At 37.9% G+C, this 218,381-nt stretch overlaps 1 protein-coding gene, 1 non-coding gene and 1 pseudogene across 11 annotated transcripts; 1 reads left to right on the top strand and 2 right to left on the bottom strand.

Annotated features, from left to right (window-relative positions):
- Positions 1 to 12,480: 12,480 nt before the first annotated feature.
- On the bottom strand, positions 12,481 to 218,172 carry NBEAL1 (neurobeachin like 1). Of its 10 annotated transcripts, XM_009182820.4 has the most exons (57): positions 217,785 to 217,917; positions 216,336 to 216,616; positions 185,734 to 185,825; positions 179,670 to 179,723; positions 177,336 to 177,497; positions 170,528 to 170,609; positions 169,584 to 169,711; positions 159,064 to 159,146; positions 149,281 to 149,366; positions 143,609 to 143,915; positions 142,587 to 142,693; positions 129,384 to 129,470; positions 127,308 to 127,391; positions 119,138 to 119,236; positions 118,468 to 119,048; positions 116,371 to 116,503; positions 114,539 to 114,658; positions 113,320 to 113,623; positions 110,318 to 110,403; positions 105,224 to 105,313; positions 102,050 to 102,218; positions 101,477 to 101,610; positions 100,851 to 101,010; positions 100,641 to 100,743; positions 99,636 to 99,792; positions 97,104 to 97,262; positions 95,437 to 95,596; positions 94,457 to 94,545; positions 91,349 to 91,924; positions 90,826 to 91,001; positions 89,291 to 89,444; positions 88,858 to 88,986; positions 86,194 to 86,499; positions 85,945 to 86,094; positions 81,977 to 82,134; positions 79,239 to 79,363; positions 73,345 to 73,471; positions 66,397 to 66,545; positions 65,329 to 65,462; positions 62,726 to 62,830; positions 60,526 to 60,621; positions 59,677 to 59,801; positions 56,893 to 57,033; positions 51,558 to 51,688; positions 48,651 to 48,760; positions 43,102 to 43,219; positions 41,322 to 41,419; positions 38,461 to 38,577; positions 34,654 to 34,743; positions 32,611 to 32,720; positions 30,000 to 30,172; positions 28,925 to 29,019; positions 23,672 to 23,788; positions 23,107 to 23,268; positions 20,950 to 21,098; positions 18,421 to 18,556; positions 12,481 to 14,250 (listed from the first exon to the last, which is right to left on the bottom strand). In XM_009182820.4, exons 2-57 carry the CDS (start codon positions 216,384 to 216,386, stop codon positions 14,149 to 14,151), a joined length of 8,226 nt encoding a protein of 2,741 aa, XP_009181084.2. In that variant the 5' UTR covers positions 216,387 to 216,616; positions 217,785 to 217,917; the 3' UTR covers positions 12,481 to 14,148. The 10 variants fall into 10 exon arrangements, with proteins under 10 accessions (XP_009181084.2, XP_003907883.2, XP_009181080.2 ...); XM_009182816.4 differs by lacking the exons at positions 12,481 to 14,250; positions 217,785 to 217,917 and adding an exon at positions 218,059 to 218,172 and having other exon boundaries at positions 17,624 to 18,556; XM_009182815.4 differs by lacking the exon at positions 12,481 to 14,250 and having other exon boundaries at positions 17,624 to 18,556.
- LOC116269299 lies at positions 174,611 to 174,744 on the top strand. Its single transcript, XR_004176778.1, has one exon. It is a non-coding gene; the product is annotated as a small nucleolar RNA SNORA1 (small nucleolar RNA).
- Positions 185,832 to 187,945, bottom strand: LOC101023440 (annotated as a pseudogene).
- Positions 218,173 to 218,381: the final 209 nt, after the last annotated feature.

Genomic DNA, 218,381 nt, shown 5'->3' with positions numbered 1-218,381 from the left:
AACTGTTTCAACCTCTGCCTGTTACCTGTTTCCAAAGTCGCTTCCACATTTTTGAGTATCTTTTCAGCAGCATCCTGCTCTGCTGATACCAATTTACTGTATTAGTCTGTTTTCATGCTCTGAAAAAGACATACCTGAGACTGGGCAATTTACAAAAGAAAGAGTTTTAATGGACTCATGCTTCCACATAGCTGAGGAGGCCTCACAATCATGGTGGAAGGTGAAAGCATATCTCACATGGCAGCAGACAAGAGAACTTGTGCAGGGAAACTCCCCTTTATAAAACCATCAGATCTTATAAGACTCATCCACTGTCATGAGAATAGCATGGGAAAGACCTGCCCCTCATGATTTAATTACCTCCCACTGGGTCCCTCCCACAACATGGGAGGGGAATTGTGGGAGTTACAATTCAAGATGAGATTTGGGTGGGGACACAGCCAAATCGTATCAGTTGAGCACTTGAGATTGAATCTAAATATGCTTGTTTGGTTAACTGAAGTCTGGATTCAATGTTGGCCTATAGTCATTCAAGTTGGGATGCCAGAAATTTCCTGGCTGGAGTGCAGTGGCGCAATCATAGCTCACGGCAGCCTTGACCTCCTGGGCTCAAGTGATCTTCCTGCCTCAGCCTCCTGAGTAGCTAGGACTACAGGCATGTGCCACCACGCCTGGCTATTTTTTTGTCTTGTTTTGTTTTGTTGGTAGAGACAGGGTCTCGCTATGTTGCCCATGCTGGTTTCAAACTCTTGGCCTCAAGTAATCCTTCTGTTTCAACCTCCCAAAGTGCTGGGATTACAGGCATGAGTAAGCATGCTCGGCCCCACCTATTTTGGTAAATAAAATTTTGTGGAAGACAGCTATGCTCATTTATGTTCTATATATGACTACAACAGCAGAATTGAATAATTGCTACAGAATTATGTGTAAAATATTTATTGCCTGTCCCTTTATAGAAAAATTGTGTGGACTCCTGCTATAGAAGTACAAAGGTTTAGGGAGATGGAAATATTGGTGTGGATTTGCTTGACCTGTCAAAATATTCGACAGTCACCTATGAAGTTAACAATTAGTTAAGTAAATGATATTCTATCCTCCTGCCCCAAATACATCTTTGTAGAGCAGGAAAGGTTTCTTTTCTTACCCATCACTAGGTTCATGGCTGAGCCCCCTACAACAAAGGACAGGTTACCAAGAAAAAGTGTACAAATTGGCCAGGCATGGTGGCTCACGCCTGTAATCCCAGCACTCTGGGAGGCTGAGGCGGGCGGATCATGAGGTCAGGAGATTGAGACCATCCTGGCTAACACGGTGAAAACCCATCTCTACTAAAAATACAAAAAATTAGCCAGGCGTGGTAGTGGATGCCTGTAGTCCCAGCTACTTGGGAGGCTGAGGCAGGAGAATGGTGTGAACCCAGGAGGCGGAGTTTGCAGTGAGCCGAGATTGTGCCACTGCACTCCAGCCTGGGCTACAGAACGAGAGTCTGTCTCAAAAAAAAAAAAAAAAAAAAAAGTGTGCAAATTGATTTAAGTTTTACGATCAGGTGCGGTGGCTCTCGCCTATAATCCTAGTACTTTGGGAGCCAAGGCAGGTGGATCACTTGAGGTCAGGAGTTCAGGACCAGCCTGACCAACATGGCGAAACCTCGTCTCTATTAAAAATACAGAAAAATTAACTAGGCATGGTGGTACATGCCTGTAATTCCAGTTACTCAGGAGACTGAAGCAGGAGAATCACTTGAATCCAGGAGGCAGAGGTTGCAGTGAGCCGAGATTGCGCCATTGCACTCCAGCCTGGGCGACAGAGCGAGACTCTGTCTCAGAAAGAAAAAAAAAAGGGAGACAGTGGTACAATTATAGCTCAATGCAGCCTTAAACTCCTGGGCTCAAGTGATCCTCCTGCCTTGGCCTCCCTAAATGCTGGTATTACAGGTATAAGCCACCATGTCCAGCCTTAATTTTAAAATGTCAATCTAATTTTAAATTAATTGGGTAAGCGGTATTTGGTTATTGTGTTCGGCTGGGTTCTCCAAACAAACAGAACCAATAGAATTGGCTTATGAGATTAAGGAGGCTGAGAAGTACTATGATATGCCATCTGTAGGCTGGAAAACCAGGAAAGTCGATGGTGTGGTGTAGTTCAATCTGAGTCTGAAGGCCCAAGAAACTGAAGCTCTAACATACATCTCAGGGTGGAAGATGGAATGTCCCAGCTCTAGAAGATAGAGGGAATTTGCCCTTCATCTTTTTGTTCTATCCTGGCCATTAACAGATTGGATGATGCCTGCCCACACTGGTGAGGGCACATCTTCTTTACTCAATCTGATTCAGATGCTAATCTCTTCTGGAAATACCCTCACAGACATACCCAGATATGTTTTACCACCTATCTGGGCATCCCTTGGCCCAATCATTTGACACATTACATTAACCATCACTGTAATAATGCATTATCCTTCTTACACATTGCTAGCATTGACCTGCTAATATTCCCTTAGGGATTTTTGTATCTTTGTTCACGAGATAATAGCTTAGTTTTAGGTTTTTTTTTGTGGGGGCAGGGGTGGGATTATATGTCTTCCAATCTTTTTCTTTCTTTTTTTTTTGTTTGTTGAGATGGAGTCTTGTTCTGTCACCCAGGCTGAAGTGCAGTGGCGTATCAGCTCACTGCAAACTCCACTTCCTAGGTTCAAGTGATTCTCATGCCTCAGCCTCCTGAGTAGCTGGGATTACAGGTGTGTGCCACCATGCCTGGCTAATTTTCGTATTTTTAGTAGCGATGGGGTTTTGCCATGTTGGCTAAGCTGGTCCTGAACTCTTGACCTCAAGTGATCCACATGCTTCAGCCTCCCAAAGTGCTGGGATTACAGGTGTGAGCCGCTGTGCCCAGCCCCAATTTTTTGTGTTTTTATTGTCTGTAGGATCTTAAATCCTAAATTTCTCCCACTCTTTTCCCCTTTCACTTCACTTTCCAGTCTCCAAAGAGACAATGCCTTTCTGAGACTGCCACATCGAATCCAGCACACGAAATCCATTTTTAGTATACGGTACTCTGATCCACTCACATTATTTCACTTTTCATTACTTTTGCACTTAGGGTGGACTCTCTCTCTCTGGGAGTCTCTTTTTTAAAAAATCAATGTTAGGCCCTCTATTTCCCTACTCTCTGCTTTCTTGGACCCATCTTCCTTTTTGCAGAGGTTTACTGTTGAAACTTGAGATGGGTCTGCTGGAATTTGGCTTTTTTGTATTTTTAATTTGAAGTCTGTACTGTTTGTCTTCTAGATATCTTGAAGGCATAGGGTCGTGAGGCTGTATTTGTTCTTGTCCATCTGTATGGTTTTTTTAGAGGACATGTGGCAAGATTTGAAGTTAGGTAACTGTCCTTATCTTAGGCTCCCTGTAAGTACAGATTCATCCATTTGGATCTGTTTTTTTTTTTTTTCCCATTCATCCCTTAATTTCCCAACTCCCAAAATTGTATCATCTTCTCTCCTGTTTTCTTTGTCCTTATAGGTTTATGCCTTTAAAAAATCCCTTCATTGGCCAGGCGTGGTGGCTCATTCCTGTAATCCCAGCATTTTGGGAGGCTGAAGCAGGCAGATCACTTGAGGTCAGGAGTTCAAGACCAGCCTGGCCAACATAGCGAAACCCTGTCTCTGCTAAAACAAACAAACAAACAAACAAAAATAAAAAGTCTGTCCTGCATACACACGGGTTTCATAACCCATGAATACTGTATTTTCTTTTAAATTTTTGGGACAGGGTCTTGCTCTGTCATTTAGGCTGAGTTCACTGGTGTGATCACACAGCTGGACTTCCCAGGTTTAAGCCTCTCAAGTAGCTGGGACTACAGCTGTGCACCACTGTGCCTAGCTAATTTTTGACTTTTTTTTTGTAGAGAAAGGGTTTATGTTTCCCAGGCCAAATACTGTATTTTAGATCTGTGTTTGGTTGAAAAAAAAACTGTACAGTTCAAACCCAAGCTGTTTTATATGGTGAGAAAATATAAGCTCCAGTATCATTGTGTGAAACAAACAGATTTATTTGATGCTTGGAATAGTGTTATGAACTTGTTTCACAAAAGCAAGACAGTCTTTTATTTATTTATTTATTATTATTATTATACTTTAAGTTCTAGGGTACATGTGCATAACGTGCAGGTTTGTTACATATGTATACTTGTGCCATGTTGGTGTGCTGCACCCATCAACTCGTCATTTACATCAGGTATAACTCCCAGTGCAATCCCTTCCCCCTCCCCCCTCCCCATGATAGGCCCCGGTGTGATGTTCCCCTTCCCGAGTCCAAGTGATCTAATTGTTCAGTTCCCACCTATGAGTGAGAACATGCGGTGTTTGGTTTTCTGTTCTTGTGATAGTTTGCTAAGAATGATGGTTTCCAGCAGCATTCATGTCCCTACAAAGGACACAAACTCATCCTTTTTTATGGCTGCATAGTATTCTATGGTGTATATGTGCCACATTTTCTTAATCCAGTCTGTCACTGATGGACATTTGGGTTGATTCCAAGTCTTTGCTATTGTGAATAGTGCCACAATAAACATACGTGTGCATGTGTCTTTATAGCAGCATGATTTATAATCCTTTGGGTATATACCCAGTAATGGGATGGCTGGGTCATATGGTACATCTAGTTCTAGATCTTTGAGGAATCGCCATACTGTTTTCCATAATGGTTGAACTAGTTTACAATCCCACCAACAGTGTAAAAGTGTTCCTATTTCTCCACATCCTCTCCAGCACCTGTTGTTTCCTGACTTTTTAATGATTGCCATTCTAACTGGTGTGAGATGGTATCTCATTGTGGTTTTGATTTGCATTTCTCTGATGGCCAGTGATGATGAGCATTTTTTCATGTGAAGCAAGACAGTCTTAATGAAGCATGTAACTAACTTGGCTTTGTCCAGTGACTAAGAAATCTTACCAGATGAATTCATGCAGGAAGTTTCCAATTCTAATGAAGCGTCTTCAATAAAGTGTAGTACAGTGAATGGATGGTGCTAGTAAAGGTTAATGTTCATCTCTGTTCTTTTGTTATTCTGGATCTAGAGACAAAAGTACAAACAAGAACCTGGAACAGAGATTGGCTTCTGTCTTATTATGGATTAGATTCTATTAATCTTGACAATACCAGAAGGATTAGGTCAGCATTTAGATTGTCAAAGTTGACTGGATAAAAGGTTTATTTTATTTTATTTTTAGAGACTGAGTCTTGTTCTGTTGCCCATGCTGGAGTACAGTGGTGTGATCATAGTTCACTGCAGCCTCAAAGTCCTGGCCTCAAGTGATCCTCCTGCCTTGGCCTCCCAAAATGCTAGGATTATAGGCATAAGCCACCACGACTGGCCCTAAATATTATAATTATGAAAGAATGTAAGTTAAAAAAATTCAACCTAATATACTATTTGGTTAACTACAAATGGAGATTTATGGCATATAATTATTTGCTAAGGGAAAAACTAAAACAATGTTTTTTTGTTTTGAGACAGGGTATTTCTCTATCAGTCAGTTTGGAGTGTAGTGGTGTGATCTTGGCTCGGTGTAGCCTCCACCTACTGGGCTCAAGCTAGAACTACAGGTGCACACCACCATGCCTGGCTAATTTTTAAATTTTTTGTAGAGACAGGGTCTCCTTATATTGCCCAGACTGGCCTTGAACTCCTGGGCTTTTGCCATTCTCCAGCCTTGGTCTCTCAAAGTGCTATGATTACAGGCATGAGCCACTGTGCCTAGCCTGTAACAGTGTTTTTAAGGTAGCTCTAAAATGAAAGGCTAAATACCCATTGTTAATATGACAAAAAATAGTCAATTGACATTTAACTTGTGCATATAGGACTACAGAAGAAATTCTGCTCATATGAGAAACAGTGATCAATTTTCTAATTAACAAATACTGCATTCAATCTTTTGTCTACCCAAATAACTTAGCCAAGGATAAGTTCTAATCAGACTCTATGAATTGAGAATTACAAATCAATGAAGAAAGTAACATCACTTTTTTTTATTTGATTCAAACCCATTTTCATATACAAAGCTAATTTATTATGTACAAAATAAATGGACATTCTTAAAAAGTGTCGGAATACAAATTTCCAAGGGCCTAAAATAAGTGCAAAATTTTCAATTATCTTTAATCATGCTATACAGAAACAAATCAAATATTAGCTCATATACATACAACAAATTTTTAAAAAATAGCACTTAATGTAATAAAACAAAACATACATCATATATATTTAATTTTAAAAGGATGAGGAAGGAAAGAATGTATTGCACCAAACTAACAGTAACTTAACTACAATGAGAATAATCATCAAAATTATTTATACATCTTTATTAAAAATTGCTCAACTTTAAAACATTTTTTGGGGGCATACAAATATCCATGAGTCACAGTTTGCACAGTCAATAATTAGATATAAATAAGGCATAATATTTTCTTTCTCATGGTCAATTCCAGTAGAATAAATGAGAAGGAACATTTTAAGATAAATACACAACTTTCTGAATTCCTTCAATATTTAAGTAGCAGCACAATTTCCAAGTACTTTTAAAAAAAAAGTCATTCTGAATTTTTAGTTATTTCGCTCTGAATTGCTACGTGCGTATACATGCATTCAAGTCACTGTCACTCTCTATAACACTGAAATGCTATTGGAGTCCTAGAAAAACTGACAAAAGAGATGAATTAAATATGTTTCATATTTTTATGCCTCAGTAGATTCATTTTTATAGCAATGAATCTGAGAGAAAATGGCTGTCTAGCCAGATATGATTACTTTTTGCTAAATTTTTTGCTCCAAGTCTATAAAAGCAAACAATTGGTGGAATGAAAGCTATACCTGTTAAGAGTTTCTAAATGGAACCAACCAGCCACATAGTTTCCTAAGACGTTTTCTTATGTAAAGCTAATTATAAAATAAGCAGTTAGCCACAAAAAAAGTTTGGTGATGTGCATCAATCACAGTCTTTGAGAGTAGTAAAAAGCAGAATAGGAAAAAACAGTTCAAAATATAAAAGATCTTTAATAGTAAGATCTACTATAACATGCCATAATTTTGGAAGAAAAATAGAAACTATCATAATTAAATCGATAAAAAGTCATCTAAGAAAATCGAAATTCCAAAATTCTGAAGGAATTATTCTTTCCAAAGGAAAAAATAAAGTTATTCTCTTTAATCCCTATATAAAAAAGAGGCTGACAGTTTTTCAATTAAGTCTGACTACTTATATCATCCTACCAGAACCACTTCTTAAAGTGTTTAGTGATTAATATAACTTTAACATTCTGAAGAGCAAAACAATTATGTCTAATACAGACAAGTATCTTTTTCCTTCAAAATAAAGAGAAGCATTTATGAATTTGTAGGTTCAGCCCACTAAATTGTAAAGCACATATGCTTAGTGTCAGAATGTTACCAAAAGAAGACAATCCAAAATAGCATTTTAATGTTGACTAGTACATTGATTACCAGATAATTGCTAGTTTTAATACATCTTAAGTTGAAATACATTATTACCAAAATAAAAATTTTAAAGGTCCAATTGGAATAAGATTTCTTTTAAAAAGTAGTTTGTTTTTAATTGATAAATTTTTAAAAATCCTACCTAAATCCTAATTTTTCATCTTACATTACAATGTTACATTGTAACAGCATTACAAGCAGCTAATAACTCTGTACACTGAAAAATAATTATAAATTAATTTAAATGAGACAGCCATTATATAGGTGGAAACACACACACACACAGACACACATATACCCCTCCACTAACAGTCAAGTTTGAAAAATGAATGGGTAATTTTTTAAATAACAAAATTGTGTTATTACTATTATTGTTATATTTGCAAAATATGTTTCCAAGGAAACATGAAAACCGTACCATGAAAAACAAATACTAAATTAGTAGCTTTCTATTTATTCTTTTCCTTCTGAATTTTCAGTTCATAAATTATGGGCATTAAGACAAAGATAAATATTGTTATTGTTGAATGTGTCCTTTTACTTATCACTAAAGCCACTGGCTTTACAGGTCCAAATCCTGCAGTGTGTTTAGAAATCACTCACGTGTGACAAATGTCAATGAGATAACCACCAAAGGAAGGAGATGTGTCTGATGAATTACTATAATCAAATAAGAATCTGATAATACAGACACTATTAAATTTTTTTTTTTTTTTTTTTTAATTGAGACAGAGTTTCGCTTTGTTGCCCAGGTGCCATCTCGGCTCACTGCAAGCTCCACCTCCCGGGTTCACGCCATTCTCCTGCCTCAGCCTCCCGAGTAGCTGGGACTACAGGCGCCCGCCACCACGCCCGGCTAATCTTTTTGTATTTTTAGTAGAGACGGGGTTTCACTGTGTTAGCCAGGATGATCTCGACCTCCTGACCTTGTGATCCGCCTGCCTCGGCCTCCCAAAGTGCTGGGATTACAGGCATGAGCCGTGGCGCCTGGCCTTAAATGAGGTTTTTATACAGAAGAAAATCAAGTAACTCCTATACTCTAGGATGGCCTTACATTTCTTAACACAGAAAACAGAATTATTTCCTATTTGGAATTAAACATCTGTTAATGCTTTATTCTCTGTTATACCTATAAAAAATTAAAGATTATTTCTATACAGAGGCTGTACCTGCAAAAGTCATTGGAAGTCGTAGATAATTTATCCAATGCTTTTAATTTGGAAAATTCTATTGATTACAAGCTTCAAGGCTATAAGAGGTCTACTTTTATGTTTTAAATTTAGCATGTTAGTCATGTTTTTTATTCTTCAAAATGTTGCCTAATTCAAGTTTGCAAAACATTCACTGAAAGTCACCAGGAACTAATATTAAACACAGATGTACTTTTCTGGAGGCAAATATTAGTTATAATTTTCAAATGTGAACAGTCTAAAGAGAGTTCATGATAAAAATAATTCAATTGAAAGGAAATTTGGTTGTTTTTGTGGCAGGCAAAACAAAGATAATAAAGCCATTCCAAGCAAATTTTAGACAAAATGTCTCTCAGGATAATGATTAAGTTTATTTCCAAATAAGTCTGAATATTGGATCTGGTTTACAAAGATAAATGGACAAATTTCTATACAGGAAAAAATTTTAAGATATAATAATCCTGAGACATAATTTTTTAATACCAAGAATATCAAGTAAAGAGATTCAGGAAGTCCAAAGCAGTGCCTAGATATCTGTATATTTATAAACTCCATAGAGAAGTCTGATCTGCAATATCCACTAAGAACCACTGGCCTAGAAAATGCTGGACTTAAATTTAAAAAAATTTTTTTTTTTGGAGACAGGGTCTAACTCTGTCACCTAGGCTGAAGTGCAGTGGTGCAATCACAGCTTACTCAGCCTTGATCTCTAGGCTCAAGCGGCTGAGTAGCTAGGACTAAAGGTGCTTGCCACCATGCATGGCTAATTTTTTAATGTCTTGTAGAGGTGGGGGCCCACTATGTTGCCCAGGTTGGTCTTGAGCTCCTAGGCTCAAGTGATCCTCCTGCCTCAGCCTCCCAAAGTGCTGGGATTATAGGTGTGAGCTACCATGCTTGGCCTAGATTTAAATTAAAGAAGGCAGGCTGTGGTCCACATTTTAAATCATATTAAAATGATGACTTATAACACTATATTGTTGCCTAATGTCATCAAGAAAAATACCACACGACTCTGATAAACACAGGAAAACTCTACATAACAATGCTCTGCATGGAGTCAAGTTTAAAACAAATAATATGTTGAGTATATGCAATATACGAATTCAGCAAAAAGAATATTGAGAATGGATTTTGTTAAGAGTGATGAAAATGTTTAAGATTGCTCACTTATTGGGGAGAAACAGTTTCAGCTGATGAGAGGAACAATGCTTAGGATAAGCCATGAGTATGGCTGATGATGCAAACAAACAAACAAAAGGAAACAAACAAACATGTTTCATTTCTTATATCCCAGTCAAAAACTGTATCCTAAAGATACGTTCAGGAACCTGTTTCCAGAAGACAGGCTTAAATATATATATATTTGAAAAGATCAATTTTTACACACACATGCTCCCAACAGACATCCATAATATTACATATATTATTTAAGATTAAAATATTTATATTTAATATAGTCCTAGGACTTGCATCTTTTCAGTGGAAAGGTGGTAAAGATAATGCTACTCATTTTATAAATATATAAAAGGAGCTAACTTCCTTAAGTTCAATTACAAGATTTCCTCAGTGATCTCTTTAGTAGTAACAATATAAAATATACATAAAGGCAAAGGTCATATCTCTATCATCATTAAATAAAAATCTGGTATCCAAGTTAACAGTTTCCTCTGACCACTCCTTTTCACACAAAATATAAAATGTCTCAGGTTAAGATTCAACCTTCAAATCTGAATTCTAATTCTGAGAGAATTTTTCTCTTATTCTTTTCAGAAGCATAAACTTGATTTTCAATACAAGTACTCTGAAGGATAATTTTAATATGTCCTAAATAGAGAAAAAAAAGGAAACCTTATTGGTGTTCCTTGCTAATGACAGAATGAACACTTGGTATTTTTTCTTCTACAAAAGGATGCACTGCACTGTGACCCAAAAAAAGTTAACATATTTTAATTTTGTTATTAACTTCTTAATAACAGACACGAGCTTCACAGGCTAAAAAGTAAGACTAAACCAACTGGCCATCTTTATGTTTATACACTTTCCTGATTTGTATGCCCTGATCTATTTTTTCCTTCTCTCTTTCAATTTTATCTGAGTAATGCCAGAATACTGATTGAAAAGTTGTAAAAAATTTTTTATAAAGCTTCTTTATTCTCTAAGCATGCACAGCTATTACATTTTTAAATACTTGATCTCACTTTCCAAAAGTAAAATAATTATCTTGGTATAAATCTCTCCCTATCACCAGGCTGCTGAGATTATTATTTTCATCATCACCAGTATCAAGAAACAAAAGCATATAAAAAGTTCTGCAAAGATAACAGACTTTTTTTTTTTTTTTTTTTTTTTTTTGAGATGGAGTCTCGCCCTGTTGCCCAGGCTGGAGTGCAGTGGCATGATCTTGGCTCATTGCAACCTCTGCCTCCCGGGTTCAAGCGATTCTCCTGCCTCAGCCTCCTGAGTAGCTGGGACTACAGGCGCCCGCCACCACGCCTAGCTAATTTTTGTATTTTTAGTAGAGATGGGGTTTCACCAGGTTGGCCAGGCTGGTCTTGACCTCCTGACCTTGTGATCCTCCCACCTTGGCCTCCCAAAGTGCTGGGATTATAGGCATGAGCCACCACAACCGGCCAGATAATGACTTTGTAAGAGCCAACTTGAGATACTATATTCACCAATTGAAATGTCCACCTGTTATTTCATTCTAATGATACTGTTCATTTCTTCCATTATATAATATATAACTAATTTTCTATGGGTAACATCTAAATATACCAGAATCCTCAAAAGTACTTCTTTCCAATTATTTTATCTAGTAAGTTTTAATTCAGTAGGCCTATACTCTTTAAATGAGTAATATATTATTCAGCTAATAGTTGTTTGCTTATTTTGATAGATAAAATTTAAGTTCCATTCTCTAGATTGTTGCTAGTATTCTCAAATATTTTTCTCTAAATTCCACATTTTTTTTTCCTTTTCTTTGAGACAAAGTCTTACTCTGCTGCCCAAGCTGGAGTGCAGTGGTGCAATCTCGGGTCACTGCAACTTCCACCTCCTGGGTTCAAGTGATTCTCCTGCGCTGCTCAGCCTCTCGAGTAGCTGGGACTACAGGCACGTGCCACCATGCTCGGCTAATTTTTATATTTTTAGTAGAGACGGGGTTTCACTGTGTTGGCCAGGCTGGTCTTGAACTCCTGGCCTTGTGATTCACCTGACTCAGCCTCCCAAAGTGCTGGGATTACAGGCATGAGCCACCACACCTGGCCCACATTTCTGGTTTTTACTTTTTGGAAAAAACAATATAAAAAATAATTCCACTACCTTGTACATCTAGTATTAGTCCAGGTAGGGTATCTATTTTATGGTGAACAAAACTTATTTGTACTATAAAGTAAAAACTGCTTATTTCTTCCATCTAAAAAGCAGCATTGTAAAACATCATAAATGTAGGCATTTTTTCTAATTATCTAAGTTTTAGAAAACTCATAAGCATCCAAAATAATTTTCAAATTCAGTATTAAGTAACCTTAAAAATAAAGAAGGCATTTTTACATCAAAGTCTCTGGATAAATAACAAAATAAAACTTAGTAGGTTTTGATTTAGAAAAAGTTTCTTAAAAAATCAGTATTTTAAAAACTAAAAATCAATCATGTTAGTTCTGCCGACTTGAAATGTCCTAAAAAACTGTAAGATTAAAAAAAAGATAGCCATGGTGGTACCATGGGTGAAGCACTGGATTGAAACCTCCCATCCCCCACCGCCCCCCAAAATAAAACAAATGAATAGAAGCCAGTCTCATTTATGCATCATAATTATTGCTATTGAACTTATTTTGAGACTTTTTTCAATACAAATTCCTGAAGTCTTACGATACCTTGACATTAACAAATGTTCTATTTTAAAATTGTTGTACCAGTTTATTTCAGAGTTATTTACCTAAAACATAGGTATTTTTTCCTTAATAAAACAGAGGATTTTTACTTATTGGAAAGAAAATTCTTCTATAGCTTTTTATTAGCCCTGACTCACATCAAATCGAATCTATTCAAAAGTTTCCCTAAACAGAATCCTTTATTTCTTAAATTTTTTTTTACTCACTCAAAAGATTATAAAGAAAAGGGCACTGGATACTGTGGTCAACAGGAAAGCGAAATTGCAAAGGAAAAATTTCTCTTAAAATTCAACTGAGAAGACAGTTGGATATAAGGACATCTATGATTTGTGGAACAAAAACTAATATTATTACTGGTCACAGATCCCTTTAAAGAAAGCCATGTAACCATTCCTTCCTGAAAATGCATTTAACATACAAAATCTCTGCACAGTTTCAGAGGGATTCACAAGTTCTCCCAAACACATGAAATCTCAGATTATTAACACTGGTAGTTGTAAAAGCTCTCTGACCCAACTCAAAAGATAACCTTACAAAAAATCTAAGTTTAACAATGTCTTTGAACTCCAAATTAATCAGACTTTTACTTTAAGATCTTAATAATCAAGCACAACTTAACATTTAACATTACATAATAAAATTAGCTATAATCCTAAAACATGAAATAGAAAATTTTAAATTACTATATATAAAAGATTATTTTAAGTTATGTATATCTTTTCAATTCATTCATCAATCACACAGATATCCTAAGTGAAAATTCAACATATTTGGGTATTATTTGCTTGGTGAAGAAAGAGTCAAGAAATTTTGAACTTTGCAAATGTAAATTGTGTTGCAAATGCTACTTAAAAGACCCAACCGTCAAAATCACAATTAGCACTTTTGCTTAATTATATCATTAAGGAAATACATCTGTAAAATGTATCTCTAGTTCCACTTTTTTCTACTCAATTTTTATTATTTAATGACAATAATAGAATTCAGTAACTTCTCATTAGTAACATGCTAGTAGCAGTAGAATTAGCTAATGTGCCAGTTTCAATATTCTTATTTTATTCTCACCATGCAAACCTGTAACTTTTACTGAGTTTTGAAAATCCAAGTGTGCAACAGGTACCTTTAAAATATTATCCCCAATCAGGAGTTCCATAAATAAATTGGTATGTTTTCATTACAGTGGTCAGTAAATAGAAAAATGATTACTTAAGAATGTATTTAAAGCCATCTCTCTCAACTGTCCCATTATCTGTACTCTTTTATTAGAAAAATCTTAAATTTTATCATTTGGAATAACAAGCAATTTAAACCTAATTTTCTCATTTTAGGTTTGTTTTAAAAATGGATACAATGACCTTTAGGAATAGGCCACTAAATCAAATCAAATGTATTTTCTCAAATACATCTTAGTATAGACCAAGAATTAGTTTATATACCACAGCAAATTGTGGTTATCTGTAAATGATTTTCAGGGATAAAAGCCTTGCAACATTGCAGAGAGTTGAGAGATGTGGTTAAAGCAACAAAGCAATAAATAAGGTTTCAGTAATCATAACAGAAAAATGAAGTAACAGTCACTTGGAATCTTGAGTATTATATTCAGTTTCTCCAGCTGAAATCTGGCTGAGCCGCTTGCTTGATCCCCACAATTTTCGAGAAAGCTGACCTGAACGCATCTGTGTAAAGTAATCCAAAGAAATGAAGAATAAATATTAAGAAAAAAAATAAAAATGATATATAAGATACTGATTTTGCAGAGTGAAAAGAAACAAATTGTTAGCAGAATTATTAACACTTTAAAGGTTATTAACAATGGAGAAAGACGGCCAGGTGTGGTGGCTCATGCCTGTAATCCCAGCACTTTGGTAGGCAGAGGCAGGCAGATCACTTGAGGCCAGGAGTTCGAGACCAGCCTGGCCAAAATGGCAACCTCCCGTCTCTACTGAAAATATAAAAATTAGCCCAGTATGGTGCATGGTGGCACACGCCTGTAATCCCAGCCACTTCGGAGGCTGAGGCATGAGAATTGCTTGAACCTGAGAGGCAGAGGTTGCAGTGAGCCGAGACCATGCCACTGCATTCTAGCCTGGGCATCACAGGGAGACTCTGTCTCTCTCTCATACACATACATACACACATAATAATAACAATAATAATAATGGAAGACTTTTATGCTTATTTTGTCTTTGGTCTAATGTCAATGTGTACATTTCAAACAATTAATGGCCCAGTTATGTCAAAATTACCAGATTCCTTTATTTTATAAATTATCAAAAATATGTATTACTTCATCAAAATCAGCTTCTCAAAACTATTTTTTTTAATTTTTAATTAATTTTTTATTTGTTTGTAGAGATGAGATCTCACTATATTGCCCAGGCTGGTGAAGTCCTGGGCTCAAGCAATCCTCCCACCTCAGTCTCCCAAAGTGCTGGGTTTACAGGTGTGAGCCACCACACCTGGCTCAAAATTATTCTTAATTTTGCTAACAAGACATACAGGTTTGGAGATTTTCTTTTCTTGAATTTGCAGTACTGTTAATGCCAATCATAAGTATAAGAAGAAAGTAAAATAAAGTTTTGATGAAATTTTAAAATATTTTAAGACTTTCAAAAAATAATATTTAACAAGAGAATGATAAAAAGTAATGTAGAAAACAAGGAGAGCATAAGCCTCTTGAAGGCAGGAATTGCATCTCATTCACCATTAAATTTGCATCACCTACCATCCTTCCCAGTGTGTAATAAATATTAACCAAATATTAATTAAATCAATGAATAAATAAATGTCCTTTAAAAGTGTATACATCCAGGTGGGGCAAAAAACCCCTACGGTTTGTTGTAATTACTTTCTCAAGTGCAATCTACTTTTTAATGGTGATTCCACTTTTTTTTAGAGACAGGGTTTCACTCTGTTGCCCACACTGGAGTGCAGTGGTGCAATCTCGGCTCACTGCAACCTCTGCCTCCTGGGCTCAGGCAGTCCTCCCACCTTAGCCTCCTGAGCAGCTGAGACTACAGGAGCATACCATCATGCTCAGCTAATTTTTGTATTTTTAGTAGAGATAGGGTTTCAACATGTTGCCCAGGCTGGTCTCAAACTCCTGGCCTCAAGTGCTCCACCCACCTCAGCCTCCCAAAGTGCTGAGATTAATTTTTATTTTTTTTTTTTGAGACGGAGTCTCACTGTGTCTCCCAGGCTAGAGTGCAGTGGCGCGATCTCGGCTCACTGCAAGCTCCGCCCCCCGGGTTCACGCCATTCTCCCGCCTCAGCCTCCCAAGTAGCTGGGACTAAAGGCGCCCGCTACCGCGCCCGGCTAGTTTTTTGTATTTTTAGTAGAGACGGGGTTTCACCATGTTAGCCAGGATAGTCTCGATCTCCTGACCTTGTGATCCACCCGCCTCGGCCTCCCAAAGTGCTGGGATTACAGGCTTGAGCCACCGCGCCCGGCCCAAAGTGCTGAGATTACAGGCGTGAGTCACCATGCCCAGCCTGCCACCTTTTTTAATGGTCACTTTTCTTTTTTTTTGAGATGGAGTCTCACTCTGTTGCCAGGCTGGAGGTGCAGTGGCACAATCTCGGTTCACTGCAACCTGCACCTCCTGGGTTCAAGCAATTCTCCTGCCTCAGCCTCCCGAGTAGCTGGGACTACAGGCGTGCACCACCACACCCAGCTCATTTGTTGTTGTTGCTGTTGTTTTTTGAGACGGAGTCTTGCTCTGTCACCAGACTGCAACCTCTGCCTTCCTGGTTCAAGCAATTCTCCTGCCTCAGCCTCTGCCTCCGGAGTAGCTGGGACTACAGGCACGTGCCACCATGCCCAGCTAATTTTTTTTTTTTTGTATTTTTAGTAGAGACAGGGTTTCACCATGTTGGCAAGGATGGTCTTGATCTCTTGACCTTGTGATTTGCCCACCTCAGCCTCCCAAAGTGCTGGGACTATGGGAGTGAGCCACTGCGCCTGGCCCACACCCAGCTAATTTTTGTATTTTTAGTAGAGATGAGGTTTCACCATGTTGGCTGAGATGGTCTGGATGTCTTGACCTCGTGATCCCCCCACCTTGGCCTTCCAAAGTGCTGGGATTACAGGTGTAAGCCACTGCGCCCGGCCTAATGGTTGCTTTTCTAGGATATATTTATTGGAGTGATAAAAGAGAAGCTTTATACAAAGTACTAGTGGCTTTGGCATGCTTGCTTTGCAGTTACATTTACAGATGTATTTTCTGAAGCACTACTACCTTACCTGATTTTTACATATGATTTTCACTCTAATAGAATAATATATAAAACTGGTACACAGGGCCGGGCGCGGTGGTTCAAGCCTGTAATCCCAGCACTTTGGGAGGCCGAGACGGGTGGATCATGAGGTCAGGAGATCGAGACCATCCTGGCTAACACGGTGAAACCCCGTCTCTACTAAAAAAAAAAAAAAAAATACAAAAAACTAGCCGGGCGAGGTGGCGGGCGCCTGTAGTCCCAGCTACTCGGGAGGCTGAGGCAGGAGAATGGCGTGAACCTGGGAGGCAGAGCTTGCAGTGAGCCGAGATCTGGCCACTGCACTCGACAGAGCAAGACTCCGTCTCAAAAAAAAAAAAAAAAAAAAACACCAAAACTGGCACACAATTAAAAATATGTATTAATCAAGATTTTGATATTTTAGATAAAAATAGATCTTGAAATAGAAATATCTTTTCATAACTAAATATGGATCTAGTTCATATTCTACACTGTAGTACAAAGTCTTGCTCTGTCACCCAGGCTGGAGTGCAGTGGCATGATACCAGCTCACTGCAACCTCCAATTCCCAGATTCAAGTGATTCTCTTGCCTCAGCCTCCCGAGTAGCTGGGATTACTGGCGTATGCCACCACACCTGTCTAATTTTTATATTTTTAATAGAGACAGGGTTTCACCACGTTGGCCAGGGTGGTCTCGAACTCCTGACCTCAAACGATCCGCTTGCCTTGGCCCCCCAAAGTACAGGGATTACAGGCGTGAGCCACCGTGCCCAGCCACAATAATATTAATTTAATGACACTTTTTTTGTTGAAATAATATGCTGAAAAAAAAGCATAAGGACTAAAGAAATTTCAAATATTTATAAAACAGTTTTTTACGATCTTTAACAGGTTATTATAGCCACTGACTGTGTGACAGTAATTTCTTCCCCTGAAATAACCCCGACAGATCCCATATTGTTAGATTTCTCAGAAAATACCAACAGTGACTTAAAAAAAAATTATAATGCTTAATTTAACTATGTAATAACATGAATTATTTGGAAGAATCAGTAAGTTACTAGAGTATAACTACAGTTTTCCTAAGAGCGAGAGTTAGATTTATGATACATGAATATTCAATAATTGATAAATCATTAGCAAGTAAATTTAACTATAGGAAACTCACTGAGAATAAGCACACTATATGGGGATATTTGTAGTTACAAATAAAAAATGATGCTTTTACAAAATAACTGACATATAGTTATGATGAATATTTGTTAAAATTAAAGTAGTTTTATTGTTTGAGCCTATATTTCATTCTTTTGTAAAGGCTCTTATGCATTGAAAATCTAAGTCGTGGTCTTGAATCTAGATTTGGAAGAAATGAATTTTCTTATTCCTATAGAGTGGTAGATAGAATTGCCAAAGATGGGCTTTCAATAATAATATAAACATCACTTTTGAATAATAACATTATCCTCTTTTTATTTACTGCCTTTTGAAAAATCAAATTTGGTTTTAATTTGTTTATCCCTAATGGTAACTTCTCAATCAGCTGGAATGAAGGAGAACCAAAGTAATCCCCAACAGCATGAGAAATGAAATTACTGATGCTAGGTTTTACCTCAGCAGGCTTGCCAACACCCACTACAATCAATTTGCCGTCTTCTAAACCTACAAGAATATGGCTGCATTCTTTGGTTACACAAACACAATGGATAGGCAGTCGCATAGCTAATGGGTTGATGCTGAGATTCAAACTAGAAGAGAAATAAAAAATACAGACATAATTACATGGATTTATAATGAATTCACAGAATTTTATATCTGGAAAATAAATTAATGCTCATCTAGTTCTGGATTCTAATTTTACAATGTGGGAACTTGTGTCCAGAAAGTCTAAGTGACTCACACAAGGGCCTGTATTTATAGCATTACTTAAAAACACTTGATAAGCAGATCTTTTCTCTATTTTTGACATCTATTTTTCTTCTAAACATATATAATCAAACAAAATATCAATAAAGCAAACATGAACCTAAAATATAAACATTTTCTTGACTTTCTAGAGAATCTTACTCTTTTTTCAATTTTCCAACCCATTCTATTATTACTTCAGTTTTTACATCTTATTATTACATTCGTCATTTATCTAAGGTAGTCTTTACGTTCCCTTTAGAGAGATTAGAGGGAAGGTGAGAGACAAAGTAAGGAACACAACAGTTAGATAGGATTTTATATGGATACTAACTAGATTCTTATCCTTAGTGTTATTCCTAAAACAGATAGAAATAAAGTTCCTGTACCAGTCACTGTTCTCTGAGCCTCAGACTCTCAGTGGGCATTTGTTCTAGTCTTGCTCTGATCTTATCCCTGAAATGCAGCACAGTACACACCAAGTTCATTGCTGTTCCTATGTCTTTGTGCTTTATTTCCTCACATATTGACTACCTCCATCTCCAAAAGAAGGCCCTCCCTGTCTTTTCATGTCCATTTAATTCCTACTAATCCTTCATCAAGACTCCTCTGACTACTCAGATCCATGCTAATCCTTAATGTCTTTAAAACTTCTTGTACCTGTAACTGGGACCATATAATTTCGCTCTTAAACTGTTCATAACAGTACACAAATATTGATATTTCCCCAACTAGTCTTTTTTTTTTGAGACGGAGTCTTGCTCTGTCACCCAGGCTGGAGTGCAGTGGTGCGATCTCGGTCACTGCAACCTCCGCCTCCTGAGTTCAAGTGATTCTCCTGCCTCAGGCTCCTGAGTATCTGGGACTACAGGTGCCTGCCACTACATCCTGCTAATTTTTGTACTTTTAGTAGAGATGGGGTTTCACTATGTTGGCCAGGCTGGTCTTGAACTCCTGACCTCAAATGATCCACCCACCTCAGCCTCCCAAAGTACTGCGATTATAAGCGTGAGCCACCACACCCAGCCTCCAATTGGTCTTAAACCCCTTAAAAACCATTATTATGAGTAAGCATCACAGCACCTAGGCACTCTCATGCTTATTGCCCTGTTGATTCATAAGTGAGAGGTGGATAAGAAGCCCAGAAATCTTGGGCCAGGTGCAGTGGCCCATGCCTGTAATCCCAGCACTTTGGGAAGGCTGAGGTGGTTGGATCACTTGAGGTCAGGAGTTTGAGACCAGCCTGGCCAACATGGTGGAACCCTGTCTCTACTAAAAATACAAAAATTAGCTGGGCATGGTGGTATGCACCTATATTCCCAGCTAACGTGGAGGCTGAGGCAGGAGAATCACTTGAACCTGAGGCAGAGGTTGCAGTGAGCCAATATCATGCCACTGCACTCCAGCCTAGGTGACAGAGCAAGACTCAGTCTCAAAAAACAAAACAAAACAAAACAAAAACACATATCCACTACTCCAATATCTCTCTCCTTCACTAGATCGAATGACAATAGATCCCCCTACCAATTTTATATACACACATGCATAAATATGTTAAATATACTCTAGTTTAGTTTACTACAATTAAAAAACTTTATAAAAATTCAAACCATCATTTGAACAAATTTCCAAATCCATAATTCAGACTTGGTACTATGAACATTTTTTTCTAGCTCTACATATTTAAAACATTTCTTTTGAGACAGGGTCTTGCTCTGTTGTCCAGGCTGGAGTGCAGTGCTATGATCACAGCTTACTGCAGCTGTGACCTGGGCTCAAGCAATCCTTCCACCTCAGCCTCCCAAGTAGCTGGGAACACAGGCACATGCCACCATGTTCAGCTAATTTTTAAAGCTTTTATTTTTAGTAGAGATGAGGTCTTGCTATGTGCCCAGGTTGGTCTTAAACTCCTGGGCTCAAGCATTCCTCCCTCTTTGACCTCCCAAAGTGCTGGGATTACAGGCAGGAGCCACTGTGCCCAGCCTAAAAAATTTTTTAATTGTGGTAAAATATATATAATGTAAAATTTTCTATATAATAAAAAATGTATATATATACTTCATTTATGAGTCCAGGAATACTTTAGCTTCTCCAATTTTTTATACTTGCTAAAAGACAAATTTTTGTAATAAATGATAAACCAAAAGATTAGAAATCTTAGATCCTGATTTTCACTCTAGACTAGAAGTACTGCCACCTTTTCTTAAGTGATACTTCATTGGTTTTTATTACTTACCTGTGGAGATCTCTTATAGACAGGAATCCTTGTAAGCTGCCTGTGACAATGTGTTCTCCAATTATACATATATCTGATACTTGTTCCTTCAGGATTTGAGACCCTAGATACTTGCCATTTATAGAAAACAGATGTAATGCATTCTTATCCTGCAAAGAATTAAGGAAAATTTAACAATTTCAAATAAAAACTGAGTTTTTATATTACCAGTTAAAACTCTGACTATAACAGAATAATTATTTGGTTTAAAATTCTGGGATAAAAATATGGCTATATTTAAAGACCAAGTGTGTAGACAATATTATTAAAGTGATTTCAAATCAGATTGCCAAGTAAATATTAAACGAGAAATCTCACTCTCTCCAAAGAATTAAAATCTCATTCAGCCCTCCCCAACACCCTACATTCTTAAAACAAAAGAAAAGAATTCCTTTTCTTTTGAGATGGAGTCTCGCTCTGTCGACCAGGCTACAGTGCAGTGGCGCAATCTTGGCTCACTGCAAGCTCTGCCTCCCAGGTTCACACCATTCTCCTAACTCAGCCTCCTGAGTAGCTGGGACTACAGGTGCCCACCACCATGCCCGACTCATTTTGTTTTTTGTATTTTTAGTAGAGATGGGGTTTCACTGTTTAGCCAGGATGGTCTCGATCTCCTGACCTCACGATCTGCCTGCCTCGGCCTCCCAAAGTGCTGGGATTACACGTATGAGCCACCATGCCTGGCCCTTTTTTTTTTTTTTTTTTTTTTTTTTTGAGGTGGAGTCTTGCTCTGTTGCCCAGGCTGGAGTGCACTGGCATAAACTCGGCTCACTGCAACATTGGCCTCCCGGGTTCAAGCAATTCTCCTGTCTCAGCCTCCCTAGTTACTGGGACTACAGGCATGCGCCACCATGCCCAGCCAATTTTTGTATTTTTAGAAGAGATGGGGTTTCACCATGTTGGCCAGGCTGGTCTGGAACTCCTGACCTCAGATGATCCACCCGCCTCAGCCTCCCAAAGTGCTGGGATTATAGGTGTGAGCCACTACTCCTGGCCCCCAAAAATTCTTAATATTGAAAAAGCTTAGGCTGGTCATGATGGCTCATGTCTGTAATCCCAGTGCTTTGGGAGTCGAAAGCAGGAGGATCACTTGAGCCCAGGGGTTTGAGACCAGCCTAGGCAACAAAGGGAGACCTTGTCTCTACCAAAAATTAAAAAAAACTAGCCAGGTGTGGTAGCACATGCCAGTAGTCCTAGCTACTGAGGGGGCTGAGGCGGAAGGATCAGTTAAGCCCAGGATTTTGAGGCCAAAGTGAGCTATAATTGTATCACTGATTGTGCCACTGCACTCCAGCCTGGGCAACAGAGCGAGACTCTTGTCTCAAAAAAAAAAAAAAAAAAAAAAAAAAAAGGCCGGGCACGGTGGCTCATGCCTATTATCCCAGCACTTTGGGAGGCCGAGGTGGGCGAATCACAAGGTCAGGAGATCGAGACCATCCAGGCTAACAACGGTGAAACCCCGTCTCTACTATAAATACAAAAAATTAGCCGGGTGTGGTGGCGGGCCCCTGTACTGTAGTCCCAGCTATTCGGGAGGCTGAGGCAGGAGAGTGGCGTGAACCCGGGAGGCGGAGCTTGCAGTGAGCCAAGATAGCGCCACTGCACTCCTGCCTGGGTGACAGAGCAAGACTCCGTCTCAAAAATATATATATATATACACATATATATATATACACACACACATACACACACACATACACACACACATACACACACATATACACATACATTAATTAATTAAATAGTGATGTCACTGAAAGGAAACAAATACAAAATTGAGGGCTTGTTTATTTATATCCTGCCTTATGCAAAAGGAATTTCAGTTGGCTATCATTTCCAATTTCCACTTAAGCTTAAAAAATCCTACATAATCAGAAATTATTCTGAAATCATATATTATACAAGTCAATAAAAATCCCAACAATAAAATACTAATGTGAGGCTACGATTGTGGTAGAAGTCCATCTAATGTTAAGAAACAAACAACTGAATGATGAAAGAAAAACATCCTCTTTAAAATATGGTGTTTTTTCCTTCTTCAATAAACCTCCTCTATAATGTGGGGAGGGAAAGATACACTATTGGGAGTCTACCTCTATTGCATGAAAGGTCATGTACCTTGAGGGTGGTCTTTTCTTCAATGCTGGAGTAGATAACAATATGTCCTTCCCAAGATATAGCCAAATTAGGAATGGTCAGGAACAGAGAACTCTCACAAGGTGGTCGTAAAGTCCTCATGTACTGACCTTTCTGAATGGTATGTATAATCACCGTTCCATCCTACACACAGGATATATCAGAAAATGAAAAAGACAAAGAAAAACAACAGCAAAAAGGAATAAAAGTAGAGTGGGCCAGATAAAGAAATGTCGGAAAGGAACCAAGAACATGATTATTCCATCAAGGATATATGCACCTTAGGAAAAATTCCAACTTTGAAATTTCAAATAGTATTTTATTTCCTAGAATGCCCTCTTCCCTTAAATAATAAAATGAATAAAATCCCAAAATGGCATTCAGCTTTTTATTTTGCAAGGTCTATTCTACTTTTGCAAAGTCCTATACAAATATGGTATAACATTTCTATACTTTTATCAATTCCTCTGAAAAACATTTTAGTTATAAATGTTGGTAATAAATTTGTAGATAAATTAATTAGTATTTCTTAAAGGTGAAATCTTACCCTTGATCCCGACACTGTCATGTCTAGCTCAGTGCTGATGCCGACACTCAATACCTCATCGGTGTGTCCATAAAGAATCTGAAAAGGTTTAGATGCTAAGCCCACAGGAACACCTCCCTAATAATAAAAGAGAAAAGCAAAGGTAAAGGTGGTTTCTTGTTTTCTGTTTTTCATAAGGTTTATTTTACCTTCTAATCACATTTAAATGAAGGTTCATTTAAACCTTCTAATCACAAACTAACATTGCAACTAGGTACATACCACTGAGTCTATTCATAATAGTACTCATTCTTACATTTCTACTTGGATTTCTGAATTATTCTCCATCTCAAAAACTTAACTAAGCTCAAAACCTTAACATAAATTGTTGCAGTGTTGACAGTCTTGGATTAATTTTTCCAAGTATGTTATTTCTCCTTTTAATCTACAGATTTATTCTTCCTTAACTTCAAATAAACTTTTTGTGTTATATCTCTGAATAACTTTATTTTTTTGAGACAGGGTCTCATTCTGTTGCCCAGGATGGAGTACAGTGGCATGAACATGGTTCATTGTAGCCTCGACCTCCTGGACTCAAGTGATCCTCCCACCTTAGCCTCCCTGAGTAGCTGGGACCACAGGAATGTACCACCATGCCTGGCTAATTTTAAATTTTTTTGTCGAGATGAGAGTCTTGCCATGTTGCCCAGGCTGGTCTTGAACTCCGGGACTCAAGCAATCCTTCCGCCTCAGCCTCCCAAGGTGCTGGGATTACAGGCATGAGCCACCACGCCTGGCTGAACAATGTTTCCATTTACTGGGATCGCTGCTTCAGGGACATCAATTTTCTTTATGCTGACTGTCTTTGATTTTTATAGCTATCATTCTTTCTCTAACTGCTTTAAAGTTACTTTTTTATTGGCATTCACTTTGATTACATCTTTTTTTCCATGCTACTAATTTCATTTGCAGCCACATCAAATCTCTTTCTTGCAGTTTCTGCTTTAGGTTTGTTTGCGTTTGTAATGGTATTTTTTTATAGGTCTTGGCTGCAGCCCTTTGAAAAAACATTTGTGGGTACACAGTAGGTATATATATTTACGGGGCATATAATGGTATTGGTTTTAATCTCAGCTTGATTCTTCTGCAACCTTCGTTTTCATCTTATAATGCTATTTTATCATTTCATCTTTGATCTTCCATTTTATTGAACTGCCATTCTTATGTTTTCCTAGTAACACAATTGTATTGCAAAAATTGCTCTCTGAGTCATCTTCCAGAAGACTCTTTCTTCACGTCTTTAGCATGCTTTGTCTTTAGCATACACATTTGTATGTTATTTGTTTTATTTGAATAGTTGCTATTTGTATTTGTGATTATCCTAGACAACTCTGCCCAGACCTTCTACCTGTTCCATGCGGTGTACATTAATTCCCCTTGACACTCTGCTACCTGTGACACATCTGTCTTCCCCTGTGAGTATCAGTCTGAGTGCTTAGTGCACTATATTTAACTTTCAAAACTCAGGTAATTCCTTATGGAAGTAATTCCAGTTCTAGAGAAAGAGGAGCCCTTCCTAAATTTATTTGGTAAAGACTGCATATCCCCATACTAAACATGATAAAGACAGAACAAAAATATCTATTTTACTTAAGAGTAGAGAAATCATTAAAGTACTAGCTAATAAGATACATCAGTAAAGTGTAATAACAATATACCATAAATTATGTGGGTTTATTATAAAAATTCAAGGATGGTTCAAACCTAGGAAATTTCTCAACATATATAATACATTACATCAAGAAAAGGTAAAAGAAAAACTATAAATAAGATAAATGGGGAAAAACACCTGTAAAGAACATTATTGGAAATATAAAATTAGAACATGGACTGTGGATTAGCTAATGGTATTTTATAAATGTTAAGCATTCTGATTTTGGTAACTTCGCTGGGTTTATGTACAAGATTGTCTTTGTTACTAGAAAATACACACTAACCTATTTAGGGGTATAGGCATATGATGTCTCCAAATTTTTTTTTTTTTTTTTTTTGAGACAGAGTCTCGCTCTGTCGCCCAGGCTGGAGTGCAGTGGCCGGATCTCAGCTCACTGCAAGCTCCGCCTCCCGGGTTCACGCCATTCTCCCGCCTCAGCCTCCCGAGTAGCTGGGACCACAGGCGCCCGCCACCTCGCCCGGCTAATTTTTTGTATTTTTTAGTAGAGACGGGGTTTCACCGTGTTAGCCAGCATGGTCTCGATCTCCTGACCTCGTGATCCGCCCGTCTTGGCCTCCCAAAGTGCTGGGATTACAGGCTTGAGCCACCGCGCCCGGCCGATGTCTCCAACTTTTAAATGGTTAAAAAAAATAAGATGTTGTAAGAGGGAGATACTAAAAGAGACTGTTAAGACACATGATATAAAATATACTACTTTTGCAAATTTTTTACAAGTTTGAAATTTCATTAAAACTATAAAGTTACCAAAAGAAAAAAATAATGGCAGTGTTTTCACTTAAATGTGAAAAACACAACTAGTGAAACCTAACAGCAAATACTATACTAAATGGTAACATTGCGAAGGCATTTTCATCAAAATTAGATGAAGGCGGGGATGCTCACTATAATTTTGCTTACCTTATTGTATTAGCTAATAATGTAATATGGTAAGAAAATGAAATAATTAGTATATTAGAAAAGATAAAGCAAATCACTTTTATTTTCAGATCACATGATTGTATTATCTCCCTTATCTTATTTTCAGGAAATCCAAGAAATACTAACAACCATGAGAGATGATAAGAGGATTTGGCAAAGTAACTTATAGTCAAATCACTATATAGCTTTTCTTTATATTAACAATAATCAGAAACAAAAATGATTTTAAAATCCCACTAAAAATAGTAATAGAAAACATGATAATTTGGTTTTTTTTTTTTTTTTTTTTTTTGAGACGGAGTCTTGCTCTGTCGCCCAGGCTGGAGTGCAGTGGCTGGATCTCAGCTCACTGCAAGCTCCGCCTCCCGGGTTCACGCCATTCTCCTGCCTCAGCCTCCCAAGTAGCTGGGACTACAGGCGCCCACCACCTCGCCCAGCTATTTTTTTGTATTTTTTTAGTAGAGACGGGGTTTCACCGTGTTAGCCAGGATGGTCTCGATCTCCTGACCTCGTGATCCACCCGTTTTGGCCTCCCAAAGTGCTGGGATTACAGGCTTGAGCCACCGCGCCCGGCCGATAATTTGAAGTAAGTATCACAAGGTATAGGCTCTAAATGAAAAAGAAAGAAATTTTATCAAAGGACATAAAAAGGACCTGAAACAAACATGGAAAGACACTTCCTATTTCTGTAAATAAATAACTATAAAAATATACCAAATTATCGGGAGGCGGAGGTGGGCAGATCGCTTGAGCCAAGGAGTTCGAGACCATCCTGGGTAACATGGCAGAGACAATCATTTTGTCTCACTAAAAATACAAAAACTAGCCAGGCGTGGTGGTGCATGCCTGGAGTCCCAGCTACTTGGGAGGCTGAGAAGTGAGGATTGCTTGAGCCTGGGAGGTCAAGCCTGCAATGAGCCATGATTGTGCCACTGCACTCCAGCATGGATGACAGAGTGAGACCCTACCTCAAAAACAAACAAACAAAAAACAAAACAAAATCCCAAACCAAATTAACACATAAATTGAATACAATTTCAGTAAGGCTAAAATGGAGTTTTGTTTTCTTTTTTTTTTTTTAAAAAGAGGGTATGGGGCCAGGCGCAGTGGCTCATGCCTGTAATCCCAGTGCTTTGGGAGGCCGAGGCAGGCGGATCATGAGGTCAAGAGTTCGAGACCGTCCTGGCCAACATAGTGAAACCTTGTCTCTACTAAAAATACAAAAATCAGTTGGGCGTGGTAGTGTATGCTTGTAGTCCCAGCTACTGGGGAGACTGAGGCAGGAGAATCGCTTGAACCCAGGAGGTGGAGGCTGCAGTGAGCCAAGGTCGCGCCACTGCAGTCTAGCAGGACGCGTGACAGAGCAAGACTCTGTCTCAAAAAAACAAACAAAACGAAACAAAAAACAAAAGAGGGTATGGTTAAAACGTAAGTTCATATGTAAGAATAAACACCTATATAAGACTAGCTGGGACCATTACACTTTAAGTGTAATGCTTTCTATTCAGAAGTAAACAAAGCCTTATCCAATGTAGATAAATAAGTTATCAATAATTTAAAGATTGTAATATAAGAAATAAAACAAAAAAAAATTAGAAGAAAACAAATTTGTTTTTTGAGATAGGATCTTGCTCAGTCACCCAGGCTGGAGTGCAGTGGCAGGATCTCAGCTCACTGTAGCCTCTGCTTCCCTGGCTCAATCAATCAATAAATTAAAGATTGTAATATTTATTTATTTCCCATCTCAGCCTCCCACGTATTATAGCTAGGACTACAGGCATGTCCCACCATGCTCAGCTAGGTTTTTTAAATGGAAGAAAATTTCTAGATACTTTTTATAAATTTGTAGTGGGAGAGAGCCTGTTAAGACAATTCAGAAGACATAGAAGCTGGCCAGTTGCAGTGGCTCACGCCTACAATCCCAGCACTTTGGGGGGCTGAGGCAGGCGGATCACTGAAGGTCGGGAGTTTGAGACCAGCCTGGCCAACATGGTGAAACCCCATTTCTGCTAAAAATACAAAAAAAAAAAAGAAAAAAGAAAAAAGAAAAAGTAAAAAAAGCCAGGTGTGGTGGCACGTGCCTGTAATCCCAGCTACATGGGAGGCTGAGGCAGGAGAATTGCTTGAACCTGGGAGGTGGAGGTTGCAGTGAGCTGAGATCATGCCATTGCACTTTGGCCTGTGTGACAGAGCGAGACTCCATCTCAAAAAAAGAAAAAAAAACAAAACAGAAGCTATTTAACAAAAACGATACTTCCTGGACCCATATTATTATAAGAATGCAATCAGGTTGATGAAAACCATAAATCTATAATTTCTAGTAGTCCCACAAGAAAGAAAGTAAAATGTTACTATGCTAAAAGACAATAAAAATAATTACTGTTTTCCTGGGAGAGGTAAGAAGGAAGAATCTTTGGAAAGCAATAGGGAATAAGGTAATGAATCAGACAGTGAACCTAGGAAAAAATGTGGTGACTTGGACAGGACAAAATGTGGGTAAAAAGAATACAAAGGAACTCAGTCACTATCAGAAAACAATTCGATGTCCTAGTAGAACATTTTGCTAGTATTTTCAGGGTCAATCTCTGATCTAAATCAAGAACATTTAAATGTGTGACTACCTGTTGTGTTATTTGCCATATCATACATGTAGTATCTCTGGAACCAGAAATCAAATGTATTCCACAGTAATCTGTAGCTAAGCAAGTCACAATATCTGTAAGAAAAGGAATTAAATAAAATGAAATGCCTCGTTTTGCTAAAATAGAACTTTAAGAGCAATTTTTGTTAATGTTCAAACTATTCCTAAATCAGTCATGCCAACAGGGAGGAATGTAGGCATGGTACTGGAAAAGCATTGGGGAAGAGAGCCACAGGAAAGCAGCAGAATCAAAATCACCTTGGAGAGCTTTCTTTGAAATTACCCTCCTCTGAGCATGAGAAGTAGACATGCGGCGTGGGGAATGACTACCACAATCTTGGGAGGAGGTTAGATAGTTTGAGATAGATCCCCAGTTAATTTTCATATGCTTCTTTGCCTTCTCATCCCCATTCACCTTCTACTGCCATTGGGAACTGTAATCCTATAGAATATATGTCCTTAGAAAAACTGCACGTACTATACTATAAATTCACGATACAAATATACTTTTCCTAAACTGCAAACAGCTGAGGTAAGTGATATCTTAGGATTGACTGGTACAGAATTAGCAGCAGACTCCATTTTCCTTCCCCAACAGGTTTATTAGAAAAAAATTTACTCAATGTTTTATTCTTATATTGAAGATTGATACACTAAGAAGTAGCAGATTAAAACTACATTCAACAATTTTATCACTCTCATGTTTAACTGTTAACATAGTAAGAGGGCAGTTGATGTCTTATTTAATGACAGCAGATTTTGTTACCATTTTGTCTTAAAATTCTTACTTTTATCATTCATTTAAAAAAAAAAAAAACTTAGCCTAACATTTCCAGATGCTATGAAGCTGTATCTAATTTATATGGTGCTTTATTATACCCAAAATACATGAGGCACTCCTATAGAAAGCATATATTTATAATCTTACACAATAAAAAAGTTCACTAAGCTTAAAAGGTAAAATTTAATGCTCTTTACGAGGAGCATGTACTACTTTTACAGTTAAGAAAAAAATAAAAATTTTGAGCGTTTTTGGAAAAAAAGCTAATGCTTACCCATATGCCGGATGATGTGTGAGATAATTTTGCCTTTTGTAAGTGACATCACTTGAATGCTATTATCCCAGTATCCAGCGCTGAAGAGCAACTTTGCATCATGTGATACTACAAATAGCTTAGAAGTGACCTCTAGCCCGGGAGCAAAAGGACCATTCATACTGCGCTGAGTTCTGTAAACACAATTAAGTATCAGACTGTTCCTTAAAAGATCACTTACACTGATACAAACTGTTCTTTTTAAACCTCTCTAAAAAAGAAATAAAAACTTAGTCCCAAATGTCCTATTTGAAATGTCTATTAATAAACGATAGACTTGCAGAAAATACGTTACCTCACTGTAATATTTTTCATAAAATAGAATATACACAACAATCTCAAGTGCTAAGCAAAAAAAAGTTGAGATCAGTGAAAGTATGAAAAATGCTTAAATCTTGGATTTCAAAGACAATTTAATAAAATTGGCAATTTTGTAAATGGCAGCCTTAAAGTTTAAAGTCTAGTAAAAAACTAGACAGGATATGCCAGGACTAGGAATATCAGAAATAAACTTAAACCAGGGATGTCCTACACAAGGTGACGCATAGGAGATAAATCAGGCAGATAAGTGTGTATCTAACAACACTTAGGATGACTGTTCTCCATTTGAACCAAAGCAAGCATGCTGGTTTTGTCAGCTTCCAAGTGCAATACCTGTGAGCTTAGCCAATCTAGATTCTTCAGAAAGACAAGTGATTGCAACTCAGTGTGTATATAGAAAACGAAGGCTAATTCTCATACTCTAGCTATAAAACTTTATTGTTCGATATTAATTTGCTGAGAATATGCTTCTTGCAAAACATAACAGTACTATGTGGGATAAGAAAGAAAAAAAGACATTTTCCCTAATCTCATGAAGTTGTATTCTAGTTGAGGAAGACAAAGATACAATGATAATAATTACAACATTTTAAATAGTTTTCAAATATATGGTGTAATTTGATCCTCAACACAGAGTGTGATTTTTTTTTTTTTTTTTTTTTTGAGATGGAGTCTCGATCTGTTGCCCAGGCTGGAGTGCAGTGGTATTGATCTTGGCTCACTGCAAGCTCTGCCTCCCAGGTTCACGCCATTCTCCTGCCTCAGCCTCCCGAGTAGCTGGGACTACAGGCGCCCGCCACCACACCCAGCTAATTTTTTGTATTTTTAGTAGAGATGGAGTTTCACTGTGTTAGCCAGGATGGTCTCAATCTCCTGACCTCGTGATCCGCCCGCCTTGGCCTCCCAAAGTGCTGGGATTACAGGTGTGAGCCACTGCACTGGGCCATGATTTTTGAATTTTATTTTAATTTTAATTTTTTTGAGACAGAGTCTTGCTCTGTTGTCCAGGCTGAAGTGCAGTGGCACAATCTCAGCTCACTGCAACCTCTGTCTCTTGGGTTCAAGCAATTCTCCTGCCTCAGTCTCTTGAGTAGCTTGGATTACAGGTCCCCACTACCATGCCTGGCTAATTTTTGTATTTTTATTTTTATTTATTTTTATTTTTTTGAGATGGAGTCTTGCTCTGTCGCCCAGGCTGGAGTGCAGTGGCGTGATCTCAGCTCATTGCAAGCTCCACCTCCCGGGTTCACACCATTCTCCTGCCTCAGCCTCCTGAGTAGCTGGGACTACAGGCACCTGCCACCATGCCTGGCTAATTTTTTTGTATGTTCAGTACAGAAGCGGTTTCACCGTGTTAGCGAGGATGGTCTTGATCGCCTCACCTCGTGATCCACCCGCCTCAGTCTCCCAAAGTGCTGGGATTACAGGCATGAGCCACCATGTCCAGCCAATTTTTGTATTTTTAGTACAGACAGGGTTTTGCCATGTTGGCCAGGCTAGTCTTGAACTCCTGACCTCAGGTGATCCGCCTGCCTCAGCCTCCCAAGTTCTGGGATTACAGGCGTGAGCCACTGTGCCCAGCCATGAATGTGATTTAACTAGAAAAAAATATAAGGAAACAAACAGGACAACTCAATGTAAGGGAAACACCACTTTAAGTTAGAACATAACTTTTGGAGATTAAGACACATAGGTCTTATTTTTAAATAATAAGGTAGAATAAAATTACAAGGAAGTCTGTTATTCCTAATGTAATTGCATTTTTATAACTGATATTATGGAAATTAAGTTTTGTATTTAAACCAATATAAATTCAGGACATAACTTAAAAATAAGGGAAGGTTGTGGGGGGAGGGAATGGAGGGAGGAAGGAAGGAAGAAGAGATAATCTGGATTTCAAAACATTACTTTCAGGGCTAGGTGGCCTATAATCCCAGCACTTTGGGAGGGTGAGGCGGGTGGATCACTTGAGGTCAAGAATTTGAAACCAGCATGGTCAACATGGTGAAACCCGATTTCTACTAAAAACAAAAATTAGCCAGAGAATCCCTTGAGCCTGAGAGGCAGAGGTTGCAGTGAGTGGGGATTGCGCCACTGCACTGCAGCCTGGGTGACAGAGCAAGACTCTGTCTCAAAAAAAAAAAAAAAAATATTTCTTTCAGAATAACATGAATCAATTAATCCAGTTTTTTTTTTCCTGGCAATAAAGTACCTGGTATAGCTGTTTTGCTTTAATTATTCATTTACTTACTTTGGATTTGTCACAGTTTGATCCTTGATGAATGTAAAGTAATTAGAAATGTTTCTGTCATAAGGCAACCATCCATGGGTTCCAATAACAGAATTCATGCTTATTGTTATCTGTAAAAGAACATATGAAGACTCAAATTAAATGAAATATTAAGGAAAGCAGCCCAGAATAACCAGATGCTCACATGACATTGGCATTTATCACTTAGGGAATACTGTGAGACTGTGTACTTCAAACATGAAATGCATTAGGAACATCTTAAGATAATTCAAACAGAAAAAGTTCTTTGCTTATCTTTTATTTTCACTCCGTTGCCCAGGCTGGAGTGCAGTGACATGATCTCAGCTCACTGCAACCTTCAGGCATGTGCCACCATGCCTGGCTAATTTTTGTATTCTTTGTAGAGACATAGTTTCACCATGTTGCCCAAGCTAGTCTCCAACTCCTGGGCTTAAGTGAGCCTCCCACCTCGGCCTCCCAAAGTGTTGGGATGACAGGCATGAACCACCACATCTGGCCTTATTTATCTTATTGTAAGAAAACTTGACTTTTTTTTTTTTTTTTTTGAGATAGAGTCTTGCTCTATCACCCAGGCTGGAGTGCAGTGGCATGATCTCAGCTCACTACAACCTCCTGGGCACAAGCAATCCTCTGACCTCACCCTCCTGAGTAGGTGGGACCACAGGCATGCACCACCATGCCTGGCTAATTTTTTGTATTTTGGTGGAGATGGGGTTTCGCCATGTTGCCCAGGCTGGTCTCAAACTCCTAAGCTCAAGCAATCCACCCACAGCCTCCCAAGTTCTGGGATTACAGATGTGAGTCACTGCGCTCAGCCCAATTTATCCTTCTTTAGGAATATTATTTTTTCTCATGATTTCTCAAAGTTTATTAGCAGTTATTAGCTGGCAGGTAGAAGAAATTTAGGGACCAGTCTTACCATAAAAATGTAATATATATCATTTAGAACATAAATCAGAAGCAGAATTTACAATGAATTGTTAAGGTCTCCCTGTAGTGACAGTCATAGTGAGTAAGTTCTCTTCTCTTCAAAATGAAAAGCCTTTATCTTCTTGATTATAAAAGTTAACAAGTTACCCCACACAAAGGAAATTCTGGTAACTTTAAAAAACGCAGGCACTTTGTAAGGCTCAGGTGGGAGGATCACTTGAGCTCAGGAGTTTGAGACCAGCCTGGACAACACGGCAAAACCTGATCTCTACAAAAAATACAAAAATTATCTGGCCATGGTGGTGTGTACCTGTAGTCCCAGTTACTCAGGAGGCTGGGGTGGAAGGGTCACCTGAGCCCAGGAGGTCAATGCTGCAGTGAGCTGTGATCAGCACTCCAGCCTGCGTGACAGGGTGAGACTCTGTCTCAAAAAAAAAAAAATATATATATATATATATATTTATACATATGTATTTACAATTGATATTCACAATATTGCCACTGCTCAAAAAGTACCATTACTATTTTTGTATATCTTTTTATTTTTATTTTTATTTTTGTTTTACTTAGAAGGAGTCTCACTCTTGTCATGCAGGTTGGAGTGCAGTGGCGCGATCTTGGCTCACTGCAACCTCCACCTCCTGGATTCAAATGATTCTCCTGCCTCAGCCTCCCAAGTAGCTGGAATTACAGGCGCCTGTCTCCACGCCTCTCTAATTTTTTGTATTTTTAGTAGAGACAGGGTTTCACCATGTTGCCCAAACTGGTCTTGAACCTTTGACCTCAAGTGATCCGCCCGCCTTGGCCTCCCAAAGTGCTGGGATTACAGGCGTGGGCCACTGTTCCCAGCCTATTTTTGTATATCTTTTTAGATTTTATTTTCTGAGCAAATGTTGCCCAGGCTAGTTTTGAACTCCTGGGCTCAAGCAATCTGCTTGTTTCAGCCTCCCAAAGCACTGGGATTACAGGCATGAACCACCGTGCATAGCCAAAAAGTGGCTTTTAAAAAATATTTATTTCCTCTTTTTTTTTTTCTTCTAAGTTGTAATGAATATAGACATGGCAGTGTAAAAAAGGTAAAAATCAACTTACCAGTAACTCAGGGCTGCCTTGAGACATAAAAGAACGATACTGATTTTTGGGGACGGTGGCCTTTAATAGTGGAATACCATCACTAATCCCCTGTAAAATAAAAGAGGTTTAGTGGCTGGTTCTGCTCATCTTTATTAGGTACAAATTACTGAAAACCATTTCTTTAAATAAGGATGAATCCTGTGATACATCATTTTACTCTCTTGAAACATCTAATCAATTAATTTAAAATGAAGGAAAGGAATTATATACCATGTATAGGTGGCATACTTGAAACTTCTGAAACCCATCACCTTATATTCAACTACACTGCTTTTAAAAAGAGACATAGATTTCAAAGAGCAGCAATAATTTAAAACAGCCAATGATTTAGGATCTATCCTAAGTTATACTGACATAAATATAAAGCAGAAAATATGGATCATATAAGATAAGCCAAATGAGAAAACTGGTCATAATTTATAGAAATTTCCTTTTGGGTCTAACTTTCAAAAAACATATCTAATCCATTAACTGGGATACTTCCTGAAAGCCACAGTAGGACCAGAAAATAAAGACAGCACTCAGAAAACATCTGCCATTATCTTATAACGATGTGAAAGAGAACAATAATTTGAATTCAGTTCCTTGATGTGACAATAGTTCACAAGTGATATCTAATATTTACTAGGTAAATGATAACATTATTGGGTATGCGCTATGTATCAGGTGTTGTTCTAAGAACTTAATAGGAAGTAAGTAACAAATCATAAAATTCATTATAATTTATAGAATTATAAAAAGTTGGTGATTATCTTTTCTCTTCATGTTGTGAATTAATCCAGAGAAGAATGACTTGCATTTGAACAAGGCAAAATGAAAATGGTGCCTGAAAAAAATCCATTTTTTTTTTTTTTTTTTTGAGACGGAGTCTCGCTCTGTCGCCCAGGCTGGAGTGCAGTGGCCGGATCTCAGCTCACTGCAAGCTCCGCCTCCTGGGTTCACGCCATTCTCCGGCCTCAGCCTCCCGAGTAGCTGGGACTACAGGCGCCCGCCACCTCGCCCGGCTAGTTTTTTGTATTTCTTAATAGAGACGGGGTTTCACCGTGTTAGCCAGGATGGTCTCGATCTCCTGACCTCGTGATCCGCCCGTCTCGGCCTCCCAAAGTGCTGGGATTACAGGCTTGAGCCACCGCGCCCGGCCAAAAAATCCATTTATTAAGCCCTTGTTTTCACTACTACCTCTACTTTCTTCACAATTTGAACACCTAGGAAGAGATGACCTACAAAAGGCCTTCTCTTTTCATATTAATATATGGGGAAATACCTCTTACGAGAATGAAAAGGGATTAACAAGTTATTGGTACCTAAGGAAATCAATTGTGTTCTTTATACTGATCCAGATACTGAATGTGTCCTGGAGAAAGCTACTATGTGACATGGTGGGTACAGAGAAGGGCAAATGTGTTGCTGCACCTGCAGATGGAACTTGGAATGTACTATATTACAACAAAAGTCACAAATGATTAGATAAGATGAAAATAGTTCTATTGGCATTATAGAATATAGTATTGCATGTCCATCAGATTATGGATCAAATAGGGTCTCATGTGTTGTTTTACATGCAGTAAAGAGTTAACAGAGCAGTCCTGAGACTGCCATCATTATTATAGAAAGGCCTACTTGCAAGACTGGCCTTTGGTTGGCATCTGGGACTTGGCTGGCGAACAGTTCCTCCTTACACTGATATAAAACTTTCCCTCAATGACAAGGGTGGCTCACTACACCTAGACTGTTTGTGCAAATAGTATGGTTTATGCTAAACACTTGTTTTTCTTCTGGAGTCTGGAATTTTGGTATGTGCCAGGCAGAGGGGTGTGTATGCGACCAGCCTCCAATAAAAACCTTGGGCACTGGGTCTCTAATGAGCTTCTGTGATGACAAAAAATGTGTTTCCACATTTCATTACTGAAAGAATTAAGTAGGTCTTATGTGACTCCACTAGGAGAGGTCTCTTGAACACTTGTGCCTGGCTTCCCCTGTACGTCACACCATGTGCCTTTTCCCTTTGCTGATGTTGCTTTGTATCCTTTCACTGTAATAAATCTTAGCCACGAGTACATCTACTTGTTGAATTCTGTGAGTCTTTCTGGCAAATCACTGAACCTGGGGATAGTCTTGGAGACTCCCAACATATCCTGGGAATTGGTTACAATTTCTGAGCATTGTTTTTATGTGTTCTGAGTTCTACGCACCTAACTCAGATACTTTTGGAAACAACCAAGTTTGCAGAATTTGTACTGCAACCCTAAATAACTATTTCAGTAAACATGGATTTAGGAAAAGAGTGACAGATTAATTTTGAAATGCTTTCACAAACACGTGAAAGCATTTCCATACCAAAATGTAGTGGTGTACCACATAAAAACGTTTAATTCTTATATCAATTAAAAAATACAGTGATGCTTACAATACTGTTCATTTGAGTAAAATTTATTATAAAACTTTAACTTTTTTTTTTTTTTTTTTGAGACACAGTATTTTATTTTTTTTGAGACAGAGTCTCGCTCTGAGTGCAGTGGCATGATCTTGGCTCACTACAAGCTCCGCCTCCCGGGTTCACGCCATTCTCCTGCCTCAGCCTCCTGAGTAGCCGGGACTACAGGCGCCCGCCACCACGCCCGGCTAATTTTTTGTAGTTTTTAGTAGAGACGGGGTTTCACCATGTTAGCTAGGATGGTCTTGATCTCCTGACCTTGTGATCCACCCGTCTCGGCATCCCAAAGTGCTGGGATTACAGGCGTGAGCCACCATGCCCGGCCAAAGCTTTAACTGTTATAAAACTCATAAACATTTTTTATACTACATTATCAAAAAATAGAATTTTTTGATAATTGATTTTCCCATGGTTATTGAATCTGAGAAACATGCTGCAGTGATACTGTAATGCAGGGTTTTACAAACTACAACCTGTGGGACAAAGCCAGCCCACCACCTGTTTTGTAGGCGGTGGGTGAGCTAAGAATGGGTTTTATATTTTTAGATGATTACATTTTAAGTGGCTATATATGTACCTACAGAATATCTTTGAGTTTGCCTTTTGGCCTGCAAAGCCCAAAATATTTACCAGTTAGACCTATCTCACTGCTGCACACTTTTCAAATAAGTTATTATTTGACAGAAGAAAAAGTTTACCAACCTCTGCTGTATTGCAGAGACTGTTCAATGTATATCTTCAAACTTACTAACTTTTTATTTTCAATTTTCTTTTTGTGAAGGGTCAATGCTATCTGTCCTAACCACATTCACAGGTATGAATGCATTTTATAATCACATTCTGAATTACTGCAAGTAATTTAATATGTACATTTAAACATTTGAATTTTTTACTTAAACTCTTTCAATTACACCATTAACTACTCTTGTTTTACTAGACTACTCATTCTATCAATTAACAATGTGACTTATTAGGATCTATTTTATATATGAGCAGACATTATAATTAAGAGCTATTAAAATATTATCTCCATCTACATATCATCTCGATTGTCACAAGAAGCATTTTAAATCAAATTATTTATTCTTCTTTGTCAGGAAAATGTGAAGTAGATGAAAGAAAGCCAAGAAAAACAGTTCAGACTACCACTCAGCAGCAAACAAAAACTTCCAATAAAAATGTTTTAAAAATCCAACAATAGATTATTACTGTAAAATTTACTATCTTAAATTAAATACTATAATCCTTACTTCCCATTAAATAATAAAAAGACTTTAAAATGTACAGAATTTAGAGAAAACTTTTTTTGATATTACCAAGTTGGATATTACCTCTATAAAAAATGACTTGAGTTCAGGAAGGTGTTGAAACAGGTTTAGGGTTGAAGTGTCTATTTTGGTCGGCTTCTGCACTGCTTCTTCTGCTGATAATCTTGGAGGGTGTGGTTCCTTCAAAATAATTTTAAGGAAAAAACAATTCCATATCTATATTATTAATCTGTCACTATGTTCCTTCATATACACTAGGCTCTAGCTACAATGAATTACATACCATGCATTGTTGACAATTCTAGGTGTTGGCTCAGACTAGTCTCTTAGCAGAGTTACTACTTTCTTCATTTCTTTGGAAACCCCACTTCTACTTTAAAGTTTTTCTTACTGATTATCTCTCCTAAATTTTTAAGTCAGAATGTATTATTCTCTTTTATTATTTTTCCTTGGCAAATAATTTATATTTTAATTATAACTTATTTCTTTCTATGTTGGATTACATATAGTTGTTTATGGTCTGTCTTCCCCAACTAGATTATAAGTGCCTTAAAGCTAGAGAAGCTTTATTCATTTTTGGATTTCCATACTAGACCAGTATCCTACACATGTTAGATGCTTGGTAAAATTAAATGTAGTATTCAAAATTCAGAATGTATAATTTGGATGAATCTTTAATTCCTTGACAAGATCAAAATGTCAACACTGGTCAGGTGTGGTGGCTCACACCTGAAATGCTAGCATTTTGGGAGGCTGAGGTGGGCAGATCACTTGAGGTCAGAAGTTCAAGGCCATACTGGCTAACATGGTGAAACCCTGTCTCTACTAAAAATACAAAAATTGGTCAGGCATAGTGGTGTGCACCTATCGTTCCAGCTGCTTGAGAGGCTGAGGTAGGAGAATCGCTTGAACCCACAAGATGGAAGTTGCAGTGAGCTGAGATCATGCCACTGCACTCCAGCCTGGGTGACAGTGAGACTCCATCTCAAAAAAAAAAAAAAAAAAGTCAATACTATCAGAATCAAATTATAGGTACTGCTGCATACTTTTCAAGTAAATTATTATTCTTCCTCAACTTTCATGTCAGAAACACAGAACAGTATCACCTATATAAATATGAAATAAATGGCAAGTAAAATGAATATTTCAAAGGCACAGTTAAAAGGCAAAACAGAATTCTATCTAAAGTAAATTCTTGCATCTCTACAACAAAATATTGATTATAGGCAATAGATGTGAAAGCTGTAAGTACGAAAATATTTAGCTTTTAGACCAGGCATGGTGGCTCACACTTGTAATCCCAGGACTTTGGGAGGTTGAGGCAGGCAGATCACCTGAGGTCAGGAGTTAGAGACCAGCCTGTCCAACAAGGCAAAACCCCATCTCTCCTAAAAATTAGCCAGGTGTGGTGGCGGACGCCTATAATCCCAGCTACTTGGGAGGCTGAGGCAGGAGAATCGCTTGAACCCAGGAGGTGGAGGTTGGAGTGAGCCGAGATCGCGCCATTGCACTCCAGCCCAGGCAACAAGAGCAAAACTCCGTCTCAAAAAAAAAAAAGAAAAAAAAATTAGCTTTTAATAGATATTATTCATTTTATTTCAAATCAAATAATGATTTTTGTATCATTTTTATGACAATAAAAACTAACAGCACCACTTGTAAAACAAAAAGAAAAGTAAAAGAGGTGTGAAAATATGATAGCATCTATTTCAAAGCCCTTTGAAACATTCTGTTTTAGTCTGTTACTTTTGCCTTCTGACTGTACCAGAAGGTAAGGGATAAAGCATTGACTTCATATATGACTATTCTGTAAAAACCAATGTTGGAGGTTCCAAGCAAACCATTGCTAAGGAACAGTAACAATTACAAAGTTTAGCCCAATTACTGTATTGACAGAAGGACACCTATAAGTTAGAGCTTAGATATACTACTGTTGTAATAGCTGTGGTGATTTCAGTTCAATACTGTATTCAAGAGAGATACAAAGATGATTAAGAGAAAGTTGCTGCCTTTAATGTATTTATAATGTACTGAGGCAAATGGATAAATATACAACCTAAGGCAGAAAGTATCATAATTAGGTAGCAAATAAAGGCCCATAAGAACATTTTAAGAGATCTAGTTTAACAGGGGGCTTACAGCTACTAATTCAGAGGAAACATGGCATGCGAGAAAGGCTCTGGAGTTAGATGGTCAGGCATATAATCCTAGTCACTTTCTTGTTGTGTAAACTTAGAAAAAAGTATTTAGTTTCTCAAAGGCATTATAGGCTAGGTATTACTTTCTGTGAGGCTTGGCTTTATCTCCTGAAAAATGAGGATAACTGAATTTTTACTATGAAGATTAGATGAAGATTAGGTAAAGTACCTAACAAACACAGTGATTGCTTAAGAACAAATCTAGTTAATAAAATTTTTTTTAATGTATTCCACATCACTAAATTCATATACTGAAAAAGATCAAGACATCTTTGAAAACTAACATTAGATTAATTTCCATGAATCCAAACCCGTGTGTTATCAGGAAGATGATTTAATTTCAGATACTAGTATGGGGAAAGAAATATATGTAGTATTTTTAATAATTTGATTCTACATTTTAAATATTCTATAATTCGATTCTTAGGACTGGGTTTGGGCTCTGGAAAGTAAGTGCCTTTTTGGGCAGATGTGAGCTATTAGAAGTTTTACATGTGGAATGAGTCCCAATATGAGGACAGTTTTAATGGCATACCCTAATTGGTACTCAGTTTTTCCTCTTGGAAATAATAAAAGACTTTCTGAGCAAATAGAAATCTTTCTGTAACTGAGAGTAATTGGCTATACATATGGATCTTGACTGCAATATTTTGTTATATACTTAAATCTACTTCTTAAGTTGACTTAAATCTACTTCTTAAGTTGTCGATAACACATATGACTTACCTTTAATAACTGACAAGGTGTTTGCCCAAAATTATTAATCATCCCTTCTAAGGCTTTTCTTTCTTTCTCATCTGTTAAGGCATCCAGATCCACAGCTCCTAAAACCAGGAGAAGAAGTCAACTTACTACAGAGTGAAAATAAATCAGCAAGCCACATCACTGATTAATGTATCAGGCTCACTGGTGTGTGTGTGTGTGTGTGTATACACACATATATATATATATATATACACACACATTTTTTTTTTTGAGACAGTCTTGCTGTGTTGCCCAGGCTGGAGTGCAGTGGTATGCTCTCGACTCACTGCAACCTCCACTGCCTGGGTTCAAGCGATTCTCCTGCATCAGCCTCCTGAGTAGCTGGGACTACAGGTGCATTCCACCACGCCCAGCTAATTTTTGTATTTTTAGTAGAGATTGGGTTTCACTATGTTGACCAGACTGGTCTTGAACTTCTGACCTCATGTGATCTGCCTGCCCCAGCCTCCCAAAGTGCTGGGATTACAGGCGTGACCTACCACCCCAGCCTCACTGGTACAGTTTCAATAAAATATTATTCTATTCTTCAATTTATAACATTGTGAAAAGGTAATTTTAAAAAATCAGCAACTCATCAAACATTAAATATATGTAAAAATTAGCTAAAATATTTTAAGCAATTGAAAGTTAAATGATATTCTATGAAGGTTTCTACTGGGGGAGGGGTGGTGGGTCATGCCTGTAATCCCAGCACTTTGTGAGGCTGAGGCGGGAGGACTGCTTGAGACCTGGAGTTTGAAACCAGCCTGGGCAACAAAGTGAGACTTCATCTCTCTAAAAAATTTTAAACATTAGCTGGGTGTGGTGGTAAGGCAGGAGGGACTGGTTGACCCCAGGAGTTCCAGGTTGCAGTCAAGTATGATTATGCCACTGCACTCTAGCCTGGGTGAAAGAGCAAGACCCTGTCACAAAATAAAAAAAAAAATAAAATATAAGTTTCTTTTGCAAAAATACGAACTATACTCAGAGTATACCTAATTGTTTTGGTCATAATAGTCAAACTCAAACAAGAGTAATAACTACACAAAAATACTGCTTTAAGTTATTGCTTGAAACAAAGGTTTCGAAAGGTAATATTCTGGTTAACTGATTATACTCAGCCACATCTAATATGGATTGTTACATGACTAGTAATTGGCTAAACTAGGTAAGTCCAAGCTTCTAACAGCCATGCAATACTTTCTCCTCACAAACCTATTACCTGAATGGATACGGCATGGCAAAAATATGCTCATTTACCAAAAGTCTCTCACTGTATTCACATTCACATAACTTCACAGTATTCACCATCTTTAGAACTATTAGTCTACTTAAGGATTAGTAAAGAACTACTTTTTAAAAATCATTTTAAGGCCATCAGAAAATACTCCTGATTCTGAGCAAAATAATGTCATCATATGTATCATTTGAAGAATTTGTTATTTGTAATTTCAAAGGCCTTGTTTCAAAATCTGCTACTGTTTAATACTGAATGTTTAATGTTTGACTCAACTGAATAGGACAAATATGTTAGAGATCAAAAACTTTTATGATGTTAATAAGTGACATTTATAACTAGACTGGCATATACACACTTAACTACTATTACAAAAACAGCAGCAGTCTCTTAATCTTTCAAGTAAAAAGATGTTTTGAAAATGTAGTCTTTCTCATATTAAATAGGCCCAAAATAACTGTAAACATATATTAAACAATAGTTTCTATCACAGTAAAGCAAGAGAAAAAGTGTATAGATTTATACCTTCGTAACTACAATAATAGAAAACGTTGAGTGCCTCTACTGCAGCTGGTCCCCTCTGTTTATAGCCAAAGATCAGATCTATCCATTCATGAAGATGAGCTGAAACATATTCAGACTCCTAGGAAAAGAACAAATTTAATAATTAATATAGAGATATCTTCCAACTGCAATGTAAATTCGATTCTTTAAAAAAGTAAGAACAAATGAAACATTTCCACACACAAATCTTTCTGGTGGCAAAATAAAATTATCTCGAAATAATGGCAAACATTTATTCAATATCTACTACATATATTAACTATTCCTATCTACTATAATGTAGATATATTTATTAATATTAATACATGCATTTCCTAATACGCAAATAAAATACAAATATGCTTATAACAGCCCAAAAATAATAACAAAAGAGCTAAAAGACAGCTATGGAATGCATCTCTGTGGTAAAATTTCCATTGAAATAGTTGTCTAGAAATTCAATTCAAGAAAAAAAAAAAGATCAATTTAAGGAAACAATGAAACCACACTTAGGTGGACAAAATGGCTGCAAATCATTCTCTCCCTCACAGTAACCACTTACTAAGAGGAGGACAAGGTGGCAGGTAGAGACCTCCTGGAAATTACTAGTGATAACTTGAAAGACAGTGAGGAAATTGTTATTGGAGACAGGAGAAAACGGGACTCATGTTTTAGTTATATGAAAGAAAGAATGAACTCATGAATTTGGGTGTACAGACTTCCAAACAGAACATTTTAAGTACCATTTGGCTTCCTTCAGGCGCCTATGATAAAGTATGAGAGGAGTAAGATGGGTTAAAAAGTGAACTATTTGATTTTTTTGTGGGGGGGGACGGAATCTCTTGCTCTGTCACCCAGGTTGGAGTGCAGTGGCGTGATCTTGACTCACTGCAACCTCCGCCTCCCAGAGGTTCAAGAGATTCTACTGCCTCAGCCTCCTAAGTAAGTTGGGATTACAGGTGCCTGCTACCACACCCAGCTAATTTTTTGTATTTTCAGTAGAGATGGGGTTTTAACATGTTGGCCAGACTGATCTCGAACTCCTGACCTCAGGTGATCCACCTGCCTTGGCCTCCCGAAGTGCTGGGATTACAGGTGTGGGCCACCATGCCCAGCCAAAAGTGAACTATTTGATTTTTAAGCACAATTTAAAGAAAATATAAAAAAGCCAGATATTGCTGGATTCAAAAATAAAACCATTGCAAGAGCCAGGCATGGTGGCTCATGTCTGTTATCCCAACACTTTGGGAGGGCAAAGCAGGTGGATCGCTTGAGCCCAGGAGTTCCAGACCAGCCTGGGCAACATGGCGAAACCCCCCTTCTGCTACAAAAAATTAGCTGGGAATGGTGGTATGCACCTATAGTCCCAGCTACTCAGGAGGCTGAGGTGGGAGGATCACTTGAGCCCAGGAGGACATGGCTGAAGTGAGTTGTGATAATGTCACTGCACTCTAGCTGGGGGACATTTCTCAGTCCCAGGATCTCTAGAGGGCAAAGACTCTCGAAATGAGAAATTGCCTAAGGCAACTATCAAATCAGAATGTCACCGGTAAAATATGGTCTTGGATAAAAGTTTAGTTCAAGTGTTTGGCTGTAAAATAATCTGTTGGAACCTCAGAAAGATTTAAGGTTGTACCCCACAGACCCACTCAACTAGAAAATAGAGTGTCTAAGAATCTTAAGAGCATTTTTCCATAGTAGCCGCCCATCCAACCCAAAGTAGAGAAGGGACTGTTTTGTAAAGTAATGTTGAATGGCTTTTGTCCAATAGACCTGACACATAAGAAACCTATAAGGTTTTAAATGGAATTAGACTAGTTTAGAGTAAAAGAGAGAAACTGCTTAAAAAAGAAGAGAGATCTTTGGCTTTCAATTCACTGTGGTTAGGAAAGAGGCTGACAAAAACACTCATGTAAACGAAGTTTTGTTTTTGCTTTTGTTTTAAATGGAATAAAAAGAATGACTTAGTGAGAGGCCAAAGCTCAAACGTAGAACCAAGAGCCACTGAGCACCCCTCTCAGGAAACAGGACTGGACCCTAATAGAAGATCTGAGAGCATGTCCTTACTGGAATTCTGAATTGCTATAAACCAGTATTTGTATTTGTGACTGCTAGAAGCCTCCTGTTTTCCTCCTCCTTTTGAATGGGAGTGTCTGTTAAAAGTTCTCTTATCCTTTCATACCACTGTTGTTACATGGGGGCAGATAACTTGCCTCTTTAGTTCAGGCTTCAGATCCAAGAGGAGCCACATCTGAGTAATTTCATCCACACACAGACTTGACTTAGATAATGAGATCCTGAATTTTAGGCCTCAAACCTTAATGTGGAATAGCAAACTACTGTCTGTGGGTCAAATCTGAGTTGCTGCCAGATTTGTAGATTAGTAGAACACAGCCACATCCATTTGTTTTTGCAGTACAACGGCAGAACTGAGTAGCTGCAACATAGATCTTATGACCAACAAAGGCAAAAAATTTACTATCTGTCCCTTTACAGAAACAATTTGCCAATTCCTTCCTTAATGAGATGAGGGTTTTAGGGGAAGGGTGTCTTGAGAGGAAGTGAATATATTTTGCATGTAGGAGTAAAATAATTTTTGACCAGAGGGCAGAATATATGTTGATTAAAGATAGCTACAAATTCTTGCCAGGTGCGGTGGCTCATGCTTGTAATCCCAGCACTATGGGAGGCCGAGGCATGTGGATCACGAGGTCAGGAGACTGAGACCATCCTGGCCAACATGGTGAAACCCAATCTCTACTAAAAATACAAAAAATTAGCCAGGCGTGGTGGTGGGCACCTGTAGCCCCAGCTACTCGGGAGGCTGAGGCAGGAGAATGGCATGAGTCTGGGACACGGAGCTTGCAGTGAGCTGAGATCATGCCACTGCACTCCAGCCTGGGTGACAGAGTGAGACCCTGTCTCAGAACAACAACAACAACAACAAAAATATAGCTACAAATTCTTTCTCACTCTTAGCATTGAGAGATGGAGCTCAATTTCCCTCCTCTTCAATCTGGCATTGATACTGTTACTGTTTAAACATTATAAAGTGGCAGAAGTGATGCTATGAAGAAATAGTGGAAGTTTCCACTTTTGGAGAGCACTTAGCTGCCAGGTGAGGAGTCTCACTACCCAGCTGGAGAGGAGATATCCTGAGATTACATGGAGAGGCAGAAAAGCTAGCATCCTACTGTTTCAATGCAGCCTTCAGATGACTCCAATCCCAGCTGCCACATGACTGTAACTAACTGCACGAGAACTTCAAGCAAGAGCAGAATTCCTCAGTTGAGGCCAGCTAACCCACTAAACTGTGGGAGATGATGATAAAATGGCTATACTTTTTTTTTTTTTAATTGTTATACTTTAAGTTCTGGGATACACGTGCAGAACATGCAGGTTTGTTATGTAGGTATACATGTGCCATGGTGGTTTGCTGCACCCAACAACCCGTCATCTACATTAGGTATTTCTCCTAACGCTATCCTTCCCCTAAAATGGCTATACTTTTAAGCCACTGAATTCTGGAACAGTTTGTTACTCAGTAATACATAACTGAAATATATAATTCTAATATCTTATTAATAGGGTTGTGAAAGCTGTATGGATAAAAATGGAGTCCCTTATGCCAAAACCTAACAAAATCTAGTGGAGAGGCCATAAAGGAGGGGCTCTTATGCATACATGCCTATAATAAAGACTATCACAAAGACACTCTGAAAACCACAACCATATACCAAGAATACTTCTGCGAGGATGTCTGCCCAGCAACTGCCTGTTCAACCTTGGAATAATGCCATCCTTGTTATTAATCCTTGTGGTCAAGGATAATTGTTTCAAAACAACTTATGTAACCTTCCTCATTCTACCTTTAAAAACCTTTGCCTTCCTGGGTACATCTCTGGCCCCTAATGGTTCACCAGGGCACAAGTATTATCAGACTGCAGTTCATCATTCATTCCCAAATAAGTCTTTTTTTTTTTTAAAGCGACAGGGTCTTGCTATATTGCCCAGGCTGGTCTCAAACTCCTGGGCTCAAGTGATCCTCTCATTGCAGCCTCCCAAGTAGCTGGGACTACAGGTGCACACCACCCACACTTGGCTAAACTCATTTTTGCTTTTTTAAATTTTTTCTAAATTCCTTATTCATGCATAGCGTTAAGGCTTACAAATAGTATAACTGAATTCTGAATTTTATAAATATATGCTTATTTTATAAATACATAATGATAAAAAATGTTTCCAAGTACTGGCTTAATTATTTTCAGAGTCCTCCAACATTTCAGCTTAGGTAGAGAATAAAGTGGGCTACTGTGGGGAAAAGTGGAGCCATCAATATCATCTGCAAGATAGCAACACAGTATCAATGTTAAACTAACCCTCACTAGTCCTTCAATTCCAAATTAGGAAATTTAACTAAAAACTAATACTTTATTATTATTATTTTTTGAGATGGAGTCTCGCTCTGTCTCCCAGGCTGGAGTCCAGTGGTGTGATCTCAGCTCACTGCAACCTCTGCCTCCTGGGTTCAAGAGATTCTCCTACCTCAGCCTCCTGAGTAGCTGGGATTACAGGCACCCGCCACCACACCCAGCTAATTTTTGTATTTTTAGTAGAGATGGGGTTTCGCCATGTTGGCCAGGCTGGTTGCAAATTCCTGACCTCAGGTGATCTGCCCGCCTTGGCCTGCCACAGTGCTGGGATTAGAGGCATGAGCCACTGTGTCCAGCCATACATTTTTTAAAGTGGCATTTAAGGTTTAGCTGCCTTTTTTTTTTTTTTTTTGAGACAGAGTCTCAAAAAAAATTGCATTCCTGTCACCCGGGCCATTGCATTCCTGTCACCTGGGCTGGAATGCAATGGCGTGATCTCAGCTCACTGCAATCTCTGCCTCGTGGGTTCAAGTGATTCTCCTGCCTCAGCCTCCTGAGTAGCTGGGATTATAGGCATGCGCCACCACGCCTGGCTAATTTTTTTATCTTTAATTTCACCATGATGAAGTTTCACCATGTTGGCCAGGCTGATCTCTGAACTCCTGACCTCAGGTGAGGCCTTGGCCTCCTTGGTCTCCAAAAGTGCTAGGATTACAGGTGTGAGCCACTGCGCTTGGCTTAGATGCCTTTCTTTTAGAAGCTTAGTGAAATCCTTCAGAGAAAACAAAAATGTACTCATCCTTGTTACACTTAAAATAAATGTGAAAACTGTAAAACGCCAAACTACACCAGCTTGGTGACTGGAACATTTACATATACAGCAGATGGACATTTTACAGGGCTGAAATGTTTAATATTTTGCTATATATATATATATATATATATATATATATATTTTCATGGTACTATACTACAGTCTCACTATATCAGAAGATTCATAGCCTCAAAATAAATTACCATATTGTACTTTCTAAAGTCAGCTTATATAATAAATTACAAATTAATCTAGAAAAATAATTAAGTCAGATTATCCCATCCCCTGGAAAACACATCTTTTATCTTATTATTCTGTCTAATAACTAAATGCAAAAGTCTCACCAAAGCTTTCCTATGTTTATAGATGAAATCTTCAGCTGATTTAGCCCATTTGGGGAGAATGACATCATTTACTAATTCTCTGGAAACTTGTAGACGACCCAAGTTAAATTCTAAGACATGTAAAAAGAAACTGTATCAAATCATTGTAGATTATAATAAACAAAGTAAAACAAACAATAATAAGGGCACATTCCCATGCAAAACATTTTTTTTTTTTTTAAATTCTTATCTATTGGAGTACATACCAGTTAATTTAAAAACAAAAATAACTAGTTTTAAATTAGCTATTATAATGTAAATTAGAGTAAGAATTAAGTTGTTAAGCAAGAAAAGTGGGGGAAACTATAGCTACAACCCTTATTTTAATCTGACCAAAATGAAAAATTAAGTTTTCTTCTCACACTTAAAATAATGAGAGGGACACAGTCCCTCTAATAGTACACTTACAAAATACAGCTCCTTAAAGCTTTTTGGTGTAACTCATACCTTAAACTCACTCACTAGAACAGTTATATTTGTCTGATGAAGAATAACATATTTACATACCATTATTCTAAAAAGATACTTGCATAATAAAGATCTGCTCATATGGTTAGAACATGGCATTTTGATAAAATTTCCCCAAATATGAGGGTTTTTTTTTTTTTGTTTATACAACGTGGCGGGGTAGAAGGGGGACTGTTAACACAAAAGACCTTTAAAAAAGAAGGCCTTAAAATACCAGTGTGCTGCCTTAAAATACTAGTGTATCACAAGTTGGAGAGGAATTTAAATGTCATAAAATGACAGGATGCACAGTGCCTTTGGTTTTATGTTAAACCCATCACAGTGTAGCAGATATTATTTGTTGCCCACCTGATAGTCATTCCCCCTTTTTATTTGCTAGCAGAACCTTTATTTCATTCAAGTGTCCATCTCTGCCCTATATTTCATGCCCATTCCAGGTGACTGGTCTAGGGGTTGGTATATGACCCAGTTCTGGAGAATGAGAAGTTATGAGGAAGAGTTTTTCACTCTTAAGAAAGGACACAACGGATTAACAGCCTCACTTATTTCTAAGATATTGTTGGATCTGCCTATGATGCCTAAAACTGCGTTAGGCATTTGTGACCATAAGAGGAACTAGCCAAAGTCAAAATACTCAGAATGGCACAGTGAAAATACAGAAAAAAAGTTAGCGCTGATGATGCTAAGCTATCTGAAATTTCCATACCTCAGGAATTTTATTATGGGAAACACTAAAATTTCCTTGTTTGCACAATTTTGAGCTGGTTTTATTAAAATTTTTTCCCAAAGGCATTCTGTTTTTCTTTGTTTTTAAATTTTTTACTCTTAAAGGCATTCTAATTCATATATTTACTTTCTGCCAAACAGCTCACCTCAAAGAGGCAATGTATAGTTAGAAGTGGAGGCCATCAAGACAATGGTGCTAAAGATAGCAACTAACTCTTATATAAATTGTTAAAGAGTACCTTAAGTTCTCTATCCAAATGTAGTCTGCTCATCCCTCCTATTCTAGATACTCTGCTTTAGGATAATCCAGTCCAACAGCTGACTGAGAGTTTAGGATCAGACTCAGACAACAGATTTACCTCATTTTCTGAAAGTCACCAATTTTGACTGCCTTACTATGACGCCCTGCCTCCAACAGCCTGTTCCAGAGTACACAAAGTGACATTAAGCTCTGGATATGTTCTCCTCAGTATGAAAAATAATTGTACTGAATAAACGAAGGGTCAAACATTAACACTACATGTTAGGGCAGGGAAAAAAGTTGGCAATAACTCTTTAACATTGTGGAACCTCCCTAAAGAACACCAATAGTAAAAATATTGCTATTTTCCTTATTTGTACTTAAATGTAAAACTACCTCACAGGAAAAGAATTTGGACATTTAAAAATGTATTAATATTTAACTCCATACTTCTCTACTTCAAAAACATAAATTTTCAAATATTATAGTAACTTATATCCTGTCATTTTAATTTGCCTACTCTTGCATGCTCTAAATCAGGAGTTACCAAACTTTTCCTATAAAAGGTCAAAGAATAAATATTTTTGGCTTTGTGAGTGATATCATATCTGCTGCAACTACTCAAATCTGCTGATATGCTTACTTTGAAAGTAACCTTCTATGATACAAAAATGAATTGGCTGGCCGGGCATGGTGACTCACACCTGTAATCCAAGCATTTTGGGAGGCCGAGGTGGAAGGATCACTTGAGCCCAGGAGTTCAAGACCAGCCTGGACAACAAAGTGAGACTCCATCTCTCCAAAAATAAATGCGGGCATGGTGGTGCACACCTATAGTCCCAGCTACTCAGGAGGCTGAGCCGAGAGGATTGCTTGAGCCCAGGAGGTCAAGGCTGCAGTGAGTAGTGATCACGGCACTGCATTGCAGCCTAAGGAAAAAGCGAGACCCTGTCTCAAAAAAAAAAACAAAAAAAAAAAAACAACAAAAAAAAAAAAAAACGGAATTGGCTGGCTGTGGTCCAGTGAAACTGTATATATAAAGACATGAGTTTGCCCATGGAGTTGGTTAATAGACCTGTAGTCAGCTGATGGTTAGTCTAAATACTCACCTTATCTAACTCAAACACTTTTAACCTAAGTGGTATATATAGCTGAAATAGCACATGGTCATTTTTGCTTCCCTAGTAAACACTGTACACTATAGTCTGATAAATTCTCTTAATGATTCAAATTTGACCCCTTTAGCTTAGTTCCCTATAGCACTTCCCTGGAAGGTAAGACTCATACCATTAGTTCAGCCCTGTCACTAAGTAATCCATAGACAGAATGAATCTTAAATAATCTACAGGATATTATAAAAATGTCCTGAAAGACATTTTTGAGGCTCGTCCATTGGGACCTGCTAGTCAAATTTTTAATCCCCTATTTCTTACGATTTTGATTTTCCAAAAACTCTGGGAAATAGAAGAATTCAGGAATAAGTTCTTTCACATCATATGGATTATCCATGAGAGCTTGCCAGGTTGCAGGAATAGAATGGAACTGCCGATCTGCACAGTCAAACCTGCATGTAGAAATTAAAAGAGAATGTAAATATTGAATGAAATCAACAAGACATGAAACAAAACTTTTAGATTCCCTTCAGGGGTCCTAATGATTAGAGGTACTGTTTTCTAAATCTTCCTCTTTAATGCCTACACACACAATTTACTCTCCTTATTATGATAATCTCATAGCTGTCAGGAACTAAATACTCTAATTTTAATCACCAGTAGCACCTTAGTTGAACTAGTCGAAAACCAAATCACACTGGAGAAAAATTTCACATAAATTAAATATAATCTTAAGAGTCTTTTTAGGGCCGGGCGCGGTGGCTCACACCTATAATCCCAGCACTTTGGGAGGCCGAGGTGGGCAGATTACCTCAGGTCAGGAGTTCAAGACCAGCCTGGCCAACATGGTGAAATCCTGTCTCTATTAAAAATACAAAAATTAGCCGGGGGTGGTAGCACACACCTGTAATCCCAGCCACTCGGGAGGCTGAACCAAGAGAATTGCTTGAGCCTGGGAGGTGGAGGTTGCAGTGAGCCGAGATCGTGCCACTGCACTCCAGCCTGGCCAACAGAGCAAGACTCTTTCTCAAAAAAAAAAAAAAAAGGCATTTTGCTGAATAAAATTTATTATAGAAAGTGAATGTTATTTCAATATTTGAAAATCACAGAGTATAAATATGATTATAAACATTATAGTATCAATATACTTGGTTAATAGATCTATAGGAATGATGCTGATTTAATCACTGATATGTAAATATTTTTACAAACTCTTCTGCTTAAAACCAGAGAGTGAGTTAGGGAAATAGCTCTGTGGCTAAAGCTTTTATGTTTTACTTGCATAATCTATTGTCTTATTTTAATATTATTTTTAAATTAATTAATTTTATGTATTTACTTATTTTAGAGATGAGGGTCTCACTATGTTGCCCAGGCTGGAGTGCAGTGGCTATTCACAGGCACCATCATAATGTGCTGCAGTGTTAAAACTCCTGGCCTCAAGAGATTCTCCCACCTCAGCCTCCCAAGTAGCTGGGACTAAGAAGCCCAGGCCTGCTTCTGGCTTAATTTTATTTATTTAAATTTAATATAGGCACTGCGTCTACAGTAGGTGAATGAAGCTCAAGTGGATATGCTGCAATTGTATTATGCTTTCCCTAATAAAATAACAGTATAAATCCCTTCTGTTTTATTTCATTTGATATTGTTTTCCTGGATTTATTAAGTATACCTTGAGTCTAAGGTAAGGCTATGCACAAGGAAAAAAAGTGACATTAATGACCAATTTGTCTGTTGTTTTTTACACCTATTTAATCTTGGTTTGAGGCAGAGTTGATCTTAGCAGAATTTCGAATTTAATTATAATTTAATTATAGATATCAGACCATCTAAAACATTATAGTATGTAGTATATTCAAGAAGAGGTATAGTTTTGAGATAAAATTAACATATCACATAAATTGCTTGTTTTAAGTGGATAATTCAAGGGTTTAATTCAGTATATTCATAGTTGTGCAACTATCATCACAATGAATTTTACAACATTCTCATCACTCCAAGAAGAAATGTACCTATTAGCAGTCACTGTCCATTCACCCTACTCCCACCCTTGGAGACTGCTAACGTACCTTATATCTCTATGCCTATTTTTATTTCATTTTGCCTAGTCTGACGATCTGTCTATTTTGGACGTTTCATGTAAGTCATGTAATATGTGCCCTTTTGTCTCTGGCTTATTTCACTTGGCATAGTGTTTTCAAGGTTCATCCATATTACAGCATGTATCAATACTTCATTCCTTGAATTCATTCATGGCCAAATAATATTCCACACTGTATGGATATATCACATGATTCATTTATCAGTAGATGAACACTGGTTTGTTTCTACTTTTTGGTTATAAATTATACTGGTATGGCCCGGCTAGGTGGCTCATGCCTGTAATTCCAGCACTTTGGGAGGCCGAGGTGGGCAGATCACTTGATATCAGGAGTTCACGACCAGACTGGGCAATATGGCAAAACCCCGTCTCTACCAAAAATACAAAAAAAATTACTTGAGTGTGGTGGCGCACACCTATAGTCCCAGCTACTTTGGAGGCTGAGGCAGGAGAATTGCTTGAGCCTGGAAGATGAAGGTTGCAGTTAGCTGAAACTGAGCCACTGCACTCCAGCCTGGGTGACAGAGCAAGACTCTGTATCAAAAAAAAAAAAAAAAAAAAAAAAAAGGCTGGTATGAACATTTATGTACAAATTTTTGTGTGAATACATGTCTTCAATTATCTTAGGTATGTATATAGAAGTGGAATTTTTAGGTTATACAGCAATTCTATATTTAATTTTTCTTTCTTTCTTTTTCTTTTTTTTTTTTTTGAGATGGCGTCTTGCTCTGTCTCCCAGGCTGGAGTGCAGTGACATGATCTCGGCTCATTGCAACGTCTGCCTCCCGGGTTCAGGCAATTCTCCTGCCTCAGCCTCCAGAGTAGCTAGGATTACAGGCACCCGCCACCATGCCCAGATAATTTTTGTATTTTTAGTAGAGACAGGGTTTTACCATGTTTGCCAGCCTGGTCTTGAATGCCAGACCTCACATGATTTGCCCACCTCGGTCTCCCAATGTGCTGGGATTACAGGTGTGAGCCACCACACCCAGCCCTCTATATTTAACCTTTTGAAGAACTGCCAGAGTATTTTCCACAAAAGTTGCACCATTTTACATTCCCACTGGCAGAATTTATAAGGGTTCCAATTTCTCCACATGCTCTTCAGCACTAGTTATTATTTGTCTTTTTTATTATAACTATCATAATGGGTATGAAGTGGCATCTCGCTGTGGTTTTGATTTGAATTTCCCTGATGACTCATGCTGTTGAGCATCTTTTCATGTGTTTATTGAACATTTGCATATCTCCTTTTAAGAAATGTTTATTCAGATCCTTTGTCTATTTTTTCATTGGGTTGTCCTTTTATTATTAAGATATAAGAGCTCTTCCCCCTCCCTCTTTTTTTTTTTTGTAATAGAGATGGGTGTCTCTCTATGTTGCCCAGGCTGAACTTGAACTCCTGGGCTCAAGCAATCCTTGTGCCTCAGCCTCCTGAGTAGCTGAAGTTATAGGTGTGTGTCACCTCACCTTGAGTGTAAGGGTTTTTTATATATTCTAGGTACAAATATACAAGTCCTTTATCAGATATAGTTTTCATTTCTTTTTTTTTTTGAGACAGAGCTTTGCTGTGTCACCCAGGCTGGAGTACAGCGGTGCAATCATGGCTCACTATAGCCTTGACCTCCTGAGCTCAATCCATCCTCCCACTTCAGCCTCCTAAGTAGCTGGGACTACAGGTGCACACCACTGCACCTGACTAATTTTCTATTTTTTGTAGAGATGGGGTTTTGCCTTCTCGCCCAAGTTGATCTCAAACTGATGGGCTCAAGTGATCCACCTGACCTGGCCTCCCCAAGTGTTGGGAATTAAAGGCATAAGCCACCATGTCTGGCCAGTTTTTACTTTCTTGAGAGTGACCTTTGAAGTATTACACAATCTATTTTTGAAGCTTTGTAAAAAATCATTTAGTCATAAAATTATTAAAAGCTGAAAAGACCCAGTGATACCTTATTGCATCTTCTTTTTTTTTTTTTTTTTTTTTTTTTTTGAGACAGTTTCACTCCTTCACCCAGGCTGGAGTGCAGTGGCACAATCTCAGCTCACTGCAACCTCTGCATCCCATGTTCAAGCAATTCTCATGCCTCAGTCTCCTGAGTAGCTAGGACTACAGGCGTGCACCACCATGCCTGGCTAATTTTTTTGTATTTTTAGTAGAGATGGGGTTCCACCATGTTGAACAGGCCAGGCCAGACTGGTCTCGAAATTCTGACCTCAGGTTATCCACCCACCTTGGCCTGGGATTAGAGGTGTGAGCTGCCACACCTGGCCTACTTTATTGCATCTTATGAAGAGAAAAGTATCTTCTATCCGATACTTTAACAATAATATTCCATTGTATGGATATATCACATTTATTTATTCATTTATCAGCAGATGGACACTGGTTTGTTTCCACTTTTTGGTTGTAAATTAATCTGGTATGGCAGGGCACAGTGGTTCACGCCTGTACTCCCAGAACTTTGGGAAGCCAAGGTGGGTGGATCACTTGAGATCAGGAGTTCAAGACCAGCCTGTGCGATGTGGCAAAATCCCATCTCTACCAAATATACAAAAAAATTACCCGGGTGTGGTGGCGCACCACACCACACACATCTCAGTGAGCTGAGACTGCACCACTGCACTCCAGCTTGGGTAAAGGAGTGAGACTCTGTCTCAAAAAAAAAAAAAGATGCAATGAAGTATAACTGGGTCTTTTCAGCTTTTAGTAATTTTATGACAAAATGAATTTTTACAAAGCTTCAAAAATAGACTGTATAATACTTCAAAGGTCACCATCAAAGGTTACATGGTACATGTAAAATCTGGGGATGTTTAGTGATCTTAGGGCCAGAGTCTCTTCTTGAAAGCCAAGGCTCATTGTACATAGACAGAAATAAGGAACCCAGGCTAACTGTGAGAGATAAAAGCTACATGGAAAGAGAACAGAATAGGCAATATTTACATACTCTGGATTGGGTATGGACGGCAAAATGGTTGTTAAAGAATAAGGCAACATGGAGACAAAACATGTATAAATAGGGAGCTATATGGAGGATTTATTGAGGAACAGAAGATTCATGGAAAAGCTGGTTTCCTTAGGATTAGGAAAATGTACAACATAGGTAAGTTATAATACCCACAGTGTAAATACAGTGGTACAAAGACTTGTTTGAGCTGCTGCAATAATATAAGAGTCTCTTATTGTTCCTCCTTCCATTCCTCATGATACATATTTTTAGGACTACACAGGCATAGGCATTGGCTTGGTTTGACTCTCCGGTGACGCCTTAGATTTAGCTCTAAATCAGATCTAATTATAAATCTCTGGTAGATTCCTCAAAACAGTAAGAATCACAAAGGTACACTGGAATAACACTGAAAAAGGAATTCTCCTTAAGTCACTGTGTGAGTCAGTTTGAGTGACTCATTCTCAAACTATCTATTTTTAGCTGAATCAAAATTTAATACAGGAGAATAAAAAAAGACATGTTACACAGCACATGACATGAAGGCAAACGGTTTTCAACACTAACATATAGTCATAAAAAAAAAGCTTTTTTACTGAAAACATACCTTCCACTCTGAAGTTGGATGTGGAGGGTGGTGAATGGTTCTACACGAATGAGATAGTGCATGACCCCTGCAGAATTTGAATAGTGAGTACCATAGTGAAACTTATCAATAGTTCCCATAGGATCCTCAAAATTTTCATATCTGTGGGGAAAAAAATCCTAAAGTTTTATAACCACAATAATAAAATACATAAGGGGGCATAAGTTTGTATTTTATTTCTGAAAACACAAACACAAAATTTCTGATGGAGTTTTTAAAAAGTCCATCCTTATTCATATACCTCATTATCAAACTCTGTATTCATATCATCATTATACTATACTAGCAAATGAAAAAAGTTTTATTCCTTAATACTTTTTTCTGAACAACAAAATATCATAAATACCTAATTCTGGAATAGTTTTTATTTGTTTTTATTTTATTTATTTATTTTATTTTATTTATTTGTTTTTTTGAGACAGAGACTCGCTCTGTTGCCCAGGCTGGAGTGCAATGGCATGATCTTGGTTCACTGAAAGCTCCGCCTCCTAGGTTCACACCATTCTCCTGCCTCAGCCTCCCGAGTAGCTGGGACTACAGGTGCCCATCACCACACCCAGCTAAGTTTTTGTATTTTTAGTAGAGACAGCGTTTCACCATGTTAGCCAGGATGGTCTCGATCTCCTGACCTCGTGACCCGCCTGCCTCAGCCTCCCAAAGTGCTGGGATTACAGGTGTGTGCCACTGTACCCAGCCTGGAATAGTTTTTATTATGCAATAATAATACATGTTCATTGTAGGAAAAATTAGAAAACAGAATTAAAACAGAAGAAACTTAAAATCAACTATGATTCTATGTCCCAGAGATAACTAACACTAATTTTTTGGTGAATATCTATCTATCCTAATGTATAAATATACAAATTTTTATTTTACATAAAAGTGCTATATATATTGTTCATAACTTATATTTTTTATTTAACAATTTTCTTTTTTTTTTTTTTTTTTGAGACGGAGTCTCGCTGTGTCGCCCAGGCTGGAGTGCAGTGGCGCGATCTCGGCTCACTGCAAGCTCGGCCTCCCGGGTTCACGCCATTCTCCCGCCTCAGCCTCCGACTAGCTGGGACTACAGGCGCCCGCCACCACGCCCGGCTAGTTTTTTGTATTTTTAGTAGAGACGGGGTTTCACCATGTTAGCCAGGATGGTCTCGATCTCCTGACCTCGTGATCCACCCGCCTCGGCCTCCCAAAGTGCTGGGATTACAGGCTTGAGCCACCGCGCCCGGCCTATTTAACAATTTTCTACGGACATCTTTCCAAATGACTGAGTAGTCTATTTTTAACAGGTACATAATACTGTATAGATGTACCACGATTTAACTATTTTTTTACTTTTTAGACACTTAAGATTGTTTCCTTGTATTTTTTTGTTTGTTTGTTTTTTGCCAGTATAAAGCACTGTGATAATTAGACATCCTTTTGTGGCCAAGGTAACAGGAAAAATTAAAAAAAAAAAAAAAAAAAGGAAGAACCAGTCAAGAATTGTGAAAATTAATACCTAGAAACCTAAAGGTAAAATAAAAAAGGGATGGTGGATAGGAAAAAGGCCTAAACCAGATTATTACCAAAAGATATATAGTGATTCTTCAAGATCTATCACTGATACATGTGTAATTAGTCTGAATGGTGACATCTGAATTAGTGTGTATAAAATCCAAATAAGAATAAAAGATTTTTGTAGGCCATAAACACTGAATTTCAAAAACCAAAATAGTAATGGGTTCATTAAGCTGGGGCCAATTTCCTTTTATATACTAATCATTAATATTCAGGGGAATAAAAGAGTTTTCAGTTCAAAGCCATTTGTATCTATGCAAAAATGTACCACTAAAATGTAAAACAACTTGTATCTTTAATTACCAATAAAATAAGTTATTTATATGAGTATTTCCTGTAGAACACTGTTTTAAAAAAATTACAAAATCTTCTTTCGGTTATTATCAGAAAAAAATGTTTGACTAATGGCAGTGATGGTATACATATATACCCAGCAAAGTTCCACTGGTAAATCAAATCAAATCAAATATTAAACATCGTAAAAATCCTAGGGAAGGTTGCAAAGAAAAAGTAGGAAAAAAAGTACCATCTACTTTCATATCAATCTATAACTAAGTTAATTTGTAAAATAGTTTTGTCCTTATTATTAGAATTCAAAACTCAAAAGTCATCCCTAAGTTCACAGGGAGAAAAAGGGACATTAAAATCAGGTTACTCTTTTGCCTGCGGGCAGCTTGCTTCGAAAAAATTAACTGTGAGAAGTTGACAGGGTAGATCATAAACAGAACTATAAAATTTTCTTCTTCTTGTCAAAATGACATGTTCTCTACTCTTCTTTATTCACATTACTACTGAAAACACATCAGTATAAGTTGTATATCTACCCAAATATTATATTAGACAGATACTTTAATATGTTTGATTATTAAGTTATAAAGTTTGAAACATCTGGGAAGAAAAATTTCAAGAATTTATTACTCTTTAGCACATACTTATTACATGGTTAAAAGAAATTCTGAGCACTATCAGTTTAAATTTGGTGATGAAGGGAAATCAACACAAATATAATCAAGACTTCTGAAGGGCAACCAAGATACTTTCAAGAAAACTTAGTGAAGTAATTATCAGACTCTGATTATCAAAAGTAGTAGTACAGTAAAAAAAAATTTTTTGGTTGGCCATAGCAAAAAATCAATACAAATTCAAAGAAGCAATGTGTATTTTTCAAAAGGAATAAGAAGTACTTACTTTTCTCGCATAGCTTTGGCATTTTTTTCATTAACTACCCCAATTGGTTTGGAAAGATCTCGAAATACTGCAGGGTTATTAAGGTCCAACTCTTCTGAAGTATAATCTTGTAAAATCCAGGGAAACTAAAAGAGCCATAATTTACAATTTACACATTCCTTCCTAGAGAAGCTAATATCCTCATATCTAATATCAAATGGTTATCTAAAGACAAAAAGGGATAGTCTCTAAAAATATTTTTTCCCTGTTGTAAATATCCACTCATCTTTAATTCAATAACCAGAAGCATTACTTCCTATAATTCCACTGGGATATTTTACTTTCTTTCTTTTTTTTTTTTTTTTTTTTTTTGAGACAAAGTCCTGCTCTGTTGCCCAGGCTGGAGTGCAGTGTCATGATCTCAGCTCACTGCAACCTCTGCCTCCTGAGTTCAAGCAATTCTCCTGCCTCAGCCTCCTAAGTTGCTGGGATTACAGGTGTGCACCACCATGCCCAGCTAATTTTTGTATTTTTAGTAGAGACGGGGTTTCACCATGTTGGCTAGGCTCGTCTCAAACTTCTGACCTCAGGTGATCCACCCACCTTGGCCTCCCAAAGTGCTGGGACTACAAGCATGAGCCACTGCACCCGGCCCCATTGGATATTTTCCATGAAGTGAAAGAAAAAAAGATTTTACTTAAATTACTTTTCATGCTTATATACTTGTTGAAAATAACTGGGTAGAAAACATACAGAAAGGCCAAAGGGTTTTTATACTTTTTAAATAAAAAATAAGTATCTCATATATACTTCTGTGATTTATAAAAATGTAGGGCAATTCCACATTTATAAGGTTTATACAAAACTTACCACAGGATACTGTGCAAGGTCATTATAGGTTCGTCCTGCCATTGTATTTATTTGAATGAGGTAGTCAAAATTTGATATCTCTCTGTTTACCCATTTCTAGACAGCACAAAAAAGAGCAATATCAAAATTTAAAAATCTACATCTCTTAGACATTGGTAGGTATTACTGACAATAGCAAGAATGGGCTAAAAAAAAAAAAAAGTACACCAGGGAGATACATCAATATATGTTTCCTAAATTTACTTCTTTTAAAATATTCGTCTCTAAAAAAGGAACAGAAAATTCAACATAAATCTTATACCACAGTCTAGAAGGTCTTGATAAAAATTCTTTCCTAACAACAACAACAACAAAAAGACTTGTCTTTTCTTCAATTACATATTTTACTTGAATACGTTAACATTTTTATTTTATTTATTTCTTTCAGAGAAATGGTCTCACTCTTGTCACCCAGGTTGGAGAGAAGTGAAGCAATCATAGCTCATTACAGCCTCAAGCTCCTGGGCTCATGCAATCTACCTGGCTTAGCCTCCCAAGTAGCTAGGACTAAAGGTATGCCCTATTACACTGGCTAATTTTCTAAACTATTTGTAGAGATGAGGTCTTGCTTTGTTGCCCAGGCTGGTCTTAAACTCTGGGCCTCAAGTGATGTTCCTGGCTTGACCTCCCAAAGCATTGGGTTTACAGGCATGAGCCACCATGCCCAGAATAAGTAGATTAAAATTTCAAATTTTATTTTATTATTTCATTTTTTAATGATTTTTTTTAATTTTGGAGGCAGAGTTTCACTCTTGTTGCCCAGGCTGGAGTGCAATGGCGTGATCTTGGCTCACTGCGACCTCTGCCTCCAAGGTTCAAGTGATTCTCCTGCCTCAGCCTCCTAAGTCGCTGGGATTACAGGTGCCTGCCACCACGCCCAGCTAATTTTTTGTATTTTTAGTAGAGACGGGGTTTCACCATGTTGGTCAGGCTGGTCTCGAACTCTTGACCTCAGGTGATCCACCTGCCTCAGTGCTGGGATTACAGGTGTGAGCCACTGCAACTGGCCTAAAATTTTGAATTTTAGAAGGACTGTTCCACTTTGAAATTTTTGTTACAAATTGAAATTTTCATAAGTATGCATATTAAAAAAATACTATCTTGATATATTAAAACTACCCAACTATTTTAGTGAAACATTACATTAATTATCCTCAGAGGATACTTAGGTGTAGCCCAATTGTTCTTGAGTGCCAAGTGGAGGGATCAGCACTTAAAGGATAAAGTTTACTGCAGAGGCAACAGGAAATATACTTTATTAAATAAAACTTTTTTCACTGGCAATAGTAAGGAATTGCTGATGGGTCTTGAATAAGGGCAACACTTAAGAAAGATTAATGTGTATGTGGGAGGAAGGAGAGAGCCAGGAGGCAACGACCCTGATTAAGAGACTATGAACAGTCCTGGAAAGCCAAAACAATGGCTTTCCTTTGCATGCTGGCAGCACAAATCCAAGTGATACGGGGATATAAATAAGGATATAATTCATGAGAGCATTAATTCACTTGGCTGGTAGGAGAATTGGCATTTTTTGGCCCTTTCCAGGCCCTTTTTTCCTTTTTTTTTGTTTAAACCTCATGTATTGATTATTTTTATTATTAAGATTTAAAAACCCATGTTATTATTATTACTATTATTTTTTGAGACAGAGTCTCGCTCTGTCACCCAGGCTATAGTACAGTGGCTCGAATCTTAGCTCACCACAACCTCGTCCTCCCTGGTTCAGGCGATTCTCCCGCCTCAGCCTCCTGAGTAGCTGGGATTACAGGCGCCTGCCAACACGCCTGGCTACTTTTTGTATTTTTCAGTAGAGATAGGGTTTCACCATGTTGGCCAGGCTGGTCTTGAACTCCTGACCTCAGGTGATCCGCCCGCCTCAGCCTCCCAAATGCTGGGACTACAGGCGTGAGCCACTGCACCCAGCCCTATTTTTTAAAAAGAAAATTATTGACAGATACACCCATGAACTGAATGATACAGGAGATGGCAGGGGGGCACTGTCTATGTGAGGGAAACAAAGGAAGATTCAAAGATAATTCAAAAGATCAGTCTGAATGGAAGAACAGTAGTTGTAAAAATCAAAGGAAAATAATCAGAAGTCGTCAAGTCTTACTAAAAGGAAGAGCAGAACAGTTCATTACAGACTATTTCAATTTCCTACCTGTGTCAATCCTGATGCTTTGAATAACTCCTGTGGTGATCTGCTTCCATAATAACTATTTGGAGAATGAAGTGACAACAGTCTACTATATATTTTGTTTCTAACCTATAAAAAACAGCATTTTATACTTTAAAAATGAATCAAGACAAACTTGGAAGATTATGGTAGTTACAATAGCTGTACGGAGAGACAATTCACCCTTTTAAAGCATACAACTTAATGTTGTGTGTTTTGTTTTGTTTTGTTGAGACAGTTGCTGTCGCCCAGCCTGGGTGCAGTGGTGTGATCTTGGCTCGCTGCAGCCTGGACCTCCCGGCTCAGGTTGAACCTCCATCTCAGCATCCTGAGTAGCTGAGACTATAGGTGCGTGCCCCCAGTGCCCAGATAATTATTTTTGTATTTTTTGTAGAGACGGAGTTTCACCACGTTGCCCAGGCTGATCTGAAACTCCTGGGCAACAAGCGATCCTCCCACGTCAAGCTCCCAAAGTGCTGGGATTACATGTGTGAGCCACCACATCTGGCCCCAGTGTTTTGTTTTTTTTTTTTTTTACTATATTCAAACAGTTGTGTGACTATCACCATTATCTAACTTTAGAAATTTTTTATCACCTCAAATAGAAATTCCATCATCACAAACAGCTACTTCTCAATTCTGCCTCCTTCCCATTCCCTGACAACTACTAATCTAATTTCTGTCTCTATGGGTTTGCCTGTTCTGGACATTTCATATAAACAGTAGATTATGATTTTAATTTCTCTATTGTACTTGCTGAAATCAAGCCATGTATGTTTTACAAAAGTTATTGTGTATCACGGAAGGATTATTAGACTTTGAATTAGAAAACTTGCTCAAGTATACTTCAAATTTAGTTCTGCAATTTACTAATCATCTTGACAAATAAATTAATTTACTGAGTCTCATTTGTAAATTAAACATAATATCTATCCTTATAGTACTGTGAATTATTCAGGGCTATACACATGCAAAGTTATAAAATTCACTTATAGTTTCTTCAACTATTAAAAAAGGAATAATGGAATTTGCCTTTTTTTTGAGATGGAGTCTCGCTCTGTCACCCAGGCTAGAGTGCACGGGCATGACCTCGGTTCACTGTAACCTCTGCCTCCAGAGTTCAAGCAATTCTCCTACCTCAGCCTCTCGAGTAGTTGGGATTATAGGTGTGCATCGCCGTGCCCAGCTAATTTTTGTATTTTTAGTAGAGATGGGTTTCACCATGTTGGGCAGGCTGGTCTCAAACTCTTGACCTCAAGTGATCCAGCCGCCTCGGCCTCCCAAAGTGCTAGGACTATAGGTGTGAGCTATCGTACCCAGCCAGAATCTGCCTTATTATTTATTTATTTATTTATTTATTTTGGAGATGGAGTTTCACTCTTGTTGCTGAGGCTGGAGTGCAATAGCGTGATCTTGGCTCACTGCAATCTCTGCCTCCCAGGTTCAAGTGATTCTCCTGCCTCAGCATCCCAGGTAGCTGGGATTACAGGTTATGTGCCACCACGACTGGCTAATTTTTGTATTATTAGTAGAGACAGGGTTTCACCATGTTGGCCAGGGTGGTCTTGAACTCCTGACTTCAGGTGATCCACCCACCTTGGCCTCCCAAAGTGCTGGGATTACAGACGTGAGCCACTGTGTCTGGCCAAATTTGCCACATTTAATGTCATGGTTGTTATAAAGATTAGATACTTTACACAAATATGCTTTAAAGACAATAAAGTTATACAAACACCTAGTACTTAGCAGGGGCAGACTTAGTTTAATTACATGACACAGCTTTCCATAAAACACATGCTTTGTATTTTCCTATGAAGGAAAACTTTCTTGTAACAGTAAAAAGACTTCCTTTTGTAAAACTAGAAGAATGGTCTTTAAACATCTTAATCAAATCATCAATAAGTAAACCTGGGTTCCACAGAAGAATGGAAAATTAGTTATTGTGTGTGCTAATGTGAGTCTTCTGAAAAGCAGATGCCAAGACAGAATTAAAATGCAAGTATTTTACTAGAGGAGATGCCTGCGAGAGAAAATGGCAGAGCTATGCAAGGTGGGGAGAGCTGTCAAACTGTAATACATGTCTGACCTCAAGTGAATGAGAGAGGGAAGGAAGGCCAGGCCCAAGCATTCTCAGTAACGAGCCCAAACTTACACAGCTAGTGGTGGAGACAGTACTTGGACCCTGGTAATCTGGCTTTAGAGCATATGCACTTAACAACCTATATTACTTAAGAATTTACTATATTCCCAGAAAACAGATTCCTTATTATTTTTGAATTTGAAACCAATCTAATTTACTAAATCTACTCATAGCTAACATATTGTATATTACATCACAAGTGAATGTAATGAGGCACTAAAAATTCTACTTTATCTAGCCATATATATAAAAGCTGAACTTCCCCAAAACTCAAACATAAGTAAATCTCAACAAAAATTCATACACTGATTAGCCCCCAAAGTATATATTTTTTCCTCTAACATTTTGTCTTGACAAAAGAATACAGCCCAAAGTTCCATTAGAGCTCACTAGCTGGAAACGTATTTAAAGCCAGTATTTTGGGATTTCCTGAAACCACAGTACATACCTCTTTTTTGAAATTGAGAAAGTAGTTGGATTGGTCAACATGAAAAATCTCAAGGGCTGATCTTCTTAAGTTGTAACGCCGGAGGTGAATCTCTCGAATTTGAGAATGAGGCCACTTGAAATCAAAACCTACTCCTGAAAAGAGAAGAAATCTTGTGACTGAGATACCACATAAAGTTACTCATGCTATGTAGAAAATACCTTTTAGTTCTTGACAAAAGGTTTTAGGAAAAAGGAATTCAATTTCTATACTATATAAACCATTTGTTAAATGTGTTGGATATTTAAACTGGTTCTTTCAAAACTATTTTAAAGTTCTATAACTATTCTACTCTTCCCATTAGAATACAAGATAATTCTGAATACACCTCAGAAACAGTTTTCCTTTTCTCTGTATGTTGGTATCTTAGATTTAATCATTCTTTTATTATCACATAAAAGATGACATGAGAAGCCTATAGGAATAAGTACACATACAAAGGTATGATAAAATGAAGATAAAAAGAAGACAAAGGTATGATAAAATGCGTGTGGTGGCTCACACCTGTAATCCCAGCACTTTGGGAGGCTGAGGTGGGCAGATCACCTGAGGTCAGGAGTTTGAGACCAGCCTGACCAACATGGAGAAACCCCGTCTCTATTAACAAAAAATACAAAATTAGAAGGGCATGGTGGCACATGCCTGTAAGCCCAGCTACTTGGGAGGCTGAGGCAGGAGAATTGCTTGAACCTGGGAGGCGGAGGGCTCAGTGAATCAAGATTGCACCATTGCACTCCAGCCTGGGCAACAAGAACGAAACTCCATCTCGAAAAATAATAATAATAATAAACACTGATTTTGTAACTTAAGTTTATAGCAATTCCCTCTAGCCAAACCCTTAAAAATGCATCGATAATTTTTAAAAAGCATTCCCTTCCACTTGGTAAAAAATTTAACCCCATACTGACTTTCCATTTCTCCTTTTACATGATACACAGTTCTATCTTACTGCGTTCTTCTGATTCATGATTGATAAATTGGATACTTAATTATTGAACAGCAAAAATCATTTTTTCCAGAACTCCTCACCATCTTCTTTTTCAATGCTGCCATCATAGAAGTAAATGTGTTGAGTAGTGATTTCTAATCTGCCAGGAATTACATCAATTATTGTAATGAGTTCACAGTCTTCCATCAATACCAATTTTTCTTTTTGATCCTGTTCTTCTTTCTCATCACTGTAAAAACAAAAAGCCAATAAACAGAAAAATCTAACCATTTATTTTTCTTAAATAGAAAATAATACCATATTTAAATATAAATCTCTCTGATTTTACTTTTTTTTGAGACAAGGTCTTGTTGCCGTGGCACAATGTCAGCTCAATCACCGCAACCTCTGCCTCCCGGGCTCAAGCAATCCTCCCACCTCAGCCACCCAAGTAGCTGGGAATACAGGTGCATGCCACCATGCCCAGCTAATTTTTATATTTTTTGTAGAGATGGGGTTTTGCCATGTTGCCCAGGCTGGTTTTGATCTCCTGAGCTCAAGGGATCCACCCACCTTGGTCTTCCAAAGTGCTGGGATAATATGCATGAGCCACTGTGCCTGGCCTCAAATATAAATCACTTATCTGTCAAATTAATGTCCGGAAAGAATATTTGAATTACCCTCAAGAAATATTCTGCATATCAAATTACTTAAACAGTGTCCAAATATTTTTATTACTCAATGATTCAGTTTCATTAAAAATAAGCTTTACATCCTTATTTTATACGACCCATTATAATAAAACACAGTGACCCTGTAAAACAACTAGCAGAGGACAGTCGAAAAATAAGGCAATATTGGTCATGTCATTTTAGCTATATTGTGGGAGACATGAATTGACCCACAAAATACATGAATCTGTGACTAAGACTGCATTGCAGTGATGTTTGTAAATAATTATTAGAAGTACTAAATATGAATCTTAAACTATAAAATAAGACTTTCAAGAGTAACTAAAACTAGAAAGCATCACCATTACAGCATCCCCTTACCAAGGGAACTGGAGATAATGCAAAGAGCTATTATTGCCATACCTTACTAAAGTGAAGTCACCTTATATTAGGAGGAATATTATTTATATTTGCTGGAGGAAGTAACTGGAAAGAGACAGTCTTTTGGTGGCCTAGGTGACTTTAACTGCCAAGGATAGAAATAGGAGCTCCTGGCTGGGCGCAGTGGCTCACGTCTGTAATCCCAGCACTTTGGGAGGCTGAGGTGGGCAGATCACCTGAGGTCGGGAGGTCAAGACCAGCCTGACCAACATGGAGAAACCCCGTCTCTACTAAAAATACAAAATTAGCCAGGCGTGTTGGTGCGTGCCTGTAATCCCAGCTACTCAGGAGGCTGAGGCAAAAGAATCGCTTGAACCTGGGAGATGGAGTTGCGGTGAGCTGAGATCATGCCACTACACTCCAGTATGGGCAACAAGAGTGCAACTCCGACTCAAAAAAAAAAAAAAAAAAAAAAAAAAGAGAGAGAAACGGGAGCTCCTACCACTCACAGAATGTTATTCAACTAAATCTTTTAAGCCAGCTACTCTCTGGTCCTAGACATTTCATATCTGCCTCATGTCCGGGGTACCAATGACTAAGTCTAATTTTACTTTTAGTGGGTTTCCATGAGGAGTTCTGTATCACCAATTTAAGTTTGTAATGTTGCAACCATTTATTTAAAACTAAGCTTTTCTTTTTAAAAATATAATTACTGGAAACAATGTTTTTCCAAACACTGAAATACTAATATTTACAGTGATAAATAGTGCAATGAGTAACCCTAAAAAAGTAAATAGTCTGAGAGTTATTTATATTAGATGACAAAAAGTATTTTGGTTCTTCAGTGTAAAAAAATTAGTCTGACATCCATTAAATTCACTAGTCATCAAAGAAAGAAAAAAAAAATCCCAATTAAAAAGCTGACTGAATATCTACCAAGATATTTCCCTATATAACTGCCCCTCCCCAGTACCCTGAAAATAATCAAGGAAATCTGAAAAAATTACTGAATTAATATAAATAAAAATCCTGATTATGCCACCAAAGAATACTACTGAATCTAGTCAATTTTTAATACACCCATTTTTTGAGATGGGGTCTCACTCTGACACCCAGGCTGGAGTGCAGTGGTGCAATCTTGCCTCATTGTAACGTCCACCTTCCAGGCTCAAGCATTCCTTCCACTTCAGCCTCCCAAGTAGCTGAGAACAAAGGCGCACACCACCACGCCAAGCTAATTTTTTGTATTTTTGGTAGAGACGGAATTTTGCCATGTTGCCCAGGCTGGTCTGGAGCTCCTGAACTCAAGTGATCTGTCCACCTCGGCCTCCCAAAGTGCTGACAAATTGAGGGCCACCATGCCTGGCCCTCAATTTGTAATATTAAAATAAGCTTCAAAGAAAGATTTACCATGTGTAGTTCATAATGTAAACAAATCATATATTTGGGACATAGCTACTCATTCTTGGCTGAATATGTGGCTTTACGAACATAGAAAGTTAAGTATTAGGCGGGGCGCAGTGGCTCACACCTGTAATCCCAGCACTTTGGGTGGCCATGGTGGGAGCAAACGGGATCAGGAGTTTGAGGTCAGCCTGGCCAACATGGTGAAACCCGTCTCTACAAAAAATACAAAAAATTAGCTGGGTGTAGTGGCACACGCCTGTAATTCCAACTACTTGAGAGGCTGAAGCACGAGAATCACTCAAACCCAGGAGGCAGTGGTTGCAGTGAGCTGAGATCGTGCCACTGCACTCCAGCCTAGTTGAGAGTAAGACTCCATCTCAAAAAAAAAAAAAAAAAATCAATCAATCAATCAAATCAAAACAAAACAAAATCCCACAAAACTCACATTAGGGCAGATATATAAATCATGAACTTTAAATGTAATCCCTAAGCGATGTACAGATCCACTGGTGAAAGATGGCAGTCTTACTGGATCTTTTATTTTAGAGATGGGGGGTGGGGTGGGTCTTGCTTATTTATATATTTATTTTAGAGGTAGGGTCTGGCTCTGTCACCCAGGCTGCACTGTAGTGGTGTGATCATAGCTTACTGCAGCTTTCAACTCCTGGGCTCAAAGGATCTTCCTGCCTCAGCCTTCCCAATAGTTAAGACTATAGGCACACACCACCACCATGCCTGGCTTATTTATTTATTTATTTATTTATTTATTTATTTATTTATTCTGAGATGGAGTCTTGCTCTGTCACCCAGGCTGAAGTGCAGTGGAGCGATCTCAGCTCACCACAACCTCTGCCTCCTGAGTTGGCACAATTCTCCTTCCTCAGTCTCCTGAGTAGCTGGGACTACAGGCGCCCGCTACCACACCTGGCTAATTTTTGTATTTTTAGTAAAGACAGTGTTTCACCATGTTGGCCAGGATAGTCTTAATCTCTTAACTGCGTGATCTACCTGCCTCAGCCTCCCAAAGTGCTGGGACTACAGGCATGAGCCACCATACCTGGCCTATTTTCTATTTTTTATTTTTGAGACGGAGTCTCACTCTGTTGCCCAGGCTGGAGTGCAATGGTGCAATCTTAGCTCATTGCAAGCTCCACCTCCTGGGTTTACGTCATTCTCCTGCCTCAGCCTTCCGAGTAGCTGGGACTACAGGTGCCCGCCACCACGCCCGACTAATTTTTTGTATTTTTAGTAGAGATGCAGTTTCACCATGTTAGCCAGAATGGTCTCGATCTTCTGACCTCATGATCCACCTGCCTTGGACTCCCAAAGTGCTGGGATTACAGGCATGAGCCACTGCACCCAGCCCGCCTGGCCTATTTTCTTAGAGAGAGGGTCTCACTATGTTGCTCAGGTTGGTCTCAAACTCCTGCCCTTTAGTGATCCTCTTGCCTCAGCCTCCTGAATAGCTGGGATTATACTCGTGAGCTATAGCATTCAGCTGGATCAGGGGGGCTAAAGACAACCTCTAACCAATGACTGACCACCAACGTATGCTGACCCACAGACAATCCCTACTAGGCCAGGTTTTACAACAAAAAAACAAAACAAAACAAAACCCAATGAATAGAGACGTCATTGGTAACACACAGCATGTTAAAACAGGCTCCACAGAATTAGTTCAGGAAAGTAAACAAACAAACAAAATCACAACAGTAGCAGCCGTAACAGAGGGAGATCAGAAGCCAGATTGGCTACAATTTGTTACCAAAAGTGTATAGTTTTTTAACAAAAATTATGAGAAAACAAAGAAAAAGGAAAGTATGAGCCATAAACACAAAAGCAATAAAAAGAAACTGTCTCTGGTAGACCTCTGATGTTCAATTTAACAATGACTTCAAAGTAGCTATCATAAATACATCAAAAGAACATAGGAAACTATGTTTAAAGAAATAAAGGGAAGTATAGCAATGAAGCTAATCAAATAGAGACTATCAATAAAGAGATAGAAATTAAAAACATTTTAAAAAAGAACCAGGCCAGGCATGGTGGCTCACGCCTGTAATCCCAGCACTCTGGGAAGCCGTGGTGGGTGGATCACCTGAGGTCAGGAGTTTGAGACCAGCCTGGTCAACACGGCCAAACCCTGTCTCCACTAGAAGTACAAAAATTAGCCATGCATGGTGGCAGGCGCCTGTAATCCCAGCTACTCAGGAGGCTAAGGCAGGAGAATTGCTTGAACTTGGGAGGCAGAGGTTGCAGTGAGCCGAGATTGCGCCACTGCACTCTAGCATGGGTGACAAGAGTGAGACTCTGTCTCAAAAAAAAAAAAAAAAGGGGGGGGGGGCAAGTGATTTGCATAGATATTCTCCAAAGTAGATATATTAATGGCAAACAAGCACATGAAAAGATGCTCAACATTATTAGGTACTAGGAAAATGCAAATTAGATAGATATGACTTCAAACCATACAGGATGGCTATAATGAATTTTTACAAACCCACAAGGAAAATAACAAGGGTAGATGTGGAGAAATCAGAACACTCATATATTGCTGGTGAAAATGTAAAATGATGTGGTCCCTGTAAAAAACAGTTTGGTAATTCCTCAAAAGTTCAAACAGAATTATCATATGATCTAACTATTATACTCCTCAGTAGATACCCAAGACGACTAAAAACTTATGTTTGCACAAAAATTTGTACATGAATATTCATGGAAGTACTATTCATAACAGCCTAAATGTAGAAACAACCTAAATGCTGACTGATGAATAGATAAGCAAAATGTGATTATCCATATTTTGGACAACCATAAATGGTTATAAATGGAAAATTATTTATAATATTATTCAGCCACAAAAAGGAATAAAGTACTCTTATATGCTATGACATGAATGAATCTTGAAAACATTCCAAATGAAAATAAGCCAGACACAAATTGTAGGAGTTACAGAAAATGTCCAAAGTAGGCAAATCCACAGAGACAAAGTAATTAGTGGTTGCCAGGGTGTGTGAGAAGGGGAAAACCGGGACCGACCACTAAAAGGTACAAGATTTCCTTTTGGGGTGATATAAATGTTCCAGAATTATACAGTGGGGATGGTTGTACAAATTTGTGAAAACACTAAAAAATCCCATTGAATTGTGTGCATTAAAAACGGTAAATTTTATGTTTGTGAGATATATCTGGATTAACAAAAATAAAGACCTCCCTGGAAAACAAATGGAGAGTTTGTGGCAATCAGACTTTCCTTATTAGAAATACTAGAGGGCTGGGTGCAGCGGCTCACTCTCTGGTGGCCTATAATCCAAGCACTTTGGGAAACCAAGACGGGAGCATCATGTGGGCCCAAGGGTTTGAGACCAGCCTGGGCAATACAGTGAGACTCTGTCTCTGCAAAAAAATTTAAAAATTAGCTAGACATGGTGGTGTGCCTATAGTCCCAGCTACTCAGGAGGCTGAGGCAGGAGGATCACTTGAGACCAGGAGGTGGAGGCTCCAGTGAGCTGTGATCACACCACTGCACTCCAGTTGAGGTGACACAGCAAGATCCTATCTCAAAAAACAAATAAACAAACAAACAAACACACACACACACACAAAAAAAACCACACACACAAAATAACTGAAGAAAGTCTTTTAGGCTGGAAGGAATTTTTATCAGATGATAAATGAATGCACACACAAAGAAATAAAGTGCACAAGTATGATACTTGATAATTACGTAGCAAACATAAACTATTAATAACATACATTTGTGTTCTTCCTATAATTCATTTAAAGATAACTGCATAAAACAGCAACTATAAAACTGTATTGCTGAACTTATACAAAGAAATGTAATATGTATGACAGCAGTAACACAAAGAGGAGATGAGGAAATTAATATATTTTACATTTCCTTAAAGAAAGTTTTTGAAGTACAAATTAAAAATTTTAAAATGTATCTAAGGCTTTTCAGGTTATCTGTTTCTTCTTGAGGGAGGCTGGGTAATTTGCATCTTTCAAAGCATTTGTTTCATCTAAGCTGTCAAACTTACAGGCATAAAATCATTAGTATTCTTCTCAATCTTATTATTTGTGGCATCATCTCCTCTTTCAATCCTAATATAGGCAATTTATGTTGTCTTTCTTTTAATCAGTCTGGCTAGAGGTTTATGTTTTTTTGCTTTTTGTTAGTTTGTTGTTTGTTTTTAATAACCAGGCTTCGATGTTTTTAATCTTTCTGTTTTTCTCTTTCACGAATTTCTGCTTTTGTTTTTATAATGTTCTTTCTTTTGCTTAACAGTTTATATTTTGTTCTGTACATTTCCATCTGAACACAGGTATAGCTGAATCTCACAAATTCAATGTATTGCCTTCATTATCATACAGTTCTAAATACTTTCTAATTTCAAAGTCCAGTTCCATGTTATCCCAGTTCTAAGAAGCCTTTCTCAATAATCTCAGTACTGATAAAATCCTAACAGCTGATACAGCATTAACTGTTGGACCCTGAAAATACGTGGCGTTAGAATTTCAAGCAAATCTTTTCCACGATTTTGCAATCCCCTTTCTCAGAACAAAATAATTTTAAATATTTATACATACACATTTACTCTAGCTGATATATCCTCTTCAGGAAGGTCTAATTTATCCTCCTCCATATCACTAACTTTTACTTGTTTCACTACTTCCAAAAGCAATGTATCACTGGAAGGCTGTGAGTGTTGGATACCTGTTTTAAACACAAAATATCTATTAAACATAAAGTAAAAAACAATATTATAGCCCTTCTGTAATTTCTGACTGCTAATTATGTTCCTGACTGTTAGATAATAACAATATGTATATAAGTAAAGATGGTACTTTGATTTAGAGTAATCCTTGATGTTTGATGGTGATTTTGACAACTACTATTCATAAGGTAAAAAGAATAAATGTTTTAAAAATAATAGTATCTATTTTTAATAATGGTACTATTTATTTCAGAAATAGGCCAAGTACTCTCTTAATTTATATTTAATTCTAAAGGTTGCCAATAATTAAGTCAAAGGAAGAAATATTCTAATTGTATTAATGTAATAGAACTATTTTTAACATGCATTTGTACTAAAGCAAAACTAAGAAAGAATATATGATAAGTTGTCTTTAATCGGGAAATAATACACAGACCAAGAGCGAAAGTGTTTACTTTCTGGACCACAAGGAATTTAATACATAATTCTGAGGCATATATATGAAATACATGTAATGTATTTTATAAACTAAACATCCTGCAAAAAGGCAGGTCTGGTATAATGAAAATAACATGGTCTATGAAGTGGTGAACCTAGATTCAAATTTAGTTTTGCCATTTAGTAAGCCATATGACCCTTCTGAATGTATGTTTTCTAAATTGTAAAATGGAGACTTCATCACAAGGTTGTTAGGCACATGAAAGGTAATACATGTGAAACATCTGGTACACATTAAATAAAAAATAAATGATAGCTACTATTATATATTTACCTTCCAACTATCTGATTGAAATAAGAACTGTAATACAAATATATGCATAATTTATAGGACTGAAAAAAATTAACACACTTAACTATGAATAAAGATTTCATTTATGGCAAAAATAATTCATATAAAATACATAAATAACACAATACTGCAAGTAACTATAAATAACAAAACACTATAAAGATGACAAATCCTCCCTTAACTTCTCAAATGATACCACTGCTCAGACATAAGATGAATCAACCTAATGTACAATTGCATTTTTCTGTGTAAATCTGTTTGATCATACCTTCTTCTATATTGGGAAGTAGTGATTCACATTTTCCCTAGAACAAGTTAGTAACTATTTCTACTGAACATGTTTTTTCATGAGGTCTAATTTATCGTTAAAACATTTAATTAATAAAGTACATAACAATGCAGTAAAAAGTGAAAAGAAGGAAGCCCAGATAGTCTGATACAAATAGGAAATTGACTTTATGTAGATGTATGGTACTATCCCGTTAACAGTATGAATTGAAAATCTGATGGAAGATTGGTGAAGGATGGAGAATGAAGGATAGACTGCAGCAAGGAAGCCAGCTGGGAAGCTACTGTAAGTTTGGAGAAAGCACCAAGCTAAGCCACGGCAATAGTAAAGGGAATGAAAATAAGGAAAAACATTCAAAGGTTATGTAAGAGATAGAACCAACAGGACACAGTACCTAAAGAGCTGTTATATGTAGAGATTTCAGAGAGATGAGGAAAGACTCATGGATAATATGGATTTTAATTTCAGCAGCTAATATATGGAGATACTGATAACTACAATACCAGATACAAGAGAAGCAGAAACTAGGGTAAGGAATACACATACGAGAAAAGAGAATAAATTCAGTTTCAGAAATGTCATAAGGAGACTGTGGAACAGGTATCCCAATAGCCAGTTGGAAACATTGTTCTAGAGTTCAAAAGGAAGGTTGGAGCTAGAAATACAGATGGGAAAGCAGCATTACATATATGGTGGGGAAGCCATGAGATCACTTAGGAAAAGCACAGGTAAAGGCAAGATGCTAGCAATGGATCTGGGAACATCATCATTTAAAGGTGTGCAGGAAAACAGTTTTAGAAAAAAAGACTAAAAGTTGATATAAAAAGTAGGAGGTTAAACAGCAGAGCTAAGAAAGAAATATATTTACAGTCTGAGTGGGATGGCTCATGCCTGTAATCCCAGCATTCTGGGAGGCTGAGGTGGAAGGATCACTTGAGCCCAGAAATTCGAGACCAACCTGGGCAACAGAGGGAGACCTTGTCTCCACAAAAAAAGTTTAAAAATTAAAAAACTAGCTGGGTGTGGTGGTACACATCTATAGTACCAGCTGCTCAGGAAGCTGTGGCAGGAGGATCACTTGAGCCCAGGAGCTCAAGTCTGCAATGAGTGGTGACTGCACCACTGCACTCCAGCCTGGGTGACAGAGTGACATCCTGTCTCACAAAACAAACAAACAAACAGGAAAAGAAAGAAGGAAAGAAATACACTTACAGAGGAGGATAACCACTAAATGCTTCAGAAACAATGGAAGCAGGGTGAGGACTAAAAATAAGTTGTTAAATTTGCCAATCAGAAAACAGCATGTCTAATAAAGAATTACAGACAAAAAAAAATTTCTTAAATCAAATTTTTTTTTTGGGAGAGAGGGTTTTACTGTGTTGCCCAGGCTGGAATGAAGTGGTACAATCATGTCTCACTGCAGCCTCAATCTCCTGGGCTCAAGCGATCCTCCACTTCAGCCTCCCAAGTATCTGGGATCATGGGCGCACATGACTGCACCCAGTTGACTTTTAAAATGGTTTTGTAGAGATGAGGTCTCATTATGTTGTCCAGACTGGTTTCCAACTCCTGGGCTCAAGTGACTCTTCTCCTTGGACTCCCAAAGTGCTGGGATTACAGGTATGAGCCACCACACCTAGCCAAACCAAACGTTTTTTCTTTTTTGAGACAAGGTCTCACTCTGTTGCCCAGGCTGGAATGCAGTGACACAATCGTGGCTCAACACAATCGTGGCTCACTGTAGCCTCGACTTCCTGGGTTCAAGCGATCTTCTCACCTCTGAGTAGCTCCAACTACAAGCATGTGCCACCTGGCTACAAAACATTTTATTTTATCACTATGTTGCCCACACTACAAACCAAATATTTTTACTGATACATTTAAGAATATATTCTTTTTGATTCTTCAAATTCCCTAATTTACAAGTGGGTGTGTTCGAAAAGATGCTTCATAAGTCAGCTGTTTGAAATTAATAATGGATTTTCCATCCAAAATAATATTTTAAATCATGGTTAGCTTTGCAGGTTAGCCCATAATGAAAACACTATTCTATACATCTGCAATGGGTTGCTTATAAAAAGCAGTATTGGGGTAAGTAAAACAAAACAAGATAATATTTAAAAAAAGAATACCATGAATTCTGGCAGTTAATGAAAATACTCTATAGACAAAACTAAGGAGTAGGTAAAACATTTTGCAGTTAATTCTGAAGCATACTTCAAAGAACTTTAAAGATTTTAAAGACTGATGCCATTTGTTATGATTTCCAATTTCACCTTGAAATATATAAATTTTTTTCTGTACAGTTTTATTGTCACTATTATACTTGAAGTAAATTTTTAAGTGAGAAAAACAAACAAAAAGAACAACTAAGACTAAGAAGGGACATAAAATTACATCTGTGTGCATGTGTAGAGGGGTGAGAAGGAGAGGAAAAAGCAGAGGGAACTTTATGGAAGGAGATTTCTTGGTAAAAGTCAAGAAAATAATATGGAACACTATTCCTTAAGTAACTATTAAGGTCATTTACCAAAAGATGTTTGTTGGGTGTTAATGATAGTTATATCTCAAAGAGTAGAGAAAGATACTTACAGAAGAGGATACAAGATTCTTTCAGAGAAAAAGCTATACACAATTGGCTATTGCTATGTAAGATAACACTCAAAGTTAGTGTTTATATCACGGACAGGGCCATTATTTTGAATTAAGGAAAACCACTTACTGTATCTGATTTATTTCAAAATGTAAGACTCTAAATGGCAAGCATCATGGCTCTCTTGATTCATTTTATGGCATCAAATATTTTGGCCATATGTTAAGGCAATTAAAAAAAATAAGATCTCGCCAGGCATGCTGGCTCATGTCTGTAATCCCAGCACTTTGGGAGGGTGAAGTGGAAGGATGGCCACTTGAGCCCAGGAGTTCAAGACCAGTCTGGCAACATGGTGAGACCTTGTCTCTACCAAAAAAAAAAAAAAAAAAAAAAGCTGGGCATGGCATGGTGGCACGCATTGGTAGTCCCAGCTAATCAGGAAGCTGAGGCAGAAGGATTGCTTGAGTCTAGGAGGCCAAGGCTGCAGTGAGGCATGTTCAAGTCTCTGCAATCTAGCCTGGTCAATACAGGGAGACCCAGTCTCAAAAAAATAAAAGTAGTTTAAAAATAACATCTAAAAGTTGGTACTCACGTCATCTAAAACTACAACATAATATGCCTACGATTACCAATGATTTGTTATTGTTGTTGAGAAGGAGTTTTGCTCTTGTCACCCAGGCTGGAGTGCAATGATGCGATATCGGCTCACGGCCACCTCTGCCTCTTGTGTTCAAGTGATTCTCCTGCCTCAGCCTCCGGAGTAGCTGGGATTACAGGTGCCCGCCACCATGCCCAGCTAATTTTTGTATTTTTAGTAGAGACAGGGTTTCACCATGTTGGCCAGGCTGGTCTCGAACTCCTGACCTCAGGTGATCTGCCTGCCATGGCCTCCCGAAGTGCTGGGATTACAGGCATAAGCCACCATGCAGGCCCAATTATTCTTGATAAACAACATTTTGGGGTATTTCACAGACCTATCTTAAAAAAGGGAGAGATGACAAGTGAGATAGTTACAAAGGAAGGGCTTCCTAAAGAGTTGCAGAAACCCCTTAAGATCTGTTTTGAAATACTGTCAGGCTAAATTTTTGTTTGTTTTAAGACAGAGTTTTGCTCTTGTTGCTCAGACTGGAATGCAGTGGCGTGATCTCAGCTCACTGCAACCTCCGCCTCCCGGGTTCAAGCGATTCTCCTGCCTCAGCCTCCTGAGTAGCTGGGATTACAGGTGCCCGCCACCATGCCTGGCTGATTTTTTATATTTTTAGTAGAGACGGGGTTTCGCCATGTTGGCCAGGCTGGTCTTGAACTCCTGACCTCAAGTAGTTTTTGTTTTTTTTTTCTAGAAAAAGGCATTGACCAATCTAAGATACTAAGGGTCTACAGCTCTATAAAAATAGGTTATAATAAAAAGCATAAAAGATTGCTAAGAATTCTAGCTGAGTTCGGTGGTTCACACCTGTAATCCCAGCACTTTGGGAGGCAGAGGTGGGAGGATCACTTGAAGTCAGGAGTTGGAGACCAGCCTGGCCAACATGGTGAAACCCCATCTCTACTAAAAATATAAAAATTAGCCAGGTGTGGTGGCATGTGACTGTAGTCCCAGCTACTCAGAGGCTGAGGCACGAGAATTGCTTGAACCCAGGAAGTGGAGGCTGCAGTGAGCTGAGATTGCTTCACTGCACTTCAGCCTGGGCAAGAGAGTGAGACACTGTCTCAAAAAAAAAAAAAAAAAAAAAGAAAAGGATTGCTAAGAATTCTATCTAACATTAGTATTAGCCTCAGTCTTGATGAGCAAAAAAACTAAGAGAAAAGAACACTGTTTCATTGCAAGAGACATAACAGTTGATATGAAGTACAGTATACTTTTATAATTAAAGTTTTTTTCTTTTAGAAATTAAAATCAATGGAAGTATTAAATTACCTTGGATTTAGGCCAAATGTAACAGGACTAAAAACATACAGTCATTTAAATATCAGTTATAAAATGCCACCCTTCCTTCATAAGTAAACACATTTAAAACAATGAAATAACAATCATCAACTCCAAGAACACTCTCATTATCTTCAACAAATAATTAAACGGTCATTGGAACTCACCCAGATTATCTCTCAAGGCACTAGCTTCCTCATGGGTTTTGAAATTATAATTCGGTACCAGCTTAAGTCTCATGCGGGAATAATTCTCTACATTAGCTAGCTTCCAATGAATTGGATTCTGTTTCCTAAGAATATTCATAAGCAAACAAGTAAAATTATTTAGCTTAAGTTACAAAGATTGATTTAAATACTGTAAAAAAGTATCAGGTACTTTACATTTGTTTAGTACCATTTTATTTTACTTTTATTTTTTAGAGACAGAGTCTCATTCTGTCACCCAGGCTGGAGTGTAGTGGCACAATCTCAGCTCACTGCAACCTCTGCCTCCTGGATTCAAGTGATTCTCGTGCCTCAGCCTCCCGACATAGCAGGGATTACAGGCGTGTGCCCCTATGCCCAGCTAATTTTTGTAATTTTAGTAGAGACGGGGTTTTGCCATGTTGGTCAGGCTGGTCTTGAACTCCTGGCCTCAAGCAATTTGCCCGCCTTGGCCTCCCAAAGTAGTGGGATTACAAGTGTGAGCCACCATGCCCAGCCTGTTTAGCACCATTTTACAAAACTGTTCACATTTTTGATTTCATTTAATCCAAATAACTCTGATAGAACCAAAGGGAGTACGCGTAGCTGTACTGTATACACGAGGAATCTAAAACAGACTAAATAATTTGCCCAAGGTGACATGAGGTTTACAGGTAGCAGAAGTAAGATTTGAACATTGACTTTTAGACTTACAGCTTGATACCTTTACTCTTTCATTGTTAAATGGGAGTTCTTAACTAACTATACAGATGGTTTATATTTCCAATAGTTTTCAAAATAAAAAATAATTTTACTACAAATAAAGACAATATAATTGCAAGTGGACAAAGATCTACATATAAGAGCTAAAACTACAAAACTCTTAGGAGAAAAGGTAAGGGTAAAACTTCATGACCTTGGACTTGGCAATGGTTTCTTAGATATGACACCAAAAAAAACCAAAAAGCAACAACAAAATAGATTAAACTGGACTTCATTAAAACTAACAACTTTCCTGTATCAAAAGGGCTACTATTAATAAAGTGAAAAGACAATCTACATATATGAAAATCATATATAGGATCAGAGTCTATTATTAAGTATATACATATACATATATTTATATATACACTCTTACAATTCAACAAAAAAATCAATCTAAAAATGGGCAAAGGACTTGAGCAGACATTTCTTCAAAGAAGATGTAAAAATGACCAACAAGCACATGAAAAGATGCTAGACATCATTAATCACTAGGAAATGGAATGTGAAATCATAAAATACCACTTTACTCCCACTAGGAGGGTCATAATAAAAAATCAGGAAATGACAAGTGTTGGTAAGAATGCGGAGAAATTGGAACCCTCACACATTGCTAGTGAAAATATAAAATGATGCAGCTGCTGTGGAAAGCAGTTTGGCAGTTCCTTAGCAAATTAAACACAGAATTATCATACAACCCAGTAATTCCATTCATAGTTTATACTCAAGAGAATTAAAAACAAGTGTTTAAATACTTGTACACAAATGTTACCAGCAGCACTAATCAAAATAGCCAAAAAGTGGAAAACAACCCAAATGCCCATCCAACTGTTGACTAGATAAAGAAAAGATGATATATCCTTATAAGGGAATATTATTCAGCCATAAAAAGGAATAAAGTACTGATACATGCTACTACATAATGAAAACATTATGCTAAGTGAAAGATGGCAGACACAAAAAGCCACATATTGTATGATTCCATTTATATGAAATAACCAGAACAGGCAAATAATACAGTCAAAAAGCTGATAGGTGGTTGCTAGGGGGTGGGACAGAGGATAATAAGGAGTGACTTTTTAATAAGTACAGGATTTCCTTTTTAGGTGATAAAAATGTTATGAAGTTAGACAGTGGTGATGATCGTACATTACGAATATACTCAGTGCCAGCGAACTGTACATTTTAAAATGGTTAAGAGGATAAATTTTATGTTATGTACATTTTACCACATTTTTAAAAGGGCTGTAAAAAAAAAAGAGATAATATAATTAAGCAAAACAGAAGTGACTGTGGATCAATTAAATGAATTGTAAAATATTCAAACATACAACAGCATTAGCCCTAGCTCAAAGAGGTGGTATCAGAAAGACAGAAGTAAATTGGTTTTTTTTTTTTTTTTTTTTGAGACGGAGTCTGGCTCTGTTGCCCAGGCTGGAGTGCAGTGGCCGGATCTCAGCTCACTGCAAGCCCCGCCTCCCGGGTTCACGCCATTCTCCTGCCTCAGCCTCCCGAGTAGCTGGGAGTACAGGCGCCCGCCACCTCGCCTGGCTAATTTTTTTTGTATTTTAGTAGAGACGGGGTTTCACCGTGTTAGCCAGGATGGTCTCGATCTCCTGAACTCGTGATCCGCCCGTCTTGGCCTCCCAAAGTGCTGGGATTACAGGCTTGAGCCACCGTGCCCGGCCGTAAATTGGTTTAACACTCTCTAAGAGTCTAAAGTCCAATAAACTTCGTATCAAAGGGTCAAAGGAAGGCAAATAACTGTAAGATAAGAAACAATACAACCTCGAATCATCCCAGACCTATAATTCACAAAAAGACAATAAATAAGATTAAAAGCACCCTTTTATAAATTGAACATTTAAAAAATTGGAGTGCAAGGGGCATTGGTTCAAAAATTTCTAGACCAGAGTTGTAAAGAAAAAAGAGTACTTAATAAAATTATATCCTCTTACCTTTTAGCCCAAGGTCCCCTTTCACATGTAAGATAGAGCTGTATTGCTTTCCAGCGTCTAAAAGTGGCTAACTGTTGACTGCTAAGTTGTTTAAGCATATTATTATACCTGAGGTTCTCTTGGCGTGCTTTTCGATTAAATGGCTCCACAAACAGTTCCTGAAAGGAACAATAAAAGTTAAGTTCATTGACTCATATATTTACAGGTATATTTACATTTTAATTCCATAATTTAACATTTTTGACCAACAAAATCTTGCATTATGGGACAGAAGCTAGTAACCAACAGGCTTTTCTTATTCCATCAGAATCATTTTCTTTGATGAAGTATGATATAATTTTACCTATAATCTATTTATATTTTTTAAAACTTAAAAAAACAACCAACCAACAATAAACATGTGAAGAACTTCAAAAATGCAAAGTGCCTCAACACAGAACTTTGAAGCTCAAGATAATTAACCTCCTACTTACTGTCAAGTAAAATAATTTTCCTAGGGGATCTTTTGATTTACAACGCATCTAAGATGGGACTCAAGAGGAAAGAAAGTAGAAAGAAGGGTAATCACATTGTATACTACCAAGACATAACTTTAATCTGTGAAATTAATGTTCATAAGTTTCAAAGAAAAAACCGAAGACTAGCTTATCTAACTCACATCAATATTCATCTATTAGAAACTAAAATGACAGCATTAATTTGTTTCAAACAAACCAGCACTGAATTATGTTAAAAAGAACAGTTAAAATTTTAAACAGTTTTAGAGAGGCACTACAGCAATGTGTGGTTAAAAATATATGCCTTGGAGTCAGACCTGGATACAAATCTTAGCTTTTCTGAGCTACTTTTCTTACCTAACTTTATCTTTAGCTTAGTTGTTTCTCTTAGCTAATTCTCTGAGGCTCAGTGTCCTCTCATGTGTAAAATGAGGTTAACAATAACTGTCATAATAAAGATGAATATTTAAAGTACTTAATATAGTGCTAGAAAAATAGCAAGTTCTCAATAACTTGTGGTTGTCGTTATTACAATTGTTATTGTTAACTATTATTAGACTTAGTAGGAAATCAATTGTTTTGGAATACAGTGTTACTAAATATTTAAAACAGATCATTGCTGAGAAAACTGAGGAAGTCATGACAGCTCCATAGTAATTAAACATCAATTCACAGTTTTGAGGTTCAATAATATAAGGATATTCTTAAATTAGGTATTTCTAGAAAACCTAAAGGTAAAGTTACAGGGAAAGTGTTGATGAGAACACAAACTGGTAGAACTTCTCTCAGGGAAATGTAACAGTATTTATCATAAGCACTACATACTAGTAATTCCACTTATCCTAGGGAAATCATCTCGGATAGCCACAAAAATATAACTATAGGGATGTTCAATACTATTTATAATAAATAAAAAGATTAAAGAAAAAAGTAAATGAGTCTAACAATGGGAAATACATTTAAATGTACTAATATATAAAACGATGGAATACTTTGCAGCCCGGCATGGAAAGATGTTTACAATATATTTTAAGTTAAGAAAGGAACAATGTTCTCATTTTGGCTTAACCAAATATATACACCTTAAAATTACTTAAGACTACTGAGTCTTCCAATTCATGAATACAGTGTCTCTTTAATTTGTTTCAAGTGTTTTTTAGTTTTTGGCATATATACAGCAGATGCTGTATATATTTTGTTAGATTGATACCTACGCATTTTATTATTTTTAGAGCTATTGTAAAAGTATTTTTAGAAAATCTGTTTCCCATTCCTTATTCATTGCTAGTGAACAGAAATATGATTAAATTTTGTGTATTGATTTTATGTCCTGCAGCCTTGCTAAACTTGCTTATTTATAGTAATTTACTGGTATAATAGAGTCCTTAAGACTTTCTACACAGAGAATCATGTTATCTTTAGATAGTTTTATTTCTTCCTTCCCAATGTGAACACGTTTTTATATTTTTTTCTATTTTTACTATATTTGCTAAGATTTGTGGTACAACAGTAACTAAGAGTGGTGAGAATGAATATCCCTGCCTAGTTCCCTGTCTTAGGGAAAAGTACTCAGTTTTTCGCCTCTGAATATGAAGCCAGTGGTAGGATTTTTGTAAAGGTTTAAGTATTTCCTTTCTATTCCTAGTTTGCTGAGAGCTTTGATTACAAATGGATGTTTAATTTTTCAAGCGCTTTTTCTGCATTTACTGATATGATAACATAGTTTTTCTTAAGACTACTAATGTGGTCCAGTATATTAATTAATCTTCAAATGTTGAACTAGCCCTGCATCCTGAGGATAAATTCCACTTTGTTGTGTCATATATTATTATTACCATTATTATTGTTCTTGAGACCGAGTCTTGCTGCTCACCTACACTGGAGTGCAGTGGTGGGATCATGGCTTATTAAAGTTTTGACCTCCTGTACCCAAGTGTTCCTCCCACATCAGCCTCCTCAGTAGCTGGGACTACAGGTGCATACCACCACACCCAGCTAATTTTTAAATTTTTTGTAGAGATGGAGTCTCCCTACGTTACCCAGGCTGGTCTCCAACTCCTCACCTAAAATGATCCTCCCGCCTTGGCCTCCCAAAGTGCTGGGATTACAGGCATAAGCCTCTGTGCTTGATCTAATGTATTATTTTAAAAATATATTGCTAGATTTGTCTTGTAGTTATGTTCCTGATAGACACTAGTTTGTAGTTTTCTTGTATTATTTTTCTATGATTTCACTAGGAGGGTAATATTACCCTCATCAAAGGAGCTAGAAATGTTCCTACTTTTCTATTTTTGAAGAGACTGAGAAAGTGGCATAATTTCTCCACTAAATGTGTGGTAGAATTTGCCAGTGAAACTATCTGGGCCTGAAGTTTTCCCTTTATGAAGGTTTTTAACTATAAATTATATTTCTTTAATAAATACAGGACTATTCAGGTTATATACTTATTCTTGAACTAGTTTTGGAAACTTGTGTCTGTCAAAAAATTGATCCATTTCATTTAAGTTGTCATATTTATGTGCATAGAGTGGTTTGTAGTAGTCCCTTATTACAATGTTGATGTCCGTGGAGTCAGTGGTGATACTGCCTCTTTCTTTCCTGGTATAAAAAATTTTTCACATCTCTCTCTCTTTTTTTTTTTTGCTTTGTCAATCTTGCTAGAAGTTTATCAGTTTTAATGATATTTTGAAGAACTGGACTTTGGTTTCATTGATTTTCTCTATTATTTTTCTGATTTCAATTTCATTTACTTCTGTTCTTTATTTATTCCTTGATTTTGCTTATAAGGATTTGGATTTTGTTTCTCTGGTTTCTTTTTTTTTTTTTTTTTGAGGCGGAGTCTCACTCTGTTGCCCAGGCTAGAGTGCAGTGGCATAGTCTCCGCTCACTGCAACCTTTGCCTCCCAGGTTCAAGCGATCCTCCTGCCTCAGCCCACCTAGTAGCTGGGATTATAGGCACGCACCACCATGCCCACCTAATTTTTGTATTTTTAGTAGAGACGGGGTTTTGCCATGTTGGCCAGGCTGGTCTCGAACTCCTGATCTCAGGTGATTCACCTGCCTTGGCCTCCCAAAAGTGCTAGGATTACAGGTGTGAGCCACCACGCCCACCCATTTCTCTAGTTTCTTAAGGTAGAAACTTAAAATTTGATGCCTTTCTTCTTTTCTAATATAAACATTATGTCATGCAAATTTCCCTCTAAGTGACGGTATGTATCCAGCCTCCTTAGAGGGATCTATTAATGTACTATCAGCTTAATAAACTTTTTACATAATCACTATATATAGAACATTTTCCTATTAATTGACCTTGTTACTGATTAGCTGTTTTTCTTCTAATCTTAAGATAATTTTTAGACAAATAATAGAAATACTGCTTGTTTTAAAATTTGGGCCCTGTATTACTCTTATTCAATATTAAATGCCTAAAATCAACATGAAGAGCCAGATATTAAAACATTTACTTTTTACCTGAAATTTGAGCTTGCTTTCCCCTCCTTCCCGGTCTCGTTTATGCATATTTACCATTAAAGCTTCATAACAATCCTTCCAATAAAGTGCCATGTTCTCATGACCATCGTAAAATGTATGAGTTTCATACTGCTTCATATAAGGTACAATCTTACCAAAAAAAAAGATACATAAATTTAATATATGACTTCACCTGTATAAAAGTGGTAAATTAGCAGAAAAATCTTGATCAAAAAAGATAAAACTTACATATTTTTCAATGTAAACTTGCCATTCATTTGAATTACAATATTCTTGAAAATCTTCAAAAAATGAGGAGCTACCATTGGTAAAAGGTAAAGAAGGGAGGTGCAAGTTCATGAAGAGAAGTTCATAAATTTTGGAAACCAGGGTACGAACAAGGGGAATCAGGAACGAGTAGATTTCAGTCTGTTCCTTGATTGATTGACTTAGAACATGTTCCAGCTTCCCTAAAATGTAACACGCTTCATCCTGATTTTCAATCACTTTGGTCTGAAGAAGGGTATTTAGCTTAGCTGATGCCATTGCACAAACCTGGAGGAAAACAGTTGAGATGAGAAAGAGCAGACTAAAGCAAACATTTAGTGATAGCAAACATTTAGTGATAGCACAAGTTCTGCCTGGCCCTGTGGATTCAGAATTTTTATATAATAACTCTCAAGAACTGTGAAAGGTCTCATGTTACTTTGCCTCCAAGCTAAAGAGTTAGCTGCTATAGTTTCACAGGTGTTGGCAGAAGACACAAGACTCCTAAGTCAGAGACAAAGATCTACAGCAATAGCAGTAGCCAGAGTATCAGCATTTGCATTGTTCTCCCAAAGTGCAACTCCCACAGTGAGAGATGAAGAGGCCTAGATGATGCCTGCACATGTAGACACATTTTAGGAGAAACCACCAGTATAAAAGGAATCCAAATTTTTTTTTTTTTTTTTTTTGAGACAGAGTCTTGCACTGTTGTCCGGGCTAGAGTGCAACGGTGCAATCTTGGCTCACAGCAACCTCTGCCTCCTGGGTTCAAGCGATTCTCCTGCCTCAGCCTCCCGAGTAGCTGGGATTATGGGCGCCCACTACCATGCCTGGCTAATTTTTTTGTATTTTTAGTAGAGACAGGGTTTCACTATGTTGGCCAAGATACATTTCACTATCTTGAACTCTTGACCTCGTGATCCACCCGCCTTGGCCTCCCAAAGTGCTGGGATTACAGGTGTGAGCCACTATGCCCAGCCTCATAAGCCAATACTTAATTCTACTCTTGTAGAATTTTGATGAAGTTTTGCTCTTGTTGCCCAGGCTGGAGTGCAATGGCATGATCTCGGCTCACCACAACCTCTGCCTCCCGGGTTCAAGCAATTCTCCTGCCTCAGTATCCTGAATAGCTGGAATTATAGACATGTGCCACCACGCCCGGCTAACTTTTTTGTATTTTTAGTAGAGACAGGGGTTTCTCCATGTTGGTCAGGCTGGTCTCAAACTTCCAACCTCAGGTGATCCGCCCGCCTCGGCCTCCCAAAGTACTGGGATTACAGGCATAAGCCACCGCGCGCAGCTGCTTTTGTGTATTTTCTACAATGAGTATGTGTTACTTTTACAATGAAAAATAAATAAAATAAATATTAAAAAATAAATAAATAAAATAAATATCTATTAAAAAATAGAATTACTTCTCTGCAGCATTCACAATAATATAAATAAATAAAAATAAAAAATAGAATCATCAGACTATACTCTTTTAAAAATAGAGTGACTGGGGGCAGTGGCTCACACCTGTAATTCCAGCACTTTGGGAGACCAAGGTGGACAGATCACATGAGGTCAGGAGTTTGAGACCAGCATGTCAAACATGATGAAACTCCGTCTCTACTAAAAACACACAAAAATTTGCCAGGCATGGTGGCAGGCACCTGTAGCCCCAGCTACTTTGGAGGCTGAGGCACAACGATCGCTTGAACCTGGGAGGTGGAGGTTACAGTGAGCCGAGAGCCACTGCATTCCAGCCTGGGAGACACAGAGAGACTCTGTCTTTAAAAAAAAAAAAAAAAAAAAAAAAAAAAAAAAAAAAAGGTGGGCAGGGGGGCAACCTGTTTTCAGAATTTTAACCTCTCCATGTTCTTATTAATGTTATATCTAGTTTATGTAAATCAGAAGCCAGCCCCATCCCAACCTCCCTGCACCAAATACAAAAATGGAAACATCAAAATAAAATAAAAAGGGCCAGGTAAATAGCTGTGAAACAGGTAAATAGCTGTGAAATTCTTAACATGACTAATTTAACCCAGGTTCTCACAAGTACCCCATGTAAGTAGAAAACTGACAGACTAAAATTCACATCAAACTTTTTCAGCCTTTTCCATTTTAAATTTAAAATAGAAATAATAAATATTCCTTGTGACCAATATTTATCTTTATTTCTAAAACCTAGCACAAAGCTTAGTTCTTTGTAGATATTTAGTGTGTGATAAATAAAAAAAATATGAGATAGAATGTAAAATTGTAAATTAGTAAAACAGCAGAAAAAATTTGAAAGGAATAATTTAAAAAATAATTTTTCTAAAAAATTCAAGCCCTAAACCGCACATACATAAACAGTCTATATAGGCTACCTAGCACCTGAGTAGTTACATTGAATACAGATGATACAAGCAATGCTTCTAATACTAGCTATGTATAAATCCTGTAAAAGGAAGCCTTAAAATTATATAAAGTTATTAATATGAGAAAGAAATAAAAAATTAGTTGCCTCTCAAGCTCCTCAAAACTCCAAATGAAATCATGGATACTTTTAGAACTACTGAAAAACTTAAAACACCAAAAAGACATTTTAATTTGCTTGTTACATAAATAATAGCTATGCTGCAAGCAAGTACAGAAAATGATATAAAAGAATGGACAAACCTGCAAATTACCCCTTCCAATGAATCCTAGAAGCAACTGGATCTGAATTTGAGAGAGTTTTACCCACACTGGACTTTCAGAATAGCAGACTGACAGACAGTCAAAGAGCAGCATCAAATCCTCTAAAAGCTATCGCAAAGGAAAAAAATTGAGAAATAAAAACATTCAGTTTTTCAATTTACTGATGATCAATTTTCCCCAACATTAATACAAACCACAAATATTTCAAAAACTAGTCCAGTGTTCAGCTGACAAAAGCCAAAAGAATCATCCTAGTAATAGCTAACAAAATCTGTGAGTATTCATCACATCTTACCCTTGTTTATTGAATCTGATTAAGCATTAATGCTCTAAAAAGGGGGGGGTGCAAAATTTTTCTCTGAATAAAGTTCTTAACTACCCAAAATATAATTTTAGAGAGATATTACTGTACCTTCTCAGTCCACATGTTTGAATTAACTAGTCCCTCTGACTGAAGAAAGTCCTGTATGATCAGCATTAGTCGGAAGGCATTTTCAGCAGTTACTGGATTAGTTTTTGCTTCTCTGTTTTCTGAGACTGCCCATTCTAACATCTTTTGGAGCAAACTAAACGGAAAACAAAGTCCTCTTAAAACCATTGTGAGCTTAGAAAAATAGTAGGACATTAAAAACAAAACAAAACAGCTTGAGAGGCAGCATTGTATCTCTAAAGATATACTATCTCTAGCAGGTATCCCTAAGACATTGTAAACAGAAATTGTTTTTTTTTTTTTTTTGAGACGGAGTTTCGCTCTTGTTGCCCAGGCCGGAGTGCAATAGCGTGACCTTGGCTCACTGCAACCTCCGCCTCCTGGGTTCAGGTGATTCTCCTGCCTCAGCCTCCCGAGAAGCTGGGCTTACAGGCATGTGCCACCATGCCCGACTAATTTTTGTATTTTTAGTAGAGACGGGATTTTGCCATGTTGGACAGGCTGGTCTTGAACTCCTGACCTCAGGTGATCCGCCTGCCTCAGCCTCCCAAAGTGCTGGGATTACAGGCATGAGCCACCATGCCAGGCCTATAAATGGAATTTAACAATAATGGAGAAACGCTGAAATGTTTGGAGTATTTATGTTTAATAAACATAGTATTAAAAGTCAAAAGTTTACTGTTTTACTTGACTATAAAAAAGCTATGACAATAATTCACATTCCATCCTTCATGAGATACTTAAATTGTTTCTTTAAAGCTGGAAATCGGCAAGGTTAGGGAAGAATGCCTTATTATGCCTTACAGAGGGTCTTGCCCTGTGGGAAAAAGATGCAATACTTCCCTGGTGTGCTACCACTACAGAGTCCTATTATCTACAGCACGGGTGTCCAATCCTTTGTCTTCCCTGAACCACACTGGAAGAAGGATTGTCTTGGGCCACACATAAAATACACCAATAATATTTTAACGATATGTTTTAACAATAGCTGATGAGCTTAAAAAAAAAAATCACAAAAAAAACTCATAATGTTTTAAGAAAGTTTATGAATTTGTGTTGGGCCACATTCAAAGCCATCCTGGGCTGCAAATGGCCTGCAACCTGTGGGTTGGACAAACTTGATCTACAAGGAACCCTAAATCCTTCAGAGAAATAACTATCATGAAAAACCAACTCCCTTCTCTTAGCACGGAAACACTCAAATTTGGACAAGCCTGTAGAAAACAATGTATCAAGTCCTCAAATACTGCAAGAAAACAGTTTAAACAAAAAATCTGTAATCACTTACGATCCAAATTTACTTAAGACTTAAACCTCCTCATATTGGAATGAGTTTGGGATTCCTCTTTAGATCCTACTAGTATGGCAAAAGACAGGAGAAGGAACTGAGCACAGAGTTTCTCTTTTTCTCCCTTGTTATATCCACGGAATACTGAATAAATGTTCAATAACTAACATTATTTTAGACTCCTGCTGTCACTAAAAGGAGGATGGAAAATCACTAACTAAATGCTTACGTTAGTTTTATTTCATCTGATGGTCGAAGTAGTTCACTGGATATTCCTGGTTTACTCAGTGCTGAAAACACTTGTCCTCGTTCAATCCACGTATCATCATCAGACTTCTCTAGTCCCTTACACATTACGTAATTCAAAATATGTGTCAGTAATTGAAGAAGCTCCTCCTCACATCTCTATGGAAAATATAAAGCAATTTTAAATAACTAGAGGGTATAGTTGTTCAAAGCACATCATAAGAACCATTACATATACTAATTGTAATAATTTAACGTATTTTTTAAGTGCCTTAATAAACCTGGAACTTTACTAGGCCCTAGAGATATAAGATGAGTAAGACACCAGCTTTGCTCTCAAAAAACTCACAATCTAGTGACTTCTAGGTTTCTAAACCTTAGATCATGAAACTTAGAACATGAATATAATATGAAATTGTTAACAACTGCTCACATATTTCTAAGGATCAGAAGTATATATCAGACATGAAAATAAAAACAACACTTGGAAAAATAAGCAATTTTACCTCTTGGCTTTCAAGTAAAGAGAAGTCATCACTAAAGCCCGTATCATTTGTGATGCTGCTTTCTTTGTCAGAGTGCACAGAAAACGATTTAGTAGACTCTACTGGGGATGGTGTGCTAGGCAGACTGTCTGGCACTTGACTTCCACTATCACTCATTTCACATGAGTCAATTCCACTGAGGTCTAAACTCAAATGTGAAGGGTTCCTATGCCAGAATTCTTCTTGATTCTCTGATTTGAAAGACAATTCTCCCACAGAGCTATCTTCTGGAAATAATGGTGTGTTTGAGTCTAAAGAGTGTCTATCCTCCAAACTCCACTGATCTGAAGACACATTAACTGAGGCAAAAGAGGTGATTTTTTCCTCATCTGTTTTTTCATCAAAGTTCTTCTTAGTATCTTCAGTTGACATATTTTTATCATTGTCTTTCATTAAAATAGTTCTACTGTGCTTATGAAGAGTATTTCCGTTTTCAAATTTTGCTTTTAAAAAAAGCCTAACTAAGGTGTCTTGCCAACCAACTTGTTGTGATATTTGATGTGCTGCATCTGGCTGGGACTGCAAAATGTGTAAAACCTGTAAAAAGATTAAGAATACAAAATTCTTCAAAAAGTACATAGCACTTTATATCAAAAATAGTCTCTTTTCAGTTATTTAATGATAAAGTAATTTAATGAGAAACTATAGAAGAATATATTTTCAAAAGATTATATTCTTAGATTATAAACTATTTGGAAGACTGGCATTGTGTTTCCAACTAATCTCCATATTACTCATTGTACAGAGTAAGAGTGCACTAAAATAATTGCTGAAAGATAAAAAAAGGAATATTAAAATGAATAGGATGATGGTATATATTAAATAATAGAGTAATATCCTCTCAACTAACTACTTTCCATGAGCCCCCTACATTTGTTCAGGAAATATTACTACATACCTACTATAGGCACAGTTTTAGGCACTAGTATTAGGGGAGTGAATAGGACACATAAGACATTTTGATAGAACCTGAGTACACCAAGGATGTTTTTTTGTCTCATTTTTTTCAGGGAAAGTTACATTTTTTTTTTTTTTGAGACAGGGTCTTGCTCTGTCACCCAGGCTAGAGTGCAGTGGTATAATCTTGGCTCACTGCAACCTCCGCCTCCTAGGTTCATGCAACTCTCCTGCCTCAGCCTCCTGAGTAGCTGGGACTATAGGCACATACCACCACGCCTGGCTAATTTTTGTATTTTTAGTAGAGATGGGGTTTCACCATGTTGGCCAGGCTGGTCTCAAACTCCTGACCTCTCGTGATCCACCTGCCTCGGCCTCCCAAAGTGCTGGGATTACAGGAATGAGCCATGGTTGCTTTTGCAAAAAGGTTTTTGTTCGATATGTCTACACTAAAGTCTACATTGTTCAGTAAGTCTATATTATACAAACAGAACAAAAACTAAACTTTAATTCCAGAAAATGAACTTCAGCAAGATGGATGCCACTGCTTAGCCAGAATAGTAAACAGTGACATGGGAATATGTATGATCTCTACTATCCAACTGATTTCAATTTTTAGATAAAAACAAGTTCTTAAAAAGCTTTAGACATTCAGTTAAGATCTTTTAAGACAATTTTATCACAAAGCCAATAAACTTCTATATAGATGAAAAGAACTGTAGCTTCCAGGGTTTTGAGTATCTTTCTTAACAGAAGTTTTAGCTCGGACAAATTTCAAAGCAAGAGTTGAACAATGTTGGTAAGGACTTCAATATTACTAGTATTAATATGTGTTAATACAGAAGGCAAGGAGTCACAATGACGTGAAGATTCTTTATTAATGCAATACCAATCAGTGAGCAACTGTTACTTTACAGGTGCAGAATACCAATTTTTTTCCTTCAAGATTAAGCTTTACTTGGCAAAGAAACTTTTCATGCTGACTTTAAAGTTTCCATAAAATATTACTTATTTTATATCTATTTTATACATAAATAATAGATAAAACCAAGCTGCACTGAGAGCTGTTTCTAATTATATGTGAAAAGGAAAGGATCAATTTATATGACCTGCTCCAAATACTCAGAGCTGAGTACATGGGGAAATAATCACTGTCACACACACTGTATAAATGTAAACTGGTACAGCTATTTTGAAGGACAATGTGGAAAAATCCATCAAAATGTAAAACATTAATACCCTTTGAAACAGCAAGTCTATTTCATGGAGTATGTCCTACAGATGTATTACCACAAATTGGAAAACATAAAAAGACATTCATAACAGCAGTTTATAACATGGAAAAGCAGGAAACAACCTAAATGTCTATCAATAAGGAACCAGATAATACTTTATGAAACAGCTATACAATGAAACACTATGCAGCCATTAAAGAGAAAAGGAAATTATACATATATATATAAAACACATATATATATATATTTTCTTTTCTGTTAGTTAAATAAACTATATATGTGTGTGTATACGTGTGTGTGTGTATATATATATAAACTATATATATAGAAAGATCTCTTATTCTCACATATATATATATCTCTCTCTCTCTCTCATAAGTACGTGACAAAATCAGGAGGTAAAATTTTTAAAAAAAGCAAGGAAGCAAATTAAATAGACAGGTCAATGGTTACTAGTGGAGGACAAAGAAAGTTATGATCTGAAAGGGGAAGACAGGATAACTATCTCTTGACTTAGTTAAAGGTTAACTGTGTACTGAAGACAAATCATTGTTGGAATACTCATAAACAAATTATAGAAAATTATTTCCAGAAAGCTCAAAAGATTCAGAAACTCTAAAATACGGTATGTGAATTAGAAATGGTCACAATCATTGAAGGTTCTTAATAAAAAAATTATTCTCTGGTAATAAATTTTTGACTCTGGAAAGAACATACTTGCAGGAGACCACGAAGAGCTAAGAAAACATTTGCATGCTAATTTCTTATGATTACATGAAGTTAATTTACTTCAAAAAGAAAATTGTTTACTTATAAAATTATGTCATTTATAAAATAAATGAAAACTTGTATCTGCTGCAAAATACTCAATGCAAAGTTATTTATAGCGTGATCATGATGCTGCTATCGTTAAAATATATCTTAAGAGTTTACTGACCTTTCTGCAGATGGCCACTCTAACATTTATATGTGCTTTGTGAGATATATATACCACAGATAGTAGATCTTTAAAATTAATAACAGGATCTATGGTAGGAAAAACAAAAAGTTAAAATTAAATACGAGAGATAACCAAAGAAAGAACTGTAGATAATACTTGTATAAAATGCTGAAATAATTAATTCATTTTAAAATATGAATTACAGGTATGTTCAAATTTTGAAGAAAAAATAGGTTTAGAATGTTTGACATCCTCCTGAGTCAACCCTAAATAATTGTTCCTTTTTTTTTGATTGCTTGAACATATGGTCCATACTGCATGGCTCTTATATTATTATTTATCTTTTTATATACATGTCTTATCAACAAGATTGTAAACTAATCAAGACAAAGAACCTCATATCCCCAAATTCCCAGCACCTGACATAAATTCTACTGTCTGTCATCAACTACTGAAAAAAATTATTTAAAAAAATTAGAAGCAGGGCATGGTGGCACATGCCTGTAGTCCCAGCTCCTTGGAAGGCTGAGGTGGGAGGATCAGTTGCATCCAGTATGAGGCTACAGTGAGCTATGATCACATCTGTGACTAGCCACTGCACACCAACCTGGTCAATACATCAAGACTCTGTTTCTAAAAAGAAAAATCAAAAAACCAAAACAGAACAAACAAAACAAACAACAAAGCTCCTTAAAGAAAAAACAATCATTTGTACATATTTTCTGTACTGTCCTTTTCTTGTTCTGTGGACTCACTCACTAACTTAATCACTCAGTCAATAAACATTTACTGGGTTAGGAACTGTGCTATGCCCTGGGGAGACAAAAACAATAAACCTACATAAGACATGGTATCCAAGGAAGGCCCTGCTGAATCAAATAACAGATAATTTTAAAAGTAGCCTGAGAAAGGTATGAAAAAAACTTACAGGAAAAAATATTTCTTAAATATGTTAGCTTTATCAGCCTTATTCATACCTGTATTTATGATTTGATGGGTGAGGTTTTTAATAAGAGAAGTATTAATAAGTGCTTCATTAAGAAGGAGTCCCAGTCCTGAGTAGCCAACTTCTCTGAGTCGAATATGTTGTTTACTACGCTCATAAACATTCGTGCATTTCAACATTTGTTCCATAATCTGGTCACAACAAGTAATATATTCTCAATATAGAAAACTAAGAATAATTTGTCATTTAAGTTAACATTAACAATGTTAACTTATTAACATTAAATATTAATGTTAGTATTTATTAGCATTAATATTTAATGTTAATAAGTATTGCTATTAACGTATAGCAATATTAACTTACAGAATAAAATAATGCTATTAACTTATAGAATAAAATATTGTTTTACTTTGTTTTTGGAGCATCATTTTATTCCTTAAGTATAAAAATCCCAGCATTAACCCATTTATGCCGGAGGGTGCAATTTTTTGAATTGCAGACGTGTGAAAAATCAGACCTTCATGATGACCTTCAGAAGTGGGATATAAATAACTCCCACATACTTAGTGTTCCAATAATGGAACACTAGGCATAAATGAATTTAATAGGGAGGTGCACTCCGTATTACACCATAATGTAAAAATGGATTTAAGAACAAACTGGGCCAGGTACAGTGGCTCATGCCTGTAATCCCAGCACTTTGGGAGGCCTAGGCAGGTAGATCACCTGAGGTCAGGAGTTCGAGACCAGCCTGGCCAACATAGTGAAACCCCATCTCTACTAAAAATACAAAAATTAGCCAGGTGTGGTGATGCGTGCCTGTAATCCCAGCTACTTGGGAGACTGAGGCAGGAGAATTGCTTGTACCTGGAAGCTGGAGGTTGCAGTGAGCCAAGATTATACCACTGCACTCCAGCCTAGGCGACAGAGCGAGACTCCATCTCAAAAAAATAAGCAAATTTAAAAAAATAAACTGGACTGAAATGCATCTGTATTTGAATAATCGGTATGCTTAAGACTCTAGTTTAATTACATGGCAAATTAAAGAGAAATAATTTAAAATTTTGTTTCTTAATGAGAAAGGCTTAGATGGAAACAAACCATGTAGTTTGCAAGAATAAATGTGTGTCAATACACCTCTGGATCAATCTAATAATCCACTTAAGTAACAGTTATTAAAATTAAAATAATTTTCAAGGATAAGTAAACATTTGTGAAGCAACTCATCTATATATTTTGTAAGTTACTGATCTCTCTGGACTTAGTTTCTTCATCTGTAAAATGATAATAGTAATAATACCCACTTCATAAAGTTATTGCAAGATTAAGTAAGCCAATATATGAAAAGTACTTAGTGCCTGACATACAGTGGTTGCTACATAAAGTTTGCTATTATTATTAGCTATTGAAATGTTCTGAATTGCCACATAGACCCACCAAGTCAAGAAGATGAGAGGTTTTATATTGAGGATGGTATGACAAAGTGAATATTCCACTGAGATGATTTTCAGATTATAATACAATTAGTTTTCTAACATGCAAACTACTGAAACATGAAAACTATATATAAAAATAAGTTGAATATCTTAGAGAAATAGATATAAAAATAATTTATAGTCACAGAATGGATATATTGCAAGAAAATTCATATACCCACAAATGCCCCAAAATACAAAGATGTTTAAGAAATGTTTGTACCTTAAAAATGATTTCTCTTAGTCTGTCAGAGTACTTCTGATTTAAGAGCAATGCATACAGTATGTCAGCATTTCCTGGTTCAAAGAGCAGTAAGAAAAGCTGACCTCTAGTTGGGCTGGTACGTAGGAGACTGAAGAGCACATCCAAAATTCCAAAGAGCTTTTAAAATTAAACAACACAAAACAAACCACCACATTCATATATACAAGCACAAATAAGGTCACAAGCCACAAAATAGTTATTTAATTAAATCCTATATACTTTAATGTTTTATCTTAACTTCACCATATGTGATAACGATGTCTTTTTTTTTTTTTTTTAAATTCTTTTGAGACAGAATCTCCCTCTGTCGCCCAGGCTGGAGTGCAGTGGCGTGATCACAGCTTACTGCAGCCTCGACTTCCCAGGCTCAGTGATTCTCCCACCTCAGCCTCCCAGGTAGCTGGTACTACAGGTGTGCACCACCATGCCTAGCTGATTTTCTGTATTTTTGGTAGAAATGGGGTTTTGTCATGTTGCCCAGGCTAGTCTCAAACTCCTGGGCTCAAGTGATCCACCCAGCTCACTGCACCTGGCCTCTGATATCTTTTGAACCAGACATGCTTTTGCCTTATTCAATTTCCTTTAGTATATCCTTTCACTATTCAAATTTACCTGTTGGAACCATATCTATCCATAAAGTCTTTCCTGGTCTTTGCAACATGTAACACCCTCTTAGGAAAACCTCATAGAACTTTATTGTATCTCTCTTATAGATATTATCATACTCTTCTTTGTTTATAGTTATTTGTAAACTTCTCTTATTGACCCCTGCCCCATTAGCTTAAAAGAATAATAATTCATCATTATATTACCTGTAATGTCTAATATTATTGTGTGTAAACAGTAAGTCCTCAACAAATAACTCTTTAACCGAAATAACCAAAAAAATATTGTTGGCAATGAATCATAGATATAGCTATCATGAAATAAGATGGGAATAATGGGAAGCTTTTGAAGTGGTCCAATCTTATAGGAAAATAGCCTGCATTAACTCATCTAATGCCGATAATGAAGTCATGTAACCACTGAGTACACAATAAATATTACATATACAGGGCAAAACAGCCTAGTCAACATAAATCTACTTAAATTTGTGGTATTGAGGAGGTTATACCAGAACAGCACAAAAATGGCACTAAAATATTTTTTACCATTTAGGTTCCAGTTTCAGGTTTATCAGTTGTGTGACTTTTTAAGTCACATAATCTCCCTGAATATAAATTTCCAAAAGCATACATGCAAAAAGTAATTCCTGGTCTGTATTATGTTATAGCAGTGGTTCTCAAATTTTACCATGTGCACGAGAATAATCTGGAGGGCTTGGTTCAGCAGTTGAATTAGCAGTATATCTGCATTTCTAACAAGTTCTCAGGTAAAGTTGGTTAGGGGCCAAACAATGAAAACCACTGACTTAAAGAGTAGTTCTGAGGATTAAATGGGATAATGTATGTAAAACTAGACACACATTTATAATTTACTCTTTACATAACATTTTATGAACCTAGGTTATGTTAGAAGTCTACCCACTAATGGCTGGGCATGGTGGCTCATGCCTGTAATCCCAGAATGTTGGGAGGCCGAGGAGGGCAGATCATGAGGTCAAGAGATCGAGACCATCCTGGCTAACATGGTGAAACTCCGTCTGTAGTAAAAATACAAAAATTAGCTGGATGTGGCGGTGCACGCCTGCAGTCCCAGCTACTTGGGAGGCTGAGGCAGGAGAATCGCTTGAACCCAGGAGGCGGAGGTTGCAGTGAGCCAAGATCGTGTCACTGCACTCCAGCCTGGTGACAGAGCAAGACTGTCTCAAAACAAAAACAAAAACAAAAAAAGAAATAAATCTACCCTGTAACTTTGATGATAACTTTGATGATAGGTAAACATACATCATGTGGACTATGAAAACAGGCTTCAGAATTGCCAGACAAAGCAACCATTTCCATATTTTAAATTTTCTAGCTAACTGGAATATTAAATTACACTGTCATCTATTTTACAAAAAATTCAGTTAGTAGATAAAATTTACTTCTGGCCTGGCATGGTGGCTCATGCCTGTAATCCCAGCACTTTGGGAGGCCTAGGTGGGTGGACCATTTGAGGTCAGGAGTTCAAGATCAGCCTGACCAATATGGTGAAACCCCGTCTTTACTGAGAAAAAAAAGCAAAAAATTAGCTCAGTGTGGTGGTGCACACCTATAATGTCAGCTACTCAGGGGGCTGAGACAGGAGAATCACTTCTCCTTCTGGGAGATGGAGGTTGCAGTGAGTTGAGATCGTGCCACTGCACTCCAGCCTGACTGACAGAGCGAGACTCCACCTTAAAAAAAAAAAAAAAAAAAAAAGATAAAATGTACTTAAGTACCTAATATTGCATGTGACACTACACATAGTTTACCCTCAAAATATTTAACTAGACACACACATACGTTCAGAAGATGATGTAGCAACTCAAATGTTTAAGGAAAAGTAGATTTATCTTAGGCATAATACCTGTTCTTCTTCATTAGTAGCAGCTATGTACCCCATAATACTTTGTATCTCTTCATGAGATCCACCTTTGCACAGAAAATATTTAATTAGTCCATACAAAGAAGTCCTTATTGTTCGAATGTCATCTAGAGATAGCTCATTATATTTACAACCATTCCTGAAAGAGAAAACAAGGTATAAAAATTGAAATTTTAATTTTTACATTTCCTTCTTTTTGAGATGGAGTGTCACTCTGTTGCCCAGACTGGAGTGCAGTGGCGTGATCTCGGCTCACTGTAACCTCCACCTTCTGGGTTCAAGCAATTCTCCTCCCTCAGCCTTCTGAGTAGCTGGCATTACAGGCATATGCCACCACACCTGGCTAATTTTTGTATTTTTAGTAGAGACGGGGTTTCAACACGTTGGCGAGGCTGGTCTCAAATCTTGACCTTATGATCTGCCTGCCTCAGCCTCCCAAAGTGCTGGGATTATAGGTGTGAGCCACTGTGCCCAGCCTAATTTTTACATTTCTATATTTTCTATATAAAAGAATTCATAGTGTTAAAAAAATATTTCCATGTAATTCTGAGATTCATGGTAACTCTGGCTTGCTTTTCTTTTTAAGGAAAATCTTCTGAGTTAAGAGTTTCAGGGAATAAAATAGTTTATGTGAATACAACACCCACTGCATAGCAGACATAGTTTAAGTGCTTTACATTATTAACTAATTAATTTAATCCTCAAAACAACCAAAGGCGGTAACAGTTTTCTTACCTCCTATCAAAAATGAAGAAACTCAAGCACAGAGAAGTTGAGTAATTTGCCTACAGTTGCACAATTAATGAAAGCCAGATTCAAACCCTGTGTAGCGATCCACTATTCATTTTAACCTCCACTCTATCCTACCTCTCTCCAGTTAAAACATACTAGAATCGCTGGTAAAGAGAAAGTCTACAGTCTACACATTCCATCAAGTAGCAGAAAGAAAACAATATATCAAAGTGAGAAGGAACAAGGGCATCATACCCATAATAAATCCTAAGTGTATCTAGGAGAAACTGCACACCATACTTCTTTCGGAAAACTCTCCTGCTGTCTTTAATGATGGTTGAAAGATACTGTATGTGACCTAAAACAGAAAGTTCAATGGTAAGTAATTCAGCTAAAACAAAGTCAATAGGTAGTTATAAATTTCTAAAACAACTATAAAGTTTTTATCTGAAAGCCTGCTCTTACCAATTCGAAAGGGAAAATCTCCACGGTTCCAAATACGAAAGTCAAAGAGTAAATACTGATACATTTGTTGCAGGAGCTGCATATTTTTCTCTAATGATACTTGTTCAATTAGTAACTGAACTGCCATCAATACATTAACATCCATCAAGGTGCTTGGCACCTGAAATCAAACAGAAGAGGGTTTCATATAGTTCAGTTTAAATAACTGTCATTAAGCTATAATTTTAAATCATTAATTCAGAACATCTACTAAGCATACAAATAGAAAAACCCACATTAGAAAAACAAAAACTTAAGTATTGGTTTTTCTGATATTACACCACAGTATATTCTCCTACTGTCATATTCCTAAAATAGTCTTATATTTCTCAATATCCCAAATACCAAAGCTATCAAACAAGGTTGTATACATCAAAGATCATACACTATTACATAAAATAAGTATTTCTTATATAAGATGATTCCATGCAAGTTTTTAAAAGCTGCCTGTGAAACAAATTATATCCATTAATAAAACCCAGGTTGTAACAATCCTTAAAAATATATTGATTAGGAAGAAAAAAATCCCAACATCAACTGCAAATCACAATCATTAGTTACATCAACACAACGTTAGACTGGCTCACCTTCTGAAGTAAAGTACCAAGAGTTGCAACTCCATGGGAGTGAATAAGATTGTCCTGATTGATAGGATGTCTCTGAATAAAATGTTTCACAATCAAGATAAATGTTGCAACTAGGTTTCTCTCTAGTCTTGATTCTGTGGAATCAGGAACATATTAATTATCATAATTACTCTAATCATTTTTATATCACATTTTCTATATCTTAATGCACACTGTTATACAAAGTAGAAATCTGGTTCAGCAGTCAGCTTCCAACGCTCTATTGTACAATAGAATCAGAAAAAGCAGCAACTGCAATATTGTATATTTATGTGCACATATTTTCTCTACCACAAATTTAACAATGTGGTCATATTTCCACTAAGAGTATAAGCTAAGAATACTGGAGATCAATCTGCAGTTTTCTGATGAAAGTATTATAAACTTTCTGAATGATATTAGTAAAAGTAGAAACAGCTGCTACAGCTACAAATGGTTAAGTTTCTTCCGAATGACAGTAAAACATTTTCATCTACTTCTCAATTAACTTTCAAATTTCTCAATGACTATTTTGTGTTAATTTCATCTTAATACCTGAGGCCTTTGTGGAAGTCAATACAAGCCAATCTCCTTCAACAGGTGTTATTGATTCAGGAACGGTGCTTTCATTCTTTTCTTCAGGAATCTGTCCTTCACTAAAGTGGCTGATTTGTTCCAATAAAGGAAAGAGTACATTTAACCCGCCTATGCAGTTTATGATATCCTAAAGGGAAAATTATAATGTTTAAATCTTATAAAACAAGGACAATTTTGTCATTTAATATCTTCACATGTATGAAGTTATAATTTGCTAGATAAACGTTTAAGCAATGTGTAGGATAACACAAGCTGAAGAAAGTTTTGGGTAGGAAAATGCTTTACAGGGCACCTTCAAGGGTCACCACAATCAATACTCAAGAGAAATCAGGCCAGATCATTTTTACTCCATCTTTGTTTTCCAAAGTTTAGGGATTTTGAACATAGGCAAATAAAACAGCCCCATAAGTGGACTTTATAATGTAACTCCAACAATGGAAAAACAACTGTCACTAGGCAATTAGGCATAATAAACAAGAGAAAAAATAATGAAAAAAAAAATGCACCTGGTGGTAGAAATATGACTGACTCCTCAACTTTTAGTTTACAAAAAAGTAGAGAGGGTATTTCAGCCAAAGTTCAAAGTTTGGATATTTTGGCTTAATAAAATATTTTCTATATCTTTTGATAAGTTACTAATATCACTGGCCTCAGTTCTTCATCTGTAAAATGGGGATAATAATAACACCTACTTCATAAAGTATTGCAAGGATTAAGTAAGCTAACATATAAAAGGTGCAGTGTCTGACATACAGTCGATACCATACGAGGTTTGCTCTTATTATTAATTATTAAAGTGTTCTGAATTGCCATTTGGATACAAGTTAAGTCTTCAAACAACCTCTTCATATTCTTTGTTTTCTTAGAAATAAATTTTATTGTGTATATTTGAGTTTACAACATAATGTTGTAGGATACACATAGATAATAAAATGGTTACTATAGTGAAGCAGATTAAAATTTCTATCATCTCACATAGTTACTTTGTGACAAGAGCAGCTAAAATCTACTTATTTAACAAAACTCCCTAAAAAAATGTAATTTTATTAAACTATAGTCCTCAGGTTTTACATTAGATCTCTGGACTTATTCATCCTACATATCTGCTACTTTGTTGAGTTTTTCTTGTTTGTTTTTGAGACAGGGTTTCGCTCTGTCACTCAGCTGGAGTGCACTGGACTGATCACAGTTCACTGCAGTCTCGACTTCCCAGGCTCAAGTGCTCCTCTCACCTCAGCCTTCCAAGTAGCTGAGACTACAGGCATGTACCACCACACCCAGCTAAGGTGTGTATTTTTTGTACAAAGTTTTACCATGTTGCCCAGGCTGGTCTCAAACTTTTGGGCTCAAGCAATTTGCCCACCATGGCCTTCCAAAGTACTAGGATTACAGGTGTGAGCCACTGTGCCTGGCCCCATATCTTCTACTTTGTTTTGACCATTTGTCATACCAATTTTGAAGAGCTTTTTTTATAAGTAAGTAAATTAACTTTTTGGAAGGCAAATATTATTTTACCAGTTGTCATTTCATTTAACGTTTTTGATCTTTCATTTGGCTACAGTATAAAAATACATCTTTCTCTTTGAAATTCTGTTGCTTTTTGATTTCCACATCAGCCAAAAGTCTAACTAGTTAATAATACACATAGCTGTAACTCAGGCCACAAAAAAACTGCTTTGATTTTTAGGTACATATGGCACATATAAACAGATTTCTATATATAAAATACCACATGGAATCAGCTTTGTAAAATCAGTCTTACAAGTGAAGCAAAAGTTAATTTATGAATTGTCAATCATGTCATAAATCTTACCATGGTAACAGATTTTTAAAAAGTGCTCTGGCTGGGCATGGTGGCTCACACCTGTAATCCCAGCACTTTGAGAGGCTAAGGTGGGCGGATTAACTGAGGTCAGGAGTCCAAGACTAGCCTGTCCAACATGATGAGACCCTGTCTCTACTAAAAAACATAGAAATTAGCTGGGCGTGGTGGCAGGTGCCTGTAATTCCAGCTACTTGGGAGGCTGAGGCAGGAGAATCGCTTGAACCTGGGAGGCAGAGGTAGCAGTGAGCTGAGATCGCACCACCGCACTCTAGCCTGGGCGACAGAGCAAAACTCTGCCTCAAAAAAAAAAAAAAAAAAAAAAAGAACAAGAACAAGTGTCCTCATACCAAAACTAAGGAGAAAAATGCCTTATATACCATGAATAACATGAAATTAACACTAATTGATAGATTTATTTCTACACAGGCAAAATTATCTTAATGATTTCTGTTTCACTGAAAATAATAAATGTATTTGGTTGGTGTTAACTGATTAGAAAAGTTTTTTTTCCTGATTTACCAGCAAGTCCTCTTATAATTATCTTTTATTTCCCTGATTTACCAGCAAGTCCTCTTATAATTATCTTTTATATTTCTTTTATTTTACTTAGGTTATAACTTCTATTTAAAATATCATTTAAGGAAACACTGTATTTAAGAATTAAGCCTCTCTCACCGTAAACAACCTTTACTAATTTAATCACTCAGTCAACACTTACTTGTTGCATAACCCTGTACCAGGAACTAGTTAAAAAAAAAAAAAGAAAAAAGCAGTGACCCTTCCTTTAAAGTTCTTATGGACTACTAGAGCATTAACCAAGCAGTTACTATTTGCCCTGGTAAGTGAAATAACAAAGTGCTAGGGATACCCGTAAGAGCAGTTTGGTCTTGGAAACTAAGTAGAGGCCTCTAGATGGAAGGAAAGTTCCAGCTGTGACATAAATATGAGGTCAACGAAAAAGGAAAATAAGATTTGAGAACTCATATAGACATGGCAAAAACATGCAAACTCCACACAGACAGTTGCCCCTGCCAGGAATTGATTTTTTTCTCACTGACTTTATAATGAATGACATTATTCAAAGACCTGCTGTAACTTACAAAGGTAATTACATTTCAAACCAAGTCATTCAACTATGTCAGTCATTTAACTTTGCACTTGTTTATCCTTCAAATTGTATGTTTGCATAACATTTTAACTGACATCTATTATTCAGATCAATCAGGCGGTGCTTTAAAAACAAAATCTTTAATAAGAGTATCAGTAAACTCATATAATGTGTTGCCCAACATTTACTATTAATTTACCTTAATGTCCCAGTTCACTACTTTGTTTCCTGTTAATCTTCCATGTAAACAATTAGTAGATAAATCAAGACAAATTGAATTTTTGCAGGCCTAAGAAAAAAAGAAAAATATGGCAAACCACCAATTAGAACAAAACATAAATTTAACCACATATAGAACATTTCACCATAATATAAAAAGGAATATAGGATAGTTAAAGATAAGATGCCCATCATATGAATTTTAGTATTGCTGTTCTCTCTTAAAAGAAAGAATTAGGGCCGGGCGTGGTGGCTCATGCCTGTAATCCCAGCACTTTGGGAGGCCGAGGCAGGGGGTATCACCTGAGGTCAGGAGTTCGAGACCAGCCTGGCTAACATGGTAAAACCCTGTCTCAACTAAAAATACAAAAACTAGCCAGTGTGGTGGTGGGCCCCTGTAATCCCAGCTACTTGGGAGGCTGAGGCAGGAGAACTGCTTGAACCCAGGAGACAGAGGTTGCAGTGAGCTGACACGGTGCCACTGCACTCCAGCCTCAGTGACAGAGTGAGACTCCGTTTTTTAAAAAAAAAAAGACTCAGGAATTAGATTCTAAAGCACCCACTTAAGAAAAGTAGGTCACTGCTGCTTGTCATCTGACAGATGAGCTATATATAACAAGAAATTTTTCGCCAGTCACGGTTCTTTTTTTGGGAGAGTCTCGCTCTTGTCACCCAAGCTGGAGTACAGGGGTGTGATCTTGGCTCAATGCAACCTCTGCCTCCCAGATTCAAGCAATTCTCCTGCCTCAGCCTCCCGAGTAGCTGAGATTACAGGGGTGTGCCACCATACCCGGCTTATTTTGTATGTTTAGTAGAGATGGGGTTTCACCATGTTGGCCAGGCTGGTCTTGAACTCCTGACCTCAGGTGATCCGCCACCTCAGCCTCCCAAAGTGCTGGGATTACAGGCATGAACCACTGAGCCTGGCCTCGCCAGTCACAGTTTTAAAATTTTCATCTTTTAAACAAATACATGAAAACAGATTTTTGGCTTTAAAAAAATTCAATGTTTTATTTCCATTAGCACTTCCCTAGGCACAATTTCAAGATACACATAAAATGTGTGATTAAAATGAGAGATAAATCACAGAACAAAAAAAAATCATGATATAAAAATACAACTACAGGAATAATATACTATTTTCCCTCATGTTGCTGCCAGACAATTCTGGCTGTATTCAGAGTAAGAGCTTAGTCTGCAACTTTAGAAACAAAGTTATTTGTTAACCTCCATTTGTAAAGGCATGTTAACTTCATATTCAATCCAAATATTCAGGTAATGAAGCATCCTTGAATCTAATCTAATCCCTATTCCAAAAGAAAGTAAACCTACAAATTTTAGCGCACATGATGTAGCTACTGATTTCCTCTTTAAACAAATGAGAAAAATTGCTTTAATAAAACAAATACTTAACGTAAACATTATCCATCTCAGAGACACACGTCTTTCTCCAGTTATTACTTTAGTCTGTAACTAAAAACTGTGTATCTATGACCTGTTTTAACACAATAATCTCCTAATGGTATGACTGCCTCTCGAATCCTACCCCTCCAATCCAACTTTCACGCTGCAGCTTAAGACCATTTCTAAAACGTGAACCTGATAATATTACTCTTCTGCTTAAAATTCTATCCATTGCTGATTATTTACTCTGACATAGGAGGTTCGCTATAATGTGACCTTGCTCTCTAGTCTCATATACTCTTGCTCAGTGCCGTATACCCAAATACATGTAGAACCCAGTTTTACAGTCTATGCCTTTTTAAGTGATATTTACCATGCATCCCTCCTCAACCTTGTCTTCTAAACCACAAATGAAACCATCTTCTTTATGATTTTCTAGCTTCCTGGAAAAACAAACCACTCCTCATTTGCACCCTCACTATTATTTTGTACATTATTCCAACAAAGAAATATTGTCTATTAGCTAAGGATATAAATTAAACAGGCTGGGTTCTAACTCTAGGATTCACTAGAATTATGAGTCTAAGCAAGTTACTTACTGTGCTTCAGAAAGCTAAAGCTTAGAAAAGATAACAGATCATACCATATACCTCTCAGGGCTTTTGTGAAGATTAAGTGAAACAATACACATGAAGCACTTAGCAAAGTGCTTAACATATTGTTAACACCCCATAAATGGTAGCTAAAAAGGAAAACAAATGCTCATAAAGTTATGTTGAACTTATTTTAAAAAAAATATTTATTTTACTTTAGATTGTAAACTTCTTACAGACACTTTATTTATCTTTGTATCCTAAGGGTATAGCATAATTCTTGACACTAAGAAGACACTCAATAAGTTTTAAGCAAATGGGTGACTAAACACCTCCGATAAATGAGTACAAAAAATAAAAAACTTGACTATTTTTAAATCCTCTGGAGCAGCTTTTCCCAAACTAGTATTTGTTAATAACTAAGTTAAAATAACAAAACATGTTCTATGCTGAAATAGCTGGTGAAACAGTAGGACAAAACAAAAGTAAACTGGTTTCTTTATAGCGGAATTTTAAAAATGTATCATTAACCTCCAAGAGGGATATAAAGAATGCAACAGGGCTGGGTGCGGTGGCTCACACCTGTAATCCTAGCACTTTGGGAGTCCAAGGCAGGCGGATCACCTGAGGTCAGGAGTTCGAGACTAGCCTGGCCAACATGGTGAAACCTCGTCTCTACTAAAAATACAAAAAATTAGCCAGGTGTGGGTGGTGCCTGTAATCCCAGCTATTCGAGAGGCTGAGGCCGGTGAATTGCTTAAACCTGGGAGGCAGAGGTTGCAGTGAGCCAAGATTGCGCCACTGCACTCTAGCCTGGGTGAGAGAGTGAGACTCCATCTTAAAAAAAAAAAAAAAAAAAAAAAAAGTTGGCCGTCACACATCCAGAACTTGCCACTAAATATATTGTTTGGATTATATGCAATTATTTCTTAGCTATCTATGCTATATAGTGGAGAATGAAAATAGGTGTAAGATACAATTCTTGCCAAGAAATAACATAAGATATAGTAAACAAACATGTATCTTCGGGAAAAGAAGTTATACAAAGCAAACAAAAATATAAGACTCAAGAGATATTATAACCAATGCAACGCATAAACTTTGACTGGATCCAGGATTCATTTCTAAAAGGCTATAAAAATATTTTTGGAAAAATTTGAATACAGAGTATATATTAGATGAATTATGGGCCATTTTCTTAGGTAGGTAGATGAATATGTAGAAATATACAGGGATGAAATGTCTTGATAGCTATGTCAATTTGTTTTCACAAATGATTTGAGACAAAGTCAGCAAGTACAGTAAAACGTTAGTAATTGGTTAATTTAGGTGAAGAGTATATAGGATATCACTTTACCATTCTTTTGACTCCTCTCTAGGTTTGAAATGTATCACAGCAAAAAGAAGGGAGAAAATAAAACTAATAAGCAAATTTTATTAGGTCAGATACAAAAAATAAATATTTAAAAGTATGGCCAGACATGGTGGCTCATTCCTTTAATCCCAACACTTTGGGAGGCTGGGGTGGAAGAACTGCTTGAGCCCAGGAGTTCAAGACTAGCCTGGGCAACAGAGTAACACCCTGTCTCTATAAAAAATACAAAAAAAAAAAAAAAAAGGCTCAGCATGGTGGCACATGCCTGTAGTCCTAGCTACTCAGGAGGCTGAGGGCGCAAGGACGGCTTAAGCTCAGGAGTTCAAGACCACAGTGAGCCATGATCCCACCACTTTTTTGGAGAACTTGTCTCCAAAAAAACAATGTTGGGTGGTGGGGTAGAAAAAAGTCCTTTTCCCTTTTACTTATCTAATAAAAGCAACCGAGGTCAGCAAGGACTGAGGGAAAAAAGACAAAAGAATTGTGAGAGATAAAAGAACCGGGAGGAAGAAAAGAGGTAGTAAAAACATTAATTGTTTCCACTATGCTAAATGTTACATGGACTCAGAAAATGTTTTGGTTTTGTGAGATTATACATTTTTGTGTATCTTTTTCTAGTTTAGCCAGCTGGTGTATGATAATAATTTATTACTTTTTTTTTTTTTTTTTTTTTTTGAGATAGAGTCTCAGTCTGTTACCCAGGCTGGAGAGTAGTGGCGTGATCTCAGCTGACTGCAATTTCCAACTCCCAGGTTCAATCAATTCTCAGGCCTAACCCTCCCAAGTAGCTGGGACTATAGGCGCCTGCCACCACACCTGGCTATTTTTTGTATTTTTAGTAGAGACGGGGTTTCACTATGTTGGCCAGGTTGGTCTTGAACTCCTGACCTCAGGTGATCCACCCACCTCAGCCTCCTAAAGTGCCAGGATTACAGGCATGAGCCACTGTGCTGGGTCCTTTTTTTTTTTTTTTTTTTTTTTGAGACAGGGTCTTGCTCTGTTGCTTAGGCTGGAGTGTAATGGCGCAATCAATCACAGGTCACCACAGCCTTGAATTCCTGGGCTCAAGGGATCTTCCCACATTTGCCTCCCAAGTAGCTGCGACTATAGGCGCATGCCACTAAGCCTGGCTTTTTTTTTTTTTTTGCATTTTTCATACATTTTGTAGAGACTGGGGTCTCGCTATGTTGCTCAGGCTTGTCTGGAACTCCTGGCCTCAAACAATCCACCTGGGCATCCCAAAGCGCTGCGATTATAAGTGTGAGCCACTGTGCCTTCTGGCCTTTTTCTCCTTTCGAAGTGAACATTTTTCTTCTTCTCTGTTTTTTTTTTTTTAATTTTTGGCTATATCACATTTAAAAAACTGAGCACAATTCTGTTTCATTGCTCCTTCTAGTAAACTATGAGAATACAAATACAAACAATTTCACTTACTAAAGTCAATTCATCGGTACAAATTCCAACTATAACGATTGCCATTAGTACCACAGGTATGACATAATGATAATATTTGGACCCTCGTGGAGGAGGTATACCTTATTTTTTACTGCTTCTCACCTTCCTTTGAAAATTCATGATTATTTTGATGGCAATTCAAACCCCTCCTTTTAATTACCCAATGAAATGACAAAAGGAATAGAAAAGGAATTGCAGTTCACAACATAGTTATAACTAAATGGACAGTTCACAAATTTACTCTGACCTTTGCTGTGTAGTAAAGAAGGATGTTACCAGGCAGGTCGGCCATGTCAGACTCTTGACACTTCCAAGGGCTTAAACAATTTGGACCTGAAAATTATGTACACACATATACACACCATTGAATATATATGGTCTCCTTGGTTCTGTTATCAGAATAAAATTTAAAATTAAGCTGCTTCGAGCTAGTCAAACAATATAGCTGAAACCCATTAAGCTAAAATTTACTTTGTTTTTATATTCCAGTTTATCCAAAACCTATAAAAATTGGGGAATAAATCAATTTCCATTACAGAAAAATTGTTTTATATAATATTAAAAAACTATTATCAGCCAGGTACAGTGGCTTATGCCTGTAGTCCCAGCACTTTGGGAGGCTGAGGCAGGTGGATCACTTGAGCTCAGGAGTTTGAGACCAGCCTGGGCAACAAGGCGAGACACCATCTCTACAAAAAAGTATAAAAAATGAGCCAGAGGTGGTGGCATGTGCCTGTAGTCTCAGCTACTCAGGAGGTGAGAGTATCACTCAAGCCTGGGAGTCAGAGGTTGCAGTGATCTGGGATTGTGCCACTGCACTCTGGCCTCAGCAACAGAGTGAGATATTGTCTCGGAAACAAAAACAAAAATTATGATCTGGCCATACATGGTGGCACACGCCTGTAATTCCAGCACTTTGGGAGGCTGAGGCAGGTGGATCATCTGAGGTCAGGAGTTTGAGATCAGCCTGGCCAACATGGTAAAACCCCACATCTACTAAAAATACTAAAAAATTAGCTGGGCATGGTGGCAGGCACCTGTAATCCCAGCCACTCAGGAGGCTGAGGTGGAGAATCGCCTGAACCCAGAAGGCGGAGGCTGCAGTGAGCCGAGGTCGTGTCATTGCACTCCAGCCTGGGCAACAAGAGAAAAACTCTGTCTTAAAAAAAAACAAAGAAAGAAAGAAAGAAATTATAAACAACCTAAGTAAATAACATGTCTTGAATCCAAGGAAATACACAACCATTAAAAATGATCATTTAGGCTTGGCACAGTGGCTCATGCCTGTAATCTAAGCACTTTAGGAGGCCAAGGTGGGAGGATCACTTGAGGCCAGGAGTTCAAGACCAGCCTAGCAAACATGGCGAAACCTTGTCTCTACTAAAAATACAGTAATTAGCTGGATGTGGTTGGCACACGCCTGTAATCCTAGCTACTTGGGAGGCTGAAGCACAAGAAACACTTGAACCCAGGAGACAGAGGTTACAGTGAGCCGAGATCAGCCACTGCACTCCAGCCTGGGCGACAGAGCAAGGCTCTGTCCAAAAAAACAAAAAAACAAACAAAAAGAAAAGAAAAAAAAAGATAAGGTTCTAATATAAAGTCTGAAAGTGTGGGCAATCCCATTCATCTCAAAATTCCCATGCAATCTAAAAAAGATGTTTAGACAAATAACAAGCTATTCTGCAGAGTTACATAACTCTTAAAAGCTTAACTCCTGGCCGGGCGCCGTGGCTCACGCCTGTAATCCCAGCACTTTGGGAGGCCGAGGCGGGTGGATCACGAGGTCAGGAGATCGAGACCATCCTGGCTAACACGGTGAAACCCCGTCTCTACTAAAAATACAAAAATTAGCCGGGCATGGTGGCGGGCGCCTGTAGCCCCAGCTACATGGGAGGCTGAGGCAGGAGAATGGCCTGAACCCGGGAGGCGGAGCTTGCAGTGAGCTGAGATCTGGCCACTGCACTCCAGCCTGGGCTACAGAGCGAGACTCCTTCTCTAAAAAAAAAAAAAAAAAAAAAAGCTTAACTCCTGAATATCCTGCTAGAATATACATATAATTTTGAAAGCAGTTAGGATCCAATAATAACTATTAGTACATATATTTAAAATCATAGCCAAAATCCCAGCACTTTGGGAGGCCGAGACGGGCGGACCACGAGGTCAAGAGATCGAGACTATCCTGGCTAACACGGTGAAACCCCGTCTCTATTAAAAAAATACAAAAAACTAGCCGGGCGAGGTGGCAGGCGCCTGTAGTCCCAGCTACTCGGGAGGCTGAGGCAGGAGAATGGCGTGACCCTGGGAGGCGGAGCTTGCAGTGAGCTGAGATCCAGCCACTGTACTCCAGCCTGGGCGACAGAGCAAGACTCCATCTCAAAAAAAGAAAAAAAAAAAAAAAAATCACAGCCAAAAGAAAAAAAGCCAAAACAAAATGAAAAACAGTTTGCAAACTTATCCAAGGTCCCCTAATTCTACTGCCTTCTGAATTCTTCAGGTATATTAATATATCAGTTGAAAAAATGACAAGTTTTAGAATAAGGCTCATAATTTTGGAAGCAGTTATGTAATTTCTTCTGGAGATACGGTTATACTTTGTTTCATCGATTCATTAAAATCTGTCAAAAGTACTGGCAGTGTTATGGACTGAATTATGTCCCCCTAAAATTCCTGTTTAAAGCCAAAATCCCCAATGTGACTATATTTGGAAATAGGGCCTTTAAAGTGGTAACTGGAATTAAATGAAGTCATCAGGATGGGCCTTAATCTGACAGAGCCCCTTATAATAAGAAACATAAGAGATCTCTTTCTCTGTCCATATGCATACAGAGAAAAGACCATGTGAGAACACAGCAAGAAGGTGACCACCTACAAGCCAGGAACAGAAGCCTCACTTCTATAGAAGTAAGAGCCTGATCCTGACGTCACCTCAATCTTGAACTTCAAGCTTCCAGAACTGTGAGAAAATAAATTTCTGTTGTTAAAGCCACCCAGTCTGTGGTATTTTGCTATGACAGCCCTAGCAGACAAATACAGGCAGTATTATGGATGATATCTGAAATACTTCCCAAAGGTTTGCTTTATTTATGCCTACAAAACAAAAAGTATGGTATGTGGAGGGGCTTTTTCTTCCCCTTTAGCTTCAGTTAAAACAAATTAACTCTTCACATGAAATATATTCTTTAGAATACATTTAGACAACAGAAAAAACTCTAAATTTGCATAAGCATTATGACTGTACATGCTTACCTGCTAAATATAATGCCTTCACCTGAGGAGGTTGTAGTGCTTCATAGAAGATGATAACAGATCCTAGCTGACCCTCCAGAGATGTGGGACACCCCCATTCACTGTCTTGGGTTCCAGCTGATATCAATTTGGTAATCAATTTTGATTTTTCAATTGTTCCTCCCCAAGAGGCTGATGACAGAATTCCACCAAATGATGTCCGATGAGGGGTAATGGGAGAAGAGAAAGGTGGATCTGGGATTTGGGATGGCGGAGGAGTGGTGGTTCTTTGCCCAGCTGAACCAATGCAACAGGAAGTAAAGGGCTAAAAACAAACCAAAAAATTACATAATTTTAATTAAAATATATCCTCATATTGAACATAAAATTACACAATAAAATAGTGAATAAAATTACACAAATAAATAAAATGAAAATAAAAGTGGAAGCAATTTTATTTTTACCAAATCATGATGTGTACATGCATGTGTATACTTAGGAAATTATTAGCAAAATTACCTTAGCCTATAGAATTTGGATGCATTACTTTTATGACTGATTTTATATTCTTTGGTAATTTTTGAATTTTTAAAGTGTATATGATTAAGAATTTTTTTAACTTTACTGTTTTTGAAAATAGAGAAAACTATTTTTTCTCTTTAAAATGTATAAATATTAATCACAAACTATCCTAAAATGGTCCCTGAGATGAAAACCAAGAAATTACTTGAATCATAGGACTTGAGAAATAATCTACTCTATTCCACTATCTTCAGAAAAGGCCCTCTAGTGTTCTTTGAGAACCACTTCAATACATAAACTCTATTTTATACCTAACTAAAATGTGAAGGTTTTAAGCTTCTTCATTATTGTTTCAATTTTAATTGAGTTAGAAGAGTACCTCATAATATTCTCTTAAGTATTTCACATACTTAAGAGAGCTTTTATTAAAAGATAGATTGATCTGCTCTATTCATTTCTTCGGGTTTCCTGTTATAAGTCTTTCTTTCTAAGCCTTTGTTTCTTCCTTAAATGTTTTCCTTTTTTCACATTGTTTGACTTCATCTAATAATGACAGGCTGACAGAACTGAATATTAATATGTGGAGTCTTACCACATAGAAAACACTTTAAAATCTGGGGCCACATATTTACAGCAAACATAACCTTCTACATTAACTAAAACATTTCAAGAATTCTCAATCAATGGAGCCTGTAAAGAGTACGTTGGATATACTCACTTCATTCATGGCAGGAAATCTGAGAGGGGCAGAAACCTTCTGTTGTCCATTGTCATAGATATAGATGAAGCTCTGACCAAAGGGCCTTTTTCCAGGCATGTGGACAATAGTTATGTTGTGCTGATAAAGTGAAACACACATTTAAAAGGATAAAATTACATTATATCTTTGGAATGACAAATGCTTTCAGAATTTTGCTCTATAATTTGTACAAATAGAACATTAAGATTAAACTTAGTTAAATGTTAATTAAATTGATGTTCTCAAAGTAACAATTTTTTCCATAGTAGTACAAAAGCACCTAGGTGTATTCTATAAAATATACACAATTGTAACAGTACCTTTTCTGCATTTCCAAAGCTTCAGTATTCCTTAGAATCATTTTTTAAAATGAGAAGCATTTTATATTTTAGAAAACAATACAAATGCATTGTTTAAAACAACCTATCGGCTGGGTGCAGTGGCTCACACCTGTAATTCCAGCACTTTGGGAGGCGGGTGGATCACCCGAGGTCAAGAGTTTGAGACCAGCCTGGCCAACATGGTGAAACCCCACCTCTACTGAAAAATACAAAAATTAGCCAGGTGAGGTGGCAGGTGCCTGTAATCCCAGCTACTCAGGAGGCTAAGATAGGAGAATTGCTTGAACCCAGGAGGCAGAGGTTGCAGTGAGCTGAGTTGGTGCCACTGGACTCCAGCCTTGGTGACAGAGTGAGACTCTGTTCCAAAAGAAAAAAACAAAACAAAACAAAACAAAACCACAAAACAACCTATCATCTCATTTTATTTTGTCATTTTTTTAAAAAACCTTTTTTACAAATTGGGTCACGCTCTATAGCTGAGGCTTGAGTGCAGTGGTGCAATCATAGCTCATTACAGCCTTGAACTTCCCAGTATCTTCCTGAGTAGCTAGAATTATGTGTGCCACCTCATCCAACTAATTTTTAAATTTTTTGTAGAGAGAGTCTCACCCCAGGCTGGTCTTGAACTCTTGGCTTCAAGCAATCCTCCCACCTTGGCCTCTCAAAGTGCTAGGTTTACAGGTATGAGTTACAGCACCCAGCCCATCTCATTTTAATATGAAATTCAAAATTAAATTTACTTATAGAGGTAGGCGGATCACAAGGTCAAGAGATCAAGAACATCCTGGCCAACATGCTGAAATCCTATCTCTACTAAAAATACAAAAATTAGCTGGGTGTGGTGGTGCGTGCCTGTAGTCCCAGCTACTTGGGAGGCTGAGACAAGAGAATTGCTTGAACCCAGGAGGCAGAGGTTGTAGTGAGTTGAGATCACGCCACTATACTCCAGCCTGGCAACAGAGCAAGACTCCATCTCAAAAAAATAAAAAAAATAAAAAATTTTTTTTACTTATAGAAAACCTTAAGACATCCTAACATTCTAAATACATATTTACTAATTTATTTATTTTTTATTTTTTTGAGACAGGGTCTCACTCTGTTGTCCAGGCTGGAGTACAGTGGTACCATCTCAGTTTACTGGAGCCTTGACTTCCTGGGCTCAAGCGATTCTCCCAACTCAGCCTCCCAAGTGGCTGGGACCACAGGCACAAATCACCATACCCAGGTAATTTTTGTATTTTTCGGTAGATACTGGGTTTCACCATGTTGCAGTGATGGTCTCAAACTCTTGAGCTCAAGTTATCTGCCTGTCTTGGCCTCCTACAGTGCTGCGATTATGTACAGGTATGCCACTGCCCAGCCTCATTTAAATTTTTTTAGCAAAAAAAATGACTGCTGTTGAATTTATGACAATAGTGGGAAATACCATTAACCATACAAGAAGTTAAATGTGATGCCCTAAAGCCTTACCCAGAGGGAATCACAGAAACTGTGGTCAGGAAGCATAACCGTTGCATATTCTCTTTTTGTGCACACTGCCACGACCAACATACCTGAATGGGTAATAAAGGCTTCAAAACCCATGCCACTTCCTGTAAAAAAACTAACAAAAATATGTATTATCAGAACTTTTGAAGTTGGTTGCTCAGTTTCCTCATCATTAAAGTACATAAAACCATAAAGCTATCATGAATGTCTTTACCAACAATTCTGTAGCTTAAATTCTATTGCCACACACTAGTCCAACCTTGTTTCAAAGACCCTTTTAAAATCCATTTTGGTCGTAAGAGTTTAGTAAATAAAAGGCAGCCTTCTAAAGTGGAATTCCACTAGTAAAGGTAAAAAAGTAAAACTACTAATTTTCAAATCTCTAAAATTCTTCCAAATAAGAATCAGTAAGCATAAATAAAGGTCTTTAAAATCACACAGCATAGGCCAGGAGCGGTGTCTCAGGCCTGTAATCCCAGTACTTTGGCAGGCCAAGGCGGGCAGATCACCTGAGGTCAGGAGTTCGAGACCAGCCTGGCCAATGTGGTGAAACATCGCCTCTACTAAAAATACAAAAATTAGCTGGGTGTGGTGGTGGGCGCTTGTAGTCCCAGCTACTCAGGAGGCTGAGGCAGAAGAATCGCTTGAACCCAGGAGCTGGAGGTTGCAGTGAGCTGAGATCGTGCCACTGCACTCCAGCCTGGATGACAAGAGTGAAACTCTGTCTTAAAAAAAAAAAAAAAAAAACACGGCCGGGTGCGGTGGCTCAAGCCTGTAATCCCAGCACTTTGGGAGGCCGAGATGGGTGGATCACGAGGTCAGAAGATGGAGAACATCCTGGCTAACACCGTGAAACCCCGGCTCTACTAAAAATACAAAAAACTAGCCGGGCGTGGTGGTGGGCGCCTGTTGTCCCAGCCACTCGGGAGGCTGAAGCAGGAGAATGGCATGAATCCGGGAGATAGAACTTGCAGTGAGCTGAGATCCGGCCACTGCACTCCAGACTGGGTGACAGAGCGAGACTCCGTCTCAAAAAAAAACAAAAAACAAAAAAACACAAGGCATATTAAAAAGTTGTAGCTATTAAATTCTGGATGTACATACACATAGGTTTTCTGTTCCTTCATGTAAATATATAGCATATTTATATGTAATATATACTTATAGTATATTCAATGGAATAGAAATCATTACTCATTTTTTTTCTTTTTTTTTGAGGAAAATCTTCCTCTATCGCCTAGGCTGGAGTGCAGTGGTACGATCTCAGCTCACTGCAATCTCTGCTTTCTGGATTCAAGTGATTCTTGTGCCTCAGTCTCCCAAGTAGCTGGGATTACAGGCATGCACCACCACACCCAGCTAATTTCTATATTTTTAGTACAGACGGTGTTTCTCCATACTGACCATGCTGGTCTTGAATTCCTGACCTCAAGTGATTCGCCCACCTCAACTGCTTAAAGTGTTAGGGTTACAGGTGTGAGCCACCACACCTGGCCATTATTCATTTTCATGGAGTTTTTCTGTGTGTGACATCTTGCTTTGTCACCCAGGTTGAAGTGCAGTGGTGCAATCACAGCTCACTGTAGCCTCAACTTCCTGAGCTGAAGTGATCCTCAAGTAGCTGGGACTACAGGTGTGTGCCACCACACCTGGCTAATTTTTATATTTTTTGTAGAGATAAGGTTTTGCCATGTTGCCCAGGCTAGTCTTGAACTCCTGGCCTCAAGCAATGCACCTGCCTCTACCTCCTAAAGTGGTGGGATTACAAGCGTGCCACCACACTTGGCCCATTTTCAAGATTATTACTCATTTTTCCTTTCACTTTTACACTACTTTTAAGAGGGAAACTTGTTTCCAAAGTAGCCTCAAAACTTAACCAGCAATATTTGAGGTATATAGCTATTACTATGAAAGCAATAGAGCACTTACAATTAAACTGTATAAAGCCTCAGGATGAAGAGGCTTTAGATAAATTGTACATCTAAAAGCTAGATGCTTGGAAACAGTTTTCCTGTTTAAGAATCACAGCACATATTGTTATGACAGTATTCATTTATATTCCATAATTTTTACCAATACCTGTACAATTGTTTCCTTTTCCCTCCTTTGTTAGCAATGCCAAGAGTCAATTGATCCTGATCTAAGCAAAACCAAGCACTGAAAGAAAAGGCGGACCCCGGCCATTTCTGTATGGGAGGCACAGAAATTCCTGCCATACTATGTGACAAATCAAAATATTGGAGGGCACTCTCTAGACTTAGTTTTCGAGCCATTGTCAGGATTGCTCGAGTCACAGGAGTGATATAAGGGTGAATAGACTCAGATTCATCCACTCTCAGCAATCTTAGTAGTCGACGGATTTCTTCTGAGCTCACTGACTGACTCCCCAAGGAACCATGGATTGCAATCAAGTTCTCAGCACAAGTTTGATGGAGGGAAGAATGCGAGTCAAGGGTTTCAATGATTCTAATCCCCATGTTTGCATTGACACAAGTAGTTCGACTCTGTCTATTAATACAACAAATTCTTTTCAGCCAATCAGAGATGAAGATTTGCAGGTCATGGGATTGTAGTTCTGGAAGCCACTGGATAAGAAGCAAGAGAGGTTGGACATTACTAATGCCCAAAATTCCAACTGAAGTGTGGTCACCCTCTACAGCCTGAAAAGCAACAAAAAAGATAAAAGGTTAGTTACCATTTTCAAAACGGATATTAACAGAAGTTCTCTTAATAAAAGTTATAAACTCACCATATTCATAAGTTCTTTAAGTAATTCCAGTGGTGGCTGACCCAGGGATTTTAATACTTCAAACATATGTGTATAACCAATTCTTTCTTTAAATACTTCCTAGGGGATGGGAAGACAATATATCAAAGTACATTTTCAAAGACTGAATGTGTTGGAATTTTAAAAATATTAAATAGTCATTTACGCTAACTAACTTAATATTAAATAAAGAAAAAGATATTAGTTCACTATTTGCCTTCTTAAATCACGTCTTCATTTTAAAATAGATTCCATATAACTTCTGGAGTAATAAAGTTATAATTCTCTACCAAAATTCAAAATAAATGAAATTAACAATAACTGTGTTATAGAATTATTATATTATTTGCAGATTAGGGCATATGACAATTCTTGTATTTTCTTCACTTGATTTGCAATTACTAGAGTAGTAGTTAAGTCAAAACAAAAATAGAGGAAAAAATGAGGAGACTGTAGGTAAGAGGAGTCAGACATCAGCCTAAAAAGACCCAATTAAAGAGTTCCTGGCAATTTTGAATAGTGGTCAGAAACAAACTGAGTACAAAGAGTTTTCTCTGTGCTACTTGTATTTAAATGGTCTGCATTATCTGGAACATCAAGTTCATTTTAGGAAGTTCTATGTCACATGTATTTTTGAACCAGTAGGCACCCAAAGTCATAAAGTGAAATATAAAGACAACTGGTAAACCTAGAACATACTAAAGTGCCCCATTACATTAGGTTGAAATATACACACTCACTACAAAATCAAAAAATTTAACAAAACAGGTAAAGCTGGTTTCCTTTAGGGAGGGAAATGGTTGAATGTGGGTCAAGAATAGGAAGGAAATATTTTCTCATTATGTATTTTTGTTACATAATCTTTTGAATTTTAAACATGCCAGCTATTACATGGACAAAAAAAAGAATTCAAGGAAGACTGGAACATCTTTTTTGATGTCTGAATTTCAGAATACAGTACAGGCAATCCATTAGCCTCATAAACCAGTTATTTAAGACTTAAAATGGTTTCCATCTTACAGCAACTAGTATTAAATGGAGATTAAGTCACAAGCCAGACTGTAAAAGTTGTAAAAGTCTATTAAATAGGAACTTAACCATGAGTTATGTCAACATTTCTTAGACATGAGTTATGTCTAACCTTCTAGCAAAGGTTAGAGTCTCCTAACACAAACCAATGTAATCTAAGGAATACAATGAAAGGCATGTTTCAGCAAACAGGGAGTAATTAATTGACTTCTGGTACCAGAAGGGTGAGGCATGAAGTATATTAGATGTGGCAGATAAGAGTGTAAAGTAATAATAAAAGTCACTGACATGTATTTAGCACTTATCATGTGCCTGGCACTATGCTTACCACTTCACACAGATGACCTCACTAATCTTACCAGTATATGAGGAAACTACCAGTATAACTGGACAGAAGAACAGTCAGTGGCAGTGAATGAGAAAAAACAGAAAACTCTAAGGGTTACTGAATACAAGAAGCAGAATTTCCACGGCCATACAACCTGGAAAAACTGGTATCAAATTGAAAAATGTTCATATTTTAGGCGGTCATAAACTGACTAAATAAAGGGTCATTATTTTATTAATGAAGAAAAACTCTGATATAAAACTTAATTCTTTAAACTCATGAACCACAGAACCACTTAAAAGTATCCTTCCAACACCAGTGCTCATGTCCCATTTTTTGCTAACACCGTAAATGCTATCAGTTTGCAGTTCAAACATTAACGTCTTTTAACATCTTAAAGCAGTGCCTATAGGGGTCTGTCTTTAAAATTATCACAAGTACAGGCAAACAATAAGTAACCTCATTCTTATACTAAGATATTTTGTGAATGATTTTATTTCAGGTGTTAAACCACATGTATTATATACTTTCATATATCACTTCAGAATTTATATAGTGAAAATTGGCACATCTATTTAAATATTTTAAAACTTGGAGACACATCAGGCTAACAGCAGACCTTTCAACAGAAACCCATACAAGCCAAAAGCGACTGGGAGCTTATGTTCAGCATTCTTTTCTTTTTTTTTTTTTTTTTGAGACAGAGTCTCTCTCTGTCGCCCAGGCTGGAGTGCGGTGGTGTGATCTTGGCTCACTGCAAGTTCCGCCTCCTGGGTTCACGCCATTCTCCTGCCTCAGCCTCCCAAGCAGCTGGGACTACAGGCGCCCACCACCACGCCCAGCTAATTTTTTGTATTTTTTATTTTTTTGAGACGGCGTCTCGCTCTGTCGCCCGGGCTGGAGTGCAGTGGCCGGATCTCAGCTCACTGCAAGCTCCGCCTCCCGGGTTTACGCCATTCTCCTGCCTCAGCCTCCCGAGTAGCTGGGACTACAGACGCCCGCCACCTCGCCTGGCTAGTTTTTGTATTTTTTAGTAGAGACAGGGTTTCACCGTGTTAGCCAGGATGGTCTTGATCTCCAGACCTCGTGATCCACCCGTCTCAGCCTCCCAAAGTGCTGGGATTACAGGCTTGAGCCACCGTGCCGGGCTGTATTTTTTTTTTAGTAGAGACAGGGTTTCACCGTGTTAGCCAGGATGGTCTTGATCTCCTGACCTCGTGATCCACCTGCCTTGGCCTCCCAAAGTGCTGGGATTACAGGCATCAGCCACTGCGCCCGGCCATACTCAGCATTCTTAAAGAAAAGAGGCTGGGCACGGTGGCTTACACCTGGGATCCCAGACTTTGGGAGGCTGAGCGGGGTGGATCACGAGGTCAGAAGTTCCAGAGCAGCCTAGCCAAAATGGTGAAACCCCATCTCTACTAAAAAATACAAAAATCAGCCAGGCGTGGTGGCAAGCACCTGTAATCCCAGCTACTACGGAGGCTGAGGCAGAATTGCTTGAACCCAGGATGCAGAGGTTGCAGTGAGCCAGGATCACATCACTGCACTCCAACCTGGGCAACAGAGCAAGACTCTGCCTCAAAAAAAGAAAAGAAAAGAAAAGAAAAGAAATTCCAAAGAATTTCATATCCAACCAAACTAAGCTTCATAAGTGAAGGAGGAATAAGATCCTTTTCAGAGAAGCAAATGCTAAAAGAATTCATTACTACCAGACCTGCCTTACAAGATGTCCTGAAGGAAGTGCTAAATATGGAAAGGAAAGACCGTTACCAGCCGCTACCAAAACATACTTAAGTACATAGACCCATGACACTATAAAGCAACCACACACACAAGTCAACATGTCTGTATAATAATCAGCTAATAATATGCTAGTAGGATCAAATCAGAACAGATTAATACTAACCTTGAATGTATATGGGCTAAATTCCCCAATTAAAAGGCACAGAGTGGCAAGTTGGAGAAAAAATCAAGACCCAGTGGTAGGATGTCTTCAAGAGACTCATCTCACATGCAATGACACCCATAGGCTTAAAGTAAAGGGATGGAGAAAAATCAATCAAGCAAACGGAAAACAGAAAAAAGCAGGGGTTGCTATTCTTACTTTAGACAAAACAGACTTTAAATCAACAAAGATAAAAAAGACAAAGAAGTTACATAATGGTAAAGGGCTCAATTTAACAAAACCTAACTATCTTAAATATATATACATGCTCAACACAGAAGCACCCAGATTTGTAATTCTTAGAGACTACAGTACACTTGGACAGATCATTGAGGCAGAAAACTAACAAAGATATTCAGGCCCTGAACTTAACACATGACCAAATGGACGTAGTAGAGATCTACAGAACACTTTACCACAAAACAAGAGAATATACATTCTTCACATCTGCACATGGGACATACTCTAAAATTGACAACACAATCAGACATAAAATAATCTTCAGCAAATTTCAAAAAACCAAAATCATACCAACCACACCCTTGAATCATAGTACAGTAAAAATAGAAATCAAGACTAAGAAAATTGTTCAAAACCATATGATTACATGAAAATTAAACTGTCTACTCCTGAATGACTCCTGGGTAAATAATAAAATTAGAGCAGAAATAAAGAAATTATTTGAAACTAATGAGAAGATACAACATACAAGAATCTCTGGGACATAGCTAAAGCAGTGTTAAGAGGGAAATTTATAGCACTAAATGCCCACATCAAAAAGTTAGAAAGATTACAAATCCAGCAACCTAACATCACAATTAGAGAACTAGAGAAACAAAAGCAAACCAATCCCAAAGCTAGCAGAAGACAAGAACTAATCAAAACAGCGCTGAACTGAAGGAAATTGAGACATCAAAAACCATACAAAAGATAGGCCAGGCACAGTGGCTCACATCTGTAATCCTAGCACTTTGGGAGGCTGAGGTGGGCAGATCACTTGAGACCAGGAGTTCAAGACCAGTCTGGCCAACATGGGGAAATCCATCTCTACTAAAAATACAAAAATTAGCCAAGCATGGTGGCACGTGCCTGTAATCCCAGCTATTCGGGAGGTTGGCAGGAGAACTGCTTGAACCCAGGAGGCAGAGGTTGCAGTGAGCTGAGATCTCGCCACTGGACTCCAGCCTGGGTGGCAGAGTGAGGCTCTGTCTCAAAAACAAAACAAAACAAAACAAAACAAAAAAACCAGAAGATCAACAATTCCAGGAGTTGATTCTTTGAAAGAATTAATAAAATAGATCACTAGCTGAACAAAGAAAAAAAGAGAGAGAAGATCTAAATAAACATAATCAGAAATGACATATAGGACATTACTACTGACCCCACAGGATACAAAAAATCCACAAAGACTACTATGAACACCTCTATGCACACAAGTTAGAAATCCTAGAAGAAATGGATAAATTCCTAGAAACATACAACCTCCCAAGATCAAACTAGGAAGAAAATGAATCTCAGTACAGACCAATAATGAGTTCCAAATTTGAATCAGTAATAAAAAACCTACCAATCAGAAAAAACCTAGGACCAGAAAGATTCACAGCCAAATTCTATCAGATACATAAAAAAGAGCTGGTACCATTCCTACTGAAACTTTTCAAAAATTTTAGGAGGAAGGACTCCTTTCTAATTCCTTCTGTGAGGCCAGCATCACCCTGATACCAAAACCTCGCAGAGACACAACAAATAAAGAAAACTTCAGGCCAACATCCTTGATGAACATAGATGCAAAAATCTTCAACAAAACATTAGCAAACAGAATCCAGCAGCACATCAAAGAGCTAATCCACCATGATCAAGTAGGGTTTATCCATGGGATGCAATGTTGGTTCAACATATGCAAATCAATAAATGTGATTCATCACATAAACAGAACAAAACAGAAACCACAAGATTATCTCAATAGAAAGAGAAAAAGCTTTCAATAAAATTCAACATCCCTTCATGTTAAAAACCCTCAACAAACTAGGCATTGAAGGAACATACTTCAAAATAATAAAAGCCATCTATGACATACCCACAGCCAACATCACACTGAATGGGCAAAAGCTGGAAGCATTCCCCTTGAAAGCCAGAATAAGACTGGGATACCCTCTCTCACCACTCCCACTCAACATAGTACAGGAAGTCACAGCCAGAGCAATCAGGCAAGAGAAAGAAATAAAAGGCTTCTAAGTAGGAAGAGAGTAAGTCAAACTCTCTCTGTTTGCAGACAATATGATTCTATGCCTAGAAAATCCCATAGTCTCTGCCTAAAAGCTCCTTGATCTGATAAACTACTTGAGGAAAGTTGCAGGACACAAAATCAATGTACAAAAATCAGCAGCATTCCTATACACCAACAATATCCAAGCTAAGAGCCAAATCAAGAATGCAATCCCATTCACAATTGCCACGAAAAGAATAAAATAACTAGGAATATGGCTAACCAGTGAGGTGAAAGATCTCTACAAGAATTACAAAACATTGCTCAAAGAAATCAGAGATGATACCAACAAATGGAAAAATATTCCATATTCATGAATACGAAGAATCAATATTGTTAAAATGACCATACTGCCTGGGCTGGTGTGGGGGCTCATGCCTGTAATCCCAGCACTCTAGGAGGCCGAGGTGGGCAGATCATTTGAGGTCAGTAGTTCAAGACCAGCCTGGCCAACATCGTGAAACCCTGTCTCTACTGAAAATACAGAAAATTTAGCCAAGCGTGGTGGTGCACACCTGTAATCCCAGCTACTTGGGAGGCTGAGGCAGGAGAATCGCTTGAACCTGGGAGATGGAGGTTGCAGTGAGCTAGGATCGTGCCACTGCACTCTAGCCTGGGTGAGAAAGTGAGACTCCGTCTCAAAGAAAATAAAAATGACCATATTGCCCAAAGATTCAGTGCTATTCCTATCAAACTACCAGTAGCATTCTTCACAGAACTAGAAAAACCTATTTTAAAGTTAATATGGAACCAAAAAAGAGCCTGAATAGCTAAGGCAATCCTAGACAAAAAGAACAAAGCTGGAGGCATCAGATTACCTGACTTCAAACTATACTACGAGACTACAGTAACCAAAACAACATAGTACTGGTACAAAAATAGACACATAGACCAGTAGAACAGAACAGAATATAATGCTGCAGAGTCCGGAAATAATGCTGCACACCTACAGCCATCCAATCTTCGACAAAGATGACAAAAACAAGCAATGGGAAAGGGCTCCTTTTTAATAAATGGTGCTGGGATAACTAGCTAGCAATATGCAGAAGACTGAAACTGGACCCCTTCCTTACAATACACAAAAGTCAACTCAAGTTGCATTAGACTTAAGTGTAAAACTATAAAAACCCTGGAAGATAACCTAGGAAATACTATTCTGGACATAGGACCTGGCAAAGATTTCATGATGAAGCCATCAAAAGTAACTGCAACAAAAACAAAAATTGACAAATGGGACCAAACTAAACTAAAGAGCTTCTGCACAACAAAAGAAACTATCAACAGAGTAAACAGACAACCTACAGAATGGGAGAAAATATTGGCAAACCATGCATCCAACAAAGGTCTAATATCTAGAATCTATAAGGCACTTAGACAAATCAACAAGTAAAAGCAAATAATCCCACTAAAAAGTGTGCAAAGGACAAGAACAGACACTTTTCAAAAGAAAACAGGGCTGGGTGTGGTGGCTCATGCCTGTAATCCCAGCACTCTGGGAGGTCGAGGCAGGTGGATCACCTGCTTTTGGGAGTTTAAGACCAGCCTGGCCAACATGGTGAAACACCATCTCTACTAAAAACACACAAATTAGCCAGGCTATAATGGTGCACACCTGTAATCCCAGCTACTCGGGAGGCTGAGGCAGGAGAATCACTTGAACCCAGGATGTGGAGGTTGCAGTGAGCCAAGACGTGCTACTGCATTCCAGCTTGGGTGACAGAGGGAGACCCTGCCTCAAAAAAAAAAAAAGGAAAACATATGCAGCCAACAAGCATATGAAAAAATGCTAAACATCACTAATCATTAGAGAAATGCAAATCAAAACCACAATGACATACCATCTCACACCACTCAGAATGGCTACTATTAAAACATCAAAAAATAACAGATGTTGGCAAGCTTGTGAAGAAAAGGAGCACTTATACACTGCTGGTGGGATGTAAATTAGCTCAGCCATTGTGTAAAGCAGTCTGGCAATTTCTCAAAGAACTCAAAGCAAAATTACCATTCAACCCGGCAATCCCATTATTGGGTAAATACCCAAGGGAATTTAAATTGTTCTACCACAAAGACACATGCACATGTATGTTCATCATAGCACTATTCACAATAGCAAAGACATGGAATCAACCTGAATGCCCATCAATAGTAAACTGGATAAAGAAAATGTGGTAGATATACACCATGGAATACTACACAGCCATAAAAACAAATGAGATCATATCCTCATATCCTTTGCAACAACATGGATGGAGCTGGAGGCCATTATTTTAGGTGAACTAACACAGGAATAGAAAACCAAATACCACATGTTTTTACATGTAAGTGGGAGCCAACCACTGAGTTCATATGGACACAAAGAAAAGAACAATAGACATCAGGACCTACTTGAGGGTGGAAGGAGGAGGGGGAAGATTGAAAAACTACCTATTGGGTACTATGCTTATCACCTGGGTAGCAAAATAATCTGTACACGAAATCCCTGTGATATCCAATTTACCTATATAACAAACCTGCACATGTACCCCTGAACCTAAAATAAAAGTTAAGGAAAAAAAAAGCTGGAGGATATATGTTTCACCTTAGCAGCTGGAGATTTGTTCATTACTGCTGTCAAAGCCTGAATGGTTGATATGGCCAAACAATCCAATTGTCCCTGAAACACCTATTGAGGGGGAAGGAGAAACAAGAAATTAACAAATGTGTTCACAATTTTTATTGAGTTAGGAAACCTTTGGTCTGAAAACCTGAAAAAATAATTACTTAACATGCATTACATTCCTCTTCCAATGAAATTGATTTCTGAAATACTATAACCTGCAAGAAAAGTTACCTATTTAAAAGAAAAATAAGCCACATGTCAAGGAGGATAAGGCAACATTCACTTATTACATTAAAATGTTGAGAAAAACACAAGCTTAACACATGCTTTTTAAAAATAATGGACAATCTCAAGAGGAAGGGAGGGAGGTCTATCATTCATTGGAAATTCTATTACTTTTTTTTTTTTTTTTTTTGAGACAGAGTTTCTTTCTTGTTGCTCAGGCTGGAGTGCAATGGTGCAATCTCGGCTCACTGCAATCTCCGCCTCCTAGGTTCAAGTGATTCTCCTGCCTTAGTCTCCTGAGTAGCTGGGATTACAGGCATGCGCCACCACGCCTGGCTAATTTTTGTATTTTTAGTAGAGACAGGGTTTCTCCATATTGGTCAGGTTGGTTTTGAACTCCTGACCTCAAGTGATCCACCCGCCTCGGCCTCCCAAAGTGCTGGGATTACAGGTGTGAGCCACCACACCCAGCCAGAAATCCTATTACATTTTCATTTCCCTTCAAAACTACACTTGAATGATCCAGGTTTAAATTCCATTTGCATGTATAAAAAAACAGCTAAAATAATCTTGTTCATCTAGTTTCCAAATCCTGTGTTAAAACTAAGATGGCATGTGCATACGCCAATTAATTATATTTATAAACAATTAAATATATCTATTTTTATATAAAATGGAAAATTTGAGGCAGACACAGAAAATGAAATACATATCTCTAAACATTGTCATGTTTTTGAGAAGGCAACTTTTAATCCTAAAAGTTGTATGAAAAAATAAAAACTAGCCTAATTTTGTCTATTACTGTTAAAGCTTCAATAAAAAGAAGAGATACGTTAAATTCCAGGGCAGTGTATTTATAGCAAAAACAAAAACTAACATCAAGAATATTAAAAAACTGAACATGACTGTTATATCGGGCTTAGACAATCATGAAAGCACAGAATCACTTACAATTTGGAATTGTAATGTGAACCTCTAAGAGACTATAATAATTGTTTTATTAATCTACATAAGTAGGCCTTAAGAGGAATTAACATTTATAGAGAACTCTAAAACAATACTCTGTAAACTGATACTTCACATATAGAATAAAAAATAAGCTGATAATGTATCTTATTACACAAAAATTCTATTTATAAACTTGGACGTTAACACAATGTTAATAAAAGACATCATGTAAGTTTTCTTGCAAATATTTTGGAAGAGAAAAATAACATCAATTTTTAAAGGTAGTTTTTTTTCAAACTAGATTACCTAATGTATTGAAAGAAGCAACATAAATTACATATTTTTGCTTTATTATACCTGTATAGACTTGAATTTCTAGAATACAAAAAGTCAAGTTTTACGCTAAATTAACAGAGAGTTCAGCATCTTCTTCCCTTCCTCCAAGATTCAGGTTGTCCACTGAATTATAATCATCACTTGTCAATAAGAAGCAAAGAATCAAGATATTAACAATGACCATACATATTCACAAAGAAAGCCCTAAGGTCCCAATATACCACAGTGCTTAGAAAAGTCACCACCAGGTGGACAGCATTGATACTGAGATTCCATTCCTGTACTTTATATCTCCTCAAATTGAAAAGACCATATACACATAGAGGGAATGGTATTGATTGCTTGTATCAATCACCAAGATATTTATCCTTTAGATGAAAGCAATTTTTATTTTAACTTTTTAGCAATTTTCAAAAATAATTAATGAATATTATAATTTGACAGTGTTTGTGTATTTTAGGACATAAGAAGAAAAGCACAGGAATAGTTATTCCCATTGGCTGATTTTGGACTTCAGCTGAAACAAGATGCAGGCTATGTAGATACCTGGTCCTCATTCATTTCTGTCAGTAATTTGTTGGCAAGGTCTTTCTCGTTCTTGTCTGCCACCTTATTGTTAGCATTTAAAAACAGCTGTTAAAAACAGAGACAAGAATAATGGAGAAAGAACATTAAACTGTTACCTACAAGCAGCAATGAAGCTTAAATGGGTTTCCATGTCTCTTGAAAATAAACCCAAGAATTCCCCTGGGAAGTATACTACACTTTTAGAAATTAAAGATTATTCACTTTTTGGATTATGAATTAATAGTAGTTTAGATATTTCTCTATTGGAATTCAAAGTTACTAAAATAAGAAACAATGGCAATAATTAGGATTAGTTAATATTCCTAAATTCTTAAAGAATCAGCAGAGAATGCCTCACAGTGATATGGTTTGGCTCTGTGTCCCCACCCAAATCTCATCTTGAATTGTAGCTCCCCAAATTCCAGCGTGTTGTGGGAGAAACTTAGTGGGAGTTCTCGTGGTAAGTGAGTAAGTCTCATGAGATCTGATGGTTTTATATTATAAAAGGAAGTTTCCCTGCACAAGCTCTATTCTCTTGTCTGATGCCATGTGAGATGTGCCATTCACCTTCCACCATGATTGTGAGGCTTCCTCAGCCACATGAAACTGTGAGTCCATTAAACTTTTGCAAATTGTCCAGTTTCAGGCATGTCTTTATGAGCAGCATGAAAATGGACTAATACACACAAAAAAGAAGGAAAGCTGTTACTGACACAAACCAAAGATACTGTAGTACATAACACCCAGTATGGTTCTATAGTTAAGGAAGTTTGTGAAGTGCTATCAAACTAACTTTAAAAATGGTTCTTTCTAGAAGTACTTCTCAAATATGCTAATGTGTACTTTGACAAGGGAGGTCAGGGTGCAGCATTTCCAAAATTTATCTGACCACACATATTGTTAAAACATTAGTTTAAAAGTATTCTCCAAAGTCATCAAGAATTGAGCTTCATTTATATTCATTTATATTCTGTAAAAGAAAACTGATATTATCTCTAGCATACATGGGCATTACCCTCTTCCCAATAAACTAAAGAAATCAAGTGTTTTAGTTTCAGTATATAAAAGTCAGCATCCCAGAAGGCCTTCGCCTTGCCCACAATTTGAGTACAGAGAAAGAAAATTCAAATGATATTCAAAGGGAGAGACAGTTAGATTTATAAAGGAATTTATTAAGAGCATCCTAAGGAAGAAGGTTCTTAGGAAGTTATATTATTTCAGAAATGAGAAAACAAAAGGTCGAGTTACATGCTGAAATATACAATATAAAATAAACTGCATAGAGGTATGGTATTATATGTTATGCAAGAGTATATATAAGGCTTAACATAAAAATAAATTGATATATACACTACAGGCCTTGGAATCAGAGACCTGAGTTTGAATTTTGGTTCTGCAACTTATTGGCTGTCTGATTTCAAGGAAAACTACTTCTCCAAGCTTTTCTCAAAAATAGGGAGAAAAATACCTCATCAAATAGCTATATATATTTAATGACATAATCCACGCTAGCTTATTAGCACAGTATCTGGCACATAACAGAAACTTAACAAATGAAAGATGTCGGCTGGGCACGGTGGCTCACACCTATAATTACAGCACTTTGGGAGGCTGAGGTGGGCGGATTACCTGAGGTCAGGAGTTTGAGACCAGTCTGGCCAACATGGTGAAACCCCATCCCTACTAAAAATAGAAAAATTAGCCTGTAGTCCCAGCTACTTGGGAGGCTGAGGCAGGAGAATCACTTGAACCTGGCAGGCAGAGGTTGCAGTAAGCAGAGATAGAGCCACTACACTTCAGCCTAGGTGACAGAGCGAGACTGTGACTCAAAAAAACAAACAAAAAACAAATGAAAGGTGGCATTATTACAAGCAAAGTCTTTTTAAAAGAATAATATTTCATATTTAGGTAAAGGGAAACAAATAGATAAAACTGGTCAATGTAAAAATGAGTAAAATCTTTCCAGAAAGCAATATAGCAATCTGTAAGAAGAATCTTTAAAAACAATTCTTACTCTTTAACCCAGTAAGTGTATTTCTAAAAATCTACTCTAAGAAACAGTCAAAAACACCAAGATTTTAGCAGCCATAAAGACTAGGTAATGATTTTGAATTCTTCTCCTTGCTACTGAAGATATAGTTTTCTTCTTTTCTTTTCTCTTCTTTTTTTGAGACAGAGTTTTACTGTTGTTGCCCAGGTTGGAGTGCAATGGCACAGTCTCGGCTCACTGCAACCTCCACCTCCTGGGTTCAATCAATTCTCCTGTCTCAGCCTCCTGAGTGGCTGGGATTACAGGCATATGCCACCATGCCTGGCTAATTTTTTTGTATTTTTAGTAGAGACGGGGTTTCCCCATGTTGGTCAGGCTGGTCTCGAACTCCTGACCTCAGGCGATCCGCCCACCTCGGCCTCCCAAAGTGCTGGGATTACAGGCGTGAGCCACTGTGCCCGGCCTATTCTTTTCATTAATTCAAGTATCTTTGGGCAACTTAAAAAATTTACATTAATTCAAATCATATCTCTGTAATTTAGTAAAACAAAATAACTGATAAATGTTTAAGGTTCATCATATCTATCATAAAAGTTAAATGTATGATTCCATGGAATTGTAAAGTACTCTATAGTATGATGAAACTCATTTGCCAAGCCAAGGAGCCTTTACACAAATACTTAAGGAAATCAATGCATACTTAAATAGGCTGATGAATCTCATACAAAAAGAAAGCATGAAAACAGCAGCAGTCAGCTTAAGGTTGTCCATCTGATTCATAAATTGTTTATGATACTTTAAACTTTATTTGCCAAAGTTTCCAATGAGTCTAAATAGCAAAACTGATTCTATTTACTATACGCTATATATAGTATATACTATTTACTATACACTATATATAGTATATATAATATACATATACTAAATTGTTATATATTATATATATACCATATATAATATTAATTATAAAATAAATTATTTTATTTATATATAAAATAATTATAAAACATATATACTATACATATATAATATATTACTATATATAGTATATATACTATTTACTATATAAATATACTATTTACTATATACTATATAGTATATTCTATATACTACTATAAAAAAAGAACATAAAGGATTCATTCTTTACTAACAAACAAATAATTTAAACAAAGCAACCATGGACATCTATGGCATCATGCAATATATTTGGGGACTTAGGTTTTCATAATATTTCAAAGATTTTTATATATTCAGGAATCATATCAACTATTTCCATAAAATGTTTTTATATCAATAAAACCTTTGATTCTCCTATATTTAATATACAGAAAACATTTTTTCCTACTGACTAAACAGTGATCCTAAGTTCCAGTAATACAATTAGAAAATTATATATTACAATGGACTTAGGGTAAGAAAACCTGGGTTAGAAATTCTACCTCCATCAATTATTAGTGTTGACCTTGGGCTAATCATTTAATGCCTCAGGACATTTTTCCTTATTTGTATAATGAAGAAGTTTAAAAGCTTCTTTCAAAGATTCCCCTTTGTTGCGACGACTTAATGGCTTCAATGTATAGTGATAAATCTAAAGTGATTCTGACCAAAAAATATTCCAGAAATAAGGAAGACTATTACTGCCAGCAGGGAAGGCCCAGGTCCCAAAGCTTGGTTTTCCCCGTTTTTTGTTTGTTTTTGTTTGAGACAGAGTCCTGCTCTGTCACCCAGGCTGAAGTGCAGTGGTTGGATGGCTCACTGCAACCTCCACCCTCCAGGTTCAAATGATTCTTCAGCCTCCCTAGTAGCTGGGATTACAGATGTGCACCACCATGCCCAGCTAATTTTTGTATTTTTAGTAGGGATGGGGTTTCGCCATGTTGGCCAGGCTGGTCTCGAACTCCTGACCTCAAGTGATTGACCCGCCTCGGCCTCCCAGAATGCTGGGATTACAGGCATGAGCCATCATGCCCAGCTGGTTTTCCCTCTTTAAAGGGATTTCTTCTCTAGCATTTTTATTTCAAAACAAAATGTGATAGGTGGTATCAAATAATTAACTTTTAAAGGTCAAGATTCCAGATACAAATTTCAAGAAACTTTGGCCTATAAAGAACAAATATTAACTCACCATCATGATAGCTATGACAAACAGTTTTGTATTTTTTAAAAAGATATTATTCATATCAGAAATTTGTTATACCTGAGTTTCAGATACTGAAGAAAAACCAATGCTAATAAATTTTAGTAGGAACTATATTCTATCCTAGAGATGACCTTATAAAGGTCATCTTTTTTTTCTTTTTTCTAGACGGAGTCTCGCTCTGTCACCCAGGCTGGAGTGCGGTGGTGCGATCTTGGCTCACTGCAACCTCTGCCGCCTGGGTTCAAGTGATTCTCCTGCCTCAGCCTCCCAAGTAGCTGGGACTACAGGCACGTGCCACCACGCCTGGCTAATTTTTCATATTTTTAGTACAGACAGGGTTACACTGTGTTAGCCAGGATGGTCTCGATCTCCTAACCTCGTGATCCGCCTGCCTCGGCCTCCCGAAGTGCTGGGATTACAGGTGTGAGCCACTGTGTCCGGCCGATTAGCAGATTCTTTACACATGTGAGATGTTGCCTTTATCACTGAATTTGTCTTTATAACAATTTACTTCATCAATATATTCTTTACTATTTGATTTTGATGCTGTTCTTTACTGCAATGAAGTGACATAAATCCTTTCAGAGATATTCCTCAAAACAGTGTGAAAAAATTCAAGGAGTTGATACTAAAACCTTTATTCTGAATTACTCTCATAGAATTAAGCCCTGGTATTTTTCAGCAGGAAATCATTGAAAAGAATACCTCAAATAGAAAGGTAAAAGCTCTTTGAAGTAGTTTCATTTACAAAGGCTTTATAAGAAGCTCTCTAAAAAATTTCTGATACCATCATGATACATGGAAATATCCTATATACTCTTTATTTTTTTTGAGACAGAGTCTCACTCTGTTGCCCAGGCTGGAGTGCAGTGGCACGATCTCGGCTCACTGCAACCTCCACCTCCTGGGTTCAAGCAATTCTTCAGCCTCAGCTTCCTGAGCAGCTGGGACTACAGGCACACACCACCACACCAGCTAATTTTTCTTTTTTTTTTTTTTTTGTATTTTTAGTAGAGACGGGGTTTCGCCATATTGGCCAGACTGGTCTTGAACTCCTGACCTTGTGATCTGCCCACGTCAGCTTCCCAAAGTGCTGGGATTACAGGAATGAGCCACCGTGCCCAGCTTAGTTATGTACTCTTCCACATTGCTGCTACATGTATAAATTAGTAAAAAAAAAAATTCAAAAGCAAATTGCATACATATCAAGAACCTTAACCATATTTCTGCTATTTTTCTACTTTTCTATATTTTCCAATGAGTTACAACTTGTTTTTATACAATGTTCTGCTCCCTAATTTAAAAAACAAATAAGAAAAGTGTATGTCCTATGACCTAGTAATTCTACTGGAAGTAAAATTCTATTCTGGAAACAAATTGTTTCTACTAGCCGGGTGGAATTAAGTAAATTATGGTACATCCACTTAACACAATATTATGTAGACATTAAAATTATGGCACATGAAAATAATGAAATATCTTAAATGAAACAAAAGTACAAAATTATATGCATCAAATGCTCACACTAGTGTTAACAATGCATAATAAAAAAGACTTCACAAATCAACAAGACAATAATAAATCTGATTTTAAAATGGGCAAAGGACTTGAACAGACATCTCTCCAAAAAAGATATACAAATGGCCAATAAGCACACAAAATGGATGCTCAATATCACTAATCATTAGTGAAGGCAAATCAAAAACACAATGAAATACTACTTCATACCCATTAGGACCGCTACTATCAAAAAAGAGAAAAAAACACCACCAGTGCTGGCAGGGATGTGTAGACATTGGAAACTTTGTGCACTGTTGTTAAGAATATAAAATGGTACTTACTATGGAAAACAACATAAAAGTTCCTCAAAAAATATTCAAAAGTGAATTATCATATATCTAATAATCCTACTTCTGAGTATATACCCAAAAGAACTGAAAATGATATCTTGAAGAGATATTTGTATACCCACATTCACAGCAGTAGCCAAAAGGTGGACGTAACCCAAATGTCCACTGATGGATGAATAAGCAAAATGTGGTATTTACATACAATGGAATATTATTCAGTGTTAGAAAGGAAGGAAATTCTGACACATGCTACAACATGGATGAATCTTGAGAACATTATGCTAAGTGAAATAAGGCAGTCATTGAAGAACAAATACTATATGATTCCAACTTTATGAGATATCTAGAGTAGTCAAATTCATAGACACAGAAAGTAGAATAGTGGTTTCCAGGGGCTGAGAAGAGGGGAAACCAGTCAGCTGTTTAATGGGTATAGAGTTTCCATTTTACAAGATGAAGAGTTCTGGAGATGGGCTGCACAATAATGTAAATGTATTTAACACCACTGAAGTATACAATAAAAAATGGTTAAGATGCTAAATTTTTATATCATATAATTTTAACATAATTATTTTATTTTATTTTATTATATTTACTTAAGACAGAGTCTTACTCTGTTGCCCAGGCTGGAGTGCAGTGGTGTGATCTAGGCTCACTGCAACCTCTGCCTCCTGGGTTCAAGCGATTCTCTTGCCTCAGCCTCCCAAGTAGCTGGGATTACAGGCATGCGCCATGACACCTGGCTAATTTTTTTGTATTTTCAGTAGAGACAGGGTTTCACCATGTTGGCCAGGCTAGTCTCGAACTCCTGATCTCAACTGGTCCACCCGCCTTGGCCTCCCAAAGTGCTGGGATTACAGGCATGAGCCATCGTGCCTAGCCCCACAATTATTTTTTAAAAGACTTTAAAAATGTCTACAGACTAGAAATAATCATATATAATTTATTTTATTTTTCTATATTTACCTTTTTGCCTATAAAACAAAAAGAATATTTTCATAATGAGAAAAATTAAGCTTTACCTTAAAAGTAAAAAAATGCTACTTCAGCCAGGCGCAGTGGCTCAAGCCTATAATCCCAGCACTTTGGGAGGCCGAGACAGGCGGATCACGAAGTCAGGAGATCGAGACCATCCTGGCTAACATGGTGAAACCTCATCTCTACTAAAAAATACAAAAAAACTAGCCAGGCGAGGTGGCGGGTGCCTGTAGTCCCAGCTACTCGGGAGGCTGAGGCAGGAGAATGGTGTAAACCCGGGAGGCGGAGCTTGCAGTGAGCCGAGATCTGGCCACTGTACTCCAGCCTGGGCGACAGAGCGAGACTCCATCTCAAAAAAAAACAAAAACAAAAACGAAAAAACAAACAAAAAAATGCTACTTCTACTGGATGCTCTTAGTTATAAGTGGGAGCTAATCAATGGGTACACCTGAACATACAAAGTAGAGTAACAGACACTGGAGACTCTGAAAGGTAGGGCGAAAGGAGGCTCGAGGTTGAAAAGTTATCTATTGGATATAATGTTCACTATTTGGGCAATGGGTACACTAAAAATCTAGAGTTCATGGAATTTATCCATGTAACAAAACTGCACTTGTACCTCCTAAATCTATAAAAAAAGTTTTTTTTAAAGATGTGCCATTTCTTACATGAGAGCTTGTAAGGTGAAATAAATTACAGCCAAACATTCAAGCCAGTTATGTGGGTAATAATTAATTTAAACATGCCTTTAAAAAATCAATCCATATATCAGAAAATAAACTTCAATATGCCTATTTTAAAATTATGCCCCATCAGTAGCTGATGCAAGATATGTTCATTGTTAAAGAAAGATTTTCCTGAAATTTGACTTTAAAACATTTTTCTCAAAATGGCAAAGGAAAATATTTCTAATCAATTAAATTTTATTCTTTATAAGGTTAAAACAGAAAATGAGAAGGATCACTTTCAGAAAAGAGACAAAAGCAGAGATTCAGTAAATTTATTCATCTGAACACAGGCATTTCCTCTACTGCAACATCCACGATGTCCTAGAGAAAAATGGTCAAAACATTTGATTCTGCAAAAAGAAGTAACTGCCTTTAAAATGTGGTTTCAAATTGTAACATAAGACTGACCCTTAAGATTTACGAAGCTGAATATGCTTCTTTTGTATTTTAGAGCTTAGGTTTGTTAAACTGACCCCTAATTTTGTGGTGTGTGTCTGATCCTAGGTTCTCGTTTCTCTTAAATGCCACCTGCCTCTAGTTAATGTATTTGTTTGAGCTTCAGAGGACTTCGCTGAGTTGGTGATCGCTAGATGGCAAATATTTGTTGGTTTCTCTCCATATTCCTTTAGGGTTTTACTGTTTACAAGCTTCTTTTTTGTATTGAGAGAAAAATAGCTAAAGTATCTTTGACATCTTTTCTGCAACAGGCAAAAAGACTTGAAACAAAGTGGGGATCTTTTATTTATTTATTTATTTATGAGATGGAGTCTTACTCTGTCACCCAGGCTGGAGTGCAGTGGGGTGATCTCGGCTCACTGCAACCTCCACCTCCAGGTTTCAAGTGATTCTCTTGCCTCAGCCTCCTGAATAGCTGGGATTATAGGAGCATGCCACCATGTCCGGCTAATTTTTGTATTTTAAATAGAGACGAGGTTTCACCGTGTTGGCCAGGCTGGTCTCGAACTCCTGACCTCAGGTGATCTGCCTGCCTCAGCCTCTCAAAGTGCTGGGATTACAGGTGTGAGCCACCACGTCTGGCCTAAAGTAAGAATCTTGAACCATCCTTTCTTTTCTGTTCTCCTTACCCTGTTACCTACTGGACCAGATCTTTTGTCCTGAAAACTTGTCTCCTACTCTGCCCTCTTTTATATTCCCCTACTCCAAAAGAAACCTATTCACCCACACATATACATGGTTAATTCTTGGGGTATCTCTGCAATTCCTAAATAATTTATGCAAACATCCAGAAGCAGCTAGGGACTCTCCATCCCTAGTTTGCAGTCTCGCAAGTCAAGACCTTTTCTTGATGTGATTCATGTCAAATACTTAGGACACTGCTGTATTTTGGATGGGTCGAACCTACTTAATCTTTAATCTTAAAGCAGACAGAAACAATTGGGCGCCTTCCATGTAGAAAGCGGGGTCAGGAGGGCAAGAAAGGGAATATGAATGCATATCCAAGTCACTCTGGAAATTTTATGGGGGTATAAGAAACTTAGGTCAAAGTGGTCACAAGACTGTTTAATAGGAGATAGAAGGATATAACTCCATGTTTACTGCTAGAAACCAAAGCTTTGTGTGAAATCTTGAATTTATGGGGAAAGAGGGAGAGTACCAGTGTGTTCTTTTCCTGATTCCTTCCCCTCATTCCTTAACTGCAGGAGACTGAGCTCCATTGGGCTTTGGTGACCCCATCACTGAGGGGTTTATTTGACAGTTGATTTTGCTGTACTGGATACTTCCTTTCCCATTTCCTAATCATTTTGCAATATACATGCTGACTCTTTTCCCTTCCCTCCTCCTTTCCCTGGGAAGATACAATGAATAAGTAAAGACTTATCGGTAGTGAAAAAAAATTGTAATGAATCCTAATTTTCAAATTAATCATATTCCAATACATAGCATAATAATTTAAAATTTGTAACGTAGTTATACATAAAAGGAGGGTAGTCTCCCATTGGAGTTTATTTTTTATAATACATGATGTAGCTGTTCTAATACTTTTAAAATAAGCCTGAGTTTTAGATTCTAAAATACTGGCTATAAAGTAAAGATGAAAAGGGAAGAGGAAAAGCATTTTTATGCCCCTTCTTTGGCAGAGAGTTGTGCAGCCAAGCAAATTTTTAAACCAAACACATTTTGCTTTTGATATTTATTCTGCTCCCCTACCCTAGCATAATCCTGTTGTGCTAGGCAACCAACCGCAAATTTAATCAATTCAATTTTATTTATTAAGTTTCTACTGAGTGCCAAATACCCAATGATGGGAGAGAAGAGATTAAAGTCAGCCTGCTTGCCTTCAAACAGACCACAGTTGAGTATGAAACACAAAACGTTTGTCACCTCACAGACTTGTAAAAGATACTAATATGTATCCATGTAGACCCAGCAGCATCAGAAAATATTATGTAGTAATTTTTTTAAAGAGTAAAAAAGAAATTATTTCAAGTAGCTATAAAAGCATCAAGGAGATAGATTTAAAAAGCATGAATAAGAAAACATGAAGGGTTTAATAAGAGTCTTTGTAAGAAACGCTTAAGAGGCAGGCCTTGAGTCGGATGTCTTAGAGCCTTGTACAAGTCATGGTATGGATATTTTAAAATCACTAGAATTTTTCATAGTTTGGGAAAACATCTTAAGCAAAGGATTGATATGATAACGTTGATGTATCAAAAAGATAGTTTTGACTTCAGTGTAGAAGAGGATAAGGGTGAAAACGGGCTGGGCGCGGTGGTTCACGCCTGTAATCCCAGCACTTTGGGAGGCCAAGGCGGGTGAATCAGGGGGTCTGGAGTTCCAGACAAGCCTGGCCAAGGTAGTGAAACCCCGTATCTACTAAAAATATGAAAATTAGCCAGGCGCGGTAGCGGGCACCTATAATCCCAGCTACTTGGGAGGCTGAGGCAGGAGAATTTCTTGAACCCGGGAGGTGGAGGTTCAGTGAGCAGAGACTGCGCCTGCACTCTAGCCTGGGCGACAGAGCAAGACTGTCTTAAAAAAAAGAGTGAAAAAGGAGAAAACAACAAAATGTTGCAATAATCTGGCAAAAAAATTAAAGCCTGAAATAAATCAATGACAGTGGGAATAAAAGGCTGTATTTGAGAGATGTTTGAAAAATGAAATTGTCAACTTTGGTGACATAAGCAGATGTGGGAGATGAGAGATCAGGAAAAGTCGAGACTGATTTCCAAGTTTCTCCTTTGAGAAACTGGGTAGATAACGGTGCCTTTGACTTAAATTAAAAATATAGGAAAAGCAGGCTGGGCATGGTGGCTCACGCCTATAATTCCAGCATCTCTAGGGGTTGAGGCAGGCTGATAACCTGAGGTCAGGAGTTCGAGACCAACCTGGTCAACATGGTGAAACCCCTTCTCTACTAAAAATACAAAAATTAGCCAGGCGTGGTGGCGGGCACCTGTAATCCCAGCTATTTGGGGGGCTGAGGCAGGAGAATCGCTTGAACCCAGTAGCCAGAGGTTGCAGTGAGCTGAGATCATACCACCACACTCCAGCCTGAGCAACTTACGCAGCTATAGGAATAAGAAAGAGGAGACAAAAGAGTAAGGGATGAACTGTTCCATTTTAGATGTGGCATATTTGAGATTTTTGAGAGACATTCAAGTGGAATTCCTCAACAGAGCTGAACTAACAGGAAGAAATTTGGGTATTACAGATGATATCGAAAGCCACACATCCAAAATGGAGACATCCAAAGGATAAGCAAATTAAGAAAGGTTGGAAAAGAGAGCTTAGAACCAAACAGGGAATGCCAGTATTTTTAGAAAGGGTAATATTCTAGAAAGACTAAAGAGTGGCCACAGTGATACACAGCAAAAAAGATGAATGTAGAAAAGATGAGTGTGTTGACATTTCAGAAACAAATTTTTTTTTAATGTTTCAAGAAGTCTGTTCTCTATATTTCATATTTTGGCATCAAAATTCTGTTTTGCTACAAAATACAATCGTACATTGTGCAAAATTCACTTACAAACATAATAAAGTTTCTACAAGTCTGCATTAACTTCCACAACCTCTGAACAACTGCAGAAAAGGTTGACACTGATAATGGAAAGGTTATCAAGTAGTTAGTTGCTTCAAAATTCTGTCTGTATTAGTGCTATAATATGATTTTGAGCTATCAAAACCATATTTACAAAAGTATCCTATTGATATTATTCAGCTTGATGTGGGATCTTTTTCATTAATAGAAATACATATTTTTACATTAGGAAATATGGGAATTACCAGTTTTCATCTATGAGCAACAATTTTGGAATTAATATTGTATGGGAGAATCAATATGCTATCAATGTTTCCATTTGCAACGAGTATGTATTACTTTAATTGTAATAAAAAATGTTATTTGACCCTGAAAGGGCATCAAATCATTTATGAATTTTATTTAAATTATGCAAAAATATCACATATTTGGAGAGAAGAATGGAAATAAACACCCAAAATCATCATTTGGGTTATTACATAGTGTAAAAGTTAGGAACAATGGTCATGAAGTCAAAAAGAACTAAACTGAAACTCTCGCTCTGAAACTTCTTGCCTAATTTATAGTCATTATGAAGACAATATATATTTTGTGACCTCAAAAGAAAAGTGTCTGATACACAATTGGCACACAATAAATATTGGTTAAATAAATCATTTAATTAAAAAGCTATGTCTTGGCCAGACGCGGTGGCTCACGCCTGTAATCCCAGCACTTTGGGATGCTGAGGTGGGTGGATCACGAGGTCAAGAGATGGAGACCATCCTGGCAAACATGGTGAAACCCCATCTCTACTACAGATACAAAAAATTAGCTGGGCATGGTGGTGCGTGCCTGTAATCCCAGCTACTCAGGAGGCTAAGGCAGGAGAATTGCTTGAACCCAGGAGGTGGAGGTTGCAGATTGCACCACTGCTCTCCAGCCTGGCAACAGGGCGAGACTCCATCTCAAAAAAATATATATATATTTCTTATACAAAAACATTATTCAGTGAATGACATACAATTTGAGTTGGAGTAATAGGTTTGCACCAAGCAATCCACATGTTTTATATAATACTCCCTATAATCAGTGGCCTGTATTTATAGGATATGTAACTTGGGGTCTACAAACTGTGGTAGAAGACAGTGTTTCCATGAGAAACAACTGTTTTTCAAAGACTCGTCTTAGTACATTCAGACACAAATAGAAGAGCTCCGAAGCAACTAATTACTTAAAGGGCCTCAAGGATATTTCTGGATGGAATGAAAATAATATACTTCATGAACTGAAATTCTTCCCATACAAAGAAATTCCAGTTTGACTACCTTTAAAGTATTTAGACAATTATGAGTGATTTAATACTAGTTTCAATTCAAGATAAAACTTGGTTATGTAATTAAATGCAAACAGAGATTAAGTAGAAAAATTAGTGAAAATATGTTCAAATGTGAATTAAAACAAAAACAAAAAATAGTTTCTTAAAATCAAAGACAACAACAATAATAGAAAAATACCTTGCAGTTCTGTAGCAGTCGTATGAGATGTTCAAAGCAATTGCTGTTAAGAAAAATGGCCTGAAGAACAGGCCTATCTGTACAATCTAACATGGCTGTGATGGTATCTAGGAAAATAAAAAGAAAATCATCCATGTAAAAGTGAAAATTTGGGATCATACAAACATTTACTCTAATCATTTTTCTTTTTAATTTTTAAAACAATTTTGATGTTCAGTATTTTTTAAATGACACTAACACACAAAAACACATAAAAGCATTTTTATGCCTTTAGAAGCTATACACCAAACCATTAACGTTTGTTATGAGTGGGTGGCAAAATATAAAGAATTTTCTTTTTACTATCTGAATTTCCTAGTTTAGTGCTAATTAAAACATTTTATTTCTATAAGGAACTATCAGTTAATTATATTTGTATTTAACAACCTTACATAGGAATACAATAAGAAATCATAATATATTGGTGAAGGAGCTTGCAGAGCAGAGAGACAGAGATAAATAAGCAGAATGACACAAAACAACCAACACAAAGAGAAGGGAAGAGAAATACAAACACACACACACACACACAGCCTCTGAGGAAAAAAAGAAACAAAAACAGAGGCCCTCTAGAGAAAGGGCAGATTTTTGAAGTGACCTCTACAGAGATGTTATAGAGGCACATACAAAATTGATTGTATGGGACTCTTTACCATAGGTTACTACAAACGGTGCTTTCTGAAAATTTACTTTTCCTAGAATTTCAAAGTCATAGCTAATTTTCTTTTTAACATTGATGCATTTAGGAGATTACACTGTCAAAACAATATAGAGACTTGACTTTGTTATTGTTAAAGCAAAGAGGGTGTAACAAACACATCAATTCTATATAAATTATTTTGAAGTCAAAGTCTAAGCATTCACATGATATCTGAATTAAACAATCAATGCTTTCCATACAACGGCCTTGTATTTCAAGAGAAAGTGGTAGATATGAAAATTAAAAACAGACTCAGAAAAAGTTGTCATTATGTAATACTTACTCAGCATTTTGATCTGTAGAGCAATAAATCGGTTTTCCCACTGTCTGGACCTTCTTTGATTAGGTAAAGCTGAATGATCTGAATTTAGCAATTTAAAATAGTTCTCCAGAATAGTACTGGTTTCCACTTGACGCTGATCAGAATTGCTACTGAGAAGGATATGTACCACTTCTGTAAGGCACTTCAGAGTTAGTTCTGCCTTCCTACCCACTTCTTCAGGATCTCCATCCTCCCAGGAATCACAATCTGCCAAAACTCGCATAAGAACTTCCATAGTGGCTGGAGAAATTGCTTGTAAAGCATTCCTCTGAAATATTAGAGACAATAAAAATGAAAACTAAACCTAATGAAGAGTTCTGTATGTTTGCAACAATAAGAATTTAATACATCTGCAGGCAACCTTTTCTTTTAATAAATAAACACATAAAAATTTGTAACAGATACTCTAATAGACACTGCTAGTGGTTCATACATATTAAATCTTCCCTTCCTCTCAGAAAACTCACTTTACACTCTCTCTTGTGGCTAAGGGTAGCCATGTGATATAGTTCTGGTTAAGGACATATGGTAGTGGCCTATGAAGAGGGTATCACTTTATAAATAAAAAGGGAAGGACCCTTTGCCCTTGGGCTTTTCACCTTTTCCTGTCTAGAATGTAGACATAATGCTTGCAGCCACTTTTATATCATGAAGAGATAAGTCCAAGATTAAAGTAGCAGGCTACAGAAAGAATAGGAATATTGAAGGACCTCAGTCCTTGATGTTCTTATTGAGTTACTGTACCAACCCAGAACTGCCTAAACCTGGATTTCTTAGGCAAAATGAAACAAATAAAAAACAACCTCAAATCGATTAAGTGTCTCTCAGGTTTTCAGGTTGGTTACAGAAAGTCCATCACAACTGATTTAAATATATAAGATGACTGGTTTGGTTTTGATTCTACAAACATACTTCTGAAATTCCATACATTAAGTAATTGGTAGCTATATGTCAAGGTGACCAGAAAAACACAGAAATAAACAATATGTATTGCCCTAAATTGTCAAATTATGACATAATGAAACAGAACATAGTTATGCAAAATTACCTGAAATAGCACTTAAGCCATTAGGACTGTTTTCATCAATAATTATCAATATAATATATAATATCAACAACAATATTTACTACTATGGAAGAAACTGCTAATGGCCTGCCCAACATTCAGTCTCCTTCACCTTCCTTATTCAGAGAAACTGATGTTTTCCTGGACACATGACCACCCAGAATAAATTCACATTTCCTAGCCTCCCCTGCTGCTAAGGAGGCCAAGGAAGCAAGTTGTATTACATTTTTTTGTGGACATGTTTTCCTTCTCCACAGTCATATGATCAAGTTTGGCAAATTAGATCAAAAGACAGGGAGTATCAGCTTTTCAGTATCTCTTTATTTTGCTTTTTATTTTTTTCAGACAAGGTCTTCCTCTGTCACCCACGTTGAAATATAGTGACATGATCACGGTTCACTGCAGCCTCAACTATCCAGACTCAAGTGATCCTCCTGCCTTGGCCTCCTGAGTAGCTGGGACCACAGGTGTGCACCATCATACCTGACTAATTAAAAACAAAACTTTTTTATAGAGACAGGGTCTCCCTGTATTGCCCATGCTCGTCTTGAACTCTGGGGCTCAAGAGATCCTGCCACCTCGGCCTCCTAAAGTTCTGGGATTATAGGAGTAATCCACCATGCCCAGCCTCAGTATCTCTTTAAAAGATACTTGACACATGCCGTTTGCATCCTTCTTCTTTACCCCCTCTATCTTAGAGCCCCAAATGTGAACATAATGGCCAGAACTCTAGAAGCTATCTTGCAGCATGAAACAGAATAGTAAGCATGACAGATTGACATTCAAAAGAAAACTGAGTCCCTGAAGATCCCAGAGGCACCAGATTAACTCTGAATTGTTTATTACTTTGTTTTTAATTAGAAAAGTAACTTAAGCTGTTTTAATTTTATTAACTGCTACATACAGCAAATCATAGATCTAACTGATAAAACTGTTATTTACTTACTTTTTAAAAGTACAAATACTTTAAGTGCTGTACATACATTATGTCATTTAGTCCTTACAAATATCCCACAAATGTTACTATTTCTGTATTATAAATTAATAAACTAAAACATATGTAATTAGTTTATCCAAGGTCACACAACTAGTTAGAGATGGACACTCAAACCTAGATCAGTCTGGCTCCAAAATCTTTGTTTTCAACATAACACAAAACAGAACAGGTTTCAAATATGCCAATGGGAAGCCCAGATATGATGCTTTGGGAAAGGAAACCAGTAATCAGACTTTGATTTTTCTGATCTTTATGACATCATGACCATTCTTTTTTTTTTTTTTTTTTTTGAGATGGAGTCTCGCTCTGTCGCCCAGGCTGGAGTGCAGTGGCCGGATCTCAGCTCACTGCAAGCTCCGCCTCCCGGGTTCACGCCATTCTCCTGGCTCAGCATTCTCCTGCCTCAGAGTAGCTGGGACTACAGGCGCCCGTCACCTCGCCCGGCTAGTTTTTTTTTTGTATTTTTTTAGTAGAGACGGGGTTTCACCGTGTTAGCCAGGCTGGTCTCGACCTCCTGACCTCGCGATCCGCCCGTCTCGGCCTCCCAAAGTGCTGGGATTACAGGCTTGAGCCACCGCGCCCAGCCTGACATCATGACCATTCTTTAGCCTTTATATATTCAATTCATCGAAACACCCTTGTACTAATGCCATATTCAACAAACAACTTTCCAACTTTGATAGAAATCCCACTATAGCTGTGCCTGGATCACAAGGATTTTTGGTACATAAAATAATAAATTGGACTTCCAGTATCTACTTGATTTTAGTGTTAGGTTTCATTATGGAGGTCTCTCGGGGCTTGACTACCCCTAGGCACTAACAAGAACAAGTCTCTCTGTTTTCAAAAAGAGAAGGGGATCCAATCAATTTCTACATTAGTCATAACAATGCCACTTCCATTTTCATTCCTGTATACTTATTCATTTTTTTCACTGTAGTAGAGAAATGATAGAAATGGAGAGATAATGACCCAAATGAAGGAAATCAGCTAATACTGGAATGTGATTAAGCAAACTTACACTGAAAAACAAGATTCTGGTCACCACCCCTCTCACTACAAGGAGACTCTTTTCTTCTACTAGGGGGAAGAGGAGAAAGTCAAATAGTCCACCTGGAAACCTAACTAGGGACTCTGGCTAGGTGCCAAAAAATAAAAAGGACAGGACAAATAAAACGTAGAAATGGAAATTTCAGTAGTGCTCTGGAGGCTAACAAGGTACAAGGGTAAAAAGGATAAAAATATTTTTCTTAAAAAGGCCATTGAGCATAAGGGCCATTCAATGAAAAAAAGAAAATGATAATACAGAGAGAAAACAAAACAGAGCAAAAACAAGGAGGAAAGGGGAACTGCATCAGTACCAACAGACAGGAAACTCTTTTTTTATTTTTTATTTTTTATTTTTTTGAGACGGAGCACGATCTCGGCTCACTGCAAGCTCTGACTCCCGGGTTCACGCCATTCTCCTGCCTCAGCCTCCCGAGTAGCAGGGACTACAGGCGCCCGCCACCATGCCTGGCTAAATTTTTTTTGTATTTTTAGTAGAGACAGGGTTTCACTGTGTTAGCCAGGATGGTCTCAATCTCCTGAATGTAGACAAGGATTTCCTCCTAAATGCCCAAAATAATAAGGTAATATGCCTAGTATATTATTGGCATAATTTTGTATCTTTAAATAAAATTTACTTAAGTTTTAAAAAATACAGGTTTCTAAGTTTTAAATTTAAAATTATAATTTAAATATGTAATTTGGTTCAACAATATTAAGAACATAGTACACTGATGTTAGTAAGAGAATGTTTAATGTGAAAGAAAAAACTGCTTGTTAAAAAAGAGAAGATAACACTTTTGATCTAAAATAAAGAAACAGAGGGATAGAGGGAGGAAATTATGGAGATCTATAAACTTGGATGGAAAAAAACCAGATATCTTAATTTCTACTAATCTCTAACTAAAATTGAGTATTTCCTTCAAATTTAAATGTAAGCAACAAAAGCACAGTAGTAGAAATAATACTTGTGATTTTGTTGGTTAGGCACAGTTGACTCACACCTGTGATCCCAGCACTTTGGGAGTCTGAAGTGCGTAGGTTGCTTGAGCTAGGAATTGCTCAACCTGGGCAACATGGCAAAAGAGTATCTTTACAAAAATACAAAAATTAGCTGGGTGTGGTGGCATGTGCCTGTAGTCCCAGCTCCTTAGGAGGCTGAAGTGGGAGAACTGACTGAGCCAGGAGGTCAAGGCTACAGTAAGCCATGACAGAGCCACTGCACTCCACTCTGGGCAGCAGAAAAAAACCCTGTCTCAAAACAACAACAACAAACAAAACAAAACAAACTTGTGATTTTGTCATCAGTAAAAATTATATGCATTTTCATTTATTACAGCTGTTACAGTCTCTCAAAATATCATTTATGCTAATTTCTTCTTGGAAGTTACATTAGTTTCTAGACTTGCTGTTATAGCTTTTTAAATTTAATGTATTATAAAGAAGCACATATTGCTATGTCACAGATTTGTTTTATTAATATTTTAGTAACTGCATTTCAGTATAATTGGTTTCCTTTATTTGAGGCATTTAAAACATTCTGACAAAGGGCTTTATCAGATTGCCAAAGGGATGTGTGGTATAAAAAGTATAACAGGTGTTAGGAACCTCTGATCTAAACTGTGTGGTTTAAGAAAACGTATAAGAACATACTTTCTGAACTATAATCCTTTTGTCAACTAGAATTTATATTCAAAGTTTATGACAGTGGTCGGGCATGGGGGACTCACGCCTGTAATTCCAGCACTTGGCGAGGCTGAGGTGGGCAGATCACCTGAGCCCAGCACTTCAAGACCAGCCTGGGCAATATGGAAAAATCTCGTGTTTGCTAAAAATACAAAAATTAATTGGGCATGGTGGTGTGTGCCTGTAGTCCCAGCTACTTGGGAGGCTGAAGTGGGAGGATCGCTTGAACCTGGGAGGCAGAGGTTGCACTGAGCCAATAATTGCACCTCTGCACTCCAGCCTGGGAAACACAGTGAGACCCCATTTCAAAAAACAAAAACAGAAAAGTTTATGACAGCACTTAGATGCTTACCTTAAAAAAAAAAAAAAAAACTAGAAACTCTTTTCTGTAAATTTTAAAACACTACTTGGATTTGTTGGAAAAAAAAATATAAACTTACAAAAATACATTCAGTATTATAGGTACACAGGAGAGTGAATAAATTGGTGTCTTTAGAAACCAAACTACGAGACTTTGATTTCATCAAGTGGACTGATGAGGCTGACTTCCTCTATCATCTGAAATAAAAACTAGTGCTTGAAAGCTAACGTAAATAAGAACTTACAATACCAAAAATTGTTAAATTTGTTTATTTATTCAGTAATTTTATTGTCAGTGCTAAATATTACTTAGGTTTTTTGGAAAATAAAAGACGCAGATTAGTTACAATATATAAGTTCAATATTTGTATGGTGAATGCAATTATAAAAAGACAAATAACATACTAAACAATCCATGGAAAGCTTTTTGCACTGTTAGTTATAATTGTATATATTAAATTTCAACATTTTCCTTACCTGCCCACCGGCTACAATGGCTCCAAAAAGATGCAATAAGCAACATTTAAGACTTTCCTTGAGATGTTCACTTTCCTGAAAACATTCTGTAAATATAACACACCCATAAATAAATAAATAAATAAGATTTGTCTTTCGCAATATGATTTATCTCTAGGAAATGTCTGATGCAAATGCGAACAACTATTTGTGAAAAGGCTAATCTGTGTTAAAAGCCAAGGTTGATACGCATTTTGGCTTAGGAAAAGAAAAGAGAAGCCATCTACCAGATAGCATTTTAGGTATTCACGTCGTCTCACTGAGTTCTCATAATTCTCCATATAAGGATGATATTTGGCCCCCATTTATATATGAGCAAAAGGAAGGTCAGAAGTTAGTATCTTGCCTGAAGTCACATGACCACTAACTGACAGGGCTAGAAACTAACTCAAACCTGGCATAAAATTAGACGTCTCTCTTTTTTTTTTCCCTTTGAGATGGAGTCTCACTGTATTGCCCAGGCTGGAGTGCAGTGGTGCGATCTCAGCACACTGCGATCTCTGCCTCCCAGGTTCAAGCAATTCTCCTGCCTCAGCCTCTGGAGTAGCTGGGATTACAGGTGCCTGCCACCACGCCCAGCTAATTTTTGTATTTTAGTAGAGACGGTGTTTCGTCATGTTGGCCAGGCTGATCTCGGACTCCTGACCTCAGGTGATCTTCCCGCCTTAGCCTCCCAAAGTGCTGGGGTTACAGGAGTGAGCCACCGCGCCCACCCTAGACGTCTCTTTACTAAGACTATCAGACCTCTCATTAGTAAAAATTGACCATAACTAGTCCACTACAGAATGAAAGAGTTGGACAAAAAGATTTCCTGAGTCCACTCCAGGGCTAATGTTCTAAAATTCTGGTACCAATAGTAAGATTTCTTTTAAAAGTATAAATTATGTTAGTGTTTGTTTGTTTGTTTGTTTTTAAAAAAAACAGGGTATACATGCATACAACAAAGAAAAAGCAGCATAAAGACCTGACAAGGGGCCGGGCGCAGTGGCTCACGCCTGTAATCCTAGCACTTTGGGAGGCCAAGGCAGGCAGATCACGAGGTCAGGAGAGCAAGACCATCCTGACCAACATGGAGAAATCCGGTCTCTACTAAAAATACAAAAAAATTAGCCGGGTGTGGTGGTGCATGCCTGTAATCCCAGCTACTCAGGAGGCTGAGGCAGGAGAATTACTTGAACCTGGGAGGCAGAGGTTTCAGTGAGCTGAGATCACGCCATTGCACTCCAGCCTGAGCAACAAGAGTGAAACTCTGTCTCAAAAAACAAAACAAAACAAAACAAAAACAAACAAACCTGACAAGGAAATGTAAATTTCCCTTTAATCTATTCCTCAACCCACGACACTACCACTGCCTTGCACACCTGTAATCCCACCACTCTGGGAGGCCGAGGCGGGTGGATCACCTGAGCTCAGGAGTTTAAGACCAGCCTGGCCAACAGGGTGAAACCCCATCTCTACTAAAATTGCAAAAATTAGCCAGGTGTGGTGGCGGGCACCTGTAATCCCAGCTACTCGGGAGGCTGAGGCAGGAGAATCTCTTGAACCCAGGAGGCAGAGGTTGCAGTGAGCTAAGATTGTGCCACTGTACTCCAGCCTGGGTGACAGAGCAACACTTCACCTCAAAAAAAAAAAAAAAAAAAAAAAAAAAAAGTACATAGTACATAAATATACTCCTGCATCAACTTTTTTTGCTTTTTAACTTAATACATTCTGGATATTACTACATCTTTCTACTTTTTTTTTTTTTTTTTTTTTTTGAGACAGGGTCTTACTTTATTGCCCAGGCTAGAGGGCAATCACAGCTCACTGCATCCTTGGCTGCCTGGGCTCATGTGATTCTTCCATCTCAGCCTCCCAGGTAGCTGGGACTACAGGCACACACTACCATGACCATCTAATTTTTTGTATTTTTGTGTAGAGACAGGGTTTTGCAATGTTGTCCAGGCTGGTCTCAAACTCCTGGGCTCAGGTGATCTGCCCACCTCAGCCTCCCAAAGTGCTGGGAGTACAAGGGTAAGCCACTGTGTCCAGCCTGGACATTATTACATCTTAACAGATACATCTGCCTCATTCATTTTTTGTAATGACTAGAGGCATACACCGCTACAATGTGTTACCTTCACTTAACCAGTTCTCTCTTGATAGACCGCTATGCTTTTCCCCTTTCTTTTGATGCTGTTATGAACACCCTTTTGCATACGTCATTACACACTGGGACAAGACTATAACAATAAAATGATTTCCAATAACAAATGTTACCAAAAAGAAACAGCTTTGAGGTAACCTGGATAGAAACTTATAATTAAAAAATTAAGAAGTTCCAGCTATATGGGAATAACTGGTACTACACATGGCTTTCAGCTATAAACAACTAGAAAACTGGAGAAAATCAGTTCCAGAAACTGGGTCACAGAACTGTGATACACACAAGAAGGAAAACAAAGTAAGCACAAGGATCACACAGATTCCTGTTTGGAGACACTTTCCGAACTACTACATGGAAAGGGGGAACCTTAAAAGAACACAGTCATTTGTTGAGTTGAGGAGACAGAAATCAAAGTTCAGAGAGGCCTAGGCAACTGGAATTTGTAAAGCAGAGTACTGGAGTGGAGGAAGCTATACAGAGAAAGTGCTCCAGAAATATGCACAGGGCTCACTTTGTGTCTCAGTGTCTATCCTCACATAATAGTGTGATATCCCACAAGATCGGCAAAAAACTACAAAGAAACTGTAAGCTGAGTAATTCTCTGATTTTACACAGAGCTAGAAGATGACAGAGTTCCATTCATCCACAGTGGATACACAGAAAGATAATACATAAAAAGGACATAAAAACATATACCATTGCAAATTCTCATCATAAGATTGCTGGGTGGCTATATTAGTATATGACAAAGTAGGCAAGAAATATAATCAAGGCAAGGAATGTTATTCGTGATGAAAAGTGGAACTCAATAAATTTAAATAAGAAAATATAGCTCAATGAGTTTAAGTTTATTGAAGTCATAAAGAGTATTTTCTCTTGCCATAATGGAAATATATTAGAAAGTAATGAAAAAAAGATCTGGAGACCCTTTTCATGAAAATGGCATTAAAAGAAAGGTGGTCCCTGCCCCTCCCAAAGCCAAAGCCAAAGCCAAGGTTATGAAGGCCAAGAAGGCAGGGCTAAAAGGCATCCACCCCACCCCCCCCACACATACAATCTGCACATCACCACCTTTTGATGGCCCAAAACACCATGGTTCCAAAGGCAGCCCAAACAGCCTCAGAGGAACACTCGGAGAAGATACAAACTTGACTACTATGCCAGCACCAAAATCCCTTTAAGCCACTAAGTCAGCCATGAAAAAGATGACAGCAAAACACTTGTGTTCACTGTAGATATCAAGGCCAACAACTGATCAGACAGGCCATGAAGAAGCTCTATGACAATGATGTGGCCAAGGTCTACACCCTGATCAGGCCTGCTGGAGAGAAGGCATATGTTAGACTGCCTCTGGAGTATGAGGCTTTTGATATTGCCTACACAACCGGGATCATCTAAACTGAATCCATCAGGTTAATTCCAAATACACACTTTTTTTACCATAAAGAAAAAAAGGGCTGGGGGTGGAGGCTCATGTCTGTAATCCTAGCACTTTGGGAGGCTAAGATGAGTGGATCACTTGAGGCCAGGAACTGGAGACCAGCCTGGCCAACATGGTGAAACCCCATATTTACTAAAAATACAAAAATCAGCTGGGTGTGATGGCAGGCACCTGTAATCCCAGCTACTCGAGAGGCTGAGACATAAGAATCGCTTGAACCCAGGAGGCGGAGTCTGCAGTGAGCCAAGATTGTGCCACTGTACCACTCCAGCCTAGGTGACAGTGTAAGAACCCATGTCAAAAAATAAAAATAAAAAAAGAAAGAAAGAAAGAAAAAAGGATCTGGAAACTCCCCAAACACTTGCAGATTAAACAATACATTCCTTTTCATTTTATTAATTTAATCTTTTTTAATTGACAAATACAAATTGCATACATTTATGATGAACAACATGGTATTTTGAAATATATATACATTGTGGCTAAATCAAACTAATTAACATATACATTACCTCACATAACTTTTTTTGTGGTAACCTCTCTTAGCTACTCTTAGTCATTTTCAAGTATACAATGCATTGTTACTAACTACATTCACAACGTTACGTAGTAGCTCTCTTGAATTTATTCTTCCTAACTGAAATTTTGTATCCTTTGACCAACATTTCCCGAATTTGAAAATATTTTAAACCAAATGAAGAAAAAATTGTTTTAATTAAATAAAATTAAAACAAACATATCAAAATCTGTGGGGCACAACTAAAGCAATGATTCATGTTCATTCTAGAAAAAAGGTCTAAATAAAGATCTAAAGATTGAACTTTTACCCTAAGAAGCTAGAAAAAGAAGAGCAATTAAGAGGGAGTTAATATTAAAGATAATAGAAAAAATAATGAAAAAGGAAACGAATAAACAATAGAGGAAAATCAATGAAATCAAAAGCTAGTTCACTGGCAAGATCAATATAATATTTTAAGAGATAGGGTCTCACTATGTTGCCCAGGCTGGAATGCAGTGGCTATTCATAGGCACAATCATAGTGCACTACAGCCCCAAACCCCTGGGCTAAGGTGATCCTCCTGCCTCAGTCTCCTAAGTAGCCAGGACTATGGGCATGTGCCAGGATCAATATAATTTAAAAACCTCTAGCTAGACCAATCAAGAAAAAAGAAGACAGAAAAATGTAAATTATCAATGTCAGGAATGAAAGAGGAGACATCAATCTAGATTCCATAGATTTAGGAAGGATACATGAAGAAATACTATGAACAACTTTATGCCAATAAATTCAATAATACAGATGAAAAATATAAATTCCTTGGAAGACATTAATTACAAAAACTAACACAAGAAGAAATAGAAAATCTGAGTAGCCCTTTATGTAGTAAATAAATTTGCTCTATAATTTAAAACCTTTTCACATTGGGCACAACAGTACATGCCCATAGTCCCAGCTACTCAGGAGGCGGAGGTGGGAGGATCACTTGAGCTCAGGAATTCAAGAGGAGCCTGAGCAATATAGCAAGATCCTGTCTCAATGAAAAACAAAACAAAATCTTTCCACAAGGTAATCTCTAGGTCCAGATCTGCTGGTGAGTGTTAAGAAAATCATAATAGCATTCTCAAACCAACTCTCACAGAAAATAGAGGAAAACAGAACCCTGCCTAACTCATTTAATATGACCAGTATTGTTGTTTGAGCCACCAAATCAATAGTATTTTGTTACACCAGCCCAAGTAGACTAAGACAGATTTTGTTACAAAGAAATAGAGTGCTACTACAACAAAGGCCTAAGAATACAGAAGCAGCTTTAGAACTGGGTAATGGGTAGAGGCTGTAAGAGTTTTGAGGTGCATGCTGGAAATAGGGACCTTCAGGGCAATTCTGTTGAGCTCTCAAACATAAATAAGGAGCATGTTATTAAAAACTACTGGAAAGGCGATCCTTATTAAAAAGTGGCAAAGAACTTGGCTGAACTGTGTTCTAGTGTTTTGTGGAAGGTAGAATGTGCAGCAAGCAATGAAATTGGGTATTTAGCTAAGGGGATTTCTAAGTAAAGTGTTGAAGGAGCAGCTTAATTTCTCCTTCTCACTGCTTATAGTTAAAATGTGAGAAGACAGAAATAAACTGAAGAAGAAACTGTTAAACACAAAAGAACCAGAAGTTGAGATTTAGAAAATTTGCAGTCTATCCAAATTACAAAAAACAAACAAACAAACAAGAAAGCTTGTTCTAAAGAAAACACTGAGGGTGTGACTGATAAACAGACCATGGGTATAACTAGTGGACTTAATCAGCCAGCTCAGTGAGGCCAGGAATGGATATGGGATTATACCAGAAAAGGCACTACCATTTTGAACTAAAGGGGACAGAGAAAGTGGGAAGGAATGAAGGTAGACTGTTGGACTTCTTGGATTCTATAGACCAGACCATAAAGCTATTCGGTTTGAATGTGTGATAAGAAAAACTCTGAAAGCAATTCAGAGATTATGAGGGCTGCCACTCCCACCAAAGACCCAGGAGGCAAGGCTGTTTCCTCTTCCTTGGTTTCAAAGGGTAGGACCACAGGTCAGGTTTCAGTGGGCCAGGATGACCTACCCAGTGCCTCAATGGTGGGGCTGCCCTCACAGACAGCACTATGGGTGGGGCCCTTGCAGAGACCTGGGGCGGGGGGTGACACTGGCAACCCAGTGTGCATGGAGCACACAGTATCAACCAAAGAGGGCTATTCTCAAGCTGTAATTCCTAATAGAATTTACCCTACTAGGTTTTAGGCTCACCTGAGACCTGTCACACCTTTATTCCTTCCACTGTCTCCCTTTTGGAATGGGAATATGTATCCTATACCTGTTCCAATGTTGTACTCTGGTTACATATAACTTATTTCTTTTCACAGGTTTACAGCTGGAAAGGAATTTTGAGTCAGGATGAATTGTAACTTCAGTCTAACCAGTAACAGATTTAGAAATTAAGATAAGATTTTGAACTTTAGACTTACAGAGTTGATGTGAGAATAAGTTAAGACATTTGGGGCTGTTGGGGTAAAATGGATGTATTCTGTATGTGATAAGTACATGAATTGGGCAGGGGTGCAAGGACCGAGTGGTATAGAGTAAACTGTGTACCTCCAAAATTAGTATGTGGAAGCCCTAACACCTCCCCTATGTGACTGTATTGCAGATAGAGCCTTTAAATAAGTGATTAAAGTTAAATGAGGTCATAAAAGTAGAGCCTTGATCAAGAGAACTAGTGCCTTTATAAGAAGAGGAAGAGACAACAGTCTTTTTCCAACATGTGAGGACACAGCAAGAAGGTGACTATCTGCAAGCCACAAAGTCAGATCTCACCAGAAAATAAAACCTGCTGGACCTTCCAGTCTCCAGAACTATGAGAAATAAATTTCTGTTATTTAAGCTACCCAGTCTACAGTATTTTATTATGACAATCAAAGCAGACTAAGAAGACATATAAGGGAAAAAATCCTAGAAACCCTTACTGTTCTTGAACAGAGATACAAAATTTTTAAACAAAAAATCAATCAAATGCAGTAGTACATAAAAAGGATAATATACTATAATCCTAGCACTTTAGAAGACTGAGGAAGGAGGATTACCAGAGGTTAGGAGTTCAAGACTAGTCTGGAGGCAACACAGCAAGGCCATATCTACAAAAATATCTACAAAAACATTTTGTTAAATTAGCCAGCTGATATGGTTTGGATCTATGCCCCCACCCAAATCTCATGTTTGGCTGTAATCTCCAGTGTCGGAGGTAGGGCCTGGTGGAAAGTGACTGGATCACGGGGGCGGATCCTTCATGAATAGTTTAGCAGCATCCCTTTGGTGCTTTTCTAATGACAGAGTTCTCAAGAGATCTGGTCATTTAAAAGTGTTAGCACCTCCTGGCTTTCTCACTCTTGGTCCTGCTCCTGCTTCGACTTCTGCCTTGAGTAAAAGCTCCTGAGGCCTCCCCAGAAGCAGAGGCTGTCATGCTTCCTGTATTGCCTGCGGAACCATGAGCCAATTAAACCTCTTTCCTTTATAAATTACCCCAGTCTCAGGTATTACTTTATGGCAGTGTGGGAACAAACTAATACACTGCTTATCATGGTACAATCCTGTGGTCCTAGGTACTCAGGAGGCTGAGGCAAGAAAATCATTTGAACCCAGGGGTTTGAGGCTACAGTAAGCTATGATTATACCATAGCACTCCAGACTGGGCAACACAGCAACACCCTGTTTCTCCAAAAAAAAAAAAAAAAAAAAAAAAAAAGAGAAAGAGAGACAAATAAAAATTAACTATATAATCACAACCAAAGGTAGTTTAGGCCAGAAATATGATGTTAGTTTAATATTTGAAAATCAACCTATGTACTTTGCCAATTAACAAGCACCTCAAATAGATGTAGTAAAAGTATGTAAAAAAAAAAAAAAAGTCAACGTCCATTCAGTAATAAAAACTATTAGCAAAGTAGAGTTAGAATAAGACTTCTTCTACTTAATAAAGGGCATCTATTTTTAAAAACATATAGCTAATATCATATTTAATGGTGAAAGACTGAATTTTTTCCCTTCTACATGTGGGAACAAGGATATAAAAGTCAATACACAAAAACAAATTATATTTCTATATACTAGTTTTAAAAATGAAAAATACAATTTAAAACAAATCAGGCTGGGCATGGTGGCTTCACCTGTAATCCCAATACTTTGAGAGGCTGAGGTGGGAGGATCACTTGAGGCCAGGAGTCTGAGAACAGCCTAGGCAACACAGTGAGACTTTGTCTCCGTAAAAAAAATTGTTTATATTAGCCAGGCACAGTGGCACATGCCTATAGTCTTAGATATTTGGGAGGCTGACGTGAGAGGACCACCTGAGCTCACAAGTTGGAGGTTATATAGCGAGCTATGATTGCACTACTGTACTTCAGCCTGAGCAACAGAATGAGACCACATCTCTCCCCAAAAATGAATAAGATAAATCATTTACAAAGCGTACAAAATATACAATACTTTTGGATAAATTAACAAAATATGTGCACAACCTATATATACAAGAGACAAAGGCTTCTATGGGATACTTTACTTCTAAGCCAAGTGGCTCCCTGACACACCAATTTGATTTTATAACCGCATTTGGAGGACTTAAGAATAGCCCTTGGATGGCTGTGAGGACTCCTGATGAATAGAAACACCTTATACTGTTCTATTAGCATGCTAGGTTTCCTGTCCTCTATCCCATAAGTGAAGCCAGTTTCCAGAGATGGTTTACTGTGGAGCTTCATTACCTAGTTAGCTAGGTATCACTACTGGCGGTCAAGCAGAGTCAGTACTGCAGTCATCTTCAGCAAGCAATCAAAGGACTATTTCTGTCCTGTTTCATTTCACAGGGAAAAGAAAGAACTGAAGCAAATATGGCAAAATGTTAAGTGACAAATTTGAATGGGAAATATATACTCAAGGTACACACAGTGTTCCTTTTATAGTCTGCAAATTCTATATTTTTGAAAGATGGCATATATAAGTCACATATATAGGGGCTAACTCTCTCAAGTTTCCTATTTTCACTAAAAATTCTGAAGTTATAAAATATACCACCATTGGTCGGGCATGGTGGCTCATGTCTGTAATCCCAGCACTTTGGGAGGCTGAGGTGCGTGGATTATCTGAGGTCAGGAGTTCAAGACCAGCCTGGCCAACATGGTGAAACCCTGTCTCTACTAAAAATATAAAAATTAGCCGGGTGTGGTGGCCTATGCCTGTAATTCCAGCTTTTTGGGAGGCTGAAGCAGGACAACTGCTTGAATCCAGGAGGTGGAGGCTGCGGTGAACCAAGATCGCGCCACTGTACTCTAGCCTGGGGCAACAGCATGCAACTTCGTCTCAATAAAAAAGTAACTAAATAAAATAAAATATACCACCATCATTAAAATATTTTTATTCTAAAAAAAATTTTTTTGAGAATAGCACATTAAATAAAACCACGTACAATAATTGCAGCCAAACACAAATCATGTACCTTACTCCAGTGACAAGTTCTTACAACCTTTATTTTATAAATTAACAAAGCTGAATCAAGATCAGAATCAGAGTAAGAATAAAAAGTAATCAGAGTAAGATGATAATCATAGCAAGAGAAATTAGAGGTGTTACTTACGATAAAAGAAAGGGACGAATTCCACTGTGAGAGAAGCTGGTTTATATTTCTGTCTGCTCTTTTCCACAGTACTAAGGCTTCGTCTATCATTAAAAAGAAGTCAATAATAAATTACAACATGGGCAAGCAGACATGGCACAATTACAAAAACAATTATAAAACAAATTTAATATTTTACTTTTGATTTGTGTCTTGAACCATGTATCTCTAGGATTCGCATAATCTTGAAAAGAAGTCTAGCAAATAACTGAACTGTCCATCAATTAAAAGATTTATTTTTTTGAATTATGCAACATGGTAGCTAGGTTAAATCTCCAAATAACTGTAAAATGAACAAGAAGCCAGCCCTTAAAATTTCCAATCTGTACAAGAATTTGTTCGGCAGTAACGCTAAACTGACAGCTCAGACTAGTAGAATATTTTTATCAGAAATCCAGGCTACTCTGCCACTTTCTGAAACTTTATAATAATGAATAATGAGGCCATATATTAGCTTCTTTCATCTTGAGGATACAGATCCAGTATGGGCTGGGATTATTTCTGTTTTTTAATGACAATTTCAGTAGTTTTGATGGATATTATGTTTTCTACAGGCTTTGATAAAGCCAATACAAATTGCCCGTGTTTTTAACAAGAACATTTCAATTCAATACAAAATGAATCTTTTAGATGGGCATAGTGGTGTGGAGATTGGAGAATAAAGTGTAGTATTATGATGATACTTCCAACTAGTAGATGGTAAATTTTTTAAAATCACAGATATTTTTTCATTCCCTAAAAAAGCATTTAAAATTACTAAAGCCAACAAAAATAGAAAATATTTAAAGGACAGCCACATAGAAATTCTGTACATCTAAATATGATCAACTGATAAAGCACTGGTCTAAGATGCTTTCTTCTTAATGACCATAATTGAGCTATTGAAATTCCTTTCCTTATAATTATTTCAAACCTGAGAAGAAATTTCAGTTCATCATAGAACAAACCACATAGGATAAGCATAGCTGGACTCAGTGATAGCAAAATAAAGAGTTCAAAGATCCAGATCTACTATCCAAATTCATTAGAAATCATATTAGACCTCATTTGCTACTGCACTGCCTTCCAAATCTATGCCTATTTCCAGTGTGTGGAAGGCAGAACCCAGCTGTATTTATTTTAATTTCAAACATAACATGTTAGAACATTAATAGATCTTCCTATCTAATTAAGACCATTATCAAAGATGTTCATGTTTTTGTAACAATACAAAATTCACTGGAGTTTCAAATAAAAAATTCAATCATGTGGTAAAAAAATTAATTTTAAAAGGATAAAATTTAATTCAGCTTTCAGTTAGGTTTTTCCATGGGATTATTATCATTTTTTGCATACATTATAAATTATGGTATTAACTAAGACCATAATTTAGTTAGATTGCTTGTATCCTATCCAGACAACCTATGCTACAAACAATAAACATCCTCACCTGATTAACATAATGCAAATGTACTTCTACAATTTGTGATCAATGACTCATTCTAAAGTTCCTGTATTAGACGTAACATATGCACATAATTTCCAATATATTTGTGGTAAAAATTTAATATGCTAACATAAACAAAAGGGGTGAGAACTATTACACACATTAGAACACAAAAATTAAAGCACAAGCAGTTTGTACTGCATGTTTTCAATAAGTTAGTAGAGCTAAAAATGAACCTTAGTCTTATACCATTTGTAGAATGTAGCACAGTTAATTGCTCCATTATTATTTGATATTTGGGCCAAGCACCTAGCATTTAGCAGATGGTAATACCTATCAACTGGTTGTCTGAGAGGGCTGTAAAACACTTATTTTGCATCTCAGTTTTCTAAGTTTATGTCCTTGGTTGATTTAACCATGTTGCTGCTGCTGTTTGTTTTTTTTTTGAGATGTAGTCTCGCTCTGTCGCCCAGGCTGGAGTGCAGTGGCGTAACCTCAGCTCACTGCAAGCTCCGCCTCCCAGGTTCACGCCATTCTCCTGCCTCAGCCTCCTGAGTAGCTGAGAGTACAGGCGCCTGCCACCAGACCTGGCTAATTTTTTTGTATTTTTAGTAGAGACGGGGTTTCACTGTGTTAGCCAGGATGGTCTCGATCTCCTGACCTCGTGATCCACCCGCCTTAGCCTCTCAAAGTGCTGGGATTACAGGCGTGAGTCACGGCGCCCGGCCACCATGCTTCTTTTTTGTACTCACATCATACCTAGGACATAATAATTATTCTTAATTTTATTTGGAAAAAATTCAAGTTTTGGCAAAAGTTGCAACAATAAGAATAGATCAAAGAACATCAAATAGAGTTTACCCAAGTTCACTGTTAACACTTTATCCCGAATTTTTTTTTTCTTTTAGAGACAGGGTCTTGCTCTATTGCCCAGACTGGAGTGAAGTGGTGCTATCCTAGTTCACTGTAACCTCTAACTCCTGGGCTCAAGCCATCTTCCCATCTCAGCCTCCTGCAAAGCTAGGACCACAGGTGCAAGCCACCATACGCAGTTAATTTTTTTTTTATTTTTTGTGAGGATGGGGTCCTGCTATGTTTCCCAGGTTGGTCTCTAACTCCTGGGTTTAAGTAATCCTCCTACCTCAGCCTCCCAAAGTGTCCCACAGGCATGAGCCACTGTGCCCGGCCTCATTATATATAGAAAATCACATATATCATGGTCCTTCATCTCTTAATATTGTAGTGAATATTTACTAATAGGGATATAGTCTTATATAACACCATAGTATAGTTATAAACTTCAATAAATTTAACACTGATACAACACTTTTATGTAATCTACCAACCATATTCCAGTTTTGTCAATTCACCCACTAACATCTTTTGTAGCATTTCCCTCTTCCAATACAGCTTCCAGGCCAGGGTGAGGTATTGCATTTGGTGTCTCTTTAGCCTCTTTTAATCTAAAACATTTCCAGAATCCCTCTTTGTGATATTTTTAAAGAAAGTTGTCCTCCAGCCTTCCTTTTTTTAAAAATTAGAATGTTCTTCACTTGGGGTTTGCATGTTTTCTCACAATTAGATTCAGACTATGCATGCTTGGCTGGAATAACACATAAGCAATGACGTGTTCTTCTCAGGGTTATCACATGTGGAGGACATGATACCCATCTACTTCTTACTGATAATCAGTTAATTTTGATCATCCAACCAACTGGATTATTTGGTCCAGTACTGTCCAAAATAATTACTAATTTTTCAATTACAAGTAATAAGTAATTGTGGGGAGACATTTTAAAACCACACACATGGCCGCACGCAGTGGCTCACACCTATAATCCTAGCACTTTGGGAGGCTGACACAGGCGGATCACCTGAGGTCAGGAGTTCAAGACCTGTCTGGCCAATATGGTGAAACCCTGTCTTGACTAAAAATAAAAAATTAGCCGGGCGTGGTGGTGCACGCCTGTAATCCCAGCTGCTTGGGAGGCTGAGGCAGGAGAATTGTTTGAACCTGTGAGGCAGAGGTTGCAGTGAGCTGAGATCACGGTACTGCACTTCAGCCTGGGCGACAGAGCAAGACTCCACCTCAAAACAAACAAACAAACAAACAAAAAACATACACATATCATGCTCCCAACCAAAACTTCCCCCTAGGTTTAACATCCATGAATGATTCTTGCCTGATCCAATCTTACTATGATGTGTCCAAAATGTGTTTTTTTCCCCCAACTCCAGCATCCCCTCTATATTTACTAATTGGCACTTGGAATTTTACTGTAAGCAACACCCTTCACTTCTCCCTTATCTATCACTGGTATGAACTCATAAATTTTCTTCCTGAATGGTTACATAATTCATTACTGTAATTATTTTGTACATATATTGTCCCAGGTTTGACAAGTAGGAGGCACAGGGCATACCTTAACATAATTCTTTTTCTCTTGGCAAGGCAAGGAATCCTACTAAACTTGCACTAGTCACAAAGTAGGAACTCAATAAGTATATTTTTGAACAAATGTTTAAATGAATGAACAAGTCACATTGAAGGAAGATTTCTTTTTCTCTTTTCTCTTCTTTCTTCTTCTCCTTCTTCTTCTTCCTCTTTCTTCTCTCTCTCTCTCTTCTCCTTCCTTCCCTCCCTCCCTCTTTCCTTTCCTTCCTTTTTCCACTCCTTTCTCCTCTACTCTCCTTTTCTCCATCCCTCCTTTCCTTCCTCCCTCCCTCCCCTTTCTCTCTTTCAGGTTTTGCTGTCACCCAGGTTGGAATGCAATAGTGTGATCATAGCTCACTGCAGGCTTCAACTCCTGGGCTCAGTGATCCTCTCACCTCAGCCTCCCAAGTACTTGGAACTACAGGCACATATCACCACACCCGGCTAATTTTTTTTTTCTTTTTTTTCTAGATGGGGTCTTATACTCCTGGCCTCAACCAATCCTCCTGCCTCGGCCTCCTAAAGTGCTGGGATTACAGGTGTGAGCCACCATGCCTGGCTGATTTATTTCCCTATACTTATTTTAGTTCCACTTGAGGAAATCTTTCCAACTTTCTGAGATTCTGTAAGTAGAATCAAAATTGAGATAACAGATTAATCAAATCTACAAAAAGCATCTATTTGTTTTCATCAAATAAGAAAAGAAATAGTTTTAAATGGCTTTGTATTTGGAATTATGTTAATTTTAATTAAATCTATTCTAACCTGCTTTAGCTATTTTGGTAAGCAATAAATAAACAATGAATAAGAAAATATATATCTTCTTAATTTCCACTTAATTTCAGAATCAGACTAATAAATAAGGTGTAAATTATTGCTGTAGATTCCTTTCTATAAGTCTTCCATGAGCAATGGATTTCTCCTAATTCCATTTTTTAATCTCCCTGTCAAAGTCAAAGAAACCCAAGTCTGAATTCCCTGCTTTATCATTTATCTTTGAAGCAGTTCTTACATTACTGGCAAGATTGCTATGCATATTAGAGATAATACATACACAGCTTCTAATGTAATTCCTGGCAAATATATGCATGCATTCGTTAAATGCTGCTACTCATCCTCTACTTTGCCCCCCTTTCTGTTGCCATCTTACATAAGCAGAATTATCTTCCTATATTATGTTAATAGCATATAAAATTTTCTTCTTTTTGGGTTTCTGGGCTGTGCTCCTAGCTCGGGCTCCCTCTCCTCAGCTCTGAGAGGCCTTAGGTGGTTCTGTGGCAGCCTCTGTTGCCTGTGACCTGCAGGCCCTGCAAGATCCCCGGGCAAGATGCCGGAGCATGCTGGAAGCTGGAATGTGGACTCAGTGACTTTTGAGGATGTGGCTGTGACCTTCACCCAGAAGGAGTGGGCGTTGCTGGATTTTTCCCAGAAGAAACTCTTATAGAGATGTGACACAGGAAACCTTCAGGAATTTGGCTTCTACAGGAAACAAATGGGAAGACCAGAATGTTGACGATCCAGTCAGAAAATATGGGAGAAATGTAAGTCATATGGTAGAGAGACTGTGTGAAGGTAAACAAAATAGTCAATGTGGAGATACCTTCAGCCAGAATTCAAATCTTAATCTGAACAAGAAAGTTTCTACTGAAGTAAAATCATGTGTATGCAGAATGTGTGGAAAAGTCTTCATATGTCATACATCTCTACATAGGTATATTGTGTCTCACAGGTATATTGTATCTCACTCTGGACACAAACTATTTGAGTGTGAGGACTGTGAAATGAAGCCATATAAATGTAAACAATGTGGGAAAGCCTTTCTCTCACAGGTGTTTGAAGACACATGGTAATGCACAGTGATAATGGATTTTATAAATGTACAGTATGTGGGGAAAACTTTATTTTCCCCAGTTTATTTAAAATGCACCAGAAAACTCACACTGGAGAAAAAAAATCCTATAAATGTAAACATTGTGGTAAAGACTTCAATTATTCCAGAAACGTCACGAACATGAAAGAACTCATAGAGGAGAGAAACCCTATACAAGCAAGAAATGTGATAAATTATTAACTTCTTCCTATGTCCTTCAACAACATGAAATGATTCATACTGGAGAGAAACCCTATAGATGCAGAGAATGTGGTAAAGCCTTTACAACTTCCAGTTTCCTTCAAAGGCTCACAGTGGAGAAAAGCCTTGGGAATGTCAAAAATGTGGTAAATCATTCACACTTTCCAGTTCCCTTTGATGACATGAAAGAACTCAAACTGAAGAGAAACCCTTGGATATAAGTAAAGTGGTAAAGCCTTCACTTCTCCCAGATCCTTTCAACAGCATGAAAGAAGTCATATTGGAAAAAAACCATGTGAATGGAAGGAATGTGGTAAAGACTTCAGATGTTCTAGTTCTATTAGAACAAATGAAAAAACACATAGTGGGATTGTGAGGAATACTGGAAAACATGCAATTTTCCCAGTTCCCTTTGAAAACTAAGAAAAACTCATACTGGGGGAAAAATGAATGTAAAAAAACTGGCAAAGTCCTCAGTTTTCCCAGTTTCTTTCAAGGACATAAAAGGGTCCCCAATAGAGAAAAACCCTGTAATTCTTAGAAATGTGGCAAAGCCTTCAGTTCTTCCATTTTTCTTTGAAATATGTAAGAAGTCAGTGGAGATAAGCCTTATAAATTTAAATGTGTGGTAATTTCTTTAGTTCATAAGTTTCATTTGATACTTGAACTCATTTTTTAAAAATTCCTATAAATGTACAGAGTGTGAGAGTACCTTCATTTGTCTAATTGTCTAACACATGTTCAAGACACATGGTAACAAACTGTAGATGGACCTTATAAATGTGAGAGGACTCTGGATTGGAAGCACAGCAGTGTAGAAAATACAGAAATGTTTTTAAATTTAACAATTACTTCAAAAGTTTTGTAAAACTCTCACTAGGAAGAAATTCTATAAAAGTTGGTAAACTGGAAAGCCTGATGTAAATTAATGCTCAGAAATGCACATAAGTGGAATGTTATTCTCATTGTAAATATTTTGCTTATCAGTGATTCATTGCTAAAGAGGGTCTCTGTACTTTTGATTTCTACTTCTGCAAGAAAACCTCAATGTGAAAATTCTGTAGATACTCTTTCAGCAATGCTACATGAGTTTAATAGGTAGTGGATTTTTAAAAAATTAAATTAGTAAAATTCTTCTCTCTTAAGTGTGTTGGATCTCTGGGTAAATTAAAATGTATTCCTATATGAAGGTAATTTTAATTTTTATGTAATTTTTAAAGTTCTCTGATTAATGGGCCATTGAAAAATGTGGTTTTGTTAACATTTGGAATTTTCTCACTGGCCTCATCTGGCAAGTTTTGGTTATCTGTATATGTTTTCTACATTATATAGGAAAATTACTCTTTTTTGGTGTAATAATATTTGTTGTATTTTCCTTTTTAATAAAGAGTTATCAAAAAACTTTTCTTCTTTTTGACTCTCAAAAACTGTTTTTAGCTACCAATTTTATCTAATTTGTTATCAAAACTACCTTTAATAAATCTTCTCTCCCCATCTTTATATTCATTTTGCTATTATTAAAGATTCCTTTAAAAGCCTCTCTTCTGCCATTTTCAGACTGGTTTTATGTTCCTCTTTCTGTATCTGTCTTGCTGTCTATAAAGAAAAGTTATGCCATTGTTTCAAAACTTAAAATATGTTCCCTTAGATTTGCCATTGCTGAAAAGTCTAAGGCGGAGGATGGAGAAGTAGCAAGAGTAGGAGGAAGAGGAGGAAGAGACACACTTTCCTTAGAGAAATCTCTGGCATACATGTCAAAATGTGGGAACGCTGATTAGTTAGAACCAAAGTGCTAATGAGTATAAAGACTACAGATGAAGCACTGTTAAGTGTCTCTTTGTATCTTTTTTTAAAAAGACAGGTCTCTATAGCTAACTGAAGCCTTGAACTCTTAGGCTCAAGCAGTCCTCCCACCTCAGCAACCCCAGTAGCTGGGACAACAGGCATGAGCCACCACATCCGGCTCCCTTTTTGTACTTTTAAAGACTCATAAGCAGGGCATAAGCAGAGATAAAAAGTAGTCACGGCACTAATTGCCAACTATTTCTACCCCTTCTAGTCACATGGTAGATTTTAACTTGGCCCCACTGTAGTAGACAGGGACAGACGGGGACATGTAATCACAGTTCTGGCCAATGAGTTCAGAATGAAAATGACATGTGTCATGTAGCATGACCAGACAAGACAAGAACATTAAATTGCCAATTTGACACCTTTCAAAACTTTTTCTCTCACACTTGGTGACTACAAACGCTAAAATGCTGGCTGCTCTGTTAGTCTGGGACCTTTAGTGACTATGATGAGTAGAGGCTCTCTGCTTACCCACAATAGACAGACAACATGAAAAAGAAGTAAATCTTTTGTTATTCTAATTCCCTTGTTTGTTACTGATGCATAATTTATTCCTCCTGTCTAACTGAAATTTTGTATCTTTAACCAACATTTTCCCAATCTCCAACTCCCAGGATGTATTCTGATTTCAATAAAATATTATATCACTATATAGAACATACAAAAAGTGCTACCACATAGTATATATAAATGTTCTCTTGGTTATCAATTCTTCACCATTGTCTAATGGTATGGGGGCTATACTACCCTGGAAACCCTGAAAAATCTATAAAAATAATTTAGTAATGAAATTTCGCAATCAAGTTGCAGGAAGTAGAAATTATTTACAAATTGGTCAGGCTAAGTTGAAAATGAAAATGGAAATCTTGAGGAGATTTGGGAGATTTAAAAAAGAGGTCTGATTGAGAGTGATGATACAATTCTTTGTAATCTGTGCCCACAGGTAAGAACAGTATGTGACTTTAAAATTCTTCTCTTTGAGCTCCGTACTGGTAATTAAGGTATTGTCACCAAGCTACCAACCCACTCTTCTATATTCTCTCTGCTTTGTGATGCTGGGACAGGCATCATGCAAACTTTCTTTTTCCAGCTGCCTCCCTTTTGGGCTCCCTAATAGAAGGTACTAGATGAAGCGTGGAAGAAAGAGAGCAAGGATTGGTTCACAATGCTCTTTTTCTGTATACTCATCAGCATCACACCAGCAAGAATTCTTAATTGTAGCAACGGCAGTTGGTTCCTGTCTTCAGCTTATTTTTGGCAATCCCAGAAGGAGCCTCTTGACCGCTCAAGAGATATCAGCACCAGCTATGCAATGCTCCTTCCTCAGAGGTCTGAACCACAGTGCTGTAGGGCATCTTCTCCAAAGTCTAGATTCTGATAACTTCATTCTCTTCCCTTTGTTCCCATGACTGCAGGGAAAGCAGCTGTTTCCTAAAGTTAATGTCCTACCTTTGCTTTGTCAATTCTCTTTTTTTTTTTTTTTTTTTGAGACGGAGTCTGGCTCTGTCACCCGGGCTGGAGTGCAGTGGCCAGATCTCAGCTCACTGCAAGCTCCGCCTCCCGGGTTCCCGCCATTCTCCTGCCTCAGCCTCCCGAGTAGCTGGGACTACAGGCGCCCGCCGCCTCGCCCGGCTAGTTTTTTGTATTTTTTTAGTAGAGACGGGGTTTCACCGTGTTCGCCAGGATGGTCTCGATCTCCTGACCTCGTGATCCGCCCGTCTCGGCCTCCCAAAGTGCTGGGATTACAGGCTTGAGCCACCGCGCCCGGCCTGCTTTGTCAATTCTCTAATTTGTTTATCAATTTCCTTGTATTAGATCCTCTCTTTTAAAATATCTAGTTTGAGGAGGCTGGGTGCAGTGGTTCATGGGTATAATCCCAGTACTTTGGGAGGCTAAGGTGGGAGGACTACTTGAGCCTAGGAATTCAAGACTAGTCTGGGCAACATAGTGAGATCTCATGTCTAAAAATAAAAATAAAAATATTTAGTGTGGTTTCTGTTTTCCTTATGGGATCCTGATGACATAAACTTTACAATTAAAAATAAATGGACAAAGGCCGGGCACGGTGGCTCCCAGCACTTTGGGAGGCCAAGGCAGGTAGATCACGAAATCAGGAGATCGACACCATCCTGGTCAACATGGTGAAATTCCATCTCTACTAAAAATACAAAAATTAGCCGGGTGTGGTGGGGCACTCTTGTAATCCCAGCTACGCAGGAGGCTGAGGCAGGAAAACTGCTTGAACCTGGGAGGCGGAGGTTGCAGTGAACTGAGATCATGCCACTGCACTCCAGCCTGGTGACAGCAAAACTCCATCTCAAAAAAAAAAAAAAAAAAAAAGAAATGGACAAAATACTGCTAAAAAGCATTTTCTAATTATAAAGTACGTTTTTAAAAAAAGAACTTTTCCTGAAAAACATTTATACTGTATTTGATGTTACTACACCTTTAACATTTCTTATCAGATTATTAGTACTCAAAATTGTATTGCAAAATACAAGTTCAGGGTATATGTAATTATTCAGAAGTAGAATTTATCACTAATTCATTCCCTCCAACATATTTCTCTAGCTCAGAGTTAAACCTGTGGGTCTTATATACTTCTTTCCAATTGCTTTCATAGAGGAGACCTGCTTTGAAGAATCAGATATATTATGACACTCAGGTTTTAAATGAACATTATTATTTATAAGACATACCCTGAAATTCTATGTCTCCAATTCCGATATGGATCATATAAGCTTTCACAAAATGCCAATGCATGGATCACAAATTCTTCAACAGATGTCTGATCGGCCATTTCCTTCTCTTTTTTTTTGCTTTTTAACTGAGAACAAAGTTAAACATAAAATTAAAGACATGTCTTACTTATCATCTAACAATAAGTCATTTGTATTCAAATAAGCCAAACTTTCCCTTTGAGACTAAAAGAGTCATTTAATCATATGGACTGGATACAGCCTCTACGATTTTAAGCATGTCCTATGATAGGTTTAAAATAAATAGCCAAACATCTTTTGAAAAAGTAATGTTTACAGTAAGAAGGATATGTGATAAATAATACATAAAAATCACAAATTGTATCATTTTAAAAGCCATTAATAAAACACTTGAATTTTTAAATTAAATAACAGTATATATAATAACTACTTGTCTACATTTAGGTAATATGTACAAGATTTCTGAAATATATATTACCCAACAATAAGTTTAAGTCTCTTCTCAATTATTACCTCTTCTGAAAATATTTAACTATACTGACTATAATATAAAAAAAAAGTAGGCCGGGCTCGGTGGCTCACGCCTGTAATCCCAGCACTCTGGGAGGCCGAGGCAGGCGGATCACCTGAGGTCAGGAGTTTGAGACCAGCCTAACCAACATGGAGAAACCCCGTCTCTACTAAAAATACAAAAGTTGGCCGGGTGCAGTGGTGCATGCCTGTAATCCCAGCTACTTGGGAGGCTGAGGCAGGAGACTCGTTTGAACCCGGGAGGTGGAGGCTGTGGTGAGCCAAGATCGGGCCATTGTACTCCAGCCTGGGCAACAAGAGTGAAACTTCATCTCAAACAAACAAACAAACAAACAAAAAGTTAAACCTAGTTGCTCTCAGTAAAGTGACAAAAATGATTAGTTCACACCTACTTGCTGAATATAGAGCGTTGTCATGGTGATGACATAATTAATGTACGAGCAAGTCCCAATTTCTTCCACATTTGACAGATTTCTGTGAGAAAAAGAGACTTTAATTTTTTACACATGAATGTTGAACAAAACATATGTTCGTGAATTCAGCTTGAATTATGAGAACATAAGTTGGCAAACAAAATGCAAATGACATTTATTAAAACATAAAATCAATATGGTTATATAACTGCTCTCCCACCAAGACTGTGAAATATACCTCAAGCACAATTTAACTACTATAGACAGAGAATGTTTAAAAAGTATATGCTGATTAGCCTCTATTTATTACTGAAAATTGGAAAATATCACAAAGTAGAAACAGAAAAGAAAAAATAAACACCAACATCTTGCAATCTCAAAATAAGAAACTATGTACATCTACATTATTTCCTTACAGATTTTTTGTCCCTATGCAGATTCTTAGTTTTCTTTTCCGTATATACTGTTGGCATTATAACACATGTGCAGTATAATCATCTTCACTTTGCTTTTTGAATTACAGTTCTCTTTTAAGGCTGTCATATTTCCTCAACTACATTAAAAGTCCTTGAAAAAGGGCTAACAGCATCTTTACTCACTCTAAGAGGGCACAGCATCATATTTTGTTTAAAGCAGTGGGTTTGTAAGTGCTTGGTGTTTAACTAAAATGTGGTCCCTCATTTTTATTCCATTTTTATAAGACTGAGGTAAAACATGATAATATTCATTATATCTAAAATCTTTTCCTTGACATAATAAAAAAGCAACATTCATTAATTTTGTTATGAGATATTGTGATCTTGTAAAACATTTTATGTCTTAAAATCCAGTAAATGCTAATTTTAGAAAAATTAACAGAATGAATAGACTTCTTCTTTTTTAAGAGATGGGGTCTTGCTCCGCTGCCCAGGCTAGAGCGAAGTGGTACAATCATAATGTTCTGCAGCATCAAACTCTTGGGCTCATGTAATCCTCCCACCCCAACTTCCTGAGAAGCTGGGACTACAGGTATGTGCCACTAGGCCTGGCTAACTTTTTAAATTTTTTGTTGAGATGAGGGTCTCACTTTGTTGCCCAGGCTGGTCTTGAACTCCCGGGCTCAAGCAATCCTCCTGCCTCAGCCTCCCCAAGGGCTGAGATTACAGGTGTCAGCCACCACACCCACCCAACCAACAGACTTCTTAATGTAAGAAGTCAGACTGGCATGACAACTTGGAGAAAACAGGGTAAGGCAGAGGCAAAATTGGAACCTTCTGCAAGAATTCTGCTTCCAATAATAGTGGACTAAGATCAGTCCTCTCCCTGACAACAACTAGAAAACATGGACAAAACATTTTTTTAAAAATCTCTTTAAAGGCAGGGGAAAATTAATAAGGAAGTGAAAAACCACAGATCCAAGATACAGAACAAAGAAACACAGAAAGAGATGAGAGCTGCATTTAGATCCATTTTTGCACTAATACTTCTACCAGTCCTGACAGGGGTAGATGAAACAATAAGAAGCTGCTGATTGCATCTGACAGTCTCACGGTGCTCAAAAGGGACAAAAATTAGAATTCAGAGCCCGAAAATGACTGTCTCTAAGGCTGTGGCTTAAGATCCCAAAAGGCAACACTCAAGAAGTAAAGGTGAAATGAAAATAGATTAGTAGTCACAGAGACTAAGTCCAAGTCAGCTTAATCATTCACTGTATTAGAGGGATACTTTTCCAAAAACTAATGTACATTAACTGAGAATAAAGACAGTAGTATCCCCAGCCTAAAAGTATCTCTATGATTTTTCAAAAATAATAACCAACACTTACTCAAAAATAACAACTCACATGAGAAGGCAACACAAGTTTGAAAATCAAAAGAAACAATACACAAAAGAAACAGACCTACAATATGAGCAAAAGTAAAAGAAAAAGAGGTTGGGTGTAGTGGTTCATGCCTGTCTGTAATCCCAACACTTTGAGAAGCTGAGGCAGGAGGATTGCATGAGCCCAGGAATTCGAGACTAGCCTGGGCAACATAGCAAGACAGTAATTTAAAAAAAAAATTTTTTTTTTTTTGAGGTGGAGTCTCGCTCTGTCACCCAGGCTGGAGTGCCGTGGCGTGATCTCGGCTCACTGCAACCTCCGCCTCCTGGGTTAAAGCAATTCTCCCGCCTCAGCCTCCCAAGTAGCTGGGATTACAAGTGTGTGGCGCTATTCCTAGCTAATTTTTGTATTTTTAGTAGAGACGGGGTTTCACTATGTTGGCCAGGCTGGTCTGGAACTCCTGAACTCAAATGATCGGCTTGCCTTGGCCTCTCAAAGTGCTGGGATTACAGCCCTGAGCCACTGCGCCCAGCCAGCAGGACAATAATTTTTTTTAAAACAATTGGCCAGACATGGTGGTGTGCCTCCCAGCTACTCAGAAGGTTGAGGTGGGAGGATCACTTGAGCCAGGGAGATTGAGGCTGTAGTGAGCCATGATCATGTCAGTACACTCCAGCCTGGGTGATGGAGCAAGACTCTGTCTCAATTTTTTTAAAAAAGCATAATCCATGAAAGAAAAAAGTTAAGTCAAACTTCATTAAAATTAAAAGCTTCTGCTTTGCAAAACACTATTAAAAGAATAAAAAGACAAGTCACAGACTATCAAAAAATATTTACAAACCAGATACCTGCCAGACACAGTGGCTCATGCCTGTAATCTCAATATTTTGGGAGGTTGAGGTGGGAGGATCGCTTGAGCCCAGGAGTTACAGACCAGCCTGGGCAATATAGCGAGACCTCATCTCTACAAAAAATAAGAAATTAAAAAACATCAGCCAAGTATGGTGGCATGTACCTGTGGTCCCAATTACTTGGGGTGTGGGGTACTGAAGTAGGAGGATAACTTGAGGATGCAGTGAGCTATGATCACGCCACTGCACCTCAGGCAACAGAACTCATTGCACCTGGGCAACAGAGTAAAAACCTGTCTCAAAACCACGACGACAACTCCAAAAAACCAAAACAACAACAACAACAACAAAAAAAAACCCAGATAACTGATAAAGGAATTACATCTGAAAACAGTCAAAGATGTCTTAAAACTTAATAAGAAAACAACCCAATTTTTAAAAATGAGGAAAAGATCTAAATAGACACTTTACCAAAGAAGATACAAATGGTATATAGCCATATGAAAAGATGGTGAACATCTTTTGTCATTAGGAAATTGCAAATTAAAACAATGAGATACTACAAACACCTATTAAAACGACTAAAATCTAAAAGAACAGTATAATCCAGTATTGGAAACCATGGAGAGCAACAGGAACTCTCATTCATTGTTGGTGGGAATGCAAAATGGTATAGCCATTTTGGAAGACAATTTTGCACTGACAAAGCTAAACATAAGCTTACCATATGACACAGCAATTATATTCTTCAGTATTTACCTAAATGAGTTCAAAACTTATGTGTATGCAAAATCTGCACACAGATGTTTGTAGCAGCTTTATTCATGACTGCCAAAAACTGGAAGTAACCAAGATGTCCTGCAACAGGGGAATGAATAAACAAACTGTGGTATGTCCATAAGTAGAGTATTATTCTGTGACAAAAAGAAATGGGCTATCAAGCTACAAAAAGACATGGAGGAGGGTCAGGTGCGGTGGCTCATGCCTATAGTCCCCGTTTGATCAAGGCAGAAGGATCGCTTGAGCCCTGGAGTTTGAGACCAGCTTGGGCAACATGGCGAAACTCCTTCTCTACAAAAAATACAAAATAATAATAATAATAACTGGGCATGGTAGCATGTACCTGTAGTCTCAGCTACTCAGAGGCTGAGGTGGAAAGATAATGAGACCGGGAGGTCAAGGATGCAAAGAGCCCTTACCAAGCCACTGCACTCCAGTGTAGTTGACAGAGTAAGACCTTGTCTAACAAACAAACAAACAAACAAACAAACAAGAAAAGTCATGCGGGACCCTTAAATGCATATTGCTAAGTGAAGGAAGCCAGTCTGAAAAGGCTACATTCTGTATGATTCTAATTATGACACTCCGGTGAAAGCAAAACTAAAGACACCATTAAAATATCAGTGGTTAAGCCTCATTCTAGATGAGAATGGGTACTGTTGATCATGGTGTCCAAAAAAGTTAATGTGGCTAAACTGAGACAGAGGCTATGCTTCCATCACAGTACACACATTGCAGTGGTGACAATGAGACCTGTAACATTTGGTACACTTATGAGAAAAAAAAAAAAAAAAATCAGTGGTTGCCAGAGGTTGGGGCGGGAAGGGGGGTGGGGTGTGTGTGTATATGTGTGTGGGTGTGTAAGGAATGAATATGTGGAGCACAGGCCGTTTTTAGTGTAGGGAAACTATTCTATATGATCCTATAATGATGGATTATGTCAAATTTATATATGACAATATAAATTAGTCAAAACCCATGAAACTATGCAACACAAATAGTGAACCCTAATGTGCATATGGACCTTAGTTAATAATATATAAATACTGGTTCATCAGCTGTAATAAATGTATCATACTAATGTAAGATATTAATAATAGAGGAAACTGAGGGGTATGGGAAAGGAGTATGCGGGAATTCTAGATTTATATAAAAACAGCTCTAAAACATAAAGTGTATTAAAGTTTTTAAAAGGAGCTTTAAAAAAGTAAAGTGAGGTCTCTGGAAATAGAAATATGTTCTGTGACTGGTAGCTATTAAACATTAAATTTATAATTAGAAACTATGTCCTACCCAAAACATTTTTTTCAACCAAAAAAATGTGTTGAGCATTCCAGTGCTTCCCTCTATTACCAAAATCTAAATATAATGAATTTACAACAAATATCTGTAGGATTTTTGATTTCAGCAAAATTGTAGTAGGTAGCTAGCAGGAAAATATAGCAAATTATCAGAGATCAACTTATGTCTTACTACCTGAATAAACCCTTTTCCTTTAACCTTTTTTTTTTTTTTTTTTTTGAGAAGAGTCTCGCTCTGTCACCCAGGCTGAAGTGCAATAGCACGATCTTGGCTCACTGAAACCTCCGCCTCCCAGGTTCAAGCAATTCTCCTGCCTCTCAGCCTCCTGAGTAGCTGGGATTTCAGGCACCCGCCACCACGCCTGGCTAATTTTTGTATTTTTTTGGAGAGACAGGGTTTCACCATGTTGGCTAAGCTGGTCTCAAACTCCTGACCTCAAGTGATACACCTCCTCGGCCTCCCAAAGTGCTGGGATTACAGGTGTGAGCCACCGTACCCGGCTGCATCCTTCAACCCTTATAATTCTTGTATTATGTTTCCAAATTTTAAGGATGAGGAAAAACACAAAAATAAAAACATGTCTAAGGCTCTGGGAGAGCCTAAATTAGGGGTGAAATGTTTTAGAAATTATTGCTCAGTCATTCCATAATTCCTGCAAAGGCAATGAGAAATTAAGCCAAAGGTGACTAAGAGGAAAATTCAGTCCCTATTCATCTACTAATTAATTATAAAATATTTATAAAACAAATAATGTATGTTATAGAAAGTGGCGCCCAAAAAGAAAATAGATTTAAAGATATAGAATGTGGCTTCTGAAATGAAGATAGGTTTCAAGAGGAATATGAACCAATAAACCAATGGTTCTTGAATTCTTATATGCAGATGCCCCTAAACCAATGGTTCTTGAATTCTTATATGCAGATGAATGTGGAATGCTTGAAAAATCCAGATTTTGAGCCCTTTTGAAACAGAATTTCCATAAGCAAGGCTCAAGCTCTATATTCTACTAAGCTTCCTTGTTGTTATTTATGCATACCAAAATGTAAGCACCACAGACCTAATTTATAAATGTGGGAAATATGATAACTTATAGGATAATTACACTTTATTTGGTAAAATGATAAAATGAAATATCTGATTTATTTTCACAAATAACAGAGAGTAATAAAAATACATATACATTTACAGGTGAGAACCATAAGAAAAATACTGGTATAGTAATTTCTTGCTGAAGAAAAACTGTCATTGACTTTAATATAATTTTGTAAAATCTTGGCTAATGTCGCTATAACTAGGTATAGTAACTAAAAGGACTTCCAACATACTAACAAACCATAAGCCTACTGCAAAAAGCGCACTTACTCTTTAAAGTTCCATATGAACTACAAACATCATTAATAAGAAATAAAATTAATTATTATTTTGGTAACGTAACAATTTTTTTTTTTTTTTTTTTTGGAGCCAGGTTCTGCCCTGTCGCCCAGGCTGGAGTGCAGTGGCCGGATCTCAGCTCACTGCAAGCTCTGCCTCCCGGGTTTACGCCATTCTCCTGCCTCAGCCTCCCCAGTAGCTGGGACCACAGGCGCCCGCCACCTCGCCCGGCTAGTTTTTTGTATTTTTTAGTAGAGACGGGGTTTCACCGTGTTAGCCAGGATGGTCTCGATCTCCTGACCTTGTGATCCACCCATCTCGGCCTCCCAAAGTGCTGGGATTACAGGCTTGAGCCACCGCGCCTGGCCAACGTAACGATTATTTTAAAACAGATAATTAGCTTCTTTTTTCTTTTTTATTTACTTAATTTATTATACTTTAAATTCTGGGATACGTGTGCAGAATGTGCAGGTTTGTTACGTAGGTATACATGTGCCATGGTGGTTTGCTACACCCATCAACCCATCATCTACCTTAGATATTTCTCCTAATGTTATCCCTCCCCTAGCACCCCACCCACCTAAAGGCCCAGTGTGTGATGTTCCCCTCCTCGTCTCCATGTGTTCTCACTGTTCAACTCCCACCTATGAGTGAAAACTAGCTTATTTTTTCTACTAGATACCTGCAAAGAATAATGAAGAACTTGACAAGCAAAATTGACAAGGCTTGCTGTTGTTCCTCTAACCCATCTGCCATTTTCTGAACACACTGTAGCAGCTGGATCCTCAGAACCTGCAGAATATTATCAGGAAGCAGAGATATTCCTGGAGGCATATCATCTACCCTAAAACAGAAAGGGAAAAAAATAAGAAGCCTGTTGAAATATAAGAAGAAAATCTCTGGCATTTAAATGAACTTCATTTTCAGCCCAAATCCTAAAGAAGCTCTTTTATTCATTCCAGATACTCTGTGCTTTCTTGTCTGCAACACACCACCAGATGATTAGTAACTAGAAGATTATTAGAGCTGAGTGGTTTTTCTTATTTCAGAAGAGGCTTACTAAAGAGGGCAACAGAGAGACTATTTGATATCTTCAATTGTACTATTTTTAATGAAAATATTTAGAATAAATTAATTTATGTTCCACTTAGAAATACTATGTATACTAAGAAATACTATGTATACTAAGAAATACTAAAGTATTTCCACTTAGAAATACTGTGTATAGCAGTGTGCATATCATTTCTAAAAGAAACAATAACTGTAAAATAAAAATGAAGTATCTACATAACTAATTTAATATCTGTCAACTGTTGGCGAGGTGCGGTGGCTCACACCTATAATCCCAGCACTTTGGGAGGCTGAGGCAGGCGGATCATGAGGTTAGGAGCTCAAGACTAGCCTGGCCAACAAGGTGAAACCCTATCTCTATTAAAAATACAAAAAATTAGCCGGCCGTGGTGGTGCACCTGTCCCCAGCTACTCAGGAGGCTGAGACAGAAGAATCGCTTGAACCCAGGAGGCGGAGGTTGCAGTGAGCCGAGATTGTGCCACTGCATCCAGCCTGTGTCACCCATCCAGCCTGGGTGACAGAGTGAGACTCTGTCTCAAAAAAAAAAAAAAAATTTGTCAACTGCTTTACTAAACATCATTGCTTAGTATAGACTCCCCAAGCCATATGATCAGAAGAGGGAGAAAGATAACTAGCAAAAGGAAAGAAGAGAGATAAAAGGGTATTAAAAAAAAAAAAAAAAAAAGGAAATGTAGAGCTCTGAGCATGGGCATCAACAGAAGACTTTAAAAAGTAATAGATCAATATTTTGTGACAAATGGTTTCCATGTAAGACAATATGGTTCTCTAAGGGCAAATGCCAACATCAGACATGAGTGGTTCCTCTGGTGTTTCTTTCATAATAAAAACCCATACCTGGATTCAAAGTCTAAAGACATGGGTACTAAATCTCACCTCTGTAACATACAGCTAATCATTTAACCTTTGAAGTTCCTCATGGACACTGAAGTACCCAACCTCATGAAATAATGTATCTGTGTTCCAAGAGGAGCTGGTTTTAAGTGGGCTATGCAGATAAGCACAAGAGATATATGGAAGGTCACTCCTGTGGTCACACAACCAAAACCAGAGAATACCTCCTCCCTCCCCATCAAAAATCAGTGGCACTAAATAAAACCCTATCATCTCGGGGATGGCAGAAAATCCAAAGCATAACAAAACATGGATATCTTTTTTTTTTTTTGAGATGGAGTCTCACTGTGTTGCCAGGCTGGACTCAGCTCACTGCAACCTCCACCTCCTAGGTTCAAGGGATTCCCGTGCCTCAGGCTCCCGAGTAGCTGGGATTACAGGCACGTGCCACCACACCCACCTAATTTTTATATTTTTCACAGAGACAGGGTTTCACCATGTTGGCCAGGATGGTCTCAATCTCTTGACCTCGTGATCGACCCACCTTGGCCTTCCAAAGTGCTAAGATTACAGGCATGAGCCACTGTGCCCGGCCCAAAGAAAGCATGGATATCTTACCAGCCTGAAAGAGTCAAGGCATAGAGTCAAGGCTTAGAGTCAAGGCATGTTGAGTCACAGATAATGAAAAAAATGCAGTATTTCTTATAAACTTGTTTCTGGCCTGAGGTCTGTACCTGGTTGAAATCTATGCCAAATCACCGAAGAAACAGAAAATTGGCTCGGCAACATAGCAAGACTTCATCTCCACTGGGGGGAAAAGAAAAAATTAACCAGGTATAGTGGTACATATCTGTGGTCCCAGCTACTTGGAGGCTGAGGTAGGAGGATTGCTTGAACCCAGGAGTTCGAGGTTGCAGTGAGCTATGATCATGCCACTGCACTTCAGCCTGGTCGACACAGAAAGACCATCTCTCAAAAAATAATAATAATAATAATAAATAGAAAGAAATAGAAAATTGTGACTGCAACTTCTCTCACCATTATAGAGTGTTCAAAGAGATTTTTATACCATACTTAAAAATTGTTGCTAACCTGAATGGGTAGACAATTCCTGTGCTGCCACAGAAGACATTACAGTAGAGGGACCTGCAGAGAGAGGTTAATATTTCCAGGGAAATGAGAGACAGGAAATATCCTGGCAAGTCCAAAAGACTTGTGGAAGACCTGAAGAGATTGACCTAAGGAGAAGGATAGTAGAAACACAACTGAAGGGGCCAACATCTTAGAATTCATCTAAAAACTGCAAGTAATCACACAAGTAGGATGTTCTACCAATATTTAATATTCTGTTAATATTTTAATAAAACAGATACAAAATAAACAAAATTTCAAACATGAATGAGAAAATACCCATTCTCATGTGGGTTGCCAGTACATGACAGGTGGTTGCCAATACTTCTACAGGCAACTACATGTCTACTTGTGTTTTCTGTGTTTTTTTTTTTTTGAGATGGAGTTTCACTCACGTTGCCCAGGCTGGAGGTGCAATGGCGCAATCTCAGCTCACTGCAACCTCCGCCTCTTGCGTTCAAGCGATTCTGCTGCCTCAGCCTCCCGAGTAGCTGAGATTACAGGCATGTGCCACCACACCCACTAATTTTGTATTTTTAGTAGAGACGGGGTTTCTCCATGTTGGTCAGCCTTGCCATCACGCCCGCTAATTTTGTGTTTTTAGTAGAGATGGAGTTTCTCCATGTTGGTCAGGCTGGTCTCGAACTTCCGACCTCAGGTGGTCTGCCTGCCTCGGCCTCCCAAAGTGCTGGCATTACAGGCATGAGCCACCGTGTCCGACATACATGTCTACTTTTAAGGAATGGCAGAGCTTTCTATGTGAATCTGCTGTGGTCTGAATGCTGGTATTCCCCCAAATTTCATATGTTGTAAGCTAACCCCCAGTGCAATAATAGCATGAAGAGGTGAGGCATTTAGGAAGTGATAAGTCATGAAGGCTCTGCCCTCATGGATGAGATTAGTGTCTTTATAAAGAGAGTGAAGGGAGCTGCCCTGCTCCTTCCTCTCTGTGAGGACACAGTATTCACCCCTCTGCTATGTAAGGACACAGCAAAAAACAGAGGACAGGCCCTTACCAGACATCAAATATGCTGGTGTCTTAATCTTAGACTTCCCAGCTTCCAGAACTGTGAACAGTAAATATCTACCGTTGTTGTTGGCCAGGCACAGTGGCTTACGCCTGTAATCCCAGCACTTTGGGAGGCCGAGGCGGGTGGATCACCTGATGTCAGGAGATGGAGACCATCCTGGCTAACACGGTGAAACCCCATCTCTACTAAAAATACAAAAAAAAATTAGCCGAGCGTGGTGGCGGGTGCCTGTAGTCCCAGCTACTCGGGAGGCTGAGGCAGGAGAATGGTGTGAACCCAGGAGGTGGAGGTTACAGTGAGCCGAGATGGGGCCACTGCACTCCAGCCTGGGCAACAGAGTGACACTCCGTCTCAAATAAATAAATAAATATCTACTGTTGTTCTTTAAAAAAAAAAAAAAAAAAAAAAAAAGTTTCCAGTTCTGTAAGCCACAATTTTTTTTAAGAGACAGGGTCTTGCTATATTGTCCAGGCTGGTCCTGGACTCAAACTATCCTCCCACCTTGGCCTTCCAAAGGGCTGGGATTATAGGCTTGAGCCATTGTGCCCAACCTATAAAATTTGAGTATCACCTGCCCTATTTTACAGGGGTCTGAAACCAGAAGGTCAATATGCATTTTCAGCTGTGAAATATAGAAAGGTCTATACAAATATATTTTAAACATGCTATCACTAAAACCTCAGAATCTTTTCATAAGCCACTGTATACTAATTTCCTATTCCTTTAAGAAAAATGCCTGAATCTGAACAGAGCTCCCTAAAGCATGCCTATGATTAAATGACAATTATACTTTATAGCCATCTCTTCTTCAGCTTATGCATAATATGAAGTATTGCTAGTATTTTCACATTGAGTAAAAGGCTGTTTAATTAACTATAAGCAGAAAAATCTGAAGCACATAACCAGTAGTCACATGTAGAATATAGTTAGCCTCTTTCTGAACCATCCTACAACATAAATTAAGAAAGTGTTTTATAAAATGAATGCCAGGCCAGGCGCGGTAGCTCAAGCCTGTAATCCCAGCACTTTGGGAGGCCAAGACGGGTGGATCACGAGGTCAGGAGATCGAGACCATCCTGGCTAACATGGTGAAATCCCGTCTCTACTAAAATAAATACAAAAAACGAGCCGGGCGAGGTGGCGGGCGCCTGTAGTCCCAGTTACTCGGGAGGCTGAGGCAGGAGAATGGCGTAAACCCGGGAGGCAGAGCTTGCAGTGAGCTGAGATCCAGCCACTGCACTCCAGCCTGGGCAACAGAGCGAGACTCTGTCTCAAAAAAAATAAATAAATAAAATAAAATGAACACCTGAGTGTAATTAAATTACACAAAAAATAAGCCAGAAAGCATATTATAAGGAATGCCAAATTCTATAACCCAGTTACAAATATTTCATTTTAGTTGGGGCATCATTTCACTTGTAGCTTTGGATTCTTTCATTCTCTTATTTATAGGTGGTACCAGAAAATCTCTCATTAACATATATATACAAATTTTTTTCGTGCTAAAGGCCAAAAAGAGGTAATCTAAAAATAATAAACAAAGATTCAGATATAACCAATTTTCAAAATTAAGCAAAGCTATTCCTCCTCACTTTTCCAAAAACATATGTCAACAAGAAAGAAAATATTCAATTTTCCAATATTTTATCCTACTTATTTAAAAGTTCCCATTCTCTATATGCACATTGTTTTTAATAAATAATTAAACAGTCAAAAAATAAGCTTCTAAAAATGACTAAAGAGGACCAAAATTAGCTCCTAAGAAAGATTTTTTTTTATTATAAAATTGGGGCTTGGTTGAACATGCCTTATAGATAAAGTTGAAATTTTTGGCCATGTTCCTAACGTTATGAGCATTTAAGGACTTGGAAGCATTTGCCCACCTCTAGGACTTTACTGTTCAAAATTCTATGCTTCTTTTGTTGCAGTTTCCCAAATTCCACAAATCTGTTCCACTCCTCTGTTTGGGTATTGAACGTTTACTGTAAACCAGTGGTTGTCTGTGTCTACTACAGGAAGCAGTCTAGGTTGAAGTTCAAAGGCTTTATATTCTAGTAAAAGCCACCTCTGCTTTACATTATGAATTCTGTAAGGTCAGTTTACTTTACATGAGAATTAGCCATGTGTCTCTTATCTTCAAGGTGATTTGACTAATTTCATAAAATATCTTGTATATAGCATGTACTTAAAAATTTGAAAGTTTTATATTAGAAAAATTAAATTCATGGTTCAGTTTTTTGACAAAAACATGAACCACAATATTAAGTAAACAAATTATATCACAAATACAGCAATGCTCTTGGCATTCTTCATGTTACTTTAAACACAGTGGCAATATAAGTCTACATAATGCTTTTGGAAACAATGTCCCAAGAAAGGAGACACGCATGATGTATGGATAACAACTGCACCTTAGAAACTTTAGAAGCCTTCATTCCAATATTCCAAACATTTAAAGGCTCAAATCCTAACTCTATAAAATTCTTAGCTCCATGATTTAAAGCAAGCTGTAAATTATTAAAACAGAAGTACTTCTAAGCACAAATCACGTTATTTTATTGGTAAAAATTAGCAATAAATAATTTTATTTTGAGAAAAGGTCAAGATTAATACTCCCCAACTTTTAAAAACCTAACATGAATAATATTCTAATGAGGAAGACATCTGAAACTGGATTTATAAATAATGAAATCCTAGTCTTTTTTTAGTACACTCACATCCTTACTTGAGTTGAGTATCTCGGTCCAAAGCTCTAGTGACGACTCTGGATTATCACAATTACCTCTTAACTAGGCTCCTTGCCTACAGTCTCAACCCTCTCCACCAGCCACTAAAGTGACTTTGAAACACAAACTCGATCAAGACACTCTACACAGAACATTTTTCAGCAGCACTCTTATTTTCCATAACAACAACAAAAAAGTCAAAGTCCATTTGTATTGCATGCATAGTACCTCATAATCTGGCCCCTATTTGATTCTCTAGACTCAATTCTCCTTTACTACCTCTGATTGCCTACCTCTATCCCCAAAATGCAAACACTTTTCCTCCTTTGAGATTTAATTCTCCAGACACTATTTCTCATCATCAACCACCATCCATTCCTCCCTTCTCTCCTCAACACATTTTTTCTTTTTTGAGACAGGGTCTCACTCTGTCACCCAGGCTGGAGTGCAGCGGCACAATTACAGCACACTGCAGCCTCAACTGTCTGGGCCAAATCAATTCTCCCACCTCTGCCTCCCAAGTAACTGGGACTACAGATGCACACCACCATTTTTAATTTTTTGTAGAAATGGGGTTTCACCATGTTGCCCAGACTGGTCTCAAACTCTTAGGCTCAAGTAATCTGCCCGCCTCAGCCTCCCAAAGTGCTGGGACTACAGATGTGGCCACTGCACCTGGCCAACACTTATCTTAAACTGGCACTCCTTTTGTGGCTAGATGCCTCTCCCCATTTTTCTTGCATTTTACCCCAGCCAATCTCCCTTACTGAACAACTATTAGACTTTCAAGATAGCTTAAGATATAGAAAAAACTTTATCTGAAAAGTGGGCCTGGGAAATGGTATGAAAGTGGGAATGGTGGTGGGTAGAAAAATGAAAGATTTGTACTTTCAGTAGTATTTTTCCACAAATTTGAATTTTTCCATTTTATGATTTTTAAATCTAGTTTCTAAAAATCTAAACACTTCATCTTCTCTAAGATGTATTCTAAGGTCCTACAGTAAGGCCAGGAATGAAAATAAGTTTCAACTCACATGCCTATTGTATAATAAAGAATGTATATCTGGTCTTTGTACCAGTTTTCTGGCACATAGCTTCAAAAACCCTTGAGATTTTCTGAGTGATATTCAGAATGTCTTCTGTTATTTATAATAAGCCCTATGGATTACATCTGAGTCTATGCAAATGAAGTGACTCAAGGTAAGCCCTTAGTTTCAACAGAAGGTTGCTCCTATCAGAAAGATCAAGCATTGGCCAGGTGTAGTGGCTCACACCTATAATCCCAGCACTTTGGGAGGCCAAGGCAGGTGGATCATGAGGTCAAGAGATCGAGATCATACTGGCCAACATGGTGAAACCATGTCTCTACTAAAAACACAAAAATTAGCCAGGCGTGGTGGTACATGCCTGTAGTCCCAGTTACTCAGGAGGCTGAGGCAGGAGAATTGCTTGAACCTAGGAGGTGGACATTATAGTGAGCCAAGATCGTGCCACTGCACAGCCTGGTGACACAGCAACACTCCATCTCAAAAAAAAAAAAAAAAGAAAGACCAAGCATTAATTAGAGGGCTGGAATTTTCAGCCTCACCACTGCTTATACTCCTAGGAAGAGGGAGATTGAGCTCAATCACATAATCAATTATGTAATGAGACTCCAATAAAACTCTGGACACCCAAAACTTGAACAGTTTCCTGATTAGTGAATACGCTGATGTTCAGGAAGGGCAACACACCTTGACTCCATGGGGAGAGGGTGTGGAAGCTCTGCCTCCAGACCCTTCCACACCTTGTCCTATGTGTATTCATTACGATAAAGCCGTAATCATAAGTATAGTGCTTTCAGTGCTCTGAAAATTTGTTGTTATGGAAAACAACAAATTCAGGGTGTGAGAACCCTGAATTTATAGCCAGTTGGTCTGAAGTGTGGGTGATCCCCAAGACTTATAGTGGCTGATATCTGAAGTGAAGGCAGTCTTACGGAGGACTGTGCCCTTAACTTGTGGGATCTGGTAGTTAGTGTCAGAAATGAAGTGTGTTGCAGGACACCAGTTGGTAGTGTCCTAGAAAAGCAGAGTTTTCTAGAAGCCAGGTCTAGCATCATCAAGAAAGACTACTGTCATCAATTAGCTATGTCTCTATGAGAATAGGGTTATTCATGAGTATCAAGAGGGTAACATTATTGCCATCCTTCTAGTATGTCATCAATGAAATCTTTGTGCCAAAAATGAAAAACTCATCCAAGGGTAACAAAATAGTGTTTCTACATACCTGGTAGGCAGTTTTTCAAAGTCAACGTCTAAAAATTGTTCATAGCTAGAAACAAAAGTGTCCAACCATAGCTTCAGGTAATCTGGATCTTTCTGAAATAACAAAATCATCATAATATTAAGTATGCCTATGAGAGGAAAAAAATGCTTCCACACCTATTAAGCAGACACCTAAAGAATCAATACTATGAAATCTCTAAGTGATATTCAGGAGTACATAAGTGCTGTTTTAAAATGTATATTAAGTATGTGGAACTCTCAAATGGCTTCTCATGTCACTCAAAGAGCTAAAATCTTAACAATGTCCTATAAAAGTTTAAACAATTTGCCCTCCCATATCCCTGTAACCTTGCCCATTGTTATCCTCTACTAACTGGCCTTCTGGCTGTTTCCTGGGACATGCCAGACATGCTCCCACCCTAAGGACTTTGCACCAGCTGTTTTCTCTACCCAGAACACTCTTCTCCCAGGTATCTGAATGGCTACTCCCTCATCTTCAAGTCTTTTTTTTTTTTTTGGACAACTGAACATTTATTTGTGTGCCTTTCTTCTTATGTGTATTTCAAGTCTTTTCAAAACAAGGCCCCCGGACTCTCCAGATTAAATTATGTCCCTGGGCTTGGTCCATTGCTGCAGGAGTCTTAGGGAGCCTTGTACAAATGCTTGAGTTACTCATTTACCAACATTAAACCCTAGGATAGAAAATGCAACAAAGCAGGACTCCTTCTTTCATGGCATGTGCTGATTTCTGACGAGGCGGCAGCCAATATAGAAAACACTGGAATTTTTCCTTAGAACTGGACTGTGATGAGAGGTGCTTGCCATGAACATAAGCTACAGTATTTTCTTTGACTCTTCGTTTCTAATTTTTGAAGATAAGGCAAGGAATAATCTTCTCTAAAGATACCTGATAATAATTCCCCCAAAAGCAAAAACACATGCTTCCACTGCACCGTGCTTTCAAATATTCTGGATCTTGTTCAGCTGGCAGATGAGCTGACTGATGCATTCACCCTGATAGCCATGTGAGCCCATCTCCTTGAGGAAGCCCACTATATTTTTGGTATATAGTGGACGTATATAGCCAAGATCACACTATCGCACTTCAGCCTGAGCATGACGGGTCACCAAAAGGTGGAAAGGGCACAAGAACCATGAGATCTCCTAGAAATACTTCACTGGGAAGGCAATTTCATGAATGAGGTCTTCCAAGCAAATGACACCAAACTTCTCCAGGTGCTCCTCAATAACTGCGTTGTCTGTCAGAGGGATGGTCTTATTATTTACCTTGGCTTGTCCATGTTTCAAAGTGAGTTCCCACAAAGACTTCAGATTTAGAAATCCCCAGGTCACATAAGTTTCCAATATAAGCAGCATTTTTAGGTTCTGGGGGTTGACTTAATTTACAAAAACACCACTAAAAATTTTCTTCAGGCAAAGTCTTACAATAGTTCTCTCCATCAGTAAACTCATACCATTAATCCTTTTGATGTGCACAACAAAGGCCATGGAATGTTTATCTGGCAATTCCAAGGCATGAGGTCTCACTTCTAGTCATCTGAGATGCACCTCGTCACATTTCTGCCTTCAGGAATCATGTAGGAATGATTCCAGTCACTTAAATGTGAGCCTTTTTCCCTTCCTCTGCTCCTTCTTTGCCAAAAGGGCCTGCTTTGCCTGAGTGGCTTTGAGGGCTTGAAAAACCTTCCTCTTTTTCAGGAGATTTTCTGGACCCAAAGGGATTTTTCTTTGCTCTTGCTCTGCCATCTTCCTAGTGTTGCAGCTCCTGATCATGCACAACCCCACCCCAAGTCATTTTTTAAATGACATATTCTCATTGAGGCCTATTTTTACTTCTTCTTAAAACCAGAAACCTCACCACCCCCTTACTTTACCTTATCGTGTTCCCTCCACCATGGTCCTTTATCAACTTTCATCATGCTCTATAATTTACTTATCAGTTTATTTTTTGTCCCTTCCCCAGAATATATGATTCACAAGTGCAGAGATTTTCATTTTTTTGTTTACTGAACACCAGTACCTTAAATAGTGGCAGGTACTGAGACTGTGCTCAATAAATATTTGTTCCATGAATTAAGAGTAAGTGTAACATGCATAAATGAAATCAAATTGGAAATGGATCATTAACATAAACATAAAAACTGAAACCAAAATTTTCTAGAAGAAAATACACCAGGCACAGTGGCTCACGCCAGTAATCCCAGAACTTTGGGAACCCGAGGCAGGTGGATCACCTGAGGTCAGTGGTTTGAGACCAGCCTGGCCAACATGGTGAAACCCTATCTCTACTAAAAATACAAAAATTAGCCAGGTGTAGTGGTGCAAGTCTGTAGTCCCAGCTACTCAGGGTGCTGAGGCATGAGAATTGCTTGAACCCAGGAGGCGGAGGTTGCAGTGAACCGAGATCGCGCTACTGCACTCCAGCCTGAGCAACAAAGCGAGACTGTCTCAAAAGAAAAGAAAAAAGAAAAGAAAAGAAAAGAAAAGAGAAGACAAGACTGAATAACTTTGCTACCTGGGGATAAACAGAGGTTTCTTAGCTAGGGCAAAAAAACCATAAACTGAAAAAGAAAAAAAAGATAACTGGTATTAATCAAAACTTAAAACTTCTACTCATCAAAAGACACTATTAAGAAAATGGAGGCTGGGTGCAGTGGCTCACAACTGTAACCCCCACACTTTGGGAAGCTGATGTGAGAGAATCGCTTGAGCCCAGGAATTCGAAACCAGCCTAAGCAACATAGTGAGATCCCATCTCTTCAAAAAATAGAAAAAAATTAGCTGGGTGTGGTTGCGCATGCCAGTAGTCCCTATTACTCAGGAGGGTGAGGTTGGAGGAATTCCTGAGCACAGGAAGTCAAGACTGCAGTGCGCTGTGATCATGCCACTGAGTGACACGTGCCATTAGTAAACAAAAAGATTAAAATCTCTGCACTTGTGAAACTTATATTCTGGTGACAGAGTGAGACTCTAAAGAAAAAAGAAAATGGAAAGACAAACCATACTGGCTGAAAATATTCTCAGGGACTTGTATGAAAAACATAAAGATCTCCTACAAATCAATAACAAAAAGACAATTCGATTTAAAAATGGGCAAAAAGCTTGGACACTTCACAAAAGGGAATACACAAACGGCCAAACGGCATCCTAATCTGTGACCAATATCATTAGTTATCCAGATAAATGCAAATTAAAACCAAGTAAGATACTATTATATACCCACCAGAACGGCTAAAATTAGAAAAACTATATCACGTTAGTGAAGACGTGCAGTAACGGTAACTCTCATACATAACTGGTGGCAGTATGAAACAGGATCACCACTTAGAAAAGTTTAAGTTAAATATACACATATCAAACAGCCCAGCCATTCCTCTCCCAGATAAATGAATACAAATATCCACAAAAACACTTGTACAAAAATGTTTATGGAAACTTTGTTTATAACAGCCCAAAGCCGAAAACAAAACTTCTATCAAGTTAACAGATAAACAAATTGTTATATATTCATACAACGGAATATTATTCCAGGAATACAAATGAACTATTGATACTCACAATGACAAAAAATTTTTTCAAAAATCTATTGAGCAAAAGATGTTAGGCATCAAAGCACGTATCACTTATTTATTTATTCATGTATTTATTATTTATTTATTTATGAGACAGGTTCTCACTCTGTTAACCCGGCCAGAGTGCAGTGGCATAATCACGGTTCACTACGGCCTCAAACTCCTGAGCCCAAGGAATCCTCCTGCCTCAGCACTCTAAGTAGCTGGGATTATAGCTATCATGTCTGGTTAATTTTTGTATTTTTTGTGGAGACTGGGTCTTGTTACAGTCTCAAACTCCCGGCCTCAAGTGATCCTCCCACCTTGGCTTCCCAAAGTGCCGAGATTATAGGTATGAGCCACCTCGACCAGCCTGATATCACTTATATGTAGTTCTAGAGCAGTCTATGGTGACAGAAATTAGACAACATGGCTGCCTCTGGGAGGACTGACTGCAAAGCGGCACAGAGGGAACTTTCTTGGGTGATAGAAATTTTACATTTCTTGACTAAAGTAGTGTTTATACAAATGTTTGCATGTATCAAAATTCATCACATTTGACACTTAAAATCTGTGCATTTTTATGCTTTGTGACATTTCAATAAAGCTGAGTTGAAAAAAAAAACTATGATCCCGAGGGTGGTTCCAAGATGGCTGAATAGGAACAGCTCCAGGCTACAGCTCCCAGCGTGAGCGATGCAGAAGTCAGGTGATTTCTGCATTTCCAACTGAGGTACCGGGTTCATCTCACTGGGGCTTGTTGGACAGTGGGGGCAAGACAGTGGGTGCAGCCCACCGAGCGTGAGCTGAAGCATCGCCTCACTTGGGAAGTGCAAGGGGTCAGGGAATTCCCTTTCCTAGCCAAGGGAAGCAGTGACACAGGGCACCGGGAAAATAGAATCACTCCCACCCTAATACTGCACTTTTCCAACGGTCTTAGCAAATGACACACCAGGAGATTATATCCCGCATCTGGCTCAGAGGGTTCCTTGCCCACGGAGCCCTGCTCATTGCTAGCACAGCAGTCAGAGATCTAACTGCAGCAGCAGCAAGCCTGGGGGAGGGGTGCCCGCCATTGCTGAGGCTTAAGTAGGTAAACAAAGCCTCTGGGAAGCTCGAACTGGGTGGAGCCCACCGCAGCTCAAGGAGGTCTGCCTGCCTCTGTAGATTCCACCTCTAGGGGTAGGGCATAGCTGAACAAAAGGCAGCAGAAATCTCTGCAGACTTAAATGTCCCTATCTGACGGCTTTGAAGAGAGTAGTGGTTCTCCCAGCACAGAGTTTGAGATCTGAGAACGGATGGACTGCCCCCTCAAGTTGGTCCCTGACCCCCGAGTAGCCTAATTGGGAGGCATCCCCCAGTAGGGGCAGACTGACACCTCACATGTCCAAGTACCCCTCTGAGAGGAAGCTTCCAGAGGAATGATCAGGCAGCAACATTTGCTGTTCAGCAATATTCACTGTTCTGCAGCCTCTGCTGCTGATACCCAGGTGAACAGGTTCTGGAGTGGACCTCCAGCAAACTCCAACAGACCTGCAGCTGAGGGTCCTGACTGTTAGAAGGAAAACTGACAAACAGGAAGGACAACCACACTAAAACCCCATCTGTACGTCACCATCATCAAAGACCAAAGGTAGATAAAACCACAAATATGGGGGAAAAAACAGAGCAGAAAAGCTGAAAATTCTAAAAATCAGAGCACCTCTCCACCTCCAAAGGAACGCAGCTCCTCTCCAGCAACGGAACAAAGCTGGATGGAGAATGACTTTGATGAGTTGAGAGAAGAAGGCTTCGGACGATCAAACTTCTCCAAGCTAAAGGAGGAAGTTCAAATCCAACTCAAAGAAGCTAAAAACCATGAAAAAAGATCAGATGAATGGCTAACTAGAATAAACAGTGTAGAGAAGTCCTTCAGTGACCTGATGGAGCAGAAAACCACAGCATAAGAACTACGTGACGAATGTACAAGCTTCAGTAGCTGATTCAATCAACTGGAAGAAAGGGTATCAGTGATTGAAGATCAAACAAATGAAATGAAGCTAGAAGAGAAGTTTAGAGAAAAAAGAGTAAAAAGAAATGAACAAAGCCTCCAAGAAATATGGGACTAGGTGAAAAGACCAAATCTACATCTGATTGGTGTACCTGAAAGTGACGGGGAGAATGGATCCAAGTTGGAAAACACTCTGCAGGATATTATCCAGGAGAACTTCCCCAACCCTAGCAAGGCAGGCCAACATTCAAATTCAGGAAATACAGGGAACACCAAAAAGATACTCCTCGAGAAGAGCAACTCCAAGACACATAATTGTCAGATTCACCAAAGTCAAAATGAAGGAAAAAATGTTACGGGCAGCCAGAGAGAAAGGTCGGGTTACCCACAAAGGGAAGCCCATCAGATTAACAGTGGATCTCTCAGCAGAAACTCCACAAGCCAGAAGAGAGTGGGGGCCAATATTCAACACTCTTAAAGAAAAGAATTTTCAACCCAGAATTTCATATCCAGCCAAACTGTTTCATCAATGAAGGAGAAATAAAATCCTTTACAGACAAGCAAATGCTGAGGGATTTTGTCACCACCAAGCCTGCTCTACAAGAGCTCCTAAAGGAAGCACTAAACATGGAAAGGAACAACTGGTACCAGCCACTGCAAAAACATGCCAAATTGTAAAGACCATCGATGCTAGGAAAAAACTGCATCAACTAATGAGCAAAATAACCAGCTAACATCATAATGACAGGATCAAGTTCACACATAACAATATTAATCTTAAATGTAAATGGGTTAAATGCTCCAATTAAAAGACAAAGACTGGCAAATTGGATAAAGAGTCAAGACCCATCAGTGTGTTGTATTCAGGAGACCCATCTCATGTGCAGAGACACACATAGGCTCAAAATAAAGGGATGGAGGAAGATCTACCAAGCAAACAGAAAACAAAACAAAAAGCAGGGGTTGCAATCTAGTCTCTGATAAAACAGACTTTAAACCATCAAAGATCAAAAAAGACAAAGAAGGCCATTACATAATGGTAGAAAAGCTAACTATCCTAAATATATATGCACCCAATACAGGAGCACCCAGATTCATAAAGCAAGTCCTCAGAGACCTACAAAGAGACAGACTCCCACACAATAATAATGGGAGACTTCAACACCCCACTGTCAACATTAGACAGATCCATGAGACAGAAAGTTAACAAGGATATCCAGGAATTGAACTCAGCTCTTCACCAAGTGGCCCTAATAGACATCTACAGAACTCTCCACCCCAAATCAACAGAATATACATTCTTCTCAGCACCACATCGCACTTATTCCAAAACTGACTACATAGTTGGAAGTAAAGCACTCCTCAGCAAATGTAAAAGAACAGAAATTATAACAAACTGTCTCTCAGACCACAGTGCGATCAAACTAGAACTCAGGATTAAGAAACTCACTCAAAACCACTCAACAATGACATGGAAACTGAACAGTCTGCTCCTGAATGACTACTGGGTACATAATGAAATGAAGGCAGAAATAAAGATGTTCTTTGAAACCAATGAGAACAAAGATACAACATACCAGAATCTCTGGGACACATTTAAAGCAGTGTGTAGAGGGAAATTTATAGAATTAAATACTCACAAGAGAAAGCAGGAAAGATCTATAATTGATACCCTAACATCACAATTAAAAGAACTAGAGAAGCAAGAACAAACACATTCAAAAGCTAGCAGAAGGCAAGAAATAACTAACATCAGAGTAGAACTGAAGGAGAGAGAGACAAAAAAGTCCTTCAAAAAATTAATGAATCCAGGAGCTGGTTTTTTGAAAAGATCAACAAAACTGATAGACCGCTAGCAAGACTAATAAGAAAAGAGAGAAGAATCAAATAGACACAATAAAAAATGATAAAAGGGATATCACCACCGACCCCACAGAAATACAAACTACCATCAGAATACTATAAACACCTCTATGCAAATAAACTAGAAAATCTAGAAGAAATGGATAAATTCCTGGACACATACACCCTCCCAAGACTAAACCAGGTAGAAGTTGAATCCCTGAATAGACCAATAACAGGCTCTGAAATTGAGGCAATAATTAATAGCCTACCAACCAAAAAAAGTCCAGGACCAGATGGATTCACAGCCGAATTCCACCACAGGTACAAGGAGGAGCTGGTACCATTCCTTCTGAAACTATTCCAATCAACAGAAATAGAGGGAATCCTCCCTAACTCATTTTATGAGGCCAGCATCATCCTGATACCAAAGCCTGGCAGAGACACAACAAAAAAGAGAATTTTAGACCAATATCCCTGATTAACACTGATGCAAAAATCCTCAATAAAATACTGGCAAACTGAATCCAGCAGCACATCAAAAACCTTATCCACCATGATCAAGTGGGCTTCATGCCTGTGATGCAAGGCTGGTTCAACATACGCAAATCAATAAACGTAATCCAGCATATAAACAGAACCAAAGACAAAAACCACACAATTATTTCAATAGATGCAGAAAAGGCCTTTGACAAAATTCAACAGCCCTTCATGCTAAATACTCTCAGTAAACTAGGTATTGATGGGATGTATCTCAAAATAATAAAAGCTATTTATGACAAACCCACAGACAATATCATACTGAATGGGCAAAAACTGGAAGCATTCCCTTTGAAAACCGGCATAAGACAGGGATGCCCTCTCTCACCACTCCTATTCAACACAGTGTTGGAAGTTCTGGCTAGGACAATCAGGCAAGAGAAAGACATAAAGGGTATACAATTAGGAAAAGAGGAAGTCAAATTGTCCCGGTTTGCAGATGACATGATTGTATATTTAGAAAACCCCATCGTCTCAGCCCAAAATCTCCTTAAGCTGATAAGCAGCTTCAGCCAAGTCTCAAGATACAAAATCAATGTGCAAAAAATCACAAGCATTCTTATACACCAATAACAAACAGAAAGCCAAATCATGAGTGAACTCCCATTCACAATTGCTTCAAAGAGAATAAAATACCTAGGAATCCAACTTACAAGCGATGTAAAGGACCTCTTCAAGGAGGACTACAAACCACTGCTCAACGAAATAAAAGAGGACACAAACAAATGGAAGAACATTCCATGCTCATGGATAGGAAGAATCAATATCATGAAAATGGCCATACTGCCCAAGGTAATTTATAGATTCAATGCCATCCCCATCAAGCTACCAATGAGTTTCTTCACATAATTGGATAAAACTATTTTAAAGTTCATATGGAAGCAAAAAAGAGACTGCACTGCCAAGACAATCCTAAGCAAAAAGAACAAAGTTGAGGGCATAATGCTACCTGACTTCAAACTATACTACAATGCTACAAGTAACCAAAACAGCATGGTACTGGTACCAAAACAGAAATATAGACCAATGGAACAGAACAGAGCCCTCAGAAATAATACCACATTTCTACAACCATCTGATCTTTGACAAACCCGACAAAAACAAGAAATGTGGAAAGGATTTCCTATTTAATAAATGGTGCTGGGAAAACTGGCTAGCTATATGTACAAAGCTGAAACTGGATCCTTTCCTTACACTTCATACAAAAATTAATTCAAGATGGATTAAAGAGTTAAATGTTAGACCTAAAACCATAAAAACCCTAGAAGAAAACCTAGGCAATACCATTCAGGACGCAGGCCAGGGCGAGGACTTCATGTCTAAAACACCAAAAGCAATGGCAACAAAAGCCAAAATTGAAAAATGGGATCTAATTAAACTAAAAATCTTCTGCACAGCAAAAGAAACTACCATCAGAGTGAACAGGCAACCTACAGAATGGGAGAAAATTTTTGCAATCTACTCATCTGACAAAGGGCTAATATCCAGAATCTACAAAGAACTCAAATTTACAAGAAAAAAGCAAACAACCCTATCAAAAAGTGGGCGAAGGATATGAACAGACACTTCTCAAAAGAAGACATTTATGCAGCCAACAGATACATGAAAAAAATGCTCATCATCACTGGCCATCAGAGAAATGCAAATGAAAACCACAATGAGATACCATAGAATGGCAATCATTAAAAAGTCAGGAAACAACAGATGCTGGAAAGGATGTGGAGAAATAGGAACACTTTTACACTATGGGACTGTAAACTAGTTCAACCATTGTGGAAGACAGTGTGGCGATTCCTCAAGGATCTAGAACTAGAAATACCATTTGATTCAGCCATCCCATTACTGGGTATATACCCAAAGGATTATAAATCATGCTGCTATGAAGACACATGCACACATATGTTTATTGTGGAACTATTCACAATAGCAAAGACTTGGAACCAACCCAAATGTCCATCAATGATAGACTGGATTAAGAAAATGTGGCACATATACACCATAGAATACTATGCAGCCATTAATAAAGATGAGTTCATGTCCTTTGTAGGGACATGGATGAAGCTGGAAACCATCATTCTCAGCAAACTATTGCAAGGACAAAAAACCAAACACCGCACGTTCTCACTCATAGGTGGGAACTGAACAATGAGAACACTTGGACACAGGAACATGAACATTACACACCGGGGCCTGTTGTGGGGTGGGGGGAGGGGGTGGGATAGCATTAGGAGATATACCTAATATAAATGACAAGTTAATGGGTGCAGCACACCAACATGGCACATGTATGCGTATGTAACAAATCTGCATGTTGTGCACATGTACCCTAGAACTTAAAGTATAAAATAAAAAAAATTTTAAAAAAACTATGATCCCTTGGAAATTTTTAAGTATATTAACTGTATCTTAAAAAATGATGCTCAATTCTTTTCCTTTGCCTCCTCAATACTTCCTCATGTCAGTCAGATTTCAACATATGATTTAGGAGTCTCAGTTATGTAGTCATTAAATATCATTGCTTAAGTACTGCTCTTGGTTAAAGGGAACTCAAGGAACTTATTTCCCCGAAATAAAAGCATTACACTACAAATCAAAATCTAAAAGAATGTTCCCAGAATACGCAGGGACTACTGACCTTTTGTGTATTTGGTTTTTCTATTAATATACAGTTCTAAAATCAGCTTGTAAACTACGGCTCTGTACATCATTACTGAGAAATCAGATGGAAATATTTTAGAAAAAGAGCTACCTTTTGTGAGAAATTTTTGCAAGAGTTTCACTACTTGCTTTTTACATGTCCAACTAGAATGTCATTCATTTATTCATTCATTTATCCATTCAGGATAGAACTCCAGAAACACAAGTAGCTGAAGTCTTCCTTATCATTGTTCCTCTCTAATACAGCAGAGAATTACCTCTTGGCAAAAGACACAAAACAGTCACATAACACCATAAAGAATTAATGCATTTCTCTTCTAATGCATATTTTATTTAGGAACTCTAGTATCTGGTTCAAATTCTAAAGGTCTGGCTACCAAGCGTTTGGCAAGCACAGAGTTCACCTACAAAACTGAGCAACTGGAAGGAAAAAAAAGGTACTTAAATTTGGAGGTGTTTCATTTATTAAGAAGTAAAGCACTTACAATTTTTTTAACATCTCCCATACACTAAGTAGTACAGCAGGCATTTAAAAAATATATCATCCCATTTACTCCTTTACAACTATCCAGTGAAGAAAATTTAATTTCCCCCATTTTACAGGTTAGAAAAGGGAAGTTCTAAAGATGTATAATTTGCCCAGTCACACAGCTAGTAATGGACAATGCTGGAATTAAAATGTAAGAATACACGAATCCAGTATGTGCTCTTTCCACTACACTACAATGGCTTTAACTGTGTGCATAAATAAAATGGATCTTTAGTGGGCAAAAAGACGAAAAGAGGAGCTTCGTCAGGATCAGTAAACTCAAAGTCATAAAGCAGTTAACACACACAAAAAGCCAAATTTTATACATCCTTATACAAACCCTCAGATCATTTCACTGCCAAAGGCCATAAAAAGAAAGATCCCCACAATAGAAACAATATTAATTAAATCTCAAGCTGAGTCACTTTCATGGTTAAGACGAGTTTGCTTTTTTGAAACACCAGCATCTGGCCTATCTTGCCATTTGTACAGTATTTATTTATTAACACAACATACAAATGTATTAAGTAGTGGAGGAGTGCTGCAGCCAAATTACTTGGACTCTAATCCCTGCTCTGTCACTTTCTTACACAAGTCAGCCTATGTTTGCACATCAGTTTCTTCCTCTATAAAAATGAACATAATGATGTCTCACAGGACTGTTGTGAAAATAAAATAATCTAACCCATGTCAAAGGCTTAGAATGCCTAGAACATAGTATATGCTCAATAAGTATCAATAAATATTATTTTCATAATCTACTATATGTGCCCAAATCAGGAAACTCCCACACAACAGGTAATGTTCTATGCTATACATATCTAAGTGTTTCATGATCCCCTTTGCCACATAATAAAATAAAAATTTTATTCTTTTTTATCCATAAAATAAAAATTTTATTCTTTTCATCTCAAATCTCTTTGCATTTACTATCTGTGTGACTTTCAGCAGGTTACTTCACCTCTCTGAGCTGTTCTTTGTCTATAAGATGAAGATAATACTTCCTACCTCATAGGGCTGTTGAGAGCACTAAATGACATAATGCACAAAAGGCACTCAATAGTGCCTGACATTTAGCAAATGCTCAAAACATGTTGGTTACCACAATTATTATAATATAGACTTTGCCATCAAGTTGGTCATGATCCAATATAAGAAAATAATCCAAATATTTACAAAATCAAGTTTACTGATTCTGTACTCAAATATTCATCCAATCATCCCATCTGCCACTGATTAAGACAAATAATCTTTCTTTTTGGACTGTTAGGTAGTTCCCTACAATTTCTCCTATCTATACATACCTACTAACGAGATGTGTTAAATTTAAATCCATTCATCTCCTCTGTCCTGCCCAAATACTTTCAATGGCTCCCTATTGGTAAAGGATGAAGTCTGAACACTTAACTTAGAGCTGTGCTGTCCAATATGGGGGCCACTAGTCACATGTGATTACTTAAATTATGTTAAAGCACAGCAGATGTTTAGCTTCTCATAACACCCACTGACGTTTTGGGAGGCGTTAGAGAAGATAATGGAATTAAATGATCCATGCAATTTCCCCTAGTTCTTCAGAGACAGGGTTACAGCTAAGAATAGGGAGAATGCTTTATTTGCTCTATGCAATGATATTTGGATTACAGTATTCACTCAAGTTTTAAAACTATCAAATTTTACATGCATATAAATATTTCAATCATATGATGGGCAGTTCCCAACTTAAATATGAATTGAATTTTAAAAGTTCGTTTAAGTCAGTTATATTTATATTTTTGTAACATCCTACCAAAAGAAGATAAACTCCCCCCACAGAAACATTATAAAAGTGATTAATCTTGCAAGTTAGCCCTCAAATTTTTCTGATACAACCTAGCAACTATAAAAAACATTTAGTAAGTACAGGCCGGCCGGGCACAGTGGCTTACGCCTGTAATTCCAGCACTTTGGGAGGCCAAAGCAGGCAGATCACCTGAGGTCAGGAGTTCAAGACCAGCCTGACCAACATGGAGAAACCCCGTCCTACCACAAATACAAAATTAGGCGGGCGTGGTGGTGCATGCCTGTAATCCCAGCTACTCAGGAGGTGAGGCAGGAGAACTGCTTGAACACGGGAGGTGGAGGTTTCAGTGAGCAGAGATCGCACCATTGCACTCTAGCCTGAGCAACAAGAGCGAAACTCCATCTCAAAAAAAAAAAAAAAAAAAAAAGCCAGGTGTGGTGACTCACACCTGTAATCCCAGCACTTTGGGAGGAGGCCAAGGTGGTTGGATCACAAGGTCAAGAGATCGAGACCATCTCGGCCAACATGGTGAAACCCCATCTCTACTAAAAATACAAAAAATTATCTGGGTGTAGTGGTGCGTGCCTGTAGCCCCAGCTACTCGGGAGGCTGAGGCAGGAGGATCGCTTGAACCTGTGAAGTGGAGGCTGCAGTGAGCCGAGATCACTCTACCACACTCCGGCCTGGAGACAAAGCAAGACTCCGTCTCAAAAAAAAAAAAAAGTACAGGCCAACCATGTACGAACTAGGGACCATGCTAGACCACGACTATAAAGACAAATAAAATACAGTCTTGTCCTGAAAGTGTTCATTGTTCAAGAGAAAACAGGTATAAACAAATAAATGCAAAACAGCCTGTGAAGCAACACAGTTGTGAAAAATACTGAAATAATACAAAGAAGGGAGTTATTGATTCTGTCAAGGGTTGGGGTAGTCCCAAACGCTCAAAACAGTGTCAAAGAATCAAAAACAGATACTCTCAGGGAGGGTCGGGGGAAGAGAAGAATCCAGACAGAGAGAGAACAGCAAGATATGTTCAAAGATGTACAACATTTGGTATCATTCCAGTGTGGAAATGATAGGAAGCAGTGGATAATCATATAGGATTATCAGAGTGTAGAAGTCAGCACTTCCTAACCCAGTATTCATCCCAACACTGTTCACTTGAAAGATAATAGATACGATTGGAAAAGGTTTTTAAAAAAGGGTGGTGGGGGTTGTGACACTAGAAACTACTGATCATCATTTCCTAGATCTGGTATTTCATTATGAGTAATTTTTGCAAAAACCTGATAATTTCCTCATAATAACACCATTACTACTAGAAAGATTTGCAGAAGAGCTATCTATTATTCTCAGTCCCACTTCCAGATTCTCAATTAAAAGTATATCCAGATACAGACTTTTTATGCGACTCATCCCAAGATGTTATGTAATGGATAGCGGCCTGTTCAATATAAACCTATTCCTTAGTACATGCCAACTTTCTGATATATGTATATTTCCCACAACAACTGAAAATACATACAACAAATTTGGGAATTTTCACATTTTAAAAGGTACAACTTCCGGCTGGGCATGGTGGCTCACGCCTATAATCCCAGCACTTTGGAAGGCCAAGGTGGGTAGATCACCCGAGGTCAGGAGTTCAAGACTAGCCTGGCCAACATAATGAAAACCTGTCTCTACCAAAAGTACAAAAATTAGCCAGGTGTGGTGGTGTGCGCCTGTAGTCCCAGCTACTTGGGAGGCTGAGGCAGGAGAATCACTTGAGCCTGGGAAGTGGAGGTTGCAGTGAGCCAAGATGGCACCACTGTACTCCAGACTGGGCAATGGTGAGACTCTGTCTACAAAAAAAAAAGCTACAATTTCCTTTGTGCTTTCTTTGGGTTTTTGTTCTTATCTTCTTAAATGGGTGAAGCAATAGTTACCTATTCCTGCATAAAAAATTACCCTAAAATTTAGCCGCTTAAAACAACAAACATTTATTATCTCACTGTTTCTTAGGGTTAGAATTCAAGAGTGGCTCAGGCTGGTGCTTTTGGCTCAGGACTTCTCATGATCTCGTAACGAACATGCCAACTAAGGTGACAGTCATATCAAAGCTTGACTGGGCTGAAGGAACCACTTAAACGCTCACTCATATGGTAGTTGGCAAGAGCCGTCCATTCTTTACAAGATGGGCCTCTCCATAGGGCTATTCATTACTGAACTTCTGGACTCCCCTGGAGTAAGCAATCAAAAAATAATAATAATAAAGGATAACTGAGGTGAAACAATAGTGTCTTTCATAGCCTAATTTCAGAAATGACTTACTATCACTTTTGCCAAATTCTACTGATCACACAGATCAACCATGGTACAATGTGGGAGGGGACTGTACACAAGAGTGTAAATACCATGAGGTGGGATCTGAAGATTGGCTACCACAAATGACTAGTTCATTAAGTTTTAGTCCTTTTTATTTCTAACATATGTACTTAAATTTTCCTAAGTAATTATGTAGCTGCCAAGTTCCAAAATGTACTTTATTGTTCAATTTTTTAAAATTCCAATTTTTCCCCCATTTCAAGGCAGTCTATTTCTTTTTCAAAACAGCTAGGTTACTTTTTTCATATTTCTATGATTCCAAGATTCTTAACATTTGACATCTTTGAAATCAAAATGCATCTCAAAATTGCCCTTAGAGAGGTAGCTGACATTTGTTCTTGCCTGTTCATTTGCAAACCTGGTAGTAGACTTCATATTGACATTCCTTCACTAGATTAACTTGTATAGTTAGTACTACACATAAGTTTAACTAGCATTCAAAATGTCTTCAAAAAATTATACTGTGATTAGGCAATAAAATGAAATTGTGTACAAAGAAAGGCATTGAGAACAGAACAACATGGTATAATTTGACATGAACTTCAATGTTTTCAGATTCTGTGATATATAGAATCTGTTCAACTTTTTTTCTGAGATAGCAACAACAGCCCACTGCAGCTTCAACCTACTAGGTGCGAGTGATCCTCACACCTCAGACTCCCAAGTGGCTGTGACTATAGGCACGCACCACCATGCCTGGCTAATTTTTGAATTTTTTTTGTAGAGACAAGGCCTCACTATGTTGCACAGGCTGGTCTTGAACCCCTGGGCTTGAGTGATCCTGTCATCCTGGTCTTCCAAAGTGCTGGGACTACAGGTGTGAGCCACTGTACCTGGTATATTTATTTTATAATCTCTGCCTTCTAATATCAACATATGAAGTCTTTCTAGATCCATGTTTACTGTCTACTTCTGTTGGTTCTCATTCCTGGCACTTTCCCCTGAAGTCCTAGCGGGAGGAGGAGAGTGAAGTGGGTTTGCTTAGAATCTAGTTGATCCTTATGCCAAAAGTGTAAGCTTCGGGAATCAGAAGGGAAATTCCGGTTAGTCCCTTGGCTTTACATTTGATATCTGTTCTTTTTTTTTTTTTGAGACGGAGTCTCGCTCTGTGGCCCCGGCTGGAGTGCAGTGGCTGGATCTCAGCTCACTGCAAGCTCCGCCTCCCGGGTTCACGCCATTCTCCTGCCTCAGCCTCCCCAGTAGCTGAGACTACAGGCGCCCGCCACCTCGCCCGGCTAGATTTTTGTATTTTTTTTAGTAGAGATGGGGTTTCACCGTGTTAGCCAGGATGGTCTCCATCTCCTGACCTCGTGATCCGCCCGTCTCGGCCTCCCAAAGTGCTGGGATTACAGGCTTGAGCTACCGCGCCCAGCCTGTTCTTTATTATTATTGTAAATTGATCTTTATTATTATTATTATTTTGATTACTTACTCTGGGGGAATTTAGAAGTTCAGTACTGAGTAGCCCTATGGAGAGGCCCATCTTATAAAGAACAGAAGCCTCTTCTAACCTCTGCCCACTTACAAGGCCATGAAAACAAAAGCTCAAGTTCATCAGGCAAAAGAGGATTTCATTTACCTAAGTTTCTGCTTTCATTAAGATTTGGCTTCATAATGCCTTACCATGTTGCCAGTTTTTCAATGCTTTTAAGATGTTTCTTAAATTTTATCCAGAATGTCTAATAATTTTCAGAAAGGTTAGCCTCAACAACCTAGTCTACCTTATTACCAGAAATGAAAATCTATACTTAAAGACCATTTTTCCATTATACTTCTTGGTCATGTCTTATGCTTGCCTGGAATATCTTCTGTAACTATTAAGCTACTATACATTCTTTAAAACCTTGATTGATGCTACCTCTTCCACTAAGCTATACCTGATGACTTCATCCCTCCATCTTGCTTTAGTTGACTTATTATCTGGACCTACAATCTAAGTGGGAAACTGAGTCTAGCTGGGAAAGCATGCCCTCAGATGAACTCACAGTCAATTAAATAGATGAAGGCAAAAATTTTGATGAAAGGAAAACCCATCACATCCAAGAGAGGTTTGGAAGCCACTTTAACACAAACAAAAGTAGTAATATTGTAAGAGGTGTATGTATACAAAATAGGCTTAGAATACACCAATTCCTAGTGAGAAAGGTTTCAAATTTTACTTTTTGTATGTTTTTATTAACTTTTTTTTTTTTTTTTTGAGACAGGGTCTCACTCTGTTGCCCAGGCTGAAGTACAGTGGCAAAATCGCGGCTCACTGCAGCCTCAACCACCTGGGCTTAAGTGATTCTCTCACTTCGGCCTCCTGAGTAGCTGGGACCACAGGCACCTGCCATCATGCCCAGTTAAGTTTTGTATTATCTGTAGAGGCAGGGTTTCACCATGTTGCCCCAGGCTAGAATTTCTTAAAAAGTTTATGTAACTATCCATTCAGATAACTAATAAAGTTCTAGGTCTGATCAATATACTGTAGAAATATCACTGTTAAAATCAGCAGAACTGGCCCGCATCTGCAATGTTAGGTAAAATACGTCCTTTTGCATGAATTCTGTGTTTATATTGGAGTCTCACACATGGTGGTCAGGTAAAGAAGCTTCTGATGCAGGCTGGGCACACTGGCTCACGCCTGTAACCCCAACACTTTGGGAAGCTGAGGTGGGCAGAGCACTTGAGGCCAGGAGTTTGAGACCAGCCTGGTCAACATGGTAAAACCCCATCTCTACTAAAAGTACAAAAATTAGCCAGGCATGGTGGCACACCCCTATAATCACAGCTACTCAGGAGGCTGAGGTACGAGACTCAGTTGAACTCGGGAGGTGGAGGTTGTAGTGAGCCGAGATTGCACCATTGCACTCCAGCCTGAGCAGCAGAGCAAGACTCTGACTCAAAAGTTTCTGATGCAGGTGTTTTTGGGAAGTCAGTCAAGTTACCAAAGGGTGCACTGTGGTCCAGGATACAGATGGTAGGGAAGGTTGTATATGGGAATCCTCTACACTTTCTGCTCAATTTTTCTGGGAACCTAAAACTGCTCTAAAAATGTAATTTATAAACTTTTAAAAAATTAACCAAATAAAAAATAGGAAAATATACAATTCAAGTGCATACAGTAGGCACCCAATAAAAATGAGTCAAACGGGACTAAAGTTAATTCTTTAGGAAAGAAAAATATTATTAATGTATTAATTAAATATATTAACATGTATATATTAACATACAGACATATTACTATAACATTAACACTTGTCAAATGGAGTTTAAAATATTCCATGAAACTTGAAATAATCTTCAAGTTTCATGTCAAGTTGAAGTTTTTCAAATTAAATATATTAATAATTTATAGTAGTAAATGTAATTAATTTACATATGCATAAAGAACTAAAAGTCTCTGAATAATGAGATTTTCTGCAACTGACTTCCGGCATACCTGTATTTTCTAAATTTTCTACAATTAAGTTATATATCTTAATCGAAAAATTAAAGCTCAGCATAAAAGTAAAACATTACTATTTTTTTCTTAGAACATAAATCTAATCAAAAAGTCAGGCCAGATGCAGTGGCTCACACCTATAATTCCACCATTTTGGGAGGCCGAGGCATAAGGATTGCTTGGACCAGGAATTCAAGACCAGCCTGGGCAACATAGCAAGACCCTGTCTCTTAAAAAAAAAAAAAAATCGAGTCAGGTGCAATGGCTCATGCCTGTAATTCTAGCACTTTGGGAGGCCAAGACGGGTGGATCACGAGGTCAAGAGATCGAGACCTTCCTGGCCAACATGGTGAAAACCTGTCTCCACTAAAAATACAAAAATTAGCTGGGCATGGTAGCACATGCCTGTAGTCCCAACTACTTGGGAGGCTGAGGCAGGAGAATTGCTTGAACCCCAGAGGCGGAGGTTGCAGTGAGCCAAGATCATGTCACTGCACTCCAGCCTGGTGACAGAGCGAGACTCCATCTCAAAAAAAAAAAAAAATTGTTCAGAAAATAGCCAGGTGTGGTGGCATACACTTGTAGTCCTAGCTGCTTGGAAGGGTGAGACAGGAAGATCACTTGACCCCACGTGTCCAAGGTTACAGGGAGCTACTACAATTATGCCACTGTACTCCAGCCTGGGTGACAGAGCAAGGCTCTGTGTCTTAAAACAGAAAGTCCATATATTTTTCATTTTTCTCCATAAAGTTCATTCACTAGAAAGGTTAAATTTTATATTTTGTACAGACAAAAATCACTCAATAAAAAAGAGGTATAAATTCACCTCATAGTGGCATCATAAATTACATACCTTTCTTACCATTCAAATGTTTAATGTCAGTAAAAATTATGTAGTAGTTAAACACATCAAACAAAACTACATTTTTTTTTTTTTTTTTTTTTTTTTTTACCAGAGGTAAACTGTTTTGAAATGCTTGACTTTTGTGTGAAATGGGTATATCATTTAATCTTCTTTCAATCTGGGTGGATACCTCTACCAGTCTGAATCTAAGTCACAAAACATCAAGAAAAATGTTGGTATCTCTTAGATACGGCTAAGAATAAGTTATTTTTTCATTTTTTAAACAGCAGGGTCTGTATAAAATATATTTAAGAGTAGAACTCATTTTCATTAATGAAAACAAAGTGGCACATTATAATGTAAATTCCATTATTTTAAATAAGAGCTGATGAAGGGATGAGGAAGCAAATGTTGCTAACTCTTGCCTGAATTCTGATACTTTCAAAGGATTTCAAATATGGCTATGGCACATTTCATAGTCAGTCTACATAGTTCCCCATATCTTAATAGATTTTGAGTGACTAGAACAAAATTGTCACAAAAAAACTGAATTATATTTCCACAAAAGAAATCAAGAGTTGGGGGTGGAGGGGTTAAAAATAAGAAGAAATCAAGGGTTTCTGTCAATAGCCAGGCTGAACATATATTAAAACACTACAAGGCATTAAACCTTGATCTAGAAGCACTTTACTTTACAACTTTAACAATGAAAGACTACTGAAAATTAAGTGGAACACCTGGATTCCAAATGAACCTACTTAAAATGCATAATGAGGATTCTACTAAAGGAGAATATTTAGGCCGGGTGCGGTGGCTCACGCCTTGTAATCTCAGTACTTTGGGAGGCCGAGGAGGACGGATCACAAGGTCAAGAGATCGAGACCATCCTGGCCAACATGGTGAAACACTGTCTCTACTAAAAATGCAAAAATTAGTTGAGTGTGCTGGTGCACGCCTGTAGTCCCAGCTACTTGAGAGGCTGAGGCAGAAGAACTACTTGAACCCAGGAGGCGGAGGTTGCAGTGAGCCAAGATCATACCACTGCACTCCAGCCTGGAGATAGAGCAAGACAAAGATTCTGTCTCAAAAAAAAAAAGGAGAATATTTACAATGGCAACTACTGAATACCAATAATTAAAGCAAGTAATAACAGTGATTCTTTACAATTATGTGAAGTCTTAATAATATCATTTCTCTAGAGCATAATAGACTAATTATCCACATCTTAATGTATACACACATAAAACTATTCTTAGTAATTGTATAAGAGGTACAAACAGGTAATATTAGAAATAACAGCAGACCTAGAAAAAATGAATAAGGGAATAAAATATCTAACATTATAAATTACACTGATCTATGATTTAAAGAGGTTATACACACACAAAAAAACAGACATAAATATACATGTCTCAGCCCTAAATTCTGAAGATAACATAACAGGAAAACCTAACCTTTTTCTTGCTAAAATGAGAAGCAAGACAAGTATATCCCTCATTTCCATTACTGTAGAATATTAGTTATAAGATAATATAACTAAATAAAAGAGAACTAGAAGCAGAAGAATGAGAGGCGGAGGGAAGTCCTCATTTTCAGTAGAGGACTTCCTAATGCAGAAGGCAAGCTGAGAGAGCTGCTCAGTCACAACAAAGTGTAGTCTCCAACGCCCACTTCAGACATAGCAAAAGGAAAATGATGGGGGAAAAAAAAAAAGAACCTCCAAGATACACAGTCAAGAGCAAGAGAGAAGACTAGCCACGGCAGGTACTGAGTCATATCATAGAACATTTCTTTGAGGATAGAGAAAGCGGGCAATATTTGCCCAATTGGATTTGCAGAGGACAGATACTAAGTGTCCTCTGAGTTCACAGATCATAATATCAAGAAAAACCACAATTGGATCTGATGTATACCACAGATTCCATGTTTCAAGACTGGTATCATGACTGGATGAGAGTTTTGGAGTTCTTGAGATAGATATGAAGTACATTTTGCATATAGGAGAAATATGAATAATTGTGCCTAGAAAGAAGACTGTGGTAGATTGGATCTTTGGTCCCAATTCTTTACTTGCTTGTAGCAAAACTTGCAACGTAATTTTGCAGAAAGGAAAAAAAAGCTGTAGCAAATGTACAGCTATCAAAGTATGTCAGATATAATAATTGTTCAAGGTTTGTTTCTAAAACTAAGGTCCAAGAATGCTCGGAGTTATCAGAAATATTTTCAGAGGTCTATAAGCTCCATATAGAAATTTTTAAAGTTTGCACTCCTGTTTTTATCAATTTTTAAATTAAGCATATTAGGGAAAACTACCTCGTGACTAGTATTGCTACTCGATTTCAAAGGTCACATTTGGATTGCTTCCAAGGGATTATCAGTGACAGTTCAATTTATAGAGCAATATTTTTCAAATTACAGATCTCTGGATTTACAGATGGATTCTTAGGTGTCTGAGAATTTTCAGATGCTCTAGAGCAGTGCCACACAAAGTGTGGTACACAGACCAATAAAGATCCTTGGCCAGGTTAGTACAAAGATGAAGAGGAAACATCTACAAACTTTAGTAGCAGTTTAAGAGTAATTTTAAGTCTGTTGAATTTAATAATAAAAAATTAATATAAGGACTTACATTTTTAACTTTTTCACTCTTTTCAGAACTGCTTTTGCGAAAGCCACTAATATTTATTTATTTATTTACTTACTTAGTTACTTACTTCAGAGTCTCGCTCTGTTGCCCAGACTGGAGTACAGTGGTGCAATCTTGGCTCACTGCAGTCTCTGCCCCCCAGGTTCAAGCGATTCTCGAACTGCCTCAGCCTCCTGAGTAGCTGGGACAACAGGTGTGCACCATCATGCCCGGACAATTTTTGTATTTTTAGTAGAGACAGGTTTCACCATTTTGGCCAGGCTGGTCTCGAAATCCTGGCCCCAAGTGATGTGCCCACCTCGGGCTACCAATATTTAAACTGTCAAATCCAATATATGCTCAATAATGCTTTTCCTTTTTTTTTTTTTTTTTTTGAGACAGAGACTCACTCTGTTGCCCAGGCTGGAGTGCAGCGGCACACACTTGACCCACTGCATCCTCCACCTCTTGGATTCAAGTGATTCTCTTGCCTTAGCCTCCTGAGTAGCTGGGATTACAGGTGCATGCCACCACACCCAGCTAACTTTTGTATTTTCAGTAGAGATAAGGTTACATCATGTTGGCTAGGCTGGTCTCAAACTCCTGACCTCAAATGATCCGCCTGCCTTGACCTCCCAAAGTGCTGGGACTACAGCTGTGAACTACCATGCCCAGTCCGTAATACTTTTCTTGACTGCCATGTTGATTTTGACACCCCTGACTACTTTTTTCATTTCTTTTTTTCTTTTTTTTGAGACAGAGTCTTACTGTCACCCAGGCTGGACTAGAGTGGCATGATCCTGGCTCACTGTAGCCTCAAACTCCTGGGCTCAAGTGAATCTCCCACCTTGGCCTCCTAAAGAGCTAGGATTATAGGCATGAGCCACTGTACTCAGCCAATATCCCTTTACTTTCTGAGGCAACCCAGTCACTCCTGGCTCCTCTCTCATTTAAACTTACAAACTTTTCTTCCTCTGTCACATATTTATTTATTTACTTATTTAAATAACAGAGATGGGGTCTCACTGTTTTGCCCAGACTGGTCACAAAACTCTATCTTCTTCTTAAATGATAATGTTCTTCAGGACTTCCTTTTACCTTCTTCTCTTATTATTCTCATAATAACTCTCCAATAATTCCCAATATGACAACTCTCAAATCTTTATTTTCAGCACAGACCTCTCTTCTAAACTCCAGATATTGAGTATTTCCACCTGAATGTCCCACAAACACGGAGAAGTCAGCATGCCTACCTGAAAACCTAGTGATCTTGTCTAGCTAACTTTGTGAATGTGAAGACCACTTTTTTTTGTGCAAAACAAACAAACAAACAAACACAGGAAACTATTTCAGACTCTTACACATCTGCACATTATGCTCCACACCTACACTTAAGTACTATCAATTCCACCTGCTTTCAGGGAAATTTAAAGTTTGATGCTCAAAAGGAAAGAATTTAAAAAGTTAATGCATCTTAACAACTTTTTCATTTCAGGTCCACTGATAGAAACTATACATTTCTTGCTTTCATACCTAATTTCTGAAAACAAACATGTAAGTGGTAACTACTACTACTAGGCTGCTAATGATTTTGTTTTGTCTTCTTTAGAGTCAAAGAACATTACCTTCCTTACACACAAAGCCATTATTAAGTCACAGAAAATTGAGAGCCATTTTCACACTTTGCACATACCAGAGACTTATTAAATGTGGCTTAAATTATAAGGGTTGATGTGTATCGGTCCATCTTACTAAAAACTTATTTAGGATTATAACTAAAATTGCATTAATAAGTTAATAATTTTCTCATTAAATGAATATTCACTAATTCCATTTTTCCAAATCTATGTACAAAAGAAATACTTGCCTTTTAACTGAATAAAACACCTCTAAATTCTATTTTCTTTTTGAAGCAAAACTTTTATTCTGAAAAGGAAGTTTACTCTGAGCTCACTGCAAAACTATCTATTTCAGTCATATTCCAGATTTAGCAGGACAAAGGGCAAGAGCAGGAAATGGAGCATCATCAGCATCCAAAATAAATTTGGTTTAGAGTAGGGAGGACCCTCAAATCATTATTCAAGATAAATAAGCACTATGCTTGAAAGCAAAAATAACTACAGATGTAAAATCAGTTAAGACATGCGTGAATACAGCTTCATTACTACTGATAAAATAGTAAGAGAATATTGCCCACTATTATTATATTAATACAAGGGTAAATGGAAGTAATCCTGATACACACATGTCCATACCCACACATCTGCAAAATACTCATAAAGATTACATTTTTATCTCTCTTCCTCTTAAAATACATTTAAATAAAATCTTTTTTCCAAAAAATTTTTACAGATATGTAAAATAGTTATGTTTTTCTATTTGACAGATGAGAAAACTGAGATACAAAGAAACTAGGTTAACCTCTTTTAGGTCCTTAAGATCAGACACAGAACTGGGACTAAATATCACCTCTAATACTGTAGCTTCACAAAATTGTTCAGGGCAAATTCAATCTCAACAAAATAAAATAAAATGTTTTTAAATCTAATGACAAAAATGAACCATGGATTTCAATCTACACTGCCACATTTCAAAATGCTGTGCTTTTAAGTCACTTTGTATCTTTTTACTCAGTTAACGCATTTGATACTTTACACCAGACAGAACAAAAATAGCTTAATCTTATCTGACTTTGAGAGGCTAAGTTTCTTTCTTCTACATATTCTGGTGACCAACTAACTGCAGCACTCCCAAAAGGCTAAATGTCTAATAGAAATACATCCTTTAGTCTGTTCAAGGGTTGCAGTTGAGATAGGGAATTTATGATACATGCCTTTTTCTTTTCTTTTTTTTTTTCTTTTTGAGACGGAGTCTTCCTCTGTCGCCCAGGCTAGAGTACAGTGGCGAGATCTCGGCTCACTGCAACTTCTGCCTCCCAGGTTCAAGCGATTCTCCTGTCTCAGCCTCCCGAGTAGCTGGGATCACAGGTGCCCACCACCATGCCCGGTTGATTTTTTTGTATTTTTAGTAAAGACAGGGTTTCACCATTTTAGCCAGGTTGGTCTTGAACACCTGACCTCATGATCCACCCACCTCGGCCTCCCAAAGTGCTGGGATTACAGGCGTGAGCCACTGTGCCCGGCCGATACATGTCTTTTTCTACACACATATATGAATCTCAAAACGTTGTATATAATAATATAGAAAGAAAAATTGTTCTCAGCACCATCTCTCTTACTGTATGCTAAGTGAATATCAAGAAATACAGTGAATAACATAGTGCCTACAACAAATATAGAAACTAATTTTTTCTTTTTTTGAAATGGGGTTTCACTCTGTCACCCAGGCTGGAGTGTAGTGGCGCAATCTCGGCTCAATGCAATCTCCACTTCCCAGGCTCAAGCAAACCTCCCACCTCAGCCTCCTGAGTAGCTGGGACCACAGGCATGCATCATCATGCCTGGCTAATATTTTGTATTTTTGGTAGAGATGGGGTTTCACCAGGTTGGTCTCAAACTCCCAAGCTCAAGTGATCCACCTGCCTCAGCCTCCCAAAGTGCTGGGATTACAAGCATGAGCCACGACGTCTGCCCTGAAATCTTTAGACATTAAAAAAAATACTGGGCCGGGCGCAGTGGCTCAGGCCTGTAATCCCAGCACTTTGGGAGCTGAGGAGGGTGGATCACCTGAGGTCAGGAGTTCAAGACCAGCCTGGCCAACATGGTGAAACCCTGTCTCTACTAAAAACAAGAGTTCAAGATCAGCCTGGCCAACATGGTGAAACCCCGTCACTACTAAAAATACAAAAATTAAGCAGGGCCTGGTGGCATGCGCCTGTAATCCCAGCTACTTGTGAGGCTGAGGCAGAAGAATAGCTTGAACCCAGGAGGTTGGAGGTTGTGGTGAGCCAAGATCAAGCCACTGCACTCCAGCATGGGCCACAGAGTAAGACTCCGTCTCCAAAAAAAAAAAAACGAAAAGAAAAAAAAAGACCAAAACCTGTACACATAAGTACTAGTATTAAAATACTTCTATATTTAAGAAAAAGACACTCAGACAAGAAGTAGTTAACTACTGAAGTAAAATCCAGATACAAGATTAAACCTGTTCACATTAATGTTTAACTTATAAGAGCTATAAGAAATGTGCTGCTAATCAAATCCTTGACCCTGGGTGGGGACAACCATTTGAAGGCAAGAAGAGTTCAGACTATACAATTTGGTTTTTTTCCTTTTTTTTTTTGAGACGGAGTCTTACTCTGTTGCCCAGGCTGGAAGGCAGTGGTGTAATCTCAGCTCACTGCAACCTCTGTCTCCTAAGTTCAAGCAGTTCTCCTGCCTCAGCCTCTCGAGTAGCTGGGATTACAGGTACATGCCACCATCCCCGGCTAATTTTTGTATTTTTAGTAGAGACGGGATCTCACCATGCTGGCCAGGCTGGTCTCAAACTCCTGATATCAAATGATCTATCCACCTCAGCCTTCCAAAGTGCTGAGATTACAGGCATGAGCCACTGCGCCCTGATTCAGACAACTTGAATTAATAGTCTTATACACTGGTGAAAGAATCTTTAGACAGCAGGAATGTTGGGTGATTAGAAATCATCCTGCTTGTATTATGTAATAACTACATAAGGTTTACAAAGTAACCTATTAGGAAGAAGACACATGTTTCTAACAATGCAATTAAAGCCTATTCCTAGAAGGAGAAAGTAAAAAGTTAGACCTGAAAAGTCTGGTAACAAACCAAATTGCATAACACAAAGAAATGGTAAGTATGTGAGATGACAGATATGTTAATTAGCCTGATTTGATGATTCCACAATGTGTGCATGTATCAAAACATTACATTGTACCCCATAAATACATATAATTATTATCAATTAAAAATAAAATCAAATAAATTGCCAAGTTTTATACTCAAATTCTTTCAAACATTGGGACTCCATCTGCTAAAAACTGAAACTAGTAATTTATTTTAATTCTACTTAAAGGACTTTAGTCACTAGTATTTAGGCTTACAACTGAACCCAGGCAGAAGACATATATATTCCATTAGCATTCTTTCAGCATTGCTATGACCAAGGAGTATTACCCAAGGGTTATTTCTGAGGTAGTACTACCTACTAGACCTACTGAACTTTTGTAATGTTCAGGGGCAACTTTTAAAACATGACATAGAAATGCTGTGATGGTAGGTACCTTAATATTGACCTATTGTTAATACACTGTGGAATATCTGTGCCAAGGTTAGCACTATGGCAAACATGGAGGTCTTAACCTTACTGCCCGGAAGCAGTCCTTCAAAAATCTTCCAAGGTATCTTCTTTAATCAAGTATGTACACAATGTTTTCTGTAGACATCAAACCAGTCAGGGCAACAAAAGAGCAGACACTTTAATCATTAAAAATGGACTTTATATCCTAGAAAAACAATTGATCATCTTGGGAGGATGCTAGTAAATTAACTCATTGTGAAAACTGACAAAGAGAATCAAACATATATGCTGTCTGCCTTCCCTTTAAGGAACTGTAATCAAATGCTGAGACAGTTCTCAATATAAATTACACAGTTTTGCAAAATCCTAATAAAATAACGCATATAGGCAAAAATCACAGATGGCCACTACACTAATAAATTACTCTAGCCCTCCACACCCAAAACAGAACCCAAATCAATCAAGCCCCTGTTTGGTCAGTTTTCAGATACTAGAAGAGAGGAACAATTAAATAAAATCAAGGGAATTCAATGAGTAAAACATTCAAACTGTAGAAAACTCTAAAGTCAAAATCTGGTTTCCTCAACATATAAATAACAAAGAATAAAACTATGGTGAAGGGGAGCCTACAGATGAAAATGTTTAGCAGATATTTTCAACAAAATACATGTGTAGTTTGTTTTAAATATTGAGCCAAACAGTGGGAAAACACGAATATTAAGACACTAGCAGGAAAGTTGGAACACTGATCACATATTTGATAATTTTAAAAATTGTGTTGTGATTGTTTTTAAGAGGAGTTATACATATTTAAATATTTATAGATAAGGTCATAAATTGTCTGGGATTTGCTTTAAAATAATTAGGAGATAGGGCAAATTCACAGTTATACATAAACTGTGACTAAACATGAGCTGGTAATAGTCGAAACTGGGTGATAGATACAAAAGAGTTCACTATAACGTCTTCTCTACTTGGTGCATGCTTGAAAAATTCCACAATAAAAGTTTTAAAAACAAAGAACTAGAAAGTTCTACATAACAATCTACAGAGTAAGAACAACAACAACAAAAAAAACTGCTTGTCCCTCAGAGGTCAAAACAAACAAAAATCTTAATAGAGAGTTAGATAAGCATTCTTCCTGTATATACATACACGCACACACGCTTACTCAACAAATGAGAAAAACCGAGACCCAAAGAGGTAAGTCTTGTTCAAGGTTACAAAACAAAGCAGCAGCAGAGCCAAAACTAAACTACAATTTCAAGCCCACAAAGAGGTCTAAGAAGCTTTTGAAACTAAGTGGTAGAAAATATTTTCATAAGAAGATCTGAGACCTCAAGTGGTCTGAAAGCTCATTAAAAGTGTAAAAAAAAGCCTTAAAAGTTTGTCAGGTGAGAAAAAAAGTCAGCTGGTTTGAGAGGCTAAATGCTAGAGTGAAAATAATAAGGCAAAAAGTATAGAGAACAACTGGGTACAGTATTTGGTAGTCATCCTCACTAGAAAGAAAATTTAAATCTATGAGGTATATTTGGTAGCTCCCTGATTCAAGGCGTCTGCAGAAGAGAATGTTGTCTACCTTACAAAGAGCTTATTCATGAACCGGTAAAATATAAAATCGTATTTTTAAATAAATACTCTTCAAAAACAAGTGAAAAAATTTTAAGTCTTATTAAGCACACAATATTATTTAAATCTTAAACCTAAAAATGAGATTTATATTCCTGTCCAAGAAGAGACAGGCTTCAAAATCTGACAGTGAAGGGCCTTCATTATTGAGGATTAACATTTCAAAAGAGAAGGGATGCACATTTATATTAAAAGTCATTAAGAAGAATAAAATTCAGTGTATGCCAATGAACTATACTATCTGTTTAATAAGCTTTAATATTAAATTTAATAGTAAATCTACCTAAAAAGAATATAACCTATTAATGAGACATGTAACCTCATTCACCAATGTCATTTTGAAAACAGTAAAACCTAGTAAATTTGATATATTTTTAAATAAATCATTTTCAAACTACTGGGTATTCATACTAAAACTTAATTTTAATTTTTGGTTAACGTGTTAGTGACTATTTTCAAAAGTGGTGAATTGGATTCCTTTTTTATTGGAAGCATCTATTTTTAAAAAGACATTTCTGGTATCAAATTACACAAGACTAAAAACTATTTTAAACATTCATATTAAGCATTTCAAAGTATATGTCCTTTAGTGATTATAATATATATCAAACCAGGAGGTCAAAGAAAATTCCAGTGTAATCTCTAAATTTAATATGACAGATAAATGAGACCACTGTTAAATAATAATCTGCCTTTTAAGGAGCATGAAAGGATAATGCAGAAGCAGAATCTGTGACTTGAGAACTTCACCACACAGACTTAAATTAACTCAAATAGTACATTATGGGTGTTTCTCTGACCCTTGCCAGTATCTTCAAAGCAATAATGTACCTCCCCCACTTCAAAAACATGTTTTTAAGGAGTACTCTTCTCAATAACTTAAAATCAAAGCTATCAAGTAAAAATTCACATAAAGACAAGGAGGGGAAAGAACATTATTTCTGAGTGACAAAAATATTAAGGAGTAAAAATGGATAAAAGTATGCACTTGAGTCAGGTAGTACTGTGTTTCTCTGCTACTCACTACTCCTGTAACCCTTGCATCAGTTTTCCCATCCGTAAAGGGGATGATCACAATATTCACCTCACAGTATTGTGGAGAGAGGAAATGAGACAATGCTCAAAGAGTGCTAACTTAGTGGCAGTCACACAGTACGCAGTTCAATCAATAACCTTGTGATGCAATTTCAAAGGTTCATTCCAAGAAAAATGCTTAATGCCCTTCTCATAAAAATGTCTCTATCCTACACTCACTTGTGGGAGAAAATGAAAAACACAAACAAAAATAAAAATATTTTATTTTTCTCTTACGGGCATAATTTTACTTATATAATTTTAGGATCATTTGGGGATAAGTATCAAATAAAAGCCACACCCTACAGTTTTTAATGGTATGCCAATATTGTATGTGTGTTCAAACCTGAAAAAGAGGAAAACAGAAAATCCTTTAAGTGCTTTTAAGTTTGGGGTTATTCGTATGACTAAATACACTATTATCTGTTAAATAAAGTGTTAATACTGCCAGTCACAAATTTTATAATAAAGTATTTTAAAACATAAAAATAAAAAGGAAAGCAATTACCTTTGTACAATAAAGCATCCAAAGTTCAAAGAGCCTCTCTCTGGATGCCATTCTGGCTTTTCACTCTGGCACTTTAAGTTTCCTTAAAAAAATTATGTTCAAGACTACAGCATGTTCATTTTATTTTCCAAGTTCTTCAGCCGTTACAGTAAAGCTCATAGCAGTAAGGAAAGCAAAAAGAAGTGAAACAAATGGACTGTCCTCTGGTTAAAAACAAAAAGGCAATTTCAGCAGTCACTCCAACATCTCTTCATCGGTGGTAGTTGGGCAATTAAATAAATCTGTGAAAGAGAAAAACATCCACAGGTTAGAAAAAGAGGCCGTATTAAAAAATCTAGCCTTATCAGAAACGAAAGATGTATCTTCTTCACTTTCCACAAACAACCCGCTATACTTTCACATGGACTGATTAGATTTCATAGAAACTTGTGTTTCAGGAAGACATTACAGCTAACACAGTATGTCACATCATAGAATCCTCTAGGGCAGACAGACTCCTAGAGATGGGTACATGTTCATAACCAAAAATGCGTCCAGTGAGAATAAGGAACAAGACTCCCTTCCCACTCATACCTTTTCTACAGACACAAGGAAAAGGTCCACATCTCAGACATTTCAAATACATCAAAGCTCTTAGAATGTTCTTGTTCTGGTCTCCCCTTCAAAGTTGTTGGGGCCAGGCGCGGTGGCTCACGCCTCTAATCCCAGCACGTTGGGAGGCCCAAGTGCGTGGATCACCTGAGGTCACGAGTTCGAGACCAGACTGGCCAACATAGTGAAACCCTGTCTCTACTAAAGAAATACAAAAAATTAGCCGGGCGTGGTGACGGGCAATCCCAGCTACTCAGCAGATTGAGGCAGGAGAATTGCTTGAAACCGGGAGGCAGAGGTTGCAGTGAGCCGAGATCCTGCCACTGCACTCCAGCCTGAGCGACAGAGCAAGACTCCGTCTGGGGGCGGGGGAAAAAAAAAGTTGTTGGGACTGTTTGCTATGTAGCAGGGCAGGGCGTGGGGGCGGGGGAGGAATTCCCAGTTCGTTTGTTCTAACAATCCTCTGAGAGTGGAAGTCCACCCGCCCACCTGGCCTCTCCACCTCTCCATCCAAGAGAAGTGGGCACGCACGCACGGGAGAGGAACTTCCCGAAGAAGCGTCCAGGTGTTTGGGGGAATCTTTAAATTTCCTCCTCGCATCCCAGACAACACAAACAGAGGCAAACTTAAGGTGTGCCAAGCTGCCAAGAGAAGCTCTAGAACTGAGCAACGCGGACTCGGCGTCTCCCGACCGCGATCCCAGCCTGCACTACAGTATCGAAACACGCCCGGACAGCCTAGCCCACTCACAGCCGCCCCTCACTCTGCAGACCCTCCACCACCAAGCACCGGGGCCCTCCCATTTCTCGCCATGCCGCCCCCTCTTCCCAACGGCCCGCTCCCCATCACCGCGCTCACATTGGGTGCCGCGCCGCAGCCGCTGCCCCGCCGCCGTCTAACTGCTTCCCTCGCCCCCTTCCCAAGGCGAAGCCCCGTGTCACCCCGCAGCCAAGAAGGCGGGCGGGCGGGACATGGGGGCGGGGCGCGAGGCCGGGAGGAGCCGGGGGCGGGGCTGCCCCCTCGGCTAATCATTTCGGCCGCTGAGGATTTACCCAGCCCTCGGGCGGCAGCTGTTCAATGGTCGCGTAGGCTGGGGATGGGCGGGGTGACTTGAAGCCCCGCCCCAGCATACCTGCGCAGCCGCAGTCGACAGGCTCTGGCTGCCCATCCCTTGGCGGGCGCCGGCCGCGGCCCTGGAGCCAGCCTTCCCTCAGCTGGACTAGGAGGAGGGCTGACGTGCCGACGTCTACGCCCGCCCCGCTTTTCGCTGATGGCGTCATTTCCGTCAGTCATCTGAGGGCGTGAGACCCTACCGTGTTAAAGGGGATTTTGTTTTGACTTATTTGTAGAACCGAGATTGGTCCTGGGAATTTAGAGTAATGTAAAAAGACAAAACACACACACCAACCCCCCCCCAAGAAAAATATCCTTTTCCTTTTTTGCCTGCTTTCGTCG

The sequence above is a fragment of the Papio anubis genome, chromosome 10, assembly GCF_008728515.1.
Source record: "Papio anubis isolate 15944 chromosome 10, Panubis1.0, whole genome shotgun sequence".
Lineage (NCBI taxonomy): Eukaryota > Metazoa > Chordata > Mammalia > Primates > Cercopithecidae > Papio > Papio anubis.
Note: the sequence above shows the minus strand (reverse complement) of the source record. Positions and strands in the feature narration are given on the sequence as shown.

Excerpts from the sequence above, each read along its gene's own strand:
- NBEAL1 (XM_009182816.4), bottom strand. The coding sequence starts at position 216,386 with ATGGCATCCAGAGAGAGGCTCTTTGAACTTTGGATGCTTTATTGTACA. Across the intron at positions 185,826-216,335 it reads GGATGCTTTATTGTACAAAG|AAAGATCCAGATTACCTGAA; the intron begins GTAATTGCTTTC and ends TTGTTATTTCAG. Across the intron at positions 29,020-29,999 it reads ACACATCATCCGGCATATGG|ATATTGTGACTTGCTTAGCT; the intron begins GTAAGCATTAGC and ends CTTTTCTTACAG.